This window comes from Diorhabda sublineata, chromosome 3 (assembly GCF_026230105.1).
Source record: "Diorhabda sublineata isolate icDioSubl1.1 chromosome 3, icDioSubl1.1, whole genome shotgun sequence".
Taxonomy (NCBI): domain Eukaryota; kingdom Metazoa; phylum Arthropoda; class Insecta; order Coleoptera; family Chrysomelidae; genus Diorhabda; species Diorhabda sublineata.
In genome coordinates this window covers 6,263,584-6,522,568 of record NC_079476.1, presented here as the reverse complement: position 1 = coordinate 6,522,568, position 258,985 = coordinate 6,263,584, and the positions used below count along the sequence as shown (strand labels likewise).

The 258,985-nt window shown below is 33.0% G+C and overlaps 1 protein-coding gene across 1 annotated transcript; it reads left to right on the top strand.

Annotated features, from left to right (window-relative positions):
- The first annotated feature begins 16,228 nt into the window (after positions 1-16,228).
- LOC130441134 (uncharacterized) lies at positions 16,229-172,481 on the top strand. The gene is made up of 9 exons (XM_056774682.1): positions 16,229-16,404; positions 22,510-22,653; positions 34,913-35,062; positions 59,170-59,257; positions 68,435-68,555; positions 163,293-163,460; positions 167,039-167,214; positions 171,304-171,687; positions 172,313-172,481. Exons 2-9 carry the CDS (start codon positions 22,581-22,583, stop codon positions 172,479-172,481), a joined length of 1,329 nt encoding a protein of 442 aa, XP_056630660.1. The 5' UTR covers positions 16,229-16,404; positions 22,510-22,580.
- Positions 172,482-258,985: the final 86,504 nt, after the last annotated feature.

The following is a 258,985-nucleotide window of genomic DNA, read 5'->3' as shown; positions in this document are numbered from 1 at the left end:
GTGAAAAAAACCTGTCTTTTAAGAGGGCGGTAGTGATCCACGCATTTGATTGAGCATCGTATTGGACAGGCAATTGAGTAACATTCTTAAAAGCCCTGGGTTTTGCAGATTTACCTATCACAAAAGGGGTCACTCGGTGGTTTTCAGACGCATAGCACATAGAAAAACGGTTAATCTGTCTTTGTTTTTTTTAAAACCCTTGGATGCTTTTTCTCCTCCCCCAGTTAGTGTAAATGTTGGTAATCATCGCCATAATAGCCTTGTTTCATCAGCATTGTAAATCTGTTCAGGTGTTAAATCATTATCAGTCACGATTTAATTAAACAAGTCTTTATATTTCTCTGTAGGGTATTGGTTTACTGAAAGTGTTTCTCCAGTTACATCAAGTCTTCGAATTCCATGCCGAAATTTGAAGTTTCTGAGCCAACCATCAGAATAATTACATTCACTTTCAGCAACTCCTGAACCTTAGCCGAATTTCTTTGCCTTCTCAACAATCATTGGTCCTGTTACCGGCTTTTCTTCAGAACGTATTGCACTAAACCATTTGAGCAATACACTATCTAGCTGTTCCAGTTTTGGTTTTTTTAATTTTTTTTTTGGTTTGTCTAGAGGCCAATTTTTCAAAGTTACCGATTGAGAAACAAACTTAATTAGTTCATCTTTTTGTTTGTTAATGTCATTAATAGTTGATGAGCCAATATTAAACTCATTCATTAAAACATTTCTATTCTAGCCGTTTGATGATTTCTAGTTTCTGATCGAAAGTCAGTGTTAAGTGTTTTCGTTTCTCTCCTTTTGAGCTCGAAGGCTTAGGTTTTGAAAACATGGTCACTGTACAGTTAAAACAAAAATCACTTTATTTATACAGTTTCAAAAGTTACGTTTTCTGCGATATGAAAGGACAAAAAACAACAACGCATAAAAAAATGGCGAAGACGCTTCGTGATTGAATAACGGAACTGCACCGCAACGGAATTGCACTGCACCTGAATTTGTTCTGACAACTGACATTAGCCGGACGTTAGATGTTTTCGAAGAATACAAGGCGCTTCCGGATGATCTCGAACTATCCCGGAAACTTCCGAATAACTCTCAGCATTTTTATTTATTTTAAAGACACACCTTTGGAGAAAACCAAAATTCTTAGGATTTACCGGAGCGATGCCGGACTATCGGGACTATGTTCAATAAAAGCAAGTATTGTATACACACAGATGTCCAATTTTGAAGACGTGGATGGGGATTGAGTGATTTTCAATTTTTTTTTCATGCCTTTCAATGTAACTTTATTCGTTCTTGTTGATATCATATTGTGTCTGATGTAATCTGTTGAAATTTTTAATAAATAGATAACTTTATCAGTCAATCAAAAAACTGTTTCAGTTATTGGACACCCAAATCAAGCCTAGTGATAGTGTTAGTGCCTCTGCTGGTAAGATAAACTTAAGTGTGAAAAATAAAAATTGAACATTATTCTTTATGTAGTAAAACAATTTATAAAACTAAGAAAACGTTATGTAAACATTATCTTGGAAGTTCTCTGTTTGTTGGAATGTTTTATAAATAATTCTTTATATTTAGAAGTGATCATATGAATACGAACTTATTATTTCGTGAATGTGCAGGTCAGGCATCGGCAATATGGGACTCGCGAGACACGTGCGGCTCTTTGTGCTTCTGCGGTTCTTTATTCCCAAACACAAATATTATTGATTTTATAAAAAAATTACACATCATTCTGAATTTATTAACGATGATTAAGCATCGATTCTATCTCTCGGTGACTTGTATTCGCTTTTATTGCTCCATTATCCGGGACACATGACAAGGATTGCTTCATACGTGAAACTTAAGAACTGCTTCGTGATTCCAAGAACAAACCAGAAGAAAAATATCAAAGATTATCAAAGATATTCAACTTTCTTCTGGCTTATCACTTGCTACCGCTGAGTTATGCTAAAAGATAAAAGATATGGTGCCAGTTGCTATTTTGCCAGATATATGTCTTTACAAGGTCCAAAGGAAGAGCTTCTAGGATTGCTACCGCTCTTGGAAAAAAACCAGAGGGAAAGATATAGAGAATGCAGTGCGAAAATGCCTTGAAGACAATGAGATGAATTTAAATAAAATCGTTCCAATGCAACTGATGGAGTCAAAAGTATGAGAGAAAAAATGAAGAGACAACAACGATTCTTCAAGGCGTAATAAACTATGAAATTCTGTTTCCCAGCAAAATACACCAAGAAGTGCTTTATGTTCAAACATTTAAAGCGGAAATAGTTGAGGTTTTGAATTTGGTTAGGTTAGGCATCTTGTCAAAAGCACTATACTATCGACAGTTTAAAGAATTGTTAAGCAAAATGGAGACTCAGTATTTCCTTAGGTAAGGTGTTGGAAACCCAGTCTTTGTTTTGGTAAAAGAATTGGTCCCTTCTGAGAGAAACGAAAATCAAATCTTTTTGCTGAAGCTATTCAGAACGGTGAATTGATTCATTTTAATTTTTAAAGTGATATAGAGATATTGTTGTTGATAGAATAGAAAATTTTCAGAGAGTAATCGAATTAAAAGAGTTCGAAGTCCAGAAATGTATATACGTAACGCAACAAAAGTGAACAGTCTAAAAGAAATGCTGTGGGTTGAGACTCTTGTATTCGATGCGTGGTCCAGATTACTACAGTGAGGTAAAGAAGTTGGAATTTGGATTGCTGTTTATCTTCGAATTGACATTCGAGGTCTGGCTATTAAATAACGAGACTGCGCGTCTAGAGAGCGAGTTGTGCGTTAGGTATCTACATGATGTAAAGACTAGAAGGTGTGCTATAGTGCACCAGCTGGGAAGCTGCCAATGAGAATTCGCTCCCAAAACGACGCACCAATTTGGGAGCGAATTCTCATTGGCTCTTGAGAGATGCGCAGAGCGAGTCGAAAATGAGCCCTCGGGAAGAACACACCTTGTAGTTTTTACATCATGGGTATCTAGATATTTTGTCTATGTTCGTCCTAAAACATGTTTCCGTCACTATTATAGTATTTTACAGGAGCGGTTTGAAACCAATGTGTTTTTTTCTCGTGTCGAAAACCATGTGTGACGTAAAACAGGAGCAACGTATCAATCTCAAATTTCTCGTTAAATTGAGAAAACTCCGAGTGAGTGCTATAAATTGTTGCATGAGGCCTATGGGGACAATTCTCTATCTCGTGCGCGTGTTTTTGAGTTGTGTAAGCGCTTTAGAGGGTGCCGAGAGAGAAAATCAAACTTAAAGGCAATGTTGATCGTTTTTTTCGACCTTAACGGTATCGTGATGACTGAGTGGGTTCCAGAGGGTCAGATTGTCAACCAGACTTACTAATTGTCAGCTTTGGCAACACAGTGAGAACGAGTTCGTAAAAAGCAGCCCGAGTTGTGGAAGAACAACTTGTGGATTTTGCACCAGGACAACGTACCTGCCCATAACGCGCTTTCTGTGATGCAGTATTTGGCCAGTAAACGCACTCACTGGTGGGACGTGCAATTTTCTACATTATTCGACTTTTCTACGTTGGGCGCAGGCGGATTCGAAGCTTCCACGAAATCTCTAAAATACTCTGACTCCGATATAACAAAAGGTTTGTTGCAAAAAAAACTTTCCTAGGAGTGAGTTAGCTTCTTTTTTCTTGTTGAAATTGATAGGAACATTTCCAAATCTGAAAATAAATCGGAGTGTTAATACATGCTCAAATTTTTCTTATGGGCGAATTTCAGAGTAATATTTTATTATTATTCGTTATTTCACCCGTGGTTCAAATGTATTTACAATTAACATAAATGTATTCGAAAATCGTATTTTCGATACAATATTTTTTTGGTTCTCGTTTTACGTTATAATGACTCTTCTTGTTTTATTAATATATTTGAGGTTATGTTTTTCTCTACTACAACCTGGAATATGGTGTAGAAAAGTCACTTTTTCACACTTTTCTGCATTTTTTACATTTTACACGTACAATAAGTGATAAATATAAAATGCTTTTGGTTTTCCCACTAGTGAGCGCACTCCAGTGCTCGAACACCCGCTGTACTCGCCAGATTTGGTACCGTGCGACTTTTGTTTGTTTTCGAAGATAAAATCTGCTTTGAAAGGGATCTGAATTGAGTCGATGGAAGCGGTAAAGCAAAAAAGGGCAGAGTTCTTAAAGGCACTACTTCGATCAATGGAAAAAACGTATGGAAAGGTGTGTGGCGAGGAGAGAGAAGTATATTGGGGGGGAGCATTCGAATGTAGAATAATTTTTATGATAAAACCCTTTTTCGCAACTAATTTAATAGCCAGACGCCGTATTCGTGCGAGCAAGCTATAGTGCAGGTATATAATTAAAAGTAATGTAAGAAGCCAACTATCAGAAGAAAATTTAGAGTCATGTTTGAAATTAACGATTAACTTTGTTCGGTAAAGTTCAAATTACCTTACCTTACTTGAATGACCATGCAAAGCCATTCCTCCCATTAAATTTGTTCACCCAATTGGTTGCTATTGAAGTACAAATTAAATGATAGGTAATTAATAATAATTTCTCAAAAATATGTAGGTATGTATATAATCTAATTTATTGTTATCGTAACATACTACAAATATATGAATAAATAGATATTTTTTCTTATGAATAGGCGAATTAGTTTTTTTATACCAGAAATCTTTATTTATGCAAAAACTATTTATTATTGTAATTTTTGCTCTCCTGACTCAATAAGTTGCCGACCACTGGCTTAGTCAATCACGTAACTATCCCAAATTTTAGTAACAATTCCATAATTTTTCAAAATATGTTCATTATTTTTTGGTTTATATGATGGTTAAATGGTGTAGTTCTGTGATATAAAATCGACTTAAAAGTATAAGTAGGACACAGAAGTCAAACTAAAACAATCGTTAAATAACTGATTTCATTCCTATTTTAAACAAATTAGTAAAAATAAATAAAAAGTTTCAATTAAACATATTGTTTTCTTCACGATATACAAATTTTACACTTAGAAAAAAATTGAATATTTTTTTATAAAAAAATAAAGTATAGATTTGAAATAATGTAAGTGGACTGTATTAATTGCTGATAACGGGCGTTTTACTTGCGGCCCGGCCCGTAAGCGAATTAAATAATTTCGAAACAAAAAATCTTGAATATTTTGGCAAAAATATGCAAAACAAATACGGAAATCATATGATGAAAGCGTATTAAATTTTGAACCCTTTGGTCCATGGTTTGAATCGAAGATGTTACGTTAGGTAGGAGCAGAGTAGCAACAGTTTTTCCAGAAACTAACTTATCTATTGGCGGGTGGGCTTTGCAATTGTCCAAAAGAAGGATGGCTTTAGTATCTTCTGGTAGACCAAGACTTTCGAAGTATTCCTTGATCTCAGGCACAAAGTGGTGAAAAATCCAGTCGTTAAAGAGGATGGTAGTCATCCACGCATTTGATTGAGCATCGTATTGGACAGGCAAGTGAGCAGTTGAGTGACATTCTTAAAAGCCCTGGGTTTTGCAGATTTACCTATCACAAAAGGGGTCACTCGGTGGTTTCCAAACGCATAGCACAGAGCAAAACGGTTAATCTGTCTTTGTTTTTTTTAAACGCTTGATGCTTTTTCTCCTCCCCCAGTTAGTATAAATGTTGGTAATCATCGCCATAATAGCCCTGTTTTATCAGCATTGTAAATCTGTTCAGGTGTTAAATCATTATCAGTTAAATGGTGTAGTTCTGTGATATAAAATCGACTTAAAAGTATAAGTAGGACACAGAAGTCAAACTAAAACAATCACGATCTACGGAAATCATAGATTGTTGACAAATTAATGTGAATCAACCTTATGTGCTGCGTGTGAGGTTGCCAGAGATTGCACTACCTACACCCGGAACTGTTCGGTTAGTGCTAGAGTGAATTCGGGCGAAAGTGGTGTAGTCGAGGTGAGGTAGACGAGGCAGCGACGTGCGCCTACGCCTCTCAGGTCTCAGTCTCAGGTCTAATGTTATGACGCAGTTTTCATAAACATTTCTAAAAACTGTTCATAGTATTCTGAGTGAAATCTAAATGGTGATAATTATCAATATGTATTACTTTTTATTTTACATTTGTCATTATTAGTATGAAATTAATAACGTATTAAGTACCTAATGTTTTTTTTGTTCAGGTATAGAACGGAACTCACCCGTTGTACTAGAGTATTATATCAAATTCGATATGAATAAGCCAGGACTTAGTGAAAAACGCAAGGTTAAAGATCAAAATCGATAGTTTCAAGACATTTGGACGGAGAAATAGTTTTTTGTTATGTCCTATAACAACATCGTTTGTTTAATATGCAAGAATTCGGTTTCTATTTTAAAAGAATATAACGTGAAACGACACTATGAGATACAACATACTGCTTTTGCTAACTTAACCGGCGAATTACGGATGCAAAAAATTTCTTCATTGAAACGGGAACTAATTGGTCAGCCACCTATGTTTACGAAACCCGTTCAAGATTCTGAGACTGCTTCTATAGTGAGCTTTGAAATTTCTCGATTAATAGCGAAAATTGTCGGCCCTTTAAAGATGGCGAATTTGTTTAGATATCGCTGCAAATAAAATGTGTCCGGGAATGGCCAAGAAGTTTGAGAAAATTCAACTCAATCGGATGACCGTTCAAAGAAGGATCACGGCTTTATCGACTGATATAGAACAGCATTTAGGTATAAAATCTAAATTTTTTTTATCGGCACTTGACGAATCTACTGACATTAGTTCCACTGTTCGACTCTTAATATTCCTACGAGGTGTGACGCAAGATGTTGAAGTCTGTGAAGAGCTGATTGGTATGAGTTCTTTGACAAGTCAAACAAAAGGATGTGACATGCTCACGGCCCTTCTACAAGAATGCTCTAAAATGAATTTAAATTTAACAAAATTATCTGGAATTACGTCTGACGGAGCTCCTTCAATGGTTGGAAGCAAATCTGGGATAATAACTTTGTTGAAAGAATATTTGAAAAGTCTAAACATAAACACGGAAGAAATAATGCAGTTTCATTGCATTATACATCAAGAGGCCCTCTGTGCAGGTTGTTGTTACAACAATAAATTTTATAAAATCTCGCGGTCTTAATCACCGACAATTCAAAAAATTTCTCGAAGACATTGACAGTGAATATGGTGATCTGTTATTTCATACTGAAGTAAGGTGGTTAAGTCTTGGATTGACACTGGAGAGGTTTCTTAATTTGATAGAAGAAATCAAAATATTTCTGGCGGAAGAGAAGAAGGATGTTCCTGAACTCGTCAATCCTGACTGGTTGTCTGACATAGCTTTTCTAGTCGATATCACAAGTAATTTGAATGTCTTAAACACGCGTCTCTAGGGTAAGGATCAACTGATTTCTGAACTGTACGCTCATGTTTCGTCTTTCAAATGCAAGTTGAGTCTTTTCAGGTCCCAAATAAATTCAACTAATTATGCCCATTTCCCAACCTATAAAAAATTTCATAAAACGGACATCAACGTCTCTTATGTTGAGGAAATAGATATTTTGATGCGAACTTTCGAAGATCGTTTTACTGATTTCAAAAAAGTTGAACCACTGTTAGACATTTTCAGCAACCCTTTTAACATTTCCCCTGAGAATGCACCCGAGTCAATGCAGCTGGAATTAATAGACATTCAAAATGATGAGAATTTAAAAAACAAATTTAATGAAGGAATTTTACAGTTGCCTTGATAAAAACAATTAGAAAGAATTCAGAAAACACGCACTAAAATGCAGCAGCCTATTTGGTTCAACTTATATATGTGAACAAACGTTTTCTCTCATGAATCTCAACAAAACGAAAAGTAGAAACCGCCTAGCCAATGACAGTTTGGTTGCAATTTTACGTGTGGCGATTTCATTTGGAGCCAGATATTAAAAGAATCGTGAAATCTATGCAGTGTCATGCATCAAAGTGAACTTTTAGCTACATAACAATTAAGTTTAGTTTTATAAGTTTAATTACAATGTTTCATTAAGTTTGTTTTTGATATTATATAGTTATATTTCTTTTTTAATATATATTAAATAAATTAAATATTATTCAAATGTTTTTATTCACTATACACCCCATGACAGCAATATTATTATTTCTATTAATACAAAAAAAAAAGAAAGATCATTCTGGGATCATTACAGCTACAAGTCAATGTGATCCCAGAAGAAAAACAATACGAAAAGGAAACACACACACATGTTGTCAATCTCTACACCAAATTTGTTATACATATCAGGTGCGGAAACTTGAGGGCGAATGATGATGATCTGATCTGATCTAAGCCATCTAAACCACAATTTTCGGTGATTTAAATCATGCTATACTCGGCCCGAAGACGCAACAGCGCGGAAAATATAAATTTGAATCCCCACTCAAAATGTTGGAGTGATTTAACAGTAGTTTCCGAAGAATTAGAAAAAAGAAAACTGATTTAAAAATTTGAAAGTCGTTTATAGTCTCAAATTATATTATTTAGTGGAGGTATTTGAGGGATATGGGGAGGCGGAATGGTAAAAATTCGAAAAATCAGGAAGTATCTTTAGAAAATGAGAAGTGATTGAATGCCATTCTTACTAATTTTATAAATGTGTAAGTTTGTTTGTTACGCTTTCACGCGAAAACTACTCAACAACTTTCTTCATGTCATGACCGTATGTGTGCCTCGATTCAAACAATTTGGTGAAATACTCCAACAAGAAAATTGATCTCGGGGTGTCACTCTCAATGCTAGAATATATTTTCTACTAGCAATATACGGAGCTCTAAATTCAGAACAATCGATAGATAATTACAAATATTGCAGCTTTGCTGAACTAACATGTCAGAGTACAGCTGAGGAATTTCCTTTATTACCACTTACTTCTTCAACATCACAACAGCATATTTATCGAGTACATTATCAAACAGAAACCTGACTAGGAAGAGAAATTGACCCAGAACAGTGGAGCACACGATAATCTACTGAACTCCATCTTTTGTAATTCTATGAAAGGTTGTGGCAGTAAATCTGGATGCAAAAAATTGGATTGAGGTGTTAGAAAGTTTATGGACAGTCATGCTTAAACACAGGGCTGAAAAATGATGGAAATAATGAAGATATAGATATAAAAAAATCTAAAAAAACATGCCTTGCATTCTACTTCGTAAATAGTGAGGAAAAGAGTGCAATAGGTCGCGAGATATTTGCAAAATCAAATCACTAGGAATTTTCCCGCAGATAAAATCCGAAATGACTGGTCTAGTATTAGAAATAACATAGAATACTTTCCATGAAAATTATGCTTTACGGAAGATATTTGTCAAAAAATCTCTAGATCTAGTTGCTTCAGCGCCATCTAGCATTTCAGTAATGAAGTTCCAATCCAGAGTACTGTAATTCCGTTGCACTGTATTACCGACGGTCACGTCAACATCCAATTCATTTGACTATAGATTTAGCTGTTTCAATTTCTCTATATTTATTATTATTTTTCTCTGTCAATATATATGCAGTATAAAACCATTTAAATCTTTCAGGTTAAGTATGATTTTTGTGGTAAGATGCTATTCAATATTTTAGCTCTTACTCTTATTCTGTTTTTCTTTAAAATTTCCTTCTAAATGAAAATCTAGTCTATCCAAAGATTCATCGTGGGCCGTGCAGCAAAAGGTGCATGAAATGAAGAATCTTCGGTCACGCAGATCTGAGACAAAGTATATTGAGAGCATCTGAAAGTCTTCTTCAGGTACGTGTTATTTCAGTAAGACAAGCTACTCAGCTGGCAGATTGAAGAGCGATATAAACGCTAGATCAATCGCAGGTGAGAAGAATTCATAATGCAGAAATACAGACCGCCTAAGTATTGGTCCGTATTACATGGTACTGAATATTTCAATAAACTATACGTCAAGGTTTAGAAACTTCATTGTATCTGATAATTTTTGAAAATTGTTAATTCCAGCCAAGCAATAAAATATAGTTATCATTTCCTTATTCATTTCTTTTGTAATAATTTCTGATACTTATTCAAGACGAGCAAAGCCGCGGATAGAAGCGAGTTGAAAATAAAATAATAATTAAAAAAAAAAAAACCCGCCTGCATGGATAACTACAATTAAAAATCAACTGAAAAGACTGAAACAAGATGAAAATTCAATGATAAGGTATTTTGAAAAAATAATGATTAGGTACTTAAAACCAGAAACATAAATTGAAACAGTACCAAACCAATGTCCCCGCATATTGTACACTTAGAAATATCAGCACGGTAGTTTTTTCACTTTTTTCCAACATTATAAACGGAATTACATTCGGAGGCATGCACAAAGAGATAATAATTTATCATAGCATTCAATTTCATGCCTCCGACTGCAATCCTGTTTATAATATTTCAAATTAGTGAAAAAACTACCGTGCTGATATTTCTAAGTGTACAATATGAAGGTACATTGGTTTGGTACTGCTTCAATTTATGTTTCTGGTTTTAAGTACCTAATCATTATTTTTTCAAAATACCTTATCATTGAATTTTCATCTTGTTTCAGTCTTGATTTTTAATTGTAGTTATCCATGCAGGCGGGTTTTTTGTTTTTTTTAATTATTATTTTATTTATGTCTTTTTTGTTAAGATTATGTAACTGGATTAATTCCTTGAATGAGCTTATGTCATGTGGTTGATTAAGCAATTTCTTAGGGTCAAGAGAACCAATAGCAAGTCCGGAGAGAGTCTTCACTCTGCTCAAAGCAACGTAAGCTTGACCTTTTGCAAATAAGTTTCTACTTAAATCTAGAACAGCTCGGTCTAAAGTTGTGCCCTGTAATTTATGCACCGTCACTGCCCAGCATAAAATTAAGGGAAGCATTCGTCGCTCGATCTTGTCTTTACCACGCAAAGCATCAAATTCTGTAGCACAAGGCTCTATCCGGACTTCAATACCATGTCGGTCCCTGTTATATTTGGGTCATCGAACTCCACAAATACTGCTTGTGGCAGTTCTCCCGGCTCCAACTGCTCTCTGCGTAGTGCTGGCCAATCTATACGTCGGATAACACCCATAGCACCGTTAACCAGCTCATGGTTAACATTGATGTTCTTGGCATGGCTCGAGAGCCTACACCTAATTTGAGTTGGTTTGTTATACCACCTGTTTTATTGGGATCTTCAGGTAAGTATTCCTCTCGTAGTTTTTGACCATATGTTTACAGCACTAACGGTGTATACTTTTGTGATATTTTCTGACTTTTCTGTCATAGTCGCGTTATATGCATCAACCAGTCTAGTTGTTGGGAAAATTCTGACAGCTTCTCCATCGTCAAATGGCCCTATCCAGTACCAGTAACTAACTAGAATTTGTATAACGCTCCCTCGGGAAGTAAAATTCAAAACTAAACCTAACCTAACTTACATTTTACAACTTAAACTAATTCAATCGAACGAAACGAATGCGAATAAAATACAAAACTAAGTACAAGGTCTTAGTGAACCTATAATAATTTATTACGATATTATAACTTACTACCAAATAATGAAGATATTTAAATCGCACAAGACAATTATAATTATAGTAACAACGTAGGTCCGCCCTCGTAGTAAATATATTAGTCTTAGATAACAAGAAGTCACAACTATACCGCGTTTTAAAAACTTATTGGTGCCATCTATCCGCACAGGTTTGAATTATTTCAATTAGCTATTTTTCATCGTTCCATTTAATATTAAAGCTGCAAGTTATTTACATATTTACAATCAGTGTTTAAAATCCTTCGTCCAAAATCCACCATTTTGGTTTTTTTTTTAAATGTCTCCTATCTAAGAACACTTGGGCTAATGAAACGAATCTGACGATACCTCAAATGTGAAACTCCGTTTAGCAGTTCTGGAGATACAAGGTAATAAAGAATATTACATACATACATACAAGATACGCGTTAAAAACATTACCCTTCCTGGCAGTCGGGTAATAAAAATATCAATGTTTAGTCCTTTTTTGATTATAGAATATTAACCCTTAACCGGAAAGGTGGTGTCTGGTAGACTATTGCGCGCGAAGATTTGTAAATTATTTGACCGCCATGTGATCCTTAAGTGATTGTACAGCTTCCTCATTTCATACTTTCGAATTTCTAACGGAATTAAGACGAACAATAGAAATTGAAACCAATATCAGGCCAATACCTTTCTGTTAGTGTGAATTTTTTCACATTATAATTATAAGTTTTCGATGATATAAACTATGAACATAATGTGATTGATGAAGCCGAAGATGACGCGAGTGGTATAGACGAAATCCTAGAAAATGAGTATTCGCAATTCGAACATGACAGTGCCTCTGAAGTTTCAGAAAACGAGGAAGAGGACACTGCAAGTGGAAACATGGCCTCATAAAATTTGGAAAACTAAAAAGTAAAAGTGAAAATGTGGAGTGTCAGGAAGAAATACAAAGCCTGAAATTATTGCTCACTATAAATAACTGCAATTAAGGTGAAATTAACAGAATGGACGAAAAATGTGCCAAAAGTGCAACGATTCGTCGTACTCGCCGATGGCCACTAACAGTATTCTTTCGTATTTTTGACGTTGCATCAGTCCTTTAAAAACATTAGTAGAGGAGCATATGAGAAGTAGCGCTTGGCATGAGGAATACAATAAGAAGAATAAAGTGGATACCAAAAGTGAATCCGTACTCCGAGGAACGAATTACTCTAGAGAAACGTGAGCCATGTTCATCGAATGACCAGATATGTGCAGATAAAGTGCAGGCTCTTAAGTTGCTTACAACGCTCAAAGCCTTTGTGTTATTTTGTGAAAATTGGCGGTTGCTAGGAAGATAATTTTGCTGCTAAATACAATTATTGGGTTTTTTTAGTTTTTTTTATATTATAATAAAGTGATCTACAAAATCTATGTACTAGAGGACAAATTTTGTGTATCTAGAGGCGGTTTGAAGAATGTGTGTTAATTTTCTGTTGAAATCAATCAAAATTCTTTAGTTATATTGATTATGCTACATTTTTATTTTCAACTTGATATACTTGTCCTTCAATAAGAGCAGAATATCAGTTTTTATTGAAAATTACATATTTTTCTAGGAATGTAGTTATTTTCCTAGTACCCAGCAATAGGAGTATCTCAGGCGCCACCTTACCGATGGTGTACTAAAAGTCCAACCTTTCTGGTTAACAGCTAAAAAGCTTGGTTAACTAGCAGATATAACCAAACTTTAGAAAAAAATGATTTGTATATATATAAGCTATTTCCTTGTAGATGGTTCATTTTTGTTAGAAAGTTTCTCAAAACCAGATAAATCAAAATATTCATCATTTTCGCTGCCATCGGTGTCCAAATTTGTCTTTATTTACATTTATAATCAGTTATTCAACGATATTATGAAAATTTACAATTGTTCTGAATAAAAGAGTATGTTTATCAAGCACATTTGACAATTTTCTTCAGTTCCTATTTTCATTGGGTGGAAAACACCAATATCAATCTTGTTGCTTTCAATTTAAATTCACAGTATTTCAAAACTCATACTAGTGGCTGCAACAATATTGAAGCATTGTATATTGAAATATTAAATAGTGGAAGATTAGAACTATATAAGAAATGGAATATACCTTAGAGGTGTTTCTTATGGAAGTTCCAGCTTCTACACTAATTATTCCGAATATCATACTCTATTCGTACAAAAGTATTGGTCTTATAATTTGTTCTTCTGCAGTTCCTGTCCAAACATTCACTTTTTCCGAGCATTGATTATGTCCTTCTTTCCTCCAGCGTGGATTTTCATTTATTTATTTCACTTACAGTAGTTTACAATGTGGAAAGCAAGCAAACAACAAAGTTGTGTGACTTTTGTTATTGTATCCTTGCTCTAGCTCTATATCCAATCAAACTAAAAAATCTCCAGATTAATGTGAACATCGAAGTTGGTCCGAAAGTGAGGATGATCATATGCGGGATGAGGTGGTTTCAATTGGTGATCCTTCTGTGAAGAAAAGAAGTCCAGGATATATTTTGAACAGTAATGTTGCTACAAGTCTTGATTTGGCCAAATTAAGTGAATTAAGTCTATTGGGCTCAATTGAATTTAGAGTAGATATGAAAATTTAAAAAGTGAATTTTAGTTAACGTAGACAGTTCACTGGGATGAAAAAATTTGATAAAAAATTTCAGGATATGAAAAGGTGGATAGATTGCCTATAATAAGAGATGGAGGAATGCTTTTTTGTCAAAAAATTTCTACAATTTGTAGACAAAAACTTGTAAAAACTAAACACAAACATAAAAATAACTAAATAAAGTATAGTCCATAGCATAATTGAAGTCGTTTACATAGAATAAGGCATTTTCCAGTAAATATGCCCTCAAATAATTGCGGTATGCGGGAAAAGATGGTATTGATTTGATTGGCAAGTGATGGTGCATTTTTTTACATTGTAAAATATTGAGCCCTTAACTAATTCTGAATGTGGAGCAGGTAGGTAAAGGTTGTGCTTACTCCGCGTACCTAAGTGAATAGCCGTGCAACTATCTTAGAACAATCACAAAAAGTTGTTGAAGTGGAGTGTTATGCTTGAGTAGACATTATTTACGGGGGAGAATATAGCATCATTCGTGCATTTGTTACTTAAAAACTCGAATCTTTCTATGATTTTAGATAACGTGGGAAGTGCAATTCGACGCTTGATTTTTGTCTCCTCTTTTATGCAGAGGTATAATTATAGTCGCCTTAAAGCAATTGGGAAATATGCCATTTTGAAATTAAACGTTAATTAAAGAGGTAAGGTGATTTAATATGCAATCGGGCAGACTCGAAAACATTTTTAACGTAAGTCCATCAGTTTTAGATGAATATTTATTTTTGATGTCATTAATTGTACTGCAAAGCTTTGCTAAAATTATGGGCATAGAGGAGAAACTGTATAAGTTGGTATAAGCATCAAGGAGATAAATTTTTAGCTGTATTCACAAAGGAATTACCAAGGTTATATGGTGAAGTAGAGATTATGCTTGATGAAAAAGCGTTATTCCTAAGATAATTCACAATGAACCCTGTTTCTTTAGAAACAATTACGAGAATTAGCGAGTCTCCTATTATAATAAATAACTTTGGTAGCTCTTATTGTCTTATGATAATTTTTTCTGAATAGTTTCACGTAATTTTTGAAGAATACACTATCCGAGAATTTCCTTACGTGAGATAAAGATCGCATGTTCTTTGCAGAAAAAATTGGATGGCAGAACAAGTTAATGTTTTTATGAATCTAGAAAATACTAACTCACCAATGAGCATGTTTCAGTCAGATGATCTAGCATGTACCATTAGCGATACTCTGAAATATTGGGGAATCACAGATGTCAAGTGTATGAGATTTGATACGACCTCAGCAAATCACTGAATTCCTACGGAGCGTGTGTCCTTTTCCACCAAAAGTATAAAAAGAAATGCTGAAAATATTTTTTATTGATATGCAGGTATACAACCAACCTACATTGAAAAATGTAGGATTTGTTTCATCCACATTTATTGTCAACGAATCATCTATTTGGCGCTATAGAAATCAGAGAAGACACGAAAGGACCAAAAATCTGAAAAGTGAGTTTTCAGCTAACGTACCTTCGACAATACCATTTACAATTACAGATGTAGTCAAGTTTTCATCCGACCTCAGCAAATAAAGGAATTTATAGGAAACAAAAGCTTGAAAAAGAAATCCCGACAATATTTTTATTGATGGCCGGGTATATATAAGAATTATAACTATTCTTTACAAGTTTTTTCACAGAACAGATCAAAATGACAAGGTGTCCCCTAGAAAATAAAAAAAATCTACACTATCTTATTTGGGACCTCCCTACTGTATGCTTGTAATTGAAGGATAAAAATGGTAATTGGAGATGGAAATCGACGGGTTCAATCATGTTTAAGAAAATTAGGATACCTTTCACATAACCTCCTATATTTTTTATTAATATTCAAATATATTTTTTTGTGTCCAATAAATTGGGAATATGGTATTTTGGTTATGTTACAATGACGCGCAACTTTATGAAATTAAAACAGAATAATTATGTTTTTTTGTTAAAATTATCCCACCAACCGCGCCACATTTATTCCTGACTCCATTCCTGTATCCCCGCTCTGTAATCAATGGTGAATTGCGACGCCGCACGAAACGCGAAATTATTTCGCAGCATCTCTCACAGTACCGGCGAGGTGTGTCGCGCAAAACAACCCCTTGCTTTTAACGTCGGTTTTATCCCTTTTTCTTTCAACTTCACAAGAAGTGGGTTTCAAGTACATGTGCAAAGATGGGTTAAAAAAGAAGATTGGTAATAGGTCGGTTTTATGTGCTGGCGTTTGCTTTTTAAAAAGCAGGTAAGTATCACTTAATTATGAACTCTTTTGTCTTTTACGAGTTTGAATACATGTTGATTCTGAAACTATGCCATCTGTTATAGTTTATCGAATGTAAATCGTTTTCTTTAATTGAACTGAGTGAACTTCACTGATATTTGTGAGTAGTAGTGATGATTGTTGGATTTAATTTTGGATAAAAACAGAAATAAGTGAGATATAACTAGTTACGATTCTTATATTCTTATACCTCAGCTGAAAGTTATTATTTATTTATAAAAACGCAAGGAAATAATTTTTTACCAATAAAACTCTGTAAACTTAATATAAACAATATTTAAAATAATTGACAATGATAAATTTTGGCCACTTTTTTATAGTTGTTTGGGTCAAGTTCCCTCGTTTCAGACCGACAGTAATCCCTCAATATATTTTTATCCCAGAATCCCTTAAAAAATCTTATCCTACCTCTGTTCATCATTCATACCTCTTAAGTTGTCAGGGAAATTTGAGATTAGAAAATGAATCTTCAATGTCATATTCACTCCCATCTCTTAAAAACTGACCTCCAAGCAGCTTTTTAACTGGCACATAAATAACTTCAAACCCCACACTGGGAACCTTTTATCATTTTGTGTATCCGTGGGTCAAAAAATCTTCCCTCTTTTTTTCTTTTATAATATTCGTGTTTATCTCCTTCAAAAAGTTTAATGTGAAATAGGGTGATCCGAAGTTTTTGGAATCTACAAACAACCTACATTACTTACTATACTTTTTTCGAATAGACCATTATTTTTTAACATATTGGTGCTTTCTGCCTCCGCTATCCCACAAACAAAGGAAACAAGAGCATTTGGTAAATCAACCTTGTAAAAGCAATAACAAACCAACGACTTTGAGGTCGCTGCATACTGTCCATTGATGTTCTTCATACTTTATCAATTTTATCAATGCAGGTATACATTGATTCATATTTACTACATTACCCAATGGTGTAAATAGTTTTCTATTCCTGCTGTGCAATAAAAGAACTTTCAGACTGTACGTCACAGAATCAACGAATAAACGCCATCCTGATTCATTGCTTCAAAAAGTTCTGAGATGTAATTACATTAACAGCAATCCCTTTTAAAAATTCGAAAGCCATTCTTCTGGTTTAAAGTAACTTTCGTATCTGGTATCTATGAATTCTACTGTTGTAAGCGAGAGCCAAGAAGTGTTGTTTTTGATCTTGATATTTGTGAATCTCTAATGCGATTCTTTGATTCAATTCTTTAATTGTCCTCGAATGTCAAGTATGTTCTGGAAGGGATAAATCATCGGAATCATTAGAAATAGATTTAACTTCAATATCACTTCCATTGTCATCTTCACTTCATGCTCTTTCAGAAACGCACAAAATTAGAAAAATCTCACGACAGAGTTTTTTTCTGGAGTTGTCTGATCGGTTATCATCAGTAGGTGTATCTAGATCAGGTAATTGATATGACGTAACTAAGATGGACGACTGCGGGAACGTTCCAGACCCAAAAAGCGAGAGGTACGTGTATGGTGGTGCCAAAATATTTGGAAATTGTGCTCTTTTGAGTTTGCTGGCCACACGGGTACATTTTATGCAATCTCTAACATCACGAGAGTAGGGGAGACTGTTGTACCTTGAAACATTTTTTTGAAATTTCCACACAGAAAAAATTTAAATAATTATTGCAAAAATTTGGGCCTTTCAATTTGTGTCCATTTATATATAAAATTCGCAAATTAAATTTTAAAAACAGTCATGCATTGAGAGTGAGTAGCACAAACTTTGTATTGCTTACCTTGCGTTCTTGCATCTTGAATCGGACAGTAATAAAAATGATAAAATAACAGTTAGAAGATAAGTTCATTAAGAGCTTAAGAAATAATTGTAAAAACTCAAAAACAACACAAAGTTTCTTCTTTTATAAAAATTCTGCATTTAAATAATAGAAATCTTTTTTTTTTGACCAAATTCACACTCATAGATCTTCTACTTGGCCCAACGACCACAATTAATGTAGTGACTCATTTTTCACCACATTTATCAGCATTCGTTGAATTTCGGCAAAGTAGCCCTGTTTATCTGCACTATCTTCGTCATCTTTTGACACATAGGGAACGCTATTTTCACTTTTGGAAGTTTTATTTAATTATTTAGAATGGCGAAGCTTTTGGAGTTGAATTCTTTCCAAATTTAGGTCTTTCGTTACCGTTTTTATTTTTTTACTGTGGTTTCTTTTGATTTCATCCTTCTCTGGGGTGTCGGTTGCTATCATTGTTTTCCAGTCTTTCTACCTTCCTGTCTTTCTGTTTCGGGGGTTTCTGCATTTAGATTTTATGGTGTCAATAATAGCCTGATGGCCCAGCTCTTGAATCATCTGTTGTTTCTTCTTTTTCAAGGCTAAAGACTCTCTTTATCAGTAGTAGGAAGATTAAGCTGTAGTACGTTATTTTCCAAATAGCGATTCGTTACATGGGAACCCATGAAATCTTGATCTGAAAATATTTCGCTGTCCAGTGGATATATACCGGAAGTTCTAAAGCCACTTAAAATATTGCTGGGCGTGAAAGCTCGAGGAATAGCTGTTCTCAGAACCTCTGTTACTGAATAAATGTCAAACGTTTTCCCTCCATTACTAAACAACCAAGATTCTATACCTTGGGAGTAAAATGTTTTAAGAGTACAATATATAGTTAAATCAAGGGGCTGGAGCTTGTTTAATGTAGGGGTGGAAATGTTATCGAGGTGATTCCAGCATCCGAAGATTTTTCGACTGCTTCAATGGTCAAATGTGAATCGTGATTGTCCAAGAGTAATAAAACGCGTTTGTCCTTTGAACATTTGACAAATTCAATGGTCGAGGAATTTCAAGAACCGTTGTTCATTTGACCTGCAGCTTCGATTGTTCCGGGAGGTGCGCCAAATAGTATTATGTCTTTGAAAAAACTCTGGAGAATATCAGTATTGACGGAATATAGCTTCCAGTAGCATTGACTGCTTCTATCATACTCACAAGAGTTCTCGGCTGATGTTGAGGTTCCTAGTTGGATAATTTCTTTTGGTGCAACTATTTTCGACTGCGATTAGACTCGTTTCATCTAAATCCCAAATTCGGTTTGGAGGAATTGTTCCAAATCGGCTGTGAATATCTTTTATGTTGCCAAAAAATTTTTATACATTTTACACAACTTTATTAAAACTTGTCGATTTGCTTAGACTTGTTGACTCGGGTTTTCGAATTGATAAAGTGTTTTGATGCCTCTTTAAAAGCCGCTTATCCGCTCCTCACCAGCAATTTGCTCTACATTCCATGTAACTGGATATTTTTTTATTGGACAAATTAGCAAATAAAGCAAATTTAAAGTTAATTGTCTTTAAATGGTTTCAAGGTCCAAGATACACCAGTTTTCCCTACGATGCATGGTTATTTATGACTAGTGTTGTCAACATTGTTCGTCTTCGTGTCCGGTACTATTTTCCCACTCAACAACCCTTGACACATAGCAATAAATCAAGGGGGATTCTCAGGATTTTTTTCATCTTCTTCCGCTGTCACTTTCTTCGAGTTGGAACAGTCCACTCCGGTGTAGTTGGTCCACTACTGATCTTAACCTTGACGGCGATGCCACAGTCAACTCTCTCTTTTCTGCTTTTTCCACATTACTGAGTGATGTGTCAGTTTTCACAATAAACTGCCCAGTGGGGCTTTGTTGGCCAGAAATACTTCCACAACATAGAAAGTGAGTCTTGCAATTTAAAATGGGTCCGCTAGAATGTCGCTTCACGGCTTTAAGATTTCTTCTTTTTGCCAAGTACTCTATAAACAGAAATAGCGGAGAAAATTATGCAAAATATTTTCCCTATCCCCAAATTACACTCATATATCTTCCTAAACAAAACAGAGAAAAAAAAGATAGAAACTACATTCTTGATTATAGAAAAAAAGGCATTTAGCCACCAAGTCCATGTGTTGCCTGTACATCTTCCCACAGTAGTCATAAAGTAATATTGATTCCTCAAATTTATCACAGCACAACTTATTTTTAACTGAGAAGGACGAGAAAGGACACAAAACGTAACGATCCATAATTGCAATTACAGTAAAAACACAAACTCGGTCCTCGGGGCCTCGCGCCACGATCTTCTACCACTTCCTCTGCTCCCTTGCTTCGCACTGCTTGGAGTATAAACAACAATGGAATGATGCGCTGACCTCGGTGCAGAGTGAGCGACACACCGCATATATCACGAAAGATAGCAAAGCAGCAAACATGTAGTAACAGTTGTCTCGCGATTTTAAAACGTATTTGTAAGCTCTTCAGCTCTGGGAGATCAAATTGCTTACGTAGGCCTCTCTCACACACTATCTCTCTTTTCTCCCCACTTATACACTTTTTTTGTGTCAGTGAACATTCAACGGCCCCAGCGTATCCTCAAGACATTTTTTTAGGCATCATGATAATATAATGTTATTTATGGTTTTCTCAAAAAATAATGACAGCATTAGACATAAATACTCATGCGACGTACTCTCATGTTGTTAGAGGATGCATAAGACTCCAACTGCAGAAGACCAGAAACAAAAATGTACACGTTTGGTCAGAAAACTTGAAAAAGCACAATTTTCAAAGATTAATTCTTCTAAATGTTCTTGATTCTAGGTATCTTCTGTTTTTTTGATAGTTTTAAAAAGAAAGATAAATTTTGACGTTTAGAAACCTAACATTAAGAATATTTAGATGTATTAATATACTATACACGTACCTGTCGCTTTCCGGGTCGGGAATATCCCTATAGTCGTTCATATTGGGTTTATAATGTCAACTACCTGATCAAAAAACATCTACTGATGATAATCGATCAGAAGTGATTGTCTATCGAAATCCAGTTTTGACGCAAAAAAGTTTATGATTTTCTGAAAGAGCATGAAAATATGAACTAATATTTGCGATTAGACCATTTTTAGTCGAATTTTTCAAGGAAAAATTAGACTATTACGGTAGGCATTACTAGAAGAAAAATGGGGGGCACATCCTGAACACGATTATGATGGTTTTTAGAATGTCTGTAGTTTATATATACATCTATATATCTGTTTAAGCTACAATTCTTATTTTCGTCTCTCGAGCAATTGCTATGGGTCCGATTTGGATCAAAATTAGCATACATGGCTTCTTTGGCGGCGGATTGATGTTATTAGAGTTTGGTTGAAAACAAATGAATATTTCGAGGGGTCTCAGTGCAAAAAAGTGGTTTTTGACCTTTGCTCACTTCTGCAGGTCAAACGAAAAGCGACTGAAAAATGAATGTAGGTTCAATTAGTTGCGAGATGATTTCCTGTCTAAGGTCGAAACTTTTCATCTCCGTCTCTCTCCATTTTATGGTCATTTTTTGGCCAGAAAAAGTTTAACTAGAGGGTTCGAACTTCGAATGCAAGTAGGGGTGATGTTGGAGACTTGTCTTTCTCAAGTTCAAAGTTTTCTTCTTCAGTTCTTCTAGCACAAATCGCCCGAAATCATTTTGATCGTTGTAATTGTTGAACTGTACCACCTCCTATTTAATGAATAATACGAGTATGATAGTTGCTAGGGTGATTTTTTTTACTTCCAATTTTCGAAATTTTTTGTCATTATGACAAGTTTTTCTTTGTTGTCAATTTGAATTGAACAAGAGGGTTCGAGACACCGGGTCTATTGAAATTATGAATTTTCATTTGAAAGAGAGTTAACTTGTGAAATGAAAAGTTATTGAGGAATAGCAAATTTTCCATATAAAGAAATAAGATTGAGAATTGATATCATTTCCAAGAAATTCATTTTATGGAAAGATTTGTTTGTGTATTAGTTAAATTCTTCATTCGACGAAAAATTCGACTTTCGTGATGGAGCTCACGGCTTTTTTTTCAGCTTTTAGTGGTTTTTTACCTGAAGTTCCTAGTCTATAACAAGTTGATAGACTTTTAGAAAGAGAAATTTGAGAAACTCTGATATTATTTGTTTATACATCCCGAGGAGCTCGAGAACGTACTTCTCTCATTCTAAACAAAAACATGTTTTGGAGAACCTATTAAATCGTCTCGAAATAATATAATTTCAACTTCTTTTCAGATAATTCAAACAACTTTCGGAGTCATTTATGAAGAAATATAATTGCAATCGATTTTGATAGAGAATTCGTAATGACTACGACTCTCCCGATTTTTACAGCAATTTATTCAACAAAGCAAGAGGATGCTACAATTACAGTTCCAGGTAAGTTTCCATTATATCGGTTTATGTTAGAAAGACGGCCATTAGCGTGATCAACATGGAGTTGAAGCTATCGATTTTCTGATTAAAATTTTTGAATAAAACTCTGAAACGAACAAAGTGCCTTCGAATAAACTGCTATAAATTACTCAGGGCATGTTTGTTAAAATGCAGAGTTCGTAAAAATAACATACATGATGTGAATATTTAACTTCATTAGGACATTCTGGTCTCATTTTCATTCATGCAAAAAGAACGCTAGTTATAAAATATTCATTATATGACAAAGTAGGTATCTGAAGTAATGGGAAAGAATTTGTGGAAATGTGGAACATGTTTCTTCTGTAAGCCTTTTCTGAACTGAAAAAATACGTGTCTTAATATGTCAGTGTACATGTATAGAATATAATAATTCAGTCAAAGTCATATTATGAGAAAAATAGCTCCCATATATTTTTATGAAAGTTTATGACATATACAAATTATTATCTAACAAATATAAGGTAATTAATTTGTATTATCAAACGGACTTTAAAAATTTAATCACGAATATATTATTAGACCAGGTAAAAGCCTTTAAAAAAAATGAAGAGTGAAAAAAATAATAGGATGAAACCTATTGGAAAAGAAGACCATGATAAAAATGGAAGCAAAAATAATTTAAGGGTTATCTGAGGTCGGCAAGGGGGGGGTGAGATCTTAGGGGTGAAAATCGGTTTATCTTGATTTCCGGCAAAACTACAAGTCCTATACACGGCGATTCATTAAGAACGTCCAATCTCTGAACTGCAGATTCTAGTCCTCAAAATATGATGATTCTGCTCAACATGCCTTATGCAAATATTGCTAGTTTCCGAGATACGGGGTGTTCTTGTCTATGCACGTCCCAAAACACGTTTCCATCACTATTATAGTATTTGTGAAGTAGCGGTTTGAACCGAAAATTACGTTTTTTCACGATGAAAAACTTTTTTTTAAAAACAAATAACAACTTCATTGATACAATATTAACTGAACAAAAGTTATCTAAAAATCTACGTCAAAATCTACACCAAAAATCTTATTCTAAATCTAAAATACAAGTATATATAATAAAATAAATGCTGAGTTTAAAATTGATTATTTTATAAAAGTTTAACAGTTTTTCTGTGACGAAAAACAGGAGCAGCGTATCAAACTCAAATTTCTCGTTAAATTGAAAAAAAAAACTCCGACTTCGTGTTATAAATGTTGCAAGAGGCCTTTCCGGACAATTCTCTATCTCGTGCGCGTGGTTTTGAGTAGTAAAAATGTTTTAGTGAGTGCCGAGAAAGTACTAAAGATGACCAGCGCCCAGATCTCCCTGTGACTGTTTTAACTCCGGAAACGGTGACCAAAATCAACCAAATTGTGCGTACTTATCGTCGAATGAGCATCCGGATGATTGCCGAAGCTGTAAACGATGATAGAGAAACAGTTAGATAAATTTTTCGCGAGGAATTATTATGTGACACAAATATTCTAATTTGCTTGGTTTGACATTATTATTGATCTCATATATTTTTGTAGCACGGAATTTGTAATCATATCCATAATATCACATCTCAAAAGCTTCCAGTTTCTTCCATGAATCGTCTCCATTTAATCAGTGCAGCTACGTATTTTCGTCGCTATCGGTAAATAATAGCTTGTAATGACATTATTCATTGCTTCAGCCTTCTCCATGCCAATTTTTTTGTCCACAGAGTGATTCCCTTGACAATTTATATTTGTGCCTAGATATTTGTAGTTTCCTTTTTCTATTTGTTGTTACTCCACTTACCTTAAAGTTAAAAACCCACTTCAACCACCATTTTGCTGGCCATACTCTCCTACGTGCCTAATCAGCGTCTATAGAGTTCCGAGAGTATCTCAGAATATACTTCTGTCATCTGTATGTCTTATATTGCTTAATCTTTTACTGCTATAAATCAATTTTGAGCAGGGGTTACTCCAACCAACGGTTATATTTAATTTTCTGAACTTTTTTCTAGATCTCCCATAAGTTATAATAATTATTATAAGAGCTTTACTTTTTAAAAAAAAATTCATCCTCATATTGGATAAGTGGAAACACTCATGATGTTTGTCTGAGGTCTGGCTACTAAAAAGTTTGAATTTAAATTTTGATTTTCGTAATAATTTTCCATGTTTTCACCATTTCTCTTTGAAAATTGGAAATTTTACGTTTTTTAGCACGAGGAATCATAATTTGCACTCTAATTTAACATTGCTAATAGAGGGCGCTAGTTACACTTGTTTATGTTAATTAAATCAAATTAAATTTTTTTTTGGCTAAACTTACAACTAAAAACGTAGAAAAATAGTAAAAAGCTTTGAGTTCTACGAAAAAAGTTATTGTTCTTTGATTCGTGTAACTCAATCAGTTATCGAGTTATTTGCTTATAAAAAGTTTGTAAACAAAAACAAAAAATTTCAAAGCAAATGCTCAAAATGCCCACCATTTACTTCAATACACTTTATGATCCGTTTTCATAAAGATCTCTTAATATCAAATAATCCTTGTCTATTATTTTTAATTACATCCGCGGCTTCTTCTATTTTTCGTCGTAGTTGTGGAAGAAAAGTAATTTTTCCTTTGTAAACTAATGCCTTTATTTGCGACCAAATTGCAAAAATCCAAAGGATTTGAATCAGGCCCTCTTGGTGGCCAAACAAATTCACTTCCACGATCAATCCATCGATGCGGAAATTGTTCGTTTAAGTATTGACGATCTTGTAAAGAAAGAATAATTTGGTGGTGCTCCGTCGTGCAAAAACCACATACTTATTTTGTCTTAAAGCGAGAGGTATATCCTCTAGTAATTCGTGTAAATGTTCTTGAAGAAAATCTAAATAAAGAGGTCAATTAAATTGGTTGGCAGTTCGAAAGGACCTATTAAATACCCACATATTACACCACACCAAATGTTAACTTTAAACTCGCGCTGAAAATGTGTTTCCCTCATAGAATATGGATTTTCAGAATCCCACAAATGATTATTTTTATAATTAAACTAGTAGACCCGGCCACGAGCTGCTGTGGTTGAGTGATTTGATTTGAAATAATTCTAATGACAATACAATTGCTCTCTCTTCTGTTTGTTAAATGATATTATACTGGCATCGAGTTGTTACACGTTCGTCACAATTGCCCATAAAATAGATCTGCAGAAATTTTGGATCTTCATTTGACATTGGCATCAATGATCCATGAAGGCTCTAAACTACCTCCCTGCCAATTTTCAGCTAAATCGGTTCAGCCGTTCTTGAGTTATAAGTGGAGTAACTAACACGATTTTCTTTTATATATATATAGATATTCCTCGTCTGGTAAATGTTGTCTCATCAGTAAAAAGAATTGCATCCAGAAAATCTGGGTTAACATTTTGTTTATCTTGTAAGAAATGGGCAAATTGTAGTCGCTTAGGTAAATCTTGAGGTAATAAAGTCTGAACAGGAGTGTAATGATATGGATGCAATTTTTCTCTCTTCAGTATTCTAAAAATAGATGATTGGTTTATACCTGTTTGCAGACTTAATCGGCGACTACTGATATCTAGATTCTCGGTAACACAAATTAAAATTTCATCTTCTTCATCGGCAGTGATTTTTTTTGTAGCACCGTGCTCAGTTTTAGAGCGTAAAAACCCCGTTTCACCCAAGCGGTTGTAAAGATTTCGGTACAGTTTGTAATTGGCTTAATTCACAAATGTGATTTTGATATTAAGACATCTTTACAAAAACAGATCATGAAGTAAAGTTTTTCATTTTTGTTTACAAATTTGTTATTGTTACATATTTAGGTGATGATAAAATTTTTTTATGAAAAAATTAAAATTTATTTTTAGAAGCAAATAACTCGATAACTGATTGAGTTACACGAATCAAAGAAGAGTAACTTTTTTTTTAAATTTAACGCTTTTTAATATTTCTCCATTATTTTAGTTGTGAGTTTAGTCCAAAACAGTTTACTTTGATTTAATTAACACAAACAAGTGTAACTAGCGCCCTCTATTAGCAATGTTAAATAAGGATGCAAATTATGATTCCTTATGCAAAAAAACGTAAAATTGCCAATTTTCAAAGAGAAATTGTGAAAACATAAAAAATTATTGCGAAAATCTAAATTTAAATTTAAATTCTGAACACCCCGTATTTCGGAAACTAGCAATATTTGCATAAGGCATATTTAGCAGAATCATCATATTTTGAGGACTAGAATCTGCAGTTCAGAGATTGGACATTCTTAATAAATCAACCTGTATAAAAAAGCCAAATAGCAAGTTGTAGGTAATCAGAAGATCTACAACTTTTGTATTCTCACTTTTTTCACGTAACTCCTAAATTTATGAGAAAAATTCAAAAAGATTCAAGATTTTCCCTTTTAATTTTTATCTTTTACAAACAATTTTTTTTTTCACGAAATTTAATGAAAACTTATCTTTTTATATTTCAAATATACTCTAATTCATTCGAATTGGAATATTTATTTTTTCACGTTGTTTTGACATAATATCGAAAAAATACTCTAATTTTCGAACGAAAATTCTCCCGTCAAAACATCAGCCACTTTTAATTAATTTAAGTCGGTGAGATTTTAAATCGTTAAAATCTCTACTTTTTGATGGTGTAAAAACCATGGTAGACTTTCTCTGAAAAGGCAAAAAAAAAGAAAAAAATTCGCATCGTAAAATTTATTTATGTACAATTTCTAGATTTTTATTAAAATTTTACACTCCAATTAGTTATGTTTATGTAATATGGAATATCACGTTTTTCTTGTAATAATAGGAAGAAAATTCAATGAATAATAAAAAATTTATTAAAATGATTAAAAAAAATTTCGAATGTGTTTTTTTGTCTTATTTTTTGCCTTTTTTGAGAAAATTTATCATGATAAAGGTAATATTTTTTCACAACAAGAGGAAGTAGAGATTTCAATGGATAAAAATCTCATCGACTTAAGAATTTAAAAAAGCTGATATTTTGACGGGAGAAATTTCGTTCCAAAATTAGGGTGCTTTTACAATATTATGTCAAAAGAATGTAAAGAAATAAATATTTCAATTCAAATGAAGTACCGTATATTTGAAACATAAAAAGGTAGCTTCCAACACAATTTCGCGAAAAAAAATGTTTTTTCTAAAAGATAAACATTACAAATGAAAAACTTGATTTTTTGATTTTTTACATGAATTTTGAGATAATGTGAAAAAAGTATGGATATAAAAGTTCTTAGATTATTATTACCCACATCTTTGCTATTTGAATTTTTTTCCATAAGACTTGAAGTTTTGCCGGAAATCAAGATTTTTTTACTATTTTTCATCTTTAAAAACTCACCCCTTTTCCCTTCTCGACGTTAGATCGCCCGTAAATGTTTATTCTTCTATTTTTATCACATTCTCCTCCTTTTCCAATGGATTTCAACCTACTATTATTTTTTCTGGTTTCAAAAATTAACGATCCCAACAAATTTTATCACAACTTCAAGGAGAAAAAATAAACACGTGGAAATTATTTCCAGAATCTTAGGCTTACCACTAGAGTGCGTACTCGTAAAAATTACATGAAAAAAGCAATTTTTTTTGAAGTTTATCCAATTAAGTGGCACATTATATACGATAATCGAATTATTCAATAAATTCTGTGCAATTTCCATTTCACAATTTAACTCCTCAAATAAGAGGTGAGGGAGAGTGTGAATCTTATTACAAAAAAATGCCTGGGAGTCCGGTTCTCCGTAGCCAATGTTTCTAAACTTGATGTTGTTTTGGAGAACTTCTGTCCAGTAATATACAGGGTGTTTCTAAATTCATACGACATAATTCAGGATTGCTTGTTTGAAATTAAGACATGACAAATTACCTTAGTCCACCCCTTTCCGACGTATAACCCTTAATTCAGTAAAGCTAGAAACTTGAAATTCTTTAATTTCAAGACACCCCCATAGAACCAACCAGGGTTTTTTTCCAATATTTCTGTAACATTATACAGGGGTGAAACTTAATTCATATCAAAATGCATGTCGATTTCTTTTTTTTTGCCACAAGATATCTTGATAAATGTGTAAACTGCTAGAATTTCTCTGCAAATTTCTTTTAGGCTGGTTTACCCAAATGGAAATTAAAAATTTATATTGGATGGAAGTTCTCACATTGGCCTACCTGCAGTAATTTAAACTGTTATAATAATTTAATTAATAATGCTAGTTACCGTTATCTAAATGTAAAGCAGATATTTCTAGTAATGGGGACAACTCATTAAATAAGTCATGTAACAAATCTAACAATTAAAAACTAAAATAATTAAACTATATAATTAGTGGTGCCCTAGGTGTTAAAACCGTCGTTCATAATTTTCTATGAATGAAACCAGTCGCTGGCAACTAAATGGGATAGCAGTTCCAATTTATGCCATTTAAATACTTCGTATTGCCTGGTGGGTAGTGGGTCTACACTGTGTCCCATTTTGTTTGAGACTGCTCAGATATTTTTAGAGATATGGATATGCGGTTTTCGCAACCCTGTTTCACTTTTTTGTAGAACTTTTAATTTTATAAACAAAAATATTCCAACGACTTTTGTCCCTAAAACACAAAGAGAAATCAAAAATTTTCGCTTTTGGTGATGCTCTTATTCCTTGTGTGTTTAAAATAGGAAAATGAACAGCTTATAATAGATATTTTGATAAAGTCAGTGGTGTATTTAACCTTCCATTAGGCGCGCGGATATTTCTAACGTATTTGGTCGCGTTGTATCTAGCAGATACATATATTAAATAAATTTTTTTTGTTATTATTTTTAATATATTAATACAGCAAATTTTATATGAATACTTCTTTTCTCCGCTTTCAACTTAACATTTTTTCAAGTAAGAAAATACTTTTACTTGGTCCAGGTGTTGCCTCTTGAACTTCTTGTTGTGCTTCCAAGGTTTTGTAATTTTTGAGCAAGTCTTTGGTTTGTCGTGGAAGAAGTTTTATTTGGGCCCTCACTTTTAGTTGTTCGTCTAGCAAGGCTAGTTCTAATTTTTTCAAATATTCTCTTCTTGTGACGTATTTTTGTTTCCAAGAAATATCACTCGCGAGTTGATTCCAGCTACGTTCAGTAAATGGTAAAAAATTACCATAGGCCACCTCTTAGTTGATCTAGCAACATTATAAGTAGCCCAAAGCTTGTCGACCACATCAACGCCGGATTTTGTGTTGTTATAAAATGATATTATTTCTGGCTTTTTTGAATTATCTTCTTCCACTTCGTTCGACGCCACATGCAAACTGAAAATAAGGACTACGGTTTTTCCTTTTTTCGGGACATATGAAACTAACGTTTCATTTTTTGTATATCCAAATATACTGTCAAATACTTGACGCCCTTTTGGTAAGACGAAGCTAGCTGGAAGTTCTGTTTTATTCTTCCGAACTTTCCCCACGTACTACAGCTTCTTTTCTTCTAACTTTCTCACCAGCTCTACACTTGTGAACCAATTGTCTGCGGTAATATTTCTACCCGATTGAAAAATTGGTTCAGACAATCTCATTACTACGTCCCTCTGGCTGTTACCCACAATAGATTTCCATATTCGAAGTATAGTGCAGTTTGGCGTCACACAAACAGAAAATTTTGATACCATATTTGTTTGGTTTCGACGGTATGTACTGTCGAAATGCACATCGATCACGATATGCTGGCAGCATTTCATCTATGGTCACGTTTGGTCAAGATGATAATGTTTTTCGCAGTTTTCAATGAAATTACTGAAGAGATTCCTAACAGCTGCTAACTTGTCAAATTCACGTCTTACTTCTCTTGTAGACCGATCATCAAATCTTAGACATCTGAGTAGAAATCTGGAGCGCTTTTCAGACATTGCTATTTTGAAAAGATCAATTCCTAGCCCGTCAGATGCCCAAAAATCTTTCAAATTGCGGTGACCTCCTCGAAATACACCTGCTAGGTATAACAGGCCAAACAATGCTCTTATTTCCATCAAGTTTGTGGGACGACAATTTCTTTCACGGTTGAATTTGGCTTTTATATTTTCTCTATATAGATTTGTGGAATCAATTATCATGGCTAGCATATTACTAAAAAATAGATTCCAGCAATTTAATTCAGTTTCGGCGTTTATGGCTGTTTGACCAATTACACTAGGTAACTTCATCATAATATTATGAGGGTGGGCTCGAGTTACTCTTGGTACAATTTTACTCCATCGTGTTCCGTCTTTGCCTACAATGACCATTTCAATGTAACAAAATACAAGTCCATAAAATAGCTCCAGCTTACCCAAAAAAAATTACTGTTTTTTTGGTTTCCACTGTCATCGTTTCCATCGTCATCGTTTCCATCGGCATCGTTTTCATCGTCATCGCTTACTTCAAATTCATGATCAGTCTCGGAATCAACTGATCTTGTCTCGACGTGGTCTTCTGTTTCAGATTTATCAGAGTCATCCACATCTTGTAAATTTTTGTCCTCGGAAAAAGCAAGACTAGTAAGTTCTTCAATATCTTCTGGTTTTGAAAAGTCGGAAATTTTTGTACTCATGTTTTAATTTGACACTCGCACAAGCACTTTTAGAATACAAATAAACACTTAAAAACAATAAAATTTACGTTTGACTAAATACAAAACGTCGAAATGAACGAGAACTTATCCCAACTAAATCTGAAGATAAACTGACGCTTTTGGAAAGGCCTCGAGATACATCTGCCAAGAACTACTACATATCTCAATTTTCTAGAGCTGTTACATAAATAAATATTTAGCAAAAAGTTAGCCATGTATCTCGTAGATACACGCGCGACTAATGGAAGGTTAAAAAAAATTTTAGTGCAATGTTTTTAAGATTGGTCACAAACTTGAATTTTTTAAATGTAAAAATTTTGTTTTTTGCATACATTGATGTATGTTTATATAGAAGGTCATGAATTCTTTCGAACATACATAAAAGTTGAAAATGCCAAAAAATGTATTTTAGAACGGGCAGAAAAATTGGGCATCACTTTATAATTTTAGCATAAAATTAGGTCTACCACTATGGTCCTGAATCAAAAGAAGAGGCTAAGAAATAGTTTTTTTTCCAATGCGAGTTAGGGCCCATAAATCGCGCAAGAAGGTGAATTACACAAGTACATAAGTAAAACAATTAACGCAATGAGTACGGATTGTTAAAATCACTGTTAAAAATCATTGTTAAGAAAAAATTTATCACTAGAATTGACTATTTATTGTTCTAACATTTGAAAAATTCATGCGAGAAAATGATTCTTATCAAAATTTCGGGGCGAAGTTCAAAAAGTACAACAACATTAACACGAATTCCATTGTAGATATAGAATAATTAAACCTTTTTCAAATAATAAAATCGTGTTTTTATATTGAATTATAAAACTTATCGAACAAACATGTTCAAGAATAGATTAGATTAGTAGAAATATAAATGAGTGACCAGAAAAATTTCTCAAGGTATAATCTAAAATAAATCATAATTCTTGCAATTATGGCAGTAAAGTTTGGAGCACCCTCAATCGAATGTACCGGGTGTCTCAATAAGAATGGCTCTCGGCCATATCTCGGGAACCGTTTATAGTACAGCTTCAGGAAAAAAAATGACTTCGAGAAAAACCTGGAAAGTATTTACAGAGTTGTAGGTCTACCGCTAGAGGGCGTAATTAAATACCAAAAATTATAAAATGAATAATTTACACAATTTGCCTAATTAAGATGCATTCAAACTATGATTATCGTATTCTTCATGAAATTCAGCGTATATTTGATTTTACAAGTTTTAGTCTATCTCTTCAAATAAGAGGTGGGGGGAAGAGGGAACTTTATTATGAAAAAACGCCCGTAAGTCCAGTTCTACTTAACCTATCCATGCAAACTTAGTCTTTTTGAAGAGAGCTCCTTTCTATTAATGTAAGAATTATAATTTCGAAGCAACCTAATGAGTAACGTATACGCTAGAGGGCGCCATTTATTTATTTTTTTAAATCTAGCTATCCTTGAAAAATGTTGAATGGAAACATGCAGTTTTAAGTGAGGAATATAAAAGTAGACCAAATTTGCAACAGAATAGCAGAAATCACATGTCTATATCTTTTTCGTATTCCGAGATATCTTAAGAAATGTGTAAATTTCAAGCATTTTCCTTTAAACATAAATTAGTCCGGTTTGACTGAACGGATGTTAACATTTTTTGACTCCTTAAAATTCTATTTTCTTGTTCTATTAATAATAATTCCAATTATTATGTCAATATTACTTAAGCTGTCACCGGGAAACTGCGTTATGGAAGTTAAAATGGAAATATAACTTAAGGTACCTCGCGAGTGAGACCTCGCAGTCTCAATTTCTGCTCTCGAAATACTCTGAATGACATTTCGTATTCTCTCGATCATGTTATCTCTAGTAGTGGGTCTAATTGCACAAACAAGGTCTTTAATCCGGCCCTAGAGATAGAAATCTAAGACGGTTAAGTCTGGGGACCTGGCTGGCCAAAAAAATAGGCCTCCACGTCCTATCCACCTATCAGGGTAAGCATTGTCTAAAAATTCTCCAACTTGTCTGAAGAAATGCGCTTGACACCCATCTCATACATTCAAAGTAAACGGCTATCATATCAAATGCTTCTTCGTTTGTAAGAATCATCTTAGATATAACTTTTAAATAAATTTTGTATCGAATTTAATACACACAAATCGCAATGACACGTGAATGAACAAATTACTAGGTATATTAATTTTACACAAGACATATTTTGTTTTTTTAATGGCCCACTACTTGTTTTTATATATTTCCATTTTAACTTCAATAACGCAGTTTCCCGGTGACAGCATAAGTAATATTGACACAATAATTGGAGCTATTATTAATAGAACAAGGAAAGACAATTTTGAGGAGTCAAAAAATGTTAAAATCCGTTCAGCCAAACCGTAATAATCTATGTTTAAAGGAAAAGGCTTAAAATTTACTTATATCTTAAGATATCAACATGCGGTTTTTGCTATTCTGTTGCTAATTTGATCTAATTTTATATTCCTTAATTAAAACTGCATGTTTCCATTTAACATTTTTCAAGGATAGCTAGATTTAAAAAAATAAATAAATAGCGCCCTCTAGCGTATACGTTACTCATTAGGTTGCTTCGAAATTATAATTCTTACATTAGTAGAAAGGAGCTCTCTTCAAAAAGACTAAGTTTGCATAGATAGGTTAAGTAGAACTGGACTTACGGGTGTTTTTTCATAATAAAGTTTCCGCTTCCCCCCACTTCTAATTTGAAGAGATAGACTATAACTTGTGAAATCAAATATACGCTGAATTTCATGAAGAATACGATAATCATAGTTTAAATGGATCTTAATTAGGCAAATTTTGTAAATTATTCATTTTATAATTTTTGGTATTTAATTACGCCCTCTAGCGGTAGACCTACAACTCTGTAAATACTTTCCAGGTTTTTATCGAAGTCACTTTTGTTATAATTTTTTTTCCCGAAGCTGTACTATAAACGGTTCCTGAGATATGGCCGAGAGCCATTCTTATTGGGACACCCGGTACGCACAATGATGAGTGAAGGTGTTATCCATGAATAACTAACTAACTAACTAACTTTTTCCATGACGGAAAAATAAACATCTAAGAAGAATTACGAAGTAGATGATATCTGTAATGGGTGCTAATTTCAATAAATTTTCTCAATATCCCAGCATTCCTTGAACAGTTTTGCATTTCTCGTTTACATCGTTGCTCGATGGGTACAGAAATTCTATGGCATGAGGTTAAATCGGTTCACCAACCCAGCGAAGGAAGTTTTGTCAAATGAAGTCAATGAGGAAGGTGTTGATTGCCGTCTTTTGTCTCCGCTCCTGACGCGCTCTAAGAACAGAAAAGCTTGTGCGTGAATTCAAATGGTATGCATTTCAAAATCCTTCTCATACTTGGATCTGTTTTTTTCTGAATGTAATCTGTACATTGCTGTGAATTGTCTTAGAGAACGATGAGGTACTGGAAAGATCTCGTGATACATTGGTTGGTCATCGACACATGAAATTCTTGATACACCGAGTGCTTCATTAATGTAATTTGGAGGTTACTTAATGAATTTCCGGTATTATAATCCACTTTACTTGATTAGAAAAATATGTTTGGGTGTTGATTGTTTTTGTTAATTCAGTTGTTGAATTTTTCTTAAAATATTCCTATTGCTCTATTTAATTCTATGATTTTAGGAATTTCAACGAAGATACCTGGAAATGGTTCATCCAATCCTCATATTACTTTGGTACCGCCTGCGTTTATTTATAATCGAACGCAAAAGTCAATTACGGAACTACTCTATAATGGAACTGGATATTACCTTGAAGATGAAGATGAAACAGGTAATTTTCGTTATATCATATAATGTTATATTTGCGATTTGGAATCAATGTGTCGAAAGCAGAATAAAACTTGATTAAAATACCAGTAGTTGTTATTATATATCTAACAAAAAATTTATTTTAGTTCGGAAAAATTTTATATCTGGTTTTGGTTCATAGTACTTTGCTGCTAGGGTTCCCCTCATTAACAACCAACCAAATCATTTACTCATAACACCTGCATTTTCGTGGAAAAATTTAAAAGCTTGCCGATGAAATGTTTCTTAAAGCAGTATCAACTTTTTAATGTACGAGGATTTATTGAAAAATTCTAACCTAACCAAACAAAATTTCAATGTCAAAATATTTTATTACTCAATATATTCTCTTCTTAATTGGAAGCATTTATCACAGCGAACCAGTAACGTCTCTAAACCTTTCAAAAAAATGTTTCTTCTTACTCTGCAAAGCAGACCTCCACAGCTTTTATTACCTCCTCGTTGGAAGAAAATTCACGACCTTTTAAACTTTTTTTCAATTGAGAAAAGAGATGACAGTCAAACGTAGCCAAATCTGGCAAATAAGGGGGATGTTCTAGTAATTCAAACTCTAAATCACGAATTTCTTGCATGGCAACATGAGATTTGTGTGCAGGGGCGTTGTCCTGCAAAAACAAAGCACCTTTGGATAACTTTCTGCGTCTTTTCTCTTTAATTTTTTCCAATGTGATAATGTCGAATTGAAATCTCCAGTTATTTTTCTACCCTTATCCAAAAAATCAATCATGATTACTCCATGACAATTCCAAAAAACTGAAGCAAGAACTTTTCCAGCAGGTTTTTAGACACAAAACTTCTTAGGTCTTGGAAAACCAGAGTTTCACCATTCCATCGATTGTCGCTTTGTTTCTGGATCGTAGAAATGTACCGGAGTCTCATCGATAGTAATAATTCGGCTTAAGAAGTCTGCATCGTTCTCAAATCAAGCACAGATCGAACGCGATGCTTCTACTCTTGCACGCTTTTGGTCAACATTCAAACATTTGGGTATCCATTTTACAGCAATGTTTCTCATGTCCAAATTGAAGTAAATTATATGATAAATTGCATCGATATTTTCGGAGACTAACACAGAAACTGGCCTTTCCGATCGGTCATCATCTTCAGTGGAAAATTTACCTCTTTTGAAGCTTGCAGTTCAATTTTCATGGTCGCATACAAAGGACATTGATCACCAAGGGTATTAAGCATATCTTCGTAAATCTGCTTATCTCTTAACCCTTTTAAATCCAGGTACTTAATGATCGCTCGATACTCCAATTTTTCTATTTTCACAATTTCGGTGAACATTTTTTTTCTTTTAATTTATTGCGTAGCTCTGGTTTATTTTTTTGACATCAAACTTTACACTGACACTTCTAATAAGTTATTGTTCGTTGTTATGGTAACGCTAACTAGATATCAATTCATCCTAGACTATATTGTATGCAGATTGCATGTTCTGATATAATATGAGCACTAACGCTCAAAAGTTTTTGCCAATCGATTTTGATATTTATATTTCTAATTATATTTGATTATAAAAATATTTGATTTCACGATGTAACCCCCTTTTGCTTTTATTATTTCGGTGCAAAGTTCTGGAATTCTATGTAACAATTTAAATATATAATCGTCGTCTGTTCGGTTCCGGTTCAGGATATTTTGACGCTTTGTAGTGGAAGTAGGATTCTGACTTTCCTGTCAAAATCGTCCCTCGACAATTTAATCAGGTTGAGGTCGGGCCACTGTGACGACCAAATCATCACTTTCGATACATTACTTTTTCCTTATTCTTTCAAATACTCTTTGCACAGCTTCAAGGAACGCTTGGGATCGGTGTCAAGCTACAAGATAAATTTACTGTGGATCAGGCGTTCACCAGAACGTAGTACATTTTTCTACACCAATTTTATAGCCTTCTTTTGTAAAAATCCCTTCAATTTTTACCAGGTCTCCAGTCGCTGAACCTCTGTTTTGTTTTACAGTCGGGATTACCCATTGACCTAGCATCCGTTTATCCTTTGACTTGCGCACAAACACCCTTCTCTTAGCCTCTCCTCTTGAGCCCATTGCAAATTCTAAATTTTATATTGACGCCTTAAAAGAGATTTCTTCACTGCTACTCTTCCATAGGAGCTTCTCTCGATCTATTTTTCAAAAAAGTACTCAAAGACAAATTCCTAGATTCTTCGATCTGAGCTACAGTCTCTGAGCCAGTGACTCGTCGATTACGTTTACTGATTAATACAATACATTTTTTATCGCTACTAGTGGAAGCATATTTTTTTTACGTTGTAGTCCACGGTACATCGAAGTATTTTTAATTCGGCGAAAATGATACGGTTAGTTTTGCCTAGACTAAGATACTTGGGCTAAATGCACGAGTTTCAACGGATAGTTCCTTGGTTCCCATTTTAAAACTTACAAGTCTAAATTTGCGAGAACGAAATTAATTCGTATACGAACTTCACAAGCAAATGTCTTGATTCAACAAGTTCAGATCACCACACGTTTTTGCGTCTAGCAGGGCTAACTGGTACTAAATTACAATTGTAAACACCGAAGAAATAATCATGCACAGTTAAAGAATAATGAATAAATCGGACCTACAAGTTTTAACTTGTCGCACTCACCGAAAAAATATGTGTTCGTATTAAGTAAACAAGTATTATTTTGAAATTTAATGAAAGCAAATATGGGGTGGGCGGCAACTCGGTGTTACGTATTATTATTATTATTGTATTTAAAAATCATCGTTTCTCTGACAATTTTTTGATCTCTAGAATTCCATTAACATAACATATGCCAGACATCTATTTTAGTTTCATCAACATGTGCTATATTTGAGAAGATTGAATATCAGTACAGAAATTTTAATGAATTTTGTATAATCAAATTAAAAATTAATCAGAATATTTTGTTAAATTGAAAAAGTCCACACGAGAAAAGTGCTTAGATATAAGTCGGTAAATCAAATTTTCGCTGACGGAAAAAAATAATTAATAATGAGATATAACATTGTCTGTCGTATTCGCAAAAATGAGCTCATTTAACAATATATGTGGTGTGGAAAACTACTTCTAATGACTCCAACTCTTATCCAATAATTCATCAATCTATGATGTAAAGAATGGAAAGAAAAGGATCACCGAAAAATATTTTCAGATTACATGTCTACATACATGATAATTATTCACTAATGAGTATGTTAGGTTATATTTAAAGTGAAATATATTTGTTTCGGAATTTAGATCTACTTATTTGTTCACATTCGACTAATTGTGGTGTGAAATCTGGAGTATGATTTAATGCTGACATTAGTGGTTCATTTTGAAAAGATACGCAATCCTCTTTAGCACAATAGTAAATAAATAAACGCGGATCTCGCAATTGAGATTAAACAGATGGGGCACAGCGAAAATGTGGAAATAGTCCCAGTTATTATGTTCGCAACCGGCGTCGTGCGCAAGTATATTATGTGAACCGAGCCTAATCCTTTTGATACTTTGTATCCGGGATAGGTAAATAATACCGACTCTAAACTGAGTAGTGCATAAGCATAATAATAATAATAATAATGCTTTTGTGAGCGTTCGTTTGTATCCATAGGCCAAAGGCACACAATTTCAAAAAAACTAGTTTTGGAATGGAGGAAATTTCAAATTGTAGGAATATTTATTTTTGCAAACCTTCTATCTTCAGAGGTTTCATTAGACCACGATTGTTGTTTCACTTCCTCAGTGTTAATCCATTTTAATCGCATCTCTGACTTAATAAACTAATTACAAGACCAATATAAAGAGCTCCCAGCAGCTCTACAATTAAGAAGAAGTTCTATAAGGCTGGCAACTAAGTACTTACGCTTTTAACTGATAGAGAGCCTTGTTCTATTTTTGGAATAACTTGTACTTGTGCTGTACTTTGCCATTTGTCACGTGAAACTGGTCATGAAGTGCAGAAACGAAGAAAGGAAAGAAAGCTGCTGCGGCTCACAAAGGAATGTGTGAAGTTTATGGTGCCGATTGCTTAACAGCAACAGCATTGAGTCCTTAACCCGCAACACTATTCGAAATTACATACTAGAAAGGACAATAGTTCCAACAATGACATCATCACCAGGGTTTTTGTAATATTTAACACTTTTTAAGTTTTCTCCAGTCCGTAGTTTCTTGTAACACAAATCTTTAATCTTGTAACTACATGGTTTTTATCTGTACTAAACGTTATCAAGTCAGTCATACTGTGAGTAAATACTGTAAGTACTGTATAGTAAATCACAGCATTAATTATCATCAGTTCTCTAAATATGTGAGATGTAATCCTTTGGAGTACTGCCAGATTAATGCTTAGTCCAAAGAGCACTTCTAAAAACTTATACCATCCGCTACGAATTACAAAGGAGATGTATTTTCTTCTATTTTCTTCCAATTTAACATGGAAAAATCTATTGCGTAAGCCCATTGTACTGAAGTATTTTGCATTTATGCAACCATATTATTGTTAAGTTTGTGATAATTACAACACAATTTTTCTTGGACCCTAGCATGATTGAAATGACTAAATCAGATGGCTAGGCCTTTTTATCCACTGTTGAACGCATTTATTAATTTGCTGCTTGAGATTTGGTCATTGCAGTGTTACCTTCTGGTCTCTCATTTGAGTCTGCAATATGTGATATATTCAGAACGTCAAATTCCCTAGCTTCCTCAATTCTTATGTGTTTTTTTTGTATTATCATAATTCCAGTATCTGATACATTTACAAAAATAAGGACAAATACACTAGACTCTTGTATAACATAGAACTTCAAAGTAAAAGTTTCATCATTAACCTCATTATTCTTATTAAATCATCCCTATTGTATTTACACTACTTATTTCGATGCCTTTAGCAGAATAATATATTTATTCAACTTATAATCTTTTATAATTATGATAATTCCAAGCTCTAGCAGATATAACTATTATACTTATAAGTTTTTTTGTCTATTATCAATTAATTAACAATTTAAGTTGCCTACCAAAGTCCTGACTCTATTATTTATTTAAATATTGATTATTATTTCCTGTTGTAGCAATATCTCCGAAATTATGGCATTTAAGTACAGAAAATATTACATGAAAAATAGTCAGTATTCCTTGAGGACATTTAAAAATACAAAATATAAAAGGTGATCAATTTGAAATAACATATTTCATTGTTTTTCCGGAGAAAGGAAAGAACTTACAACAATATAGATACTACCATAATACCAGCCGTACCATTGCGCACAAAAATTTATAAAAATCGTACAAGCTGTTTCCGAGATAATTGAGGTGTTGCATATATAAACTCACTCTGTATATTTAACCATATGCTTACCTAGTGTTAAGAAAAATTTGTATTGGAACAATGATATAAGTGATTCAATTGATGGGTACTTCCAAGAAAAAAAATCGTTAATGATTTTTTTGTAGTCTTCTATAGCCTAATTTCTCATTGTAGATTAAGCTATTGACATATATTTGTAGCAATTTCACAAATTTATATTCTAGGATAAATATTCTTTCCATATAAATTATTTCAATCAACTTTTTATTGACTGTTTTCTTTCTTTCCTTCAAATAAAATGTTTCACTGATAATACAAACTTTGGCCATTTCTTTCGGAAGTTTAGATATATGTTATTGACAATGTCGGTTTACATCTAATTTTAACAGCTTCTGTGAAGCAATTTGTATTTGCAATGCAAATTTGAGGCTGCCAATTCAGCAAAAAAAAAAAGAATTTGGCCAACCTATTTAAGCTGGCTTTTCAGATGATTTATATACGGTAACGAACTAGCTGTGTCATAACGTTGAATAATGAATGATCAAATGAACATTAGCTTCCACTTCCATTTTATTACGAAGTTAAGAGCTCAAATGGAAGGTCACTTGTACATTAGAATGCGTGTACTAAGCGCCAAAATATTTTTCGATTATCATCAGAATATTGCTTCTTTATTTTTTTTAATAACAGCACGATATGAGAAAGATATGTGGAAACCAAACAAAACAACAAAAGATTTAGTTTAAAATGAAAAACTATTGTTTTTATTCAAATCATAATCTTGCGAATTTTGAGAAATTTCCAATTGCCTCGAGGTACTGAAGGCGTAAATAACGACAAGATGGTGAAATTTGGAATACATCAAGTTGATATTAGCAACTTTGTAATACGAACTTTCTAACTATCTTTTGTTCCGTCAAGAAAAGTATAATAAAGAGATTCTTTCAGAAAGTTGAATACATTGCAATTGTTGTTTATATAATAAATGGAGTTAGAACCAATACCTTCTCTAATGTTTCATGAATAATTTTATACTTTAGAAAAGTAGTTTTACGATTCACGTTTCAAATCACAATCGTTCAGTTATCAATAATTCATCATTCATTCATTCATAACATAACAAAAAAAGTGTTTGTTTGATACGAGGGCTGTTATTTTAGTTAGAGATATGGCAAGAATAAGCTGGAATTTCTGAAACCGTCGCTGATATTCATACTAAATACACCGTTCAGAACACCACTAGACCAGCACTCACAATCGCACTGTCTGACGCTCGTTTCGTGTTTCGTTCCAGTCTCTGAAGACGATAACTTGGTTATCTAAACACGCGTCACATGGTGTAATTGTAAATGTTGGTGAAGTAGTGGTGTAGACAGTGTATTAAACAATGGCAACACTGATGTGAATATGTCAAACCTGATATTGCCATCAGAACTTTTTTAATGGTGTTGTCATGTGAGTGCTAATTGAATTGTTCACAGATATTCAAAACATCATCTCGAGCCATCGTGCTCAGCTATTTTTTCCAATTCAATCATGCTCGCACTTCGCTATAGAATGAATTTCATGAAGGTCGTCCAAAATCAGCTGTAAACTGATATTGCAAGATCGTCATGTGGGACATACTATGAGATTCAGGAATACTTGGGCATTAGTTACACTTGGACACATTCAATATTGCATGTCCGTCAAAAAAATATATGTTCATGCTAGATACCGCACATTTTGACAATAGATCTGCTGTGTATGGTTATATGATATGGAATATAACAACTTTGTAAATTCTAGTTTTATTTTCCGTTCTAAAATGTTTGTTTCTCCATATTGTATTATTGAGGTATCCTGCTGCTCTATTGGCTTTCTGTATTTGTTTTTTTACTTCTGATTCTACATCTCCATAGCTTGATAGTGTGATGCTTAAGTAGTTAGTTTTCATAATCTGTTCAATGCTGGTACCGTCAATTTCTATATTACATCTAATCTGTTCTTTGCGAATGACCAGTGTTTTTGTTTTTTGGGATGAAATGATCATATTTAGTCATGCATCATCTGCATAACAGAGAATTTTTATTTCTCTATTTCCCATCTTATAATCTTTCCTCCTTTTCACTGCCTTTATTATTTCATCCATTATGAGATTAAAAAATAGGGGTCTTAAGGAATCTCCCTGCCTTATACCCGTGGCTATGTTTATTTCCTCTGTGAGTTGTCCGTATATTCTAGCCTTTATTTTGTTGTACTTATATGTCTTCGATTGTTTTGATGATGTCTAACGGTATTTGTCTATTGGTGAACCACGTATTTTAATCTAACTCTGTCAAAGGCTTTTGTCAAGTCAATTAAACAAATGAACGCCGGTCGATTATATTGTAGAGCTTTCTCTGTGATTTGTCTAGTTACAAACACTGCGTTTGTACATGATCTTCCACTTCTAAAACCTTGTTGTTCGTCCTCAAAAGATATTCTTCGATTTATTAGTTGGATTAAAATTTTGGTTGTCATTTTTAGAGTGGCGTTTGAAACATTGATTCCTCTATGGTTTTCGGGTTCTTTTCTGTCACCTTTTTCAAAGAGTGGAATTAGTATACTTGTTTTCCATTCTTGTGCCAACTGCCCAGTTATTGCTTTCCCACAATTTTTTAAAAGTACATTTGCTATTCTATCACTGCCTGTAACCTTTCGGTTTTTTAGTTTTCTCTGAGCTTCCTCCACTTCCTTTGTACTTGGTCCCTTCGTTCTGTTGTGATTTGGTTTCGTGAGTACAATCTTTGTAGGTAGTCTATCCAGGTTTTTATTCCTATATGTTTTATTTCTTCCATTTCTTGCCTCTTTCCTCTTATAAATCTCCACATTTCCATTATGCGTCTCCTTGGGAATCTAGTTCCCATATGAGAGTGGTGTTTTTTTGTCATATATTCCAGGTACGCTTTTTCCTTTTCTTCGCATTTTTCCCTCATTTCCTTACAAAACCAAAGCGTTTTCTTTTCTGTGAGTTCTTTATTTTTGTCCAATGTTCTCTCGCCGAGGAATTCCTTTGTGATTTTTAGAATGTTTGTATATAATCGATCATGGATCTATGTCCTCTTGTCTTTTCAAAGGTATATTTGTACTGGTCTTTATATGGGAAAAATGTATTATTTATGCGTAATTCATTTGCATCGCATAGATCTCCTAAAAGGTCCCCATTTTCGTTCCTGGCATCTTCGTTGAATCGTTGTTTTATTCCTGGGATGATGTCATTTCCAATTCGAGCATTGAAGTCACCCAAAACAATCATGTACTCGTTTGATGGCATATCATTTATTGTTCTCTGTGGGTGTTCGAAAAATGTCTGTCTGATATTTTCTCTCTATTATTTTCCGCCGCATATATTCCTATGATATTGACTAGCTCTTCACCTAATCTTATTCTAATTGCAACAATTTTCTCTGGTACGTATTTGCACTCTTCAATCTGGGTAGTTAATCTTTTCTGAACTAATATGGCGACCCCTTCCTTGGCTCTTGTTTCCTTTGGTACGCCACCATATATCAATATGTAGTTATCTAACATAGTTTGACCCTTGACTTTTTTCCTCGTTTCTAGAAAAGCGCATATTTCCACCTTTGCATCCATGAGTTCCTTAGCAAGTTCCTGTTCTCTTGTATTTAAGGATTTGATAAGTTGCTATTCTTAATATATTTTTTCTTTTCCATTGGTGGGTTGTCAGGCTCCTTGCATTGTTCATCATTGCTTAATCCGTCCTGTTTTTCTGAGGCACAACCTTGGTTCTATGAGCGGTAATGTATTTAAAGTCCTCAGATAAGGTGCTAACCTGGTCCATATAACCAATCCACCCAACAACCCTGCAGGCAGAGTTGACACCATTCTGTAGTAGCAAAATAGATGTTTGAATGGTACACCAACATTTGTTTGCCAGAAATGCTAGAAAAATCAGGGTATCCAATCGCGTTCATATCACATTTTTGGAGATTGATCGGAATGCTTTGACAATAGGTTGAAACGCATGCCAACGTTTATTGATCCCAATGGAGAATATTTTGAAAAACAATAAAGCCAGTTTTCATTTGTTTATCTCAAAACTTGAATAGCAACTCTCGTAGGAGTTGTACGATTAGTTAGTGACTTGGAAAATGAAGCATTGAGTGGTTTGTTAAGTTTAATCGAGGATAAATAAGCATGCACGAAAGAGGCTGTCACGTAAGAAAAGACAAAAGAAGCTCATGAAATAATTTTTAATAATCGTAAAGTAATGATAATTGTGAAAGTACTAAAGATACCAAAGGAACGTGTTGGGTATATGCGAAAGCTATATTAAAAGTGGGTCCGGCCCGAACTTACAAAAGACCAAAGACAATATTGACGAATCTGAGTAATTTTTGAAGATGTAATAAACCTGTATTATAATATCAATATGGGACAATGGACGAAACATGACTCTATTATTTCACACCAGTGCGAGCTGAGTTTTCTGCACGTGATGGGCAAACTCCAAAGCGTGAAATGACTTAGAACTCGGCTAGCAAGAAAATGGCATCAGTATTTTGGTATGAGTATGGTATAATATCAATCTACTATCTTAAAACACCATAAAAATTGAATAGTACGTGACGTTAGTGCATTTGAAGGAATAAATCGTGGAAAATCGGTCCCATTTGAACAAAAATAATGTTTCATCGAGACAATGCACCGTGTCACAAGTCAATGAGAACAACTGCAACATTGTATGAGTTGGACTTCGAATTGCTCACATAGTTACCGACCCAGCGACTATTTTTGATATGAAGCTTCAATTCGCACTTGAGCTCTAAAGTTCCTTTTATTTAATTTTATGACTCAAGGAATTTTTCCTAGAACGTTGGCAGTTGAATTTAGGGACACCCTGAATATACAGAATGGGCCAGAGTAACTTACTCATTTCAAAGATCAATAAAAACAAAAGTACTCCAGATATTGTTTTAATTATTTTTTTATTTGAGAATACAATGTTCCAAGTTTTTTTTATTGAACATGACATCTATTAAATGGCGACTTCCATTATGTATACAGTGATTTAGGCGATTTCGGATGGGTATGCTGGCAATGGCATCTCACGAATATTGTTCTTCAGGTAAGCAATGATACGATGTCGATCATCATAAACCAGGGATTTCAAATAACCCCATAAATAAAAATGGCATGGAGCCAAATCTGGAGAACGTGCCAGCTATGGGAGATCACCTCTGAGGGAGATGGGGCGGTCGCAACAAATCCATTGGGCCTCGTGCTGTGTGTACTATGGCTCCATCTTGCTGAAACCATATTTCCCTAACGTTCATTTGCTCGAGGCTTGGAAGAAAAATTTCCTCGATCATGTTACTGTAACGAGCTGTACTCACGGTAACTACATACGTTCGTTTTCTTCAAAAAAATAATGACCAATTATTCCTATTACCGATATCGCACACCAGACAGTTCACGCGGATTTTCACCACTCCAAAAACGCATATTTTGTTTGTTGACAAAGCCCGAAATATTCAATTGACTGAAAAAAATGACCGCATCTTGAGGAAGGTTGTCAAGCATCACTTCACATGCGTTTTGACGGTAAACAAAATCGCGTTCAGTCAATTCTTACACAACAGCCAATTTATAGAGATGAAAATGAAGGTCTTCATGGAGAATTCCTCGACCAGTGGTGTCAGAAATTCCCAGAGCAGCTGCATGTTTGCGATTTACCGCCGAGGAGAATGCAAAATTGACTGCCTCACTCTTTCGACATTTTCCGGAGTTCTGGTGGTCCTTTAATGTCCAAGTCTGGATTTAGCGACACTTCCGCACTACCGAAATGAGGTACGACAGAACTGAATTACGGCCAAGAACAAGTCAGTGAGGAGCAATTTCAAAACGAGTACGGAAGGCGAATGCCCCTTGCTCTCTCGACCAGAACATGATGGTAACTGACTAGAAAGGGGACAAACTTGGGGACTTCTACCTCCAGATGCGCTCCCTCCCAGTGGTTTGCAACCACTAACTAGTTTCGACATTATGACGTGTGACGAGTGATATAACAACTCTCGTTCAGGCTTGAGACCCGAACTGAGGGCAACGTCAAAGAGGCAAAAAACTATATGAACCAAATAGTGACGCTGAATAATTGAAGAATACTGGGGTCGAAGAAGCTTCAGACCAAAAAAACATAGAATCCCTACAAAAAGGTCTTCTAGTCGTCTATTTTAATGTTCATCTAATGATTTCATTAGACCAACTATGTCACAAAGAATAGTGTAACTGTTTTTCTGATATTTGGGAATCGATTTCAATCTCCAGTTCAGTACAGTTGAGCTTGGTATATATCTAAAACTTACTTCGAACGTCAACCGACTTGATTTTATTTCGATGAAATGAACAATAACTGAAACATTTATACTGTTCGGGGCAGTAGTCAATTATTTGGAAATATACGAATATAGCACCAGCAGCGTAAATTTATTTGGATTGAGGCTCTCCAGTGAAGATTGTAGTAGTTGTGTCATCCAACTGGAGGTTGTTCCAACCACTCTTCTCGCGCCTAATGATCTTTTCATATCCTTATAAGAGTATTGTCGAATGTGCCTTCTAAAAATGCACACATTAAGTTTTCTATATTCATCAATGCATTTTTGTCAATTGTACCAGTGAAGCCTCCGTAGATTTCTCTGTTTGGTATGAATATTGACAAGGATGGAGTGATTTCCACTTTAGGGTATCTGTTCTAATGTAGCTATTGACAACTTTTCCTATCCATTTGAGTAAAAACGATGTGAGACTGATTAGTATGAAGGACTACTTTCGATATGAAGATTATTTTGGCTTTTCTCCAACTCTACATTTCTTCGGCTGACGCGGATCAAATGAGCCAAGATTTCTTCGTTTCCTTTTTGAAGAAGAGCTGGGAAGATTCTTTCCACTCCTGGTTTAAAAGTGTTCATAGTCCATTTTATTCGTTTTCTCCTGCACACGTTCTTAATTAAAGCTGCAGTTTCTTCTACAAGGAATAGGTTGACCTCACACAATCCAATTTTGCGATTGTCCCAAATTACATCCTAAGAAATCCTTCATCTTGGTGACTTCATAATCGCCGGAACAGTTGCATCTAATACGTTCACAGCCTTTCTGTTCCCTTGCCAGTCCAAATCATTTTTTTAGTTGGATATACATTTTATTCACCTTATAAGGTTTCAACGGAAGAAACCAGGTGTTATTTGTTCACATTTTACGACAACTTGTGATAATGTCCTGTAATTTGACCTCATAAGACACTTTGACAGATCTTTGTAGTAAACCAATACTCCTTCTCTTTCCTTCTGGTACTCTCTTTGTTTAATATATATATCTATGGATATTTCACGCACGCCGTAATGTCACATGTGGGATTTGACATTTGAATGATAAACATAACCTAAAACGTCAACTTACCGATCGGTAATCCTATAATGAATAACATCATCGGAATGTTCCTCCACATCCACAAAAAGTTCTTCCAAATAAATGCCCTTATATGATTCGCTTCCACTATTTTCAGATAATCCTCACAAGATACTTCAGAGTCATCTTCAGGAGGCAATTCCACAGGAGTATCTACTGTTGGTTCAGGTGCAATATTGCATAGAATCACTAAAAATTAATTATATTTCTTTTTTCTTAAAATTATTTCGAGTATTAGTATTAATTTTTGTTTAGTAGATGGCACCACGTATTTCATAATTAAAAGTTGATATAATTTTATGGATATTTGTATCAAATGGGTATACAGTGCTGGTAAAAATAACTTTATCCTTATTTTTTGTATGCGAAACAAAATTTGGACGATTCTCATAATATCACAATGGGTATTTCATATTTTTCATATAAGTCAGGTTACACTTTACGGCGTGGAAACCTTTTTTAGTGTATTATCGCTTCCCTTTGATTCTAACTTACTTATTGATCTGCTGGTTATCGATACGCTGTCTCCAAATTCTCCAGAAATTTCCTCAGCTTCGTCATCTAATACAACTGCTGGATTGACAGTATCGCCATGAATTTCCGCTACAGTTATGGCTTCTGTAACGGTTTTAGCTATGCTGGATCTTTGTCTTTTTCCCATATTTTGCATCACGCTTAGTTTTAAGAAAACATCTTCTAAATTATCGACTCCAAATTGATTTATCAATCGTTCCGGAGATTCTTCCGCTAAGAAATAACCACCTCACATAAGACCAATCTGAAAAGAAATTTAGATGGAAAGTTAGGTTAGATTATTTAAGATTTATCATGTGCCAGAGAATTAGCTAGCATATTGAAGTTTGAAGTAATTCTCGTTTTGTTTCGTTATGTCGAATCCTGCAAACGTATTCATGTATATTTCTCTTGATGTTGAAGAAATCCCGAACCATTAGTCGAACGATCAAAGACCTCTTTAAATTAGTATTTAGATTGCCGTTAAGTTCGTTGTTAAGCGTAATGGTCCGATCTGTACGTAACTTTAAAGAAACAGATCAAACAAGCGGACTAGACTAACAGTGTTTCTCAATTTACGAACTCAATAAATTATCTTAGCAAAAAGACTATCCTTTACGTGAAAACTTTCATAGAACTTCTCCAATAAAATTCAATTTGGAAAAGTAAGACGGAAAATAAAGTTTCAACGGCAATGGAGAAGTTTTATTCGGATACTGTTTGCAGAATTACAGTCAGGAAATTCTTTCTAGTCAAACTATTTGGAAGCAAACGAGGACTTTATATTCTGAGTTATGTTATTAGGTACTATTAATAACAGAGAAATTATTTGAACTGAAAACAATATTGGAAACCAATACAAATTCTAATATATTCGCAGAAAAATTAATGATATATTTTTCTAAAGTTATAGCAAGATTTGTAACTAGAGATTGTTATGAACCAAACAATTTGGAGAATTTTGAAAAGTTTTGATGTGTAAGGATGTGAGTATTTGCAAGACAAATAAAAACAAATGATAGAATATATTCGATCAATGGTACAATTCTGTCAACAAGAAAAGTAAATATATTATTTTGACTAACTTTGTGCGATTGTAGATCTCCTTTACAAAATTTGTCATAAATACGACGATTCAAATGTTCTGAATCTATTCCCGTTGGCCGATTTTTTTCATCACGTCTAGATTTTTCGATATGATTTTTTTAAAATTTCAAAAATTTTGGTTTTTTTAAATTCTTTTGCGCGTCAATGTTAGGAATAGTGTATATACGTATAAAATAAGGTCTAACGAGTTGTAAGAGAAAGAAGAGAAGTGCCGAAGATGATTTTTATGGTAGTAAATACGCGCAAGCGCAGTATTCGCTGTGACAACAGATGTGACAACAGTGAAAACTTGTTTTATAATTGTTCACAATTTATATCGAATATTTTGGTAAGTTTTGAATAAAGTTCATGTTCTCTACGTTGGTTTCGAGGTTTTTATGTGTAGTTTTATATTTTGTTATGTTAAAACAGCTTATAAATTATATTTTGGATTTTCTATCGATGAGCGAGATAAGAGTTGGTTGCCAAAAGTATCTTGCAACAGCTGCTCGAGAGCTTTGAAAGGTGGGCTTGAAGGAAGCCACAAATCAATGTCGTTTACTATGCAAATGATTTGGAGTGAGCCTCAGAATGATGAAATTGATCATTATATCTGCATGACATCAACACGAAAAATAAAAATAAGAGTGTATACCCGAACGTCCCATCTGCAAAGAGACCAATTCCTCGTGGGGAAGGCTCTTCACCTCCAGCTCTACCAATTGATGAGAAGGTGGAAAATAAAGATCTGGCCTTCAATCTCAATCGAATTTTCTTTCTGCCGGTACATCTTCATCTTCATACACTTTGTCTGGATCTTCCAGTTCATCTAAAGAACCTCATTTACTTAAACAAGGTGACTCAAATGATCTTGTTAGAGACTTGAGACTTTCCAAATCTAAAGCGCAATTACTTGGATCAAGATTAAAACATTGGATAGAAGAACCAGAGTTTCATATTTTAGTACGAGTCAAGAAGATTTCATGAGTTACTTTTCCAAAGAAGTTGATTTGGTACATTGTAATTATGCTTCTTCAAGAACTGAGTTTTTCAGAAGATTCTAGTGAATGGAGACTTTTTATTGATGCTTCAAAAATAAACTTAAAATCCATTCTACACCATAATGGTGTTAGTTGCACATACTACGAACATGAAGGAAAATTATACAACCTAGAGGTATTATTTTAAAAAATTGAATATTCTCAATACTGAATATTTGTACTGATTCAAAAGTCGTCGCTATACTTACTGGATTACAAGAAAAATACACAAAGTTCTGGTGTTTTCTTTGTGAGTGGGATATTACAAAATGAAAACTTGGCTACTAAGAAGAAGTTTAACTCCTGAGCTCAAAAATGTGTCTCAGAAATCTTTGGTACCCAATGAGAAAGTTTTTCTGCCACCATTTCACATAAAGCTGGAGCTCATGAAGAACTTTGCGAAAGCTATGAATAAAGTTGTTGCAGGTTTTCAATATCTAAAAACAAAATTTTTTCGAATCAGTGATGCAAAATTGAAGAAAGGAATTTTTGTAGGTTCGCAGATACATGAGATAATGAAAGAGAAGTTTTTGATCCGAAGTTGAGGAAAGTAGAAAAAAGCTTGAGTGGATTTTGTGAAAGTTTTCCATAATTTTCCAAGCTGAGAACGACGGACAAATCATTTGGGAGATTCTTTCTGCTTATAAAGCTTTAAGATGCAATATGTCACTCAAGATTCATGTTTTGGACTCGTATTTAAATTTTTTTCCTGAAAATCTTGGAGCAGTATCAAATGGAGATGGTAAAAGGTTTTCATCAGGATATGATGCAGATTAAAAAACGTTACAGTGGGGAATGATCAGCAGCAATGCTCACTGATTTTTGTTGGTAAATTCGCCGAGTAACTCCAATAGAAACGATAAAACAGAAAAAGAAACCAGAAAATAATGAGATAACTAACCGATATTTGTTCATTTTGTGACTACAATTTAGGATTTTTCATTGAAAACTTAGACTGTAATATAATAATCCATACTTTAATAATGTTTGTTAATTAAATAAATATTATATTGAAAATCTAAGTAAGGTGCTTAATTATATATCAGATTCCGTGTTTAGAGAACAAAATATGATGAATTCATGCATGATAACAAGAAGGAGAGAAAAAAATTTTGCAGACTAGTTTCACGAAAAGTTGGCCTCGAGGTTTATAAGGGGGGATTGCCACTTAAAATTTTACATATTGAAAGTTCATAAGGATTTACTGATGATAGCCTTCTGATATTTGAATCAAAAGATAGGATTGAAAGAATACTTACAAGTTTCTGAAGAAAGAATTACTTACAAAATTGGTTACACAAAAGGAAAACAACTGAATTTCTTTCTTCGTGGAACAGAATAATTCATATTGTTGTGTGTGAGTTGTGATTTAAATAATCACCCGTGTTTAAATTCAATTGAAAGTGGCTGTAGCGGAAAATAATTGATAAGACAGTGACAATAAGAATAGAAAACTTTGTGTAGTTAGTGATAAACTGAAAAATGCAGATATTACAGCCATAAAAAAATAAAAAACCTGATAGATAGGTGTAGATGGGTGTCGATAATTTGAAAGAAAGAATTCTAATGTTTGGATTCGGAACAGTGAACTGAGAATCTTGTAATGGACATGATAGTCCAGGAGCCGGTAACACTGAATGTCCCGTCATAGCGGAATCAAAAAATTTTTATTTAAATAAATAGAACGTAAGTATAGGAATAAATTAAGCTCGGTATGCGTGGATTCCTATTGCCGAAACAATGTGAAAAAAAATAATCAAAAAAATAGAAAAATGTTTTACCGTCATCGCGGATATTAATTTTTGTTTGTATTCGACAGTAAATTTTATTGGCTTTTAGAAAAAAATCACGCAAACCACTTTTTCTTGCCGGAAGGATCTGGCATACCCACTTGAAGTGTGTGATGAGGGCTATAATTTCTCCACCATGCCGGAAACCTTTTTTTTATTTTATTCATTTTTATGTAATTTTTAAAAATAGCTTGGTATGCGCGCTCAAAAACTGCCGGAAAAATCCCGCATACCATCTTGAAGAGCATAAACTATATTAGCATCTACTCCAAAATGTACGATGTTCAATATATTTATTTTGGAGTAAATGCTTTTTGTCGAATTACCGTTGTTACATAATTATTATGATCTCGTATATTACATCAATAATAATTATGTTTCTTGTGAAATTTTTCTTGTTGTTGAATTCTCATCAAATCTGTAGATACTGACGTGTTAATCATTTGTCTCGGAAATATTCACAAATTCGAAAACCAAAAAATATGGATAACAAATAAATTAGGTAAAGAAATTAATTATATAAGTTGTACAGATCTTGCACGAGCTCTTCCGGGCTTCCATGCCTTCACAGGTTCTGATTATACAGCAGCTTTTGTTCGGAAAGGAAAAATCAAACCATTCAACATTTTAATACAAAAAGAAGAATGCCAAAATATGTTTGAACATTTGACGGATCCGGAAGACATCAATGACGAAGAGAAAACAGATCTTATCCAAAGATTTACTAACGAAATGTATAATATAGACAAAAATAATGTTGATAGTGCAAGATTTGAATTATTTTTGAAATTTTTTGCAAGCACCGGTGACAAAGAAGAATTTTACGAAGGTCTTATAAATTACAATTCTAGCAATATTCCTCCATGCTGGAAAACTCTGTCACAAAAAGTTTTACGCACCATATTTATAAATGCAATGTGGCAAAATGCCACTGAGCCAATTTGTATTTTATTTGAACCAACAGAATGTGGATGGCAACTGAATCAAGAAAATAAGTTGGAACCATTGTGATATAAACGCCCAGCAGCACCAAAAGTTGAAGAAATTCTTAGTAGCCAATTAAATGAAGAAGAAAGTGAAGAATCAGAAAATGAAAACCGTTACGATATAGATGAAATTGATTTCGATAATTATAAATAAATATTCTAAGTTTAAGAATAAACTCCTGTCAATTTTTTCAATATTATTTTATTGTTTCAATTTTATAAAATAAAAATGTTCCTATTATTCCTTAAATCATATTAATCCTCATATTCTTTTAAACCTAAGCAGAGAAAAAGACATCTTATTCGACAAAAAGCATTTACTCCAAAATAAATATATTGAACATCGTACATTTTGGAGTAGATGCTAATATAGTTTATGCACTTCAAGATGGTATGCGGGATTTTTCCGGCAGTTTTTGAGCGCGCATACCAAGCTATATTTAAAAATTACATAAAAATGAATAAAATGAAAAAAAAGGTTTCCGGCATGGTGGAGAAATTATAGCCCTCATCACACACTTCAAGTGGGTATGCCAGATCCTTCCGGCAAGAAAAAGTGGTTTGCGTGATTTTTTTCTAAAAGCCAATAAAATTTACTGTCGAATACAAAAAAAAAATTAATATCCGCGATGACGGTAAAACATTTTTCTATTTTTTTAATAATTTTTTTTTCACATTGTTTCGGCAATAGGATTCCACGCATACCGAGCTTAATCTATTCCTATACTTACGTTCTATTTATTTAAATAAAAATTTTTTGATTCTGCTATGACGGGACTTTCAGTGTTATCGGCTCCCCCCCTATGAGATCATTATATATTTATTAATTCTTCTAATGTTATAATTTTGTCCTCTAGTGATCTTGCTTAGGCAGATATAAACAGAATAACAATAGAGAAATAAATAAAACCTTTAAACTTGTAGATGGACCTCCCTGTTTTTTTTTACCCCAATCGTAAGTCATTTTTACGTGGTCTAACCATAGAAATCACGTGAACATGCCACAACCCAGCGACGTCATTATTTAAAACCCTCTTGATATATTTCATAGATGTATTATTCATGATAGTTTTGCAAATAAAAGTACCTACTATATATAGGTAACAAATATATCTTCAAAAATATAAAAAGTTCCATTTTGTTCATTTATCTTAAAAAAACAAATTATCTTTGATTAATATGTGTTAACTAAATGTATTTGAGACAACAGATGATGGGCCAGTAAGTTTCTGTCTTCTTAGCTAATGTAAATTGACGAATCAATCTGGTTATTCTTATTATTAGTAAACGCCATACCTATAGAATAATTATTATTGAAAAATAGGGTTAGATTCAATATAAAGACAATTATTTTCCAGAGTATCAGTACATTACATTACAAGGTAATACAAATCACAAAGTAACCCGACAGAGGAAAACGAGTTTCTTGTTTGTCGGTCTGGAGACGCGAGACAAGTATTGCAAGACTTTTTTAGCCATACTTGTTTACCTTGAAAACTAATATGAACAGTTATGTTCAATGTAAGAGTATATAACGTTTTTCAATAATGTAATATTTATTCTAATAAATGTACTTTATTTCTATAATGACTTTGTCATTTCACTTCGCCATACGCATCAATGCACCATCACCAAATGAACTGAAGCGTCAACATAGGAACAAAGCAATATAGAGCAGCAAAATCTAAACTACGTATTAACGGGAGACGATACAAGATATAAGGAGCTCAACTTGCTTGTAAATTTCGGCAAGACAAGTTTAGTTCTGCTATTTAGCAATCGTGTAATAAAAATGTGTCATTACTGTCAATGGCAATTGTTAAGGTAAATAAACATTTTTTCCATTTTCCCAAACACTTTCCTGATGTGTGTTCTAAATAGGAAAATTTTGTAAAATTTAATGCTCAACATTAAGTTATCGCTTCAAATAGAAAACATTTGAAGTATGAAGCTACACCGTCTATTCCTACCACTCATCTTCCTTCATTGTCTACTTCCATTCATGAAGATCACAGTTATGTCAAAGTTCATGACTGTATGGTGAACTAGTAGTTTTGACAAACAATGATCGTTTTTTTTACTGTAGCTGAAACTAGTGAGAACAATTTATTACCTAGAGCATTGGTAATGTCTTCTTCTTCTTCCTGCTGTGTATAGGCATCATTGCCTGTTTTTCTTCACGTCATTGCCTCTGCTCAGTCACCTGGGAGGTTGTCACTCCATCTTTTCCTAGGTCTTCCAATGCTTCTTTGTCCTGCTGGTGATTTGTCCCTTGATATTTTCACAATTCGTTCTTCCGTCATGCGGTCAATGTGCTCATTCCATTTTATCTTTCTATCCAGTACCCAGTCATTGATATTATCTATCCCGCATGTTCGTCTTATGTTTTCACTCCTTTCTCTATCCAGTAGTGTTCTTCCCGCTATTCTTGGAACTATTTTCATTTCTGTAATCTCCAATATCCGTTTCGTTTTAGGTAATGTATCAAAATAAAATAGCGAAAATAACAAAATTATAAACAATTTGAAGAATAATAAAGATCAGTTGAGGACATTGATGAATATGTGTGAAATTGGAACGCTTGAGTGTCAAATAACGTACCAAAAGAACTTTTGCTCTTTTTCTGTACACAAGAAATATCAACAACCTTTTATGTCAACTTTGATAAATTGTTATGATTTTGTCAATTTGTTACTACAGTGCTTTGGTATTTTATAAATCTCTGGTCTCAATATTGCTAATTTTTGACATATGTATAAATCGTCTTGATCTTAGGTCACTCTTGTTTTAAAATTAGACGAAACGTGAAATTTCTCATCTGTCTCTCAAAAATTATTTTGAAAAAACTAATTTTGAAACAGACAATTTACAGACATAAACTATATAAAAGGTATAAGAAATTGTTTCTAGAGGTTCTCGATTTTATGTCTTTTCTGTTTCAAAATTATATTTGATTTAATAATTTTCAAAAGATAGAAATAATTTGATGTTTCGACTAATTTCAAGTCTTTATCAAAATATGATACTAACACTGACAATTTGTACGGAACGCGACGCTCTTTGACGTTGTTTTCAGTGCTGATGAGACGTAATAACGTTGAAACTAGTCAGTAGTTACACCCTCTCCTTGCAGTTGCGAGCCATTGGGGATGCTAATATCGACAAAAAGGATTTACATCACACTCTTCAGAGGAGTTGTAATTCCATATTCGTCGAGTCATTAGCAAGAAAAGAAGTTTTCTCCTTTGAGAATGACGGAATACATTTTCGAAATTATTTCAGAGGTGAATAGTAGAAATTTTGATACATTTTACACATCTCATTTACCATCGAAATCTATATTATCGGCGACTACGCGATTTCTACCTGACCAATGGTTCGCAGTTGGAACTGAGGATGGCACCACTTAGCGTTCGCTGGGAAATGTTTAACTACATGTATCAAATGCGACGCTCTGACGTTGTCTACAGTTCGAGTTTCAAGCCCGAACGAGGGGTGTTTTAAACTGCTCTGATGAGTCGTAATAACGTAACTAGTCAGTAGTTACACTCTCTTCTTGCAATTGCAAGCCATTGGAGAGATAAGAGAAGTAAATCGAGAAAAAGGTCGATTTACATCACGCTCTTCCGAGGTATTGTAATTCATTATTTGTCGAGACATTAACCAGGAATGTAGTTGTTTTCTCCTTTCCAGCACGGCGAAATACATTTTCGAAATATTGAATTTCAAAATTATTTCAGAGGTGAATAGTAGAAATCCTTTATTTTGCTCTCTTAAGTCTCTTCTGTTTTAAAATTAGTTTCTTTTGATCATTTTTGAGAGATTGATACAAAAATTGACTTAACTTCAGTCTTGTTGAAAATATTTATATTTTGATAAAAACTAAAGTTGAGTCGAAATTTCATCAATCTCTTAAAAATTATCAAAACAAACTAATTTTAATTCGCTTTTGTCAGTTAAAGCCACCACTAAACTATTCTACAAACGCATTCAATTTCAGGTTAATCTCGAGTTGGTATGATCACATTTGCAACTTTAATGAAGAACTGAAGCTTGTGAATGCTTTTGCCTCAGATTGATTTTGTGTTAGCTTAGTGTCGAATTTCATGGTTTAGATAGATGTGCTAAGGAAAGCTAACGTGTATAAATGTATTGATTGTATTGGCATCGAATTTTAACCTTTCAGTATTCTTTTGTCTTGAGACTGACTAGAAAAGTGGTTTAATTTGATTCTCAGAAAGAGTATGTAGTTATATCTGAAGAGTATAGGAATATTCTAATAAACAGGAAAGTCTTCTAATATAGGGTGGTTTTTTAAAAAATATCATAATGAAAAAACAGAGGTAGTTTTAAGCATTATTTACATATATTATGTTTTTTTAGATACATTATAAAGAATGTGATAAGAAGAAAAATGCAGAATTAAGTGCAGTACCCCATATTAGGGGCATATTTTATTCTAATGTGGGGTACACCATATTCCCAATATCGGGTAACCAATTTTTAAAATTAGAAAATAAGTATATAAGTAAGAATTATTCCATTTTTTTGAGAAAAAAGTATAGTGCGTTATAAATATAAAATTATCATATAGAAACAGCATAAAACAAATTATTCAGACATGCAGATGTCACAAATATACCGATTTCTTCCACAACTGGCACATTCAACATGAGTCCATTTCAAGCAGCTCTGACACATTACCCATTATTCGCCTCTGATATCGTAATACGGTCGTCTGAATCTTGATATTCCGGCGTTTATTTGCTATTTCTTTAGCAAATGACTTTTTCGTTTTCTTCTAAGTAGGTTTAATTTTTTCTGCTGATTTATTTTTGAACCATCTTTCTTTTGACGCCCGAAATTGAAGGTAAATTTCTTTTTTCTATGCTGACTTCTAGTTCCTCTTTGTGTGGAGTGCTAGTTATAACACCACATTTCCCATTTCTTGAACTCTTTTTTCTCAGGGGTAAACTGTCTCTCAGGAGATTGCTGTCTTGGAGAGTTAACTTACTTGTCTTCCAGGTTTTTTTTCTATTGAATCGTTGTTATCTAATCGTTCTTCCTCTACTGTGTCTTCTTCTACTTTCTCCTCATCCCTTTAATTTTTCATTAATCAATTATATTCTTTGAATGCGTTTCTATCAGGAGGAAAACTTCCAGAGTTATTAAAGTATATAGGATTTTTCTTCCCCCTTTCGATAGCCGGATACAACACGTCCTGTGTGAAGCCTAAGCTAGTTTGAGATCTCTTGAGCGTAGAAGGTTTTGAATGGTAACATATATGCTACATCCAGAGGCTGCATCCCATGTGTCCAATGGGGTGGAAGGCATATCTTGTTAACATGGTTTTCTCGCTCCATTGTTATTACTTCCAAGTAGTTTTTATTTTCATTACATTACCATTTATTATTACTTATGAAATAAAATGTTTTAAATTCAAGTCTAATCATTTTTTATGTTGTTTTCAAATAATTATAATAGAAAGTATCCTTCATTACACATCTAGAAATGGAAATCATACGTGTACGAAAAAATCCTTATGTCCAGACTCCTCATGGAATATATTATTTAGGAGTTGACGATTTCTTGCCTTAGAAAATCTTTGAAAGCTACAATTCTGGAAACCATTACCTCAGCAAGATTATTAATAAGTCCGATTTTGTTTGCAATTCCCTTTGAGCCACATAATCCTCACCAAATTTAAAGAAAAATTATAAAGACTACTAATTTACCAATGTATCCCAAAAGCACAAAGCTATCAATTGTACAATTTTTGAAGTAGACTGATAAGAGGAAAACTTTTACTTCGAAAGTTGAGTTAGGGTGTAGCTGAATGAAAAACAAATAAAAAAATTAAAGTACTCGTAGGTTCTTTATTATGTTTTTATTCGAAATATATTATTTTATTTTCAGGTTTAACTGATCTTCATACGTTGTTGTTAGCATGTTTCGCCACAACCGTGTTTTTGGCAGTTACTGTATCTACTGCGTTTGGAATTAGGTAAGTGAAGAATATTTGTTCCCGATCAAGAAATTGATCCATTGGGCGTTAAACTATTTCAATATTTTTGTGACCAATAGTTGTTGGTTATTTAGTAAAAGCATAGTCGTCAGGGTTGAAATGTTGTTTCAAATACAAAAGACTTTGAAAAGGTATAATTGTCCCTACAAGCCGCTACAGTCTTTCGGAAACGGAAAAGTTTATTGTGAACTTACTACAGTTTATATTGTACAGTCTCAGACGATGAAAACAAAAGTATTCGAAATCTCGGAAATATATTGGGGTTAGAGCACTTTGGTGTTTAATTTTGCAACAATCCCACTACGAAAACGCCCATAATACAGCTGGCAAAGATTTCGTTCTCATCCACATTATCATTATAAGTATGTATCAATTTTACTCATATATTTTTCTTTTCTACTTTTAATTAATTTTACTGTTATTTTCAAAATTTCATCCTTATTATCTGATATTTCAGTTAAAGTAGGAGAACCAGAACTCTTTTTGTTGATAATACAGAATTATCAATAAATAAATATTCTTATGATGTAAAAAGCGAGTTAATTCATTCAACTGATGTATTTAGAACATTCATTTGTATATTGTGCAATTTTTTGGTGATGTTACTTATTTTTAAATCCATGGAGAAAAACATTAATCTGAGTATTCCGCAGAATACTGATAAATATACTTGCAATAATTCCATTCTTCTAATACGTCCTAGTCCTTATTATCGAAATATTCGTTTTATCCAAGTTTTTAAATATATAAGCTTCAATGTACCTATATTTATAGGAATCCTTTTTTTATTAAAACAAATAAAAATTGCTTGGACTCAATGAAGTTTTATTATTATTATTATTATTGATTAATACAATAAAATAAAACAGAGTTTTCCTGAAATACTGGCTATTTATAAGGTTTCAATTTGATATTGACAGGCACAAACAACACAAACAATTTAAAGCTTTCTGATAAATTATATTTTTTGTTTTATTTTGTTGTGCGTAAATAAACAAAGATGCCGGTTTTCCGACCCTAGATTACGCGACCCAAAATTGTCATTGCGCGAAACAGGGAAAGTAAATTTCCAACGACTGGCCTTGCAATTTATTTATGGTCATCGCAAAGGCCAGACAAACCGGAAATTGTGCACGTAAATCGTACGGTAAATCTGTTGGAATAATAGGTATACGCGGTTGTTCCACTGCACAGACGAGGTTGATTAATGTTACGCAGCATGATGACAACTGATCCTACTTTTAACTGCAAATTGTGTGGTGGTAATCCGGGCAATTCCAGTAAATTTAAAAACTCCATGGGATAGTTGACTACGTTATCTTGCTTCGACTTGTCGACTGATTTGAAGCAAACTCACTGTCCCAAAAGAACATTCTGAATGGTCGCATTGAGATCCTCGACATCTTTATTTTTTACCGCAAATTTTGCTCGTTCAACCAGCTAATTATGGTTATTAAACTGTTGAGCTATATCTGGGAAAACACGCTGAATAAGCTCCTCTTTTGAATCTGTGATGTGACAGAAATCCGTGAGTAATGTGATGAATCCGTCGAGGTGTACACTGCGACTTTATTATTTCCAATATCTAACTGCTTCGCAAGCAAATTTACGGTTTTAACTTGAAATGTCACTATCACTAAGGATCACCAAAGTAAAGTTCTCGCGCACCTAACGGTAATCGTCACTCACAAAGATAGAAGGATGCACTCTTTGTCTCAGGTATCAATTGACATAGAGGATGGCTCGACATATTAGTTGGTTGTCAAATGTCAAATATTATGGTTGCGTTCAGATATTTTATTTGTGACAAAACATCAAGGGAAAACAAAATTTTTGTTTTCATTTCATTTCGACCATTGTCACCTTTTAAACCTTCTCTGGACTTCCACAAATAATTTAACAAATCGGTTCAGCCGTTCTCGAGTTTTAGCGAGACTAACGAATAGCAATTCATTTTTATATATAGATATTGTTTTGCAGCTCCTTTCAACATATGGCATGGCTCTAGCTATCAAAGATATGCATTTTTTATTTAGTTTAACTTCATGTGTTTTGCTCTGGAGCTCTGTGATCCTCCAGAATTCGAGAGAATGGGTACCCTCTCCTTTACCGTCTTCAGGTGTCCACTAAGGCAGCAATTCTCCAACAAGGCTTCTGTTGATATTCTTGAATTATTATTCTTACTCAAGTGATTCATTCAATAGACCTCCTCTGGTTTTCCCTATATACTTCACTTCCTATTATTTTTTCCAGTTTCCTACAAATGATTCATCCGCCACTCCTTTACCATGTTTGGCTCTTAGCAGGATAATCTTATTAAATTGGAGGTGAAAGTGCTAAAGTTTGCTTGGGATGATAATCTCCTGTTTGGGATAGTTTTATATATGTTTGAACTTCTTCATTTTAATAACTCATCTTTTCAAAAGCCACATATCGAATTTGTTCATTGCATGGTTATAAATGATCTTGCAAATCATCATACCTCAGTTTCCTAAAATTTGTTGTCCTCCGATTTAGTCCAATCAACAATCTTCAATAGTGTAATTGCTGATATGAATTTCATTGTATTGAATATTATTTTTTCACAAAATGTATGTTCTTCGCTCATATAATTAGAAAGCTTATTCAATTTATATATGAAGGGTCACCCGAACATATCCCTTTCAATTTATTTGTGTCACTAGATTACATAGCACTAATCTTGACAACAAAAGATCTCTGGTGTGGCATTTGATACTGTAATGTTTTTCTCAACATTCCTCGAAGTAAAAGGGACATTAAAATTCAACGACGAATCGTCGACAACAACATTCCAAATTACTTTGAGAGCAGCAGTCTGAATAGAAAAGTGAGAAATTTCTTACGAGAATAACAGTGATATATGCAAATTTTATGGAAAAAAGCTCATGTACTTATTACAAAAGGGCATGCTAAAACTAGCGGGATTTTTGATTTAATAAAATACAGTCGTCAGCGTATTCTTTTAGTTGGTAGAAATAAAAATAAATGATTGAATTGAATAGTGTAGTAGGCTTCATCTAGACTTAATAATTGATGGATGAATGTGCTAACAAATGAAAAAATTCATTACCATGTATTCAAAACCTAACCAAACACGATAATAAAGTCTAGTATTCAGTTAATTACTCTGTTTTTCTATTAATTGAATCATAAGTATGTAGTATTATGAATATTTTTATTTAAATTTTCTATTATTAGAGAGAAAATGAATTTTCTTTTGGTGTTCATTTTAGCAGGAGTAATCAAACTTTAGGGATACGTTGTCTACTCCACATTTAAAAAATCGAAGGCGGTCTACCAATGACAGAACTAAATTAACCTAACATACAGGTTTACCCTTGTTACGGGTGCATTTTTTGTTTGAATTTTTCATATGGACATTTTTTATCATGTTAAATGATTCTAATAGTAATCCAACAAAAAATTAACCGGAAGTGCATTTCCGGAAGCGTCCTTCCGGAAGGACAACCCGTATATGCGAGGAATTCCACCTACTTTGCGGGTTAGTATCAATAGACATCGATTAGGTCAGATTATGCTAAACCCCCTACACCTATATCTAATGTTTATTTATTGTAAAAGAAAACACCAGAATTGTTGACAATTTTTATTAAAATAGCAAATAAAAATATATAAAATTATTGATTCAAATTATTATTTTGTTAGACATTATTGGTTCTCAAGAAAATATGCATTCTTTAAATGTATTGTATTAAAATACTTTACTATATTGATATTTTAAATAAAAAATAAATAAAAAGAAAAAATTACCCGGTGACTCCCAAGAATCTATATCGAACGCTGACTTTTACAAAATATCCTTCGTTGTTAATCGAAATCTGCAACAAAAATTCAACAATTCAGTGAATAGTGTTTAAATATATCAAATCATGAAATAAATATCCATTATATAATAAATTATACTTACTTATATATAATTTTTGAAAAAAACGTTGAAAATTGGTTGGACGATTCGAAATAGAATGCTCTAACGATACTTAATGCAAATGTCACTATCTGAAGTTGTGAAAGTGAATCCCTTTCACTTACGAGCCATTCGAATCTAATGGGAAAAGTTACAGAGGGGCGTCCTTTCGTAAGGATACCCGTAAGCGGGTAGCGTCGCTGCTGTCCTTCTGTAAGGAGACCCGCAGCGAAAGTATTAAACGCGATCAATGTTTGGTTTTTATGACGTTCATTGTTGAAAAAGTAGATTCGCAAAGATAAGTCAACGAATCTTCTTTAAAATTCTTCAAAGACAACATCTAAGTATTAAGCCTAAGTCTTCGAAATCTCGGTTTGGTTTATGGATGTACTCATCCTCCATGTACTTGAAGTTTCTCAATTCATGTTTTTCTCAATTGAGACGCATACTTTTTCATCGTTTGCTAAGCATTCATTATTTCCTTGTAGATTTAGGTTCAAGTAGTTGAGTTTTACAGTGATATCATGAGCCATTTCTCATCTTCCAATTCAGTAATGTACTCTGATTCAGTTTCTTCCAAAAGCGCCAGAAATTGACCTTCTTGAAGACATTGTGAATTGAATTCATGAATTGCAATATATCATCATATTTCATATAAAGGTGACCCCGTCTCTAGAATAGATAGAAAACTGGAAATTATTTGGGGTTTGTTCAGTTAAAAATTTTCGTAATGCCATCCGTATTCAAGATTGAGGGCGTTAAAGAAAAAAATACACATTTTTCACGATTTTGCCACAACTACTGACAACATTGTATTGAAATTTTATACGAATATGTTTTCGAAGCTGATACATCCAATTCATATGTCAAAAAGGTAACTAATTCCAACACTCATTGAAAATTGATGTTTGGGCAAGATATGTATCTGGATTTTTTAAACAATCACTAATTCGAGATATCAGAAGATTTAACTCTGAACGAGCGAAGATCTCTATTTCCCCATGGAGGAGGCTCACCGCACTTTGATCAAAGTAATTAGTTGAGTAACCATTTTGCGAATCGATGGATTGGTAGACATGCAGAAACTTAGATTCATTGGCCTCCTCCGTCATATGATTTTAATATTCCGAAAACGGTACACAGTATCGAGTTTTATCAAGAGTACCTTTTTGGTGTGAAATTAAATGATGCTTAAGTTGACTTGAAATTTTGTTCAGTGAATTTAATATTGAAAAAGTTATGTTCAATACTACTTGACACGAACCGTGTAACCCCAAATATTTTTCAGTTTTCTATCCATCCTAGTGACGGGATCACTTTTTTTAAAAAACCCTGTATATTGGAAATCCTCTCTTATCAATAGTTTTTTATTCGTGGCCTCCATTTTCTCCTTTTAATGGAATTATAGTTAACAATTCTTCTTTTGAAGTCATATCGTCAGAAACCATTCTCACAAAAACGCAGAACTGTGCAATGTCACTTATATCTGTGGATTCATCAAATTGAAGTGATAAGAACACATTTATAAATCGTCATTCAATAAATTCTCCAAATTATTATTCATAGCTCCATCACAGTATTACGCGACAAAGAAATAATATTTATTAACGATATTATTTCAGCTTTGTTTTCAAAATCGTGAAAAACATTTATCCGACTTAATAGAAAGCTTATTTCGTGAACTTTCCATCTTCGAATGGTTTATTAATACTTCTGTAGTAGCTTTATTTTGAAAATCCGATTGATGCTACTCTACCACACCCTTGAGCATTTTGATAAATTCAGGATGGCGCCCAAAAATCCTAGAAAGATATACAAGATAGCGTCAAAATTTAGAGTTAAAAAGTTTACCATTTACTCCAATACCCCTATCTAAATATCCCCATCCCACATATCCCAATGTGTAATTGTGCAAATAACTTCTAATATCAAAGCCCAGTACCACGGAATTGACAAAAAAATAGTAATTAAGAAATTAGAAGAGGGTTTTACTTTTAAATATTTGGGTAAATTAGATAGCAATTTAAAAGATGTATTTAAAGAGTGTACCGATTTTATTGCAGCCTGCTATAACGTTAAATCCGTAGACAATGTGACGGCTGCAAGAATGTCTGTTTGGGCTGAAAAAGTTGGATATACCCAAATAAAAGCACCCTTATTTGCTTCTCTACTGCCGACGACCGAATCTTTTTGCGAAAATGTGAAAAGGGCGCATCTTCAGATGTACTTCTGGATGTCTTCCCAAAACCTTGTTCTTCCTAAAATTAACGTTACGCAATATGGATGGGAAAAAGATGACGAAAACAAAATTTTAAACCCAATTTCTGTCCCCCAAAATACTAAATTGGCACCAGATTTTATTCTAGAGCTTGCAAAATGCTTTTGCAAATCCAATGATCCCTGCAGCTCGAACAGATGTTGTTGTCCATCAAATGGGTTGTTATGTATCCTGATGTGCAAATGTATGATGGATAAAACGGACGAAAATAAATGTAAAAATCCACTAAAAAAATTTATGGAAACTGCGCAAAATGAATAAGAAAGCGAAGAATCGGACGACGAGTGAATTTATGTTTATCTGCAATATTTTTTTATGTTTGCTTGTTATTTTTTTGTTCTAAGATATATTATATCTTTAAGTAATGTATTTGAGTTTGAGTTAATATATTTATTTTTTGTTTTGTTTTTTCTTTTATTCAGTAGTTCCAGCATCCCTCCTCAAGCAGTTCCCTTAAAAAAGTTTCTGTTTTAGTACCTATTTTGATATGAAATTCGAGATTCTTATTCATAAAAACATATAAATAAATCGATGCACGACTCGTTATTATTGACAAAATATGAAAGCCAGCCCCCCCTAAAGCACCCCCCACTCAACCAACACGCCGCCAAAAATATTTTTACCTGAAAATTTGAATCCAGAAGGTACGAAAACTCTATAATCGATGTGCTATATGTTCATATTTTTTAAAACTATTATTTTTGTATTTTTTTACTGACTTTTTTGGCCGCCATCTTGAATTTCTCAAAGTGCTCAAGGGTGTCAAGGTGGCATCAAACGGATTCTCAAAGTAGACGTCCTTACGAACTAAAAACAGCCAAAAAACGTTCACTTCCAGGTTAAGCCAAAAATCCCAATTTGGCATCCAGACTAATGTTACTGATTTAGTTTTCGTAAATAACGATTGCTGTAGATGTAAATTCGACTTAAATTCATGCATTTCAACCTCATCGAAGTTCACTGCCGATTGGAATCTCTGTAACGTATCATAAGTGCATGGTTTTAAAATGTCTTGTTTGCTTTTTTAGTCGAATTTTTCAAGAAAAAATTAGACTATTACGGTAGGCATGACTAGAAGAAAAATTGGGGGCACATCATTTTTTCCATGTTTTGAGACCTCCTGAACACGATTATGATGGTTTTTCGAATGTCTGTAGTTTATATATACATCTATATATCTGTTTAAGCTACAATTCTTATTTTCGGCTCTCGAGCAATTGCTATGGGTCCGATTTGGTTCAAAATTAGCATACATGGCTTTTTTGGCAGCGGATTGATGTTATTAGAGTTTGGTTGAAAACAAATGAATATTTCGAGGGGTCGCAGTGCAAAAAAGTGGTTTTTGACCTTTGCTCACCTCTGCAGGTCAAACGAAAAGCGACTGAAAAATGAATGTAGGTTCAATTAGTTGCGAGATGATTTCCTGTCTAAGGTCGAAACTTTCCATCTCCACCCCTCTCCATTTTATGGTCATTTTTGTTATATTTTCTTATTTTTTGGCCAGAAAAAGTTTAACTAGAGGATTCGAACTTCGCATGCAAGTAGGGGTGATGTTGAAGAATTGTCTTTCTCAAGTTCAAAGTTTTCTTCTTCAGTTCTTCTAGCACAAAACGCCCGAAATCATTTTGATCGTTGTAATTGTTGAACTAGACCGCCTCCTATTTAATGAATAATACGAGTATGATCGTTGCTAGGGTGATTTTTTTTACTTCCCATTTTCGAAATTTCTTGTCATTATGACAATTTTTTCTTTGTTGTCAATTGGAATTGAACAAGAGGGTTCGAGACCACCGGGTCTATTGAAATTATGAATTTTCATTCGAGAGAGAGAGTTAACTTGTGAAATGAAAAGTTATTGAGGAATAGCAAATTTTCCATATAAAGAAATAAGATTGAGAATTGATATCATTTCCAAGAAATTCATTTTATGGAAAGATTTGTTTGTGTATTAGTTAAATTATTCATTCGACGAAAAATTCGACTTTCGTGATGGAGCTCTGCTGCTCACGGCTTTTGATAGTGCCATCGTTCCTATCCTAATGTCTTCCACGGCCGACTAACATCAACATCGTACCTTATACAGTGTTACGTTTTCATCAACTTCTATGCTTTTCCGACTTTTTATGCTTCTATATTCAACACAAGAGGTCATACCACAGCCGCGCTGTGTAACTCCGTGAATATTCAAATAATTGTGCAATAGTTTGGTCAAGTTGTTTCTATTTATTTCTCTATTGTAAAATGAAAAGTTCACTGTATTTGCTCAGTTTGTTCTAGATTCTAAGGCGTAAACTGTATTAAAATTTTATTTTGAATAATTCATTAATTTTTTTTCATAAATTAAATTGTTAATATCCGAGGTCATTATCGGGATGGTCGCGCGGTTCAACTAAAGATGTCTTCGCGGTCGACGTCTTTCCCTGCTTTATAAGAATATTTTGGTATTCAATTTTTTTTCAATTTTTTTTATTTGTGATAAGTATTTTTAATCCAAATATGTTTATTTAAATATGTATTGAAATGTTTACCCTCTATACTTAATTTTCAAATACTAAATAACTTTTTTGAAAGTTGATAGATCCCGATATTTCTCAGTTTTTCCTACGGTCTTGTATAATAAAATGAAGTTTCCGTTTTCCTACAACTGTAAGAGTTACAAAAATGATAATTAACAACTATTAAATTTGATAATACTTTATATCAATACACATGAGAATAACGTCAAACTTTGGAATATTATTATTAAAAAAAAATTTATTGGTGAGTTTATATGTGTCTTCCTTTATAAGACATAAATTCGAAATTAAAAATACCCGTTCCCTACAACAATTGAAATTAATTTCATTAAAAATCTGTACCAATCCGTTTCCATTATATTTGTCTGGAATAGAATCTTCCAAATTGAATGCTCCTTGTGTATTTTCCATTCCAGGTTATTATGGAAAAAGTATAGGAGAAGTAAACAAAACTTGAAGTATGACGGGATATTACACAGAGAAGGAACATCCGAATCAATATCAAGGCCATTACATTCCCATCTTCTGGAAGATAAGGTGAGTGTAAAATTTTCAATTTCCATGAAATCTGTGCTAAAATACTAATCAATAAGCTTGTACCTTACAGATATTTTATCTATAAGCAGCCAGTGAATATTATTGAGAAAACGTAGTTTAGGAAGCGTATGAGGCACGGAAAATTTTTTTTTAGTTGTGTGTATCATTATCTTCATTCACAATTCTTATGTTTACATGAAGTAATCCTTCGATTATCCACATAAAGTGAGGAAAATCCACTATTTATGTTTTTCTATAAACAGAGTGAATTCTATGTATGGAACGCCTCCATTATCTCGGAAAGGGTTTTTACGTTTTTTTATAAATTTTTGAGTACTAGGGTCTTGTGATGTGGCCGGTGTTATAGTGGTATTAACATTGTTGTCATATCTTTCATTTTTCCGGAAAAATAATAAATTTTGTTTTTTCAAATAGATCATCCTATATATTTGTCGCTTTTCGAAATCCGTGAGATTTACATATTATTTTTTATCCAATATTTCCTACATCTTGATGCCATAATTTCAGAGTTATAACTACATTTGCGTTCTCTCCGCCGAAATTGAAATAATACAATTGGGTGGCTATGACTGCTACGGACGTTTCAATAAATTATTATTGTTGTAAGTTTATCGAAAGTCACAATGGATCGTTTATCTAAAAACGAATTGATATTTCATGGTGATAGGCGTAGAAGTCAACAAGGAATGTCTAATATCTTTAATAATTTATATCCTAACCGAAATCCCATAACAAGATCTACTATCAGTAAATTAGGAAAAAGTGTAACGAAACTGGCAACTGACAGTAAGAAATTTATCCAAATCAGGGTGCAGAAAAACTGAAAACAAATCTTTAGATGTTAATATCCTGTTTGAAGACGATCCACAATTGAGTACTAGACAAATATCCAGGGAACTTGATATTTCGCAAACATCCGTAATGAAAATTTTACGTGATAATAAATTCCATGCAAAAAAAGTAACGTTGGTTCAAGAGTTGTCAGATGACAATTTTGATAGACATGAAGAGTTTGCTGACCTAATGATAGATATATGTTACAATAAAAACGATTCAAATTTTTTAAGTAATGTTATGTTCTACGAAGAGGCCACTTTTTGTATTAGTGAAAACGTAAATCGGCATAATTGTAGATACTGGTCACGTAACAATCCTCGTTGGATGCGTAAATTCCACACCCAATATCCCAAAAAACTGAATGTATTGGCTGGAATAATAGGCGACAAAATAATTGGTCCTTTTTTCATTGAGGGTAACTTAAATGGTCCGGCGTATTTAGATTTATTAGAAAATAGTATTATACCCGACTTGGCTTGAATATTTCCAAATCCTAAGAAGTGTTTTCAATTACATTTAAAAAAAAACTTCATTATTAAAAATTTTCGAGCATGGTGCCCCACCTCACTGTGCATGTGTGGTGGGGCAATATCTAAGTAATGTGTTTCCCAGAAGATGGATTGGAAGGCGTGGTTTTATTGAATGGCCCCCGCGATGACCCGACATGATTCCTTTAGACTATTTTCTGTGAGTCACTTGAAAAACAAAACCTGCCAATATTCAGGAATTAAAAGATGGGATTACTACAGAGATAAGAAGAATTGAGCAGTCAGGATTGCTGTATAATATATTGCAAAGTTTTAAAAATCACATGGCTTTTTGTATTGAAGTAAACGGACAACATTTTGAGTATCTTCTGTAATCGCCTTTATTATACGTTTTCTAAAATCCGTATTTTTTCTGATTCACAAATGTGGATCCACTTCTAACATTTAAGGATTTGTCTTCAGTTGTAAGTTTTTTGCGTCTTGATTTGGACAACTATTTTACTGCACCACTTTCGTTAAATTTACTGTAACTTTGGTGGAGGTACTGTAATGTAGCTATAACTCCGAAATTGTGGCATTTAGGTACAGAAAATATCACATAAACAATAAACAGGATTTCTAAAAACACAAAATATATAGGGTGATCAATTTTAAATAACAAAGTTCTTATTTTTTCGGAAAAAGGAAAGGTCTGACAACAATGTAGATATCACCATAATACAAATAGTTTAAGCCGTTTCTGAGATAATTGAGGCGTTCCATATATAAAATTCACTCTGTATTTAAAATAAAACGTTGATATAAGTAACATTCAATTTATTGTTTGATTTTCATCAACGTAAATATTCAAAGTAAAAAGAAAATAATTCTTGGCATAAGAATAAAATTCGTGGGACATTTCCAAACTAACTTTGAGTTTTGTAATCTGATCCTGGAGTCTTTTTCGATTACCGAAAATTATTTACCGAATTGGACTTCCCTTTCCGTTATTTCTTTCCATTCTCATTCTATTAATAAGCTCTAAATGAGTCTCTACGGCCAGATTAGTGTTTTTCGGTGGGTCTCTTATGTAGATAATTGGAATATAAATGCGGTACGTGCCTCTACTCGCTTTACTGGCTTGGGACGTGTAACCAGTAGATTTGGGTTCCATTCCTATTTCTTGGTCATCCGAATTATTTTTCCGTTACTAATAATTACTTATTGAGGAGATCTTTCTTTTCCTTCATTCTGCATGTTCCCCAATTACTTAACTCGCTCAAAATGGCGATTTTTTATTAGTTTCATTCCGAAACAAATAGTTTGAAAATGTCATAGAAAGCACTCCTCGCTATTATAATAGTGACAATAATTCCCTCATATCAAGCTAATTTTCAATTCAATTATTGCTGAAAGCGTTCATTTTTTTCACTTGTTAGTATTAATAACTCTAAAAGCGCTTCATAGTGTTCTTTATTTTCTGTTCAAATTGCTATTTTAAACCCGTCTTCATTATGAGCAGATGATAGTTGCACTTCGGTTTTGTACGTCTAGTACTGCACCCTTACGTATTTCGCCCATCGGTTCTATCTTTCTTACTCTTATACAAAGGATACATAAAGGGATTTATGAATCCTTGCATACCTAACCAGGATAATAAGATAATTTAATCATACTATTACATTATACAGGGTGAGGCATGAGGAACTCACATAAATTTACCATATGTAGAGCGCCTCAGGAAGGATATCGTGGGACTACTAAAAAGTGTCAACTCTTCTGCTTTATTTATTTATTGGGTGATTTATTAAATTGACCAAAAATTTCAATTGGCTGTAGTGCTAACACAGCACATTTTATTTTCATGACGCCCTGCACTATGAGCTTAATTTGGAAATTGCAGGACCGGCTTTGGAAGAATAAATGTTTGGATTCGTAATGAATCTGTATAATACTTTTCTCGAATGCAATAAGTGATTTAAAAACTAGATAAATAACCAATTGGAACGATATATGCAACAATGTTGTCGCACTTTTATTCAATTTTTAGTGAACGATCAAATCTCATCAAATATATAACAACTATAATGACGTATCACATAATAAAGTATTAATTTAAACAAATTTTATGAATTGCGAGTATTTTAACTGAAGTGAGTATCTACACCATAACAAAATATGTATGTATCAATTCAATAATAGCTTTACTGTCATTTTGTATTATCTCTTAACAATTATTTTTCAAATTCGAATTTTCAAAAATCGCATTGGGTCATTATATAATACAATAAATGATTTATTTTGATATGGGAATACGAGCCCTTACGGGGCCTAGTTGCTAAGCTATAGGGTGCTCAAAATTTCAAATCAATATCAAAAATTTGCCATAAATCAAGAACGCCTTTAATTTTTTCTCAAATTTGGTCACCAATGTGCTCCTTGATGGAGTTCTATTTTGACATAAACAAACTTTGGAAAAATTTAACCAGTGGCGAGTTGTCAGGGTTAGTTGTCACTTTTATCCCCCTATTTTTTACGCTACTGAAGCCAATTTTTTATTTAATTTTGTTTTAAATTGCCTGATTATTTTTAGTTGAAAAACTAATAAATTTTTATGGACGGTATTGTAGAAATTTGTCTGTAAACAAAAGTATGTAAGCACGTAAGTAATTTACAAATTAATTAATTATTATTCATTTAATTTCGAATAATGATTAAGCGTAAGTAGTTCGAAACAGATGAAAATTATTCATAATCGCAATTTTAAGCAAAAATATTTAACAATTATAACAAAATTGGGAAAGAAAATGAAAATAATAATAGCACAAATTAAATTTAAACCACACTGTATTACAACAATAACAAAATTGACAAAGTTGTTCAAACTGTTGGCTACTTACTTCAATAAACTTATTACACCATTTTGTCATAAATGGCATAAATGATTTATTTTGATATGGGAATACGAGCCCTTACGGGGCCTAGTTGCTAAGCTATAGGGTGCTCAAAATTTCAAATCAATATCAAAAATTTGCCATAAATCAAGAACGCCTTCAATTAATTCTCAAATTTGGTGACCAATATGCTCCTTGATGAAGTTCTATTTTGACATAAACAAACTTTGGAATAATTTAACCAGTGGCGCGCTCTCAGGGTTAGTTGTCACTTTTATCCCCCTATTTTTTACGCTACTGAAGCCAATTTTTTATTTAATTTTGTTTTAAATTGCCTGATTATTTTTAGTTGAAAAACTAATAAACTTTTATGGACGGTATTGTAGAAATTTGTCTGTAAACAAAAGTATGTAAGCACGTAAGTAATTTACAAATTAATTAATTATTATTCATTTAATTTCGAATAATGATTAAGCGTAAGTAGTTCGAAACAGATGAAAATTATTCATAATCGCAATTTTAAGCAAAAATATTTAACAATCATAACAAAATTGGGAAAGAAAATGAAAATAATAATAGCTTCTTCTTCTTCTACTTTTTGGAGATCTGTCGATCTTTTAATTCTGAAGCTGCCTCTGCATCTTTTCCTGAGAGGTGGATTGCCAACTATCTTTCCACCTTTTAGGTGGTCTCCCGGGCGGCCTTGAGCCGGGCAGGTTGTTTTCTAGGACTATTCACGGAAGTCTGTTCTCGTCCATCCGTCTTACATGGTTGTACCACTGCCTCTTACGTTGTCTTCCCCATCCTACAATGTCGTGTATCCCGCACTGCTCTTTGACATCTATGTTTCTCACTCAGTCTCTTCTAATTTCCCCCATTATTGTTCTCAGTGTTTTCATCTTGGCTACAGCATTTGTTTCGTCTTGTTGGTGTCTTCGCGGACTTCCATGCCGTACGTCATGATGGGTCTGATACAAGTCTTGTAGATTCTAGTTTTGCTATCTTTGCGCATGTACGGGTTGGACCAGACTATATCTCGTGGGCATCCTGATAGTGAGGATGCTTTGTTAATCTGGTTTCTTAGGTCTTTAACTGGGTCGTGGGTATTTGATATGTCTATGCCCAGATATCTGAATTGCATAACTTGTTCTATGGGGTTGTCTTCCACCACCAGCTTACATCTGAGGGGATCCTTCGCGATTGTCATACATTTGGTTTTGCTGATAGAAATGTTTATATTGCCATATGCACCATAAACACCATATATAAAAACGATAGGATTCAAGTCATGTGATCCTGGAGGCCAACAATTGGGTCCACCTCGACCAATTCATTTTTCTATAAAACCTCTGTTTAAGTAATTTCTTGCCTCTGTATCAAAATGAATAGACGACCAATCGTGTTGAAACCACATGTATTGTCTAATATTTAACGGTACATTCTCCAACAATTCATCCAACATTCCATCCAAAAAGCGCGTTTAAATTGCTCCGTTTAATTTATTTGGTAAAATGTAAGGCTCGATTAAGCAATCTCCAGTCATACCCACTCACACATTAACCGAATATGTATGCTGAATGCTGAAATTCCCTTTCACAAACAAAGTGCGGATTTTCTTCATCACAAACGTGACTATTTCAGGAGTTGAAAATTCCTTTCCTAGTAAATTTAGCTTCGTCGGTATACAACACATATTTCGGAAAATTGTGTCAAATACACAAAGTGTCACGAACTATCAAAAATATGACACGTGGATACTCGATTATAATTTCGAGTAGTATTTAATCACCTGCCGACTTTTGTTTAGAGGAAAATTTCTACAACACCGTTAACTAAAATAATTGGGCAATTAAAAACAAAATTAAAAAAATAATTGCTCCAGTAGCGTAAAAAATAGAAGGATGAAAGTGACAACTAATCCTGAAAGCGCGCCACTGGTTGAATTTTTCTTAAGTTTCTTTATGTCAAAATATTACTTTATTAAAGAGCATATTGATCATCAAATTTAAAAAAAAAATTATTGCAGTTTTTTGATTTTAATTTAAAATTTTGAACACCATATATCTTGGCAACTAGGTCCCGTCAGGGTTCGTATTCCTATAACAAAATTAATCATTTATTGAGATATCTCTGTGGTAGAGCGTTGTCGGTCGAATATAGAAACACCCTGTGGATATTTACGCAACAAGTGCTAAAAATATCGACAACACGTCGAGTGAAATCAACACTTTTTGCATATTTTTTCTACGTTTATGAAAAAAAAATGGTTAATTTAGGAGTAAAAGAATAAAAAGCGTAATTTAAGATCCAAATATTTAATAATTAATTAACACTATCGATTAACATTTAGAAACTTAGGAACTAGTAATTAGGAATAATTCAACTTTATTTGTACCCATAATATTGAAAGTAAATGAAAAATTGCTGCAATTTTCAATATAAATATTTCTTAGTGAATTATTGGGAAGTAAATCCTTCTTCAACCCCACCTCTACTGACAAAATTTCGTTCCTTGTTAGTTTTTGAACGTGGCACTTTTACAATTAATAGTCAACCTACTTCTTCTATGTCTTCAATACTCAATTTTTGGAGCTCATCTCCACAACATGCCCCTGCGATGCCAAATATTGCAGCGACCTACAACAAGTAATTTTAAAATGTGTTTATAAATTGTAATCATATGACATTTTAGGAATTGAATATCATTGGAAATAAAATAAACTCCGCAATTCTTTGAAACGCATTACAATCTCCCAGAAAAAGAACTAAATATTTCGCTCATTTGAAAGTTTATGTTTGTCTTGATCACAAACCTCTGTACTGCACTAATGGCAGATAAGTGTAATTAAGATCTACTTTGCCAGTAAATGTAATTCAATGAAGTTATGGTGCACTGCATGAACGTAGAAAAATAAATTAAATTGGGTGAATAATGGCATTAACTGTTTGACGTCTCTTCATATTTTAAACCCATTCTCATTATCAAACGTTATTTATAATAATAATATAATAATTTTCATTCATTATTTTTGTAATGGTAGTGGTTGAGCTGCTGCTAGAGACTTCTTGATCGTCGAACTCCCTGTCATTCAGCACTTGGATCAGATTTCAATTATTTGCTAGAGGATGCTACTTTTCCTAGTGGAAGAATAGAACGACATCTAGATGGCGCGCAGGTTCATTATCGACGCTATTACTATGAAAACAAATAAATCGAGAAGTTAATGTTTTTCAATCAAAACTAAGTAGAGACTGACAAAAAAATCATCTGTACTCATATCATATTCCAATATTTCAGCGACTACATCCTGAAGTTGAAATCCATGGGTTGGAGTTTTGTTGATGGATTAGCAATCATTGAACAACGCTGTATATGACACTATTCACAAATGAAGCTCAATTTACAAGAGACGGGATAAATAATTCCCGAAATTCACATGTGTGGGCAGGAGAAAATCCCCATGATATTCGAGATTATCGAGAGTTAAGATTCTCGATTAAAGTGTGGATTGGTATTATAAATGACCAATTAGTAGGTCTTCACTTTTCTATGGTCCTCCAAAACGACAGGTCTATTTGGACTTTCTATAAAATATTTTGCCGAATTTGCCTGCCACTTTTTACTGGTATTGAGATCACATCTGAATAATGTTTATAGGCACAAATGGATAGAACGTTGCTTACCATATTTCAGGCAACTAGTGTACACAGATAATATTTATAACCGTCAACAATTAATTGAGAGGATTATACTTTTCTGTAATACTTTTGTAATATCTTATCAAATTATTTTTATTTTTAGGTTTATAAATCTTCTTGATTTTAGGTGTCTTCTGTTTCATAATTAGTTTTTCTTAATAATTTTTAAAAATTATTAATCATTATTTCCAAAAATTATTAACAACTAGTAAAAACACATCTAATATTAAGAAGATTTAGAAACAAACGTATCAAAAGGTCTAAGAAATGAGAAATTGGAGGAAATTATTTTTATTGTGTAAAATTATTGATCGTTAATGTTACGTTTTTAGTTGTTTAATGTATATCGTTATTACATTTCTTTACAGTTTGTAATTTTAATTGAATTACTCAATATATGTCGCATTCAATGGTTATTCATGCTATCAGAAAATCACTTATTGCAATATTCAATAACAATCCCTATCAATTCATTTTTCCCAAGTCAGTCCTGGAATTTTTAAGTTTAACCCATTCTAGTGCTTTATAGTAGTGTAATGCATCATGAAATATTTTCAAAAATAAAATGAGCCGTGTTAGCACTATAGCTAATTGAGATTAATGGCCAATTTCACAAATTACCCTGTAAATTAATAAAGAAAGGAGTTGACACTTTTTAGTACCTCCCTCAGGAACTCTGCATATGGTAAAAGTATGTAAAGCTCCTCATGACTTATCCTGTGCTAGTAAAACATGACTTAAAAATGCAGAACATTTGAAAATTTTGAAAATTACATTTATTCTAAAATTCTAAGATTTCTCTCCAGAAATCATGTGGCGCTTTAGTGACTTTTCATAACTAAATGTCAAATTATTATACGTAATCTAATCAAGACAATCATCTTATTTTTTAATAAAAATCAAATGATGTGAGGTCATTTTCACGTTTAACTATGTCATTTTGACGTATTTAGTGACTTGTTTATAAATAAGCCCCAATAATGAATTAATTTTGTGTAAATATTTCACTTTCACATTGCTTATCTGTATAGTTAAATGTTGATATCTTCTAATACCTGAATTACAAATCTCCCAAAAGTTATTAGCGTTTATTATACGGGGTGTCCCATGACGAGCTAAAACTTTATGTGGCAAAATACTAATAGTAATATCATGAAAATTTCTACGTTTGGGTTTTCGGATACGATCTTTTTAACTTTTTTCCGGTTTTACCGGAAATCTACTGTTATTTTAAATGGAACACCCTGTTATTAATACATTTTTGAAATCTACATGAAATTCAAGTATACATTTGTCGAAAAATGCATACTTTTTGGGTTATTAATTTTTTTGTAAAAAATTTGACCGTTGCAGACCCTTATAAATTATTTTTTTACAAGGATACCTTTAAAGATATGAAAATGGTTACTATTCGGTTGCTTTAAACAAGATCAGACGTATTTGAATCTATGTTTAAAAGTGTTTCATTTTATACAGGGTGGGTATAAAAATTGTATAAAAATTGTTGAATATAAATATCAAATTTCTATATATTTTTAAAAAGAACCACTCGTTTTTTTTTCAACTTAAAGGCATTCAAGGGTAAAAAATAAGGCAGGTGTGGTCTAAATTTTATTTTTATGCTTTTAGTAGGCTTTGTAATAAATGATACCTTAATTGTCATTAGTCAATTCTTGATACTGTTTCAATTTAATAACGAAGATTATGTAAATTTACTTTTAATACTTGGTGAATGTGACAAAGTTGTTACAAGAACATAAATTTTATTTGCTTCAAGATATCCAGTGTTAAAACAATCCTCAAGAATTTGAAGCTATTCGGTTCATTTGAGGCAAAATTTAATCGAATCCAGAAGAATCAATACGTGCTGTCGTAAGAGATCTTGAAGTAAGCAAATAGTTGATTCACCGTATTTTACGAAAACATAAAATGCATCCCTATTCTTACAATTTGTGTCAAAATTTAAAACCAACCGATTTTATTAAAAGAGTGTAGTTTGCTGAAATTTTAATAAAAAAATGCCGGGAAGACGAAGATTTTTTGAAAATCATAATTTGGTGCGACTAATCTAAATTCACGAAAAATGGATTATTTAATAGACACAATTCCCATTATTGGAGTCAAGATAATCTTGATAATATTTAAACAAAGAACGTACTTTTCAAGATCGGTGGCAGTTCATTTTTACTATGAGAATTTGAATGGTTAGGAAACAGAATCAATTAATTTATTCTTAATATCTTAATTAATAATGTAAAAAACACTGTTAATCTATTTTTTAATGTTTTTTGTTTTATTTTCAGGAGAAAGATATCTTGATATTTTAAGAATTTTAAAACAAAATTATTTAGAACTTTTTTTATTCATGACGGTGCTCCTGCTCACAATTCAATCGTTCTAAATACATTTTTAGAAAAGCAGTTTGAAAAAAGGTAGTTAGGAAATAATGGTGGCCCCCTCGTTCTCCCGATATGACGCCTTGAGTTTGTTTTTATGGGGTCACATAAATCAAGAGGATTACTCACAAGCCATAAAAACTAGAGAAGATTGTGAGCTAAGAATTCGAAATTCCTTCAATTCCCTTTCTGAGAGGATGATAAACCGTGCGACGAATGAAGGCGTACCGAGAAGGGTTGAAAAATGCCTTGAAGTTCAATTTTGAACATTTACATTGAAAGATCAGACTATTTTCCTTTGACTTATAATTTTGCAGAAAATTTTGCAGCATATCTCATTATTGTCACAAATTATTTGATTCGATTAACTTTTGCTTAAAATTGACCGAATAGCTTCAAATTGTTAAGTATTTTTTTAACAATGGGCGATTTCGATCGTGGTCTATCTGGATATCTTACTGCAAAGAAAGCACATGTTCTTGAAAAAACTTTTTTGTTTCTTAGTGCTTGTATCAAAGGGTCAAATTAAAATAAAAAAATAATATATAAGGGTCTGCAACGGTAAAATGTGTTACATAAAATTTAATAACTAAAAAAGAATGCATTTTTCGAAAAAAGTTTTCAAACAAAAGTATACTAAAATTTTACGTAGATTTCAAAAATGTATTGATATATAGGGAGTTCTATTTAAAACAACAAAGTTATAGTCGACTTGGGCATCTTTAAAAATATTTTAGTTAAAAAGATCGTATCCGAAACCCCAAACGTAGAAATTTTTATGATTTTACCATAAGTATTTCGCCATATACAAATAGTTTTGACTCGTCCTGGGACACCCTGTACAATTACAAATGTTTTGGTTCGTAATGCTTATGAAAATAAAGATTCGCTTATTCTCATTCTAAGCACTATTATCTAGAATTACATTTACCGGTGATTTCTTCCGCCGCTTTCGCCATAAAACAAACTACAAGAATGGCTTGTATTATTGGTTGCCTAGGATTCAATGTTATATATCTCCATTTATTTTATGTACATCCATTATCGTTTATTTCAATTCTACATTTGTTTTCTGATACAAATTTGGAATGTTTATTGAATAATTGAATCCGAGAATCAATCTAGAGAAGAGATATTTTAATTCCAATAATTAATTTTCAAATAATAATATTATAACATGGTAGAATCAAGAGATGGAATTATATTTGGTTTTTCCACACATATGTTCCTTATTTTATAAAATTATATACAGGGTTCGGGTGAATTATGGACAAAATTCATTACTTTGCAAATAATTCGTTTCTTTCTTGAAGTTGGTAAATTTTTCAAATAATATGAGAACATGACGTAATTCTGATATTTAAAAAATTGAAATGTTCGTCTTGTAATATATAATTTGAGAGATTTTTCAATACTTCATACCACAGAACATACCCTAAGAAGAAATGCAAACTTAGTTGTTATTCAGTGGAAACAACACGGCGGATTTTCGATGCCAGGGCCCTCGATGGTACGTGGTAGAACTAATCAAAATTCGCGGTTCATTTAAATTTCTAAAACAAACATTTACTGTACTCTATTATATTCATTTCAATTCATTTACGATTTCGCAGTTTCCTGATAAAAAACATCTTAGAGCTGGGATATGTGTATTTACGAAATAATATTTACATACATTTCCAACTACTACTATACAAAACAACACAAAACTGACAAAACACAGATTTGTCTAGCAAAGTGATATGTGTAATATGTCAATAGATACTAAATAGAAATAAAACGGTAATTCAGTTCAACAGATTGCACATCATTACAACGATATAGTACAATAGTTTCGGGATTTAACAGATAAAATTGCTATGAATACAAATGAGCCAAAGAACATGGAAGTTTGTAATATCATAGCATCTTAGTAGTGAAATTACTGAGCTATATCAATTCATCCCAATTGGAATTAAAGGTCGTAGAGACTTCTTTTGCACATAGAGCAAAAGTTTCATCCTGTATAGTCCATCGTTTTGATGTACCTTGTCTATGAATATTTCTAAAGTATCTTCTTTTTCTTCAAGTGCCACCTCCATTTAATGAAGGTTGGCCACTATTTCAGTATACTTACTTCGGTGTTTTTTAACCATGAATGTTGTTCAATGTCCTGCCGTCCTGTGGGCAGAGTACATATTGAACGGTACTGGCAACAAAACACACCCTGTCGTACCTATTTTTCTATACACACCGGTTCTTATACCGTTTGTCCATATCTATCCGTTGCTTCTTGATTCCAATAAAGATTTCTAATAAACTAGATATCTAATCCTTTTTTATGTAGTAATGTCAGAAGGACGGTATGATTAACTCGATCACAGGCTTTCTCGGAGTCTATAAAACAGGCACAGACATCTTTCCTCATGTTTGGACATTTCTGGAAGACTATTAATAAGCTGGCTAGTGCTTCCTTTGTTCCTAGACCTTCGTGAAATACGAATTGGGTATCGCTATGATCGGCTTCACATTTATCGTAGATTCTGGCTTGTATAATTTCAAGTAGGATTTTAAGCCACTTGGCTTATCAGTCTGGACTCATTATAGTTCTTGGCTTTTGATTTCTTAGGTAGAGGACTAAATACAAAGGTGAACCAATCTTTTGGAATATTACCTGTTGCATGAACTTCCTGTAGTAGCTGGAAAAATGGCAATAAATTTTCTTCTTCTATTAGGTTCATCATTTCTATATGGATTTCATCCAGGCCCGTTGATTTTCTGTTTTAACTCATTATTTGATTTTACATAAACTATGAGGCAACCACAATATATGTTGGTGTCGAATCTCAATACCGAAATAAGCAAAATATTAACAAAGCGAAAAAAATTGATATAAGGTTAGTAGATAAAGTTGACGAGCTGATGAATTTGAAGTCAATACAAATTTATGTAATAGAGCTTTTAGCCTCGTCGAAAAGTTATATTTTGAAATAATTTGAATTATTTCATTCCAACACTGTCATAACATTTCCCTTTCAAAAATCATTTCACAATAGATATATATCGAAGAGTATAAAATATATAGTTTTTTCACTGATCATCCTTAAATTTATTTTTGAAGACTGCCAACTTCTTCTTTAACTGGTGGTTTGTTTTTTTAATTTCTCATTTCCGTAATTTTCCTTTTTTATCCAGCATAGCCTAATATTATTTTTGATAATCAATCATCCATGAATAGCTCTAATTTTATATTTGATGTCGATGATACAATATTATCAAATTAATATATTCAGTTCTGTATGAAAAAATAACAAATAAAATATTACGTGACGCACTGTACATAAAAAAATTACAGTTCTCCTATAATTATCCAGATGTCCTGAATTATTTGAAATAAATTCATCCAATATTTTTTTATGAAACGAACAGTCGAAACTTTCTTTATCGAATGAACACAAAATATAAATAACATTTTCGAGTCGACAATAGTTTTAAGATAGTACGAAATAAATTAATCTTAACATTTAGAATATTTTATGGATTTCCTTACAAACTGTTTAAAGAGCTTATCCCACATAAATTCTGTGGAAACGTATTACAATGGTTGGTACTTAAGTTTTGAGACCAATAAAAACAAATATATATATAGTTGGATATGGGGTTATTGTATTTCAAAACCCATTCCATCTAGACCAATACACTATTGCATGCGTATAAACCAATTATCGAAGCATTTTTTCGATTCCTTCAAAATATGTGAATTGAACATATCAACCACTTCTTCAGGTGTGAAAAAACGTTGACCTCGCATTTATATTCAAATCATTGGGTGCAGAACAAAGACTGTTTGGCGGATGACCTATCAATTCGATATTTTGGCTGTTCAAAAATGTTTTTGTTTTAACGCATTGTTGTTTTGGATTGAACGTTCTACGTTGCTTTAAAGGAACGGTGGACCATTTTTCTCGGACTGTCTCGTACTCGTAATTTTTTTCGATTTGACTCGTCACCTGTCACGATTTCATAGACGTCTTTCGAAAAACTGCGATTGAATTTTCTCAGCATTTCTTTGAAACGAGCTATTCTTGAACGATTGATCAAAATATGCGGTATTCAACGCGAACAAATCTTTTTGACAGTTCAAAGTTCATGCAATATTGAATGGATGCAAGTGGAACCAATGCTCAAGTCTGTCTCAATCGCACGATATGTTACATGACGATCATGCAAAATCAGCTCACGCACAACATCGATGTTTTCTGGCACAACAGCTGATTTTGGATAACCTTCACGAAATCCATCCTGTATTGAATAGCGACCACAATTGAATTCAAAAAACCAGCGAAAAACGATGGCTTCATCACCAAAAGTCGATGTGAGTTGTTCGGCACACTGCTATTGATTTGATCCATGTAGAAAGTCATAGAAAATCATCGAACGAAAATGTTCGTGATTCAATTCTTTTTTTTTAAACAAAATTGGTTCAATAGTATGAAAATACGTCCAAGATTTCAAATGTAAAAATTCATGATGGCAATATCAGATTTAATATATCCACATCAGTGTTGCCATATCTCAAAACTTAAGTAGATTTGATGAAACTAGATGATGATTTAAAAATGTAGAGATCACTTCAACTCTCGTTAAACTTTTTCGCACAAGTTATCTTTCATACCTGTAGAAAATAGTATATAATTTAACGAGAAAGGAATTATAATCATTTCCTACGAGTATGAAGTTCAATTCACTATACTTTTTCTACGACTTAAGTAGATAATAGCGAAATAATGTCAGAAAAAAACATAAACTTAAATTTAATGTCATTAAAAATTTTGATTTAGGTACAATAAAAGTATCAATTATAGATTTAATGGAAAATAAACGGTATTTTTGTATTCTTCAAGGTTTGAAAGAAATATCTAATCAATAATTGATATTTAATTATTTGTTTCACAACTAATTGTAAGTAAATACATCTGTCATTGTTTGAAAATTGAAATTTCATAGGAAACCTAATTTATTTTGTAATAATAACTACAACTGTGACATAATGAAGTTATTGTTCAATTAAATAGGGAAATGATATTGAAGACATACAATGTAGCTCATTGATCTATCAAGAACCGTTTAGACACAGCAGCTATGTGTAATTTCCGTAGAAAAAGTAGTTTTAACTCATTTCATGTAAAATTTATGAAAAAATTAAAATCATCAGTTTTCGTAGCGCATTCAAATAGATAGAAAATGACTTATTTCAACACATCCCCAGCAACTATCCAAATATTAACACTCGAGTGAATTTTTTCTCTTGGTTTTCTCTATTTCAAAATCTCCCATTGAATTAATCAGGATAGCAGGTTTTCCAGAAGTGGTCAATCAGTCTCAATTAGCAATTCCTTCATCAATCATTTATTTATCTATAACTGAAATATCAATAATCTAAACGTTAAAATCGAACCGATTCTTCAACTTTATCACAATTTTATGTTTCGAGCAACAACCTTTAACGTCTCTTTTGGAATCAGCTATTAACTACTTTGTGTAATAACACCAATTTATTCAGAAATAACTACTTGTTTTAATTTGAAACGATCCCGTGATGACTTTCACAACTTTTGCTTCAATTCAAGGTAAATAGCGTAATTTAGAAAGCAGAAAATTGAAAAAAAGCTCACCTAAAAAAACTCCGTTACTATTTAACAATTTACTCGTTTCTCTTTCTCCCTCTTTCACATTCAACAAAAACCATTTTCGTCCGGTCAATTGTGTCGAACGTTGTTCTGCCCAACGGAGTATATTAAAAAGAAATTCTCTGACGTGGAAAGTTCTAGTTAAAAAGGGGCTACGACCAAATTCGTGCATTCGCAGTTCCACTCTCAGAAGTGCATTTGATATAGCCAAAACGAAATTACTGGTCCGTAAAAATCAGGGGCGTCTCTGTGGGGATTAAATGGATATTCATTTACATAATATTAAAATCTAGAATAATTTGATGGTAAAACTTACCAAAGATAAAAAAGTGTTTTGGATATTCACAAGAATTGCTGCAAAAATAAATTTATCATTAAATTAATATGGGGTAGTTATTTATTATGAAAGTATGTATGGAAATGGAATAGATTTTAAAAATATATCTATGGAAAAATATACCAAGTTTCTAGAAATGATTCATTACCAGAAAATAAAAAAATCATTGTCAAGAATGGATCCCGCTAGATAACCGGAGTATTTGAGTACGTTAAATATTTTGTCCCATTCTTCAACTCTTCCAGCTCCTTCCTAATTTTTAGATTTCTGAAGGAAGTAATTAATGAAGACTGTATATTGGAAAGTCCAACAAAGAGTTATACTTAAATTAATAATGTCTTATGATGGCATATTTGCCATAATCAAGAATTATTCAGGAAGTCAGTATTTAGTTTCAAAATCATTAATTTATTATCATGATGACATTTTCACATTGATGTGATGATTAATGTGATAGTACATGATTCCATTCCATTAAAAATAAATTCCCTCATCTATTTCCCAATTATGATTGATTTAATATATGAATTCTTCCTCATTTTACTGAGTTTGAAGTTTCAAGTAGGGATATGGGGTGAAAAAAATTCTAGAAAGCTTTGCTAGTAAATTAGGCGAATGTTATCAATTGCTGCTCGTAATTTGGCAGTTGTCGAATGCCAAACATTATGTCTATGTTTGGAAGTTCATATTTACGAATACAGGTATTTCGATTGAAGGAAAGTCATAATCAGGCGGAAAAGAGAAAAAAAACTGGGAATCAGTTTGCGAAAACTAGGCAGAAAATTCAAAATCTATAAGAAATTTTTGAGCAACAATCTAAAGAAACAGAATGTAGTTCAAACATCAAGAAAATCGGTACCCAAATATTCTGAACAGCAACAAATAGAACAAAATCAAAACTCTCATCGACAACGAGTTTCGCCTGCTGAAGGTATGAAAATCTGACTGATATTTTACTTTTGACGGCAGTAAAACGGTGAATAAAAAAACCTATTATTATGAGAAGGAGAGGAAGTACATTATTAAGTGTATTTCAAAAGACTCAAAAAATTCAATCCAAAATGTTGGTATTATAGGTAATACCTCCTCGTGGTCGTTCTTCAGTATAGATTTGTTTCTCTGGAAATTTTGTAACCGCCAATATATATTAAAAAGAGGGATCTAGATCTAGATTAATGAAGTTCATGAAGAGAAAGTATCTTGAAGGAAATCTTTGGTCTTGGCCAGATAGTGCAATTGTTCATTATGCAAAAAAACGTTGTGGAAACTTTTGTAAAGTTAAATATACTGTTTATTGTTTGGGAATGTTCTTAATGTGTCTAAAACTGAGCCCAATTGAAAGTTCTTGACAAAATTTGATACGAATCGTTTATTTTAAAAATTGGGAAGCAACTATACATGAAGAATTGTAAAACGCCAGATTTAGTATTTCATAATTTAGTTATATAAATTGTGTATAATTATAGTTATTTAGTAACTATTGCCATATAAAAAGCATATAATTAAATTAAAACAAACACTTTGTACGTATTCTTCGTCCCCATACCCTTAGTCTCAAAGAATTGAAACTGGTCCTGATGGTTCACTTGCATTTAACCACAAGATTGTGCAGCAGTTTTAATCTTTTGAAAATCTGATAAGGAAAACTGAATGAGTTTGTCTCATTTGTAAAAACATGATAAGGTTGTTATTGAGAGCAATCGTACCTACAAAATTTTATCAAAGTCATCAAAAATATTTAAAACGTTGTTTTCCAACATATGAAACCATCCATACGATAGTATAGTTTTCAGTTTTTTAGATCTACACTCTGAAATAAGCACCGTCAAATGAAGGTAGATATATTGATATCATCCGTACTGAGTTTTTCATGGTTTTTCATCGCTTAGATCTTGGTGTTTATTCCATGAAGCTATTAAGCATTAGCTGAACTGATTTTTTTATGCCACACCTTATGTATAAAATTTTAGTTACTTACCAGGGATCTAGCTACTCAGAAAATTACGCAACTTCTGAAGTAAACCAGATTTAGGTCCGTATTATTCTACATAAAACAGTCATTTGTTTGTTTTACCAAGAGAATTTTCCGGGAGTTGAGAAGATAGGTAATTTCATAGATTTTGATGTGCTCTTTTCAAATTTCAGCTTTTCCAACATGGTATCTAGAAGCAGTTTTTGACAGTATCTCTTTTCTAACTCATTTTACGATAGAAATAGTTATATACAAAATGAAACTAGAAACAATTGTCTAGAATGTTTCAAGCTTTTTTATCATAAAGTCAATAATTTTGGCCAGAGTACTCCAACATGCGCTTTGATCATCACTAATTATTAATGAGGTAGCAGGTAGTTATTTACAGTAAATCTTGAGCAATAACGTAATGCTGAAACATTGACTTATGGAGTATATATTACAGCAAGTTCAAGATAAGACAAGCTAGAGCATGAGGTAAATTTGAGACTGAATCAGGTTTAGGATGAGGCAGCTTTGCCCATGAGAACAGTTTAGGATCAGGCAGGCTATTGCAAATGCAAAAAGAGATGTCAAAAAGCTTACGAATGCAGAAAAAGCTGGGTTCAAGTGCTCCAATATATGTATGAATTATAGTGGAGCTACTGCAGGTTATATCACAAGTTAGCCATGAAAAGGAAGAAACGGAAACTATTTAGAGAATTTAACTGTCAATCACATTGCGGACGATATGGATGGAATTTCGGACTGTTAAAATTGGTACTACAGACATGAATCAATAACGCCTGGTTCATCAATAAACGCGAGGTCACGGAGAATGTGCTAAGTTTCAAGATATTAGATTATTTTTGGATTAGCCCTATTGGGGTTATCATGATAAAGAACGCGGCGCTTACTCTACCCCAAGGTGATGTGGAAATGAGTTTTTTGTCCAAAAGTACAATTTGCAACGCTCTTACGCCAAAACTATTAATTTTACGGAAAATACGATTGATACATAAATTGTAGATAACTGTTTCTAGATTAATTTTGTATATAACTGTTTTGTTTTTCGTAAAATGAGTTAGAAAGGCGATATTGTTAGAAAACAGCTTTTTGACGTAATTTTTCCAATATGACCCGAGCAGTGGAAATACGAGGTGGCAAAATTGAAATTCGAAAAAAGCACATTAAAATCTATTAAAACTACCAATTTTTGAAACTTTGAGAAAACTTTCCAGGTAACTAAATTATTTCGAACCAAATGACTGTATCAATAGTAAACATTCATCCCTTACTTCAATCTTATATGGATACAAGTAGTAATTAGTGCGATTAAAGTGCACTTCCACTCAATATTTCCAAATTTAGTACCATATCTTTCACGAGAAAACTTGACTTCATCTATTCTAATCATCTCATTCCTAATGTGCCTAGAAGGTCTGTAACATTCGACGATCTTGATGTTACATTTGACAGTGAATTAAACTTTGTTGATTTTCAATATATCAATATTTTCCTTGATGGAGTCTTAGAAACGTCATTTTCGTACTGAGAAACTCTAGACTAGTATTTTCCGACCTTTTTGTGCCATACCTCACCTTAGCCTTAGCTAGCCATAATTTCCAATATTAAAAAAACTACTGAATGGTTCAAATGAGATCTTCTATTGACAGTTTTTAGGTGGATATCAACATAAAACACTTTCAATACACTACCACCGCAAAACAATATATTTCGCCTTCTGACAAAGTTTTCTGTAAAATTATGCTTCTGGAATTGTAGATAGAATCAAATACTTACCATTATTACTATTTATATCTATAGAATTTATATATTTATTCAATCAACGATCTTTTACAACAGTTTCAAATTAACACATACTGAATGCTGTGAAACACTAAGGAATTTGCGATGCTATTCAGTTTATTTTACGAGGTTCTAGAACGTCCAGGGTTCCCCGTGAAAACTGCCATTTGGCGCAGGGAAGTTTCTTTAACGAAGCCAAATACCTAGTTGATATTTTGGTCAAAAAATTATATCTTATGATTGAGTTCAGTACCGAAATTTAGCATTGCATTTAACTGGTCCGGAGCAAAAGCGTGTTGAATTCGTGTCAAGTCCTATTTTCGAATTACCCCCCTCAACGATCAAAGTTCCCCTATGTGCGGTGTGGGCACTACGTTGGAAAACACCGCTCTAGTCAGTTTATCGAAGTTTGAGCCGCTTCTTCATTTTTTAATGCAGTGTAGTTTGTCTCTCTTTTATGGTGCTCTAGCGGAGAAACTAACATCAGTAAAACAAATGTTATGGTTCAAATCTGACAATATTTATTCAACTTGAGGATGGGCGCAAATTGAGACATATGTGAGGTAGCGCACCTCAATTTCTTGTAATCTATCAGTAGAATTTACAAGCACAAATTGGACGGCGGTATAGGACATAGCAGTACTGGTTCCAAGCTGAAGTACGTCACAGTTTTCTATAATAGTGCAAGCAACGAGTTTGAAGTAATTTTTTTTAAATTGATAGGAAAGATAGGAGAGACCGTTGAAACCAACGGAAAATACCAAGTCTTCTTAGATGTGTCTACTATATGAAGAACTAATTAGGACATGCCCAACGCTGTACTGCGTCTCAATGTTCGCCAGCCTAACAAACATCCTAAAACATATTGCTACAACGCTTTAGCCTTAACAATCTAGCAAGTTGCCACCCTGTTCCATTTATTATTCATTTCTATTTACCAGGACTATTTAGTTGAAGTTTTCAGGACTATTTTGTTTTCACTTTTATGTAGAATGAATCAATATCACTGTCACGTGCAGACTTCTTTTGATATTTGTTGCAGTTATATCACTAATATAAAAATGGAAACGTTTACCGTTTTGTCATTTTCTCATTTTTGGTATTCGGCATTGTGATTAAGGAATTTTTTACTACTAATAGGCTTATCCTTATGTATACTATACGAGGATATATTGAAAAATTCTTAGCATACTATAGAACCAAACAAAATTTCAATTTCATAATATTTAATTACTCAACGTATTCTTCTCTTAATTAGATACATTTATTATAACGAACCTACAACGTCTCTGGACCTTTAAAAAAAATGTTTCCCCAGTTTTTATTACCTCCTCGTTGGAAGAAAATTCACGAGCCTTTTTTCCAGTTGTGAAAAGATATGATAGTCGCAGAGAGCCAAATGTGGTGAATAAGGGGAGTGTTCTAGTAATTAAAACCCTAATCACGAATTGTTTCCATGGCAACATGAGATTTGTGTGCAGGGGCGTTATCCTGCAAAAACAAAACATCTTTGGATAGCTTTCCGCGTTTTTTTTTCTTTAATTTTTTTCCGTAGATTGGTCAGTTATGTCGAACAGTAATCTCCAGTTATTGTCCTACCCTTATCCAAAAAATCAATCATGATTACTCTGTGGCAATCCCAAAAAACTGAAGCAGAAGCAGATTTTTGGACACGAAACTTCTTAGGTATTGGAGAACCAGAATGTCGCCATTCCATCGATTGTTTCTTTGTTTCTGGATCGTAGAAATGTAACCGAGTCTCATCCATAGCAACAATTTGGTTTAAGAAGTCTGCATCGTTTTCAAATCGAGCACAGATCGAACGCGATGCTTTTACCCTTGCACGCTTTTGGTCAGCATTCAAACATTTGGGGATTCATTTTGCAGCAATTTTTCTCATGTCCAAATTGATGTGAACTATATGATTAACGCTTTCGTTTGAAATATTCAGTGCTGCAGTTATCCATTTTAGCCCAATTCGACGCTATGATAAAATAATATCATGAACTGCATCGATATTTTCGGGGACTGACACAGAAACTGGCCTTCCCGATCGGACATCATCTTCAATGAAAATTTACCTCTTTTGAAGGTTGCAGTCTAATTTTTCACGGTCGCATTCGAAGGACATTTATCCCCAAGGGTATTAAGTATATCTTCGTAAATCTGCTTACCTCTTAACTCTTTTAAACACAGGTAATTGATGATGGCTCGATACTCCAATTTTTCGATTTTCACAATTTCGGCGTTGTTAATTTTATGAATGTTTTTTCGCCCATTAATGGGTGCTTGGAATATCAGGTTGTAATAATAAAAAAAAACAAATAAATAAAAAATAGATAGGAATGATTAGTATGAAGTTTGGATCATCAGAATTTACAATGTTGTCTGTCAAGCCGTTGCCAGATACCATTAAACTTTAATAAACTGTAACTCTACTCACATTATTTTTTGAAAGTTACTTTGGTATTCCCAACAGTTTATATACTTTTATACAAACAAAGGTCCGTAGTTTGGATTAATCTCCGATCGTTAGACGGACAAATCTTTAATTTTGTAACCAAATTAGTCTACAAAAGTTTATCACTGGCATATCACTGGCAAGGGATTGCTATGATGTAATAGATGATGTGGATTCTAGTGTCACGAAAATATGAAAAAATGATTCATGTCTGATCATATTCAAACAAATCAACTGTTCAATGAATGAATCTCCTATCCTAACTAAAATATCAGGTAATAAGTATGCAATTACATACATCTTTATTCGATTTCTATATTAGAATGCTTCGTTCAGTTTTCGTAGCTAGAAAACAATTAAATTTATTTTTATCCAAGTGAAATTGATCCTGAACATAAGGGGGAGTCCTGAGGAACTTTATATACTTCTACCTTATGTATAGTTCTTTAGGAAAGATATGAAGCTTATAAAAAGTGTCAACTCCTCTTCTTCATTAATTTACATAGGTGATCTGCGAAATTTATCATAAATTTTAATTAGCTTCAGAACTTTTTTGATTTTTCGAATTTTTTGATAATGTACAGTGTATTTCAATCAAGCATTCGAGTGGTATAGATAAATTTAGAAACTCCAGGATAAGCTTTGGAAAAATCAATTTAGGGATTCGTATTGAATATGATAAGTGATTTTTAAACTATCATCATCTGAACTTAAGGTGTCAATTTTAATTGAGTTTCAACTTAATTTGATTAACTGCTAACTATTTTTTTTTTCGTTTGTATAATGGTTCATTTATCAACTTTGTTCAATCTTCGATCGGTATACCATTTTCCTGATTGCTAAGATAGATTTATGTTAATAAACTTTACTCGCATTTTATGAATAGAGAATTTCTTAATAAGTTGAATAAGACTGTTCGTGTTCAGTTCACTCCAACTATTTAGAAAATATGTTTCCTCAAATAGTTTTGTCATTCACTTCTAGTTTCCGAGCTTTCTACTTCTTGTTTAAAATGGTTTTGAAGTACATTGAGCTTTTTCTCGACTTTAGCACAGCTATTAGGATAAAACACAAATATCTTTTTTTCCTTGACGCAAGCGTCTGCTATATTGACGAATTCGTCTTTAAGGAAACAGAGCTTTGTTTCTTTGTCCTGCTTCTACTATAATTGTTTCCGCTTATTATTTTTGTATCACTTTGTATTGATTGACAATATTATTGTAATCTATATGGTAGTTATTCATCAAAAATTCAGCAGTAAAATTCAATAAGTTTTTAGCTGTACACAAGAGGACACAATAGATCCTTTAGGTCGCAGTGTATACGAGACCCCAAATCCATACATACATACATATATACAACATAGTTTTAAAAGTGTAGTCTTTATATTTCCGAACTTTTTGTTTTCTCGTTTTGAACAACAAGTCTTTCAAGATATCCGCCAGATTTGGAATATCAGTGTTTTTACAAGGTGTCTTAAAAGAAAAAAATGTTTGTTACATATCGAAATACAATGCTTGGGAATTTAGTAAGTGAAGCAACATCATCCAAATAGAAGCCGTTGCGCACCACGGCATTCATCGAATGACTGCCATTTTGTGAAAGATATTTTCTTTTAATTGTGCAAGGGGCGTCGGTTTGTTTGCGTAAAATATAGATTTGACATAACCTCACAGTAAAAAGACCATCGGTGTTAAATCGGGACTGCGTTGAGGCCAACTTATGCCATCTCTCCTGGAGATCAATTTGCCAAAATTCGTGGCAGTGATCTTTTGAACATGCTTGAAGCTGCTCCGTCCTACCGTCACCATTTTTTTAAGTTATTATAACCCCTGAAAGTTTTACAGTTCAGGTACGAAGAAGTCGTCTAAAATCTGCACACAATGCTCTGAATACACTGAGTCCCCTTTCATCTTAAAAAAAGTGAGGACCTTTAATTCCTCGCGCTGATATCGCAGCACTTACGGTCATTTTAGGCAAATATACAGTCCCTGGCCAAATTATTAGACGCACTGTATTTTTTAAATCACTTGACTCCGCAGCTCCGAGAATGGTTTCCAAATGGAGAACCATTCACTTTCATGCAATATGGAGCTCCCTGCTGCACTGCTCGATCTGTCTAAGCTTTTTTGGCAGAAGAAAATATCCCTCTGTTGGATTGGTCGGGTAATAGTCCCGATATAAATCCGATTAAAAATGTGTGGGAGCTAATGAAAAGAGAAGTAGCTAAGGATGTGACTACTAACAAAACCCAGCTTTAAGAAAAGATTATTCATGTGTGGAATCGTACAGGAGACAGTACAGTCTTGTATTGATAGCATGCCGCGCAGAATTGAAGCTTTCATAGCGGCTAAAGGTAACTCAACTAAATATTGACTTTTACTTACATTATTCTCACTTTTCTGCAAAATTTAATAAACATCTGATTTTCTAAATTAATGTTGTTTTATTTATGTTAAATTAATTGGTCATTTATTAGATAATACATAAATAAAAAACAAAAAACGATGAAATTTAAAACAATAAAACGGTACAATATCACTCGGTGATTAATATAAAAATATTAATCTTGCAGTGCATCTAATAATTTGTATAAACTCCTGTAGGAGTTTATAATATGTGTGTTTTGGATTGGTTGTACTCCAATAACGACAATTTTGTTTGTTGGCGTGTCCATTAAAAAAATGAGCTTCATCCGAGAACAAGATGTTGGTAAGCCTTGGAAAGCGCTCTGCCATCTGGCTTCCAAATTCCAGCCTTTGACCACCAGCATCCTGACACTTCAGTTCTTGCACCAACAAAATTTTATAATTGTACAGCTATAAATATTTGTTTAAAATGCGAAATAATGATGATTTATGTAAATTTCAAGAACCAACAAAAAGTCACGAACAGACCGAGTATCACTGTGTACATTTTCGACCAGTCTAGAAGATCTTGGATGCCCGAATTTTAGTTCATCCAGTGTTGATCCGGTCTCTTCAAACTTGTCGACCCAATTTCCAATCAGTCGAGTGACTGGCTCATCATTTAAGTGACGATCATTGTAAATATCGCAGAATTTTCTATTCGCTACAGTCGCCGAATTACCGTTTATATAATAGATTCTCAAGTGTCGAGCTAGTGGTTCACGCAATAAGCAATACAACGGTGAACTTTCTTTTAAGGCACCTTTTATATAGAGGCTACCCCCACAACCCTAAAAATAAATGCTGCCAAACATACTAGTTATTTGATTGTTGTATTCTTCTTCTTCTTTCATTTTCCGCTCTATTCCAATGATACATGCAATGCTAAATCGAGATATTTTTATAATAAAATTGCGTTTACGGAAAAGTTGAACGCGGTTATTTACAACAAAAATATGAGACAGAATAATCCATGGATAATCTCAATATAGCTATTGATACACAATTCTTGACAGTTATTGGCACTGGAGTAGGAAGAAATTGTCTACTGCTACTCAATCATATGACGTTAATAGTGACAATGTGACATTTTTTGACGTGCATAGCTGGGTTAGTGTGCGGTCAAGTTCAGCACACGCATTTTGATAGGCCTTTCTTGCCTACTTTTTGACTATAAAACCTTGCGATGTAATTTCCAATTTCTACAGTGCAATGACTGCTGTATGCACTTCTTTTATGGAAAAATTAATATTTCAGGACAATATTAGTTATAATATGAGTAAACTATGGTTTGTGTATGGTCGTATTAGATGAATATTTTGATATCTCATAAATAATGTTGGTTTCCAATGTTCACTTTGTTTATTAGATAATCATACAAAAGAAAGCCTGCCTATTCGAAGTATTCTCGTAGCCCATAGTATTTCAAACCTTGGTAAAACAATTATTTGGACTTATATGCAAAAAACTGACACACTGCATTTTCAACATTTCCTTTGGATTCAAATTTTTCCACGCCATGAATCTAAAATATCTAAAATACTGCCAAGTTCTTCGATCTTAACATTTTCTTGTCTAAGAGAACCCCTTTCGATTAACTAACTCATACATCCACAAAATCTTTTCACTATATACCTTGACATTGATAGCTCGACCATTTGGAATGATTTCGAAATACACCGAAATTTCATAAATCTACTATATGTACGCATGTTTGAATAGATTTTGGATCTCGATCTTGTTGGAGAACCTTGTGTTTACAGCTAATTCATCAATCCCACTCCTTATAAAAAGTATGTGGATAGAGTTTTCGTCCTCCGTTCAACAAAACCTGCACGCTAGGTCTAGCTTCCTCAGGTGTTTCTTGAGGCGACGGTAGAAGGCCTGTAAGTATTCGTATATTGTCCTCACTTAGGTTGATACATTCTGCTGATCTACTATGGTTAAAATTTCCCAGAAGAGTCTTTACCTGTCTCAGCCCTTTTAGGTTGTCCTAATAATTGGTTTTGCTCCTATTTACCGTCTTTTCTAGTGATTTTCCCATTGTTGTGTAGCTGACAGAAGGGTTCAGGCCTCATGAAGGGCTTGTCTGCCCCCGCTTTAGCGAGCTTATCAGCTATTTCATTTTCCTTCGCTCTGGTGTGTCCCGGAATCCATTGTGGGGTAATATTTAGCTCGTGTAATTTTTCTAAGCAATCCCAAACGAGTTCGGATTTTATGATATTGAAACTTATAGCTCAAATGGCTGCTTGACTATTGCATAAATTTCTGCGTGGAAAATGCTTTGTGCACTGCCTAGACTTTCAGAGTGTTTGGTTCTGGGCCCGTACACTATTCCAGTTTCGTCTGTTGTTTTTGATCCATCCGTATTCCATTTAATGGCATTTCTGTTCATTCCTTATGGTGTTTTGATCCTACTCACTTTTACAGTTTATTATTGAGGTGAAATTCTGCTCAAAGCTTAACTTTTTCGATGCAACGTCCTGAGGCATGTCCCAGGGATGGTCATTATTTAGAAACGGGTTTTCTTTGATAATTTCGTCTCTGAACATTCTTAGTGATGTTTTCTCTGCCACACTTTCCACAACTATGTGGAGATATGGGAGATTTAGAATCAGTTCTAGTGCAGCTGTTGGGTAAGACTTCATAGTCCTAGCTGCACATAACCAAGCCAGTATTTGTACCTATGAGTACCTCGAGGTATTCAGACTAGTTCTAGTACCCCAAACCACTGCTCCATATGTGATCATTGGTCTCACACTTGCCATGTAAATCCACCGTAGTATCTTTGGGTTACAATCCAAAGAGAAGTTCACTGTCTAGCGTGAGTCCCATGTATTTCCCCTCTGTTTTTCACTCGATGACTTGCCCGTCTAGCTTGATGGGCTTGATGTTGAGTTTCTTTCGTGTGAAGGAAACTATGTAGGTCTTGTTCGGATTGACGTTTAGCTCCATTGATCGACACCACCTTTTTGTATAGATGAGTCCTCTTTGAACTATATCACAGAGTGTTTTCTCAAAGCATCCCTTTGCCTAGATGACTATGTCGTCTGTATATCCTTGACAGGGTATGCCGAGCTCCGTTAACCTACATAAGAGTTCGTCTACTACTAAGCTCCACATAAGTGGAGATGCGACTCTTCTATTTACACTTTTTGATATGGTGTCTTGCCCTACTTTCGTTTCTACTGTTCTAGTATATAGTAGTTGTGCCATTCACCTGGAGGTTGTCCTATCTCTTCCTCTCGCATCTAATGCTATTTTTACAGCGTCATGTGGAGTATTGTCAAAGGCGCTTTCTATGTCTAAGATGGCACATACGTTTTTTTGTACGTCAGAGCATTCTGAATTAGTAGATTTGCCTGTTTGGTATACAAATTGACATGGATGGAGAGGTTTCCACTTCAGAATCTCTGTTTTTTCTATCGTTTCGAGTAAAAACGAAGTGAAGCTAATTGCTCTGAAGAATTTGGGATGTGTCGTTTTCTTCTTCCCTACTTTTGGTATGAAGGTTACTTTGGCCTTCGCCATGGCTCTGGTATGTAACCCACTAGATATGCAACAAGACTCTCCGCTCGAATCCAATTTTCTTTATGACGCGTTCTGGTAATTTCCATGTTCGGGTTGTTTAGATAAATTCGGGAGGATGTATAATATCTTCAGAAGGTCAAAGCGAGTCGGTACTTGGTTGGTGTTCTACTGCTTCCTTGTAATCTCAATATACCACGAAAATTGACGACCTGAGTGCGATCGATCTTCAAGCATTAAATCCCCACTATTGAAACGTTGTGCCATTCCCTCATTAACTATGTCTGCCCATTCAATTTCAAATATTTTCCTCGCTACCACATCTGCTTTAAATTCTTGTTTCCAAAAATGTGTTAACAATACAAAAATATCATAGTTATCATGCTATTCATTATAAAAACGTACTGCCGTTAGAAAACAAATGTACTTAACAAGATTAAATTGAGGCGTATAAATTTTCATTACTTATGAGACACCCTCTGTAATTCCAATTATAAATTTTATCTATACTAAAAAACGTTCCAAATAATTATAGAAACAATAACGGTAGCTGAATAATTTCATATAGCAATGAATCAATTTAAACCTACGCACTGTATACCGGTGTGCGTGCTCTTTTTATTTATAAATGATAAGTGGAATTCTTGTTTTGGCATTCGCAGGACCATCGGCATTCATCCATCAACCAAGAAATCGACCATCGGCCTGACCGCTTCTGCAATTACAATCATTCTCCACAAATAATGACGAGAAACAAACTCCCTGGTTGTCATATTCCGAATACGCACAGTGTGTTTTTACACGGCCCTCATTGTTCCGGATGTTTGTTCTTTCTTTTCTTAAGGCTCATGTACAAATAAAATCCAACTATACAAACATGAATTATTTTCTGACATTAAATCCATAATGGAAATTTTGATATATTTCTCTACAACTTAATGTTTCAAGCTTCGTTTCTGTCCACGAAAAATAATTAGAATCAACTCCATTAATATACTAATTGATTGATTAATGTGATAAAGTTCAGTGCCTCTTTTGTCCTTTGAGATATCAATTTGGAAATTTGAGGGATTGTAGCCATCATTAGTCTTCACATTTCTAAGTAATACATAATCTTACAGAGTGTTCCAGAATGCTACGCCATATCTAAGTTACATTTTTTATTGCATATTTGAAACTATAGGATTGTGATGTATTCTAAGAGGTATCCAAAAAGTTACAACCAATTTTCCACAAAAATCGAAATAATCCTCTACAAGGTAAGAGAAATTAAAAAATGAAAATATGTTGCGGCCAAAGCATTCGAATCGAAGTAAAAATTATGGAAAATTATTTTTTTCTTTAATATTTATTGAATCTGGTACAGGGTGAATCAAAATACTAGCATTGTTTTCTCAAATGATAAATCCTGTATTTTATGTTAGTATCGTAAAATACTACCAACATATTTTTTTTTATCAGGTATTCCCTATACCTAAAATTATGAATTGTACCTTTATTCAATCATTTCACATTTAATTGTATGTTGTTGATGATTTTACGAAATATTGTACCATTTTTGAATGAAAAGCGCAACTAGTTTATTATGATTCAAGACGTCTTCAACAGTTCTCCACATGTAGCTGTCAAAACAGCATTAGTTGCTAGAGAAGTAGATAGGGCAACTTCTAAATAAAAAAGATAACCATTAAAGCCCCAAAATACATGATACTGTTAAGATATTTCGTATATAACAATGAGGGTAGTAAGATAAAGATCCTGTTAATGCACACTGCGATAAAATGACCAATAATCACAAATGGGGCAGTGGTCTGGGTACTAGAACTGCTGTAAATACCACGATAATCCATCCCGCGAAGGTACAAAAATTGGCCTGCATATATACAAAAACACGCCAGAATAAAAATGTCCAACGTCTACACTAGAAGTCATTCTAAATATTTCCATAGATCATTGGAAATCTTGGCAGAAAAAATCTCATTCAAAAAAATATTAAATCGGGGTTATGCCTTAGAATGTAAGTGCTTTCCTCAGAACTAAACTTAAGAAGCAAGTGAGATTAAAACATAATTCTAGAAATGAACAGAGGCAGTACAACGAACGGAAATAGGAAATTGGAAAATGTGTAGATCAACTTTACAGCAATTATTATAAATAGGGACTGATTCCCTTATCCGATAGTCAAACATCCTGGGAAAGGTGAATGAAGTTATCCTCCTCCAATAGATCCGGGACATACTGGGCTAGTGAAAAGAGAAACAGCAGATACACTTGCTACAGTAGGAGCGGATAAACCCTTTATAGGAACTTAGCACTTTTGGAATTTTGAAATCGGCTACAGGAGAAAGAGAAAGCACTAGAAAAGAAAATAGATAACGAAGCCAGTTACTACAGGAGTTGCTACATACAAAGATAGTCTTGAGAAATTATAACTAGAGAAGGTCTATGAATAAATCTAGGCAAGACAATCTAACAATAGTGCAGGAAGTCTTGTCGTAGAGGACGAAACCTTAAAGTTTAAGAGACTACGGAACTCCAAAAAATTATACATGTCAGAATATGAAATACAAGATGAAGATCTTTGGCGACTAATGCCATCTCACATCTTGCACACCACTAAAAGGTGGGATTAATAGATCAGCTGTAAATTCTGGGGATCCCCAATGTAGCATAAGAGGGACACAATGGATTCTTTGGATCGTAGTATATATTACGTTCTGATTTACAACATATATATGATTGACATTTAGTTTACCATTGTAATGAAGTTACTAACCTGTCTAACAACATGGGGGATTAACCATTGCTCTGTATAAATAGAAAATTAGGATTGAAAGACTGATAAAAAGGGATTACTTGTCTGACAGCACTATTCTGTAGATAATACTAGGCTTTTGTATAGTGACCAGCTCTCTATGGAAAAAAATTTAAGTCCAATTCTAAATAGGCCAGTACATGTATTGGGGTAATTTGCAATATGTAACCGTTTATTCGCTGGCTAATACGGGATTTTAAGCTTGTTTTCTGCTACCCAATCCCACTTCACGTAAACATCTCAGAAAGAGACAGTACATGATATTTCAATCATCACATAATTCATTTCTTAGCAGAGTCTGACTCTTTTCTTTTTCTCTTGTCCTAGATTTCATTCACTAGTTTCATTATATTGTTCGACCAAACCACTGATTATTTACTAGAAAAAATTTGTCGTATTGAGTATCTTTCAGTGAAGAGAGTAGATGCTCTTACGAAAGCTGCTATTTAAGTTTTGAGATAGACAAACAAAATAAATATTTATAATTTGATATGGCTTTATTGTTTCCCAAAATATTCTCAAATGAATTCAATACACTTTTGCACGCGTTTGACATTTTTTCCATTGTTATTGGCGTACTTCTAAAACATGTGATTTGAACCCATCATCCCCTTCTTCAGGTGTAGAAAAACTTTGTAAGTGATTGGTTTCACTGAGTTTTTTGAGCCCTTCTGGCTTGTTTTCCATTTAGAACTGACCTTTGTATGCTGCTCTAATGGGAAAGTAGGACATGTTAAATTACTCCGAAAGAACAATATTTGGTACAAAGTGCTTCATGCGGGAACAATTTGTTGGATTTGGCTTGTCTTGACAGACCCAAACAGTCGATTGTTGTTTAATTGGGGGCTCATATCTATAGATCCATTGAAAAACTTGGCAATGTCAGATTTGACATATTCACATCCGTGTTATCATAGCAGCCCTCGTTGGGTTCCGTTAAATTAAGCTTCTTCAATGGAAAATTACTTTGGAGATTCACTTTTTTTAGCCTCACGAATATAAAAAAACAGGTACTAATAGTATAGGCGAGTATCGATAATAAACACCTATATGAGCGGTGCTTCAACATTGTCTTGGAGTTCATATAATATGAAAAAATTTCTTACATTTATATTCTTACATATTCTATCATTGATATTTTCATTAATAATTATTATACTATACATTTTTCAATATATATGAATTTTATGCTTATGGTGGAGTCGCTGGGTCGACATATTTCTACCCAACAACCTTAAGGGGCGTTGTAAGGAGCTAAACAGTCAGGCGGAGGAAGGGGCAACTACCATTATTATCATCAAACAACACGTATAGTATTGAGAAGAAGGAACCATTGCATCGACTCCCATCACCATCACGAAAAATTTGAACAAGTCAATGGCCGGGCAAAGACCGCAATTCTCTGGTCTACTGCCTCTGTCCCTGCGTCCCCCGAATTGCATTTTGGTAATTTCGACACTCTCTAGAGGATGTGCTAAGTTTAAAGGGACGTGGGACAGGTTTTGGAAATAGTTAATAGTTTTGCGGTGAGCGATTAAATTTACATTTGACGATTTAATGATTTAGCTATTTAGGAATTTATAATTTTAATGTTTCCTTTCTATAATTTCAGATTTTGAAATTTCATGGAAAATACGTTTATTAAAATTATCTTCAGCTATGATAAGAGGAAGCTTTTATACAGAGTGGTTCGTTTCGTTTTTGAAAATATCACATTTTAGAAAATTTAACTACTTTCTTTTCAATGCAATACTTATTGATTTAGAAAGGATTTAATATGTTCGTTATTATTTTTAATTAAATAAAAAATAATTCTAATAATAAATCAGCTCTTTGCTCATATCTCCTAAATTTTCCTGTCCTGTTCAAGTGACTATGGAGGACGTGGAATTCTATGCTTATATTGCACCTCAGAGTTTTCAATTGTAGCAGGTCTTCTACAAATTCAATATAGTTTTCGGATTCTGCATCATAGAGGCGAGAACTGCCCAAACCTTTAAGTATAACTCGACACAAATTTGCCACTTATCGTCATTGTATTTTATTTTATTCAGGATTAGCGATTTGTGCCCTAAATTTGTGATATGGGCAATAGGTAACCCAGCGTATCATGTAATAGAATACATTTTAAGCTAAGTTTTGGGCTGTCAATGAACTAACGCCAGTCGTTTAGTTTGAGTTCTTGTTATCTGAACAAAAAGTAATACCGTTTTCTTCTGAAAACCCCGTAATTCTTCATTTCCTTCACGATAGAAACTTACTTTAATGTCTGAAGAGAGCAAATTTTTTTCGATTAGTCTTGATGCTAACAATTCTGAAGCTCGTTTAGAAAGATTCAAATATCTTAAAAGAACGTGTATCTCAATTCTGACTGGAATTTTTCCCTCATTTCCCTTGAACATCATAATGACCTTATCAAATTAAAACGATGTTAGCCTTACTAGGACAAATCTGACGAAGTCAACGCTAGGTGCGCATGAAGATAACGCTATTTGAAATAAATTAATTTTCCATCGGGATTCTTTGATTTTGAATTTAGATAAGTCGATATTTCCGAATATTTCTATTATCAAATCAGACAATTTATACGAGGATATATTAAAAAATTCTTAGCTTACTATAGAACTAAACCAAATTTTGATGTCAAAATATTTTATTACTCAACATATTCTCCTTTTAATTGGATATATTTATTACGCGAACCTGCAACGTCTCTAGACCTTTAAAAAAATGTTTCTTCTTGCTCTGCAAACCAGACCTCCACAGCTTTTATTACCTCCTCGTTGGAAGAACATTTATGATCTTTTAAACTTTTTTCCAGTTGAGGAAAGAGATGATAGTCGGAGGGAGTCAAACCTGGTGAATAAAGGGAGTGTTCTAGTAATGCAAACCCTAAATCACGAATTTTTTGCATGGCAACATGAGATTTATATGCAGGGGCGTTGACCAAAACATCTTCGAATAGTTTTCCGCGTCTTTTCTTTTTAATTTTTTTCCCGTAGAGTGGTCAGTAATGTCGAATAGTAATCTCCAGTTATTCTTCTGCCCTTATCCAAAGAATCAATCATGATTACTCCATGTCAATCCTAAAAAACTGAAGCAAGAAATTTTCCAGCAGATTCTTGGTCTTGGAGAACCAGGGTGTCGCCATTCCATCAATTGTTCCACATCGTTTTCAAATTGAGCACATTCAAACATTTGGAGATCCATTTTGCAGCAATTTTTCTCATGTCCAAATTGACGTGAACTATATGATAAACGCGTTCGTATGAAATATTCAGTGCTTCAGATATCCGTTTTAGCCCAATTCGACGGTCTGATAAAATCATGTCATGAACTGCAAATTATATTTTCGACGATTGACTCAGAAACTTACCTTCCCGATCTATCATCATCTCCAATGGAAAATTTACCTCTTTTGAAGCTTTCAGTCCAGTTTTTCATGGTCGTATACGACATTGATCACCAAGGGTATTAAACAAATCTTCGTGAATCTGCTTATCTCTTAACCCTTTTAAATACAGGTACTTGATGACGGCTCGATACTCCAATTTTCCTATTTTTACAATTTCGGTGGACATCTTTTTTCTTTTAATTTATTACGTAACTCTGGTTCACTTTTTTGACGCCAAACATTACACTTACACTTTTAATAAATTATTGTTCGTTGTTATGGTAACGCATTATTTTGTTTATGTTTGGAACTGATCTAGGCTTACTAGATATCAATACATCCTCGTAATATCTTATAAGTTATCCTGTTGAGGACCATACAAGGTAAACCTGATCAGGATCTCAATAGTGATCTACGTTATATCCTGATCAGATCCTTGTCAGGTCCTAACACTTCCCTCACCAGATTATGGAATTACGTGATAAGGTTTTTGATCGGGTCCTCACAAAAAATTCCAGTCGGGTTTTTGGGAAAAGCCTTTTGGCTCATTCGGCATAGTTTCAAAATCAGCATCGTTCTAATTCATTTATAGCTAATACATTGTTGAGGAGATAAAAGCAAGTTGAATATGAGTTAACATTGTCAAAAATTCAGTTTATGACACTGTTGCTCTTCTGATTATTCCAATGAAAGAAAATTTTCTTGTCTCATTTTCAAAAACCATTATAACTGCTACATTGGTATTTTTGAATATTGAAATGAAACATGTACTTCACGAAACGAAGTGATGGTTGATATTTGAACAGAATATCAGTTTGACTGCCAACCATATTTTTGAGGCACTCTCAGACGCAATTAGGTACTATTTGTTTTGTTGCCCTTATGCCATAAATCATGGACATTATAGCTTCATTAACATTATATTCTGATCGGAATGATCGGTGTCAGGCATTAATATTTCCACTGTATGCCGAATACTCCTGTCGAAGTCTCTATAAATTTTATAGCAATATTACGAAAAAAACACACCCTAATTATTCGAAAAACCTTTATTTGAATAAAAGCAACACAAAAGAACTAAACTGGTACTATAATATGGGGTATACAAAAAAACGTATTTGGTTTACAGGTAAATTATCATAAAATATCATAACAACATAAATAAATTTTCTCAAAGCAAACGAAAATATAAGGAATATCACACCAAAAGTAAACTCGTGACAAGATCTTTTACCTAGAAAAGTAAATCACGTGCTTAGTTTACGGTAAATAACCAAGAAATTGCAAATCACAAACAAGTGGCTAAAAATATAGAAATTACCAGACTGACAAGAACTAATTTGTTTAACAAAGTCTTCAAAGCACACACACATTTTTGGGAGGCAATGTCTAGCGTTCGGTTTTTTTTTATTAGAAAGACATCATCACTTGGGTCTAACAGATCCCCGATTAACTCCAGTCGAAAGTAATAAAAACGGAGGCGACGACTACTCTATGTAGATGTATGTATTAGTCAAACTCATTTGCAGAACATGAATGGAAAGTTTCTTGTATCATCGTTTTTTTATTGCAAGGATAGTACGACAACATTTGATCCTGGTGATCGATTCCTATCACATAGTTATCATAGTTTAGAACAGCATTAGATTTTTCAGTTTCTTTTCCATTTTTATTCTTGAAAATTCAGTATTATAATTGTATTCGAGTTTGTCATTCCATTTTCCAATATAAATGCCATTAGAGAACCTAGATTCGTTTTCTCTTCTTTTTATTTTCGCCTTAGGGTGCTGGTACAATAAGTGTCATTTTCCAGCAGCCTTGTAGCTAAATTAACACTGTTTTAAAAGTTGTTGAGGTTTAGCGGGTGTCCTTGATCTAACTTTTCTTCAAGTGCATAACTACTTTGATTGCATGTCCAATTCCACCATATTCATCTAATGAACCCTCAAACATGCGAAATTTCGGCCTCAATTCATCAGGCTCTGTAAGCATATAAAGCTTTATCCTGTACTTGTGACGTTTATTTTTTATGTATTGTTTGAACTATAAACGCCCTCCTCATAGCACCATAGATTAGTATAACGACAATTCTTTTCCCGGGTAATAGAGACTGTTCATGTTTAGATTGAAAAAGTCGATCACAGACCTTATTTTACGTCAAGATGAGAAGGACATATGGTATGAATTCTGGAACCGTGAGGTAATTCCAATTTGTGATACGTAGATGTTTCACTGCTAAGAAAAACTTGTATAACATAATCATTTGTCTGGTCTACAATTTGCGTTAAAAAAGTGTCGTTAATTATACGGATGAAAAAATAGGTCTGCATTTGCCCGGAACGGGTACTAAAAGCTCTTTATTTTTTATGAACGTGAATTGTTTAAATGTACCTGTTTTTGCCCACTGGAAATTTGCTTCTGCAGTGAGCTGGACCGGTATTTACAGGCGAAGCCAGTCGATTTTCCAGCGACTGGTCATCATCATGTCCATCTGCATCTCAATCACTTCCTGTCTCTGATTCGTAGAGATAATCGTCGGACTCCGACAAATATTCGTCACCACTGCTATCTTTTAAACACTGCGATAGTTCTTCATTTGAGAGTTTTTTTGAACAGTTCCCCTTTTTTTCTGCAGTCCAGAAAATCCAGGTTGGGCATTCACGTTCAAGTACAACAAAAAATAAAAACACACCTAACCAACTATACCATCTGCTCGACATAGCCTCGATAACGCCGACTGCATATTATATGCAATCGAAAACTAATTTTCCAGATTTGTTTTTCGCTATTCTCTTTACCAAGAGTCTGCCAATATCAATATTTTCAACACACTTTTATTACTTCCACCTGTATGTTTGTATGGTTTAAACTGACTTTTCCCCCAATCGGTGTATATTAAAAATGACTTCAAATAGCAAATTGAAATAAAAAGCAAAAGATAAGAAATACTAAGAAACAGATTTTTCGAGTTATTATAGTTAAAAAACATGTTTTCAACAATAATCAAACTAAAAAATGATTCTCTTCTTAAAAATAAAATCACCGATGAAAACATTTCCACTTTTATAAAGCGTCTAGTTCATTTTAAACCCAACTTTATGCTTCGGAATGAAAGTAGTAAAAAATTATGACGAGTGAAATTAAATTTTATTATCAGAATCTTGAGCGAATTACGTGAATGGGGATTGTGAAAAGAGAAGACCATTTAGTGAGTAATTTTCGATAAATGATAACTAATTAGATTGATCTGGAATTGGTTACCGGCTAGGAGCTTCATCAGTTCACTTCACTATTTCTTAGAACTTGGAAGAGCATCCCAAGCACTTTTTGTCAGGGAATGTCATATATTGCTTATGTATAGTATTGGAATTCTAAAATATGTCCAAAAACTATTTGTCCGCGCACTAAAATATCTTATTACGCTGATTATATTTACTATGATTAATGAATATTTCTTTTTTTTGTATCCTTTACATGAGAGTAAGAATTATAGAGCTAATTTGCGACTACGTAACTGCGCAGTTCCAGACTCATAAACTTGAGAGGCAACCATCAACAAATTTGTACATATTGAAAACGGGTTCAAAAGAGCAAATTGAAGTAAAACGCGAAAAATAAGAATTACTGCGAAACAGACTTTTAGAGTTAATTATTATAGTTAAAAAACGAGTAAACATGCTTTTAATAATAATCAGTATCTTGAGCGAGTTACGCAAATGGGAAATAAAGGAAAGAGGAGATCTATTTAGTGAGCAATTCTCGGTAAATGGAAAATAATTTGATTGACCAGGAATTGGTTACACGCTAGTAACTTTATCAGTCACTTCACTATTTCTTTGAATTTGGAAGAACATACCAAGTTTCTTCCTTTGTCTTAGTCTTGCACTTTTTGCAATACCAAGACTAAGTCCAATTTTGCTTATCACTAACAGAAGCAGGATTTTTGTCATGGAATGTCATATATTGCTTATGTATTGCATTGAAATTCTAGAATATTTCCAAAAACTATTCGTCGATTATGTTTACTATGATTAATAAATATTTCTTTTTTTGTATCCTTTACATGAGAGTGAGAGTTATAGAGCTAGTTTGCTACTATGTAAGCGCGCAGTTCCAGACTGCAACTCGAAATGCAACCATCAGCACATCTGCGCATATTGAAAACGAGTTCAAAATAGCAAATTGAACTAAATAGCGATAAATAAGAAATACTGAGAAAGAGACTTTTACGAGTTAGTTATTATAGTTAATCTGATATAGTCAGTATCGTAGCGAGTTACGTAAATGGGAAATGAAAAAAGGGGAGACCTCTCTAGTAGTAATTCTCGATAAATGATAAATAATTCGGTTAACCAGGAACTAGTTACACGCTAGTAGCTTCATCCTTTGAACTTGGAAGGGCATTCCAAGATTCTGCATTTTTTGCACGACCAAGACTAAGACCAATTTTGCTCATAACTAACAGAAAGAGGATTTTTGTCAGGAAATTTCATTATATTGCTTATGTGTGGCATTGGAATTCTAAATTATGTCCAATACCTATTTGTCGTTCAACTCTTAGAACAATATTGTTAACTAGAACAATGGACGGTAGAAGGGGCTCAAACACCTGAAATTTGAAAATTCGGTATAATTTTTTTAAATTTCAAATGATAATGAGTATATTTACTATTTTATTATAAGTAATTAAGTGGAGCTTGATTTTTAAATAGCTTATTTGTATTAAGGTCAATGCAAATTAATGCAAAAATGGTTATTCTTGAGAAATATTGTATTAAATGTATCCAAATAAGGCGGGAACTTATAATGACTAGTAGGGGCAAACGATGCATTTGAATGTTTGAATAATTTGAATATTCCCCACTATGATTTTGATTCAATTATGTAAAATAGTTTTAGTGGTTTCGTTACGTAAACATAACACAAACGAACTGTTCTCTCCTCTTATAATGAAATCTTTCTTTTGTAAGGAATCTCTTGATTAAACGTCAAGCAGTACTTTTGTTGATTGCAGTAATTAGATTCATTTCACTGAACCGTATTTATAGATTTTTCAACGGTTCTAAAACCTGGAATGAACTTTTTCTCTAATGTTAATATTGAATCCAAAGACATTCCAATAAAGTAATATTTCATTTTCAGAGTTCAATGTTTGTACTTTCTATTTTCATGGCAGTCTTTTTAACAAATATTTGTTCTTAATTTGTGAAATGAACATAAAAAAATTAGTTGACCAATTATTTCGAATTTTGGTATAGGGATCTAAATAATGACTCTGAATAATTTGTCTTAATACCTTTTCGCCAAAATAGTCATATAAAAGGCATTTTCCAGGAATGAAAATGGGTTATTTGAAAATACTTAACTTTGGAAACTACAATTGTAAGAAATTAGATCTCAAACAAGCAGTGCTGTGCTCTAAAGACGAAAATTTGAATCGAGAATTCTTTATCTTTTACAAGATTCGTTTCACCTATGAGGAGATGCTGTATATATATATATATATATAATATATATACAGGTAGAGATGATATCAAACGTCTAAAAACCAAAGTTGTTTACTGAAACTAATCGCTGATATACATTTCTCTCTTTTCCTTTGAACGGTGATACTTAGAATGATGGAATTTGGAGCATGAAATTGAAGTATTGAAAGCTTCTCTAAGGGGGTTGGTACTTAAATAGTTTTGAGATATGGCGATACTGAAGTGAGTATGTCAAGTCTGACATTGCCGTACTCTGAACTTGTTCTTAACAAATACGTGGAACATTCAACTTGGTAAAAAAGTTGGATTGAATCGCGAACATTTTCGTTCCATGATTTTCTATGATTTTAACGTGGATTAAACCAACAGCTGTAAACTCATCAATTCGCTTCGACTTTTGGTGACAGAGCACCATCTCAAGCCACCGTATTTCGCTGAAATTCCAAATTCAATTGTGGTCGTACTTCACTACATGATTAATTTCGTGAAGGTTATCCAAAATCAACTGTTGTACCAGAAAACATACTTGAGCATTAGTTTCGCTTACAAGCATCAACATTACATGAACATTGGGCTAACAAGAAGATTTGTTCGTGTTGGATACCGCATAATTTGTCAATCGGTCAAGAAAAGCTCATGTCGACTGGTGCAAAGGAATGCTGAAAAATCAATCGCAGTGCTTCAACGTAAAACGATCATTTCTAAATGGTACGCTATCATTCGATTGCCAGAAGTGTTTGAAAAAATCAAGGGAATCAATCGCAGAAGAAAAACACATTGAAATGATTCTTCAATTATTTTCCCTCATTCTAAACCTGAAGAAGCGGTTATTAAAATCACATGTTTGGAAGGTACCTCAATCGGAATGAAAAAAAGCTTCGACGATTGGTTCTTATGCAATATGCAAATCTGAATATTTCTTTGTTTATCTCAAAACTCAAGTAGCAACCCTCGTACAAGTGGTAACAGGTACCCATGTAAAGGAACAGATTAATATTAGATGGGACCTTATGGCAATAGACATCTTGTTTGGAAGGTATTTAGACTAACTATTCCATCATACTATTTTTTTTTGGATTTACGATCATATTGATGATTGAAATAAATTTGACTTGCGCTTTTAATTAATGAAGTTTCAAAAGTTCGCCTATGGTTAATTGTCCAGTTTTTCAATTGATATATTTATATGCCATAATATCTTGAATATTCAATTCCTGTGATTTTATTGAGATATTTTAGCTAACGAAGTAGCAGCTGCCTTATTTATTGGTGGAAGTTTTCATGCGGCTAATGCATTTTTAATGAGATATACTCCAATCGCCCTAAATCGAGAACTTATTTGAGGAAGCTTCTTCATAAGTTTGAACAAAAGGGTAGTGTACATGATGCCAAAGGATCGAGTTGGCCAAATATTGGTATCGATAAGCAAATTGATAAAGTTGCAGAAAGTGTAGTAAGCCCTTCATCGTCACCGGCTGCTAATATGTGAAAATATGTCCAGCAAAGCCTCGAACAACCAAACTATGTTGTTTGTTTTGGTGACGAAAGTACTTTCTTCTTTAATGGAAATTTTAGTTTTAAAAATGTGAGGTATCGGAGTAACATAAATATTAACATGTTTCTTAAAAAACATACACAGTTGCCGTTGAAAGTGAATTTCTGGTCAGGTATTTTGGGAAACCACATAGTCTGGTTTCTTTTTTTGAAATCTAATTTAAACGGTGAAGTATATCTCTAAATATTAGGAAAAATCTTCAAATTCTGGATAATGATCCAGATGGATTTGGTAATTTGGAAATAACATACCAACAAGATGGTACTCCGGCACAATATTACTTTGCAGTGAGACTTTACCTAGATGAAGAATATCCTAGATGGATTGGACGATGCGGTCCAATAGAATGGCCATCTCCGAACCTCTTTACATGTTTTTTTCTAAATCTAAAGTTTAAACTACAGCTCCCAAGAATATTGACATTTTGAAACGATTTGTTAAGGAATGTAGGACAATTTCCCCGATACAGCACATCAAGTCCGACTAGAGTTTAAATATAGGATGTTTTACTACCAGGAAGTGTATATAGCACACTTTGAACAATTATTATAATCACTTGCTCCAAAGTATTTTGATGTATAAAATAATTCAATGCAAAACTCAAATTTCGATGTATATTTATTGAAATCATCAAAAACATCGTAAATCCTGAAAAAATTGGGTGTCATTTGTCATAAGGCCCTATTCAATATTATAGGTATATATTATATATGAAGACAACTTAACGTGAATGTTCAATAATATTTTCAGAACCTCCTTATGATAGATTCAGATTTTTTATAAAAACAATGTATTGTGTATTATACGAATCTTCAAACTACAAAAGAGAGCTGTTAGATATTTATTCAAGCTAAGCAACAGGGCTCACTGCAAGGACTTCTTCGAAAGATGAAAAATTCTGACTCTTTCCTCCTTATTCATCTTGGAATCCGTTTGCCTAATTCGTAAGCACGTTTTCCCAATTTCAGAAAGGTCGTAGCCTAGGAACGCGGAGCAAGACCTTCCCCTGCCTACTCCACGTTCAGAATTAGTTAAGTGCGCAATATTTTACAATGCAAACAAATGCACAATCACTTGCCAATTGAAATCAAATCGATTTGAGGGCATATTTATTGAAAAGTGCCTTCTACTTTGTAAACGACTTCTACTCTAATAAATAATTTAATTCCGGGCATGCTGCATACTGGTATAATTTTTGCTATGGACTTATATACGACTTATATACTAATTATTATTTATTAATAAAGAATTGTTTAAGGAATTTGAGAGAATTTCAATTACATTGCAATCCCAATTGATGAAAAAGATCCAAATATAAAGTCGGTTTTTTTAATAGTCGTAAAGTTAGTTTAGCGACTAGGTACTGGTACTAGGTTACTGGTACATTTATACAAAATAGTAATTTAGTTAGTTCATTACAAACTTTATAACATAATGATAAGGTTTTAAGTTTCATCCGAGTAACTTTTGAAATTCTTTTTTCCCGATCGAAAACTTTTGTACAATTTTTGGAACCAAAGTAAAAGCTTCCTTTAATGAAACTGATATTTAGCCTACTTATCGGTATTTTGGTCGTTGTTGTGAGTATTGATAAAGTGATTTTTCTCATTAAGTACTGTCAAGAGGGTCTGTAGTTTTCTTTGTTTCCTGCAATCAGCTTAATATGATTTCTTTCCCTTCTGTATCCTTTCATTTCATGTATTTTCTTACAGCTTCATTCATGTGTAATATGGATTTGAGCTTACGGAATTTCTTAGTTCCGATTTGAATTTAGTTTGCTTGATATATCAATTATTTTCATTAAGTGGTGAAAAATTTATATCGTGTTCATATATTTTCCTATGATCCAAGATATTGTATTCAACTAGATTAGAACTAGATATTACCAAAGAAATTAATGGATAAAATGACGTTTATATCTATCTATCCAAATTCCTTTGTTATCAAAATGAATTTGGTATTAGTACTTAATTGGAAATATCTAGTTATTCTCCGGTCTCCCCTATAACAAATCCTTTCAAGAATATCGCGTTAAAAATGCATCGAGAAATGTTTTTGGTGCTAAATAATGTGGCCTTGCTGGTATATTTGGTGACCTCAATTCAAAGCGTTGCTCTTTTTGGTTGGGGTTCAGACATATATCGAAGACTATCTACACGTTATCTTGTCCTCAGCGATTAGCTATACTCGAAGAGAGAAAGTTGCCAAAATCGTATTGAACACTTTTTTAATCCCATAAATATTCTCTACTACTTAATATGTATAATTTCTTCATCTCTGTATGTTAAAGAAACTACAAGTTGCGAAAGTGTTTGTTTTCAATAACTTATATAAGTATCTAGTTTTTTTCATTGACTCGGCAGAATATTTAAAATCTGTTTTTCATTTAATTTATACGAGAGTTGCTACTTAAGTTTTGATATTAACAAGTAAAAATAAATAAGAAGAAATCATTGTATACCAAAATACGGCAGATGTCCCATCAATTCGATGTTTTGACTATTCGAAAACGTTTTTATTTGACCTGATGTGTGAGAGATCACATTGTTGTGGTGGAGAATGTTTCATCTCCTGCTATCGGTTTCCGTGATTTTTCCGAAAACTTCTAGCAAAAAAATGCTAATATACTAATCAAATAATCTACATCACACAATTATTATATGAAACGCAGCACTCAGGATAAAATTTTCGTAACTTCTCTTTGGTTTCTTTGAATATTTTTTCACGTAGAAAAAAACGTTAAATTAACAATTCTTTTTTCTTTATATTCGCATAAACATAGACTAGGGTAGAAGTCTTTAAAATTGATAAAAAGTGAAGAAAAAATATAAGATGAAACTCATCGAAAAAGAAGAAGAATATTGATGATAAAATAAAAAAAATTACAGGCGATCTGACGTGGGAAAGTGAAAAGAGTTTTCAAGGGTAAAAACGATTCCATAAAACTACTGGTCCTATGGAAAAAACTGGAATAGCAAAGTTGTGGGTAATTAAAAGATCTACAGCTTATTTTTCCACATTTTTATCACACAACCTTAAAATTTATAATGTACGTAAAAAAAATTCAAAGAACCAAGTTATTGTTATTCTATTTTTATATTAGGAAAAAATTGTCTGTTTCATGAAATTTGGTGGAAACTTATTTTTTAACGTTCCAAATACACTGTAATATATATTTTTTAAAATATTCATGTTTTCATCTTATTTTGACTTTATCGTAGAAGCAAAATATCAGTTTTTCATAAAAATTGGTGAGTTTTTTTAATTGAAATTTCTACTTTCTGATTATGTGAAAAAATCTTATAATCAACCTGGTAAATTTTCTCAGAAAAGGCATAAAAACCAAAAAACTCATATCCGAACATTTGTTTTGATTAATTTTCCAATTTTTGGTTATTCATTAAAATTTTACATTCACATTTTCCGTGTAATTTGAATGTAAGATTTTCATATCAATAAATGTTCGGATATGAGTTCCTGTTTCTTTTCCAAATTGAATTTTCGAAAGAAACTTCACCGAATTTTCAAAATTTTGATCAAAAAATTTTTTCGAAATAAGTCAAAATAAGTTTAAAAAATAAATATTCGAAATCAAATGAATTACAGTGTATTTGAAACATAAAAAGTAAGTTTTCACAGAACAATAAATTTTTGTGAAAGATGAAATCAAAAACAAATAGATTCAATTATGGATTTTTCACATGAATTTTGAGTTTTTGAAGAAATTTGTAGATCTTTTTATCACCTACAACTTTACTTTTTTCCATAGAACTTGTAGCTTTACCGAAAATCGAGATAAACCGTATTTTACCCTGAAGAATTCACCCTCTTTTGCAATGGGTTTCATCCTACTTTTTGTCTTGAAAATTATCGACCCTGATCCATTAGTAAAACATTTATATGAGAATAAAAACTAACCTATATTTATGTGAAATTTTGACATGAAACGTGCTCAATTGAATCGAATGCTATTTGAACTACTCATTAAATTTGAAATGTTCTTTATTCACATTTCGATAGTCGAACGCATTCAACGATTGCCTAATAACCGTATTTTAAGGTCACACGTCAAAAATCCAGTTTTATTTAGAACATTAAATAATAATGCTGGTTATAATTCAGTTTTATTATGTTGAAAATTAACAATTAATAAAGAATGACTTGAAAAAGATGTCGCGATTCAAGAAATAACTTACAACTGAATAACAACTAGTATAGAAAATCGAATTGAGCCGGTTTTAACATCAATTTGTGAGAAGATCCCATTCTCTAGACAAGACGAAACAAATCGACATCACTTTTTTCCAGTTGTTTTGTATACTTCCCCGGCAGAAGACTCTTCCTCAGATATTAGGCCTCAGTTAAAGTATATAAATAACTGATCCTTAGATGAAGTGAACAATTAATATTAATAATCGACGCCACCAGCCATTTAACGGACAAAGTTGAAAGTAAATGCAGAAAGGTAAAAAATCTGGAAACATTTTATGGAATGAATTGATAAAACTGAATAAACCAACCCCGAATAATATTCTCCTAATTGATATTTATTGCTGTTAACAAAAGAAAAAGTTTCAGCTAATAATAAATTTATCAAAAAGGGTCAAAACTCGCCTAAGCAGCGTATCCAAAAGAGCACACGAATAAAATGCATCTATAAAATCAAAAGCTACTTTCTATATATCAAAGAAAAGAACTGGTACTTATCTTCAATTATTTCGTGCAATGTTGGGATTGCTGCAGCTCTTAACTGTGGTGCACCGATTGGACCTTGGTAGTAGTAAAACTCCAGCCTGGTAGCTGTGGAATTGCGAAAAAAATTGGAAAAAGGGAACGGGAACATAGATGAAAATTACCAAAGAAGGAACGAGTAGGTAGAACAAATAAAAAAGAGTTTGTAGTTTAACAAATTAAAAACTGAATTTAATATTTTTTTGAAAAAAATAAATTGCTAGAAGTAAAAGATAATTGGAATTTTGTCTATAAAAATATGTTGGAAAAACTCACCAGCGAATATATTGAATAGTTTCACGACAAACGATTTGAGTTTACACTTAAGCTGTAGAATTTAAATAGATTGAGGACCTTTTGGAATAGATATCAAAATTTTCCAAATAGGATATCAATAACAAAAACTTGAATTTTATAGTTCAAATAGAAATAATTATTGAGCCACAATACGTGAGCAAAGGCAGATTCAAAATATTTAAAGAAAAACGTAACAAGCCGCATGGCATGTCACAAGATTCTGATGGATAGATTGGTCGAAAAGAATGGCTATCACGATCACCAGACTTGGTGCCTGTAGAGTTCTTTTTATCTAGAGCATCTGAAATTTATTCTTTGAGTAACTCAGGTATGGGATTTCAAATATTTGGAAATGTTACGTTATATTAAATTCGAGCAGATACAAAATAAGAGACATATCGAAAATTTCATGATATAATCGTATTCTGATTAAATTCTCATTACCAAACAGTCGATACTTTAAATATCTCGATTCACTTAATTTGTTGAAAAGTATGAGAAATGAGGATTGAGTGTTTTCCATTTCATATAGATTTGACGTTATCAAACTGTAAAAAAGCCTACGAATCCTCTTAAATGTACAACATGGCTTCTATCAAAATTTTTGGAAGAATCTATATGGGCCGAAATATCAGGGATGGCATCATGTATATTGGATATTTTGATAAATTTCTTACACTAAGCAGAAAATCAACGAAACATTAGTAGAGTACATTTGTAAAAAAGGAATAGAAAATAGCTCAGAAGAAAACGGAAGACGTATGCAAGCATTTTTTGATATTCAGCAGTTTGATTAAATAATGTATGAAAGTCTTTTGATTTTGATAAAAAATTACTAGTTCACGATCAATTAAATCATTTCCATTACCTAAAACCAAATGGAGTCTGACTGTTGTGGTTATCAAATTAACAAACTGGAATCATCTGTAAATCTTCTCACGAGGTGTTGATATTAAGTTATAGGAATACATTCGTAAAAATCCTACAAATCATGTTTCACAAAAATGTTATCAGCGACTTTCGTAGTACCATCCATTCAACTCTACGTAATGAGTCCATCATTGCTAGCACGATTCTGATCATCCTTGGTAATCGGTTGAAGTTAATTCGTCCAGACCTACGATTACAGCTTCTTTGACCTCTCCTAAGCAATCATGAAGAATTATTTCGAAGTGCAACTTTTTCTTGGGGAATGGAAGCTGTCGCTGGGAGGTTATATTAGGACTATATAGATTTTGCATTTACCTCTCCTTTCAAACTAAGACAGAACTGTTAAATATAGTGTTTGATAAGAGATCTAATCTAAAAAATGAGATTGTAATCCATGATACTCTCCTGTGGTATTGTGGCTGCTCAAACGGATGCGTATCAACAAACAAATTTTTCCAATGTTTTCATGTGATTTGGACATTTAGCTCTGTTTTTGACTACGAGCGTTGAAACAAGGCGAAAACTTGTTATTGGATGACCTTGCGCAGACTTTCTGTAGCACTTTTTGCGGCAGTTTTCTCTAATTTTGATAAGAAACTTGAAGGGTCATTAAAACCAGAAGGTTTTTAAAAAATAGTGATGTTAATTGTAGTCCACGATCAATCAAAAACGGGTAATTCGATTCGATTAACAAACACAATACGCTAAAATACAACAAACCTAGTAACTATTACATTCGATAAATTGATGTCAAGGTACTTAATATTTTGTATAAATATTATATTCAGGAGGTTACTACCAACATGTTGGATACTGTTAGTCGTTATTAAATGTGTAAGTTGAAAATATACTAGTGATTTAGAAGATATGGTTTTATTAAGTTCCCACTAATAGGAGGGCTGTCACCTTTATTCCAAACATCGGTTTTGCGTGTGATCACTGGGTATTTTTCCGTTTCGTTTTTCCGTTTTACTAGTAAGAAGACTATAATCATGTCCAAAAATATTCCGCAGGCACGATTTACTTGAAGCAGTATCGGACTGGTAGTTTATAGCCGCATTCGTACGTCCAAGTAAAATTTTCATAAATTCCATTCACAAAATTCAGAATATCACATCGCCATATACTCATTTCGAACGGAATTTCTATTTCAGTCGCTTACATCCATACAAAGGGCATATATTCATGACTATATTTGCAGTCAACACTGTTCTACCAGCCCCAAATATCAATGAATTTTTATAGGAAAAAGAGCTGACTCCATCGAATGTGGCTAAGTTAGTTACACGAATTAAAGAGTTTGAGATCTCAGTTTTGGTAAAAATTTACTAAGAACTTATATAATGGAACAAACCACTTGGAAATTTGGATTTTGGGCTTAAATATAAAAACTTTTTTTCCTTAATAGCAAACCGTTAAATGATACTACAGATTATATAAGACGATGGTCCCAGAAGTACCTTGCCCGACCTAGAGATGGCAGTAGTTACTCTGAAAATACCACTGTATTAGAAAGTACACAAGTTTGAAGACGGTGAAAGGCCTTAGTCCAACCAATATAAATACTGGACCAGATTCTACTCTGGGTGAGACTGCTCCTTCGTTATCAATTGTAAAATATTGTGTACCAGAGTTTAAACGATGCCGTACGACCTGCGAAGACCATCATCGCATTGGTCGACCAAATGAGGTGACGACTCCAGAAATGTTGAAGAAAATACATAAATCGGTACTGAATTATCGTCGATTCAAATTGCACGAGCTAGCAGACATAGTAGGTAGCTCAAAAAGTGCGGTACATCGCACTGGCAATGTTTCACAGAAAAAAGGGAAATTTTGGCGCTGTTACATAACCATGGATGAAATATGGCACAATCAATTCACATTCTAAACATAAGAGCAATCAAAACAATGAACTGAAAAGGGAAAACCGTTCCATCTGCAGGCAAGATCATAGCGTTGGTTGTTTGAGATGCGCGTGGGATAATTTTCATTGACTATCTTGAAAAATGCAGAAATATCAACGGCGAGTATTATGCCAACTTATTGCAACGTCTGAACGAATGAATCAAGCAAAAATGGTCGCATTTGGTTAAGAAGAATGTATTGTTTCATCAAGATAATGCACCAGCTCACACATTCCTCATTGTAATGAATTAATGAATTATTAATGAACTGAAGTTTGAATTGCCACCTCATGCACCCCATGCACCAGATTTAACGATTCTTATTATGAAAAGGGTACATATAGAACATCGATGGGAAAAGTGAATGGAGCAATAATGAGATTACGTTGAAAAATGAGTAAACTTTTTTCCAAAATAGTTGTATTTTCTTTGTTGAGTTGGGACCATTCACGTAAATGTGTAAATGTGTAAATCTCTTTTTCACAACTTTCAAACCACTTCTCACTCTTTCATAATCAATAAATTTATTACATTTCAGTTTTTTTCTTTTTATATAATAAATAATTATATAGGAAAAATATCATTCTAAAATCAATAACAAAATTGTTTTACTAAAACTATGAAAGCCAATCTAGACAAACAACGAATTGTTATTATGATATTTTTTCAATGTAATGATGCCACCTAATTATTTTCGCATTACCTGTAGAGAATCAGTCGTGTAGAAGCTACTCGTTTCAATGCTCGTGTTGCCTCTGGTTACCAGGATAATGAGTTGAAAAAAGATGAAAAAGCTGAAATGTTAACTGCCTGATATACCAGGTGTACAATTCATACACTAAGCTCGTAAACAACAATTTTCTCTGGTTATTGATTTAATCTCTAAACATCGATTATCTGGAATAAAATTATCAGTGTTTAGCCAAAAACAGAAAAAAACGCGTATGTTGATTTTATATTGGACTTATACACAACTATAAAACTGGGAGTCAGCTTGTCAAAATTGGGCTAAAAATTCAAAATCGACAAAAAATATGAGAGAAAAATTCTATAAGAACAGAATGTAGTTCAAAAATCAAGAAAATCGGCTCCCAAATATTCTGAGAAGTAACAAATGGAACAAAAATCAAAACTTTATTACTTTTTTCGGAAGTGAAAAGTCTTTTTGTTGTCAAAAAAGTGAGGAAGTAAATTCAGAAGTGTATTTCAAAATTTCCAGTATAAAGTGTTGGTATTGTGGAGACATCTTCTCTTTGTCTTTGTTTGGCTAGCATTTGTTTTTCTGGAAATTCTCTAGCTGCCAAATATGAAGACGAGTGAACTGGATCTGGATTAATGCAGTTCACGAGGAAAAATTATTGTGGGAGTTTTTCAGAGTCGAATATTCCGTTTATTGAGAAGTCTATGTCTATGGAATGTTTCTTATGTGCCTTAACTGAGGTTCATAGAGAAATTTGGAACGAAACGTATATTCGAAAGGTTGAATTCAATAAAAAACTTTGTAAGTTTCCCCAAATTCGCATATATATACTAGTGAGCGAAAAAATCGACTCAAATTACAAGCTCGTGGTCAAAAGGCGGTAGCTTTAAACTTTTTTTCGGATTTTAACATCTCAAAATCATTAGTATTAGCTAATATCAAACGAAAAGTAATCCTAAACAATGAAACAGTGTTGCAATTAACATGATGTAACAATGGTCCCTTCCCTGGTCCCAATAACAGCTTCAAGTTGCTTTTTCAGTTTCTTTACTCGATCATCTTCGACTTTTGATGTCCGATTTCGTGGCTGATGCAGGAAGTTCATCAGATAAACTCTTAGAAGGATTTGAAAACACACGCTTAGCAATCGATAGTGGCAATTTCGACTGTGAATACTGCAGCACGGAACCTGCAGTAAGTGTACAAGAATTGTCCTGCCTTTTAGGATGAAGTTTTTACCGGTGAATCTGGTGTAGGAGATGACCTAATTCCCTAGAATTTCTTGTATATATCGGCTAGCCGGTAACCCTCCCATCTGTTTCATTAGAGACCAATTCAGTTTCTGCTTCCCTTGAAATTATTACCAGAGCCATCCACGAACCTTCTCCAGAAGCCACGTTTTTCTTTAATTAATTGCGCGAATTTATCTCTCATGTAGACTCGTCCTCTTCTATCACTACTATGAAGGGACACTCAACTTTCGTCTGTCTGGGTAGAGAACGGAGGCCTGTGGTTCGTCAGTCCAATTAATATGAGATCAGTTTGGGGCCAGTAGTTGGTATTGTTTGGCTCAAGGTTAGCTGTCTTTTTTTGGTTTTTCAGCCAACTACAGCCACTTCTCGCGTTTCTCTGAGGGCTTGTGGAAACTGGACACTAGTGAGGGCACGATTTCTTAGCGATGTGGTGATAATGAATTGATAATCTCTCTATGATGTGTATCTTTTCCTTCCGGACCCGCATTTTAGATGAAAGTTACCAGTCTCTGCAGAATGACTTATGTCCAAGGCAGTGGATACTTCTCGCTGACTTTGGCCTTGTCGCAATATGATAACAGCTTGAAAAACTGTATCACTTGTGTTCATTTTCAGGTAAAATTTCAATTTCAACGAAGATGTATAGTGGTGACGATTGATGGCTAACTGATAATTGTAGGACAGGTATAAAACCTTTTATAATGGTCTGTTACCCGTAATTAACCCAATCATAGACAAGCATAATAAAGGTGATTACCGATCATAACATATTAGACATGTTATTTTGAAACTGATACATAGCCAACCTTCAGTATTATTCAACCTTCCTGTATTGCGTCCGAACGAAACGATCTTTTAATTTGAGCGGTGAAAATAATATTCCTTTAATTAACATTTGAGGCTTTTTCGCGAGGGCATCGACTTTGTGCTTCAAACACTAAGAGGCTCGTTAAACTTTGGACAAGTTTTTAGGACACGATTAACAAAAAGTGTACAACTACTGGGTTTGTATTCTCTTCATTATTCGTTCGTACTTTTCAACTCTCTTCAAGCGTTCGTTCTTTTCCGTACTTATAATTACAAAATTGCAGACACATGTCGTTTGATTCTCTTTATTTTTGTTATATATACCCTCTGACAGGATTAAGTACATGTCTTATTATAGTTCCCTTAACCAAAAAAGAGAGGATAGAAATTTTAATCACGGTAGGTCACTTGAAGCATTAGCTTTATTTAACGAGACCAGGAATAATCGATGATGCAAATTTTCATATTTTAATAGAAGACAACGCAACAGAAATCGCTTTGTAATAAAATATTAGTCAGTCGTTTGTGGTAAAGTTTTTGAAGAAATAAAAACTGTACCCATACAAAGTTCCACTTGTTCACGAACTCTTAAGAAAGAAATTTTGTGAAATATTAATGAGGCATTGTAATGAAAGTCCAAATTATCTAAATACCGTAGTATTTCAGGACGTTTTCTTCAAGTTGTACAGTAAATCTACACAATTCTCCCTACTTGGCTTGGGAAAACCTCCACTAGATTCGATCAAAACACACCCAGCACCCCGAAAAAATTATATTTGGGTAGGGAAATTTATTAATCCATATTTCTTTTATGGCATTGCTTCTAATTGCGTCATTTCCAGATCCAAATAATAGGGAAAATTTTATCTAATTATTCACAAATATGGTGGACCACCAATTGTTCTTGAATTTTTCTGGTGTTAATATTATCAAATAGAGTGCACGTCACAATAAATTTTATTCTCTTATTATTAATGAAACCGTTTCACTCAATATCCGTCCTAACCTCTCAGTTTTTCCAAGGATTGCCGATAACTCCTTAATACCTCAGTCATATAGAGTAATCCAACAAATTCCTTGAATTTAGCTACTTCTGTAGGTTTTGCGTTTCTAACTCTTAGAAAGCGATTGGGAAGATAACTGGAAGATCTACTCTCTGTTGTGAAACACAGAAACTTGCTAGACCAAAATATATTCTATTCATTTTATAGATTAAATGCGCCCGACGAAAGGTTAACTTAGATATTGTTAATCAAAATGTACTCAAATTTTGAAAACAATGACATGTTATTAACATTTGGCGAGTGTTTAGGAAACTATATTGCAGCTGTTATGCAGAAAAGTTTCCTTCAAGAAATTTACCAAATAAAAATACATTAAAAGCTATTAAACAACGTTGTCGAGAAACTGGGAATGTGATACAATTTTTTTTCTTCATCGCCCTTTCTTGAATACGGATGGTGGAAGATTTCTGTCTCAGTAAACCTCAAATTTTTCTATGTATCATAGAGACGAGATCACTTTTATTGAAACACCCTGTATATATTTATGTATGTTTCTAAATTCATGCGACAAAAATTCAAGGTGTTGCTAGCATGAAATCAAGGTGGTTCTCTATAATAACAACTCATCCCTTTCCATGATATCACCCTTAAAAGCTGGTGACGAATTTGAGTTATTATTTTTTTTCTAAAATATCATTAAAGCTACCAAATTGAAATTTTGTGGCTTTCGTATTTTTCCAATATTCCTGTTACATCATACTGGGGTGAAATTGGTAACAATTATTTTATTTCAAATTCAAACTTTTTTCAAGATGAAATTTTATATATTAAAATTATAACTTGAAATCCTTGCTTCATAAAAAAAAGTTTTCTCCAAAATAAAACAGAAAAAAATATATTACCATGGAAATTCACATTATCGGGAACCACGCTAGATTTCTACCTGACGAATTGTTCGCAGTTGGATGTGAGGATGGCGCCAAATAGCATTCGTTGGGAATTTTGAATTACATGAACCAAATAGTGACGATTTTTAACTTTGTTCTTGAAATTTCTAATCCAATATTTCATATTAAAACCTAAAAATACTTGATAAACCTAAACTCATATCCCTCATATCTTTTTTATTTAAAGGAAATCCATACAATTCATTTGACACTGACACGACATAACAATAGTAATTCTGACAGTGCTGTCGTACCTTTCAGGCATCTTTAAATACTATGCAGATAGGTACTTTCTTGCTCCACATGTTTTCTTTGAAGGTCATTCCATGTATTATAAATCCGCCAAATTTTTAACAACTGAAAGCAACTACAAAAACAAATTTCTCAAAAACAACAAATTCTATGAAAAATTAAATAACATAGAGACTTATTAACGCTATTCAATCCATAAAGTCAACTTCATATATAATGATCTAACCTAGTCTAGCTAATAAACATTCAATGTTATTTATAATCCAACCAATCAATATTTAACTTTATTCATAACAATCTAACCTATAAAAATTCAAAATCAATAATAGTCTAAACAACAAAAATTTACTACAAAACAAAATTCAAGTCACCAAAATTTTTAATTGATTAATGTTAGTAATTTTTAATATTGTTATACTTTGATCATAATTTGTTTCATTTTTTTGAAAGTCTGGGCCTTATGTTGAGGATTTCTAATTCCTCAAGGATGCAACTTGGTATAGAAGTAAATCACCCCCAATCGTCATATTTGGGCCCCCGTAGGCGCCTCTGCTCTAAATAAACGTTTACCTAGTGGGAATGTGGCAAAATTAAAAAACCTCGTTTTTCGCATATTTCCTTAACACTCATTTTTTTTTTAATATTCCTCTCTCCTTCGCTCAATTAGTCAATATGTCTCATAAACTACTTGTCATTATATTTTTGCACTATAAATAATTTGAAACAATAATGAAACTAATGCAAAAATCATTATATTGTTTACAAGAGTAAAACTGTAATATTTGAAATCAACTTGTAACCTGTATATTATGACAAAATACCACTCCTTTTGGTATCCTTCAGTTAATGACTTATAAAAAATTTCGTAATAATAAAATTAGTTTATATTCCTCATACGTAACTTGGAGTATTTCTCATATGATATACATCTAGAATATTAAACTTTTTAGGACAACATTTTCACAGAAATATCGTAAAATTTTAGTTTTACGATGTTTTTTGGAAAAATGAGAGATATGATCAGGTTTTATATTCGGTGAAATTGTTTCATTAAGTATAAACAAAACAAACTTTTGTCAGTACGAACTTTTGAGATTATATTTCACATACATCGAAATGACCAGGAAACTCCATTTAGCAAAAAAATATAGGAAACGCAACATGCTTGGTGTACCAAAAAGGGATCATGAGATAATAGAATAGATGCGCTAATAGACGTCATTCACAGAATCAAATCCATCAAATACAATGGTAGGATACTAGGCAAGAGCGACTGATAATAGATGGACCACAAAAACTACAACATGGTACCCACGATACATCAAAATACCCAGGACAAGACCTAATCTACGATGGGTCATGGGACAACTTGGGTCCAACGATAAAAATCAATAGGCTTAAGTGAAAGACCAATAAATTAAACATATAAGGGAGGCCGCCACGTGAAAATAGTAAGGCTGTACATATGATATACTCTGTTCAGTTGGAATTTTCTGATAGAATTTTCAATATTAATGTCCCGAGTGCATGTCAAATTGTCGATAATTTAATTTTCTCGAGTGCGCGAATGCGCACGAGAGGAAATTATGAAACAATTTGACATGCACGAGAGGGCATTTTGGCAGACTATTTCCTGAGAAAAATTTAATTTGAAATAAATAATAATTGTTCCTTTTCTTAAAATATAAAATTAAAACCAAATGATGTTTATTAATCCTAGACGAAAATTTGGCACTAGTGCAAATTATCGATAATTTGCACTAGTGCAGTATTATCGCTGAAATTTGATCGTTGCTAGGTAAACATAAAATATTACAGCTTTTTGGTTCGCTTAAATTTTTCGAAGGAAATAGTCACCAAGTCTTAATCAGTCTATTAACCAGAAATTTTGAATACTTTGTCACTCATTCAATTAAAATGTGGTGTAGTCAAAAACATCGCATGATAATTGAATTTTTTAAGAGACAAAATGTTATAAAACTTCTAACTAAAACTTTTAAATTGTATTATAGATGACGATATAAAAAACAAAAGAAATTTATAATTCATTATATTATAACATTGGTTCACTGTTAAATTAACTGTTATTTCATATAAAAACGGATTTGCTCCCAGATTTATGGCAAAAATGCATTGAGGATCGCGTGATTAGGTTGTCGCGTTGCAGTAAAATGGTGGCGGGCTCAAATTCAACTAGAAATTATACAAATTAATATTTTCGTCTTTCTTCAATTGTTATTCCGATCCATATTGATTTTATTTCGAAAATTCCATATTTTTTCTGAAATAACTCATTTATATGAACCTTTATCCAGATGAGGTTTTAAATGTAAAATATCTCCTAGGTTCGAATGGCTCGTGAACACGGCTTATAATCTATTATTGGTAATTCGACTCTCCTTAATCTCGTAATTGATAGAGTCCATTTTTTGAGAAAACTTGTAAATATTTACTCTTAACCTACCTTCAGACTCATTTAAATCATTATTGCTAATAATCTTAACTAACCATTTATTATTTGAAGATAATTTGTACCAAAACTCTTAATTTATTGTTTATTTTTCATCACTTAGCTTTTTCATAATAAATTATAGCTTGTACGAGCTTTGTGAAGTTTGTTGTTGTCAAATATTTCTAGAATTACAATGAAATAGGTTATTTATTTTAAATTTGTTTCTGAAATCCTTCAGAAATACTAAATATCTTCTCTATATCTAATATCTATACTTCTAGGGTTGAAATTATATATTAAAATTATTATGACTGCAAAGATAACTGCTTTGCTGTGCCAGTGCAATGTTAATATCAATAAAATGAGCTGTTACCGTCTGTTTACCTTCTCCAAATTTCCTCCTCCGAATGAAAAATATTTCCAATAGATTGTCAATTGACCTCATTGCACGTAGTCCTTCATCTTCCTCATTTCTGTCTATTGAATGTAATCCACTGGATTATTTTTTTGCCACCTGTTTTCACTCCTTCTCATGAAGTGCCAAAACGATTTAAGCAATCTTATCTGCAGAGGTATCATTTGCTTTCCTTTTGCCTTTAATAGTCCATTGTTATAGGAAATCATCTTTTTGTAATGATACTATAAAATAAAATCGCTCCCATATGTTCAATCCGGAGTATTTCCGCGCCATTATTTTGAGCCAACTACCCTAAGTGCAAAGACATAAACACACTTATATATGGATTGATATATCGAACAGTTTTTAATGGATACAGGATGTAGAGTGTACATCAGATAATTCCAGAGAAAGTGGACTTTAAGTCTTCAAACTTCTATCGACTCTTGTTTCTATTGACAGATTTTCGATACAATTATCGTGTTTCATATATTCTTGCCATTTGAACCAAGAGAACTATGAATTGTTGTTGTTAATTTCCAAGTGTTTCTTATTTGATTACTGAACTTTTTGTCAGAAAATTGGTCTCAATGCTCTAACATAATTCACAATTGGATTACTATGAGTATCAAACATTAGAAGCCAGAAGGAATGGATCAGTATCCTTCACGATTGTATCACGTTATACAATTCGACGTGGGTCAGCTATTTAGATTGATGTCTAATATTTCGAATGCAATATCTACCGTGGCTTGAGACAAACTAGTGTAGCTGGAACTGAGAATTTATTGAAATTATGGAAATAAATGTTTGTCGTGTAAACGTGTTCTTGAGAGGTTTCAGCGTTTTCAAGATTGTCGAGAAGATGTTTGGGTTACCCTTGCGCGTGAAAAACGGATAAAAAAATCGAAACTGTCGGCAATCTTGTTCAATCTGACCGTTGGTTAAGAATTCGTGCGATAGTTTGGTTTATAGAAATTGGTTGAGAATGTGTGCGATAAATTTTACATGAAAATTTTTAAATGCGAAACATTATAAACGTGTGATCAATTGAAAGGAACAATACTCCAGTCTGTTGAGGCTGTGAAAGAAAAATAGTTGCGTGTCCTAAAGGAACTGCCAGAAAAAGACTTCCTGCAATGTTGAACAATAGAAGATTCGTATGAAGCGATGTAGGGATAGAAGTGGAGTCTATAATATACGTAATATCAAAATAAAAGTTATATACAATATTTTATCTACGACCGAATTCTTCCGCGACGGTAGAAGATTTCCACTCGCAATGTCGTCTAACTGCTAATAAGTGTAGTCCTTGGGGCTGGGTAAATTTGAATATTTTTCTATAATGGGTGAAATCCTCACAATCTGGTTCATACCAATAGGTTATTTGGTACATTTTTCACTTATGAGGCCGCAAAGACACATATTTTTTGTGAATATCCAGGAAATAAGTATCTTTATTATCTATTAAGATGAACATTCTTGAAGTTTTGTTATTTCTTTCTCTAATATTTATTATTAGAATATATTTGTATTCTTTAACATCATCTGCTAGCAGATCGCATAACTTCTAACGTCGATCTGCTCTAGCAACCAAAAATTGTCATCACGTAATCATAAAATGCAAGGTACAGGAATAATAAACTTGAAGTTTTATACTGACCGAAAATTAATGAAAAACCGCGTCTGTCATTACCGAGTTACTAACCTTCTTTAATAACAACAACTCAATGGCTGGAATTTGGAAAACCAATGGATCAATATACTCTAGCATGAATTAAAATAAAGAGCTTAATAAGAATACAAAAGAAATACAAAAATACGCGAGCACGGGGAGTTGAATTCCGACTGCCACCGTAGCAGATTAATGCTTTAAACACTTCACCATCTCAACCTCGCGGCCGATATTGTGAAAATCGAAAAATTCGAGTAGATCATGACATGATTTTATCAGAGCGTCGAATTGGGCTAAAACAGATATCTGAAGCACTAAATATTTCATACTAACGCGTTCATCATATAGTTCACGTCAATTTGGACATGAGATAAAATGCTGCAAAATGGATCCCCAAATGTTTAAATGTTGACCAAAAGCGTGCAAGGGTATAAGCATCGCGTTCGATCTGTGCTCGATTTGACAAAGATGTAGATTTCTTAAACCGAATTGTTAATAAGATCTAAGACCTAAGAAGTTTCGTGTCCAAAAATCTGCTGGAAAAGTTCTTGCTTCAGGTTTTTGGGATTGCCATGGAGTAATCATGATTGTTTTTTTGGATAAGGGTAGAACAATAACTGGATATTACTATTCGAAATTACTGACCACTCTACGGGAAAAAATTAAAGAGAAAAGACGTGGAAAGTTATCCAAAGGTGTTTTGTTTTTGCAGGATAACGCCCCTACACATAAATCTCATGTTGCCATGCAAAAAAGTCGTGATTTAGGGTTTGAATTACTAGAACACCCCCCTAATTCACCAGATTTGACTCTATTCGACTATCATCTCTCTCCTCAACTGAAAAAAAGTTTAAAATTTCGTAAATTTTCTTCCAACGAGGAGGTAATGAAAGCTTTGGAGGTCTGGTTTGCAGAGCAAGAAGAAACATTTTTTTTTGAAAGATCTAGAGACGTTGCAGGTTAGTTGTAATAAATATATCCAATTATGATGAGACTATATTGAGTAATAAAATATTTTGACATTGAAATTGTGATTAGTTCTATAGTAGGCTAAGAATTTTTCAATATGTCCCCGTAGATGTATACCATAGTGTACATATTAATTTTTGTTATTATACATATTATGTTCTTATCTCACCTTCATTATAAAAAATTCTTTATCTGGTGCTTCATTTATAAAATCCAAAATCCATTCCCTTGTGAAAATTTTTGATTTCAACGTTGAATAATGGGACCATAAAGTTAATGATTTCTATTGACATTGGCTTGACTTTTACAAGAAATATGCAATAAGAACATTCTCTGTGTAAGTTATGATTTTTTAGAACAATCCAGAAAATATCCTTATAACTTCATGTATATTTTTCTTGACTCATCCGGAAGCAGGTTCGGAGTCACTGCATGCAATTTCTGCAACTTCAGAAATTCTTTTTCCAAGCTCATTTAGCTTAACCCTTAAACCTTACCAGTAATTTATTAATAAAGATTAGAAAAAAATATTTTGCAAAATGACCGTGACTTAGCACACTTGATATATATACAAATAAAAAAAGTGACCCATTTATAAAGCATTGTTCTTTTTCGTAAACTTATAGACGAATACGAGGTCTGGCTATTAATAACGAGACTGGGCGCCTAGAGGGCGCTATGGACGAGTGGGGTAAAAGACGAGTAATGCGTTGGGTATCTAGATATTTTGTCTATGCCCGTCCCAAAACACGTTTCCGTCACTATTTTAGTATTTGTGCAGTAGCGGTTTGAAACGAATGTTTTTTTGTCTCGTGCCGAAAATCATGTGTGACGAAAACAGGAGCAGCTCCGTCTGAGTGCTATAAATTGTTGCAAGAAGCCTATGCCGACAATTCTCTACCTCGTGAGCGTGTTTTTGAGTGGTGTAAGCGGTTTAGTGAGAGCCGAGAGAGCACTGAAGATGACCAGCACCCAGGTCGTTTCAATGTTTCAACTCCGAAAACAGTGAACACAATCAACCAAATTATGCGTGCAGATCATCGAATGAGCAACAGGATGATTGCCGAAGCTTACATTACATGACAAAAGTCTGTGCAAAGTTGGTGCCAAAAAATTTGACTCCTGACCAAAATCTCTTGCGTCAACGGGTCTGCTCAGATTTCCTTGAAAGGTCAGGAAGTTTAGAAAAAGATCTGCTTTGTAAGGGATCCGATTTGAGTCGATGGAAGCGGTAAAGCAAAAAACGGCAGAGCTCCTTAAGGCACTCAACAAAGAAGACTTCCAGCACTGCTTCGATCAATGGAAAAAAACTATGGAAAGGTGCTCTGCGAGGGAAGTGGAGTATATTGAAGGGAAGCATTCGAATGTAGAATAATTTTATAATAAAACCCTTTTTCGTAACCGGTCTCTTCATTTACTAACCAGACCTCGTATTTTCCCCAACAAGTTAAGTATGGATAAAAAAATAATATGAAGCACGCCTCTGTAAACTCTATCCAACATAATGCATTGGCAATTTTTATTCAAATATGTCATGAACAATACAATGCATTAGGAGGTATTACCATACAAACTGTTTCCAATTTGGAGGTTACACACCTACCTAGTTGTTTTTCTAATGAATTTCAGCTTTGGCCTTGTTTGTTGACTGTTGTTATTCAAGTCTAAAATAATTTTATTTTTATTGTTCCATTGAACCCGACAGGCTACTGCTAATCCTCCTTCGATAGGCAAAAAAATATCATTCAACTTTATCGGCTTCCATTGGGAGTGACTGAATGACCGCATAATAGTTATTATAAGTATTTAGATACAAAATATGAAAAAATGAAATTAGAAAAAGTGCCAATAAGTTTCACTTGAATATTCTAATAAATTTTTTGGGGACAAATGACATTATCACTTCGAATCACAGGATATTTTTTTAACTTAAGAAACAAAATATTGCACCCAAGTAGCACACAGCTTACCTCACCGAAAAGTCTAAATATTAAAACTGCTCGGTGATAGCTCTACGTATGTATTATAAACGTTTATTCTACTTGATTTCCAAGCTTTTATTGTTGTTTTTTAGGAGTTTCAGGAAAAACGTTAAAGTCATTTAATAGGTCCACAAGTAACTTTTTTCGCATTGTTTATACACGGAATCTGCTCGTTGTGCCAGGATCTATAAGAAGTTTTACATCGTATTCACAACTATTCTTATAATCTTCAAAATATTCGATAGGATTGGCGAATTAGCGCAGTTATTGGAGTTGATGATTATTCAAAACATTGTAACGACTGGTCAGTGATGGCATAATGGTCATAAAAATCAATTGATGAATCCAATGAAATATATTGATAATATTACAGTTGAAGCTCCAGTAATTATCACTATTGATATGAAAGGTCAAAACGAGAATTTTGGTACATCTTATGCAATATTTTTCAGCTCCTTTCATCCAAACCGATTGGAAAACTTTATGAATATGGAGAACCTGCTGATATGCATTAATTTTTCAGCCTTTTGTTGAAGATGCACATAAGATAATCGAAAATATATTTGTTGTGTTGATTGTCTTATGTTAATATTTTTGTGCTAATATTTCGAGATTAAATCGACAATATATTTCAATTTGCAAATACAAAATCAAAGGTGACGTTGTTAATTAGTAATAAATGATTAGAATGTCGTGTCATTGTAATATTGAGACCCATATTTATTATAGAACGACCGTATCTCAAAAAGATGTTAGTGAAAGTATCATTTGAGTTAGTTTCTGAACTGTTTTCTGGAAAAACAACTTAAATCAGAAAATCAAAATTTTGTATTTATGCTGAACTAATTTGTGAGGTATTTTATTACAGCAAAAAAATATATCAAATGATGAGCTCGCGTTAAGCCGTTCATTTTTACTAAGGTTTATTTAAGGGTAGAAAACAGAACTTATACTCAGCCATATTCTTTTAATGTAAAGTAATTCGGAATGATGTAACATTTTTTGCAGATTATCATGATATTTTCATGATAATCATTTTTTTTACTTGTTCAGAACCTGCCCGTTTTCAGGAAATTTGTCATTGAGGCCGATAAAATTCATTAATGGAATAAAAATGTTAATTTCCTTTTTGGTAGAATTATATGACTGAATTTGTTCAAATTCAATGTGGTGTCGTCTTTCTTGGAATTATCTTGTAAAGGTTTTACAGTATAGTGGATTTTGTTGGTCAATTTTGGTGAGAGAATAAAATTTCATGATCAATAATATTTATTCTTCAGACGCCATGGTGCACATGATCCAGAAAAATGACAAAATTCCTGAATATCATATTATTCACCTTACATGTACCTTTATACAGTTTTCAAATCAACAACTCTTTCAAATGGTAAATAAATAGTGATAGAATTCTTTACTGATATAATTACTGAGTAATAACTAATGAGAATAGTTTTATGGTATAGAATAGCTAGAACAGAGTACTCTTGTGGTGTTACAGTAGCTCCATACAATCCGATCTATATATATGGAGCAAGAAACTATGAAACTAGGTTGTTTCTGCCAATAGGCGGATTGGAAGACGTAGAACGATCGAATGACCGACTAGATCCCCGCATTTGACCCCTCTCGATTACTTCTAATGAGGTTGTTCAAAATTTAAAGTATATTTCAATCGACCAGACAATATTATTGATTCAAAAGTTAAGATATCGAAAGAAATTAACAAAATAACCCCTGAGGTCATACAAAATGTTGTACGAGAATTCTAAAATTGCCTCGGTTATTGTCAAGAAGTCATTGGAGGTCATTTTGAACATTTTATTTAATTGTAAAATACATTCTAATTGTTATGAGACAATAATATCTTCATTCTAAGGAAATTTGTGATGGAGAAGTTATGAAAATAATATAGCTTAAAACTTAATTTTCTCAGTTATAATTGCAACAGAATTTGAAACACTCTATATTGCTTAACAGAAGACTGAAATCCTTTCCCAACAAGTTGCCACACGACCTTCTTTTCTATTTTAAATTTTCGAGGGAGTGCTTATAATTCAGAGGGGGTGTTGTAGGGAGATAATATTTTCATACTGTAAATTGTCAATCTAAGAATACAAATCGACCTATTTCAGGTTTTTTTCCTCATAACGCTTGAGTAAATTGATTTTATTCTGAAGATTAGAGGTGTTTAAATAATGCATAAACGTGATCCTAACTATTTTGAGCACCGTTCAGCTTCTAAAATTTGTTATGTTAACAGTTATTTTTCTTGTACAAGAATAATTACACGACTTAATGTATGAGTTTATTATTTCCTTCTTTCCCTAGATTGCGAATTTTTTTGCCAAGTTTTAGAGTATGTCAATCTCACAAGTTCTCACTTCGCTTCTAACTCTTTGAGGAACTTCTGAATTGCATTCCTCATTGCATAGATACATTAATAACAATATCTATACAGACACATACGAGGTCTGGCTATTAAATATTAAATAACGAGACTGGTTACGAAAAACGGTTTTATTATAAAAATTATTCTACATTCGAATGCTCCCCTTAACTATATTCTCCTTCCCTCAAATACACACCTTTCCATATGTTTTTTCCATTGATCGAAGCAGTGCTCGAAGTCTTCTTCGGTTAGTGCCTTCAGGAGCTCTGCCGTTTCTTGCTTCCATCGACTCAAATCGCGTCCCTTCCAAATTAGATCTTTTTCTACCCTTTCTAACCTTTCAAGGAAATCCGAGTAGACCCGTTGACGTAAGAGATTTTGGTCAGGAGTCAGATTTTTTGGCACAGATCTTTGTTATATGTAATTCCTCGTGTAAAATTTTTCTAAGCGTTTCTTTATCGGCGTTTACAGCCTCTGCAATCATCCTGATACTCATTCGACGATCTGCACGCACAGTTTGTTTGATTTTGGTCACTGTTTCTGGACTTGAAACAGTCACAGGGCAACCTGGGCGCTGGTCATCTTCAGTGCTCTCTCGGCCCTCATTAAAGTGCTTACGCCACTCAATAACACGGAGATTCCCAACGCACTACTCGTTTTTCAAACAATTCAAATCAATGTCTTAAAATTTGTCCATGAGGAATGGATAAATGGAATGTTTTTAATGAACAAGGTAAATTGACATACCGTGAGGTTGAGACATTCTTGGGCATTAGTTTCTCTCTCATACATCAAAATTGAAGGCCATTTGGCTATCAAAAGATTTGTTCGCGTTGGATACCGCATAATTTGACCGCAAATGTCGATTGTTGCACAAAAATGCTAAAAAAAGTCAATCGCAGAACTTCGACTATAACATTGTGATAGACGACGAATCATTGATCTACGTATATAAATCTGACACTAAACTGTATAAGTCTTTTAAGCTGAGCCCAATTGAACAAAAGCTGTTGGCTCACGAAACAATGGTTTCCTGTTTTTTCGGAATAACTACAGATGTCACTGTTCCATTAGAATAGCGTTGAAAAGCCAATTTTGAATTGTGCACCAGCATTTGTTTCCCAGAAGCGCTCGAAAAAATTAGAGAAACCAATCGCAGAAATCGTATAATGTCAAACCACGAAAATACGAGCTGTCACACATCAGTTCAAAAACGTTTTTAAACAGTCAAAACGTCGAATTGATGGGTTAACCTCGTAGTAACGACGAATGAATTTCTAAATATTATGCTAAACAAGACCATAACGAGAAATGGGATATAGACACAGAAGTAAACCTGAAGATAAAAAATACAATAACGATAATAATATTATGCAAGTGAAAATAGAAAAAAGGATGAAGACAATATATGAAAATAATTGATGTACTTCAGAAGAATAGCGGGGGAATAAATTTGTGAATGGAGGGATAAATCAAATAAAAGAGTAAGAATTTAAAAACCACAGACTTAGAAAAAAAGTGGTGGAAGCAGGAAATAATATTAAAGAAGGAAGCATAGATCAAGAACAAAGTGGATACACCAAATTAGGGAAGGAAACAGATTAAAAAAAAATGGAGAGGAGGAGGGAAATTAAGGAATGTAAGAGGAATCGGAATCAGAATTCTCGTCCAATATCTAGAAAACTAGGTTTATAAAATAGAAAAAAAAGTAGAACCGACAAAAGATACGTGAAAAAATGTCCTGTTTTCAGTACAATATTCATAAATTTAACATCGCTTCAAAATCTCATCTTGGAATTTCAGACAGAAATTTTGATGTATGTTTAAGATTTTCATTGAAGTACAACAAGTAAAGATGTATACTATATTTTGAACGAAATTTTTGGAGAAAGGTCAGATTCCAACAATTTCAATGTTACGATTACCAATATCGGTACTTTGGTGTCATTTCAATTCACTTTGTAAATGGCAAGACATTTTTCAACAATTGATAATATACGATCAAACTTTGAATCACAATGGAGGCCTCGTCCAGTTACTTCTGATTTTAGATAGAAATTGACGACGAACGTCTCAAAATTGTAATTTAGTTTGAGTAGGACGGAGTTCTGAATGCTAATAAATGTTTGCAGAGTCGCAGCATGCAAGCTCTAATTGACATGCTAAGTAGATGCAGGGACGAATTCATTTGAATTTCGCCGATAGTTAGAGATTTTGTGCTATTCACTGACTCTCGAAAAGTTTTGTTGTTAGGAGTACGGAACGCTTAAATTAATTCAGAAACTACTCACACGATATATTCATGAACTTTGGTTTGTTACATAGTTGATATCATAATGTCAAATTGTAATTATATCTCCCATTTTCTGGGAAAAGGAGCTTTGTTATTTCAAATGGATTACCCCATATTTTCTGTTTCTGGAGTATATTAGACTATATTAGAATAATAAATTAAGAAGAGTATAATTTTGATGTTCTAATGAACCATTAATATTAGTGTTTATTGGAAGTTGTGATAGTTTTTCCAAGGAAGAAATAATTGATATTATAATCTTATGATATATGGTGCTGTATATATAAGTTAATAAGACCCGTGTAATGTCTCTAGTTACCTCAATAATATGTTTCCTGGAAAATAAATTAAAAGGGGTGAGTTTATCAATTGGCCTCAACGATCGCTGCAAATGAAACATATGAACTATTTTCTCCAGAAAATTTCTCACCTCAACTTTATGTTTACCATAATTTCTAATTTAATTAACATTCAAAGATTTATCTTACAGCTATTCACTATTTATATAATTGAAATATTGGTGGAGCCGCATAGGCGTTTTCAACACTATTTGACTAGTTTAAACATTTTGGTGAATTCGAATAGGTGCTTCCAGCAATGCCTCTAGATGTTAGTTGGTAAGGACAAACTCGATATAGAATGGTTGGTGTACACCTAGAGGCCTGGGACTCAATATGTTATTACCCATTTTTCACAATTTGTAACTTACTTAACTACATAACCACCTTCCTATAATTTTTCCCTTTAATAGCCCTTTTTAGGCATTTCCAACACAAAATGAAGATATCTACTTTTTCTATTTGTATTTCTGCTATTTCTTCTGTATCCACTCTCAGTTTCCGTAACGCCAGAGCATTAGCAGAGCAGAAGTTCATCATCTCCTCTTTTCCGTTACACTTTTGCAATAGTTTTTTGTTGGTATTTCCCATTTCCAGAGTGTTTTACCAACAGTACAGTAGCCAGTAATAATCTTCCTCGCACTGAATATCGTGTCATCTCTTCTGTCTGACGATATATCCTTTGTTTGGCTATTAATTTATAAAATAGGACATTTTAGCTTCATGTTATTTGAAAAATTATAAAAAGTATAGTGTGCAAACTTTAAAAGATGGTATTTTGGTAACTTTGAAGCTTGTATAACCACAAGTTGTCGGATTTTCATTCAGGGTGCTCAATATTACTTGAGATAGATTGATGGACCAAATCCTTTACAAAACTCCTCACCTGGAAACGACTGGTGCGTTATGTTCGAAAATATAAAGCTAAATAAAATTAGTCGACGTGTGGCACAGAATGTACCGAAGAACCGCGATTTAATATTTTCGGATGAAATCATGGAAGATTTTTATAGTAAATCAACATTGATTGTGGACAAAAATAATTAACAAAATAAGTCACAACATATTTTGATTTGTGACGAGACAGGACTAAAGCAGGGACCTAAAAAGTTCTATGTAAGGGAATCAGCCGCAATATAAGTAATTTGGTGGGTAATGTAACCAAGGTATTGATGTATTGTGGTGCAATTGGTGATTTCTTGCCCATGAACAGGGTCCTTCACGACGAGCTGAATCGATATGGATATGGGAAAGTACTGATAATAGTGTTCTGAAAATTTGCTTGTATGGGTTTTCCGAAACGTTCTTTGCAGCTAAAATAATTTCAGGTTTATGAAGCCGGTTATACCACTAAGGTAAGTCAGTCAGGTTTAATATTTTTGGGATTTGGACGGATAACACTTACAGCTCTCAAAATCTGTGAAACGGAATGCTATGGTTTTTATTAAATTTTTGGAATCTACGCAAAATTTCGATATAATATAATATATAAGGCATAGTATGCGTAAATTCCACCATTTCTTATTTATTTCATATTTTCGAAATTTTTTGACACATGCAGTCCTTCTATAAAAAAATTATATTTAAGTTTAAGTCAGTCAGGTCTAATATTTTTGAGATTTGTACAAATAATACTCACAGCTTTCAAAATCTGTGAAAACATTGACAAAAATTTATATAGGGTGTTCAGAAAAAGTTGCCGAATGTAAAAACTTAATTTTTTCAAATGGCAACCCCCATTTCTCTCTTTATCATTGGATTCTACGCTTTAAATTTGGGAGACTCCATTCATATATCTCAAATTAATGTTTTATGTGGAATATTGAAAAAACTGATGGCGAACAACGAATAACAAAAGTTAACGTATTAAAAATTGAAATACTTTAGTCAATCAAAAAATATTTAAAAACACTACACTAAGAGGAGAAGAACAAAATTAAAATTAAACTAAAGAAAAAGTTCGAAATGGTATCCCCCAGCTTCCGAATATTTATGAATTCTTCCTAAAAATCCGTGCTGAGTGGCGTATCGAATTTCTTGCGGTGAAAAAGTTCGAAATGCATTCCGAAGTCTTTCCTGACAGTCTTCTTTTGTAATTAGCGGCGAAGTATACACGATATCTTTTATACGACCTCAAAAAAAGGATTTAATGGGGTGATATCCGGTGAGTGAGGAGGCCATTGTGAGCTATCCATCGGACCTAAAAATAAGTCTGTAAAAAGTTATTTACAAGCGCATTACCGTGTGGTGAGGCTCCGTCGTGCTGATACCAAATCTGATTCCAATTCAGATTTAGTGGGTGTAAATAATTTTCTAATATTTCTAAGTATCTGTTGCCTGAAATAATTAATTGACTGAAGTTTTTTAATTTTTGATACGTTAACTTTGGTTATGCGTTGTTCGTGTCAATTAAAAACCATAAAGATTTCAGTTTTCTACATAATTTCATTTGAAATATATGAATTTACTGATGAAGTCCCCTTAATTTAAAGCGAAGGATCCAATGGTAAAAAGAAAAATAGGGGCTGCTATTTGGAAAAATTAAGTTTTTAGTTAGCGAAATTCGCCACCATTTTCTGAACACCCTATATAAATTTTTGTCAGGGTTTTCGCAGATTTTCAAAGCTGTAAGTGTTATTTGTACAAATCTCAAAAATATCTCACTTACTCTCTGACAAACTTAAACTTAGATATATAATTTTTTTAGAGGAGGAATGCATGTGTCAAAAATTTTTGAAAGTGTGAAATAATTGAAAAATGGTGGAATTTACGCATACTATGCCTTGTATAAAGTTATATTGAAATTTTGCATAGATTCTAAAAATTTGATAAAAACCATAGCATTCCGTTTGAAATAACGGAGTTTGGGTCCACTTCCGGTATAACCAGAAGTTTCAGAAAACTGAAATCATTTTAGCTGAAACGATCATCTCGGAAAACCCATGCAAGCAAATTTTCAGAACACCAGTCCCAGTAATTTCCCATTTACATATCGATTCAGCTCGTCGTGAAGGACCCTGTACATAAATGATGAATATTTACATCTATTCTCAACTTGATGTAATAACGGCCAACTCACTGCTAGATACAATTGCTCACCATTGGGAACAGGTTCAGCCTTTAGACGTTGGCGTTTATAAACTAGTTAAACAGGGATGGAGTAAAATTTTTCGAAATTATGATCAGGAAATCATTTTAAAAAACGGTTACTGTTGTGAATAATGTTAGTAATAACCAAGACGAAGGTATAAAATCACCGCCATCCACCTCAACGTACAGTATTACGCCGAGTCATATACCATTAACCTTAGCAGTTGTGTCAGAAAGTTTTATTGTTATAATTTGCAAGTTTTGGTAGGACCTTGAAGTATTGCCAACTATGTAATTAACACAAGTGATTACAAGGTTTGTGTGGAATTTCTTCAGTAACGCAACGTTTGCTTTGTTTACCCTAATGTATAATGTGACATCTGCAAACTTCTAAGAAAATGTCTCCATTTTTTTTATGTTAAATGTTCCTGTTTCGCATAATATAAAAATTATAGTACAACATTACATAATCAAAAAATGTATGTATACAGTTGAATAAAAACGTGTTTATTGTTTATTAATGTGAATGATGTTCACTTGGCAACTGATGTTTTTTTGATTTGTATGTGAGGATTTATTAACTTGAACAGAGTTAATTCACTCTCAAGTATAAGAAGAACAAGTTTGGGAATAAAACAATAAATAGAATAAAAGTTTTATTACTAACTAACTATTTTTTCCGTAACCCTATTGAAATACTATTAATTTTTTATCTCTAAGCTGAATTACATAGCATATTCCATTGAATCTGTCTGCTTCACTTATTCACGGAATTACAAGTTTCTTCCGCCTTTCCAATGAGAAATACTTAGGACAAGGAATAATGAAGTATAAGGTCTTAGTGAATATGCGCCTTCCTTCAAACCCATTGGTGTGCAGAACGCTCACATTTTTTAAAGACCAGTAAAAAAAAGAAACCTTGAATTTCGCATTCCAAAATCCATCGCATAACTGTTACAATTGATACAAAGAGTATTCAAAACATTTACGTTTGATTGATGCCGTATAATCCATTCCATTGACCACTTACGTCTTCATCTTAATGTCCCTAAACTGGAGGTTAGATAGAAGAGAAAACGTGATGAAATAGGTATATAAACAAATTTTAAAAGTCATCAAATCACTGAAGATGATAGAAATAAAAATTATACTAAATTACTATTATTCCAAATCGGCATGATTTTAGGTCTCTTCTGTTTTAGATTAAGAAACATAAAAATTATACTTAGCTTCCACGTTATTCAAAATCTGGAATGTTTTTATTATGGCATTTTCAATTCGTTGATAGAAAGGATATTCTGAAGAGCGATAAATTAGTCAAAAATGGAAGTTTATCAAATGACATCATCTTTATATTGAATTTTTAGTTACTACTTTTAATGAAACTATTTTCACCCTTGTAGAGCAAAGAAAAAGGGAAAAATAAGAATATTACGAAGTTTTCTCTTTATTTGGAAATTTTTTTATTAAAAATTGATTGTCTGTTGGGATTTTTAATTCGATTAGTATTCTCAGGTCACTGACGAACTACCGTGTTTCGCGCCGTTAACACAATATGAACTTAACAAGTCAAGTCTTTTGGTAGCCTTTCAATCTCGTTTGGAACTCATTTGATATTTATTTTTAGATCTTTTGGTGAACCTATTCACAATTGATAAATAGTACAAAGTGTTAACAAAATAGATTCAAAGCCTTCACGCCCTATCTTAGCTTATCAAATTGGCGAACCAAGAAAATTGAAACGAGAAAATGGTATTGATGAAAAGAACCAGCTGAGGAATGTTTAATTAACAAAAAATATTCACAGAATCGTGGTACTAGTGAGAGACATCAATTATAATCAATTTCGAATCGAAAAACCTTTTCTCTTTCGAATGCTGATACCAAAAGCGTAGTTTCATTGACAGATTATACTCTAGAAGCCCCGCTGTTGTCAAATAACAATAAATGAAATCAGGAAAACATAGACGTCGATCTAGTTGATATCAATTTGATTGGAATATACTAAGATCAATAAAAATTCTCAACCTGTGTGATAATAGGAAGTGACATGAAAAACAACTATAAAAAATAGATATTTAATTAAATTTTAAAAGTCTGACTGAAGATTGTAGAAATAAAAATTTCACTTCAATTTCTCATTTCCTAAGCTATTTATATATGGTTATGTTTCTAAATCGTCGTGATATTAGGCATCTTCTCTTTTAGATCTAGAAACATAAAAATTATAATTAGCTTTCACGTTATTCAAAAACTAGAATGTTTTTATTATGGAATTTTCAATTAGATCTTTTCATCGAATTTTTAGTTACGACTTTTAATGAATTTCAAATATTTAGAACTATTTTCACCCTTGTACAACAAAGAAAAAGGGAAAAATAAGAATATTACAAAGTTTTCGCTTCATTTGGAAACTAGAATGTTTTTATTAAAAATCGATTGTCCTATACCATGCATGTAATTTTTTTTTGAAAATTTATAGTTCGAAACTATAGGAATGGAAAGCGCGAAGTTTACTTGAATTTGCAAAGCCGAAAAATGTTTGAAAAAATTCAATTATTGAGAAAACCGATAAATACATCTGTCTCATGGTAAAGTATATTCGATAGGAAAGTTCATTTTCTTTCAGAAAAAAACCAATTTTTCTGACCGGGAGAGTCAGGCAAGCCTTTTTCTAAAGTGATGATGTTGATTTTTATTATTTTGTTCGTTTTAGTTTCTTTGCAAAAGAAAAGAAACCAGACACAACTCGACCTCCTGTACGACCACCTATAACGTGGTATGTAAGCTGGTCCTCAGCATCCCAACTACTCCTGGCGAACCCTTGATGAAAATACAGGACCTAGTCCTAACGTAAGAACAAGAAGAAGTTTTAGTTTCTACTTTTAGATTTTCTTAGTTTGTGGGCTGAGAAACGGCCGGAAATATCCAGCAAATATAAAATCCATTGACTCTGAACTCATTATCGATAAATAGAATTATAGTCAATGAATATAATCTAGAATATTTCTCTGTGGAAATACTATTGTTCCTATCCAGTGATAATTATAAAATGTATCAGGAAGCAACTGAAATATTCAATAATAGACATCAAGGAAACAATATGCACTATACAATAGTAATGAGGAATATGGAAATATTCGAAATAAACGTTAATGTTGAAAATAAATTCGATAAGAAAACGTAAAAAATCCGTAGCAAGTGAGGCGAAGAAGTTAGATGTACCGTGCAAAATTCTAAATATTCTTTGCAAAAGAGGGCACTGTTGCTGCAAAATGTGGGTAAAAGAGTTTTCTCAAAATTTTTTAATAAGTTTCAACCGTATAAACCCAAATTTATTCGTACAATAAAGCCTAGAGGCTTTAATAAAAGAATATGAGTTTGTTTTCGTATTCAAGAAAATATTAAAAGCAATTGTTTTATGTTTAGAAGAATAATGTTTTCAGACGAACCTATATTTAAGTGTAACAATGACTTCTTAGAATTGTCGATGGTGGAGTGACAACAATTCTCACTTCAGGAATAAGATTCGTGATCAATATTCATTAAAAACAAATGTTTGGTTATACTGAGATAAAATAATCCAGCCTTTTTTTGGAAATCCACGACTTTCTCAAATATATCTAAATTTGTACAAACTCAATTGTATGATTTTATTGATGACCTACCAATACATGAACGGTAACAAATTTGGTACCAGCAGTACGGCGCAGTTATACATAAAATTTTTTGACCAGCTATGTCACCAGACTTAACCTTGTTAGATTATTTCTTTTGGGGTTACTTGAAACAGAATGTATACAAAAAATGACTGTTTGCAAAAGTCCAACATTTGGAAAGGGTTATTACGGAAACCATTAAGCCATAACCCCCAAGTGAATTTTGTCATAAAACGGAAACGTGTTTTGAAAAAGAAGGTGGGTACGTTGAGGCAATTGTGGTTGGACATAAGCTAAGGTATTATCATTTTTTGTAAGTAAAGCTAATAAATATTCACATAAATATCATTCGGAATTTTATTCCTGTTAAGTTGTAGAATGATAAATATGGTTATGCGTATCAATTATTTCAAGACATAAACAAAATGCTGCAAAAAAACTAGAATGAAATTTTTTATAACAATTCAGTTGATTTTCGTTATCATAAAAAATTAAAGTACTCTTATCTCGAGTGGAATTCACATTGTTCATCATGCCTCATATACGGAGTTTCAAAATCTGTTGGTTGTATTTCAGTTTGTAAACCATGCAGAACTTTTTACGAAGAATACCTGTTTTCGTAATATTAACGATAAAATATTTCCCATATGGTGCGAATTTAAGTGGACACAATATATAACATTAAAAAAATAGAGTGTTCATTATTTTATTCAATTATTTGTTACCAAATATGATAAATCTCGAAACTATCAAGACTTCAATCAAAAAACTTTTCAATAATTTGTTAATGTTGAATCGTACAACAGAGCTTAAGCAAAATTCTTATATTCTTATGTTATCGATTAATTCGATAAATATTTTAAAACGAACTCGTGAGACGTATAAACAAACAAAAGCGAATTTTTATGCTAAACTTTGATGGCCTTGGAATATGCAGCAGTCACAAGCGAAGCATAGAAATACATTCAACTTTTTTTAACTCGTAAAACAAACATTTAACATTTGGTGCCTGCCTAATTTTAATAGTCTTAAAAATGCAATGACCTCTATAGAATAAACTGTAAATGTTGAGCTGTTGTGTCAATTAACACAAAAAATTGTATAGGCCAGTTAAATTCATCGAATAATTCCGGAAATATCGGGCTCTCAATCAAATTTCTTGGAGTTATTGAGAAATGTACATTTTTTTCTATTGTAATAAGTAGGAAATATATTAGAGAGAAGAAATATAATCATGATAACGTATGAAAGCTAGATGGAATAAATTAGTTATTTCGACTATTGTACAAAATTAAAAAAGAATATTGGAACATATTCAAACTTAACTATACAAGTATATCGTTTGAAACGTATTCTTATGAAAATTCACACAATTTCTACCCTTAAATGCTAAGAATCATACAAGGGTTGCTAGACAAGCTTCTGTAATAACATAAAACGAGACATATTTTTACCCTAATCATTTTCATTTTCTAAAATAGTTTCCTTTCAAGTCAATACTCTTGGTTTAGCGATGCTCTAGCCTTTTCAATACTTCCAAATAATATTTCTTCTCAAAATAGAAGTATGCGATTACGATTTCTTCTGAAAAAAATATCTTTCCTGCAAGTAAAAGTTTGATTAAGAGGCAGGAAAAAATAACAGGGGCCTAGATCTACTATCTTAGCTGTTTTTTTTGCTAAAAAGTGTATTCGTCTATCTAGGTTTTATGTACAGTTATGAATCAACGCAAAAAATCCAATTTATCTCGCTTGAATTGCATCAATAAGTAGTAGGATGGTTCATTCGAATTTGCTTTTGGTAACAATCACGGTACCCAATACAAAGACAGTTTACGCATGCATAATTCTTCAGTCATTATATGACAAATATTGTTTTTATATACCGCTAGCCGCTTCTATCTCTCCAAACTTCATACAATGCTCTTTCAATAGCATTTTGTACATTTTTTAATAATATTGCTGGTTGTTGCTGCTTTTGACCATCCCGAACGCTCATCGTCAGTTAAAGATGACCACGTAAGAATTAAGCCGTTCAAAATTTACAGTCGTGACTGATAGAGAAGAGTCTGCGTACACATTGTCTAAGTGTCTAAGGGCCAAATCATACTAGCGAATTGCGAGCGTCTTCAAAAAGTACCGGGCGCGCAACGATTACGCCGAGCACGCGCAGCGAATTCTTAGCGAACGCGCAACGAGAGAATGTGAGGAGACGTAGGTGCTCAATAGTATCATTCATCATGGAATCATTGGGAGATTTGAGTATTGATACAGAGCTACAGAGTGGAATTCAAAATCGAATTTAGTGATCGTAATTTAAAAAAAAAGGCATAGGAAGATTGAAAGTAGAAGATTTAAAATCAAATCATCCAGACCAAGAGTTTTGAAAGAAACAAGCATATATCTAAAAGATATGGCTCCAAACTAACCAGAATATTTTACGTTTTTAAGTCCAGAGCCACCCCGGAATAATTAATTGCAGCCAATTAATTCTTCACCAAGTGTTTATGACGAGAACAGTACCGCTGAAAATACAATTTTTAATGATCTTTTTCTGGATAGTAATTTTCTAAATCCTGGTAGTTACTACTTGTTGTCCATTTTGATAATGAGTGTATTGTGTGCTACAAATAAGTGACGGAAACGTTTAATTTTTGTCACGCCTCCGCGATGTCCTCGCGACGTGTTCGCGACGTATTCGTGGCGCGCTCGCTTCGCTCCGCAGCCGCTTGCAATCCGCAGTATGATAAGACAGTAACTTCTCTTCCATTTACGTAGGCATCTTTGGCTTACTTTAAAAAATCTTCACCTACTTATACAATTGATAAACAGAACTTAGATGTTCAGAATAGCTGATATTTTTAACGAGAATCTCTAAACGCAAGCGTAAACATATTTCTTAAGAGCTGACATCCTCAAGTTGAGGTGGGATAATCATTGCCCATTGGTACATTTTTAAGTAATTATTTAGCACTATTTTGATTTTTACTTTAAATAGAACAATGTCACATCACCACCATTTCTATGCAATAGTTCTAAATAGGTGGATACGAAGATCAGAAGAATAATAAGTGCGATTAGTAGATCTTAACTTGTAGTCTGTCAATAATGATGGATGTTGGAAAATTTGCATAAAAAATTTGAATATCATTTAATCAGTTATAGAATTTATTCGCACTAGATAACTGGAATATATAAAATTGGATTGAACTTTATATATTATCAGTTTCTAGACACTATTATAATTATAACAATTGTTTATTTTTGCGTTGACAGTGCAATTCAATATGTTCCACTAAGTGTTTTTAAAGTCTATTTTACATTGATTTGTATCCTTGCACACTTCTGGAATTTATTTCTTCATTTTATTCAATTAATCGTTTGAAGTCATATTGAAACACTAACTCCCAAATTTTTCATTTGTTTACAACTAACTCATGTTCGATCTTTTCTTTCCTTTTATAGTTTTTCCACTTTTTTAACATGTTCTTATTCAATCTCTGTTATTTTTTTGTAATACACTGAGGGTACAATCTCCTAATTTCTTTTTTCTCATTTATATCATAAGTTTAGAAAAATTGACAATGTAAGATTCAACACCAATTTAAAGATTATATATGATTATGTTGTTTCAGATTTTAATGTTCAAATCAACGCCACATGATCCAGTTTTGCTCAAAATTAACATGACAGTACTTTTAATTCGTACCATAATCTCGCGAAGGTAATTTCGGCTAAAAAACTGGATTGATTTCCATTTGTTTTACACAGAGTGCCTTTTTTAATGTATAATTTGGTATAATTTGAGATTAATAAATCCCAATCCTTGGAAAATGAGACATAAGTATATATTTCAAACTATTGCCTTTACAGCCCTGTTCTTCCAGAAAGGTGATACCAAATTTACATCACATGTAATCATCTCAGGGCTTCAAATGTTTTGAGCAAAATTTTTTTCTGTACTCACAGTTCTTCATAGCATTAATGTAATCGACCAGTTGCAGTTAGTTTGATCTCCATCAGATTAGTATTCTCAGGTCTCTCACGAACCACCGTGTTTCGTGTTTTAACACAATATGAACTTAGCAAGTGAAGTCTTTTGGTAGCCTTTCAATCTCGTTTGAATTCGAATTGGAGTGAATCACTTTTGAATATTTTTCCAAGCAATGTAAACGTTTACTAATTTTTCATATCTTGGAACTCATTTGATATTTATTTTTAGATCTTTTGGTGAACCTATTCACAATTGGTGAATAGTACAAAGTGTTAACAAAATAGATTCAAAGCCTTCACGCCCTATCTTAGCTTATCAAATTGGTGAACCAAGAAAATTGAAACGAGAAAATGGTATTGATGAAAAGAACCAGCTCAGGAATGTTTAATTAACAAAATATATTCACAGAATCGTAGTAATAGTGAGAGACATCAATTATGATCAATTTTGAATCGAAAAACCTTGCGGAAAAGCTTTTTCTCTTTCGAATGCTGATACCAAAAGCGTAGTTTCATTGACAGATTATACTCTAGAAGCCCCGCTGTTGTCAAATAATAATAAATAAAATCAGGGAAACATAAACGTCGATCTCGTTAATATCACTCTGATTGGAATATCCTAAGATCAATAAAAATTCTCCACCTGTGTCATAGTGGAAAGTCACATATAAAACAACGATAAAAAACATGACTGTGGATGGAGTGAAGAATTTTTTTACCTTTAGTGTTTAGAAGAACGATGTCTACACATAGATTTCAAATAATCTAGAGGGTGTTGAGATGTGCACGTTGTTTTTGATTCGATGAAGAAAATATTCAAAGTTCGACCAATATTAGAAAGCACATTAGAAAATTTAAAGCACGTTCACAATCCAACTCGAAATTTATCCATTGATAAGGTCATGTTCAATTAGTAGGGGCGTTTATTCTTGGAGTTTTATTCAGCTAATAGCTCTAAGTTTGAAAATAAATTGCACCAACTCAAAATGATGGTTTCATTTGAAAAGTCCATGAACAATTCAGTCCACTTCTGTTGATACAGAACTATAACTACAAATATTATTGCTACATTTATTGGTCTCAATATGAATAATGACTAGTTTAATAACTAGCGGCTTCAGTCTGCTCTCTGAAAATACAAACAACTATCCAAATACCAATAAATTGTGAACAAAGCAATTTCTCTCTCTGGTAGTTTATAACATACATTAATAATTAGAATTCCTGTACCGCTAATGCTTCAATTTGATTGTTTTTACGTAACGGTATTGCAGCTGACTTTTAAATTTCAAATTTCGGTTTGTCAATAAATTTTTCTTTGATGATACATAAATGAGATTTACAAAATTTTGAATTTCAGATAAAGGCCTTTTGTTTTCACTAAAATTTACTTGGAAGATATTTTACGATCAGTACATGTAGTTATTTTTTCGGAATAAGTTACATTGTCGGGACTATAACACTAATTGAAAAAAAAAAAAATCAGACACACCAAAGTGCATATGTAAACAAGCTAAGATGATTTTGTGAACTCAAATATTTGCGTTGTTGAAAAAAACTTTAACAAACAATTATCAAATTCTTATTTATAAAGTAACGAAACGGAGGACCATTTACAAAGTGCATTGGCCTCAATTCAATACCACCTAAAAAAATAAAACGTCATCACTAAATATTCATCTTGCAAATAAAATTTTCATTGACGTACGTGCAGGCTGTTTCCAAATTCAACCGAATAAATTCCGAAGGTAATTCGTTCGAATGACGAGGGTTGTTACCTAAGTTTCGAGATATATCAACATTCATGTGAATATGTCAAATCTGACATATTCACATCAAGTTTTATTTGCGTTGTTAACAGATACTTGAAATTTTCATGCGAGTATTTTCTGTGACATCCGACGTGGATTAAACCAACAGCAGTACCTATGTCGAAAAACTCGCTTCGATTTTTGGCCTCTCGGGCCACATTGTTTCGCTTGTTTTCCGAATTCAATCGTGGTTTAACTCCGCTACAAGATGAATTTCGTGAAGGTCGTCAAAAATTGGCTGTTATGTCAGTAAACATCCATGTGCAGATCAAAAATAAAATACGAGGTCAACTTTTTTCTACACCTGAAGAAGCGGTTGATGCGTTCTAATCACATGTCTTGGAAGTTGGTTCAAACGCATGCAAAACAGGATTGCTGTTAATAGAGAATATTTCGAAAAATAATAAAGTCGTATCCAATTTTTATCATTTGTTTTCGTTGGTCTATTTCTAAACTTAAGTAGCAACCTTCGTAAATTGAGATTGATTTTCCGTGCATCAACATATCCTTATTTCATCAGATTTCTAGATATTACACCTACCATGTGGTGAGGAGTTTCCTTTTTTTTAAATTTTTGTAAACAGAAACTTTGCAATACATTACGGCTGCCAACTGGTATTTCCGTCTTCATCACTTTATAAGGGGATGAAATTATCATGCTTCATTAGAAATCAGATCAAAATCAATTTTCTAAAATAAATGTTTGTCTTGAAACAGATTTCTATTTTTATTTAATCATAGACTTGAGAAAAAAAAAGAATAAAACCGTGAGTTTTGCTGTTAAGTACGCAATATAAATGGAAAATAGTAGATAAGAAAAAAAAAGGAAATTTTATTCATATTTAATGTTAAAAATGAACGGTTCCCTAGATAAAAACAATATATCCTCCCGAAGTAATATATGTAACGCGTCCGATCTGTTCCTAGTCTATTATATACTATTATATTTTCTCATAAGAAAGGAATTTTTTCCCTCCAGTAGATATCCAATGAAACCAATTAATTTGAAGTCATCTGATTGGAAACACATATTAAATTTTGATATAATTTTAAGAAGTGAACAGTGGAAATAATATATTTGTCATTTGACTCGCCTCATATACCCTCAAAATGGAATCTATATTATCAAAGACAACACTAGATTTATGCCTGACCAGTGGTTCGCAGCTGAAAGTGAGGATGGCGTTCGCTGGGGAATGTTACGCTAAATGAACCAAATAGCTGCGCTTTTGGACGTTGTATTCAATTCGAATCTCTAGCCCAATAGAGAGTTTGTTATACCACTCATATGAGACGTAATAACGTCGAAACTATTTAGTACTTACAACCCTCTCCTTGCAATTGGAGCCATTGATGATGATGACAAAAAGGTCGATGAACATCTCGCTCTAGAGAGGAGATGTAATTAAATAATCGTCGAGGGATTAGCCAGGAAAGCAGTTGTTTTCTCCTTTAAAGAACGGCAGTTTATATTTTCAAAATATTAAATTTTTTAATTATTTCAAGAAGTCCATCGAAATGGGTCTCTTCTGTTATAAAATCACTTTCGAGAAAGTTGTAGATAGGTGGTTATTCGTTCATTGATAAGAAGTGATACGATTCCATGGTCTCAATCTGCCTACTCCACTCCTTGGAATTTCGTCGAAGAAATGAGAAGCTGAAACAAAAAAATATAAAATAATTAAAATAGAAAGTGAAAATAATATGCTTACCATCGAAAATACTGTTGACACTAACACAATCTGGTATTGAGCTAACTGGTGTTTTAGTCGCCTGGAATGTGTAATTATTGGGTATTCATTGGCGAGTTTTGGGTTTTTGGCGCGCGTGGTAAGTATATTATTCGCGGGAGAGGAGATAAATGTGTGGAGATCGGTTTCTCGGGGGTTTATAGAGCAAATGATATTGTTGGCCGAAGTAGGAATGGAGCGAAGTGGATGAAGAAGGTGTTTCCAAGTTGTCAATAATATCTGGCTATCGTCCTTTGTATTCAGACAGTTTGGACGTTTCTCTATTTCGATAGGTTTTCGAATAATCCTGGACTTGAAGGAGTGGAGTGGAGCGATGGTTTTGGTTCTATTGGAATCGATTGTATGCACGGTACAGACAAAATGTTGGGCAGACATGTGTTCCTTTGCACTGATGGAAATTTGTCTGGCCAATATAGTGACGGGGGCAGTCTGAGCAGGTAAATTCCATACTATCCATATGTATGTGGAGTTGATTCTAGATCTCTTCTGTTTCAGAATTAATTCTTTTTTAATAATTTCTAAAAGATAGATATTGTTGTTTCGACTTAACTTCAGTCTATCAAAATATATTGTACATAATTATATTATAAATATTCTGATGAAGACTGAAGTTGAGTGGAGCATCAACCTTTCATTTCTCCTTCAAAACCTATCAGAAAAATGTTTTTCACAGGTTCAAAATTAATTTATTAAAAGAAATTACAAAAGGGATTCGAAAAAGGATTACTGCAAGTGTCCCATCTTAATCAATGCATTCAAGTCAACGCTGCTCAACGGAATTGGAGGTCGAGAAGGATGCGTGGTTCTTTTCCAAAAAAGCGGTTCTTGAGAAGTCCTCACCGGCAGAAATCAAAGGGTTTGCCTATTCATCAAATGATCATTATGGTACTACCGCACGCATAACGCGTAGTGTGGTGAAGCTCCAACTTATCTGAAATGATGTATGCTTACCCGTCACGTGACCTTCAAACAGTACGGATCCATGAATCTCATGCATGAATACCTGCCCACACACACACACACACACACACACACACACCTCATGCAGAATTTTTCAAGAGCGTTGCCTGATTTTTGCTGGCCTCCGTACTATCCTCGACACTGTGTTGATTCCTCAATCCGAACACTTCTTTTGATAGCTTCTTATTTTTCTAAGAGTTTCTTTCCTTTCAATCTCTTAGACAAATAAGAAGCTATCAAAAGAAGTGTTCGGATCGAGGAATCAACAATATATATCGTGCCATCGTGTCAAAAGTTCCTCTAAGAACAGTGTATGCAAGTTAGAGTTCCTCTCCTTTTTGGTTTCACGAAAAATCTATATATATTTATCTAAATATTTAAGAATACCAAATTCCTATAATAATTCTTAAATTACTGATGCCTCCTTTTTCCACGCCAATGCTCAACGAAATTAAAGATTAGGACCCAAGTTCAATAAACATTTTTTCTCTATTCCTCTCCTTGTCTAAAGCATTGCTATTTGACTTTGCGAAATTGCAATGTCAAACACTCAACCGCCTACGACAACCATAATCTATACTCTCCCTTTCTAAAGCGCAACGATAGAAAGAGAAGGTGTTAGAAACAGAGCGTTCGCGGTTCCATTGCATTTTCGGCGGTTATTACACCCGTGTTGTGCACATTTTAAATGCTATCTATGCAATAATAGTGACTAGACGAAAACACTGCGTTATTTTTAGAAAGTCAAGGCCAGGACTGGGTTTCGGATTATTAGTGTGGGTTGGCTGACATTTATTTGAATAAACTGTTGCGTTTTTACGATAAATGTATTGGAAGGACACCGCACACTTCTGAAATAATTTTTAAACTCAGATATCATCAATATACACTTTTAACCAATATTTTTTGATAATGAGTTCAATTTCACCTATTTAATACTATTTTAATATGGATAGTGATAATTTCTCTTGATTGTATGTCTCTCTCCTGAAAACAGAAGAGAGACCACAAATCAAGATAAATTAACACAAAAAATCTTATATATTAAAAAAAATTATGATTTCCATTCCGAGTCCGTTCAGGCGTTCTACCCAACCGATTTGCTTAATTTTTTTTTCAATAAAAGGTATTGATGCACAGATCAGCCATCAACTATCGGATTTCATCTAATTTTCAACATTCTCAAGTTATACTCAAATGCGATTTCCCCTGTACATTACTTATGGGAGTTTTTCACATACACACGTTCTATCCTCAATATCTCAGGTTTTATTTGACATAGAGACTTCGTTTTGGTTTAAGAACATTCGTTGAAACACCTTCTTTCTTTTGAGGTTTTGAACACTCAAATCGGTTGAGTTAGAGAGGAGCTAAGCGCGGACATTCAATGTGGAGTTATGGATTTTGGTAGGTTTTTGGCAATTTTTCTACATTCAAAGATCTATATCTCAGGTTCTAATATAGCTACAGACTTCGTTTTGATTTAAGAACACTCGCTGAAACACCTTCTTTCTTTTGAGTTCTTAAACATTTAAATCGGTTGAGTTGGAGAGGAGTTAGGCGCGGACATTCAATGTGGAGTTATAGAGTTTGGTAGGTTTTTGGCAATTTTTCTACATTCCAAGATCTATATCTCAGGTTCTAATATAGCTACTGACTTCGTTTTGGTTTAATAACATTTGCCGAAACACCTTCTTTCTTTTGAGTTTTTGAACACTTAAATTGGTTGAGTTGGAGAGGAGCTAGGCGCGGACATACAATGTGGAGTTATAGAGTTTGATAGGTTTTTGGCAATTTTTCTACATTCCAAGATCTATATCTCAGGTTCTAATATAGCTACTGACTTCGTTTTGGTTTAATAACACTCGCTGAAACACTTTCTTTCTTTTGAGTTTTTGAACACTTGAATCGGTTGAGTTGGAGAGGAGCTAGGCGCGGACATTCAATGTGGAGTTAAGGATTTTGGTAGGTTTTTGGCAATTTTTCTATATTTAAAGATCTATATCTCAGGTTCTAATATAGCTACAGAGTTCGTTCTTTTCTATTATATTGATTTCTGATACTTATTTAATGGATTCGATGCGAGTGAAGCCGCGGGTAAAAGCTAGTGTATAATGAAGTCTAAGAAGTGAAAACTTGGAGAAATATGGATATTTATAGAAACGTATTTTTAATTGTTTTGAGTCTAAATCATATCAGAATATTTTAAAAATTATTTTTAAATGAAGAATAAATTAATACTACACACTCTTTCTAATTTCTGTCTTCACAAACAGACAATATTTACGAATACATTCAATCAAGTATTCATTTATAATTTGTGATCGACTGTAGTAAAAAGTGACTTAATCAAAGGGTTGTTACTTAAGTTTTGAAATAAACAAATAAAAATAAATATTTATAATTGGATATGGCTTTATCGTTTGTCAAATTATTCTCAGAAACTCATTTGAAGTTTGGCATGTGTTTGAACCAATTGTCAAAGCATTTTTTCTATTCCGATTGAGTTATCTCCAATATATGTGAATTGAACGCATCTACCACTTCTTTAAGATATATAAAAAAGTTAACCTCGCAATTTATTTTCAATCTGTGAGAATAAGAAGGAATCATTGGTTGCCAAAAAAGGACTGTACAGCGGATGACGCATCAATTTCATGTTTTCTGTTCAAAAACGTTTTTGTTTGAACTGATGTATGAAAACTGGCATTGTCGTAGCGAAGGAGGACTCGTGTTATGAAATTGGTTTCTCTGATTATTTCAAATATTTCTGGCAAACAAATACTGATATACTATTCAGAATTGACGGTTTTACGTTGCTCTACTCCAATGGAACGGTGGTGACATATACATAGATCCATGATTCGTCGCTTGCTATGATCTTATCGACGTCTTGTGAAGATTAATCTTCTTCAGCATTTCTTTGCACCAATGGACACAAGCTTTATTTTGAGCGCTAAAATTATGCGGGATCTAACGCGAATATTTTTGATATTCAAATGTTCATGTAATATTGAATATATGCGAATTAATACCCAAACATGCTTCAATCTCACGGTATGGCACATGACGATCCTGCAATATCAGTTTGTGTACAGCATCGATATTTTCTGGCACAACAGCCGATTTTGGACGACCTTCACGAATTTCATCTTGTAGCGAAGTCCAAACACGATTTAATTCAGAAAACCATCGAAATACAGTTGCTCGGGATAGTCCTTCATTATCAAAAATCGAAGCGAGTTGATCGAAAAACTGCTTTTGGTTCGCGAATTAATTCCAGTTTTTGACCATGTTTCAAATATCTGTGAGCAACTCAAATAACAGTTGTATGGCAACATGTGCTGAGTAAATTCAACATTAAAAATGTCAAATGACAATGTCAGATTTGACATATTCATGTCAGTGTTGCCATATCTTATCAGTTCCATGCATAAACAAAATATTGCGTTACCATAGCAACGAACAATAACTTATTAGAAGTGTCAGTGTAAAGTTTGACGTCAAAAAAGTGAACCAGAGTTAAGCAATAAATTAAAATAGAAAATATGTCCACCGAAATTGTGAAAATCGAAAAATTGGAGTATCGAGCCATCATCAAGTATCTTTATTTAAAAGGCTTAATAGGTAAGCAGATTTACGAAGATATGCTTAATAACCTTGGTGATCAATGTCCTTCGAATGCGACTGTGAAAAATTGGACTGCAACCTTCAAAAGAGGTAAATTTTCATTGAAGATGATGTCCGATCGGGAAGGCCAGTTTCTGTGTCAGTCCACGAAAATATCGATCCAGTTCATAACATTATTTTCTCAAAGCGTCGAATTGGGCTGAAGCGGATATCTGAACATGAAAAAAATTGTTGCAAAATGGATCCCCAAATGTTTGATTGTTGACCAAAAGCCTGCAAGGGTATAAGCATCGCGTTCGATCTGTGCTCGACTTGAAAACGATGTAGACTTCTTAAGCCGAATTGTTACTATGATGAGACTTGGGTACATTTCTACGATTCACAAACAAAGCAACAATCGATGGAATGGCGACACTCTGGTACTCCAAGACCTAAGAAGTTTCGTGTCTAAAAATCTGCTGAAAAAGTTCTTGCTTCAGTATTTTGGGATTGCCATGGAGTAATCATGATTGATTTTTTGGATAAGGGTAGAACAATAGCTGGAGATTACTATTCGATATTACCGACCACTCTACGGGAAAAAATTGAAGAGAAAAGACGCGGAAAGCTATCCAAAGATATTTTGTTTTTGCAGGAAATCGCCCCTGCACACAAATCTCATGTTGCCATGCAAAAAATTCGTGATTAGGGTTTGAATTACTAGAATTCTACTACTTATTCACCAGATTTCGCTCCGTCTGACTATCATCTCTTTCCTCAACTGAAAAAAATTTTGAAAAGTCTTAAATTTCCTTCCAACGAGGAGGTAATAAAAGCTGTGTTTGTTCTGGTTTGCAGATCAAGAAGAAACATTTTTTTTAAAAGGTCTAGAGACGTTGCAGGTTCGCTGTTTTCTATATAGCTTCCACCACAGTTAATATATTTTTCATATCGATGTTCTAGTATGTCTAATATACATCGAAAAAAATACTGTTCAACAACTTCAAACCACTAATTTCAGAGACAGATTTTTAACACACAAATGTTATTTTAGTTTTGGAAGCAGCAGATACTCAACTAATTCTAAACTTCCCTGAGCTATAGCGGCTCTTGCAATAGCGGATCAGTGATTGGCGTCATACGCATCTATATTTGTTGCTCGCTTTTGTAGGTAATCTACTAAATTGCACAATGTTAAGAGAAAAATCATGTATTTTTCGCGCTGGAGAAACTCAATTTTCCCAATCCTTACTATGCATCTTGGTATCTATATCATACTGATAGATTCATGATCTATTGCTACTAATACTGCAAGAAAATTGTCGTTACCTTGTTTGTATTGTATATTGTTCAGTAAGTCAGTAAGTATATTATGTTTCACTTGGTGTAGCAGACAACTCATAAAGAATTGACTAATTAGTGAAAAACATATCATTCGTCAAACGAAATATAGTAATATAGTGTAAATTACAATTTTTAAAAGCAAACTAATTTCTTAACTAATTATTTCAAAAATCGGAATATAAAAATACGTTTATAAACAATTAACAATTGAAATTGAGAGAAAAAAATTTTTCAAATCATAATTTTCTCTGGACAACAAACTAGCAAGAAAATTTTTTCTTTATTTGAAAAGCAATGTTATGAATGATTTATGTGAAAAATTCATAACCTATGTTAATTACTGCCATTGTTTAATATAAAAAGGGACATAGCTGACTATTAAGAAAAAATTCATTAGATATGTAATTTTTCAACTTTTATGACCATTGATCGCAGGATCTTATGGAGTGTTGTGATTATAGGTAACGGTGTATTTATGAAAAATAATTGACGTTGATAATTGAAAGATTGTGTTTTATTTCTATTAGAATTTCGAAAGTATATCGTTACAATGTTAAGGATCGGAGGTAACTAACTTCCCGTTTCTGAGTTATGGCTCTTGAGTATATTTTCTAAATTATACCTTCGAACATAATGAATTTTTAATGGATGATTACGTATGTCCATGTATGTTTGACTTATGTTGTACAATCTAAAAATAGCAAAAACTATAATAAATGTTCGAAGTGGCCACCTTGGACGGAGTCAACGGAAAATAGTTTTTTGAACTTGGTAGAGCATTCTAATTTTGCGTCTTATAGCGTCACATTGGAAGTTCATTCTATCGATTAAGTAATTCTTATATTTTCCGGTGCTGTATATACCAAGCTTCGCATGATATCCTTAAAAAAAGGAAAATATTGTATTTATTTCAGGGGAACGTAGTGACTATGCAAATCGTTTCCCACCGACCAATCCACCTATTAGGAAAAATGTTATATTTGTAATTATTAATCTCTCTCAAGTTTTTCCTTATGTCAGTAATATGATATTCGATAGTATGTAGTACAAATGTTAATTTATTTATTCATTAGTTCTCTAAGAAGTATTTGATTGTGTTTTAATATCTCTCATAAGTAATTTCAATTTATAATTACAATTTATGATAATTTTCTTCAGAACGTCTCTTTATGGCGATTTGGTTTTTTTGGCATGTACAACGGTCTAAAAATCTACATATCCCTTAAGCCATACATTTTTTGGAATCAAACAAAGTGTATATTTTTGATAAAAAATCGATTCAATAATTCATTTTTATTATCTTTAGATTGTACAGGTTGTCCCTGTAAATGTTAAGGATTTTTAACCATTCAAATTGTAGTGTAGAATTATTTATTCTGTAAAACTGACTACATGGATATACATAATCATCCATTAAAAATTCATAATGTTCGAATGTATAATTCAGAAAACTTTAGACGCTTATAACTCAAAAACGAAGGAGATAAGAGAAGATGAGGAAATGTCACAGCATTATTTTCACGCGATCCACTCACTTACGAAACTTTGCATTAAGTCCACAAATAATGTTTGTATTCAAACTTCAGAACGTTGCTTAACAATATTGGACACAGAAATACCAACTTTTTGTTTAATATTGAGCATATTTATAATATAAAAACATATATTAATTTTGTACAAGTAAATAAATGTTTGATAATTGTCGTTCATACTCACTTTTACTGGACCCACTGGAAAATCTAGTTTTCAACACGATAACAAACAAGATTTTGAACATCTTTAAATTCAATAATGAAACTTTCATGTCAAAGAAATTTAACTCAAAGTAATATAGTGGAGACCTAACTTTGTCAATGTTTCGACTTCATGCTATCATGCCGTCCCTCCAAGTATCCACCCCCGGATAAATCCGCAGATGGGTATGAAGAAGAACATTCCACCACCCCCTGTTATTTCGAGAGTTTCACGGGTAGACTCCTTCCTCTCCCTTGAGTTCTATGGGAGATTCTGGGAAATTGTATCTTTTTGTTAAGAGTTAGCTATACACTCTTGTCTTCTTGGTTTGGATGATTTAATGTGTGTGTGGGTTTTCCCTGTCTCGGCTAAACCTTTTTTACCCGTCTTCGACAAGATAATATCTAATCCGAGTGGTCTTTCACCTTCTTCATAGCTGTCTCCAATGTATAACTCGGCACCCGGCAAACCATTCTTCAAATATCGTTGAGTTCATTTTCTTATAACGGTTTCTCTCGCGTTTCATTTGAATCAAATACCAGAGCAACAACGAATTGTTCTGCGGTTCTAATATACAACAACCAGGGATCATATCCATTAAGAAATATTGGTAATTATCTAGATTAGGTTACACCCCTCCGATTTCGTTAAAATTTTAATAATTATGTTATAGAAAAAATTATGCTGAAAAATTTGATATTTATATGTAGGGCGCGGAAAAAATCATCCCTTCACTAGTTTTTCAACTTTAAAGTTCGAGAAAAAGATAAAATTCTATGAGTTTTTTTGTATTGCGGTTTATTGATTGATATTTTATCAATATTTTTAATCAAAATTAGTGGTTAGATTAGGTTGGGTTAGGTTAGGTTAGGTTAGGTTAGTTTAAGTTAGGTTAAGTTAGGTTGGGTTAGGTGAGGTTAGGTTAGGTTAGGTTAGGTTAGGTCAGATTAGGCTAGGTCAGGTTAGGTTAGGTTAGGTTAGGTTAGGTTAGGTTAGGTTAGGTAAGGTTAGGTTAGGTTAGGCTAGACATGCGGAGCTAAACTATGATGTATAAATTATTTTTCCTTTTCTGGAACTTCAAAGCTGAAAAACTATGTGAAGGGATGATTTCCGCGCACTACATATATACAGGGTGATTCATTAAGAATGTCCAATATTTGAACTGTAGATTCTAGACCTCAAAATAAGATTATTCTGCTCAACATGTCTTATGCAAATATTGCTAGTTTTGATTTTTATATGTAGGGCGCGGAAATCATCCCTTCACAAAGTTTTTCAACTTTGAAGTTCGAGAAAAAGGTGAAATTCTATGAGTTTTTTTGTATTGCGGTTTATTGATTGATATTTTATCAATATTTTTAATCAAAATTAGAGGTTAGATTAGGTTGGGTTAGGTTAGGTTAGGTTAGGTTAAGTTAGGTTGGGTTAGGTGAGGTTAGGTTAGGTTAGGTTAGGTTAGGTTAGGTTAGGTTAGGTTAGGTTAGGTTGGGTTAGGTAAGGTTAGGTTAGGTTAGGCTAGACATGCGAAGCTAAACTATCATGTATAAATCATTTTTCCTTTTCTGGAACTTCAAAGCTGAAAAACTATGTGAAGGGATGATTTCCGCGCACTACATTTATACAGGGTGATTCATTAAGAATGTCCAATATTTGAACTGTAGATTCTAGACCTCAAAATAAGATTATTCTGCTCAACATGTCTTATGCAAATATTGCTAGTTTCCGAGATACGGGGTGTTCAAAGTTCAAATTTAAATTTTATTTTTGTTTCCAAATTTGTTATTGTTACATATTTAAGAAATAAAAAAATTTTTTATGAAAAAATTAAAATTTATTGAGCTTTTTAGAAGCAAACAACTCGATAACCGATTGAGTTACACGAATCAAATTTTTTTTGTAGAATTTAATAGTTTTTTAATATTTTTTCACTATTTTAGTTGTAAGTTTAACCCAAAAACAAACAAGTGTAACTAGAGCCCTCTATGAGCAATGTTAAATTAGAGTGCAAATTATTATTCCTCATGCCAAAAACCGTAGAATTGCCAATTTTCAAATAGAAATTGTGAAAAAATTATTGCGAGAATCAAAATTTAAATTTAAACTTTGAACTAGCAATATTTGCATAAGGCATGTTTTGCAGAATAATCTTATTTTGAGGTCTAGAATCTACAGTTTAGAGATTGGACATTCTTAATGAATCACCCTGTATATATATATATATATGTATATATATATATATATATATATATATATATATATATATATACATTTTTAGCATAATTTTCTCTATAACATAATTACTAAAATTTTAACGAAATCGGAGGGGTGTAACCTTATCTAGATGATTACCGAAATATTCATGATACTTGCCACCCTTTTATAAATATTGAGCAATAGCTGCTTATATTGTTATTTTACCAAACTTTGGAGAGTAAATTTTTTAAGGAAATTTCTAGGACAAATATTGCTATTGTTAGTTTGAGAAAACCTACGTTTCCAATTTTTCAACTCAATTTGTGCCCAAAAATGCACAGGAACGTCAATAACAATATAAAAAGAAAATCTTATATTCCTTCATTCAATAATATATAAACTAATTGAACTTGTAAATGCTGATATTTCCTCAATAATATGTCATTCGGATGTAAGTATATATGTTTTGATAATTTAAGCAAAGCACGACAAAATAATAATTATAACGGCATTCAATTTCCTTCCGTCCGTACATCGACATTGTTTTATTTTTGTAACCATATGTTCGACCAGAATCCCAAGAAATTTCTCATTATTCCTCGAAATTTACCATATTACGAAATATGGTGGACCTGGGTGAGTGACCATTCCAAAACTCAACAGAATGGGCCAAGAAAATTACATTTTAAAATCCTCATTATCACGCACCTCTGTAATTTGTGATATTCTGATCATAATAATCGCCAGAAGGGTAAATTCTTTCTACGAGTTACCGGGTGATTCTTCAAACATAAATTATGTTTTAACCGGTGTTTGGAAATTTTATATAATAACTAAATATTATCTAGATAGAGTAATCGATTACTGCATCTTGCTAATCAATACTTTGTGATTTTAATTATCAATATATTCAAATTGGACTTTTTAAATGAATAAACCGTTACATGTATGTAAACCAAAAGGAAAATAATTTTTAATACATGCTATGATCTGGCGGCATTAATAATTCACAGCTTTTGATATATACAGGGAAAATATGAATTATCAACTTTTATAAAACAATTTTTTATGTGAAATAATAAACATCAACTTAAATAATATAATCTTAGATTGGTCGATTAATAATCGAAAGCAGAAATTCACAAAAAAATATGTAAATATTGAAAATTTGGTATATTAACATTGAAGAATGAAAATTCAAGGTGTCAACGGATAATAGGTGAATTATTTAATTGAAAACAATTGATATCCTTCAAATTAATGCACAATGTTATCAACCTCTAAGTCGGGTTAGCTCAACAGTTTTCTCGCTAGACGGCGTAAATGTCACCATTTTTGTACTTCGTTTCGTACTTCCTTAAGAATTTGAAATTTGAAAATGTGTTACACCCCTATTGGAACAGATTTTTTTTTAATTGATTATTTCGAGCTATGTTGAGGGCTGCGAACAGACACTAAAGAACAATCGATTGTATGGGTCTCGAAAGAGGAGCCAAATCCAACAAAATTTGTCCAGAATAACGGAATGCTGCCACCGTTCAATTCTGAATGGTATACTAGCATTTATTTGTCAAAAGTGTTGGAAAAAATTAGGTAAACCAATCGCCGAATACGAATTATCCTCCACCACGACAATACGAGCTGTCACACATCAGTTCAAACGTATTTGAACAGTCAAAACATCGAATTGTTGCTACATATTGATACATATCTTGTTTGGCACCCGATTATTTCTTTTTATTTCCGCAGATCAACAATAAATAGAATTTTTGGATAAATAATGAAAATATCGAAGATAGGAACATTGCTATCTGACAGTGAACTGGATCAAACAGTTAGACAACATTTCGAGAAAACGACGGCTCAAAGAACGAAGAAATTGAAGCTGTACAAATACTATTAAGTATTGTAATTAACCACATTCTTTGAACATCTGATGAAGAGAGTCAACGGCGAATTGCTTATACTGCGAGAGAAGGAAAATGCGAACGAGTGGTGTGGATTACTTAAGATCGCTTGACGTGATTCAAGACAAAGTGCAAAAAATTGCATACAAAATATTGCATAGACATTACAGATGTCTCTTGCCGTTGCATCGTGGTGGCCACTGATCCAAGTTCCATAACTAAAAGTGAACAATCTAGGTGAAGTAAACAAGAAAATAAAGTGGTCAGTACATCATTGGTAATAAGTATATATTCTTCTGCCTTGCTTTTGGAATCTGATATGTAGAAAAGTGCCCACTGGTGTTGGAGGACTGGTCCTGGCTAGATAGAATAAGGGTTGTTTAGCTATAGAATTGAACGAGAAAACATAGACAAATTATTTCAGATTGGATGGAACATTCGAAAAACTCCTGAGGGAAATGAAGCATAGGATAACTAAAAAAGCCTTAGCGAAAGACGTAATATCTATGTAGAATCAAAACTCATTTTTCCCAAGAATTGCAACTTGCACGCAATAAAAATGGCACCAAACCGATAATGTTCTGAGTGCGAATACTTATATGAAACAATCAGCTGTACTTCTTCTGCGCATGCTTTTGATCAATAAATATTCCGTCTTGCATTGCATTGCACGTTGTCTTGCATCCTGTTGAGTGACATTTAAAGATGGACGGACAGGTTGGTGCAAAACCATCGCTCAATACAAGCATCAAACCTTAGCACGAACTGTCGACCAATTGATTACATGACGTTGAACGACGTCCGAGCTATGAGGATATAATTATATAAATATTTGTTTTATTCACTGATAATTCATGATTGATTGTATGGTGGCGTTCTAAATGAATTTCCAAATATTTTACTAGTTATTTGTATAATGGAAACAACAATTCTATATAAAAAAACAGAAAATTTTCAAATAGGCGGCAATTTTAATTCAGTTAGCAAATTAGCAGTCAAGAACTTGTTGATACTCTCAAAATTTCACCCTGTACTGTTCTAATTTCCTCAAAAAACAATCTCTCATCGCTTTGTCTCTTATTTTCAGTTAATGAGGCACTCTTTTCAAATAAATCTCACATAATGAGGCTTTTTATTTTATGCAAATTTAATGAGCTTTTGAGGCAAGATATCACGATATCAAAATTGAATAAAGGGTCAAAAATTGGGTAATTTTCCATGATTAAATAACAATTATTATTTCTCAAGTGAATTATTATGTAAAAAATGTCAAAATTATTTTGTCTGAATATACCAGATCGTTCTGAAGTCGACCTAGATCTATGCCAGGGAAGACTACTCCAAAACTGACCACGAACAGTAGTGAAGACAGATAAATCAAAGTTTATGACGTCAACCTTCAAGTGAAGAAGAGTATATGTCGACACTAAACTCATGAAAGTAAGAAGGAAAACATGCAGCATACAGGCGACCCCATTGGCTAACAGGAAATTTCTCCCAGGAATAATTGTTCTTCGACTGGTACATTCTGGAAAGGGCGGGCTCTGACTATTATAAAGATCACTTCAAAAGTGATTGAACTGTTATCAATTCGCATTTAAACTTATTACAGTATTCAATAACTTTTTTTGTTACAGAGTGGCGTGGAATCACATTTATCAGTTAATACAGAAGATTTGGAAATAGCTAATGGATTGGAGATCAATACGCAAGTCAGAAGCAACACGCATTCGAATACCAATGGCAGCATTATCACCATGACCTTAAAAAATAATCATTTAATTGTGGAAACGGAAGAGAGAAATGTGAGTTAACATATGTCGTTCCTGATTCTTTAGGATATCTGTGAAATCCTCTGTTCCCTTATTTATTTTTCACAAGATAATATGCTTAGTAAGTCGCTAAAAACGCTCTTCGGAATGTGAAGCGATATTAATTCAATTCGCTTGGAACAACAGTATCAACATTAGAAATTTTTTATTATTTCCAGACTTGCACAGTGCACATTTGCTATCATGGACAAATATAAATCAATAACATGACGTTACATGATTTTAGTATCCGAAAATATGAATTAGTGTTGAGTCTTGAAGCTGTTTGACATGGAGCAAGACAACATGCAAGGCATTTCATGCATTGCAAGGTTAATTTTCTTGTTTTTACATCATTGTTGCCAATAGTCAAAATTTCAAGTGAAAGTGAACAATTTCCTAAACTTACGTTTTATTTAGCATTTTTGTGCGGATTAGAAATGAAAATAGCAATACTAGGTGAAGTATACAAGAAAAAAAGTAGTCAGTGCATCACTAGCAATTATTAAATCATCTCTACCTTGCTTCTGATGAGAGCACCCAGACGATGGTAGGCCAGGCCCTGGCTGGATAGAACAAGCAGAAATATGAGTTTAGCTATAGACTAAGACGGAAAAATATACAAAAATTATGAAGAAACAAAATGGATGAAGAAACAGTTAAAAAACTCCTGAGAAAAATAAAACGCGAGATAACTAAGAAATTCTTGGCGAGAAAAGTACTTATTTGTACTTATTTATTATTTATCAAACATGACTACTGAATTAACTAATGCAGTAAAGGAGTATTGCTCGCACATTTGGAGCTCGGCTCACAAGCATACCCTAAGGGAGCTCGACTCAATACAGTAGAGGGCAATTCGACTTATAAGCAGTCCAAAGATAACCAGAAACGTCTCAGGATAATCCAGAGGATAGAAGAAAGGTCGCTGACCTGACTCTAGCAAAACTAACACAGCAGATGCTCTTCTGAGCTGTCTAGCATAGTCCCATCTAGAGCAGTATCTGCAAGACCTACTCGAAAGTCAGACGTGGCACCAAAATTGCTTGCAGATGCCCAGTACGTTAATTTATCGGGACTCTTTTTCTTGGAAAAGTCTAAGCTACTAAGACTATTTTTATTGAACACTACAACCTACAAAAGTTCAAGATCAATTTTCAAAGGCATCTCCACACTGCAGGAAGTGCTCAAACTACTCCGAGTTTTATAGGGTTTACCCTCTAACACTAGCTTTTTACATAAAATTGTATTCAATTAATTCAAAATGAACTTTTCAAAATATTGTTTCAATATGATAGACTAATTTGCACTGAAAGTATAAAAAGAAAAGTAAGTGCAGGTCTCAAAAGTGTACATAATATTGCAGAGTAAATTTGTATGAAAAAATCATGAATACAAGCTGAATATAACTGTAAGAGAGAAATGTTTAATGTCAAAAAATTGTTACAATTTGTGGACAAAAGCTTGTAAAAACTAAAAATCAAAAATAAAAATAATAAAATAAAGATGAAAATAAAATAAACAGAGGAAAACCACAATTAGTAAAAAATTATGAGTAATAATAATAGGTAATAATTAGTATATAAGTCCATGGCAAAATTAGACATTAGACATTTTTTTGCATTGTAAAATATTGAGCCAGTAACTAATTCTGTACGTGGAGTAGGTCGGTAAAGGTCGTGCTCCGCATTCCTAAGTGAATAGCCGTACAACGATCTTTCTGAAATTGGAGAAGCGTGCTTACGAGTTAGGTAAACAAATTCAAATATAAAGAAAGAAAATCTAAAGAAGTCCTTGCAGCGAGCTCTGCTGTGTAGTCCAAGTAAATATCTAACAGCTCTCTTTTGTAGTTTGTATATTCGCTCAAATTGAGTCGCACCACACGTATCCCAGGAGGAAAGGGCATAACTGAGATGCGACTTAATAAGGGCATAATAGACTGTTAAGGAGGTGGATAAGTTCAGTTTTTTGGAAACTGATCTCAGCACAAAACAGGAGGAACTTAATTTTTTAAATAAGGCGGCAATACGTAACTCCCATTTCTAGGAATTGTCCATAACAAGCCCTAGGAATTTTACAATTTCAACGACGTCATTGGTGGTGTTATTTAATAGAAAATAAAAATAAAGTAAAATAAAAAAACGTTGGTTTTAGTAACGTTAAGGCAGAGAAGATTAGAATCGCACCATGATTTAAAGGTGATTAGGTCACTTGATATGGTCGTATGAAGTGCCGTGAGATCAGGGTTGCTCCAAAAGACTAGTGTCGTCTGCAAATAGATATTTTTCCCCACAGATGTCTAGAAAGGCGATGTCGTTTATAAACAGAAGAAACAAAATAGGGCCTAGTACTGAGCCTTGGAGCACTCCACATTCTATTGGTTTGTAAGATGACATCGTTGTATCAACCCTTCTGTTGGTAAGGTATAAATAATCCGCTGGTACAAGCTAGTGAAGCATATAATAAAATAACTGACAATATTGGCAATATAGAAAACTATATGTCGTCCATAATAAAACTAAAGTTAGAATGGACATTATTTATTCAAGTGATTTCTCCGATAACTGTGAAATAATTCAGATATTCCAGAGGCTAGAGCTTAGAGTACTGATTAGAGAATTCTATACATTTGTTATTTTGAAAAAATTATAAATAAAGGATTGTTTTAAGAAAAATTCATAAAGTTGCAAGTGAAAACGATAATGAATCACAACAAATAATCTTATAAATAAAAGACTACCATCTGAATATGTCACTAGCAAGGCGTATAATAATGAGTGGTTTATTACGTTGATATATCAAAGTACTTTCTCAACTCCACTAATGAACAGAAATATTCATTAAAAGGGAGAATCTGAGACCGAAGAGCGCCATAAACAAAAAATGCGAGATTGATAGATTTCTTCATTTTTTCAAATTGTGATTTAACATTCCATAAAAAACATTACAATGAGATTTCCTCAGAGTTTATATTCTATTTTTCTTTAACTTAATGTCTACACATAAGTAGTTATAATTTTTTGCATTGCCCGAAGAACAATTTTTTCAGTCTGCGGCTGAATCAATCATTTGATTTCATACTTAATGGTTATGTCAATGAATTGATTATTGTGGGAAAATATTTTAAACCTTCGCTGTTCAATAAAATTTTAAAACATACCTTTAATGCTACTAGATTACTAAATCTTTCCACCTCAAATTGGAAATTATGTATTTTCCATACTTCAAATTCTAACCTCTTCAATATTTTTCCCTATAAAATAAAGTGAACCACCTATTAAAGTTAAATTGAGGATTCCTACATAAATGTCTTATTAACTTCCAGTTGCAGTTTGATTTGCACTCCGATCTCTTTTTATTTTGACTATAACAGCTATGCCCTCTCCTGCTTGCTCTAGCTACTGACATCTCAAACGTACTACTCCAGATCTTGATACACTGAGGATTTTTTACTCAATATTGTATTTATTTTCGATGTCACTATTAATTAGATTTACCTTCACCTATTTCATTAACTGAAATTCTTGTTTATTCCAAATTATGGATGTATACTTGATCATTTTCTTGTACAGGACCTTGAAGAAGACAGCAGAGAAACTACGATGAAATATTCCCCAAGTACCAGAGATGGAGTTTTTGTAGTAGAGGTACAGCAAGGAATGAGAAGGAGTCCGAGTTCTGGAGGGCCAGGCCATGGAATAATATCTGTCGGCGACCAGTGTGCTCTGGTACATCACCCACCTGATAAGTAAGAAATCATGCCGATTATTCACAAAAATAAGTTTTCAAATCCAAAAACAAATCCAGAAAATACTGAAAGGTCATCTTTAATTTTGAATTTTTATGAAATTTTATTACAAATGGTGGCAGATGGTGCTGCCATTGTCAAATCCATTTGACGTTTACAAGGTACCAACTTTTGAATGACTATGTGTGAAATTTAACGACATTTCGATTAGTCTGAACAGAGTGCCAGCCATTTAAGTAAAGCTACTTTTGTTATTTTCAAAACAATGGATTCAAAACAGTTTCGTGTGTTAATTAATCATTTTTTCTTGATAAAAAAACTACTATATAAGCTCAGCAATGGCTTCAAAAGTGTTATCCGGACTCTACTCCATCCAAAAGAACCATTTGTTATTGGTTTGCTGAATTTAAACGTGGTCGTACAGACACCGATGATGATGAAAGTTCTGCTCGTTTATTTGGAGTGGTTACTCCAGAAAACATCAGAAAAGTCCACCAATTGGTTATATCTGAATTGCGTGAGATATCTGAGGCCATAAAAATATCAGAAAGCAATGTGTTTGCGTCGATATGTGACAATGGATGAAACATGGATCCACCACTTCACTCCGGAAGCGAAACGACCATCGTCTGAGTAGACTGCAGCCGGTAAATCGCGTCGGAAGCGTCCAAAGGCACAATAGTCAGTTGGGAAGGTTATGGCGCCAGTATTTTGGGATGCGCATGGAATACTGTTCATCGACCGACCATCTCCAAAAGGGAGAGAAAATCAATAGCGAATTCTATGTAGACTTGTTGGATCGTTTGAATACAAAAATCAAGGAAAAATAGCCTCATATCTCGAAACAAAACCACTGCTTCACCAAGATAATGCACCGATTCACAAGTTGATGGCAATGATAGTTGGATTCAACGAATTACACTTCGAATTGCTTCCTCATCCACCGTATAGTCCAGATATTGCCCCCAGTGATTGCTAGATATTCGCTGATTTACAAAAAACGCGGTGAGAAATTCAATTCGAATGAAGCAAAAGGCAACTCTTTCTATAATCGGTATCAAGTAGTTGAGCAACATTGAAATGATTGTATTGCTCTTGAAGGAGATTATATTGATGAATAAAATCAATTTTTGACAAAAATGTGTTTTTCTTAGTTAGTCACAAGACTTATTCAGTGATGGTTATCTTTAACCAAATATTTGAATGTGTGTTCCATTTAGAAAACTGCTACTGTGTCACTGTATAGGTGGAACAACTCTTATGAAAATGAGAAACAAGTGATTGTTTGGTTTGCCTTGTCATACAAGCTAGGAATCATTGAACTTTTTTTTATTGTAGAAACATTAAATCTTCATATTCACTTATAAATTCTGCGACAATTTGCTCGCAAACTTTTTTTACATATTTGACTGGCCCGTTTCTTCAACATAACGGGTACATTATTTAGTGAACACAAAGAATTACAGATTGGCTAAAAGATTAGTTTGATGAAAATGGTTGAAGAGAATGATTCTGGCATGTGGTCTGCTAGATCCCATGACCTTAAAATAATGGATTTCATTTGTATGGAGAGGGGTCAACCGGATAATTTATCAAGAACATATTCTAAATGTTAAAAATATAGGAAAACTTTAAAACTCGCGAAAGTAAATCAATTACTAGAGAACAAATAAATGCAGCTTTTGGAGAATTCCGGATATGTATTGAAATTTGGGCTGATACAGAATGGAAATTAGTGAAACCTTCGATTTAAGGTTTTCATTCTCATTTTACCTCCATCAAATTGTCCCTAATAAGCCAGTTGGTTGCGTGGTACTTATGGCCCACTTATATCGCCCGGTGAGATACCAACGCATCGGTTATTGGTAACGTAAATTAACCACAAGGACTTCAAGTTTCGTCGCTGTCCCATGCATCCGGCTCCAGGTGGAGGCTTGTCTGGAGGATTAATTAGGTGAAATATCTTCAAGGTAGATTTCAGCAATATACAAGGTTGTAACACGAATACAAATATCGTGCAACAACATCTGCTGCCAAAGAATCCTCATATTCCTGTGAACTCAACAATATCCAAAGTTTACCTTAGATATCCTGAATACGAGTTACACACCTGATTCAGCTTCTCGACAAAATTGATCAGCTACATTCAAACCTTCCAAACGCAGATGTTATCGCTGGTAACTTTAATGTCCATCACTTTAACTGGTTGAATTTACCCAATAGAACTGACGTTGAGAGACGGGAAGCTAAAAATTTTCCGACTGACCCCACTTATCAATGAATCAACCAGAGTCCCCGAACGAGATGGTGACTTTGCTAGCCTGTTATACCTTTTTTTAACAATAGACACTATTCTGTACAACGTGACCGTACATGCACCGCTCGGAACATCAGATCACAAACTATTTGAATCAAAAAGTGTACTACAAAATGGCATTTTCGATATTTCCTTGGACTGATATCTGCTTAATTTCTAATGACCCTTCAGTGTGTGCAAACGAGATTTCGCCCTATCAAGCGCGTTGCTGTTGTTTCCCAGGGATGCATTTTGTCACCGAATCCCTCTCTCCTGGACATTAACAATCTACTCGACAGAACTGCAAACTCGATATATAGCTTTGCTGACGAAAGTACACTGATGTAGTTGTTCAAATCATTCACCACAATAAATTTGGCCAGCATCCAAATCAGTCGACAGCAACAGATCACCACTATCAAAACTGATTTTGATAACATTCTGAAGTGGGATGGAAACAATCTGATTGAGTTTAATGCAGAAACTATCCAGGCTTCTGTTTTTAGATAGAAAGTTGGCACTGCGGCTCAGAATATGGTCCTGTTTGGCCATGAAATATTATTATCACCGCTTTTAGGGTGTTGACTTAGGAGCAATATGTTCTGGAATAGTCACGTGGCCGAATTAGCCAAGACAACTTCAGGACCAGGAAGCAACAGCTTCTAATTCTCTACAATGCTCAAATTCGTCCATCTCTGAAGTATTGTTCGCACAATTGAGGCTCGGCTCCCAAGTAGACCTGACTTTTTTTTACCGATTCTATAACGGCGATGCTCTTCCGAGCTGTCCAAGATAATCCCGTCTAGAGCATCATGTGCAATACCTACTCGACTAGCAGACGTGGATCATAAACACTCAGTTTACCTGCAGGCGCCCTGAATGCAAATTTATCGGGACTCCTTTCTTGGTGGAAATGCATGCCCTAGGAATTAGCTACCAAAGCACGTCTTTCTTGAGCACTACAACCGACAGAAGTTTGAGATTAATATCCACAGAGCATCTTCATACGGTAAATGAAGGGTTACCTTCTTGTTTTCACTTCCACATAAAAACAAGCCAAGTGTGTGTTTTTTGTTTCAATAACAATTGATAATATAGTTGACAGTTTTATTCGTGATTTTATATGATCGTAAATCTAAACAACTATCTCTGATAACTTTTCATCATATCCTCTACATAGACACTTTACATAAAAATAGGTTTGTTGAAAAAATTCCTAGGTGAAGATTTTTCAAAAATCAAATTAAGAGAGTTTTGTCTTTTGTCAAGTAGGAGTAAGCCTCAAATATACTGAAAATTGTAATCAAGAATTTTGATCTTTTCTTCATTTATCTCGTTCTACTGGGTGTTCTCCATCTTCTTCCATTTAGACCCTTTCGTAGTTGCCAATTTTGATATATGTACAAACCAATAATCTAACCATGGTATCTTTCATGATATATACTGTTTATACCACCACTACACCAACACTAACAATTACACTGTCTGACGAACGTTTCGATAACCAAGTTATCGTATTCAGATACTGAAGGTGAACTAATATCTAATAACGTGACTTATCTGTTTTATACTAAATTTTCCTACCAATTTATTTCCGCGGGGGTGGCTTATTGGTGGAAAAATTTAGTATAAAGGTAAGGTAAGGTAAGTTAAGTTGAGTTATTAGATTTTAGTTTACTTTCAGCCTCTGAAGACGATAACTTGGTTATCAAAACGCAGACAGCGTAATTGTTAGTGTTGGTGTAAACAGTATATTCAGTATCCTTGATGAATTGTATGATTGATGATTTTAGATACAGTGATGACGAAACTATTGAAGAATATGATGAGAGTGAATATTGCATTGAGATGATATCGCCAGATACACCTGATTCCGTATCGTTCAAAGCGAAAACGGGTTTGAGTCAATCCATAACCAGCCTAACTCATCCATCATATTGCTATACAAATCAACAATGTTATGACATAGACAATTATGGATCAAGTCAGTATAAGGGATATTCAGTTTGTAATGAACAAGCAATGCCTAAGCCAATTGAGGACAACAAACCGAAGATAATGGCGGCTATTTATAAAAATACCCTCAAAAGAAGTCCTAGTACTGAAGACCTACACATGGCGTCCATAAATGGGGGATTGGTGGAAGATTCGGTTGTCCAAAAAGATTTATTGCAGAGGTAAGTGAGAACTTTACTAGAGATAAAGATTTTTTAAACTAAATTTCAACATATCAGTGGCCAAATAATGAAATTTGGAATATCTAGAAGATTTATTTATAGTAGTAGTATTACCCAAAAAGTTTTATACACACCAGTGGCTTGAGTAGATATTCTCACAGTAAACTGGTCGATCATATTGACTTATGGATGGATATGTTTCCATTTTGATTTTTTTTTCATAAAGTTAACATTTTTTGAATTTAAAATCGATATGCTCAAGGAAAAGCTTAGTTTCGTTTTGGATTTGATATTAGGGTGAAATAATTGTACAGTTAATATTGAATGTAATAGATATAAAAATAGCCAAATATGAAACGGGATGGAACAAAGAAATTAAGAATGTAGCCAAACAATAAAATAGATAAAATACAACAGAATCAAAGTGGAAAAGTTGAGTAAATAACAAATAGCTCACGATAATATTTTGATACCTTAAGGTGTTATAAAATAAAAACATCTTTCAATAGAAAATTCATTTTTTCTTAAGTGTTACTCCGTTATTGGAAACGGCTTTGCATGATATTTTTATTATAGATTATCCAAAGATTAGGTACAGTTCAATCCATATAATCTTATATTTTAGATCCATAAACGACAAAAGACCAACACCGGAATCTTCGAAAATAGTAGAGAAAGCAAACATCGCCACCGAATTATCTTCTAGCAATACTAACCCTATCAAGGAAGCGGAAATGACACCTGGAGATTATGAAAATGAAGAATTTAAATGCAACAGTTCGGCAGGAAGTTAAAGATTACTATTATTCAAAATAATATTTCTATTTGATACAAATGATGATTGAATGTATGTTATTATTGAATTTTTCATTCTGGTGAACTTTTACACTTTTACAGATATCACAAGGTGACATTTTAGGCATTTTATAAAGTTAACCATATTTCCCAATAATTGTTTTACCAAAAAATTTATATATAACGTTTATGTCAACTGTTTGAAGTCCTCAATATGCGATTTCCACTGTTTTATATTTGATACTTTTTGCTTCAAGTGTTTTGTTCCCCAGTATTATTTTATCTATTCGTTGTCCCATATTCTTCTGTGATTACTCTACTTTCAGTATTCCTCTGTCATTCTTTTTCGGTTTTGTTGATTTTTATTACATTTACATTTATATAGATTCATGAACGATAAAAGGGCAGCACCCGAATCTTCGAAAATAGTAGAGAAAGCAAAAATCGCCACAGAATTATCCTCTCACAATACTAACCCCATAAAAGAAGTCTGAAGATTATGATAATGAAGAATTTGAATGTAATAGTTCAATTTTCCAGACTATTCCATCAGTGCTCTTTCTCATTTCATTCACATTGAATTTGCGGAATATGCGGAATTAAAACAACTGGAAAATACATTTCTGAAGAATGTAAAATAAAAATTCATCCAATCATCGTTTAAACCAGATTCTTCTGCTTAATTCTGCATAATTGGGAATTTTATCTCATCTCTCTATCATTATAAACTTTGTATGTAGTTCTGGATGTACCGTACAGTGCGACCCAAAGGATCTTTTGTGTCCTCTTTTCTTACCGTACTGGGAATACCTTGTGTTTATAACTGATCTAACAATCTACCTTAGAAAATTCAGATTCTGGTATGGTTCTAGCTACCAGAGGTCTTCATATTCTATTTAATACGCTCCCAGGTTTAATTTTCTGAAGTTCCTTAGTTCTTTTTATCTAACGCCATCTATCTTGTCACCATAGAACTATCTTTGACGGTTCGGTTATTGCATTCCGTTTATTCAGTTTTCTGTTCTCCTTATATAAACTATAAATTGTCCTCCTTATAAAATCTTGAGTAGCTTTGTCAACTGATTTCATTTTCTCTTTACATATTTTTGGTTGGATTAGGTTTCGTGACTATTCGATAAATGAAAAATTTATTCACTCTAGTTAACTCTCCAATTTCTTATTATGATTGCATTATCAGATTGCTGAATATTGTCTTTTGTTAAAAATTCGATTATATTTAAAATAACTTGCTATGTTTGTATACCTGAATCTCCATTGTTAAATTCGTTCCTGTCTGTTCTCACTACACTGTGCAATTTCATTGTCTTCATTCGCCCATGGTCTAAAGAACACCATAGTCATATTTATTCAAAGAAATTTATGAATTATATAAATCCCATCAAGCTACGCCACTGCTTATTGTGGACTGTCTAGCAGGAATCTTTCAAAGAAATTGTGTACATACGCCTTCCGACAGCTTTGGTCAATAGAAATGCATTTTTGTTTACGATTCGATGTTTTCATTTTCAAAATTATGGACAGATAATTTTTTCTTATAGTTAATTGCTCTAGCGTTTAATAAAGGATAATTCTTCATTGCCTGAAGGTCCATTGTGAATGTGTAATTGTTCTTGGCCGCTGCACTGGGTTCATCATTAGATTTATGATCTCGAGCTAATTTTTTTTCTCGATGTGGTTCAACTAAGTTTGCTGATCGATGTTACAGACCTCATAGAAGCTACATGTATCACAGATATCTTTCTTTGGTCTGTATAAACTTAAATTTAAATCACAGAATATTTGGTAAAATATAGCAGTTGATAACTTCTCTTTTGTAGGTTGCACTGTATACTGAAAACCTATTTCTAAATACAGTGTCCTCGCGACAATAGTAAGATGGCTTTAGGAAAACTACTGAACCACTCCACTATAAAGTTTCTTCTATTTTCGTTTGAGATTCTATGGTTAATTTTTGATTCTTGGGCAGTAGTGTCAAGCCCATGCTGGGTTTTTTATATCAGTCATGTAACATGTGTTTTTTCAACCCAAGAGAATTTAGAAACATGCATTTCTTTCCTTTTTTTATTCCTCAGGTAATACCAATATGTCCTTTTTCTCCTTGACGGTTCTTCACCTTTCGATTTCCTTTTTGTGTTAGTATATTCAATAGCTTTAAAAACTTTACCTAACCTAACCAGGGGAAGATGTCATTTTTGTAATTATTATTATCCTTGCTAGTATGAGTTGCGAGTTGAGGACTCAAAATAAAACTGCACAAGAGTTTTTTAAAATGCCAACGTTTCGATCTTACATCCTAACCTAAACGTTCATCCTCAAAGTTTCAGTTACAATGTACCATATATTTTCAGCTTTGTTAAAGATCAGATGAAAGATCGAAACGTTGTCATTTTTAAAAACTCTTGGTCAGTTTTATTTTGAGTCCTCAATCTACAACACCATTCGATCGTATATTTCATATGACTCGTAATATAAGCTTTTTTTAAACGATAATCTAGTTTTTCTCACAAAGTTGTGAGCAGAAATCTTCTTTGCTCTTCAGAAATTTCATCATAAAAATGTTTTGATGATTTTCGACAAATCACAGATGTGCACTTATTCCTCATTTTTCTGGTTGAAAGCATTATTCCATGAGATATTTCTTTATTTCTCTTCTTTTATACCCAGCATATACCATCCCATGCATTCTTCTGTATTTGATTTTTTCTGTGTCTAATTCGTTTCATCTGGTCTATTTTTTTCCTTTTCTCCTTTTCTCGTGTATCTCCACTTTTATTATTTTCACTTCTAGGCTCATCAAGATCCGTTTCTCCTTCATCACTTGATTTATCCGATGTGTCCACATATTCTGGATAAAACTCTGAGTCTGGATCAACTTCATCATTCTTTTCTAATTCGACAAATTGCTCTCCACTCATTTTTGATGCTGTGAACATCGGGGATTTCTAATAGAGCTTCTATCATAATATCCGCATGGTCGACTTCAACAGACATATCTTTTATTGTTGTAAAGGCCTCCTTTTCATTACCATTTAGAGTTTCAGGTACTAACTGTGGTTTTTTTTCACGTATAAACAATAATCTCTATTGCAACTGTTGACTTTTTTCATTATTATGAAATTGCGAAACATTTCCAGTAATGTTTCCATCTTTACTGGAGTTTGCTAGTGGTACTAAAATTGAACTAACTTGATATGTAGCAATATGAATTGAATCTGATGGCAGAAATCTTCAAAAATAATAAACCGTATCTAACAGATCTACTAAGAAATCTCTGTATAACATCCCGAATCGTGAATGGATATTTTGAACATACTTAAATCAGATTATGTGTTCACTAATTGAACAAATTGTAAGTTAACGTCATTACAAAGATTTATTTTTTGAAATAACTTTTCTCGATATTATTTTAACACTCACTGAACAAATTCTTTATTGTCAAGATGAGCTAGGTTACAAAAATACTAACGTACTAACAAATTAAACTAAATTAGAGTATTAAACTAAACTAATTTTTATATAGTTTGAAAGGAAATAGCGATACATAGTTTTGCAGTAGGTTCGAGAATATGCCCATCATGTCGGCGCACCAAAAATCTCCAAAACTGCAAAAATGTGAGATACGAGGTATTGTTATTAGACTATCAATGTACTTAATTTCATTTTAAATAGAAAATATTTCGTTTGATAACTGAGTGCCTGCAATTTAGTTTCTTATTTTAACAAGGTCCTATATCACTATAATTTATATGGAACTGATTGCTCTTATGAAAAAATTATAACAAAGTATAATTTAGCTTAGAAAATTATAAGAAAAATTTGCCGTTGTACAACAGATAGTATTGAAGAATTCTTTATTAATTAGAAGTTCCCATTGCGTGCCTCTGTATCTGCTTTGACTATATCATTTTTGTTCTATGTATCAACTTGAAAAATCGCACTTTTATTGTTTATTAACAATTTAATTTCTCGTATCGCGATAAATTTTTAAAAAAAAACGTTCTCTTCTCTATATCAATGTATAATTTTTCATCATATTTTATTTACACAGGATACCGAAAAAGAATACAAAATGAAAAAATAAATTGTGAGTAGGATGACATAAAAAATAATTTTTGGCATAAAACATTCAGATGGTTATCAGAATATCTTACGATGCTCTTAAATATCGTTTTAGGGAGAACCGAAATTGCACGCACGCAGTTTGCAAGCGAAATATTTTTTTATATAAAATGAAATTACATGTTTTCATTTATGCAGTGCTGCATATTTTATGTATCGCCCGAAGTAATGTTACATACAGAGCAGCTGATGATTGTAAGCTGTCAAATGCACTGTTCTAAAAATACACAGGGAGAAACTCGCAATAATTTTTTTGCATTCAAACGTTCCATACACATGTTTTTTTTTTCATAAATTTTATTAGAAGTAAGAGTTGGTAAAAGCTTTTATATAATTCGTTAAAATTTATTGCTACTATTAAAATATCTATCTTTAGGAAAGGAAGACATCTACATTCCTTTTATTCATGCCATTTCTGGTATTTACAATTATAGACTCAAAAATATTCTTTATTTCCAGCAATTCCAATCCCACATTTAGAGCTAAAATGCCCCTAGTTTCTGATATTTTATACCTTCAACAGCTTCTTCAGGCCAATTATACGTGTAGCCTCTGGTAACGCTGAAATTAAAAGTTATTCAAAGTAACCATTCTTCAACTTCCAATATTGGGTGTAACTCTCAATTTTGGTTCGTTTTTTCCAAATCTTTCTCATTAGTGTGTATTATTATGTTTATTACAAACTTTTTCAGTATTCCCACATTTCAAACAATCGTTCAATCAAGAACTGACTCATTTCTTCTGGTGAGTCAATCCACGTTCCAACAATTTACCTTTATCAAACTAAGGTTGGAGAATGTCAGTAATGATTTAGGCCCAGAAGATCAACTCTAGATGATTATATCAATATTCTATTTATAGACTTCAACAAGTTTTCGACAGCCTGAAAAGACATGTCAATACTAGAGGTCCCAAAAACAATAATAGACCTTACTAGAATGATAAGTGTCAATCACATGTAAGTACGAGAATTCGATTTAAAACGTGGAGTCAGACAGGGTAAGGGACTATCAACAACTCTATTTAATATATAACTACATGGAGTAATGGAAGACTGTAAAATGACAGGTACAATTATTACTAAAGATGTTCAAATATCACGAAAAGTGTAAAGAGCCTAATAAGGAGCCTAATAGAAACATTCTTGAAAATTGAGCAGGAAGCTAATAAAATGGGACTTGAACTGAATGAAGCGAAGACTAAGTATATAGAGTTGAAAATAGAACGAAATGGCGCTAAATATTAGAATAAACTTCTTCAATTTCTTATACCTTTTGATATATTCATCCTTCTGTTTTAAAATTAGTTTTCTTAATAATTTTTGGACGAAAGATAAAATATGACGTTTCGACTTTCCTTTAAGTATTTATCAAAATATGATATTGACACTGGCAATAAATTTTTCTTATTAAAAAATTTTTTATTTTGATTTTATTCTCATTTTGATGTTCATGATGTAGGTGATCTATTGATTAATATAAGTAGGCAAATTGTCAGTGTCTATATAATATTTTGATAAAGACTTAAAGTCGAAACGTCAAATTTTATCTTTGGAAGAGACGAAAAATCAAGAACATTTAGATGCATTAATATGGGAATAAAGCAATAGGGAAATATATATTCGAGGGGGATAACAATTTTAAATACTTGGGAGTAGCAGTTAACAACCAAAATGAACGAGGAGATGGAATTACTCGAAGGATACAAGCAGGCTACCAAGTATACCATGAATTCTGGCTTCTAAAGCTTTGTAAGGAAATCGGTAGACATACCAAAATCAAATTCCACAGAATTTGAAGAGTAGAGAATCTAACAATCTAACACTTTCGAAATAAAAATGATAAAAAAATTTATGTGCTGAAAAAATTAGGTGACGGACAATACAGAATCCATATAAATGCTGAAATTAGAGAAATCTTGAATGAAGAAACTATTACCAGATTTATAAAATCGCAGAAAATACGATGGTTGAGACACATAAAACGAATGAAAAATAATGGTGAAGCTAAAAACACAGAAGAATGGTAGCACTTATGAAACCGGTCCATAGAAAGACAAAAACCCAATGAGAAAGTCAAAGTTAGGAAAAAATGGAGTAAGATACGTAATACATTGTTAGTTTGAATAGACGTCGATCTTTATCCTACGCTTCTAACAATCTAAGTGGAGGTTTCTAACTAGCTCATTAGAAAAATGCCTAGATGTAAACTTGTACAGATTTCTATTTTGATTTGATTTTTATTTCGAAATTCTTGATGTAGGTGATCTATTAATCAATATAACTACGCATATTGGTAGTGATAATATTTTAATAAAAACCGAAAAACGTCGAAATGTCAAATATTTGTCTGTCTTTAAAAATTATAAGGAAAAGAAACTAATTTTAAATCAGAAAAGTCCTAGAATCAAGACAATTCAGAAACATTCCTTCCTTCCAGGTCCTTAAGAGTCTTCCTCGTCTTCTTTTGATCTGCGGTTGATACATCAGTGCTTTCTTCGGCCACTTTCTACTCCATCCTCATCCCATGTTCATACCAGAGCAATTGTTTAATCTGTATTCTCCCTGAAGTCTTCGTCGTATGTCTTGATTTCCTATATGCTCTGTACTATACATCCTGTACGATCTTCTCAAATAGTCCTTTTCCACTGCCTCTATTGTTTTCTCCTGTCTATCCGTCAGTTGCCAGCACTCGCATCCATATGTTAGAATGGGCTCCACTATGACTTTATATATTATTATACATATTTATGAGCAAAAGTCAATTTTTTCTCATCCAAGCAATGAGTTCAGGATTTGAGTAGCTTTCTTCCTTTGTTGCGCTATATTTCTTATATTTTGTTTTGTTGTTCAATTTTCAAACATTATCTTCCTATGTATTTGCATTGTCCACATCATCTAACCTTATTTATTTGCATTTCGGGGTCTCCTTGTGCGATTCCTACCCGCAGATATTCTATTTTTAACATATCCATATTCAAACCCCATTGTGCATATTAGTCGTTAGTCGTTTTTAGGCACTGCCATTCTCGCAATTTTAGATCTCCAGCTACTCGGAGGCTCCTGGTTTCGATACGGTACTTCCTAGCTTTTGACTTTCAGTATATGTTCTGAATATTACTTAGGTCAGATTCCTTCAATATATTAAACAGGGTTTTAAACGTTACAGTGTCGTAGGCTTTTTCGAAATCTATAAATACGAGGTACGTGGCTAGATTCCTGGCTTAACGTTTCTCTAGTATTTGCTATTTAACGAATGTATTATTAATACATGCGTCTCCACCAAAAGATCCGTTCTGTTTTTCCATTTCTATTATATTTTTTTCAATTCCATTTTTCAATACTTTGCGGTACAATCACGGTAATTATCAGACTTCTTCTTATCTACTTTCTTGTATATTGATGTGATTTACGCTATATTCCAATTTTCGGACATTGCGTCCTTATTTAACAGGCACTTTGATTAGATTTGTTATAATTTCGTGTAATATTTGGGATCCATGTTTCGCCAACTTAATAGGAATGTTTCCGAGCCTTGCTGTCTTTTTATTTTTTGGCAGCTACAAAACTTTCTGAATACATCTACTGTAAGCTACTTCTTGGTTATCAAATTGAATATCTTCATAATTTAAATTATGTTCTGATTTCCGTCAACAGTTGTTTATAATGATCCTTCCATTCATTTATGTCTGGTAAATTGATATTATTTTGTTGCTTTTCTTCCTTTCTCATGCTTCTCATTGTTTCTCACGCCATTGCCACCTTCGTTTTCCCAATATTCCTATCAACCTTTCCACATTTCTTTTCCCGTGTTTATTTTTACTTTTTATGATTTCTTTTTTTCAATTCTCTTCTCTTCCGGTACATATATTATTTTCTGTGGTCTGCTTAGTGTGAATTAAGGATTTTTCTTTCTTTTGTACTAGCTCCTTTTTGAATACCATTCCGGATTTTTTATATTCTGTATCTTTATGTATATAAAATATAAACGATAAAAAATCGAATTTCTCTAATCAAAGTTCCGTAACTCATCTTACACCAAACTTGATAATTTCTGAACTGTTTTAATTTTTATCATAAAAAATTATCCCAATTTGAAAATAACATGGAAACTGGATTTATTGTCAGTTTATAGAATCACCTCGTATAAAAATAACTACGAATTATTACCTTCTCTACCATCTCGCGAGTAGTAGTATGTAATTTATTTTATTTTATTTAAGGGCGTTATAGCTGAAGCTCGAAAATATTTGGAAGTCGAAAACCTGTTCATCCTTTTATTAAGGTTTAAAGACCTTGAGGTCACTACGGGTTATGGTACTCTCTCGCACACCAACTCCGAAAACTACTTACGAGGTTCCTATTTAACGATTTGTATTGAAAAAAATCGCGCTTGTTGCGGATAAGAACTGAATTGCACGGGAAATAAAAGTAGTTTTGAGAAACTTATTTCATATTTTTGGTTTTTGGTACCTATTCATTTGATTTTGTACTACTTATGATTCGGATGTATGTCTAATCAGTGCCATTTTTGTTTATTTTGTCGTCAATAATTCCGACTTAGTAATAATCTCTGTAGATGTAGATGAAGCTTGTAGTTTAGAGTGTCGAACTAGGCTAGTAAACAGAGTTAGTCTTGAGGTATGTCAATCCATTCCTTGCCAGTTATTTGAGTTTCTTCCATTTTTATCAACAAGCCAAAAATAACAAATACCATGATAGTTTGTTTATGGTATAACACAGCATAGCATCTATATGTAAGAATAGAAGGGTCCATTCAAAATTAGCATATTCAGAGAAAAATTGATATTTGACTTGTACTGTTGGTGGAACTAAATAGAAAGAATCTACTCCGTTTAAGTTATACGAAAAACTTTTTGAAGGCGTGATAACTTTAGATATTTCTCAGCCTTTTATTGGATTGTAGAAGAATTTTTGAAATTGTGAGTGCCCTAAAAGTGACCGGAGACTAATATCGTTTCTACTCGTCTTGATATTTAATTGTAATCTGTCTACACATTGTATAAGAAAAAGAGGGACATCGGGGACCGGAGGAGCAGAGTGAAATTTAACTTTGAATCATACTAAACTTGTGTGGCAACACTGTACAGACGCCATTGTTAATCGAGTTGTCTTCGTTAACTAAATAAATATTATTTTTAAGGCTAGGTTTGTGAAAAAACTCATTATTATAATCCAATCACGTGTTTTTTTCGTAACTACTGTCTTTAGGGTGCAAAAGACTGGTATATTTGGGGGCACAAAGGACTGGTAGATTTGGGGGCACATAGGACTTGAGGTCCTATATACCTCGCTTCTTTTGTTTTGTGATATTTTGATTTTTAAATTTTAACGTTTTTGCAGATGATACGCAATTATAAACAGAAAAAGCCAAATCAGAATCGGACCAAAATAGATATATAGAAAGCAGTTTTACCTGTTAAATCTAAACAAATGTCGGCAAATTTTGCATTCAAAAGATTTGGAATCCCTGAAACATGCCTTTTACGAAGACTTAAAAGTAATATAATAAAGTTTTTTCGCCATAACAAGAAAAAGAGTCATATTTTGGATGTACAAAGTGAATTTTATGGTTTGACTGCACGTGCTGATGGAAAGTTAGCATTTGACCTTAAAAGATCTGTGATCGATAAATAATCTTTGCAACCATATCAAGTATTTAACTAAGATGAAACAGGAGGAGATATAATACCTAAACCTAGAAATATTATCGCAAAGAAAGGTCGCAAACAAGTTCGCCGAATTGTAAGTGGCCAGCATGGATTTAACTAAGAATTACTTGCGCAATATCAACAGCTGGACAATATATTCCGCATTTCATAATTTTTCCTAGAAAACGTATGCCACTCACAATAATTAAAGGTAGTCCAGCAGGATCTGTAGTATAAACGAATGGAATTGGATGAATGAACTCCGAACACTTATCAAACTTCTGGAACATTTCGTAACATAAGCTCTTTTACTTTTGGACAACCACATATATTATAGATTGAACTCTAGAAGCTACAATATACCTAACCATGGTGTCGTCGCCTCCACAAATCAGTCATCGATTAAATCTTAGGGTGAAATTTGTGGCTAACACACCATCCTTCTCAACGGATTACAATCTATGATATTGTGGAAATATTTGGTGAACCCTTTACATGGAATGCTACTCTAGATAAGGCTATTCAGGGAAGAGTTACTGGGATTAGTCCGTTTGATCCAGCTATTTTTTTTTAAGACTATAAGCCTTCTTAAGTCACTGAAGTAGTTGAACATTCGACAAACCATTATTTTGAAAAAGAGAATATAGAGACATAATAATAAATTCAGTCACAACAGATTTTTATACGATGACCCTCAATCTTCAACAAGTGTCCAAGAGATGAATATAGAATCAAATCGCAACAGAATCTATGTCCCAACTTTCTCAGAAAACAAATTTAATCAGAATGAAAAACTCAGCATCCGGAAGAATTAAAGTGCTCACCTATTAAAAATTTGAAGAAAGCTGAAGAAAACAGAAACGAAAAAACGAATCACTAGCAGCCTTCAAATAATTATGCAAGAATTGGACCGAGAATAAAAATGGTGAAAAAAATAGAGGGAGACTGGGCAACGTCAAAGTTGAAAACATTGTGTCAACTGATTCTGAAAATAACAGACAATGATCCTTATTCCATTACTGTGCAGAAACATTCTTCCAATCTAAATCTTACGAAGGATGGATTCAGTGTAGAGTATGTGAAAATTGGACCCACAATGATGATGATACTGTTTGAATAAATTGTGAATAACCTAACTTTTCTTAAATCACAAAATTACTTTTCATTAACAAAAATAATATTTTCCCTTAATTACAAAATTATTTTAAAATTCACTGTTCCGTCTATTTTAACTTTTACATTTTCATATATTCCTTTTGTTGTCTCTGATATTCATCTATTTACCCCATACTATCCTTTGCCATTTTTCAATCTATTGAATCGAATGTAGCTTCCAAATCCATGAATGTAATGTGTAATTCTTCTCCCTGCTCTATTTTTCTTTCTATTAAGCTTTTTATTACGTATATATTTGTTTTCCTTTAATATATGCTTATTCAGCCTCCTCCATTTCCTTATCTTTGTTTCGATAGTTCTCTTATATGTTTTTAAGCCAACTGACTATGAGCATATTTCTATGGGGTAGGAAATTCCAATTGGAAGTCTCGAATAACTTTGAAATATAAAAAATAATTTTAAAAACTTGTAATTTGTACTTTGCAAAATATATAGGACAAACAGGCAAACGTATATATTCAAGAATAAACGAACATATTCATATTCGGCACAAAATATAAAAAACAATGTGTGCTCTGTGCTAATATAAGAAAAAATGGATAGAAAATTTATAAGAATAAATACAGAATAGAAAACTAGATCTCGCAAAAAGATTACGACAATTTTTCACTTTTTTACAAACATATATAAAAGATGGTTCAAGTGAAATTTCAATTAGATATCTTGGAGGACCTCAAAATACAAGAATTATTTTATAAAATTGTAATTTTCACATTAAGAAATATATAGAACAAACAAACAGACATATAAATTGAAGGATTAACGAACATTGACATACTCGATAAAAAAGATGTGAAAAAATATGTGTCCTCTGTGTTAATTTAAAGAGAAATGATTAGAAAATTTGTGAGAATGATATACAGAAGAAAAACTATATCTCTAAAAAAACTATCACTATTTGTGACTTTTTTACTGATATATATATTCAAGATGATTCATGGAAAATTCCAATTAGAATACCTAATATGTATATGTTATCTATCGTTTGTTTCTCTTTGATATATACACTTTGAGCCTCCTCCATATCCTCATTTTTGTCTCGATATTTCTCGTATTTGTCTTGTCTCTTGTCGTATAATTTCCCTTCATCCTCGAATTCTTTTTCTCTCATAAAGTTTCTACCTCTGAGGCTGAAGTTTTGTTGAAAAACTCCTTCCATACCTCTAGTATGTGTCCCGTGTTTAATTTCATATTGTCCCCTTTATTTTCTTATTCTTCTCATTTCCTCTCTTTTCCTTCCTCCAATTGCTCTGATTTTGTTCCAAAAGCTTTTGTTATCGTCGTTACAGTTATTTGTTTTTCTCCAAATTGTTTACATGTTTTCTCCTTTGCTTCTTCAACTTCTTTCTTGACCTTGTTTCTATGTTTTCATATATCTCTTTTTTTATCTTTTCTATTATTAATATAATTCTTCCATGTTATCTTTTTCTGAGTAACTATTTTCCTTATTTATTTTGTTCAACATATAGTTTTGTGGTTCTTTCTTCTTATCGTCCTTCTCCCGCAAATTTCTCTCGCTTTATCATAAGTTATTTCTTTGAATAACTTGTTTCTTCTGGTGTTACCTCTTGATCTAGTCACCGAATTTTGTATCCGTTGCTTCTCGATATTTCCTTCTGTTTTCTTTTGTTCTCAATCTATGTATAGACATTCTTCCATATTCTCTGTTCTCTTCTGTCTTTTCTTCTCCCTTTATATCTATCTAGTTAGCTGAATTATCTGGATAGCTCTACCTACCTATCTACCTTAACCATTCTAATCAATGTATGTAGACGTTATATGTATAGAAAAAATTATACAAATTTTGTACCATTCAAGGTAACATCTGGTGAAAAGAACTAATTTATAATATGCTTAAATATTGAAGAAATAGCTACAATAATATGAGAATTTTTACATTCATTTTATTGATGTGAATGCAGAGAACCAGTTGCAAATATACCGATAAATAAATTTGGAACAAGCAGGTGAAAAAAGAGAATATTGTGCTTCTACTAATAAAAATGTATATAGAGTGTATAAAGTTGTATTATCTTCTTTCAATTTCGAAATATACTTTAGTAATAAGACGCACATAAATAAAGAGCACGTGATAGTTTCAATAATTATTTTTTAATTCTAATAAAATAGATAGTATTTATATTCATAGAATTTTCATTCGGAAAAATGAAGAACTTGATAAATGATACGTTTGAATCAAGTTGATATATCATTAAAATTTTAAATTGTAATTTCTACGAATATAACTCTTATTTATTTTATTATATTTTGCATTTTCAGTGACGTAGTATTTTTAGTTATTAGAAATTATAGTGGACGATGATATCCAGTTATAAAAGTGTCACTGACTATTTGCTTCTTCCTGACTAGATGCTCATATTGTACAGAAGAAATATTTTTAATAATAGTAGTAGATATAAATTATTTATTATATATATAATATTAGGATAATTTGAAAATATCCCCATACATCGAAACACAAAACGAGTCATTATGCTCTATCTCTCTAAGATAACAGTTCTAAGATTCTGAAGCGTAATTTCGTTTTTTTTTGTACAGGGTACCACAAAATTCACCGGTCTAGAATGTACATGATTCCATAAAATTTATTAATTTCTATGTGTTCACTAAGTTCTTGACTATCGATATAATGGATACAAGTTATTCCTCATGAAAGTTTCTGTATCGCGTAAAACCTAAATTGAAACCATTAGATATTGGAATTATGTAATCGTATAGGTACAATGTACTGTGAATTATTTAAATTATGCTCAAAAGTAACTTAATTTTTTATAATTTTTATAAATCGTTAAATAATTTCAAATGTACAATTATGTCCTCAATAATCAAATATTTTCTAGTAAATTGAATCACCAGAATTAAAACTGTTGATTAATGTCTTTTTGTATCATTTGAAAGATAATAAACAGGGTGATTGATGACTATGATAGAGTTCAATGCGGTCTTTGTCCTTTGAGATATCAATTTGAAAATTTCAGGTATTATAGTCATCATCAGTCTTCACATTTTGAAACTATTTACAACTCTACAGGGTATTCAGTTAATTCAGCAATCCTTATTATGATTGCTGTATTTGTATATCTAAATCTTCACTATCGAATTCGTACCTCTCTTTATTATCACTACACTGTGAAATCTAATTGTCTTCATCCACCCATGGTCTATAGAACGCCATATTTCTATTTATTCAAAGAAATTTATGATTCAAATGAATCTCACCTAGCCAAGCGACTGCTTATTGTAGACTGACATGCAGGAACATTTCAAAGAAATTGTGTACATACACCTTCCGACACCTTCGACCAATATCAATACATTTATGTTCAAGATACAATATTTTCATTGGTAAATAGTCGAGATTATGAGTCCACGTGGTCTGACTGTTTGTTAGATGTTTATTTTTCATTTCTTAATTTGGTATGAGTGCCGTGCGTATTTATGAAATATTGTTTGTTCCTCGCATAACTGTCTACTGCAGTTGATTTTGGAAGAACTATACCAACATACTTCTTCTTTTAACCAACATTTCCTCTATCTAAAATTATTAGTTCTCAGCAAAACAATGATTATGTACGTATATCTAATCATTTAACTCTTAAAGGTGGGGTTGACTATGATTTATTTGTCAAAAACTGACATTTCATCTTTGCTGTTTGGTACTGTAGAGGTTAAATTGCGAAGAAGAAAAGAGTTGCTTACATTACGAAGCATTTTTATTGAATATAATTCCGTATTCTCTACATCATGTCATCGTTGGTTGTTGGAGGTATTTTGTACACTTGATTCTTAATCTAACCTCAGAAAAATGAGTCCATTTTATTGATATCTGGTGACTAGGTATCTTCTGTACTGTATCCATTTCTTCCGATCCATTTCCCAGAAAAATCAAGGGTCATATATGAAAACCATCATTTGTGAAGAATTTCTACGTTTACCAATCAAAATGTGATTCATAACGTTATATAAAATTTGTTACTCCGCTTGAAATCAAGAAAGGCGAACTTTGTCCTTAGAATTGAGAGCTTTGTATCAAATATGTCCACGGATTTTGTGCTGATAACAAGGTGGGGTACTGCTGTTGACCCAGCACAAAGGAAATTTATCCAAATAACAATGAAAACAAGGCAATAAATAGTCGTTTTCAATTTTTTCACTAACAATATATAAAATATTTTCAGATAATCCACCCGTCTTGGATAAGACGGATCATTTTTTCTGTGTTACTTGAAAGAGAATATGTACAAACAGAAACATGAAACTTTTCTCATTTAACATCATTAACGACATAGTAACCAACAAAGTTAACAAGTTAAGCTAAATGGAGGGGCCCATGCCTTAACTAAGCGTAATTTCCTGCAGCATCTCTCATTAGGTTTTGAACATGTCGCGTATTTTTCTAAGTCGGAATTCTTCCTCGTTTTTGGCTTGACATCCTCCATTATACACTTTGCAACATAAAAGTGGCAAAACTAGAGGGTTTTTGGTACAAAATGTATGTTATTTTGACGTAACCAATTTTGAGTTGCATAAAGACAAGATTCTAAGCCCAGACAAAACATCTTGTCATCCTCAACGTGATGTTGATGTACAGAATCAATTAATTTAGTGAAATAGATAAGGGCTGGGTGTCCCGCTTGTCGAAATTGCACAACAGACCAGAAATTTATCAGCGAATTTTGTTTTTTTTCTATATTTCTCGATGTTGGGGCACTTTCCTCTTAAATTTCTGAAATGGCATGTGTGAAGAAATTTTTATCATCCATAACATTCTCCTTAGTTGACTACAGCATCTTGGTGTCCATACTAGTAGGTTAGCGGTATATTTAAGACTTTATCTGTATTTTTGACCATTTCTTCCTAGTTTTCTAACCCCGAATTTGTCTTTTGCTCTTCTTATCAGTATTTCTGCTCTTTTTGGGAGGCTAAGACATACTACATTCTTCACAGACGAATGTAGTACGGTAAATGCTTCTATGTGAAGTATTTCGCTTGCTATTATGATCGAACCACACAGAACCAAAATTGGTTCGGAGACGTGTAATTCTTCAAAATATGAAGGAGCCCAAGCTGTTACGTTAACTTTTATGTTTGAGCAACCACCGTATTTCTCCCTTTAGTCATCAGCCGATATTTTTTTCCACTGAGGGTCACGGTACGGTACATCACGTCATGACACGGATATGTGAACTTTCATGCAAGGACTTGTCCAACTAATGTTAAGAAAATGAACAATTTGGTTATCAGGAAAAATCAATATTGTATTATAACAACCTATATTTAAACACTTAAATTGTGTGCTAAATCTATTACGACATACGTTAAATAAGTTAACTATTCATTAGATACATGTTGACAATTTCAAATGAATTTTCTTGTTCGATATTATGAAAAAAAAAGTATTCTACTTTTGAGCACAACTACTATTTAAAACAAAATTATATCTTGTGGCAGATTTTCAGATTTTGCGCTATACAGTTTCTTATATGGTGCTAAAGGGCACGAGTACGATTTCCGTGGCGTCTGGATTTCTATCAAGCTTGGAAAAATTGAGTGGAATTTTTGATGACAGTTATCTTCAGAGAGTAAACTAAAATAGGATCGTATCTTTTAATTTTCCTTATATTCCAAATTGTGGGAACATCGTTCAAATGATAATACAAGTGGAACTTGTATTATCATGAAGTTCCATGAAGATCCTATGAGTAATTTCTTCACATACAGGACTTTCATATTTTCAGACGATTGTTTTATTGGATCTGATATTTTCTAATTATAGTCTCTTTCATCAACTGTGTATATAGTGGCTCTCGAAAATTTATTAGTTTTAAGTGAATATAAATTGAACCACTATGATTCATATATGTTTAATTGGGTATATTCTGAGATAACGTATAATTATACGGGGCTCAATTTAAAAAGGATTTCTTTAATTTCTCATTTCTTAGACCTTCTGATATACAATTATAAATGATCGCAAATTGGAAATAGAACCAATTTTTTAGAGACATTTTACGAGAAATAATAGAACATTAAATGATATACGCTGAGTAACATTCCAGAAGGACTTTTGAAGACTTTGAAATGCCATTTCCCAGAATTGAAAATTCTTTTTTAGGCCGATCAGAAAATATACAAAGTGGGTGAATGATAGAAGGCCATTCTAATTAGTGAACACATTCCTTTCCTTCATTCACTGGATGAATTTTTCTATTCTCATCTAATTTTAATCACTTTTTATTATTCTTAAGTTTTATAAAGCTCTTCCAGATTGTCTTGCAAGGAACATGGCCCAAACAATGCCAATATTCAGTCCTTAAACTTTAAAATAAAGTTGTACCAATAAATATATTGGCTCTTATTAAAACTATATGATGAGCTCTGTCATTCAATCGAAAAATTAAATTCTTAATATATTTATATCATCTATTAAAAATACAACAAACACGATCGTATAAAAATATATGTATTAATGAGTTTTATTCAAAAATAGTAATAATGAGTATCATATTGGCATCAAATAACTTGCCAACGTGTTTTATAATGGAATTAAAAACTAACCTCACCAAAATGGAATTCTTATGAGTCTATTCTTCATAAGACCAGAATGTTCCTAGGAAGGCCAAACTAACAATTATGACTTCACCTTCATCATATTAATTATAATAAAATAATAGCAACTACAGACTTGTAGTCAGGATTATCTTGTAACTATTTTATGTATTCGAGGGTTGCTACTCAAGATTTGAGATAAACAAATAAAAAAAAACTTATAATTGGATATGGCTTTATTGTTTATCAAAATTTGCTCCATTAAGATCAATACACTGTTGCATTTGAACCAAAACATTTTTTCCATTCCGATTGAGGTACATCCAAAACATGTTATTCTTCAGGTGTAGGAAAACTTTGACTTCGTAATTTATTGGTGTTGATCTGCGGGAATAAGAAGGAATCATTGGGTGCCAAACAATATTTGGTGGCCGACGAATTCGATGTTTTGACTGTTTTTGTTTGAACTGATTTGTGAGAGCTCGCATTGTCCTGGTGGAGTTCACATGCATCGTAGCCTGTAACAATCTCATACACGTTTTTGGAACCACTGCTATTGAAAGTTTAGCATTTCGATATCATATTATGCGATATTCAACGCGAACAAATCTTTTTGACAGCCAAAAGGTTTATGCAGAATTGATTGTATGCGAGTGGAACCGATGCCAAAGAATGCCTCACATTTACGACTCAAAGATAAATTATTTCCAGATATCAACAGACAGAGTCAGACAGGGCTGTATACTGTCACCACTACTTTTCGATTTATACCCGGAACATATATTCCGAGAGGCTTTTGTTGAAGATGACCATATAAACTTCCGATACGCCGATAACACTGTCCTCGTAGCTGACTCAATGGAAGGCTTACAAAAGTTATTAGATCAAATGAATGAGAAATGAGGAGCATGGAATAAAGTATAATACCAAAAAGATTAAGTACATGATCATCAGCAAAAATCTAGTAAACGATGGTGATCTTATTGTTGATAATAAACCATTAAAACGAACGAAAAAGATTAACTATTTGGGAACAACTATTAACGACAAATGGGATCACAGAAATAAAATGTCGCATTGATAAAGCTGGAACAGCATTCATTAGACTATAAAACATCTTGTGTAGTCACGATCTAAGTTTACAACTTCGCGTCAGGGTATTAAAATGTTACGTGCTTTCTATTCTTTTGTATGGTGTGGAAGCATGGACATTGACGGAAGCAGCTCTTGAAAAGCTCGAAGCTTTCGAAGTGTGGGAATATAAGGGTATGCTCCGAATCAGCAGGTAGGGTAGAAGTTATGGTGTAAATGAGATAGAAGAGACATTTGAAGATCTGTTAAGACCAGGAAATTGTCTTACTTCCCACATCTAATACGCAATCCTGACACGTATAGTATATTGCATCCTATCATCCAGGGAAAAATAGAAGGAAAGCGGATTCCTAGAAGAAGAAGAACATCATGGTTGAAAAACTTACGTCAGTGGTTCGGTTTGAGAACTAGTTCACTCTTGCGAGCTCCACTGAACAAAAATATCATTGATTGCCAACGTCGGATAACGGACTCGGTACTATAAGAAGTCACATGACGAAAACCAGCAAATCACGGTAGTTTAAGATGGTACTTCATCAACAAAAAGTCGAAGCGAGTTTATCGACACACTGCTGTTGATTTAATCCATGTTAATCCATCATAGACAGTGATCGTTCGGAAATGTTTCAAGTATTCAACTTAAATGGTACTTTTATATTATATAGCAGTATCAGATTTGATATATTCACATTAGTGTTGTCAAAACTTAAGTCCCTACCCTCAACACAAGACTTGTTATTTTTTCCTGTTCGGTAAACATAGTTGAATTTTCAAAACTACCTTTGCTCATAACAATGAGAAATAATTCATGACATTGAAAGACAATGAACTACATTCGTAGTTCGTAACGTAAACATTTTTTTAATAACTTCCACCGACTGTAATTTTGTAACTATTAAACGAAAAATTACGTGTGTTTGACGATTTTCAATTTGATATTCTCAATACAGTAGATGATAGAAAAGTTGACCGTGAAAACCCATCAATATTTTACGTTATCTCATAATTTATCTTCTAGATTTGATAATAACATTATAGTGCTGTAAATAAATAATTTGTTATATATTTACCGTCCAATATTGAATCAAAGTTCATTTGAATGTTTTTTATGAATCATGTTTGATTATTTAATTATGATTAAATAATTTTTGTCCCGAGTCTCAAAACTTGTGATGATTACTTTTTAGTCTAAATCATTCTAAAAATTTGAAATAATGTGGATCTATATTTTACTCATACTCCATTTTCCATACAACTGAATTTTCATACTTCGAAAATTGATTGTATGTGGAATGTAATTGAAATAAAAATTTTGTTATAATAAAAAATACATTTAGTTCCAAATTAGCGCACTACGATATTTTGAAAATGATAATAGTTTTTATTTTGATATAAACTCGTTCTGTAGTATCTATTTCGTCATATAAAGTATTTAATACTGAATTAGTATTGATAGTATAAGGTTTGCATTCTAATTATTCTATACTGCACAAAAAGTGCACAGGAATAGTTTTTTATGGATCAAGGCACTGAAGTCATACTTTTTGTCACCACGCTGCAGATAAGTTGCCGAGGCGTTTAGTCGAGGCAACTAATCATGCAAGTTAGTGTCGCTTTGCATTTTATATTTTTTCCGAAATCGCCCAGATTCAGAAATACTTGGGAAAATATTTGGAATTGAAGGGAGCAAAATAGGTTATGAATAAAATAATTATTTTTAAAAAATATGCATGAAAATCTTATTCCTTTTAATTTGTTTATATTAATGGTAATTGAACAGTTTGAATTATTTGTAATGTGAAAAGTTTGTAAGCTGGTTGACGTTTAATCGACTGCAGTCAAACATGAAGCGGATGGCAGTATAATTACTTCAGTGTCTAGGCACTGAAAAGCGATTTCACTACCGATTTCAATCGACCAATCGACCAAAAAATTGTGTGTGTCAACTCCGACGCACGACTGGAGTTTACTCCTTAAGTTTGATAGTCTAACCAGATGCAAAAAGAGTTTTTTAACTTAAAAAAGATTGGTTGATTGCCGGAATATTTTGGGCTTCCTTCATTAATTTTTTTTTAATCTGTAAGCTCGCTGTCTCTCGGCTGGAGTTTTTGGGGGTTTAGATTTTTTCCTAGTCAAAAAATATAAAAAAAAATTAGAAAATTTATAAATGCATAATTATAAAAAATTTAACCGACTTGATAAAAAATTGATAAAAAAAGGTTTTTATAAACATTTTTTAAAAATATTATTAATTTTTTATTTAAAATATAATATTATCTTAATAATTAACAAAAATGGTTATAAAAAGATAATTATGTCACTAAATCTTTCACATACAATAATAAATAGTACATGAAAATTATTTAAATAAGCTAAAAAATAACTTTTCGAAAGAAAATTATATAAAAACATTATTATAATGAAAAAATATTGTCGATTTTTCTGATAATATTATCGAATTATTGACTACAATTGTTAATATTTAAAAATTATTTATAAAATAAATCATAATAACGTGGAAGAATTTATAGACATCGACAAAAAAATTAATCTTTGGTTAGGTTAGAAATTTTCTATTTTATGGGGATACGCTCGATAATTCATATAGGGTTGATTATCTAATTTTACGTGTTGTTTTCAAATATATATTTATATGAACTACATCGATAATTATTAAAATATTTAATAAATACAAATTGCACATGCTCATACATATAATACATGAATTATAACGTACCTTGCAACCACGTGTTTGTTAGATGTTCCGGCAATATCATCTACACCTCTTTCTGTCATAGTTATTTGAAAATACTTTCAGTTCACTTTAGCGGAACACAATGATAATAAAACTTCACAATGACAGCAATATAAGTATGTTGACACTGACAAATTAGAAAGTTGCGCATCATAGGGTGCGCACCAAAAACGTAACGAGGTCATTCATCGATAGATTTTACTCCTCACATTTTTCTCATACCGGGCCCCTTATATATGCAAATCGATTCTTAAGGAGTAAACTCCAATAAGTATTAGTTATTTACTACCGATTTTGGAATAGTTATTTACGTAACTAGTTACGAAAAAACCGATATTGTTCGACAAGCGTAATATTTGCCAAAACGAGCACCAGCTACTTGCATGAGTTTTACAATATTGCTCGTTTCATAACGTGTTTACGTATAACGTTTTGTCTAATTCCGCGCTTTTATAATATTTAATAGAATCTTCAATTACAATGAAAATATTAATGTGGAATCAAATGGTGCTAGAAGTTGTTACCAACAAAAATTTTTGAAAATAATTCAAAACAAGTCCAAAGTATGGAAATGTCTTCTGATAGCGAATCAGACGTTCCATTTAAAGTGAAAAAGTCTGCAAATGCTGCAGTGGGTAGTTTAATACCTGAAACATCAAGAAGTATATACGCTCTAGCCTACCAAAATTTGAAAAATGGTACGAATTGAAAAATATAAAAACACCAACTAGTAGCTTATTTTGTAAATTTGAAAACATTTAATGCGTCGACTTTGTGGACTACATATTCAATGTAAAGATCTGAACTCACCGTGCGCAAAAATGTCAATCTCAAGAAGTACATTATGCTTTTGGTTTGGCTAAAGAGACGGTCAGTAGAATACAACAGAATTCAACGAAGGAGAAGAATGTAGAAATATTTCTTTCTTCAAAAGTACCACTCAATTCACGATTAGTTTATAATTTATTATTAAATAAATCTGTTCCTTAGGTCGCAATGATAATAGGGATTGCAGGAACCTGCAGGAAGGCTGAACCGACGTTCTTACGAGAAGGAGACGTATTTGATGGATGCATCGTTTGAAAAACTACATTTCAGACAGAAAAAGTATAAAAATATTAAACATCCTGTAAGCACAACAAATTTTTTGTGCGATATTATAATGGAAATACCATTGGAAACTTACCAGCAAAGACTGCTGAGTACCCGGATCAACCTAAAGTTAAAGGATACACGGGACATTGTTTTAGACGCTCGTCAGCGTCTTTCCAGGCAGACTCGGACATTTTAAAATTAGAGCAGCACGAAGAATGGAAATTTAACATTGTACCGGAGGCTAAAGAAGACAATAATTTCAGAAACATTCTGAGCCAAGCCCCAAGCATACATATGGATATCACAGCTTCAAATAACATTTACGTTAGACAAGAAGCTCAAGAGAATATACACCCAGAAAACTGTGTCTTTATTAATGATGTTTGCAATGTTTAAAAAGCTTGAAATACTATTGAATTGAAATTATTAGTCAATTTAAATAGTTATATAATTGCCAGTTTTTACGCTAATTAATAAATTATTGTTTGAAACTTGAACAGTTACGTAAAGTTCTTACATAACTTTTCGTAACTGATACATGAAAAGAAACATGATTTCTCAATGTCAATGAGTGATTTAAAGTGTCCCATTTGATAGCGGAATTAGATAAAAATTTTTTTTTATATAACTGTCCCAACAATGACAATTTTATAACTACTAGAGAAGGTAATTTTCGACCATATTTCTAAAACATCATATTCTTTTTTGTATCTCTTTTTTGACTTCTTGAGAAGATTGATTCAATGCCACGAGTTTTGTCTCTCAACAAAATCATCAGATTCGCTTCAACTCATTTATAAATTTTCTTGATCGAAGTTTTGACCCCGCTCAAAACTAAACATGCTATTCAATCACTCCTTGATAATTTGTTATAAAATTGAAATATGTAATGCGTCATTAACTAAGTATAATCTCATTCGACTTGCAGGTGTCAGCAATAGGTAAAACCTAGTTTTAATTATTATTATTCTTTCATATATTTTGTCTTGTCTCCATGACGTTGACGATCACCTCCTTATGCAGGTCCAGTATAAAATATTTCTGAGCTAGAACTACGCTTCTTTCTAATTTCACGGTGCCTCTGGAGCTATAATAGACGATATTTATCATCTCTCAAAATATGACCAAGATACGATGTTTTTCAGCATTTTACGTTTACGGTCGTCAAGATTTGCCTTTCGATTATTGCTCTTCGTAGTAAATTCTCGTTTATAACATGTTGTGTTCATGAAATACGGAGCATTATTTTGTTTGAAGGCACATTTCCATTGCCTTCAGTTGGTTCATCGTCCTGACTTAGGGTCTTTACTCCGTACAGCATTACCGACGATAAATTCAATCATGCGTTGTCTCAACTTTAAGTTCAGATTGTCGTTACAGCGACAGGATCTCATATATCAGCAGACCGTTTTTGGTATTAATAATATATATTCCTGTAGCTTCTTGAGAAATTGTCACTCCATTAATGATGTTCCATTCTGCACGCTTTTTAGTTACATTATATTTACTCTTGAGTCTGTCAAAAAAAGCAGTAAATCTTCCAAAATATTCACCTGCCTTATATTCTCCCGGTTCCGGGATAGCAGAAGGTTGTAATGCAGTATATTTATCGAAGTATTCAATTTAAATTTAAGTAATGCAAAAGTAACTCATTTTCCTTTTATTTATATAAAGCAGCACAGCAGACTTTATAGGCACATGGTTTGTATAAGTCTCTCTACTGCTTCTCTCCAACTCCTTTTGTCACGGCTGCATTGCGCCAGTTCGCTAACCCTAATTTCTGTAAGTTTTCCTTACATGCATCTAGCCATATTTTCACGTGGACGCTCCCTTCTTCTTTTTGCACCTTCCCCACTATTGCACTATTTTCAATCACCTGTTGTTACTATATAGTCGATCTCTGCCTGAATATATAACCTTTCAATCTCGGTATTCGTTCTTCTCCATTTATCTAGTTCCACTCGTATCCCTACAAAAATTTTTCTTGACACTCTTCTCTTCCATACATTTAGCCTCTTTCTTATTCATAACCCAACATTCACTACCGTACACCCTAGGTTGTATAACTGTCCAGTAAATTCCTTACTTAATAGTTTTCCTAAAGCACCAACTGTTTTATTGTCTGTTGCCACTCTTTTGTCGATTTCTTTACTTTAGTCTTCTTTACTTGTTACCGTCACTTCCAGGTATTCAAACTCTTGTATTCTATCAAACTGGAACTTCTTTTTCTTAGTATGTTATTATTTTCCTTTTAGTTACTAATAAACAATGTCTTAACCATGTCGGCCATGTATTCCGAAAATAGTAACAGCTTCCACCATCACTGAGTTTTTATCTGGTATCTCATTTATTGATCTCCGATATATTTTTTACATTTTTCCTATAAGAATGCTACTTCTTCAAAATATTTGCTTGCATTAACCCTTTTTCAACAGTGTACTCGACTTTAACGTAGCCTCTTTAATATTTAACGGAATACATAGTTCATCATTACAATTCATTACTGTACAAACTGTGCGTGAAGGGTTGTGTTGGTTACTAAGGTGATCCAACGTCATCTAACTTGGTCAAGTATCGTGAAACGCAATTGACCGATCTAACGATTTGTCTAAATCAACTGATGCTCATTTAAAAATGGCCATTGGAAGGTAAACAAATGCTTCCGATTTGTGTTTCAGAACTTATTATTAACAGTTTTAATTATAAATTGCTTCTTAAAGGCTTGAAGTTTTTCCCAAAATATGGCTTTACTGGTTTTTTTAGACTAAACAGATTAATCTAGGTAAGCAGTGAATATAGTCTGAAAAGCAAGTATATTGAAAACATGTGGATAATGATCAAAATTTTTACTAAAACTTCTTTCATCTAATGAAAAGGAGTGAGCTCAGCTGTCACTGGATTATCAACAGTGGATATTAATCTCTAAAAAACTCTTATAATACAGGATAAATTCAAGTATTCTAAATTTTGTGAATTACTTGAAAGCTTACTAGCAGACTTAGAAAGCTAGCAAAAATACTTACTCTCAGTTGTATTAGTTCCACTGAAATAGATCTAGAAAGTATCTAAGGAGTCCTTTCAAAACCATGAAATAAAAAAAATACAAAACACCTCTCACTATAGGATAAAAACTGGAAAATCTATTGTTTACCTCACGGGCAGCATTTTGACGTAGATCAGCTGAAATATTCAACTGACAAAAGACGTAAAAATGTTATTTTATTGGAATACATCCATCTACTTTTTATCAGAACAGAGCAGTTATCTTTGGGTAGAGTCCAAAAAAAAAATTTGAGTGAAATCTACTTCCTTTGATTCATTGTCTTCTAAAGATCTTTTGACAGAATACGGATGTGAAGTTACTAAAATTTTTGGCAATTACACAGTTTCTGATCTCTCAAATTGAATGAATTAAATCAATACTACGTATTCAGTTATGAATAAATTTTGTGAAAATTTCAATTTTATTTTGAAAAAGTGGTGCGCTCATTTTGTTTGTAATATACCTTGTGCTATTTAGATCATTATTATACGGTACAAGTGAAAACTCCACCAGCTATAAGGTGCGATTTTTGTCAACAAAACCTCTATATATTTATCGAAGGTGTTTGAAGTATATAAAAACAACGCCATGATTGAAAGTAAGATACTGAAATATTGCATTCAATTTAAAAGCGGCCATTAGAGTGGTTGTTGAAGTTTGTGACCGAGTAGTCTAAAACGATTTCGCTCAGTTTTCCACTAGCGGTAAGGAATTTATTGTTTGAAAATTCATATTAAACAAATTTTGTACAAGATCGGTGCAGATTTGTTTACCAACTATGAAGAAGGTGGGGTATGGAAGCAACGTTCACTTTTTTGGTTACCTTCATGGCAATCAATTTCAAGATTACTTGTGTTACCTTAATAAACTTTATGCGGTAGTATGTACATCCTTATCAGGGTAAAGAAAAGAAGCTAAAAAAGTTGATATCCAAAATATTTTTTTGTGCTTGACAATATCTCACCTCACATAGTCCACCCATTTCAAAAACTTCTAGCTATTTCGTAAGAATAAGCAATTAGAAGAGTAAAATTTCAATCGTTATTTCAATTCGAGATAATAATTTTTTTGTATATGATTTTTATCCTTAAGCGTTCCTTTCTGTCTGAATAATTATTTGAATATAATAGAGTTGTACAGAATTGGTAAATTAAATGATGTTTGTCCAATAATTTATAAAAAAACGCTGATGCCCGTTAATTGATTTTGCGTGGGAGGCGTATCTTTTGTCAATGAAATGAAATTTTTTCTTCTTATTTTCTTTTCAAATGCAACCGTATATCGTGTGTAGGGTCATTGCAAATCTCAACACGCTTCTTTTTCTTTTATTTAAATTGTTATAGGCAAGCTCCAACACGACGATAAGACCCGTATATGGAATTCGGAATAACCTCAGCCGGAAAAGTAATATAATAGTCTATCGATCTTGATGGTCATTCAATTATACGCAGTGGTTCAGTCCTGTTCCTTGCACATATTTCATCGAAATACTGTTTTAATTTGATCGTTGCGAACCATATCAGTTAGAGCAGGTACGAATATCAAAAAGTTGAAATAGCGTTCAGTTGCTAGGTTTTCTGAAAGAAAGTATTGATACAATTGCTGATACCTGCCCATACATTTAATTCCTGCGGACACCGAGAACGAACTTCACATATCCTGACTCGAGATAATTTTAAATTTAAATAAATATTACTTCATTGGAAAAACGTTCATTCTTCTGTTCATTTTTCCCAATCATCTCCTCCCAATATTTTCTATACCTGTTTTAGACATTTTCCATAATCTTTTAAACTTCATAGATAAATGTAGAGCATGTGACAAGACACTTCATTGTACCATTCTCGTTTTGTGAAGTATCCCACTTAGAGTACCTTGTGACTGTGATTATCTGTCATTAAATAAAGTAGAAATACCATTCCTGGAATAAATTCTGGCCAATGTTAGTGTGGCGTTATCAGTCTTGAATATAAAACATCAATATAATTTGTTGAGATGACTTAATTACAAGATTTTCAATGATCCTACACACCATAAACATTTGCATCTGAATAAAACTGAGTAGTGTTACAGCTTAATATTAAAAAGAGAAATTTCATATGATTGAGAAAGTTAAAATCAATAAACGCGTTCCAGAGTTTTTTTATGTTATCTATGAAAAGAAATAATTCTATTCCGGACTTTCACGCAACTCTATATTTAGTTCTTCATGATAGTAAATATTGTGATATAAGTACTGCATGCGAGTGATATTACAAATTTGTAGAAATTTTTACTCATGTGCACACAAGTATGTAGAAAGTATCAATAAAACTGATATATAATTTGAATTTTAACTTATTTGGTATGAAGATAGCTTACACAATCGAAAATCCTCTAAGATTTTGATGAATATGACAACTTCCATTCACATTGTTGTGAATTTTGACGAATATTAGATAGTTTTTTCCGCCAAGAAAAATACATTCTCTGTTTTGTTTCTGTTCCAAAAAATTTCATGGTGTACACCTGAAATGTGAAATTGCGGTGAACGTATTAAATAGCAGAAGTGCTTGATAATATTGTAAGTATAGAAACTGTTATATAACATGAATGTAACTCGCGCGGGCCTAATCTCTAGCGTAGCTCCACTAAAATCTGGGCATTCGAAATCAGCTTGCTTCTTTGCCGTGGGACAAAGTGAACTTCTTTTCGGTCAAAAATGTATCACTTGGGTCCGTGTGAGTGAAAAATAGAAGGGGGTGTCATGAAACCATTTAGAAGGTAGAGGGATGCACCTATATTGGTTTTTGGAGCTTTCGGAGGGCTATGAAAAAAAGGAAACTAGGAATTGCTTGAATTCCCGGGATCGGAGAATTATTGTTTTTATCGAGGAAGTTATTTGGGATGAGTAATGTCTTGAGTGAATGTGTACCTGTATTATGTATTCTTATGTATTCTTAACTTGTCTGTAGTAGCGATTTCTCTATATATTTTACAATCGTTATAATTTACTTCCTAGAGCATATAAGAAATTAATTCAAAAATATATGTTGCTTAATGACATTTATTTTGACAAGAAATACAGCAAAGCCAATTTTTTTAAAGACATTCGTGTTGAATATTGAAAAAATTGTACGAGTGCCACTGAACTATTGTATTTTCAACCAAATTTAACATATATGGAATCAGTTATTCAGAGTAAGATCTCGATTTCACCTATCATAATTGCGAATGCGGAAGAAATTAAATGAAAAATGAGTTAATATTCCAGCTGTGAATATCAATTACTTATTTACTTATAACTAAAGATTCTTTCCTAAATACTAATGTTGATGTTAGCACCTAGGGTATTAACTTTATAGACGACACTAATAAATTTTGTTGTTAACAATATTAAAGCACTACAATTGTTCTTTTTACATTTCTAATGATGCAATTCCAATGATTGTACAATAAATAATTGAAATATTGAATTTGTATGTTGTAAATGATTGAATAACATAATGATACTGTTTCGAGTTCTATCTATTAAATTACGATAAATGCAAAATCGGATCCCTACCTCAAAGCTTGAGTTTTTGAATGGCAAATATAGACTTGGTATATAACTATTAACAGATCTTTTCTTTATATTTTAAAAAATGTTATACTTTTGAAGTTTACTGCAACAACTGGGATATAATATAAAAGCTCATGATGACAAAAACTCAAATATAGTATAAAATGTGATAAAATATGAACCCTAATCACACATTTAATCACAAGCGTCATTTTATGTTATTTAAAGCGAAATGTTCAGTTTTTTTTCAAAATACACTTGAAATATCGCCATGGAAAGAAATTTATGTTGTGAGATCAGATAATCTGGCCATACTATCGATCCTCACCACTTAATGGAAGATTTTTCATTAAGAAAGTACCTAGCATTGCGTTTGTAATGGGTGGTACTCCATCTTGCTGGAACCATATCAAATTAACTGGAGGTTTCCTGGATCAGGATATAGATTTGCTGAAGCTAAAATAACATCAGTTTAGTGTAGTTCAAATGTCCGAATTTAAAAGGTAAAATTATTGAATAAAGTGCAAGAAATCTGGAAAAACATGAAAATTGTCAAAAAAAACATGTGAAGGTAAAATTAAGCAAAAGAAAGCTGCGAAATGATTAGAAGGTGGAAAAACATCATCAAAAGAGATCAAATGCGAATTTAAAAGGTGAAATTGTTAAAAAAGTGCACAGAACCTCAATAAACTTAAGAAATATCATTAAAACCATTTAAAAATGTGAAATTCTACAAAAACCGATGAAAAATGATTATAAGGTCTTGCTTTAACTAAAGTATTCCTCCATCAGAATGGAATTTTATTTCTATATATTTTCAGCATATGCCTTTTGAAACCACCAGCTTAAAAGGTGTACAAACAATCATAAATAACGTACGAAAATAAAACCTTTCCAAGATATTTACTGCTAAAATCTTTTATAAATTAGACCTGTGTATAGTTTTCTTTTTTATCACAAAACAAATATTTTTAAGTTGACACTTGTAGTGTCTAAAAGACATTTGATGTGAAATGTTATTATCCTAATGTACATGGTGTCTCCCGGGAAGGTATACTACTTTGTTTGTTTCTAATTTTTGATTGAATGGAAAAAAATGGATCTTATATTGATAATAGAATATCACATAAATGTCCGCCTCTGTTAGGCTCATATTTTTTTGAGCTGCTCCAGCGTTTCTGGTTTGTTTGCATATCCCTTGATTTTCAGATATCCCCACAAAAACAAGTCCGTAACTGTCAAATCAGGCGACCGTGGAGACCAATCAACATCACCATTTCTTGAAATAACTTGTTGTGGAGTAATTCCATTGTATTCCTGGCTGTTTGCGACGTGGCACCGTCTTATAGATACCACATGTTAATTCGCAGTCGTGGCATTTAAAAGTTTTCAATCATATCACGATATCGCTTACCCACTTACAGTTACTGTTACGCCGTTACCAGTTTCAAAGGAGTAAGGTCCAATGATTTCTCCTGGCCAAATTGCATACCAGACTGTCACTTTTAATGGATGCTTAGGTGACTGATTATTAATTTGAGGGTTTTCCATTGCCCAGAACCAACTATGTTTATTCACATATCCATTCAAATGAAATGAAAATGTGCCTCGAAAACTGGGGTTGTGATGGGCGAGCTGTAATATCCTATTGGCATATGTACGTTGGCATAAACGATCTCCTGGAAGAAGCTCTTGTGTCAACTGAATCTTAAATGGAAACAAATGCAAATCTTTTTGCAAAATTGTTGCTAAAGTTGTTCTTTGAATACCATGCTTCTGAGTACGGCGTCGAATTGAGGTTGATGGATTCTTTTGAATACTTTATTGAGCAGCAGTAATGCTTTCAGCCGATCTTGCAGTACATTGTGGTCCATGCTTGGATCTATCAGCTACAGTCCCTCTTTCTTCGAAATCATTCACTACACGATAAATAGTGCGTCTTATTGGCACGTTGTTTTTCCCAAAAATTCCACGTGACTTCGTCACAGTAATTTTGATAAAATGTTTAAACGATTAAAACATGTTGGTTTATCGAATCATTTTCCATAATAAATTTGCACGTCTCTACTTACAAGAATGCAAAATATGTACTGTCAACACTGATGTTCCAAGAGGACACCCAGTATTATCCACAGTTGATAAATGAGTATAAATGAACAGAAAATAATTCTAGTGGGCTAAATCTGACGAGTAGGGTGCAAGAGGTAGCAATTCAGGACTTTTTTCTTAACCAATTGCGGCCAAATTGCTTGATTTCTTCGCTCAAACGTTGCAATAAGTTTGTATAATACTTACTGTTAACAGTTTCCCCTTTTCAAGTTAGTCAGTGAAAATTATCCCACGTGCATCTCAAAAAACCGACGCCATGAAATTGTCTGCAGATGGGATGGTTCTCCCTTTTCAGTCCAATATTTTGATTATTTTTTCATTTGGGTGTGAAGTAATGGACCCAAGTTCACTCCATAGATATAGAATGATGCTAACATTTGGCATTATATCTATGAAACATTGCCAAACACTCGATGGAAACATCTTCACGACGTTGCTTTTGGTCCAACGCGGCACCCATCTTGCGCATAGCTTTCTCAAGTCAAAACTTTCAGTAAATATGCGAAGTACGGCAACGGAAATTGGTACTTTGTCTGCTATCTCGCCCACTTTTAGTCGGCGATCATCCAGTACCGCTTTGTGGATTTAGTTCAACATCTCTGGAGCCGTTACCTCATTTGGTCGACTACTGTGGTGCTGATCTTCGCAGGTCGTATTGGTTGGGCTAGTGCTTTTGAAATAAAAGTAGTGTATCACATAACGATGACTAATTTTTTTTATGTTTACAAGTTCACTGAAAACGCTCACTATTAATAGCTGCCAAACAAATACTTCAAAACGTGGCATCTCCAAACTTGGAACATATGCTGTATACATTCTAATAGAGTGGTATTTCTCAAGCAACTAATGGCACCTCTAAGGCAAGGCAGGTACTTCTGGGATTATCCTTTTATGAACTAAGAGGAGTTGAGCCAGTTATTCCAAAGAATACTCAATCATATAATTAAAAACATGAATATGTAGAAAAATACTTTACTATACATGTTTAGGTATTTCTTGGGCGATTTCACGATTGCTTAAGCATAAATGCAGAAATCGATGATACATTCTGTATTTGTACTAATGTTACAAATTACTATCTGTTGAATTCACGCAATTTCTAAAGTTATAAATATATTTTTTCAAATCTTCGACTATTTTAAACGATTTATCGTCATTGATTTATTGCTATTCCTTTCCACTTTGTATAGGCCTAAATTTTCTTTATCTTGAGGTGAATCGATTAACTAAATATTAATAATAAAATGAAACCAACAAAACACAAACAAAAAAAGTGTGTTGAATCGGAAGGGGCCGGCCAAAATCAAGCTTTTGTGAAGGAGATTCATATAACGGTTTTAGAGTGACTTAACCGATTGCCGAAGAAAAAAGAAGAAATCTACTTGTGGCTTATACAACTTTCTTTTAACAACCGCTTGTTGTGATATAGGAATTATTGTACTGTAATTTTCTTAGAATTATAGGCTGATAAAAATTTCTGATAATTAGTTTTTGTTATACGAGTGAAATTGTGAAAATCAGAAAAATTTTTGTTTGTTTATTTTTGTAATTGATTGGATAAGTTTTTCTTACAAAACTACAATAAAATGTTTTATTTTTGAAGCTTTTATTTAGTTCCACCTGTCCCGTTGTCTGTAATTAAATCAAGTTGAATTTAGATAGTGACCAGGGTTTGATGGTTGATCTGGATGGTGGCGATGGGAACTCCGAGTTTGAGCTCCTTTAATTCGTCTTGTCGAGTACTTTGAGACTAGATGGTAACCAGGGTCTGATGATAGAGATAGGAGGTGGTCATAGTAATTGAAAGACACAACCCCATCTAGTTTGGGCACGTATAATTCATATTGATGCGTTCTTTGATGCTAGATAGTAACCAGGATCTGGAAGGTGGCCATGGGAAAACTGTAATTAAACTTCGAACCCCATCGAGGCTGGTCTCGTTTATATCGTCTTGACGAATACTTTGATACTAGATGGTAACCAGGGTCTGATGATGGAGGTGAATGGTAGCCATAGAAACAACAAAAATAAGGTGAGTATTGAATCGAAAAATATTTAAAATGCAGGAAATTAAAATTGAGAGCTCATAAATTTCTTTAGAAGGATTGAAATTCCTTATGAACATAAAGCGTTTTGCAAATTGTGATTTTTTTACATTTATTTTAATTAACGTGTCTCGACAACTGAGATTATTGATACATGCTACAAATATGATACAATTATTAGCTATAACTGCGACACCTTAACATTGATATTAACAATCTGGATTATATCCATTGAGAATTTATATTTTACCATATAGACCAATGTCTCTCAAATATTGGGTCAGACGTGGTAACTCTTTCACGTTATTCAAACTTTCTTTGAGCAAATTTTCTAGCTGGTGGCTACGGCGCATTTTGGAGTATTGTGGACAACTTGTTAGTATGTGGTTGATAGATGTTAATATTGTAATAATTTGTACAGCAAAAATAGCAAAAACGTCTAATTGATAGTTATATTGAAATCTAGTGAAATTTCACCTAAATGGTATCAATATTTAATTTACAATAAGAAACTATACACTCATTTAATCAGAATAATTTCAACAATGCTGTCGAAATCTCGTGAACTATCAATTCATTCCACTCCATCAATAAATATTTTACATCCATTTGTTAGTTGATACCTTCTACCTTGATGAAACCCCAAAAGTACCGTACGATGCGTCGGGTACGTCGCGTACTTCGACCACGATAAATTAGTTCTTGGAAATTGTTTGGTTTTGCTTTTTTTTATTGTCTGTAAGCAGAGGTCGGATGCATTTATTCGTAGAGAAAGTTTTTGGGTTTGAAACAAATGATTGCAAAATTACCGATACAGAATCGGACTGAATCGAAAGTTGGTAATTGCATAAAATTATTACACAATAAATAACACATTAACAAGTTTAAACACTTAGAACTATTTTATTATTATATTAAACTATGCATTGATTAGTGCCATAAAGTTCAGTGCCTCCTTTATCCTTTGAGATATCAATTTTAAGTTTAAGAGATTATAGCCATCATTAATTTTCACATTTCAAACTTATTAACAATCACAATTTTGTGCTATATCAAAGTTACATTTTTTAAATAAAACACAATATATTCTATTGCATATTTGGACTTAGCTTGACTAAAAATAATATAGGTTTGTGATGTACGAGAGCCGTTTTTTCAACCTCCAACAGGCAAAAAATGAAACCAAGTTCATATAAAACAATAATTTTATTACCAAAACATTAGTACACCTACAGTTACTTTTCGACATAATCACCAAGATATTGAGACATTTGTTATATCTGTGGACAAGCTTTTAAATACCCTCTTCAAAGAAAGTTACCGCCAATGTATCCTAACCGTTCAGTAACAATATTATACAAAAAAGACCTGGAAACTTCTAGACAATCCGTAGATAAAGCAGTAATGGCGAATCTGCGGTTTTCTTTAACCATTCCGTTAGCTCGTTGAACCAGGTCATCTGAAACGACAGATTTGCGTCCTTGACCTTCTTCATCATACACATCATTACACTTTCGACCCCATTCACGCACAACACTGTCACTTTTGAAGTTTTCCCCATACACAGGACTCTGATAGATTTATGCAGCACTATGGAATTCAGCCTGTAGAAAACGAATCACACTTCGCAATTAACACTTAGCAAGAGATTCATTAATAGCGGACTTTTTTACGTGGCTGTAGCCCAACGCCGACTGACGCCTTAATGTCGACAATAGTGGAGAGTGTAGTGCGTGAGCTTCGCAGTCGCCTACAGCTTCCTTCTGCCCGCGTAGCGTCTGCACGAAGCGATCGGAGGTTGAAAAAAAAAACAGCCCTCGTATTTAAAAAGTGAAAATGGAAATCGTAACAAGTTCGATACCTCTGCAATGTAAGAGACGTTGAAGAATGAATATCTGTTGCTGCCAAAGCATTGAAATTGCTGTAAAAATTTCAGAAAATTATTTATTTCGTGATTTATTGAATCTAATATGGGGTGCAATAAAATACTGATACATTATTTTCTCGGTCCAAACTATTTGTCCTATATTTTATGAAAGTACTTGCTATCAAGCAATTCTCATACCTGAAAGACTAAACCGAAGTCAATCTAAGAACAGAACTTGGAACCATGACGTTTTGAGAAGAAAACTTGATCCTTGATCTGAAGTAATAGCTAGGAGAGGAGTAAAAAGAAAGTATAGGAATATCGTGGAAATTGAAAGGGCTTTAGGGGTTTAGCGAAACATGCTGTCACGAGAACGCTACCGGTAATTTCCATTTCACCAAAAGTAAAAAGACAGAAAAGGTCGAGACTGATTTCTCAATAGGTGGTTGGAAACCCCCGACATGCGACATAGCAAAATTCTCTCTTGAAGACTATCTAAGTTACTGGGGAACATTATCATCCAACTCGAATGAAATAAGCTAAGGTCATCATAAGGTTGATTATGATCACTAAAATAGTATGTAGTAACTCCACTACACGTATTATTAAACTGCGCTTCTTTCCTTAATATCTGGGAGAACTTCCTGAAAAGGAACGTGAAAGAACACATCGAAATGAAGAAGACAGAAGAGAGTTCCAATAATATGTTCTGCAGCCCACGAATTGTCCTTTAAAAGGTCCGGGTACAATAGCCGAAGCTAAGCGCCCACCTTAGCTAGAATCCAATTCCAATGAGAACATAGTCTTGAAAATGTCACAACAGTGTTAGCCACTTAGCCATCTAACCATAAAACTTTTTCTGACTCAAGTGTGGTAATCATTTCTATCATAAAATGTTTGAAATACTGAAATATTTACTAGAAATGGTTTTGATTGGGATTTGTCCCTCAATGTGAGGATGGATTACTTTTATGGTGGTTTACAATCTTCAACTCTATTCTTCTTATGAAATAATGAAGCTCTATATCAATGGGTTTTCTATATAATGTACTTTCCAATATTTTAGCCTCATCTATAGAACCTATGAAAGGACTTCTCCACTAACCTTATCAGTTTTTAATACTTGTTGAGCTCTTAGCAGTTCTTAAGGGTTATATTACCTATTTCGATTGTGTATATGAAGAATTCATCTAAAATTCCATAAAGTATTACTGTGACTATTATTTTCATGCGTCAAATACCAATGATGCAACTTATTTAATCGTTTGGTCTGACTTTACTTCACTGAATATTTAGAACACGGAAATGATATAATACTAGCTCAGAATTATGTGCTGCTGGAATGTTTGTGAAGTTGGCAACTGAAGGAGATATTTTTTCCTCTTTCCATTTCTTTAACGCAATATTGTCATTAGGTCTTCTACCAGAGCTATCTCTAATTTTAGAGACACTGCTTTTGCGTTTAGAGACACTAAACAACAATCGACTCTATGGGTCTTCTAAGATTATCCAAATCCAACGAAAATCGTTCACAAGATTCCAAAGCAAATGGTCACCTGTTTATTCGGAATAACCGTTCCATTAGAACAACGTAGAACAATCTATTCTAGATAGTACACCAGCAGTTGTTTCCCAGAAGTGATAAAATCGGGGAGACCAATCACAGAAGACGAATCATTCTCCAACATGACAATGCGAACTCCTATACATCAGTTCAAACAAAAACGTTTTTGAACGGTCAGAACATCGAATTAATAAGGCATCCGCCGTATAGACCTTGTTTGGCACTTAATGATTTTTACTTATTCCCGCAGATCAAAAGTAATTTGTGAGGTCTACGTTTTTCTACACCCGAAGAAGCGTTCAAATCTCATGTTTTGAAGGTACCTCAATCGGAATGGAAAAAATGTTTTGACCAAATGGATCAAATGCATGTGGATTGATCATAATGAAGCATATTTCGAATAACAATAAATATTTGTTTTGATTAGTTAATTACAGTTAATAAGGATAATATCAATAATCACAAATTTGAGCTAATAAACATTAGTGAAGAAAACTATAATCCGTTGATCGACATTCCATAGATGTTAAAAACAGATTGGAAGATACTTAAACCAACGGAAAATAGATTTCAACCTACCGTTGCTAATTACATATATTGATCATACATAACTGCTAATTGTTTCTTCTGGCTGAAAAAGCAATATGTACTGCAAATTATTTGGCTGTGGTATAAGGTTTGAGTGTATTTGTATTTTTAAACGTCAGTCTTTGTGTGTTTGTCTACCAGTGTTGACCCACTTTTGCTTTACTAACCGATGGTTAACAAATAGACCAGTTTGTGAGTCTGTGAGAATAAATATAATTGGGAGACATAGGGAAAACATGTAGGTTGAATATATTAAACTATTCTTACTTATAAGTGTTCTTATGCGAATTGAGCAGTGACTTGACAGTAACAGAAGCGGAAAAATGAGATGAAAAAATATCTTTTCGCGGAAATTAGATCTAATGAATAAAATGGTAAGGTAGCATTTGAAGAATCGTGGACAGAAGGGATGATTTGGATATTAAATAGAAAAAAAAGGGATATTGTAGAGTATAATTACCTTTATTATGTCAAGATTACATATACAACTATATATGCTTATTATAAATTACCTTGAAAACATCAGATATGATTTTACATGAGATTGAAATTAGAGTGTTTCCCATTCTGTATTTTTTATTTGCTTTATTTCCTTCTCTATAATTTCACATAACGCTGTTTGTAGTTTACAGATACGACCACAAGGGACATATAAAATATTTGCAACTATCGCAAAAAAGCGTATATCCATTTGGAAAAACTGTATACGCGGAGGTAAGTTCTATAGATACAATGGGAAGAAAACCGTTATTATGACCGAAAACAAATTGAATCGAAATTAATAGAACCGAAAGTCGAAACCTTCCATCATTTACATTATGATTCATCACATAAAGTGAATGATACATTCTCAATTTGAAATTCCGTAGAAATATTTGTTCAAACATTCTAAATATTCCTTTGTTCACGAATCTTGGCACAGTAGTCACTTCAGAATTATTTATTTTGACATTAGAACTTTTGAAGAAATTCATTTGTTATCAACCTTCCACTCCATTCGAAGGAGTGAAAAAAGCTCCAGTTTCGTTGCTAAATCGTCCTCTATCTACCTACACTTTAAAAATTTATTTCTCCCTGCTTTTTAAATATAGTGTGCACAAAATTTCAGTCATCTTCAGCAAGTTTCTTTTGTTTCAAGCAAATTTTGTATAATAATTTCCGTGCAAATTCGTAGTTTCTATTTATTTGGAAAACATAACGTATAGAACAGGACAGATTCCTTTTTTTGTTGTATTCTAAAAAAATATATATCCAGTTTTTTATTTGTTAAAGTATAATCTACTTTCTATACAAATCTGTTCTACCTACTCGTTCCTTCTTTAGTAATTTCGTTCCTCATTAAAATTTTTTGCGTAGTTATACAGCCGCCCGTTTGGAGTTTGAACACCCCAAAGGGTTCAACTGGTGCACCATAATCAAAACAACAAATTCACTGGGGATTCAGTTGAGGGCTGCAACCTTTCCAGTTTTCCATAGATAAGTCCCAGTTCTTATCTTTACTATTTAGAAATCTGAGTTGTTTTTTGATACGCAGTTAATGCGAATTTATTATTTTTTCAATAAATTTATTTGTGGTCGAAACTTTTTTTAATGATCACAGTTATAAATATTAGTTCGTTCCCCCCATCTAAGTACCAGTTACTCATATATTTCAACTTAGGCCGAATACCACTTCCTGAGGAAATAAGGTTACAATGTCCATGCAACAATTCTCTCATATAATACATCCATTTCCCTTCTGGATGTTATTGAGCCCTTTATTTTAGCAGTGAGGAAAGTCAAATTTTGCAAATAGCAAACACAAAATATGCGCATAAATATGTGAATCACTTAGTGAAAATATACATAAAAATCTTGAAAATATGCAAAAAACTCTTATACTTTATTGATTCACTTTAAAATGAACAGATATTTCATTTTTTTTTCACATAGGTACTGAACTAAACCTAAGTATCCATAAATTTATAAATGGAAAAACTTCTTTCCACATCAACTGATGTAATAGGGGCGTTTTTATACATGGTGCTTATTTTCTACATCAATGGATTTAGTAAATTGTTCCTAAAAAATATTAGCTACTTGGCTGAGAGATTGAAATCCACACATGTTTGAATTTTTGCTTGACAATTTGAAAAACTGCATCAGATTGTTTTATTAGTTTTACGCTTCGGGTTCATGGCAAATTAGATTCCTTAATTTTTTTATTGTTGTAGTGGAAACAAAAGTATTATTAGTTTTTATAAACGACAAAAATTCGCAATAAAAAAACGGCTTCCAACCAAGTGCCCCATCTTGTAATAGTATGTTGAGGTGAAAGAGGAGTGTTTGTTAATTTTTCTTTATAAAACTAAACCCTTAGTCGCTTTAAGGAAGATTTTTCCATGTCTGAAATTGAATCATTCATAAGAAAAAATGTTTCTCAATCTCTATAGCAACCCTGTTTGAGGCATGGACAAGACATGTTGCACGTACAAAGTTGGGGTGAAAAATTTTCAAATTTTGCCCAGCCTTTTTCATGTACGGTGCTGAATGTGACAAAATTAGTAACAAATTATCTGCAGGAATAGGCATAGTATGGAAAAATTTTGAAATAGTGCAAATCCGGCCACTGTCAGTGCATTTGAAAGCAATGAGGTAAAAGTTTGGAAGAATATCGTCCTCTACAATCAGTGGTTTCATCAAGACATATGTTAAAATGTGTTTTTCGTAATTTAACTTCGAATTCATCAATTACTTCTGTATATAAGGAACTAACATCGTTTTTTCGTCGGTCTGATTCACTGGTTATATCGAATTTGCAATAATTTTAGAGAAAATATATGAAAATTTGTTCACGCAGCTCAGACAATTGAATATTTGATGTTATCATTGCGTGACCTAGGTCTCCGTTAAATTTGTCTTGTTTGTTAAACTTTTTAGCCATTGGTTGGAAACATTGTGGGTTGTGATACATCTCCAGACTTCATTCTACCCAATTTAGTGATTTGAGCTAAAGATTTCTCGTGTTGGGCTTTTTGAAATTTTTTTTCACTTGGTATCTGCAAAAAAAAGTACAAAAACAAATTCCAAATTAAAAAGCAACAATATCAATTATTGTCGTAGCAAATAAATTCAGAATTTAAAAGAAAGAGCCCCGAGTGTCTAATTGATTCTAAATCCGCCTATATCTGTTACTTTTCGAGATTAAAAAAATAAATTGAGGATAAAAGCAAAGCTGAAACATGAATATTTTTCAGTATTTTCATTACATATGTCACTTAGAAGAAAGGTGTTTTTCGCTTGTTTTTGTTATTATCAAAAATCATATCACCGATTTCGCACCATCCTTTATAATTAGAAATACAAAAATCATAAATACTTTTAACAGTACACTTTTATCGCATCCATACGTAGTTATTTGAATGGTTCAATCCATACTGACATGGAGCTGACTTGGGGTATTTTATTAATGAAACACCTCAACACTACAAAGTACAAATAGATTCTATCTCTCCATAAGCACAAGATAAACATGAGCTAACACAAATCGGTCCTCACGCTATGTACACCGCCCAGGAGAACTCATAGTGAATGGTTTAAAACGCCATATTTTGAATTTTAAACAGAAATAGTCATACATTTTCTTTGAAAGTTTTGCTACCTGTTTTAATATTAGTTTCTTTAGAACTGCAATAAAAGTAATGCACAATATGCTATTCACTAAGGATATATGCGAATATTGCGAAAAATAATAAAATATGCATATGCGCTTTGCACATTTTGCTTATCTAACAGATTTCCAAATATCTAACTTTTTTGTACTCTTCTATCTTTTTTATGCATATTCTTCTGTAGGTCATGACCTAATGATAATTGCTGATGTGCATCATTCCATCTACTAATAATTATTTACGTCAATATTACTTTCAATAACCAGCGAAGGTAGTTGTTCAAACAGACCTTTTTTTAAAGAATGAACCAAAAAGTCTTTTGTAAAGTTTAAGAATATGAGAGCATCATCAATCACCTCAAGCAGAAAATGTTCCCGAAAGAGACTTGTTAAAGTGATATTGAACCATTCGGAGAAGTGGTTTTCCTCTGGAGGGCATAGGCTGGGATGTGATAGAAATAGCTTGCTAAAAACAAACTATAGATGAAAAGAAAGGTACCATTGGGCTGATGAACAAGTTCACTAGGTCAGGGAAATAGCACAAAACCAGAAATATCCATGGGTGATGGGGGGGGGTTAGAATAAGAGATTAATCTTATAACGATAGGAGAATCATCAGAAAGAGAAAGGGGTGGAGAATAAATTGCAATAGAATTTATCGACGTTTGTCAAACAATGGAAATGTAATCAAATATTTTCTGCTTTTGTGATATTACAAGGTTCCCTAGAAACAAACATTTATAATTGGATATGATTTTATTGTTTTACAAAATGTTCTAGATTAAGATAAATAATCTTTTGCATGCATTTGAATCAATTGTCGAATCATTTTTTCTATTCCGATTGATTTAACTCCAAAACGTTTTTTGAACGCTTCAACCGCTTCTTCAGGTGTAGAAAAACTTTCGATCTGCGGGATTAAGAAGAATTCATTCGGTGCCCAACAAGGACTGTACGGTGCATAACCCAGCAATTCGGTATGTTGACTGTCCAAAAATGTTTATGTGAGAGCTCGTATGTCCTGGTGGAAAATGATTCGTCTTCTGTGATTGGTTTTCCCGATTTTTTCGTCAAATAAATGCAGATGCATCATTCAGAAAGTACCGTTCTACGTTACCCTAATGGAACGGTCAGAACATGTCCAATTATTCCGAAAAAAGTGGCGACCATTTGCTCGTGATTTGTGAGCGAAAATTTTTTTTCTGGATGTGGCTCTTCTTGCAAGACCCATTGTTATTTACTTTCGGTTTTATATGCATAGATCCATGATTCGTCGCCTGCCACAATCATCATTTTTGGAGCACCGTTATTGAAATTTTCCAGTATTTATTTCCACCATTCGACATGAGCTTGTTTTTGAGTGAATGTCAAATTTTGCGGTATCCAACGCAAATAAATCTTTTGACTGCCAAATATTCATGCGATTTTGAATGTATGCGAGTGGAACTGATGCCCAAGTATGCCCACAGCATCGATGTTTTCTGGTACAACAGCCGATTTTGGACGACCTCCACGGAATTGATCCTGTAGCAAAGTGCAACCACGATTACATTCAGAAAACCAGTTAAACATGGTGGCTCTAGACGGTGCTTCATCGCCAAAGGTCGAGACAAGTTGATCGGTACACTGCTGTTAGTTTAATCTACGCGAAAAATCAACGAATGAAAATGTTCGCGATTTAATTCCATTTTTTACAAAGATAAAGGTTTCAAGTATTTGTACACAACTTAAATACTACTCATATGACACGTTCTCAGTACGTTAACAATTAAAAAGTCAAACTTTATGATATCAATGTCAGATTTAACATACATCAGTGTTGCCATATCTTGAAACTTGAATAGACACCCTCGTATAACAAAATATTTTTCATAAGTTTTCTGATTTCTTCGATAAACTTATTCATTGAATTGAGCTTATGAATACCAGTACGAGTTATTAACAACAGTGATATCAAGTTACTGGCCTAAATTACAAGAGTAATATTTATGGGTCCTGAAGTTTAGTATTTCCTTTAGCAAGAAAAAATAGTCCAATTAAACATAAATAACGACAAAGTAATTTAAAAAAAAAAACATAAACTCACTTGAGCTGCTGAATTAAACGTCTTGAAATTTCACTATAAACATTGAACGAATAACTAATATGTTTCACGTAATCAGTTTTTGGATGATGAGAAGTGTTTTTTTATTCTAATACAAAGACAAGTTTCAGGACAAATCAAAGACAATCAGGTTTTTCGTTTTTCATTATCAATTCCCCAAACTATTGTTTGCAAATAAAAATGTTTTATACAATGTTGCAGAAAATAATATTTTTTAAATGACCAAAACAAAGTAAAACCGTACTAAGTGGACAACATATCGATTACAATCCCAGTTCAGCTTACCAATGATCTGAAGACTAACTTCAAAAACCTCATCCCAAAATTTTGACTCTCTTTCATCTATACAGTCAATTAAAACTATATTCACCGACCATACAATAGTCCAAAATATCCATGACATCTACCAAACTCTCATTGATCTTGATATAACAGTCTCTCTCATCTGGCTTCAATTCCAATTTCTGGAAACTAATTTGCAGAGCTCCATGCCAAAGAAGCCGAAAAGAATCCACCTGAAATCCCAGTTCAGCTGGCCAATGATCTGAAGACTAACCATAAAAACCTCATTGAGAAATCTTGGCGCGTTATATGGAGCAAGAACCAGCAGTTTGATATGAAAACCAACCTCAAGAAGGCATTTAACTGCCCGATGGAACTGACGGAAATCTTTCTTTAAGCCACCAATCTGTATGAGGAAATATAAATAATTTACGTAATGTAATAGATTTTGTAACAGTCCTTTATGTAACTTATGTGTCATATGATTGTTTTTGTAAGCCAATGACCAGCGCTGTCAATGCACGTTAAACTGAAATAAAACAAATCCTTCCCTCATTTCCAATGTTTGACGGGTTCACTTTCCCATTATCTCAAATACCAGGGTTGTTAAAAAAAACAACCTCGAAAGACCCCTATAAAATTAGCGAGACCAAATAAGAAAATAAACTAAACATTTATTGTTGATAAGAGGTGTATGTTTGAAAAAATTGAAAAAAAAAAGGTCTGACAGAGTTTTAAAATGTGTAGTTAATTTTGTGGAGACGGATATAGTTTAATCAAGATCCACCACTTCAAGTAATGTCATCAAAAAAAAAAAAAACTATGGTCTGTGACTTTCACCCGCGAACTACAATTCTGAATGTTCGAAATCAGACCTGTAAACAAAGCTAATATTACTAAAATTGAATTTTTAGTGCTGCACGTCATTTCATAGGATACAACCGCACATTTTAACAAAAATTGTTATAGATAATCCTAAAAAAGAAGCATTTGTACTTGGTATAAGTTGTTGAAATATTCATAAAGTATTGTTACGAACAAGTTGGCAAAATGGTTCCCTAAACCGACCCTGTCCAGCTATTATGGAATTTTGAAAATTCAGCGAATTCGCGCGGTACTTATCAGGCAGCGTCCTTCACAATTTGTATAAATGGCGGAACTCCATTGATGTTTATTTGTATATAGTTTTTTAGTAGCAGGCGGTTTATTTACAGTATTTCTGCTGAATACATTTAAGGAAAAGTCTATTTATTTATTTCTACTGTTTCTTTTTGTGAATAAAAGAAAAACGTAAGAGACAGTGTCCATTAACCACCCTACGAATGGAGAGAATGTAAGTAAATACGGAAAACGTTAAGTATCAAAAAAGAACTAGTCATAGATCATGCGAATTATTAGCAGCATATATTTAGAAAATATACTGTCATATGTGACTTGGCTTTTGTGGTGAAGTGAATGATTTAACAACAATATGAACCGCCCCTGCTCAAAGACATAAATGTTAAAGATCATTTAAAGCTAAATTTGGACTTTGTTTTGAAATACCAGTTACAAAGCCAACGAATAGTGTAGATTTGATTGTAACTATTCATTTGAAATTCTGTAGCACATATACAAGCATATACAAGGTTTATCCCAAAAATTTCGAGCGTTCCTTAGTATCACCGAGTCAAAAGATTCAGCGACCTCTGTAGGGTGCGAAAGCCACCAATAAGTTAGTAAGAAAAACTTGTAATTGTGCGTAATTACTAACTGCATACGTTTGTTTACAGTATATTATTATATGTTCTTAAAAATGTTGAAAAAATTATATCAACGAATTCGCAGTAAGTTCCGATGTATTCTTGGAAAAAACAAAGTGTGCTGGTGATGAATTGATTCTCATTCAGAAATGAAGCGAAAGTGGAAGCTTGTGAATCGCTAAGACCAAGAAAATCACGTCAAAGTAAGAGTAAAATGCAGAAATAGTTGACTACATCCTTCCATTTTAGTGGTATCGTGCTAACAGTTTGTACACTCAAGGGTATTAGGTGTTGAAGCATTTAGAAGATTGCGTTACACAAGTTAGAAAAAAATGCAACAACTTGGGGCAAGCGTTGATTGGATGCTTCTTCACGACAATATACCCATGAATCAATCGAACATTATGCAGCAATATTTGAAAAAGTACTAAGTTATACAACTTAGTCAGCCTCCGTATGATACAGATGTATCTTCCTGTGATATTTGGCTATTCTCTACAGATTGAAAGTTATGCTCCAAGAACACCGGTTGTATGATGAAGAAACTTTAAACAAATAGGAATAATTCCCTGGAGGTAATTCCGGAAACGAAACGCACTTTCAGAATTTATTTATAAAGTAAGAGAGAGAGATTCGTTGGATAGAATTTGATAGGATAGGGAAAATTTTTATAGGAGAAGGGATTTGCTGAAGGGGGCCCTGATATAGGAATTGCACCTCTGTAGGGTTGAGCTTGTGGTGATTGCGTGGGATTGTGTTTGTTAACTTTTCTCGAAAAGGAAAGCTAAGATTCAGGATTTTTGACTAAAAGAAAACGAAAGGAGAGTTTGCAAGTAAAAATGGTTCTTCTTGGTCTGTTTTTTTTCTTTGATAAATTTTATTCACTTATTTTTTGATTTTTGAATAAATTTATTCATTTTTTTGTTTATTTTGAATTAAAAAGGGATTTATGTATAGAAAATACCACTGAAAACGGTTGAACTATGATATATTTTATTTTGTGACATTATTGTCAGAAAATATAGTTCATCACATGCGCCTGTCATGTAATACATTCCATTATTTATTTCTATTTGTAACAAAGTGAAAGAGAAAGCTCTTGTATAGTCTATTTGAAAGAAACATTATAGTACTCAGTATTATAAATTACAGCCCCTGGCCAAAATATTAGTCATACGGTATTTTTTTAAATAATTTTATGTTTCTTAAGAACTTCTTTGCCGTAATTTTCTATACAAACTATAATATTATTGATTTTCATTTGAAAGATTTCTTGTAGATCACCTATTTGTACTCATTTTTAACAAAGTGGAACACTGTGTTGACAAAGTGATACATGAACGTGAACAAGTATAAACCTGAATCAGAATCGCGTCAGGTACGGATGTGTGTCTGTGATAGTGTTATAGTACTCACTTAGTTTATTTTGTATGGAGTGTCTTCACAAAAATGATAGGACTGTTGTCATTATGGGTAGAGAAAGAAATCTCTCACAATGTATAAAAGCTGAAGTGAAGGCCCTTGTAAATGCGAAGACATTTACACACTCTGAAGCTAATGTACAACGCATTGAATAGAAAATTGAGTCAGTGGAGGATCTATAAAATAAATTTGCTACCACAAAGGTGATAAAACTCCAAGATGCTGGCATAAATGATTATGTTCGAAGAAAATTGGAGGAATTACATATTAAAGCTTGTCGCCCTACCAAGAAGCCCAAGTTAACAGCTGCAATAAAAAACAAAGCGACTGAAGTAAGCCAAACAATGGCAAGACAAAGATGTGTACTAGAGATCAATAAGATATTGTCTTTCAATAAAATATTGATACATTATTATCATTTTCAATTAAATAAAGCAAAAAAACATGGAAGTTCATATATTCTTTCTATGTTTGACAGGTCTGCTTCAGTGACAAAAGCACATTCCAAATTTTGGAAAATGAAGCTGTCATCATGACTGTGTCATTTCAACGATTGAACATCCCACCAAAGTAAGAATTTGTTCAAACATCAGGGGAAGGAATATTGAGGCAAGAATGATTCAAACGAGTATCACAAAAACGGTTGATACCGCAATTCAGAGAATGGTTTCCAATCACTATCAAACAAGATGGAGCTCCCTGATACACTACTCTGTCTATGCAAGCTTCTTTAATAAAAGAAAATATCCTTATGCTGGACTGGCTAGGTAATAATTGAGTGATGGGAGGAATTAAGCCTGAAACGAAAGAAACAATGCGGTAAAAAACCAATTTTTACTCCAAGCTCAAAGTTATAGTTGAAGAAAATCTGTCTATATAAATATAGATTTGCTACCACAATGGTGATAAAACGGCAACTCCAAGATGCTATCGTAAATGCTTCTGAGCGCTTTGTTCGAGGAGAATTGTATTTTGAAGTGGACCAAACAATGGTAAGACAAAGATTTGGACTTCTGGAGATCAGTAAGATATTGATGTTATATTATAATTTCATCATTTTCAGTTCAATAAAGCAAAAAGAATCATGGAATTTTATATATTATTTCTATTTTTTACACGTTTGCTTCATTGACGAAAGCTTTGTGTGTGCGTCGTCGTTATGTGGAAAAGTATTGTCCTGACTGTTTAATTCCAACAGTTCAACATCTCATCAAAGTGATGATTAAGTCATTGATCAGCTGCAAAGGCACTGGATGTCTCTGCATTTCGTAGAAGGAATATTGAGAAAAAATAAATTCAAACGAGTATTACAAAATCGGTTGATACCGCCATTCAAAAAATGGTTTCCATCACTATCAAGCAAGATGGAGGTCACTGATACACTACTCTGTCTATTGAAGTTTTTTTGGTAAAAGAAATTATTCCTATGTTGGATTGGCCAAATAATAACTCCGGTATGAACCTAATTTAAAATGCGTGGGACCTGAGGAAACGAGAATTGGCTAAAAAGGTGATCACCAACAAACCCAAAATTATTCATGTGTGCAATCACTCAGAATTAAAGCGCAACTGAATATTGATTTTTACATTATTTTCACTCTTTTCCACATCTTAATCAACATATTATTTTCTGAATGTATGATGTTTTATTTATGTTTAATTGATCGGTAACTGGATAGTATGAAAATTAAAAATAAATCAATTTAAAACATAAAACTGTACAAAATCAGAATGATGAGTATGTTGCTATTAATATCATTACTGATTAGCTTCATTGATTGATTTTGTTACAAACGCATTTCGCAAAAGATTCAATAGAAACAGACGGTTGCATAAAAAGAGTGTGTATTTTATAATAATTGAAACGTGATTATGTACTCGTAGACATAAAACAGTTGAAGGCGTTACTCGCCAAATTAAGTCAACTACCAAAAGTCCAAGTAGATACTAAATCAACCAAACTTTCGAATATAATACAGGATTGAAAATTTATCGTAGGCGTAAAAGACATGAGCGTAGTAACTAAATAATGTAAATTAATCGATAGCTGTAGATAGATAATTGTGAGCATCTAAAAATGTGAAAACGGAATTTAGTGGTTGAAGACTATAATGATAATCACCCAATAGGAATAATTGAATTTCTGACAAACTCTTTTTATTGTTTCAAATTCTAATCTTCTAGAGTCCTGATAGTTGCCTTTGTTGATTGGGCTTTAACTTACTTTTTAGGAATCCTAGGGCTTGTTACAGAAACTTCTAGATAATCAAATGACATCACTTTTGAACACTTTGAACATATACATAAATATGTGTATCCTCTACAGTCTTCACATATTACGAGAACTTTTGTTTCCATCTAGTTGCCGTTTTTGGAACTCATATTAAATATAAAAGCCCTTGGAAGTGATCTTCGTCTTTGGATATACCAATCGATATATTTTCATACCTTGCATCGCATCTTAAATAATTAATTGGACTCTATAAAATATCTGATTGAGATCAATAAAAGGAATATAATACTTTACAGTTTCTACGGTTATTTACAGAAGAATAAGTGATCTGTTGTATCTGAATCATTGTTGTTTTGCACATAAATATTCTGGTTGACGTTATTTCTTCTGCTAAAACAGCATCGATAGTCCCGAGCTACCGTGACTGTTATAGCCTCATTTACATTATACCCATTGACCACAATTATGAAAAGTACATTTCCTTCAAAAATTGGAAATTATGGGACATTGTGGCTTGAAATAAAAATTCAGTTTTTGATTTAACAATGATTTATTTTATATACGTACATAATTATTACATTGATCTTGAATCCAAACAAAAAATTTCCTTTGGAAATGCTTAGAACTATGTTTATTCTCATAAATGAAAAACATAGCAAAATTTTTATTCATTAGTGAAATTTTTCATCTCAGGACCATGCGACATTGATTGAAAATATGGGTTGTATCCATTTAGTACCAATGGTATAAGTGTCATGAGATCTTTATATTTATTATTAATAACTTTCTTGTCATTTGCAGGGGAAGAATAGCCAGCGGCATAGAAATGAGTCCGTTTTGTCGAGGTGCGCGGATGAAGTCAATACAAATGAAATCTCCAACAAAACTGGTTTTGTAAAGCAGCACTATCATAACGCATTTCATCTCACATAGTTGAGGTTCTGAATTTGTGGCCAATTTCCTTAAAATACAGGGTGATCCGGGACTTACCGCAAGAAAATACTGAGTAAGTGACGTGGAAATAATGATGTGATATGGAAAAAAAAATTCTCATACCACCCGTCGTTTCTGAGTTATATACTTTTGAAGGTGCGAAATCAAAAATTATATTGAAGTATACACAACTATCTGAAGGCCAGGGTTGGCTCATGCCCGTTACTTTTACAGAGACAACCTTTACAATACCAAGATAGCAAAAATAAATTTTCAAATAGAAAGGTATTCTTTGTTCAAATCCATAAAATTGATTGCTAAGGTTTTTTGATCGTTGTACATGCCGAACGCCAAAAAAAGATATTATGAAGAAAATTTTCATGAATTCTAATTATTTATTGAAAATAATTACAAGAGGTATTAAAACACAATAAAACATTTTCAATTGAACCTCACACTGTCGTACATCGTGTTATAGTTCTTCCAATATCAATTGAAGAAGACAGTTATGCGAGGAACAATCAATATTTCGTAAATACGTACGCCACTCATATCAAATTGAAAAATGGGAAATAATGTTTATCCCCTTATAAAATTCGGTAAACGTTTAGCAAACCGTCAAACCACATCGTCTCCTTCATTATCTTTACAGCCCTTTACAATTCAATTAAATGATGTCTCTAGTTCAGACGATCCTGACTACCAATATTATTTATAAAGATACTTTGGAAGTGATTTTTTTTATAATTTTTTTCTATTTGCGAAGAATTCATTTTCCTTTATGATTTTGCTTTGGAAAAAAAAGAATGGGGTACAAAAAGGGCTCAGTTCATATCTGGTACCCTGTTTAAACCATACTCCCTTAAGGCAGATACATTCCACTCGTCTATTTCTCTAATTTAACATTTAGTTGTAGTAAGTTGAAGACGTATAATAATGATTTTTTTCCTAGTTCCAACTAGGACTACAATCAAGTGCATCTGTCTAAATACCAGTGTATAATGCCGTCCAAATTATAATGATCGAAGATATACATATTTTTGAAAGTATTTATAAAAATAAAGAATTTATATAATAAGGTATGTACGCCTCTGGTAGATCAAACAAAATTGTCGGCAAGGGTTTTTAAATAAGTTTTTATAATCTGCAATTGATATTGGAAATTTTATATGAAAATTCAAATGTGGAATCATTTGATGGTTATCCTACAACTTATCAAATAAAAACAAAGAAAAACTTCAATAAATTTCGAGGTGGCACCTTCAACTTTTGCACAGTTGAAGTTCCAATGAACTTGGAAGAACATTCCGCAATTCTTCCTTATAGATTCACAATGGAATTTAATTCTATCGTTCATTTCGTTCCTTGTGATTACCGGTGTTGCGTATACCAATCTTTTAGGAGGTCCAGCTTTAGAGCAAAATGCATTAGACGCAATTGATGCTGATCCCACAACTAGCATATGCAAAATATCACTACAATTCAACATATCAACGACAACTATTCATAGGATTCTCCAGGAGCAACTTCTTTACAACGCAACGAATTGATGATACATTGATGTAAAATAACAATTTACTGATAAAACTGGTTGCACATGAAACGGTTTTATTAATTCTCATAATTTACATTTATGGGCAGATGAAACTCCTCACGGTAGTAATAATGGGTAATAATTAAGTAGGTTCTCATTTTTTTGATAATGGTCAGCGATGCTTAGAATTTTTCCAAAATGATTTCCCATCCATGTTATGTGATATTCCTCTAAACATTCGCAGAGACATGAGGTTCATACACGATGGAGCCCCTCCCTACTTCCTAAATGATGTGGAAAATAATCTCAAAAATATTTTGCCTCATTTTTTGGGGAGCTTCCACACACTTCCAATGTGGCGCTATAGGGCAGAATCTTCGAAAGTTCTTCCAAGTTCCGTAGACTGTGGAAGTTTTTATTTAATAAGTTATAGGTTAACCAACAAAATTTATCTACATTCCAATCTTTTCCTTATGTAAGTAATACGATCTTCGACAGTATGCAGTTCCGGAACATCCTGTATGGGTAATGAAAAATTAAGTTCTGTACCCTCGTTCTTTTCACGACGAATGAGTTCTTCTCATAGTCAGCTATTTTACATGTAAAACCTGAGTGAGTTATCTGGTTCTTCTTCGCTCTTTTGATGATGCCTGTGTGAAGCCAACCAAGAGATATTTGGGAGTGATTTTAGTGAAGTTAGGAATGATGTGTGAAAGTCAAATGTTAATCAACAAAGTATTCATGTTAAGGTTTCGGTTAGTGTAGATATCCATTCACACTTATTGATTGCGCTTTCCAGTACCTTCTGAACTAAACATAAGCTGAAAGAAGATGCAATTTTGTTGACAGAAATAAAATGTCGCACACTTGTTAAAGACCGATTTTATTATTTTATCCAACTTCCCAATCAGGATCTTCACAATTTCCTTGCGGAGACGCGACCTCGCAAACAGAGCTCACTATACCGGCAATAATGACATAAGAGGGTGTTAGAATTTATAGAGGAAATTTTAGAATGGAAATTGTTTTTCTGAGTTTCTGAGTTGAGCATCAACTGTCCACAAGACGCAAGGCTATGCGTTTAAGTATGTCGTCGTTTATTTAAATTATCATTTGGTTGGTGCTGGAGAAATTTGTCTTGCAGCACATAGCCGCGTGTGGTCCTTAGATGGTATTAAAAAAGAGGAACTTGATTGCTGTGAATTAACTGGTAAAGTTCTATATAATTTTTTTATTATATATAATTCAAATAAATTATAGTGGGAACATTGGAATCACGCTTTTGTAGTTAATTGAATTTGAAAGTACAAAATAATTCCTAATATAAGAGTCCGTTTTGTCCGACATTTTTCTTATAAAACGAAATATGCATTGTACAATATTTTCGTCAGCTATTTTCTTCGTATATTGAGAATTATTTTTTTATTTTGATTAACTATTAAAGTATGTATTCAATTTTTCTCAAATTATATGTTATTTAGGACATGATTCTGTTTTGGAGCTACGATTCGGCCTATTTCTTGATATGTTGTCTGAAATGTCCAAAGCTCCTAGTATCTTTTTAGTAGACTGCATGAAGATCGTTGACAATTCTAACTACTCCATCATCAGCCTTTATCAATTTCTTATTCTATCTCTGACTTATATGATAACATCTTCCACTTTACAAATTTGTCTTACATCATTGTTTCCACGATAGTCCTGTAATGCCTGTTATTGCCAGTAGTATTCTTATTTCAACTGTTCAAAGTAAAAGTTGTTTCATAATATGTGTATCTCACAATACTTTTGTAAGCTCTTGTTTTCTACTGATTGACTTGCTTGCTTTCTTATTTAACGTCCCTTGAGAAACTCTATATCATATTTGTCTTGGCCACATGTATTTTCCTTTATTTTTTTAGGTTTTTGCTACTGGTAATTTTGCCGCCAATTTGGAAAATTGATCTGAGAAATCATTGTTCATTTTTGCAAAAATTTGTTTTCATATTCTCCTTCGTTGGCTAGACTTTTACGAAAAAATGTGGAAATAAACGATCACGAATATTTCATTAAACTGAAGATACCAGCATCACCATCCCTATACATAAAATAGGAAAGAAGAAAGACTCAAGTAATTACCGAGACATATGTCTTCATGGCACCATAATGAAACTTTTAAGAAGAATATTAACACAGAACCTCTCGCAAAATATAGAAATAAATGAACGCACTGACACAAATTCCTATGCTTTGTTGAACTATCCCAGGCTTTCGACAGACGTTAAACGGATTCTATAAATGAGTCAACTGAAAAGTGATACATGTAGTCAAAGGAATTAACTCAATAAACCTTACAAGACAGCACGACAACCCACTCACAGATGACAATCTAATAATATCAGGAATTATACAGGAAGGCTGTCTTAGTCCAATGTTTCTCAACCTTGTTCTAGACTACATAATAAACGGAGTCAAAACTGCAGGAAGAGAATAAACGATGAAAAGCAGCGAATTCCGAATTGTATGCAGATGATGCTGTCGTCATATCATAGAATCTACATTGCATCATTTTCTGATTCAACCAAATGACAGAACAGTTCAATATAAAGATATCTATCTCCAAAACAAAGTTTGTGACAAAAAGTAAAAACACAGTAGGCTGCAAATTAGCGACAGATGATAAAGTAATACAAGTTATGAACTTCAACTATCTAGAAACTATAATTTGAAGCAATAGAAACATCTACAACCAGGTCACCAGACTTCCTGAAAGTTTTCGGGAGGATATATGGCGCAGCCAATTCATGTCCTCAAACATCCTCAAGCAAAGTGCGTATATACAAAACAGCTGGACACTCCATATAAATCTATGCAGCTTAAACGAGAGCGGATACAAGCAGAACAAAACATTTTCTCCAAACAAGATATAAAAACCCTTAAATCAAAAGTCGGTGTAACAGTCTGGGGCATAAAACGCAGCTCTGACATTAGACAGGCCTGGGATCAGATAACATATGTCAGATGAATACGGAGGAGAAGACGATGGCGGAAGGCATACGTCGACATAATGGAGGAGGATCGATTGGAGAGACAAGCATTCAAAAGGAGAAGCCAACTGTAAGAAAATTACCAGGTAGACATCCGAATCATGGAGATCGACTTCCCAAGATCCAGACTGAACAAATTGGATAATATAGGTCAATCCCTAAAATAATGAGTGAAAGAAGGAGAAGATATCAAAAGATTGAAATCAAAATAACCAAAAATAACAAGAATTGAAATGGAAGTCACAATATTTTGCTTTCAATCGTCAATTTGATTTTTTCATTTGTGAGGCCTGACTGGTGTAGTGGCCTATTCATTACGAATATTCATTCAATACACTCTATTTGTATGGTACAAAGTTTCTAATCGATACTAACTTCCCGTTGATACTTTGCATGCTTATTAATTCTGATGACAATACATTAATCAATCGAAAATTAATTAGGCAATTAAATTCGTCCAACTAGTATGCCTCTGTACCATTTTTTCTATGACTTCCTCGGATATTGCAGATATTAGGTCTAGCTGAAATCATTTGGAGTACAGATTGTAATCTATTTTTTGCGTGTTTTAACCCATATGCACCAGTTCTTTCAAATAGTTTTATAAACACCTCCTTAACCACGTCAAATTACCTCGTAGGATGAAAAAACATGTTTTTTTCAGTATTTTTGACATTAGGGGATGATTTGAACTGAGTATCATAGAATGTGTATATGTGTAATAATATTACAGAATATGCACCCTTTTTTTTACAAATAGACAAAAAGATTTGAATGGCCGCCAAACATAGTCGTGATCTTATGCAGTATTCTTTGCAGTAGATTCTGTTTTCTGTTGCTCTATTTTTAGGATATAATCTTGGCCGTAACGAGAAATTTTTGAAGTAGAATTACGTGTACGGAAACGTTCAATATAGTGATTAATAATTTTTAACAGTTTAAGGCACTAATATGAAAGAAAATTGTGTTTTTGTGTTCTGTTCCGTCAAAAAAATATAAACTAGACACTAATTTTTTATTTCCGCAATTTAATTACCGATGTAATTTTGGAAAAAATGTACTCTTGTTATAGTAACTTTGTCGTATGAGAAAAAATATTCTTCCAAATTAATAGTAGTACGTGGAAGTAGAGAAAAATTTCAATCTTATTGATATTTGAAGTATTGTGGTTGTTATGTTATGTCATGCAGGTGCTGATCAATGGAGGTATGTATTTAAAGAAATGTTTCAATAAATGTCGATGTCCAATAGGATTGTAATGAAAAATAAAAAAACGAATCAGATGAGGCGATACAAATATATTGTATACATTCTATTCAATGCCAAAAGACTCATAAACATATAAGAATAAAAGACAAATTCCAAATAATTAAATGTTGAAATAGAAACGTCGATACAGCTATACACAAAAATCTGCATATCCTCTCTTTCCATTCTCTACAACACACAACACAACCACGCCTAAAATTTTATATTCTACTAATTCTGCTCCCTGCGCAGAATTACATTTTTGTGTGTGCCTTGCAGATTAAAAAATCTATAATTTTTACTATTTACTACTCCTCTAAAGAGATATAACTCGCCGGTTGCTAAGGCAACGACAGATGAAGATCGTAGCGCGCGGACCAGTAGCAGTCGTTCAGTAAAGTTTTGTACAAGTAATTAATGTAAAAACTTGAAAAAAATAATAGTGGAACTATTTCACTGTGCGTAGGTGATTACTACGCATTTAGATTTGGAATGAGAGGGTTGAACGGCACATAGGGTGGTGGGTGACATTGGGGGGTAAACGAGGGGGGCGATAGGGAATGCCGTTCGCGAAAGAGAGCCCTTCCAGTGTTAAAAAGTTCCCGATCGATATGAATATGCTTTAAAATGTGGATTTTATTTCAACAGGCTGCTGGATATTTTAATGTCGTTTGGTCATCGACAGAAAAATTGCTTACAATCTACAATAATTTATACATATTATACAGTGTGCTCTTCAAGTAACGTAACTTGATAAGGTGATAGTTTTTGTTAGATTTACCAAAAAAATATTTTTTTGAAATTAATCTTGTAAGCATAATAGACTAGGGTAGAAGCCTCTAAAAATGATAAAAATTAAAAAAAAAATAATAGTAGGATGAAACCTATTCGAACAGGAGGAGTGTGTAATAAAAATGGAAAGAAAAGTAATTTACGGGCGATTTGAGGTCGAGAAGTGGAAGGGGGTGAGTTTTCAAGGGTAGAAAACGGTTTATCTCGATTTCTGGTAAACTACAAGTCATTTGGTAAAAAGTTAACAAAGTTGTAGGTAATGACAAGATGTACAACTTTTGTACTCACAAAACTTACATTAAAATACACAAGTTTTTGGTTTTTTAATTTTATCTTCCACAAAAAACTCACCTTTTTATGTTCCAAATACACTGTAATTTATGGTTTTTCCAACTTATTTTGACTTATTAACGAAAAAAAGTATTTATTTTACAGAGGTGAGTTTTTTGTTCGTTGAAATCTCCACTTACTGATGTTATGAAAAAGTATCACTATTACCATGTACAATTTTTTCAGAAACAGCAAAATAATCGCATAGCAGTACAATTTTTATATATTTATTAAAATTCTGCACTCTAATTACTTATGTTTATCAATGCAACATAAAATATCACGTTTTTCATGAAATTAGAATGTTAAATTCTAATAAATTCCTAGGAATGGTATAAATGATTGAAAAAAAAAGTCGGATGCGCCTTTCTTTCGTTCATTTTTTGGCTTTCTGAGAAAATTTACCATCGTGTTGAATGATATTTTTACACCATAGAAAGTAGAGATATCAATGAACAAAAATCTCACCGATCTAATTTTTTTAAGAGAGGATTTTCGATAGAAAATTAAAGTGCCTTTTCGATATTAAGTCAACATAAGGTTAAAAAATAAATGTTCTCAATCAAATAGATTAAAGTGTTTTTGAGACTTAAAAAAATAAGTGTTTTTCTAAAAGATGAAAGTAAAAAAACAGAAAATTATTTATATCAATTTTTCACATAAATTTTTAGTTTAAGTGAAAAAAATGTTGGCACGAAAGAGAATTTTTTAATTACGCACAACTTTGCTGTTTTACTTTTCCCCATAGGACATACAGTTTTGCCAGAAAAAGAGATAAACCATTTTAAACCCTCAAAAACTCACCCCTCTCTTCTACCTGACATCAGATCCCCCGTAAATTATTTTCCCTCCAATTTCTACTACATTTTCCTCCTTTTCCAATGGGTTTTCTCCTACTACTACTACTTTTTGGTTTCAAAAATTATTGACCCTGGACATACACCTTTACTCAATAACAACAACATATTTTTGATACAGTACATCCTGTATATGTTTCAATTTTTCATAATCTAACTATAAAGATCAGGTAATACCTGTTTGCAAAGTTAGAATCGTTCGAAATAGAATTTTTGAAAAAATTTTCAGACCAAAAAAATGATAGCTTTTTCTGTCATCAATTATTGAGTTACAATGTCCAGAATTACTTCCCATATTAATTAATGGTAGATGTTTATTGTAATTAGATACTAGTAAAAATTTAACCGAACCGGAAGAAATAACGATTCTTATCGTTACGAGGTGATCGGAAAAGAACATATGATGAGGTAGCCCACTTATTTAATTTCATTTCTCAAAATTGCATTTAAATAACTAAAACCACAGTTTAGGGGTTTGTGAAACGTTATTAAGAAGTGAATTTCACAAGAATCGCCTTTGGACACGTTTTGTAGTGATTCATTGTAATCCCATTCGGAAAACATCATTACATAATGATGTTAGTTCGTCTTTAACATTATTTATATTTATTATAAAGTTGAACAAGAATTCTGTCAAGATGATCAAAACCGCAGAATGTAATTTTGTGGAAACATAACGCGTAAGGTAGATGTAGACACTCACAAGTAAAATATTTTTTCAGATAAAGCCACATTTAAGCTAAATATGTGTTAAATAAACAATTGTAGATACTGTGGTGATTAATTTCAGATTTATTCAGACAAATACCATTGAATGTTAATATTTGGCAGGCAGATATTATCTGTATTTCATTTAGCATTGCTGGTCGAATTTATTCGAATATATATAAAAGTTTTCTAAGAAAGAAAAACATTTATTCAACATTCTATGTAAATTCGTTACGTTACTTAGTGAACACACTGTATACGGCAAGGCACGAATTTATTACGCAACAACAGTTTTTCTGCTGTGTCAGAATTATCCTTGCTGAGTACTTTGCAACGATGTATTCATGGAAAATATATAAATTGATATCCATTAACCTTCTCAATTGTACTAATATTGGTAATATACTCATGCTCAAAATTTTTTTTCAAGTAACACCAGGTCTTTTTGTGTTATTATTCAATAACCCCTTAAAAATCTAATGGAGTTAGATCGGGTGATCTAGTAGACAATTCCATTCCATCTCCAGAGCAATCCGCTAGGGAATTATCTGTTTATATAGTTTCTTATCTTTAAAAAAATTATATCGTTGCTTAATCAATCTAAAACTCATATAAAAAATAAGTATTTTCTACACAAAGTATCTCTTGTGCAGAATTTTCCTAAAAAAATATCTACAAACTCAAACGCAAACATTATCAATGAATTTTTTATCAAACTATCATTTATTTGTTTAGTCTTGTGTTTATTTATTTCTGCCATCATTCATCTTCAGCCAGCTCTTAGATAAGACATACAGTATAATGATGCTTTTTCAAAACTATTTGATACTCCAATATCCAAATCCGGAAATAGTCAGCACACTGTAAATGATGTACCGTAAACTGTTGACAAAATATTGTCGTCGAATGTTTGCATTAAGTCGAGCTCTATCTTGCTCCAATACATCCCTCACGTGTCATTATTCTCTTCCTATTCTGTTTACCGGGATACGTTCACGATCTGGGTAAATTTCATGACGTGATGTGTATACCTCTTTCAATTCTTCCAAATAATTTATTAAACGGAATCAAATTAAGATACAAATAGGAAGAAATAATTATATTTTCGTCTGCATAGTCCAGCAGCTAGGATTTGTTACGAAAGAGGAAACAACAATATTAAACTTTTAACTTCTGTGTTTTTCTTCATTTTTTTTCATATTCACTCACAAAATAAAAATATTTTAATATTATAAAGATGACAGATTAGGATCTTTTAAAACAATGGATTAGACATATTGACAGTTTCATAACGCATAAGACGCCGGCAAGAGAAGTAAGTCAAAATACCTCTTGGAAATTAGTTAAAGAAATTCATAATGTAAACGCGATGTTGACTAGTAAATATAAGTTTCTTGATGAATATAACCGCACGTATCCATCAAAAAACACGTCTTCTAATTGGATAATAATGTCAAACGTCTCTATTTTTATGTAAAACTTTACCGAATTGAAATTTCTGATGATACTGATACTAAATATTTATTGCCACTATACTGTATTATCTTCAGAGACCAAAAATAAAGATTCATTCAGTTAACCTCAGGTTTCTAAAGACGATTTGGTTATCAATAAGAAGAAAATAGTTCGAATAATAATCACTGGTCGACAAAAAAAGATTTTTTGGAAGTAACATTAGAATGAATAGCTTTTTGTGATAAAATAGATCTATACAAATACGAAAATATGAAAAAAAATAATTGTAACATGTAAGGTTTTTAAGTTACATTTATAGAATCATATTCATTGGTAAAATAATTAATATTTATTAAGAAAATAATTTCATGATTTTTAAATCGTATATATTGACAATATTCATAGTTTACATCTAATAAATATGCCTCACATCTATTAAAAACAAAAACTCCAAAAAAAATCACTTTAAATATTAATTAACTCTACTTTTCCTTTTATGACGGGTTGCACAACAGTAATCACCGATCATGGCCAAATCCCATCGTCCTTGATACCGAATTTCCATTGTTCTAATATCTTGGTGGAACCTTTCACCCCGCTTATTCTGATAGCTCTCAAATTTTCGGGATGTCAGATGGAAATGGAGGAAATGAATTTTCAATGACATTCGAGCACCAAGGGACTTGTACACGTCTAGAAGTTCACCAACTAGCTGTTGGTAGTTCGGATCCATATTGTTGCGCGAAAATCCCCTCACTACACTAACAAATGCCTTCCTTGCTCTAAGTTCCTGTCTGGTGAGCTTTTTTGCAAAATTATCATCGTCCAGCAAGTTTCTTATTTGTGACCGAATGAAAATACCTTCCTACCCCTAGTTTGGCATCACTCAACTGGGGAAAGACTTCTCTAAGGTATTTGAATCGATCATCCTCTTCATCCATAGCCTTTACAAAGTTTTTCATCAATCCAAGTTTAATGTGAAGGGGGGGCAGAAGGACATTTTTGGGATCTACAGGGGTATAAACTTAACATTTGAGATCCCGGTTGAATCCCACTTCTTGCTTGTCAATTCTTTTTTTACATGGTGAAGATCTACTTCCCGACTATCCCATAGACAAAGAAAACAGCAATCTTTCGTAAGCCCCCCCTGAAGTCCTATCAAAATTCCAATCACCTTCAGGTCCCCACATATCTGCCACTTATTCTTCTTCTAGTTCATTTTGTATAAAAGCAATTTTCCTAAGTTTTTTTCATCTTCACAGAATTATCAATTGGTATAGATGGTTCTAAATTTCCATTGGGTCGTAATACTTATTATACATAACAATTATTATCACCAGCACTCAATGATTAAAACTCAACACCATCTTTTGTAATTGTACGAAAGGTTGTGGCGGAAAATTTGGATGCAAAAAAATTCGATTGAGGTATTCAGTTTGTGGAGATGGCCGTACCCAGTCATGCTTTAACGCAGGGTCAACAAATGATGGTCATGATGAAGATGTAGATGTAGATCAAGAAATGAGTCCACTCAACGTTTTGTCCGCAACTGTTAATGAAACTGAAGATATCGACAATGAATAAAAAAAATTTAATTCACTTTTTTTGTATTTTACTGAATTTCATTAAAAAATTATTGATTTCCGATTAAGAAAACCTTTTATTTAATATCATGGAAAACGCGACTTCTTCATTCTACCTCGTAGGTGATGAGGAAACGAGTTCATCGTCATGATATGGTCGCTTTCTCAGCGCTCTACTGAGGCTCTAAGCGAAAATGCAAGAGAAATTTTCTGGAAATCATTTTACTAGGGACAATTTTCGTAATAACCGCTATTGACCTCCGAGCAATATATCACGAGATATTTACGAAAAATTGATTTTCGTAAATATCTCGACCTTTATTACTTTTTTAGCCGGCATAATATCGACGTAGATTTCTCACATTTTTATTAAAACACCCTAATAAAGATTTATTCAAAAATTCAGTTTACTAGGAATTTTTCCGCATATAAAACCAAAAATGAATGGACTATAAGGATGGCGAGTGAACAGTTATACTTCCACCTTACATCAAATTTTTACAGACTATATAAAAGTGGGTAGAAGTTCTGACAAAATATTACCAAGAATTTTTGGTTTGAATAAGAATATAACAACACTATGTAGGCAACTGATGTAACTTTGAAGATATTAGGGTTTTTGTTGTGTCATCTTTATCGCAATTACCAGATACAGTATTATGATTCCACACTTCATTCAATTGACATATCATATCATATATCAAATGATATACAGCTCTGCTTGCACGAGAAATGAAGTTATCTCTTTATGTACTTGATGCCAGTACTGTATATTCACATTTTGTTCAGAATAACTAGTCTTATATATATGATATTAATGTGAATTGATACCCCACAATTTATATTCACAATGACGAACAGAAATAGCATTTTAATTTCCATACATATTTTCTCATTTGATATTTCATAATGTTTCGCCGATAGAGTAAGTTGGATAGAAAGGGGGGCGGAAGAAGGGAGCTTGGGGAAGTGGGAGAGATGTAGGTACATCTGCCGCCATTAAAACGTACATTTTATAATCGATTTTATATAAAAGTTTGCTATTTTATAAAAGCTGAACGAACAGCCCAGGCTCACAAAAAGGGTGGAAAACGTTGGAAGGGATGATGAGTTTCACCAACTACACAGCCGGTTCGCTAACAATTAGATTTTCCTGGAAATACCACAGATTTTGGAATATTTACAACGGGATTAATATCATTATTCAACATAAAACATGTCGCGATTTGTATTATTTTATTTATCATTCTAAGGTTCCACAAAATTATTTTTATTTTATCTTATACGGTGACGAAATTAAAAGACTAGATATTAGTTGTTTCTGTGGTGGAATGAATAACTTAACGTAGGTTGACAAACAATCTTAAACGTAGGCAGGCAAAAAATTATCTTTACTTTATATGACATCAAGATAGTGAAATGAAAAAGAATATTTATTCGAAAATTATCATTTTCAGAGAATAAGATACATCTAAATTGAAATTTAGTAATATTTTGACTAACACATAATTTTATTGAACATTCTTTGCATACACCTGGACAAACATCTTATTGTGGAGGTGGACAATAACAAATTTAAAACAGAGTTTTGTATGGATGTGGGCCTATGCTACGTTTCCCAATAATTCTGAGTCATTCAAAATATCAGTAAGAACTTGTTTGTCAGGATATTTTTATTCAAGCTTGAGCATTTGGCACAAACTTCTCCCATGTCATCCAACATCTGCAATACGGATTATTTATCCAATTCCGACAAATTCTATAGCGCGAATACTCAATCGACATCAGATCAAACGCAATTTCCTATTAGCAAAATAATTCCTTCAATAAATGCCAAGCTTCAATTCAGGTTTTTTCAAATTTCACTTGTAATTTCGGAACTCTCACGCTAATGAAAGTTATAGCTATACTGATTTACAGTATGTATACAAGTTTTTGTTTTCTAATAACCACATCTCGCAGCTTGGTAAAGGTTATAATATCTCAGTCCCCTACGTGTTAAGTGTTTTGATCAAAAAGTCAGATGTATGAAGTTCTGCCTTCTTGCATGCCAATAGAATGTGGAGTGCCTCAAGGCAGGTCTTGGGGCTTATTTTGTTTCTTCTGTTTATAAATCGCCTATCTAGACATCATTAGTGAAATATGTGTTTTGGAGACTATACTGATTTCTCTTGGGCCAACCCTCACATCACGGCACTTCATAGGACCATATCTAATGACCTAATCTATAACTTCTATAACTAAAGTTTTATCATATAAAACTACATTGCAGCCTTTTTTGTTAAATAACACCACCAGACGATACTAGTTTCTCTTGGAGCAGCCCTGATATCACAGAACTTCATAAGACCATATCTGGTGACCTAAATACGATTCTAAAACTAAACACCAATGACGTCGTTGAATCTGTGAAATTCTTACGGCTTGTTGTGGACAATTCCTTCAAATGGGAGTTACATATTGCCGCCTTATTAAGTTTCCTTCTGTTTTGCACGGAGAACAGTTTCCAAAGAACTGAACTTATCCACCTCCTTGAAAGTTTATTATGCTATCATTGAGTCACATCTCCGATATGACCTTCCCTTCTGGGGTACCTGTGGTGCGACTCAATTTGAGCGAATCTTCAAACTACAAAAGAGAGCTGTGGCTCATTGCCGGAACTTCTTTAATAGATTCTGACTCTTTCATCTTTGAATTAGTTTGCTTCTCCAATTTAAGAAAAAATCTGCATTCCATGTGAAGAATTAGTTTAGAGCTCAAAATTTTACAATGCAAACAAATGCACAATCACTTGCCAATTAAAATCAAATCGATATAATCTTTTCTCGCATTTCGTAATAATTTGATGGCATATTTACTGGAAGGTGCCTTCTACTCTGTAAACAACGACTTCTATTCCAATAATAATATTCAATTCCGGACATGCTGCATACTGGTTCAATTTTGCTATAGACTTATATACTAATTATTACTATTACCAATACCTATAATTTTGTTATTCATTGAGGTTTTCTTCTATATATTGAAATTTTATTTTATTTGTATCTTTATTTACTTATTTTTATGTTTGTTCTTCAGTTTTTACTAGTTTTTGTCTGCAAAATGTGTCTATTTTTTGATAATATAGCATTTTTCTATCTCTCTTACTTAGGAAAAAATTTCTATTTTCAAATGAGAATTTGTATCACAAAACAAACAGAAAATCTAAAAATTCAAAGTGCGTGAAATATACCAAGTTGAAGTTTTACAATAATCGACTTCTAGCCTGCAATACTACAAAGGAACATACTCTACGTCGATCTAAAGACCATTACATAAATAAGCACCTTCGTCTACTCCTTGATGGCTATTGAAAGAAGTGACATAAAATATTAAGATACACCCTTTTGACTAACTACATCACCAACGCCAGACAACTGCAAACTGTTCTGCATCCTTTATGCTTTATATTGAACACACTTTTCACACCACCACTACACTAACATCTATCACAATTACACAGTCTGACACGCGTTTCGATAAACAAGTTATCGTCTTCAGAGACTGAAGGTAAATCTAATACCCTGAAGAAAATGTGAGTGTTGGTATAGTAGTGATGTAAATGGTTTGTTCAGTATGAATATCACCAACGGTTCCAGAAATTCCAGCTTTCTTTATGCTTTATGCCAATACGGACCTATTTAATACCATATCCAAGCCAATCATAATTTTGATTATATCATACACATTCTTGTTTGTTGTGGTAAATCGTGAAAATCAATTTGTATTTTGGCTTGGATTGGTACTAGTCCAAAAATATCAAATTGTTATATATCATTATAATTTTCCCCATATATAAAAATATTTCAATTTTTGGAAAATACTGCTTGTGATTGATTTGATATTCTGTGGTTTTCAGCAGTATAAGAAAACATTGTTGTAAAAGCGCTCGTATGAGTTTTTTTTTTTCAAAAATATCGTATTAAATAATTAATAGTATACAAGGTGGTGAGCTAAGTAAAAGATTACCATCGGACGTAATTTGATTGAATAAAATTGGATAGACTGAGAAAAGACACGGGGTAACAAACTAGATAAAATATATTTCAGATACACGACTGTGTATCTAAAATCTTGAAATCTTGAAAGATTTTGAGGCATCTAAAGTCATAAGATTATTATATAAAGAATCTATCACGAAATGTCAGCAGGATTTTTTCGAGATAATCATATCATCATCATCATTAGTATGAACTGACAAATATAACTTCAAGTTAAAACGTAACCAAGTGTAATTTTATAGTAAAAGTTTTTCATCTTGATAAATTCAACATATCATATCATGGTGTGCTGCCTTGTATTGTTATAATCCAGTCATTCAAGGTAGTTCACCTAGGAAAATCGAGATACCCAGCTATAAAGTAATTTAAACTTGTTCATTCGACATCCTAAAACTCCTCTTAGAACCCATATATAATTCGATGTGAGCAACTTTAAAAATCGGAGGTCAAAAGTGCACATTTTCGGTCAATAACTCGTTTCCTATGGGTTTTATGCTATTTGTATTTATTATCAATATTCTAGATTCTAGAACATCAAATTCTCCACAACTTTTGTTTTTCAAATTTTTTCATACGGTGAATCGTTACTGAGTTAGAGGGCAGAGCGCGCGTGGCTAGAATTCCGTTTGAAATCAACTGGTAGTCCGGATGCAAATAATCTCTTATAAAGTTTATAAATTATTACTAAAAATATAATTATAAATAATTTTCATTTTTTATCAACAATACATTATATTTAAATATTTTTTGCTTAATTATTTATTTCCAATCAAGTATAAATTAATTTAATAGCACTTACCTGCCCGTGTAATTCCAAAATCGTAGAGAGAAAATTTTTAATCATTCAAATCTTATTCATAGTGATTATTCTTAAATGAATAAAAATAATAGGAAAGAAATAAAAATGTAATGTTTATTAAAAAATATCGATATATTTGTGATTGTTAAAATTAAAAGAAAAAATAAAACATAATTATAAGGACTGAAATTCCATGGTCGTTACCGTCTTTATTATAGTCTTCAATGATATTTGTTTCCAATACTTCGATGATTCATTAACATCAGTTTTATATAGTACAGCATTAAGACAAGCTTGTCCATTATACTGGCCACTACCAGTTGATTTCAAACGGGATTCTAGCCGCGCGTGCTCTGCCCTCAATATCAGAAACGATTCACCGTATGAAAAAATTTTTCAAACAAAAGTTGTAGAGAATTTAATGCTCTACAATATTGATAATAGATACAAATAGCGTAAAATTCATAGGAAACGAGTTATTGGCAAAAGAGACAAAGTAAATTTTTTGACTTTTGACCCTCGATTTTTAAAGCTCACATCGAATTATATGTGAGTTTCGAGAGGAGTTTTAGAATGTCAAATAAACAAGTTTAAACAACTTTATAGCTGGGTATCTCGATTTTTCTACCTAAAATAACTGGACTATTAAGCTTTACTATTTAAAAGATTTTCATCAAATGTTTCTTTTCGTATACACCGATTTGAAACGGATTATATTTTGAACCACGTGGGGACTAAGGAAATGAACTACCACTACCTATCAAGCGATAAGTAAACTGGGTGTTTGAATTGTTCCGCCATTTTTTGCGATAATTTCATCAATGCGTTTCATTGGTTCATACAGATAATGCCATTTTCCACTGCTCTGCGTTGTAACTAAAGTTAAGATTGACTATTTATCCCCATAAACCAAAATTAATTTACACCCCTAATAATTGAATGATAAAGACAAAAAATGTCATATGCCGAAGCTGGAAACAGAAGTATTATATTTTCTTGCCAGAAGAGCTGCACAGTACAAATTTTTTACTAATGTTAGTTTTCTTTATAAAGTAGTTCAACCTTAATAACGTATCTCGGCAGTTAAATATATTCTACGTTCAACAGTCGAATGGTTTTCTTCAAAAGTCCCAAGGGTTAACTGCTTATTACGAAGTATTGGTAATTATTTGCCGAAAACTCCATTAATGAAACAGAAATAACAGAGGGTTTATTTTTTGAATTGAGTTCTCTGAAGAATAACGTTAACCAAAGGGTAAATACGAGTGAAGATACTGACCATAAGTAATTTAAAATGGCCGTATAGCGTAGAGTGAATTCCAAATTTAAGTTATAGCACAGTGAAATTATGCTTTAGTTTCTTAGTTGACTAGTCATTCAATAAACTAGCGTGTTGAAATTTATATTACTAAGATATTTTATTCGACACGAACATAAGTAGTTCCAGGTAATTCAAATTCAAGGCTGTGAAATAATTTATAATGCTTATAATCGGGTTTAACTTAAACTCATTTATTTGTTTCTCACTTAATAAAATTGGGCATAACCTACGCGCAACTATTTCATTCATACACATCAAGAGAATCAATCCATTCCAAACCTTCCAGTATAATAAACCGAATTTGTAAAAAATGCAAATGAGGTCACCGTCAAATCCTTGGGGAAACTCGTATGGTCCTTCAAATAATGTTAGCGAATAATCCCGCACCAAACATTGATTTTGAACTCGTGCTGAAAATCCCGTTCTATTATAAAATAAAATGAAAAATGGAAAATTTATGATGAAAATTGATATTTCTTCTTCTTCACAGGGTGTCATGATTACCAGCCAACTTATATTATTTCGTTAGGCAAGGATTTATCAATTCTCTCAATATTTACGTCTAAGGCTAGAATATATACCATACTAGAGAATTTTTCAATGAAATGCGCTCATAGACGAAATAGAAGTCCTAACAGCACACAAGATGCTGGACAGTTGACCCATAAAATGGATAAATGGGATCATAGACAGATGCCACCGTGGCAATAGAAGTGTAGAGAAAGAGGAATATCTCTTCTGAGAGTAATATCGCAAGAATGTATACGATAAATAACAGTTTAAAAACCTTTCAGAATGGCAATTGTGTGGACAATTAATGTAGCAATTATATATGAATTGAAGTATGCAGAATTAAAAAGTTCAATATAGTTCACTCATAGTTCATTATTGAAAATTTCAACGACGTAATTTACCCCGACGCTAATGTGGCGCCACTATTATTTAACGGATTTCGACGGACAATTTTAATATACTTAGATTTTCATATCGGAAAGTACCACGGTCTTAGATACAGGTCAAGTAACCAAATCTAATTTCTATATAGTGGCTTGGTTCTCTTGTTGTCCAGTTTTTTAATGTTTGAAATAGCTATGGCGTGGCGCTGCTATCTAGAAATGCTAGAGATGGTACATGTAAGACCGTGGGGTAGGGCAGACATTAATGTTTTAATAGTATCTTTATATAAATACTCATAATAAGTATTATTATTAAGTTAACACCCCATCACTCTTGTTTCCAGACCTGTATGTAAGACAAGGCTGAAGACATATGACTCAAGTGATATATGACGTTGCTGAGAGATGACAGCGGTTGAAGGTGGCGCTGGTAGCAGATGACGGTTGACATTCAATATAATGAACGTTTCAACTATTCATGAAATCACTTCCGTCCCAGAAGTGTCTGTTTACTGGTTGCTAGTTTGTAATCTTTGCTAAAATTTCGTAAGGATTATTATCTGATCATATAAAAAAATGCTGCAATGTGAAAACACGAAAATTATACAACATATTTTTCCATTAATACTTGTATACGTTTTTTCGCAAAATTGTGATATTTCAATAAGAATGAATGCGATACTGAAATCTCTCAAGATGCGGAATTGGATATTACTTATCTGCCACCCGGTATTCATTTTTTTTTTTTGAGGTGAGATACATCAAATCGTATTATTTTACCGAGTGTGGTTTATTCTCATTTGGACCAGTATTTAAGAGTGTGTTGAGAAAGTAAATTTTCAGTAGGTTGTTGTAGTAAAATTGATTGAAAAATGATGAGAGCAAATTACTTTCTGATAATTTCTCTCAATAAAAATATACATTTACTTTTCTTATAAAATATTTTCGCGCATTTATTGACTTATATATATATTAATATATTCTATCATATTCCCTTCTTAGAATTCGCCAAACAAAACAAAATTTAGTTCTCGTAAAAATAAAAAATAAACCGGGAAACCTTCAAGCCCTTTAGCAATTCACTCTCCCTTTTCCCCGGACATCTAAATCCACCAATACGCAATATTCCATCTACACAAAACATAAAAAAATCCATCCACGTGTTTTACCCAGAAACATTAAAACGAGGCCATCTCTAATATTATAAACACATAAATCTAAAAAGTAAAGCATATATCAAGCAAACAAGGGCTGCCAGATATCTCTCCGCTCCCCCCTAACAACCTCTCATTCTCCACCACTAAATACTAAGGAAAAAACACAGGGGCGCTTCTTTGGAATATCAAATCACCCAAATTTAGTTTCTGGAATAGATAATAATCTAATGATAACTGATTTCATATATGTATAAAATTAAGAACAAACTGGTAAGTGTGAGTACATATTTTTTGCAGAATCAATTTTTTCATTATTATAGTCATACAATCATTCAATCACTTTCTCTAAATATATTGTGATGTTTCTAAGGATTTCGGTTGTGTTAATAATGATATTTTAATTAATAAATTGCAGTACTACGGTTTCGGGGGAATACCTCTCGCCCCAAGGCTCAGTACTAGGCCCTATTTTGGTTTTTCTGTTCATAAATCGCCTATCTAGACATTAGTGATGAAATATGTTTCTTTGTAGACGATACTAGTTTCTCTTGGAGCAGCCCTGATATCACAGAACTTCATTAGACCATATCTGGTGGCTTAATTACGTTTCTAAAACTAAATACCATTAACATCGTTGAATCTGCAAAATTCTTGCTTGTACACAATTCCTTGAAATGGGAGCTACATATTGTCGCCTTATCTAAAAAATCAAGTTTCTCCTGTTCTGCACTTAGTTCAGTGTGGAGAGAATTGAACTTATCTACCTCCTTAAAAGTTTATTATGCCCTTATTGAATCGCATCGCCGATATTCCCTTTCTTCTGAGATAGGTGTGATACGACTCAATTTGAGCAGCTATTCAAACTACAAAAGATAGCTGTTATATATTTACTCGAACTAAACAGCAGGGCTCATTGTTGGAACTTCTTTAAAAGATTGAAAATTATGACTCTTCCTTCCTTATTTATCTTTGAATCCGTTTGCCTAATTCGTAAGCACGGTTCTCCAATTTTAGAAAAATCGTTGCACGGCTATCCCTTTAGAAACGCGGAGCACGACCTTTACCTATCCATCCACGTTCATAGTTAGTTAAGGGCTCAATATTTTACAATGCAAAAATATGTCCATCATTTGCTAATTGAAATCAAATCGATATCATCGCATTTCGCCATAATTTGAAGGTATATTTACTGGAAGGTGCCTTCTACTCTTTAAAAAACTGTTATTCCAACAACAATATTACTCATAATTCTGTTATTCATTGTGGTTTTCTTCTGTATATTGAAATTTTATTTCATTTGTATCCTTATTTTTCAGTTTCTACAAGCTTTTATCTAAAAATTGTCACAATTTTTAGACAATAAAGTATTTCTCTCTCTAGATTTTAATTGTACCCTAACATTCCTATCGGAGATAATACTTATTTCCGGAAGAACCAGGTGGTATAGAAAAAATTCGGTGGACCTTTCAAATTCACAAACGCGTTGTTTAATAGAAAAGCGGGTTTTCCTGTTTAATTCTTATCAATCTAAGAATGCAACTTAAAAATCGAGATATTGATCATCCTAACATTCGGAAATGGGATGAGGAAAAATTACAGCCTTGTATTAACCAGTATTAACCCTACATTTAGTTAACCCATCTTTTATGGCGTTTGAATGATGAATCCAATATTTCAATGTTAGGTTATTAGAACAATCCATTACAACTTCACTTTATTATAATACGTAATAATTGTCTTCGCATACTTCGAGAAAAAACCATCTTTATCAGATCGAATAAGTCTACAATGTTTTTCTCGTTTCTGTTTTTGGTCAACCTCAACTCGAAACCTCAACTTAACGATCAATCTCATGGTCGATGAACCTAAAAGCCTTTGGATGTTTTATAACAAAGCAGAGGAAGTTATAAAACAATGATAACAGAGACAATTGAAATGATGTATAATAGAGTTATAGGCAACTGGATAAAAGAAAAGTAAGGTCACAGTTCTACTGGATCAACAAGTAACATGGATCAATTTCGCCTGTTTAACAAAATTTTTCAATCCCAACAGCATGTAGTATGCGATGATACATGTTAACTGTTGTTATCCAATGTATGCATCAGGACTTAATAAAAGTGAGCACCAAACTCGGGCTACATCATTTAAATATCGAGTCATATTTTCATAACTAAAAATAGGCAACTCTATCGTGTATATGTTGTCTCAGTCAAACGGTGCTCTAAAAAATCATGCTATAGTCATACATGCCAAATATCGAGTCAGATTTAAAGATGGTCTAGGTGGGATTAAGCTCTGGATCCCGCAAAATTCTTCGAGTGTTTTTGAGGATTTTGAAAAAGGGTATTTCAAATTTACTTCAACTTTTTTACTTCTTAGACCTTTTTAAATGTGTTTTTATTGATTCGTCTTGATTTTAGATCTCTTTGGATAGAAATTCAGTTCAAAATAACAGGTAAAAATTTGACGTTTCAACCTACTTCGTTCTTTATCAAAATATAATTTGCGTAATTATATTAATCGATATATCATATGCAATTCTGTTTATTAGAATCTCATACAAGTCTTGGGACAGATTTTTGAAATTTTCTAGCTGTTACTTGACATTTTCACCAATGTTAAGTTATCAGCTTGTTTATTCTGGCTACGTACTCGCAGTAAGACCTAGATGAGTTGCCAGTCTTCTGATAGACCAGCCATCTTCCAAATTGACAATGGCAACGGCAACTTTCTGAATTTCAGTTAGGCCAGGAGGCATTAAGTACAACTTTCTCTTCAAATGAAATGGAATTAATTAATGAGTTATCTGTCACTTTCAATGGCAGTAACATCAGGTAAGAACTTTACAGTCGAAATATGCTTTTTCAATGAACAATATTTTATACAGGGTGCTTCGGAATAGCACTCCAATCTTCTGGGAAATGATTCTATAGTTAAATATGGAGAAAAAAGGTGGTATAACAAAACTTTCAAAAGTTATAGTGAGCGATAGATTTCGCCCGGATTCCTGATCCACCAATAATAGGATGTCATATTAAATGTCTTGGTTCTGACATTGTCATGCAAATGTATTTGGTCTATACGTATTTTGACCTGAAAAATTGAATAAAATAGATTTCAGATCTGTAACTGTAATAGATTTTACGTTAACTAGCGTTTAATACAAAACTCCAAAATACACTTTTTTACGTTTGGAGTAAAATATTTTCGTTAAATACCTAATAAAGGCATTAAAATTTCAAATAAAACTTGCAGAAAATTTAATTCTGAAGAAAATGATGTGTACAATCTCAATAAAAAGTAAAGGCTAGTTGAAAATATCTTTATTTTACCGAATAATGAAAATAAAAAAAAAATGAGCAAATCGTGTAAGTAACTTTTTATTGAGGTTTTACTCATTATTATCTTCGGAATTAAATTTTCTGTATTATTTGAAAGTTTAATGCATTTATTAGGCATTTAACGATGTTATTTTACTCCAAACGTAGAAAAGTGTATTGTAAAGTTAAGTTCTTTGTATTTTACGTCAGTTAACGTAAAAATTATTGGATCTAACAAATTTGCTGACAATTTCAGACCCGAGACATTCAATGTGGCTTCCTATTATTGGCGGATCAGGAATCCGGAAATCTATCGCTCACTCGCTTACAAAGCGTTTTTGAAGTTTTGTTATACCAACTTTTTTACTTATATTTACGTATAGAATAATTTCCCGAGTGATTGGAGTGCTATTCCGAAGCACCCTGTATAATAGCCAGAGCAAACATTAGTATTGTAAGAGTACTAATGTCATAATGACGTATTTCATATAGTTATACACTTAATGGAATGATAATTGTTCGGCTATAAATTTTTGCTAGTAATTTGGTAGATTTTTTTATTATGTACTGTACTATTGGATTAGAATCATCCATATCACCAGATAAGAGGGTTGCAACTTGAGATTTGAGATAGACAAATAAAAAGAAATATTTATAATTGGTTATGACTTCATTGTTTGTCAAAATCTTGATGGGAGGTTGGGTGAGGCCCTAGGCCCCGCAAAATTACAATCATTTACTTTAAAAGTCATATTGAATCAGTATCAAAATTTGCATTTTTTCCAAAAATTTTCTGGAAATATGACGTTTGAAACAGTTCGAGATGATTTTGATTCACTTAAATGGACACCAGGTCGATTTTAGCCCCACTACTTCGTAATCGGATGCGATGTTTTATCACTTCTACCGTCGTACTACTACTAACATAATTAACAATTCCATAATTTTCTAATACGATTATCACCAGCAATAAAACGGATAGTTCCTTTTTATATTTTAATTAGTTTGTTGGCGCCGCCACTGGTGAAAACGGAATAAAATCGAGAGAGAAAGCTAAAAACGCAAAATAGAGATGCGAAAATATGTACAATGAGATCCCTAGCAAAAATTGTGTGTAGGAGTGGGGGGAAGGGCTACGGCATGGCGAGGAGAGGAAGATGAGGATAAAGGGTCGGGGGTAAATGTAAACTGCGGGAAGTCCCGGGGCGGAAGTACCGGGATAGAATGAGGAGCGGAGTAAAGGGAATCGGATCCAGCATCCGGTGGAGTGCCATTTGCACCCTATTTTTTTAATGAGAGCATGGAATGCAGATTAGTTCAATCAATGGAGGAAATAAAAAACTTTCGCTTGTATGACTATATTATTCATGAATGTGATTTTCTCAAACAAGCAGGAAAATGAGCTGGAACAATAAGAGCAAAATATGTAAATTTAAAGTGTGTATTAACATAATAACGTTTTTTCTAAAATTTAGTTTACTCACAATCAGTAGTTTCAAATGGGCACAGGATGGTGTGATTGAGGCGCCTAGAATAATTGAAATCCGTAAATTCCATCTCAAGAAATTTTCGGAAAAGTGGAAAAAAACTGTCCCAACCAGACCATTCCTTTTTCACCAAAAAATCTATAAATTTGTGTTTCTAAATGCTCTTGATTTTAGGTCTCTTCTGTTTCAAAATTATTTTTTTTAACTAATTTTTAAATAAGACAAAAATAGTTTCGACTAATTTAAAGTTTTTTCAAAATTTAATATTGACACTGACAGTTTGCGTATTTATATTGATCATAATATCAAAATAAGAATAAAATCAAACTAGAACTTTCTTCTAATAAGAAAAATTAATTTTTCTTTGGCCCTTACATCTCAAAGATATAGGCAGTAGTCAATTAAATTATTTGTAGTTTTATTAGAATTCACAAAATAGAGCCTTAAATTTTACTTAAATTATTTAGGTCTTTTTTATAATTTATAATTATAGCTTTTCCGTTCCTTTGAATTAGAACCATTTCGAAAAATTCTTTTTTTCGTGTATTAGATTCAGTTTCAAGAATTTTTGATTCTTTATAATTGAATTCATGTTTTTTTTTGATATTTCATGGTTTTTCAATGCAGCTCTATTTTCTTATCGTATTGAAGACCTCTTAGTCCATTTTCTAAATACTGAGATGTAAGGATTGAGGAAAAAATTGATTTTTCTTATTACAACAAAGTTCTATTTTGATTTTAATCTTATTGTGATATTCATGATGAAGGTGATCTATTTATCAATATAAATATGCAAATTGTCAGTCTCAGTATAATATTTTAATAGGCTTAAAATTAGTCGAATCGTCAATTTTTATCGATCTTTTAAAAATTATTCATAAAACTAATTTTGAATCACAAGGGACCTAAAATCAAGAACATTTAGAAAATATAAACATATCAAAAGGTTTAAGAAATAAGAAATTGAATAAAATCTACTTTATATCAGATACAATGTATGATCGAGATCCTCAAAATAGTTTCATGAATATTTAGAAAAATTTAAAATCAATATTTGGACTTGTCGGATTTTGATACTAAGATTAGGATTTGGCAGGATTTGGAACAAAAATAAACTTAAGCTTAAACGTTTTAACATAAATTATCACAAAAATTGCATAGTATCATAAAATAAAATTTAATGTTTTGTAAAAAGTGAACAAAGTTTTGTTATACTAGATCACACAATATCTCTATCAATTTCCTCATCAACAATAATGTTTTCATATTCTTCATTGTTGAGATCTTCGGTTCCATTGTTGAGACCTTAGACTTCTTGGTTTACCAAATCTTGATAAAGTTTAAGCGTCTCGTGGTTTCTCCACCCTTGTCCAAAGTTTCGCAGCATTCTTCATTATTACAGCTTCAAGGCTAACCCCCTTGTTGTTGGGTTTATGTGGGACATATTAAACTTTGGTTTTGTGACAGATTCTGCTTGACAAGTTTCAGTTCTATAAAAGACTCCACCCTGGACAAAAATGTTATATTTTCAATTCTTGTTTTTTTAGCATAATTCTTTTTGATGCATTGAACTTGAATTGGAACTTCTTCATACTCTTCTGTCTTATTGTTCTTCTTTTTCAAATCTTTCTCAATTAATCCAAAGACGCTGTCGGGTGGAAGAAATTAGTGTCCAGCTACGAGTAATGTAATTTCTATAGAACAAGAAACTTCATCCATTTTGAAGATCGTCACTGTTGAGTTTTAGAGCTGGTTTTCTCAGTGTTTAAATAGAAATCGTTCGCATCAGAGCAGAATAGAAATGAGATCTTTGCCTCTGGTAAAATGTGAAGCTTGTATATCTGGACTACTGCAAGTTACTCAAATGTCATCTGCGAATAAAGTGAATTTACCAATAATTAGTAAGTCTGTGACAACAAAATACTGAAGAAATAGAGAGGTAAAAATTATCAATGAAGTCACTTTTGCTTTTATGAATGTAATTGAATAAAAAACGCAAATGTTTTTGGTCGCAACGTTACTAATCTTGCAAAACTCAAAAAGTGTACATTGCTGGAGATTGATGCCAGTATTTGATTGGTTGTTTCATTCCAAATTTAAAAAAAGTCTGAATAATTGAAAGTGAACTTTTTCTTTTCCGGTTCCTCTAATATAAATTGATAGTTTCAGCGTCTCTGCCACAAATAATTAAATTTTATACACTGTCCAACCAAAATGTAAAATGAATGTTTACTTCAATTTACGAGGCATATTTTTTAAGTAAGTACCGTTTTGCGATTCCGCCGCCGCAATCCCAAGGTACATGCGCACTGATTACCTACATCTCTTGTCTACGCACTGACTCCATTACAGTCTGATTCTCCATTGTGTACGTTGTCCCGGAGAAAACATTATGAGTGATGGAATGGTAAGGAAATTGGTGAGAGCATTTAAGGATGACCGCACAAATGTGCATGATGAAGGACGGAGTAGGCGTCCTTCGGTCGTTAATGAAGATTTGGTGCATAAAGTGGACGAAAAAGTGAGAGGAATCAGACGCTTTACAATTTCATCAGTGTGTGACTACTTTCCTCAATATTCTCGTAGTGTTTTGTATCGCATTGTGACGGAGAACTTGAAACACCGGAAATTGTGTTCCAAAAGTGCACAAAACCCAACGTTTAGGCAGTGCATTGACTTTCCTTGAATTGAAACAACAATCCATGGAATGGCGACATTCATCATCACCCAAAAAAGTGAAGTTTAAGCAAACAATTTCTGCCTGAAAATCATGTGCACAGTTTTTTGGGTCAGAAAAGGAGTATTGCTAGTGGAGTTTCGGCCTCGTAATGAGACAATCAATGCAGCGTCTTATTGTGAGACATTGAACAATCTGCGTCGTGCAATCCAAAACAAAAGACGTGGCAAGTTGAGTAATAAGGGTATCGTTTTGCTGCATGACAATGCCCTTCCACATGTGGCTAATCGGACCAAAGACCTCATCAAATCTTTTCAATGGGAAACTCTAGATCATCCTCCCTACAGCCCTGATCTGGCGCCCAGCGACTACCATTTATTCCTGCACTTGAAGAAACACCTGGGCGGTCAGCGTCTTCATGACGATAACGAAGTCAAAACAGTTGTGATACAGTGGTTAATAAGAAGTCAGGCGGCAGAATTTTATGAGGAGGGTATTCAAAAACTGGTGCCACGTTGTGACAAGTGTCTCAATATTCACAGAAATTATGTAGAAAAGTAGATTAAGGTATAGGCTTTCATGTAAAAATTAAATTATTGCGATATCTTGGCACTTCTTTTTTTATTTCCAAAGCGGTACTTACTTAAGAATATGCTTCGTATTAGTGAATTTCCACAAGTTTTATATTAGAAAAACAAAAAAACTTTATTAGCACTACTTCTACTCATACATTGAATCAATATTTTCGTAATGCTAAATATTTTTTACATACGAAAATTATTTGTCGATCAATTTCAAATTCCTTATTGTCAAAAAAAATTGAATGTAGATAGCTGAAATTGAGAAGTATTGCGACAATACTATGAAATCGTTATTCTTTGGTATATATCTTATAAAGGATCTCCGAATAATTCCTGTATTTTAATCAGCAGTAGTCTGCAAGCTTCGTTTCATCCAGTAACCTTGATATTTGTTTTATCTCGGAAATGTTATAATGGAAATTACTGACGTATCGTTACCGATAGCTTCAGAATTAGATGTGAAATAATGAAGATGGGATGTGAATTCTGAAGAAGGTATTCTAATTTTCATCAACTTTCTACTTCTTAGACCTTTTTATATTTCGTGTTGAATCGTCTTTAGTTTTTTTAAGTTTTTAGTTTTAAATAACAGGTGAACATTTGACGTTTTGACCTCCTTAGTTTTTTAGCAAAAAATGACTTGACATTGACATATGCGTAATTATATTAATCAATAGATCTTGTGTACTTGTGTTCATTGGAATTGCAAGTCTTGGGACAGGTTTTCGAAATTATTAGCTGTAGGAATTGACTTAACATTCGTTGCTATGTTTACCAATATTAAATTATAAGCTTCTTCACTTTGGCTACGGTACTTGCATTAAGATCTAGATCATTGCCAGTCTTCTAATAGACCAACCATCTTCCAAATTGACACTAATGCTTTATGAATTTCATTTAATTTAAGAGATATCAAGTATCAATAAACTTTCACTTCAACTGAATTGGAATTGATTATTGAATTATCTGCCACTTTCAATGACAGACACATTAAGTAAGAACTATGATTTACACACTCAAAATATAAGTGTATGTTTTTTCTAGTATCTAGTACAACATCCGGTTTTGGACGACCTTCACGCAATTCATCCTGAGAGAAGTGCGACCACAATTGAATTCAAACTTTCCAACAACTCTAGTTGTTGAACAATATTTCATTCGCATCCTATAATCTTCCCAGCTGACTGTTGTGCCTTTGAACGCTTCGAACTCAGATGATGATGGTCAAATATTCATGCACAATTTCAATTTACGATTAGATATAACCAATTTGTTGATGTTTTCGATGTTTTCTGGAGTAAACACTGCAATTGGACGACTAGAATGTTCACCATTATCGGTGTCTGTATTCAGCAAACCCATAACAAATGGTTTTTTTCAATCGAGAAGAGTCCGGATAACACTTTTGAAGCCATTAATGAGCTTGCACTTTATTTTTTATCATCAAGAAGTAATGATAAATTAACACACGAAATTGTTTTCAATATATCATGAAATTCTACACATAGTGTTTTGAAAGTTGGTACTTCATATGGACTTAATAATGCCAGCGCCATCTGTGTGTAAGATACACGGCTTATTGAGTGATGGAATATGTGATTGTTAGTGTGCATGTATTAAAATATACAAGTACGTTTTAGTATTAACCACATTATGAAAATTATGAGAATTTTTTTCTTCTGGCAACTTTTCACATGCTGTTTGTCATCTTCCGCGAGAACTTTGGTATTTGCTCTACCTTTTGTGGTATGAGATATTACTTATACCGACACCAAGCAATGTACCCTCGCTTTTGAAAATTCATAATACAGGTACACATTTCCTCAAACAACTCAATAGAACAATAATTATTGGACCCCGGGAATTCCAAGTTGTCTCTTTTTAGGAATCTAAAATTACCTTTTTTTAACCTCCTTGAAGCGAGCAGATCTCAAACGCTCACATCTCAGCGTTCCCTTTTTTATAATCTCCTTAATGTTTTGATAGCATGCAATCAACTTCAACCTCTCCGAAAATCAACATACTTACACGAACGCAGGCAAGACGTTTTGAATCCAATAGAAGCTCACTCTGTTTCGGGATATTGGAGCGAACAAATCTCGAACGCTCACATCTCAGCGTTGCTACGCTGCTTCTAGAGATTCGACACGCGCGTGTTTTTTTTTATATCTTTGTGTATATTGTGTATTTGATGTGTATATAATAAATTTAAGTAGTCATAGAAATTTGTTTATTATGCTACCTGTTCGCCATCCTCGACCCTAAGAGTAGTTGCCATATATCTAATACTAAAGAAAATAGAATACCATCAACTATTTACTATAGTTTTTTTATTTATTTGTTAATGATAGTTGAATATTCCATTTTCCGATTTATAAAAAAAAACAAAGCGTTATGTACAAAAACTGATGGATCTCCAGCATAATATAACCAAATCAGTAGTTAACCTCTGACAATCCGTCATTTCAAAAATATATATCTTTCTATGAGTTTTCATTGTAACCTTTCTATGTAAATGGTACGTGGATAAAATTGTTAAAGTTGATATTACACTTAAAGCTTTATGACACCACTCACTGCATTAAATACAACACTACAAATACAAACGCTTTTGGATTCGTTAGATCGTACGCCGCATGCATTCAAGGTTAAACGAACTGCTCTACTATGAGGTGCTACTTTATGTATGCTCTTTTAATAATTCTAGAGCATTGTAGGAACTTTTTAGTGTGTGTCTAGTGTGTAATAGTGGACAATATCTAGAAACTTCTATCCAATTACAATTCATTTTTTCAATAAATATCTAGAACATAGCTCTTGCCTACTCTTTTAATGATTGTTGGAACCAACCACCATATTTTTTAATGAATGTTAAACTAAAATATGAATGTCGCCGGTAAATAGCGTGTGGGTGTCTACACGTTAGAATATTTCATATATTGTGGTCTATAACTTTATTCGTGCGGTTTTGAACGTTTATTTTAGAAAAACAGGTACAATGGTATTATTGAAAGTATTGCCCATGTGAAGCTATGACCTTTTCCCATCTTTCTGGCAATTTGTGGATCCCATCCCAAAAGAACTGCGCTGGCTTGGCCGCCAAAAACCAATTTTTGGAATTTTTCTCTGATGTGAACCGTTTTCCAGTGAGGGCGTTCTTCATCGACCGGAACAAATGGTAGTCAGAATGGGTGTGGTCTGGGCTATAAGGCGGGTGAGGTAAAACTTCACATCCACTGTTTTCCAAATAGTTCTTAACCGGAATAGCAACATGCCTTGTGTCTGGTCGCATATTCCGGGAGTTTTTCGGCTACTGCTCTCTTCAAACTGATTGATTGTGTTCGGTAGCGTTCTCCATTGATGGTTTCACTCGGATTTAACAGCTTATAATACAGCACACCTTTCTGTTTCCACCAAATACAAAACATTACCTTGGTAATTAGTATTCGGTTTTGCCTTTGAATTGGATGGTTGGCCAGATTTCACATATGATTTTTTGCGCTTGGGGTTGTCGTAATAGATCCATTGTTCATCATCAGTAACAATCCGATGAAAAAATGACTTCCTTCTGTGGCGTTCCGGCAACATTTCGGACATGCAAAACCGCCTTTCGACGTCTCTCGTCTTGAGTTCATGTGAAACCCAATTTCCTTGCTTTTGAATATATCCAGCTGCTTTTAAACGTTTTGAAGTGGCTGCTTGAGTGACACCCAAAGATTCTACGAGCTCTTCTTGTGTTTGGCAATAATCTTCATCGAGTAATGCTTCCTGTTCTTCATCTTCAATTTTTCTCGCTGCCCAGCACGTTCATTGTCTTCCAAGTCAAAATCACCACTTTTAAATCGTTGAAACAACTTTTGGCACGTTCGCTCAAGTAGAGTATATTCACCATAAACTTCTACCAAAATACGATGACTTTCGGAAGTATTTTTATTCATATTAAAGTAATGAAGAAGAACTTCCCGCAAGAACACTTTTTCAAGAACAAATTTCGACATATTTGAGTGAAAAAAAATTATTATTGTTAACGCTTCAAATGAATGACATATACTGAAAAGATGTATGATAACATAGCTTTCCAACGCAGGTTCGGAATATTGGAATAATGTAATATTATACAAATTAAACCATCTCTTATTAAACCGTACGAATTAAGTTATAGACGAAATGTGGAACGTTGCTGCTCAAATCTTTTCAATTTTCTAAGTATTCTCAAGTATTTTCTGCTACTTCTTCAAACGATTTGGATTATTGTCTTCAAAGTTGGTTTCCAGTCACGAATTGCTCTACAGAAATAAATGATTCAACAAACTTTTTCTTCTTCAAATATTCCAACTGAACCTTTGGGATTTCAAGGTTGATTCATAGTGTGGTTATTATTGGAAGAAAACCAGTCTCTTCATGGTTCTTTTTTATTGGCTTTGCTAATAATCTGCTTCGACGTATGGAGACCAACTTAAAAACGGTTCCAGGGTCCTTTTCGTCTAGTTCCGTTTCTCTCATATATTGATATATATTGTAAATTATTTCGCCATTTTAACTATGAAAACTCTCCCACAACTATCAACTAGTTGTCTGGGAAAAATAGACAAATAAATACGAGTATACATTGAAAAATTCTTAGCGTACTATTGAACCAAACAAAATTTCAATGTCAAAATATTCTTCCCTTAATTGGATACATTTATTACAGCGAACCTGCATCGACTCCAGACCTTTAAGAAAAATGTTTGTTCTTGCTCTGCAAACCAGACCTCCAAAGCTTTTATTACCTCCTTATTGGAAGAAAATTTACAACCTTTCACTATAACTTTTTTTCATTTGAGGGAAGAAATGATAATCGGACGGAGCCAAATCTGGTGAATAAGGGGGGTGTTCTGGTAATTCAAACCCTAAATCACAAATTTTTTGCATGGCAACATGAGATTTTTGTGCAGGGTCGTTGTCTGCAAAAACAAAACACCTTTGGATAGCTTTCCGCCTCTTTTGTCTTTCATTTTTTTCCGTAGAGTGGTCAGTAATGTCGAATAGTAATCTCCTGTTATTGTTCTACCCATATCCAACTAATCAATCATGATTACTCCATGGCAATCCCAAAAAACTGAAGCAAGAGCTTTTCAAGCAGATTTTTGGACACGAAACTTCTTAGGTGTTAGGAAATAATTCTAGTTCTGAACTAACTTTTTAAATCATTTAGATTACCTAATGCGTAAAAGTCGCTTACACTATGACTTATTGATCTGTTGTGTACATTGAACTGTTTACCAGTTAGGTAGCAACGCCTTCAAGAAGTGAATCACATATCTGAGAGCTATGGAGCTTACCTACTCTGGTTTTGAGAAAAGTAAATGAGAGTAGCCTTTGTCAATAGATAACCTCAATTCCAGAGGAGATGCTTGGCGATTTTTCCCTTAGGTCATCTCTGTTTAATGAATTTAGTTTTTGAGCTTAGCAGAATAAGAAAATTTAGACCGTTTATCGTTGAAAATCCATAGTTAAAATTTTTGTTGTCGATTGAAGCTACTTTTTAATATATTATACACCCCAAAAAAGGATGTTTTAGAACCTAATGAAGGATTTTATGTATATATTTACAATACAAAACTCGTTTACCCAATGTAACTTCCTTTTTGCTACCGTTAAAATTGAGTATTTTGTCTAATCAAAACAGAAAACGCTGCACAAAGCAAATTAAAACGTTTTAATCATTTTTCCATATAGCGATATTAAAATGAAAATGACAGTGTATAACAAATTTGAATAAAATTGTGGGTATTTAATTAAAACGTTTTGGTGTAGAATAACGGGAGGAGTTTGAGAAGAAGGGGGAAGATGAATGGGTTAGCAGTAATTTTCATGTTTCATACAGTCAAAGTAAATTTACATTTCAAATGTAGATTTTGCCGTAATGAGATATTTTTTGAGAAAATTAAATGGAAAAGTATTTGTTCAAATATTCATACCAAAACAGTTGCTTCCTGAATGTATTTGATACAAGGTGATAAATTTATGTTTATCAATTTGTAGATATAAATAAGAAGACTTCTTAATTCACAAGTTTTTACAAGGAGGATACAAATCTTCGAAGGGATGAATTTAGAATTGGCTAGTTTCCATCATCACACTTTGGTGATATATAACATTGGTATAGTTGAATTCGTAATTTGACACTATACGAAAGACAAATTATTCAATTCCTTGTTCTACAAAAGTCTTCAAGAAAATAAGACTTTTAGATAGCTATTATGAATTGTGAGTTCCTCGTGAACAGTTTGCATGTTTTTTCTATTATTACAAATGAGTTTTTTCCAAACATAGCTTTTTGCACCCAATGTTGAAACATTTGTCTACGAAAATGAACAAAAGATATTTAGAATATGTTAAAATATATTTCAAGAAGGTATGTGACATTTCAGAGAAGGAGGTGAGGGAATTTTCAGCATATCTACCTAATTGAATTAAATTAAATTACAGAGGAATAGAGAGAGAATCCAAATTTATCGAAATTACCTCTGTAATATCTGGGATTGCGCAGTTTATATTGTACATTGCTGACCGAGAGGAAATGAGTCCCGTTGCTCGAGTGCTCAAAAGCCGTCCTCAGTCTGTTGCAGGAAACAAGTGGTGTTTGTCTATTTTGACAACCAGGCAAGCGTATTACGTTTCATGTTTTTGTTAGACAACACGACCACAATTATGTCTCCTTCATAAATTCGTCCAGCTTATTCTTCATCACCACTCTTCTTCATCACGGCACAACGTCCTTTTTCTGCCATGGTGGTGGTTTTCTTAGCAACACAGAGCTGTAGACTTTGTTTAGCCTGGTCGAATACACTGTTTGAAGGTACCCTTTGTTCGCTGGTCCCTGCTGGTAATGTTATCGGCTCATCTTCTTTCAGTGACTCCTCCACCGGCTCCACTTCATTTGACAATTCTTCTTACCTTCATTCAGTTACGGTATTCTGCTGGGTAACATCCCTACCTTCATCCATATCACTGAAAGAAAAGTATCAAAAAACTGTACATCGTCCTCGGTGTCAATTGATGAGGCTCACTACCCTGATTCACATGAACTCTCTGATGGTGACAAGTTATCTACGCTCCTTCTACTTTTCTTGATCGGCCGCCACTTCTTAACTTTAAGCTCTTCTTTCTTCTTCTTTTTGACGCTTCATCTCTCCTTTTGTTGTATCGTCTCTTTTTTTCTGGATATGTTGGTCCCTTTCTTCTTTTTTTTTGATATGTTCTCGAGACTTTTTAATCTTGCTCTTGGCAGCTTCTGCTTCCATCTCTTTCCTCTCTTTTTTGTCATGATAATCTCGAAAGCTTTGCAATATTACAACGGTTTGTACTTTTTCCTGTCACCGTTTTTTCGACTTTTGATGACAGTTTTTCCCCTCCGGTCAAAGCAAACGGTTGTTGAAAGGACTTGGCAGTGTACTTTGGGCATGTGAATGCCCATTCTCAGGAGCTTTACTGTTACATGTCCTGTAACAGTATTCGTACCACCTTCTGTATACTCATTGTGAAGCACTACAAGTGGTTATTGTCATATGTTATATTTTCGGGAGTAATCCTCTCGATGTCACCAGTAGGTGTGGCACACACTTTCCCAGTATTTTCCCGGGATCCATCATTGAATTTATCAGCCGATTCAATCGCCAACTCATCATTGTTGGAATATTCATTTTACAAAAATTCCTCGTTGTTGTTCTTGTTATGTTTGCCACGTATTTTTATATGACTTTGTACTTTCTTCTAAAATTCAAACAAGGAGGAATCTGCAACCTCGCTCGAGTTCAATGTATCACAAAATGTTTTGTATCTTTCTTTTCTCAATAACTGACACACAAATGTAATACTTCGTTGTGTCAACATCGAGAACTTAATGTTAAAATTGTCACTTTAGCAACCAAATCAACTGTTTCCCCTAATGTTGACACAGGTGTCAATATTAGGAAACTAAACTATTTCGTTAGACCTGATGATAACACCGAACTTAATCATGGTTTTCTATTGAAATTTAGGGCATTAATGCTTTACATATTCTTCCTTTTGTTATTCATGGAGTAGAAGATGCTAAATAGTAATTTCTACTCACATTATTTCACTTAAATAAGCTGAATTTGTTGACTCACCTCACTAAAATTCAGGACAAGTCTAGCTCGCTGGAGTATCTGCTACATCGGCTTCAATATCAGCCAGATGATTTATATCGAATGGTGGAGTGGAGGTGGCCGACCTCCACTCCAATCCCTACGCTCTTATCAGCAGAATGACGCCAATTTCGAATACTTACAGTGGTCCAATACCTTATTTTTAAATTTTGAAATTGTGTCAGCATTTGTATTAGTGTCAACAATTGTTGATGTCACTTAAGTGATAAACACCAATAAACTCAAAAGCCTATGAAGCTTATTTTAAATGCCCTTTTCGTAGTTTTGGCTTCAAAAGTTGATTGCAGTGATTGTAAAAGATGTATAGAAGGTAGGTAAATAAATCTATCAATAATTTTTTTTATCTTTATTCAAGTTAGGTTGGTATCGAGGTGAGGAACGGACTGAAAAATTCTCAGTACCAAGAATTTATGAGAAAGATCAGTTCGGTCACTGTTAATTTGCGTAGTTATTTCTGGTGAAAGACGTAAATATCCTGATTCTGCTTCGTTTTCGGCTCCAAAAATATTGAAGGCGAAGAATCTGTCACAAGAACTACAAAAACCCCAATTTCCTACCTCAGAAGATTCAATGACCTAATAAGAGATTAGAATTTGCATGAAAGTGAGGTAGAGCTTTCGGGTTAACTTTTGAGGCAAGGGAATTTGTTTATTGATGTCAAAATAATAGACCAACGAAGTCGGCATGAGACGCTTTCTATGCTCTCACCAAAAAAGATGAACTTTATTATTGTGTATTATTATTAGAAGAGTGTAAAATAAGTTCCGTTATATAAGGGAAATGAATTTTCATCTCTTACAGTCTCTCATTCTGTATACCTGAGAGAAAACTATGAAAGCGTGGAAATTTTACAAGAAGATTTGAAACATAATGAGTTTGAGTGGCAGTTCAA

Excerpts from the sequence above, each read along its gene's own strand:
- LOC130441134 (XM_056774682.1), top strand. The coding sequence starts at position 22,581 with ATGACTACGACTCTCCCGATTTTTACAGCAATTTATTCAACAAAGCAA. Across the intron at positions 59,258-68,434 it reads TCTACTGCGTTTGGAATTAG|GTTATTATGGAAAAAGTATA; the intron begins GTAAGTGAAGAA and ends TTTCCATTCCAG. Across the intron at positions 171,688-172,312 it reads CAAAAAGATTTATTGCAGAG|ATCCATAAACGACAAAAGAC; the intron begins GTAAGTGAGAAC and ends CTTATATTTTAG.